Source organism: Dermacentor andersoni, chromosome 1, assembly GCF_023375885.2.
Source record: "Dermacentor andersoni chromosome 1, qqDerAnde1_hic_scaffold, whole genome shotgun sequence".
Lineage (NCBI taxonomy): Eukaryota > Metazoa > Arthropoda > Arachnida > Ixodida > Ixodidae > Dermacentor > Dermacentor andersoni.
In genome coordinates this window covers 405,970,246-406,258,603 of record NC_092814.1, presented here as the reverse complement: position 1 = coordinate 406,258,603, position 288,358 = coordinate 405,970,246, and the positions used below count along the sequence as shown (strand labels likewise).

Genomic DNA, 288,358 nt, shown 5'->3' with positions numbered 1-288,358 from the left:
GCGAATGTTTAAAGTTTATGCAGCCAATAAAAGAACTATGCTTACTTCGTATGGCTATCTACTCATTCGCTAGCGCGATCGATGCTTCGCCTTTCGTGCGAAACTGAGACTTTTATTTTGAAGTCAAATTTTCTTTGGCTCCCCCCCCCCCCCAACTTTGCTTGGTCTCTGGTCGAGTAAACTGGGCTGATGCCGGTAATGAAAGGTGGTGACTAGTTTTGCCGATGCTACCCGACGTGGTTGCGTAGTTACTTTGGCACTGCGCCGCTAATCCCGATTGTGAGCTATCAAATCCCGGCCGCGGCGGCCACATTTCGATGGGCGTCCTAGTCAATCCGCTTATCCTAAGTCAGCCACTTAGACACTCCGGACAGTCCTCTTATTTCTGCGAATACACGGGCGAATGCTTACGATGAACTAGATGAATACAAATGCCCAAAGGGTAAGGATCAGTCACGCAGTCATTTTCTACATCCACATTTCAGGAATCACCCAGAATGAGTAATCCGCCTAGTCACATCAGTAGAAGATCATACAAACACGATGAGGAGAACGGAAGGAGGGCGTAAACATTGCGAGCCTGTATTCTTCCTGAGCAGTTGTTTTCGCACTGTTAAATCTGAGACATGGCCCACAGTTATGCAGTTTTCGCTTTATACCTGCTTAGGAATATAATGCCCGACATAAACATAAGATTTCCACTTTGCGATGTGTTGCATTTCTTCTTCACTTGCACTCAAACGCTCTTTCGGTGCTTATTTCGCAAACGTATTTTGTTGTGTTGCGTTTTCTTTCTTTCGTTCACTTGCGTTAGAACCTTGTATTGTATTTTGCAATTTACTTTGTTGCGTGGTGTTCTGATGTTCACTTGCTTCATAACCGTGTTCCTTGCTAGTTTGTGCTTTCATTGCAATAACTGAACCGGCTAAAATGCCTTTTGAGCCTGTAATGGTACTTTTGAATAAATCAATAAATAAATAAACAAACAAATAAATAAATAAATAAATAAATAAATAATGTCACTACTCGAGGAAGAACGCTACATGTACTTTACGGATGCGACTGAGCGTCGGGGTTCAGGGATATGATTGTCCATACGAAAGAGTAAGTGTGACCAAACTTAGGGATATCGCGACCCGATTAGAGTATATGAAGTTTGGAGTACTTCCGTAAGTATTGAGGTGGGAAAAACTACTTTTTTTGAGACTTACGGTTAGAGCTTCTAATAATTATTGCATTCTTAGTTTCCTGTTGCTTTCTTTCTGGCTTTTCCGCCAGTGAATAGAAGAAGTACACCTCAATTATGAAAAAAAAATTGTAGCTACATCTATTAGCGCGGTACCAGCAAAAGGGCGCGACAAGTTCAAAGCTTGGGCTTGTAAAAATGTCTCCGTTTTCCGAGAGAAACACATTTTTAAAAAGACGACTTCGGACTTGCCCAGCGTTCAGTATGAATGCTGAAATACAGCTAGATGGTCTAGCAGAGCAGGTTTAAACTATGGGATATTACGTTTGCTGCAATAAATAAACGACAATAAACACGTACTGCACGAGCAACTGATGATCTTACTTAATTTAAGGCATTGTTCTACACTGTCTCTGTCGACAAGAGGAGGCATAAGGCTTCTCTAAAAAAGAAAATGACATGTCGTTGCCATAGTCCACTGCTGGCGTTCCATGTCATCCGCTTCCTCGCTCGCTGTGTTTTCATCCCGTCTCCATCCCACAGCCCCACTTCCTCTCGGCTTCGCAAGCACTGCCAGTCGCTGGGTTGAAACGAACAAAATTAGGCGCCGCTGCTGGAGCGTGGCCGCTGCCCCGCAACGTCGGGCCCGTGAGCCAAAGCCGAGAAACCGTAACCGAGGTAGAAGGAAGTAAATACCGCATGGAAGTGGGAGGAGAGAACAATGGCGTGTACAAAGCAAGCCAGCCGTTCAGAGGTGCTAGTTTCTTCCCCCCAACTCCTGATCTCTCTTTTTGTTACATTATCTTACTCTTAGGGGCAGGAGTGGGGGGGGGGGGGGGGCGAAGAATCTTGACACAACTGCTGTGAACGTCGTTGCACCATGCACTTAGCAAGGTGGAGCCGCGTGGAAACCCGGAAGAGAACTGTCAAGGGTTCCATCACTGGTACGTTTGTTTTGCAATCTCGGTATTCCCACTCTGATCAACCACCTGCCGTGGTTGCTCAGTGGCTATGGTGTTGGGCTGCTAAGCACGAGGTCGCTGAAACGAAACCTGGCCACGGCGCGCGCATTTCAATAGGGGCGAAAACACCCATGTACTTAGATTTGGCGGCACGCTAAAGTAGTTTTGGCACGTAAAACCTCATAGTGAGTGAATGAACATTATTTCGGAGACCAAGCAATCGATGCCTAAAGGTAGGCGGCCACTATTGTGAAACTCGGGGTCCGTGTGGCCACAAAGGTTCCATAGATGGTGCCGTACCAGGTGCCGGTAAAAAGAAGGGATTCGAGCGAGGTTCAAAGAATGAGTAAATTGGTTATATTCAAAAGGTACATGTTTTACACACACGGTGCCCACTATCGGAACACACTACATGCTAGAGTCATTGCATGTCCGAGCCTCCCTACCAGCCGTCCAGATCCTCTTTTTATGCCGTTTATTTCCCTCTTTCAGTCGTCAAGGGAATTCATTGGTCAATCAGAAACGCCTAACCGTTCACCACCTTCAGCCCCCAATGTCACACCTTTTTGGTGGCTCTCCTGTCTTCCACAATACGAGGCAACCACAGGCAAACCGTTAACAGGCCGTCGGTGCCTTTCTCCGGAAGTTCTGGACAATGACCCTGTCATCAATCAGTGTCCTCGTCGTGACAGTCAGGAGCGGGCGACGTCGTTGTCTTGAAGCTAGCTGTCATTTCTGGGTGCTCGAAAAGTCGAAGATCTGGAACATGACTGCCTGTCCGTAAGCCTCAGAATCAGGTGACGCTGACTGAGCTGCCTTGAGTGAACGATGAGGCGTGATCAGCAGCCATGATAGCCTCATGTCCGCTGCTGAAGCATCCTTTGTTCTGAGGAATCGTCAGGCACAACAGAAACCCCGCTGCCAGATGATTAATCGGGAGGTCGAGTTGTTCGAAGCAGGACGGCCGGCTTGATGCCTGCTTTGCTCAAAGCCATGGGGCCACAGCTTTCGATAATGAAGATCTTGTCTCCGAAGGCATCTTGACAAGTGGGCTTTGAATGCACTGCATAAATGCACGATGACAAACTCCAAGGAGTGACCCTTGTCGGCCACACACAGTGCCGCAAGCGCCATACGCGATCCACTCTCATCGCTAGACTGTACAAGTTCAAATAATCTGACAAACCCCTATCTAATGGTCAACATTGAAACACAGAGTTCACGTTGATCCACCAAGTGCCAAGAAACTTTCAATTACGTGTCCTCGCAAATAGACACTAACGGGGTTTATTTAATGAAGCTAAGTAATCATACATTACAATTTCCAGTGATTACGAAGCTGAAGGTAGAACTGACCTTGATTAATTCACATCCGTGACACTTAGCGCAAGATAGCTACGTGATCATTACATAATTCCAATATTCGAAATAAGTGAAAGGGAAAACATCTACAACCCTTATCACTTTCCTAAATTGCCTCGGAATGCCTAACCTATTCCGCCTTTCTCCTATCATACTTCGAAATTGTGCTACTCTGAAGCTACGCTCCATCTGAGCAGTTTGCCATATTTATGTGACATACCTTCACATAATACAAAGCAGCGTGGTTAGAATAAATCACAAAATGTGACCAACAATAAAAAAAAAGCTTTCAAAAATAATCGTGCGATGTATCCAAAACTAGCCACAATCAAAATTACACTGACGCTTTATCTTCAGCCTACATCTCCGTGTAACTAAAGAAAACGAAAACACTCCCGCTTTCCTATCTGCAGCATTCAGCTGTCACGTTGTCATGAGAATAAACATCAGACTAAGTAAAAAAACTTTGCCATACCACGAGCAGAAGAGACAGACGATGCCCTCTGCCTAACGATGCTCTTAAAACTTAAACATTCAAAATTTGTATATCCTCGAAGAAATGAAAGCTCATGAACTCAGTCTACAAAACGTGCCTCCGAAAAAGCACTTCTGCCAAACGAAACACGGCTCGTTATGAACTAGCGTGAAAACACAACTTCTCAACTTGCGCGTGACCTTCCAAACTGCATGCAACACTGACAATGTTTGCCTTACAATGCTATATGTGTCGCCACGTAAACTTTTCACTTCAAATTGTCGATCTAACCTGAGCCAGAAATGCTAACAACCTAAAAAAATTTTGTGGTATTCCTTACGCTTCCCAAATGTTCAGCGTGCAAGTAATCTCCTACAAAATAAGTACAAAGGAACAAAACATTTTGCAACGTGCCTTCCTGATCTCTTTATTCTCGGGCCTTAATCGTGCCCTTTCAAACGAGCTCGAGAGGGTCGCGCATTCCGGGGTTCTCTCAAGGTGCGGTCGCGAAGAAAGCAAAAGCCGCTTATCTGCCTGACGCATCTCGTAGCTGAAGCATAAGGACAGCAGCCTCCAAGTATTAGGAGTACTCCACGTACTTACAATCAGACGTCCACAATGCAGTTAGGCAACGGTTTCTACGCCCGAATCTTCGTGAAACTTTCCTCTTCTTGACGTGAGTCACGTCGACCCCGATCCCCGCAAACACCTATGCTTGGGATTTACCCTCCTTCGCTTTTTCACAGTCTCCCTCTGGATTCTGACCTTCGCGCATTTGCCTGTCCCTTTGGTGCTTCGCACGTTTAATTCCAGACGCTTCGACCGCGTCTGCTTTTCCCATCTTGGGCCTACACCTTTTATTGCCATCTGGTGTGACTTATTCTAACAGCCATAGATGACTTTTTCTGGCTGGCTGGCGAACGTCACCTCCATTGTCACTTGCCCTAACGGGTTCTTGTGCGGGAAAACCGCCACTCTCTGCCGCCTTCCCCTCGCTTACGGCTACTAACACGCTTGAGTCGCCAGTGCGCAAAGCTGCCTCGGGATTCATTCCATGGCGCTCTGACCAATGCTCAATAGGGAATCAGTCTCCCAGTCTCCTGCCGTGTCTTTCCCCTGAAAGCTCACAAATTGGAGGATTCCCCTCGTTCCGTCAGCGTTTGCTGTGACCTATTCGAAGTGCCAGCTGACTTGCTATGGCAGGCTGGCCGAAATTGCCGCCTCCGTACACCCCTGGCTGTTCACTGAAAGCTGTTACATAAACCGCTTCAACAGCTGCAGGTTCTGCAGGTTCCTGAATTATGGTAAACTCCACCCTCTTCTCGCAGCTGTTGGCCATGTGTTCTTTTCCTCTGCAGTTGTAACACACAACTCTCTGCCGCCCCTCCAACGAGCATACATCGTCAGCGGACGCCTTCGTTTGTTGCGCTACTTTAGGTGCGTCACCCTCTGTGTCCAGATGCGTGCCGGGGGACATTGAAGTCTCTGGTTTGAAATTTATACAGAAATTCTTGTTAGTCTTTCGCCTCCCGGAACCAAATTACGCTTTGTCGCTTCTCTCTTATCCTCGCGGCCTACTGCAGAAACTTCACCGCGTGCAGCAATCCTCGGCGAGTTCAGCCGCTCTCACTTTTTGGCCTTTGAAGTCGGCGTGAAATGCTGTACCGAAGTGTCTGAACAAAGCCTTCTTAGCCCTATCGTATTACCGCGCTTTCTGCTTTGACAAGTAGTTCATGAAGCACTTAGCAATAGTAAGCGGGATTACCGGTTATGATCTCTCGCTCCATAAGTACCGGCTGACACCCTCTTTCTGACGCACTCGTTCAAAACCGGCGAGTAAATTACATATATCATTGTCTGCCCTGAACGTGTGGAGCTCACGTCGCGCTATTTGCCTTCTAAGTATCTCACTTTTTCGTCAGGCTCTTCCATCCTAAGAGCGGGCCGTTGCACTTCCTCCAGCTGGCACCTCTCGTGATCCTCTGCTTCACGCTTGCGCTTTCCTGCCTCTTGAGGCTCTCGCCACTCTGCTCCTCCACGCTCGCGCCTTTCGCACTCCTCTGGCTTTTGCTTCCTTCAACAATGGTTTCCCAAGCCTCGTCAGCTTCCTCGACCGTCACTTCTGCGTTCAAGTTGTCGAGAACTGCTCCTTTTGTTTTTGCGGAGCCGGTGGAAATGCCGAACTCGTCGCAAATTAGAAGGAGGTCCTGCACTTCGAATTTTATCGCCGCAAATTTCTTTACATTCAAAATTTACCCTTCCTTAAAATTGAAAATCACTATTTGAAAAAGGTGAATTTCCACAACAGTGCCACCAGAAAACACAAACCTACTCTCCTAGGATCTGCTTACTTGTACTAGAGAGAGCTCTGCCTACATGAAGAGCAAACATCAGGTACTAGCTAGCCCTTCCTTATCGCTACCATCAGGAGGTCATAGAATTTCTCAGCACTCCTTCCTTACGCAAACATTTTTCTGGCCTCACCAGCCTCCTCCCAAATCGTCTCCTCATTCTGCGAAAGCTGTAAATGCTGCCTTTTTCCGTTTCGCAGGGCCAACCGAATTGCCAATCTGCTCACGACTTTCGAGAAGTACTTGGATTTGAAACATATCCATGATCACAGTGCACTCTTTGCTTCTTCCCCACTAGTAATTTAGCCCGAGAAACACTGAATCCTTGGTCAACGAGACAAAATCACTGACAGCTCCAAACACTATTGCCGACAGCCTCCACTATGAGTGGCGAAAAGAGAAGCAAACACGTAGCACTCACCACACCGATGTAGCCAACGCCGACCAGTCCCATAAGCTGCCAGCCACTGTTTTGAAGTTGGGGGTCCGTGCGGCCAGGAAGGCTGCATGGATGGTGTCATGCCAGGTGCCGGTAAAAAGAAGGGCTTCGAGCGACATTCAAAGGATGAGAAAAAGGCTTATATTCAAAGGTACATGGTTGAGTTTTACGCACACGGCTCCAACTATCGTAGCGCTCTACTTGCTATTGTTTCCATGTCCAAGCCACAGCGGTCCAGGTCCTCTTTTTACGCCGTTTATTTCCTTCTTTCACTCGTCGAGAGAACTCACTGGCCAATCACAAATGCCGAACCGTTCACTACCTCCCACCCCCAACGTCCCACCATTTTGGCGGCTTTCCTGTCTCCAACGTTGCACCATATGAGGCAACTACTTGGCAAACTGTGAACCGGCCGTCGACGCATTTCCACTGGAGTTCTCGAAAGTAACCTTGTCATCAATCAGTATTCCCTTCGTGATGGTCAGGAGGGGGCGACGTCGTTGTCTTGAAGCGAGCTATCATTTGTGGGCGCTCGAAAAGTCGAAGATCTGGAACATGACTGCCTGTACGTAAGACTAAGGTGACGCTGATTGAGCTGCCCTAAGTGAAGGATGAGGCGTGATCAGCACCCGTGATAGCCGCATATCTGCCGGTGAAGCATCTTTTTTTCTGAGGGATCGTCAGGCGTAACATCACCCTATTCCATGTAGCTGTGGTCCTGTACTGGTAGCCTTGACCTGTTCACCAGCCGTAGTTGGTCCTCAGGCTTTTTAATTTTTTTTAACTCTGACCAAATGCGTCACGAAACGGGTGGGCCTAACGGGAAGCGGCATATAGCGAGGGAGGAGCATATCCCCTGACTCTCTACGGCTGTCCCGTGTCAAAATCCCCGCTTCAAGCGTCGGTTGTCTTCACGTCGCTGTACATGCGGTGCGGTCAAGGTCAAGAAGTTATGCATGCTTGAAAGAGCGTAGGTTTGGGCATGTTGGTATTCCACAACTTTTAGGTTTTTAGCACACAAAGAGCGCTGTGTCCGCGTCGTACCTCTGTCTCTCGTCTTTTTTTGTACGCTAAAAACCTAAAAGGTATCCATGCACACATGCAGTTAAATTTTTTTTGCTTCTTAGAAAGAAATCAAAAGAACTAACACTGCGGAATTGAGCATCTGGTGGCCTATAGCGAAGAGGTGCACTTTAGTAAAGCGAAAATGAATAAACAGTATTGCTTTCAAGACTATTCGTCGCCGGAGCTATGTGATAAATTTGAAGGGCTTAGAACCAGAGCTACTCGGCATTTCCGCCGTAGCTACATTTGCAACGCTTGTATGAGGGCTACAGCACATAGGCAACAATCGATAGGTTGCGCACGAACAGATTTTTGTGCTCATGGCAGCAAGCACTCAGAGTTTCGTCTGCCGCGCGGCTGCTATTCCGATGAGTATTCTCCCCAAGGGATTATCACTGTTCGTTCTTGTGATCGTGTACCTGGTGTATGAAACTGGGTGCTTTCTCTATTATGTTCAATGTGGAAACAAATATAGTATAGAGGAAATGGAAGATGTGTCGTATTTACTCGTGTAAACCCCGCACTTTTTCAGATCTTTTACTTCGTGCGGGCCTTACACGAGGCAGGCTTATATCTATACTCAGACCCAGACAATGAAACGTTCCTTTCCTTCGTGCAGTTCCTAACCTTACGTGAGGCCTCCTTACAGCGAAGGACCGATGGAGGAAGAAAGCGTACTCTGAAAGCTCCCTTCACCCGTCCTCACTTAAGGAGCGGTTGCCGCATGCCTGGGTTCGAGATTATCTCTTAAACGCTTTCCGCGAACACCATTATTTTATTAAAAAATGTTGTATCATCGCACAATCTTTAAATTGAAGAGCTAATATAGAGAAGCCTGGACGCTTTCTTCTAGCTTTGTTTACTAAAGTTAAAAAAGTAGCGCATTACAGTGCAAAACTTGATGTGCTCCAGCAATGCTGGCACGCCGGCGTCGTGTAACGCCTAGCAACGCCTAGCAACGCCTAGCAACGCTTTCATGCCGCCGCGCATGACTGAAACGAACATGCCTGGCAAGACGTACCATGCTCGCGCTTCTCCGCAGGTGGGCGACAGCGCACATGCGCAAGCAAATGCCACGTGGTTAAGCAGTGAGGTGAAGCGCTCGTTCAGGGCCAGGAGCGGCGTAAGGACGCATGTAGGTAGCTTTGGAGCTACCTTATGCTGAGGAAGCACCAAGGAAGCCATCACTGAGGGCCCCTCCGTAAGGAGGAGGAGGGAAAGAGATAAGTAGAAGGCAGGGAGGTTAACCAGAATATTCCTGTGCTTGAAAAAGAGGGATGTGCTGTTATCGCCTGCCTGTGTGCGGTGTGTGAAGTCACGACAGATAGCTGGGCGACCACTGCGAGTGCCAAGCTACTTGTAACACAGGAACCAGGAATTCAACCAGAATCTCTCTCAGTAAGGAAGCTTTCAGAGTGACATAAGGTAGCCTCACCGCAATGAAGGCTTCCTTACTGAGTAAGGAAGATTTCATTGTTTGGCCCTCACTGAAGCTTCGAATTGCACTCAGACCACTCATGGTCAAGACGTTGGGCGTTTTTGGCATACACTCATCGTCGCGAAGTGCCAATATCGCAGATTACTGCACCGGCGACCTTTGACTCCACGATGCTCTTATTTTAGGCTGTGCTGCACAAAATGTCTTTCGAGATTTATTGATTTTTTTGTGCCGACACAAGAGCTTATGCCGTTCGTCCAGTAAGCGCACATACGAATTTGGTAGGCGTTGGCAGTGGTTCCTGGCTGATTACCCGTATACCCAAACTCCGCTTCCCGCACGCGGCTGTTAATCGTGCCCGTGCAGGTGATCCTTCGACCGATCGTCCATGTGGTGTACAAGTTGATGAATTTCGCGCAATGGCTTCCCTCCCACCGAGCGAACTGAATATGCCTAACCCGCGCGTGCTGGCTAGGCATTCTAATAGTACTATTCGTAAACGCGCATAATTTGCGAATATGCCTCGAATATTTCAAAATGCCAATTAAACCCAAATAAGCATAAAATTGGAGGAAAATTATAGAAAATTTTCCACCCTGAAGGCATAGCGTAGGCATAAAACATGAGAACATGCGGAGCGCAGCAAGCGACCTCACTTAGGTCGGTATCCTTTACAGGCTGTATAGCGGTCATTCGCCCTCTTTAAGAGACCTGTGCATGCGAAGAAACTACTTGTTTGCTCCGAATGCTCCATTTGCGCTTTTAATAAACAACGCTTCATAACGTGCTCTGTAATGCAAAAGGGTAGAAAGTTGGACGAGTTGGTACGGTAACATGATCTTGGATTGTAGGTTTTTGCGATCACATACACACATATATATATACATATATATATATGCATAGTCTTCTTTTTAATCAAATTTTGTTGGGAGTTGGCGCTCGTCCTGTCTGCTCCTTTCTGTGTCCGTGTTCACTTCGCGCTACAATCCAAGATCCTGAGCTCTGTAATTGCTTGGGAACTTTAAAAATGCGGGGATGTGAACTGTCATGACACGGCATACGAGCGTGACGCGTGTCGGAAGGAACAATCGACGAGCCGCGCTACAGGTGACGAAAGGAAAGCCCCGAGTCTTTATTCCGCTGGCCGATAATATACACTCCGGGGAGGTCACGTGTTACAAGTAGCTTAGCACTCGCAGTGGTTACCCAGATATCTGTCGTGACGTCACACACCGCACACAAGCAGGCGATAACAGCACATCCCTCTTTTTCAAGCACAGGAACATTCGCACATACGTGGTAGAGAATATGTTATACTAGAAAAAACAAAACAGCAAACCACTCAAAGTCCAGTCGTATGGATTTCTTCACCAACCAGGAACATTCGGAAATTCTAGGTAGAGAACGTATTTTGTACTAGAAAAAGGCTAAACAGCAAAGCACTACTCATGAATGCCCAGTCGTGTGGGTTTCTTCACCACTCTACGAAACCGCGTTACAGTGGGAGTGGGGTCACTATTGGCCACAGCGCGAGTTGGAGGCACCGCTGAATTTGTTGCAGTCGCGCCATCTGGGCTATGAGCCGATTGTGCCGCGCTCGGCTACTCTGCGTTTTCTGTAAATTCGTAAGTTTTCATGTACGCCCTTTCTTTTGGGAGGCGGTTAACCATTCTCCTGTTTCGGCAGAGGTCAACGCCGTCGTCTGTTCGCACTACATATGACCGCGGTTTCGGTGCTCGGGCGAGGACGGTGGCCTTGGATTGCATGCCTGTCACCCAGACGAGGTCACCTGCTTCTAGCTCGAGAAGCCGTCTGGCACGATGACGTCGGTTGTAGTAGCGGCATTGCCGCCGCCTCACCGTCTGGTCGGTGGCCACGACTTTCGGGCTGCTTTTTCCCGGATTTCGATGACGTGGTAGCATTGGGACGCTTGTCTTCAGTCGCCTACCCATAAGTATTTCCGCAAGACTGACTCCAAGAATGCCGGGCGTCGCCCTGTAAGCCAATAATGCCAGATAAGCGTCTTTAGACTTTAGAAGGAGGTGCTTAACCGTCTGAACCATTCGCTCTACTTCCCCGTTGCCCTGCGGGTGCCTCGGACTCACGGTGACATGGTGGTGACACGGTGATCAGTTTCAAAGGTAACGTTTAGGCCACGGATGTACTCGTCAAATCTTTCGGCTGCCCACGTCAGCGCTAGCGCTTCTTTTTCTATCTGGGAGTATCGCCGTTCTGTGTTCGTGAGAGAACGAGACGCGAAAGCTATTGGTCTACGGTGACCGTCTTTCTGCGTTTGAAAAAGGACAGCTCCCAGTCCGAAAGAGGATGCGTCCGCTGAAAGGATTGTAGGAAGCGTTGCATCGTACATGGGCATACACTGCGCCGAACAAATTAGCGCTTTCAACTCGTTCAGCGCTTTTGCTTGGTCACACCCTCAGACCCATTCGCTATCTTTGTGCAAAAGTGCACGCATCGGAGCAGTAGTTTACGCCAGGTGAGGCAAAAAGCGACCAAGGTGATTGGCCATGCCGAGCAAGCTTCTCAGTTCAGGGACATTTTCGGTGCGTTTAGATTCTTAACAGCGCTGACCTTCACTGGATCAGGCTCAATTCCATTCTCATTCAGAATATGGCCCAAAAATCTCAGTTTATTAACGCCCAACAGGCCGTTTTCTTTGTAAAGAGTCACGTTCGCGCTAGCTAGGCGTGACATAACATCAACTGAACGTTTGTCATGCTGGGCTTTCGTATTACCAAACACTAAAATCTCATCCATGACGCTGACAACACCTGGCAGGCCACATAGGTTTTCGTACATCCTTTTTTGGAAATACTCCGGAGCGGACGTAATTCCGAACGGTAGTCTGGTAAAACACTACCTCCCGAATGGAGTCAAGAACGTAGTTAATTCTTCAGAGTCCCTACTTAGTCAGACTTGATGGAACCCCAAGAAGGCGTGAAGCTTCGAAAACCATTTCGCACCCGCCAGAGAGCCTAATGCTTGATCGTACGTAGGTAGTGTGAAGCGCTCACGAAAGACGCACTTATTTAACTTTGTGAGGTCGACGCATACTCTCAGTTCCCCCGACTGTTTCGTTCCAGGACTATTCCTGCGCACCAATGCGTGGGGCCGTCTACCTTTCTAATTTTTCCCATCCGCACGAGTCTATCAATTTCGTGCTTTAGGCTTTCCATGAGCGGAATCCGCACTCGCCGCGGAACGGTTATGGCATGTGGAATTGCGCCCGGTTTTAGCCTCATCGGGTATTCTCCTGGGATAGTGCCTAGACTACGACCCATGTGCGGAAAAAGTGTATCATACCGCTGCTTGTCTGCAGTAATCGAGTCGGCAAATTTAACGATACGTAAAGCCCCTAAGGCTGGCAGCCCGAGAAGTACGTCGCGAAGATGGCTAACGACATAACACGCTTGTCGGGCAGCCCTCTGTTTCCGCGCAATCTCTGCGACAAATTTGCCTAGAACATTGACCTTGTTCTCGCCAGCACCCTGTAGTACCTCATCAGCTTTATCCAGGTGGATGGGCAATCCTGGAAATGCAGAAGGTAGAGCCGACACTTCTGCACCCGAATCAACTTTAGCAAGGATAGGCACAGAGTTTATCAGAACCTACACCTAGCGCGCTTTCCCGGTCGCGTCAATCGCGCCAATGAAAGTTTCTCCGGTACCATGTTCGACCGCCGAGACGCGTACCTTTCTTTGCGCTGACACAACTTTCTTGAGGCAGGCTTTCGCGAAATGTCCTTTGTTACGACAGTAGTGGCACTTGGACGCTTTGGCTGGACACGTCGACTTCGGGTGCGCGTCGCCGAGGCAGTAGGGCCACCGTCCCTCTTTGTGCTGTGGGCGTTTCGGGCGGCCTACGGCGTCCACGATGGCGCCTTGGTCCTGAAGTTCTGGCAGGCTCCCGATGTGGACACCCTCCGGTCGAAGGCTCTGCTGCTGCTGACACACGGTTTCCTTGAGGCGAGCCTTGGACAGCGCCGTAGCCAATGTCAGCTGCGGATCCATCTGCAATTCCTCGGATACTTGCACGTCCCGGAGCCCGACGACAAACCTGTGCCTGATGAGTGTCTTCTTCATACTCCCAAAGTCGCAGCGGTCTGCCAGCTCGTTAAGTGCGGTCGCAAACTGATCCACCGACTCTTCTGGCCGTTGCTGGCGTCTGTGAAAGCAGAGACTTCCATAAACAATGTTCCGCTCTTTGAAGAAATGACTGTCGAATTTCTGCTTGACGACATCATAACTTCTTGCTTTATCGTCGGTCAGCTCAAATGTAGCAAAGACTTCGCGGGCTTGGCGTGCCATTGTGTAAAGTAGTGTGCGTACCTGGGCCTCTCCTGAATGTTCGTTGAGAGCAGTGGCGAAGCGGTAGTCATCGAAGTGTTTGACTCTGACGTTTTGTCAAAGTCCAGCGGTGGTGGCTGCTGGAGCCCCGGAATTACCGTTGTGGTCTTGTTTGCCATTTTCTGGAAATGTTGCCGTCCACGGCCTCAGCGAGATAGTTGACTACATCCCACTTCTGACACCACGTCGTGACACGGCATACGAGCGTGACACGTGTCGAAAGGAACAATCGACGAGCCGCGCTCCAGGTGACGAAAGGAAAGCCCCCCGTCTTTACTCAGCTGGCCGATAGTATACAATCGGGGGGCGGGAAGGTCACGTGTTGCCAGTAGCTTGGCACTCGCAGTGGTCGCCCAGCTATCTGTCGTGACGTCACACACCGCACACAGGCAGGCGATAACAGCACATGAACATCGTTTCCTATTAATTGTGATAACGGCTGTTTATTATTCGAAAAGGGTTCGATATTGTATTCAATTTGTTTCTGGCACTATCCGATTCCTATTCGATTGGGTCTCAAAAAGCTGCATTCGCACATCCCTTGCGTCACTCGCATAAATCCTTCATCCCTCTCCCTGCGTGTAGGGTAGCAAACTGGACTCAGTCTGGTTAACCTCACTTCTCTCTCTCTCTCTTTGCCTGCAGGGTAATTTCCGCAAGCCGCTCCGAGATCACACTAGCCCTGCGGACGATGACATTGACACAGTTATCATCACCATATCCCGACCTTTGCGTCAAACCGCAACTTTGGTCGACAATTCCGACGAAGCAGCGAGGCAAAATGAAAGTAGATAACAAGATGAAGATCTGATCAAGAAACGCCAATGTATGAAAGCCTCTAACCCTACAGCTAGAATAGAACTGGCGAGCTTTCAAAGTTAATCAACAAGCGTAAGACAGCCGACATAAGGAAGTATAATATGCATAGAATTGAACATGCTCTCAGGAACGGAGGAAGCCTAAAAGCAGTGAAGAAGAAACTAGGAATTGGCAAGAATCAGATGTATGCGATAAGAGACAAAGCCGGCAATATCATTACTAATATGGATGAGATAGTTCAAGTGGCTGAGTAGTTCTATAGAGATTTGCACAGTCCCGGTGGCACCCACGACGATAATGTATGAGAGAATAGTCTAGAGGAGTTCGAAATCCCACAGGTAACGCCGGAAGAAGTAAAGAAAGCCTTGGGAGCTATGCGAAGGGGGAAGGCAGCTGGGGAGGATCAGGTAACAGCAGATTTGCTGAAGGATGGTGGGCAGATTGTTCTAGAGAAACTGGCCACCCTGTATGCGCAATGCCTCATGACCACGAGTGTACCGAAATCTTGGAAGAACGCTAACATAATCCTAATCCATAAGAAAGGGGACGCCAAAGACTTGGAAAAATTATAGACTGATCAGCTTACTGTCCGTTGCCTACAAAGTATTTACTAAGGTAATTGCAAATAGAATCAGGAACACCTTAGACTTCTGACAACCAAAGGACCAGGCAGGATTCCGTAAAGGCTACTCAACAATAGACCGTATTCACACTATCAATCAGGTGATAGAGAAATGTGCGGAATATAACCAACCCTTATATATAGCTTTCATTGATTACGAGAAAGCGTTTGATTCTGTCGAAACCTCCGCAGTCACGGAGGCATTACGGAATCAGGGTGTAGACGAGCCGTATGTAAAAATACTGAAAGATATCTATAGCGGCTCCACAGCCACCGTAGTCCTCCATAAAGAAAGCAACAAAATCCCAATAAAGAAAGGCATCAGGCAGGGAGATACGATCTCTCTAATGCTATTCACAGCGTGTTTGCAGGAGGTATTCAGAGACCTGGATTGGGAAGAATTGGGGATAAAAGTTAATGGAGAATACCTTAGTAACTTGCGCCGCCGATGATATTGCCTTGCTTAGTAACTCAGGGGACAAATTGCAATGCATGATCACTGATCTGGAGAGGCAAAGCAGAAGAATGGGTCTAAAAATTAATCTGCACAAAAGTAAAGTAGTGTTTAACAGTCTCGGAAGAGAACAGCAATTTGCAATAGGTAGCAAGGCACTGGAAGTGTTAAGGGAATACATTTACTTAGGGCAGGTAGTGACGGCGTATGCGGATCATGAGACGGAAATAATCAGAAGAATAAGAATGGGCTAGGGTGCATTTGGCAGGCATTCTCAGATCATGAAGAGCAGGTTACCATTATCCCTCAAGAGAAAAGTGTTTGATAGCTGTGTCTTACCACTACTCACCTACGGGGCAGAAACCTGGGGGCTTACGAAAAGGGCTCTACATAAATTGAGGACGACGCAAAGAGCTATAGCAAGAAGAATGATGGGTGTAACGTTAAGGGATAAGAAAAGAGCAGATTGGGTGAGGGAACAAACGCGAGTTAATGACATCTTAGTTGAAATCAAGAAAAAGAAATGGGCATGGGCAGGACATGTAATGAGGAGGGAAGATAACCGATGGTCAATAAGGGTTACGGACTGGATTCCAAGGGAAGGGAAGTGTAGCAGGGGGCGGCAGAAAGTTAGGTGGGCGGATGAGATTAAGAAGTTTGCAAGGACGATATGGCCACAATTAGTACATGACCGGGGTTGTTGGAGAAGTATGGGAGAGGCCTTTGCCCTGCAGTGGGCGTAACCAGGCTGCTGCTGCTGCTGCTGATGATGATGATGGTGATGAACACATGCCGACATTCTCGCCTTATTTCGAACCATCATGTTTATTTGTTATTTGTGATTTTATGATGAACCAGATGAGGAGGATGGCTCCGGCGTCTGCGCTTCGCCCTGCTTAGCTTGTGGTTGCTGGTCGAAAATCGTAACGGCGTGCAACCCGGAAGGTTAAAATGCCGCTAAAGAAGATCCCGAGCGAACAACACTTAACCAAGCGACGGTGTATGCATGGAGAAATAGATCGACAGTGTTATACAGCCGGACAAATTTTGTTAGAGCGCAGCTCTTAGGCGCTCGTTCCTGCGGCGAGCGTCGGCGTTGGTATACATAGGGCGGCGCCGGCGGCGTAACCGAACGATCGAGCAGAGAGACAGATGAAAGAGCGAACGCGAAGTGGGAGATGAAATCCTCCCGATTGCCGACTCTGGTACATGCCTCTCTCTTCAAGGCCCTTAATATATCGCGAAATAATAGTATAGAGCTGCATGCGCTCAAATTTCTCATTAGGGAGTATCGTAATCGTCGGTGAATTTGTTTATGCATAAATAAACGCCTTCTCCCCGGCAGCTCTGAGTCGCCAGTGTGAGAGCAATTGGCGGGTACCCCGCTTATATTCCTTCCGGAACGGGGTATTCTCCAGTTATTTGGCCTCCCCGCCCCCTAAAAAAAATCTGTTTTGTTCGGAATTTCAATGCATCCTTAGTCCGTGCGCCTCAATTTGACGTGGCAAGTTTTCGTAGTTTTGTGAAGTCGCATCACAGAAAGGCGAAGTGGGCGCTGCTCGATAACTTTTGACCTGTAACGGAGGGCTGAAGGCGAAAAAGGCGTAGAATCGGAAATCATTATTATTTTTTTTATTTCGTTCGGTCTATTCATACACGCGTTAACACATGCTATATCAGATGGGGCGTTTTCGCGGTTTTCGTGACGTTGCCTCAGAGACTGGCGAAGTGGGGTTGGCCCAAAATATGTTTGAGGAATCGTGCAAGGCTCATTTCATTTCATTTCATTTATTCAACCTTAAGGGCCCGAAAGCATTACATAAGGGGGGGGGGGGGGCATGCAGCAAAGTCGAACAGCTTCATAAGAAAGTTGCATAATAAAGAGCACATTGGTTGTAATAGGTACAAAAAAGAAAAGAGAGAAGAAAGAAAGAAAATTTCAAAAAAGAAAACGGAACATATACACAGTACCAACAAGGCGATAAATAAATAGATGTGATATTCATGTGGTTATGTTGGCTTTATCAAAATCGTTTAATTTTTCGCGAAATGTTTTGCGGTCGCTGCACGAAACAATATCATCCGGGAGTGCGTTCCAAAGCGTTTCGGCATGGGGGAAGAATGAGCTGCTCATCGCCGTCGTCCGGCACTTTATCGCCGCCAAGGGGCGACTATGAGATAAACGGGATGATGTTCTGAACAGGCGTTTTAAGAGGGCGTGTCCTGAATGGCTGAAGTAAAAGAAAGTGTGAAGAAGGCAAAGACGAGAAGTTACGCGCCGTGAAGCAAGCAATGGAAGAGACAAAGTTTGTTTTAAGGTGGTTACGCTGATAAGTCTTGAATATTGTGACGTAATGAAGCGAGCAGCGCAGTTTTGTATGGCTTCTAAGTCATCGGCGAGATAAGCTTGTGAGGGATGCCAGATGGATGATGCGTACTCAAGTTTGGGTCGCACATACGTTAAATTTGCTAGTTTTTCATTTCAGACGATGCGGATTTTAGGTTACGTCGTAAATACCCTAGTGTGCGTGAAGCTTCGCAGCGAATTGTTTGAATATGTTTCACCCATGAAAGTGATGGCGTCATATGAACTCCTAGATATTTGTAAGTACACGTGTGGTCAATAGGAACAGAGTTAATGCGATAAGCGTGGTGTACGGTGGTGCGTTTGCGCGTGAAAGATATTACCTTGCATTTAGTGAGGTTAAGAGGCATGTGCCATTTCTCGCACCAAGAAGCGATAGTGTCAAGGTCGTGTTGTAGGGCGATTGTATCGTTGGATGTATGAAGGGGGTTATAAAGAACGCGATCGTCTGCAAAAAGCCGCAGCTTCGTTGATATGTTAGTGGGAAGGTCATTTATGTAAATCAAGAACAATAGAGGAGATAAACCTGCGCCTTGGGGAACCCCGGAAGTTACACTGGTAAGGGTTGACTGAAAATTGTTAGCATACGTAAACTGAACGCGTCCTGTTAAAAAAATTTTCAATCCATATGATAATCTCGGGGCGGATACCGAGGGAGGATAATTTTGCAAGGAGATGGTTGTGGGACACGCTGCCAAAGGCCTTAGAAAAATCTAGAAAAATTGCATCTATTTGAAGGTGATAGTCCATGTGTAGTAGTAGGTCGTGGGTAAATTCGGCAAGTTGAGTTTTGCAAGACAAACATTTACGAAAACCGTGTTGTAAGGGGTAAAAAAAATTGATTGATTCTAGGTAATCCATTAGGTTAGATGCTATAATGTGCTCAAGGAGCTTAGATGGGACACTGGTTAGAGAGATCGGACGGTAATTAGTAGGGTTATCGCGCCTTCCTGCTTTAAAAATGGGAATTACCTTCGCTTTTTTCCAGTTGTCGGGAACGTTTCCTATGTTTAAAGATTGAATAAATATAAGGTACAAAATTTTGTAGAAAGAGTTATAGTATTCTTAAGTAATTTGGTGTTTATGTCGTCGCAGCCAGCCGAGGATGATATTTTAAGAGAGCGAATTAGATTAGATATGCCATCCGGGTTTATTTGTACTTTAGGCATTGTTTTTGCCGAGAAGCTAGGTATAGGTTCGATAGTGCAGGGATTAGGGACGTGAAATACCGACGTGAAGAATTCATTTAGGGCTGCTACGGAATTATTAGGGCTTATTAATTCATCATCCGAGTCAACGAGTTTTATTTCGTTAGTTTGTTGTTTCGTGGACATGACACGCCAGAATTTGTTTGGGTTTGAGCGAAGCATTGTAATCAGGTCAACAGAGAAGAATTTGTCCTTGGCCTCATTTATTGTTTTAATATATTCTTTCTCACAGAGGTGGTGTCGCTCGCATGCTTCTGGACTATTTTTACCTTTGGCGGTTCTGTAGAGGCGTTTTTTCCGGTTAAGTAGCGATTTTAAGTGTTTGTTAAACCTTGGGTTATTTGAATCCGACTTAATAATGATTGTAGGGATATATTTGTGTTTTAAGCTCAGCAACGTGTTTTTATAGAGTTCCCAATTAGCATTCACAGAACGGGTTGCGTAGGACTTTTGGAAGTGTTCATAAACGCGAGTGAGTTCATGATTTATTAGTTGAAAGTTTCCTCTATTATAGTCGGTGATTAATTTCTTCGTAGGTGATCTTCTTTTTAGTGGTATAGAAAGGGATACATGAAGAAGGTTGTGGTCGCTAATTCCGGGCAGTATTGTCACACTTGATTTGTCATCAGGGCAGCTGGTGAGTAAAAGATCAATTGTGTTATCGCCTCTAGTGGGGCTGGTTATTGTTTGATGGAGGTTGAAGTCTAGCGCCAAGTCTAGAAATTGTTTGGATTCACTCAATGGCGACTGATTAGTTACTGAAAGGAGGGCCCAATTGATGTGAGGGTAGTTAAAATCACCGAAAAGAAAAATAGGCGCATCGGGGAATTTATCTTTTATGTTTGTAAGGGAACTGCGAAGGTGATCACAAAAAAGCGGATGACTGTCTGGTGGTCTATAGCAAATGCCGTATACTGATTGAACCGAGGAATTATGTACACACACCCATGTTAGTTCTAAATTGGAATCATGGCAGATGAGTGAGGACGATAGGTTGTTGTTCACTTCTATAAGGACGCCGCCTCCTCTCCTTTCTTCTTTGCGGTCATGACGGTATAGCGTGAAATTCTGATTTAAGGGGAAAACTTCACAATCTTTTATGTTGTAAGTCAGCCATGTCTCGGTGAGAAGAATTAGGTCTGCGTCGATGTCTGTGATAAAACCGTGTAGCTGCTCACGTTTCGGAATTACACTTCTGATGTTCGTGAAACCAATGTTTACATTTACTGACAAAGATGAACGGTTGCTTGAACGACCTTTGTTGTTTAGTCTGTGTCATTCGGTGTACGTATCAGCCTTGTCACGCGACTGATGTGCGGAAGGTACTAATGCAGGGGGTTTTGCGCATTCTAGGACAGCATCGGTTGCAGTGTCATAAAAATATGACTTATTGCCTACGTGAAGTTTGTCAACGGAAAGTTTAAAGGCACATTTTTGAGGACGTATGAACTGGATTAAATTGGAGCACGCGTGGCGAGCAAAGGGAGCGAAATCGTCTCTGATAGCGTAGTCAGTTCCTCTCAGTTGGCGGCCGCAAGCAAGAATGTTTTCTTTAGTCTTGTAGTGATTTAGCTTCACAATAATTGGTCTCTTCTTTTCGTTACCATATTTGCCTAAGTGGTGCGCACGTTCAATGGCGTTTTCGCCCAATTGCAGTTTAAAAGTGTCAGCGCAATGTTTTAGGATCTTTTTTTCAGACTCTTGCCAAGTTTCTTTTTCTGTGTCATCGAAACCAAGAAACAGAAGATTGTTCCTGCGCATTCGATTGTTAGTGTCGTTACTAGCCGCTTTCAGAACCGCGATGTCACGCCTGATTTGAATTGCCTCGTAGCAGCTGGGTCGGGATTGGTTTTCGGGTGTGCGATTCCCAGTGCGGCTAGCCGGTTGCTAATTTCTGTGAGCATTTTGTCCTGTGCTAACTGAGCGGTTTTTAGGTCATTAAGTTCGGTCCGCATATTATCTTGGCATTCTTTGAGTTTAGTTATGACAGCCAGAATTTCTTTGGTAGGACCAGGGTTTAGCTCAACGTCACCGGAAAGAATCAATAGCAGATGGTATAAGAAATTGAAGGCAACAGCTACCGTACACATGCGAATAGCACGGCCCCAATCGGGGTCGTAGGGGCACGACACCGCAACAAGATAACGGCTGTCACTCCGGTACTCGGCTGAGTAGCTGAGGTAACTAACCTGCAGAAATAGACGTGGGGTGAGCATGGTGTTGCATGCGGTGTCGTGCCCCAAGTGGTCGATTCGTTGTTGCGCCTTAAGTAGCCTGTCTTCGGAAGCGTGATCGGTGACGTAATCGATGATACGGGTTGCTAGGCCAGGAAAAGAATCCGGGCTGGGTGTGGGATTTCCGGGGGTGTCGGCGGGTCCGTAAGCCATCCAACGATGCAGTCGCCTTCCTCGTGAAGGCACAGGGTGCTGGGCTGTGGCAGAAGCTCAAGGGAAGAGCACGAACCAGGCGATAGGCAGCACATGAGCATCTGCAGAAATAGACGTGGGGTGAGCATGGTGTTGCATGCGGTGTCCTGCCCGCATGCAACACCATGTACTGCAAAAAAACTATTATTATATATAAAAGCAATGCAAAAAAAGTAATATTAACAACATAACAGCATTAGTAAGTGCACTAACAGCTTAACAGCATTACGTTATAGCACCCCTGTTATCGCCAATCGCTAGCTATGACTTGTGTACAGAACTTGACTTGTGTATGACTTGTTACATATGTTGCCATACTGTTCGTACCATTGCGATGACAAATTATGGACGCTCTAGGCAAATTTACGCGGCTGTCGTCGGCATCGGCGGCGTTGTTGTGATGTTCCGCATAACATCCAACTGCTATAACATCGCGGCCACGCCCAGTATGCTGTGGGAGTGAGAGAACGCGTGTGAGGGTGAGTGGAGCATCTATGAGCAGTGAAATCTACTTCACTGGTTCAACAAATTGAATATAATGGCAGCCTTACTTATGGTCTGGCAATCTCTTGCACCTGCTTGGTTTTAGCAACAGCGGATGGGAACACCGTGATTTAGTGAAATTGAAAAGCAAGTGGAAAGCACGGTGGCGTGATGTCACGCGCGGAAGGGAGAAACTTGGGAAGGAAGCGCACCGTCTTAAATCGCGCGTAATAGCAGCAGGGGGCATTTTACTTCGGCGGCAGCAAGAAAGAGATTGATACCAGTGTTGCGGAGTTGCCACTCCGGAATTGGAATGACTCTGGAATCATTCCACGTTTTCGCGACCCAGGAATGGAATGAGAATGGAATGGTGGCATCGCTTGGAGGAATAGATTGTGAACGGAATTAAGCACCTTTACGTATTTTTTGCGAATATATAGCGACTTTGCGTCTACGCGCTGTTTTTTAACAAACTATACCGAAGAACCAACCAGCCCACGTTCCAACATTAGTAACGTTTAAACTGGCTTGGGTGATTACAAGCACGAAACATTTATAAGCAACGTGCCTACTACAATTCTGTCCCCATAGACTGAGTTGCTGCTAAGTTTGTCTCGATTCTTCGCGTAACCGCGACTCTATGCCGTTGGTATCCGTCGTGCGGAACTACGGCGGCGGCCAGGGTTTCCAGGTCTTTGGCAGAAAAAGTAGCCGAAAGATTACGAAAACTAGCTAAAAAAGTTGCCAACTAAGACAAACGCTTGAATTTCCAGCCAAAAAAGTAGTCATGGTGCGGCAAACCCACAATTGCCAATTTTGACGCGAGAATAATGAAGAAAAAAGCGAGAAAGAACTGTAGTTTCCCAATTCAATAATGGCAAAAAACAAAACAAAACAAATCTTATCACACATTATTTTGTCGTAATTGACCATAATGGCCTGCTGACGTTCTTTGATAATTTTCGCCACCCATTTTCGTGTTTTCTCATAGCTGAAGCAGCGCCGCCAGTTTCAGAACAATAAACTCGCTGCACGCCGTGCTTGCACCACTACACTTCACTTCAAACGTTCCCGTGAGAAGTGTATGGCGTCACAGACTTCTTCCTCCTTTGCGCACAGTCGCATAGTCACAAAGACATCGACACCTGTATTGTAAGGCCTGTCATGACGCGTTTTCGGTTGTTGCAGTCACTACTGGCACTGAGAACCATTGTCATCGAGATTCTCTATAGAGGTAACCGTCGCTGGGGGTGATATTAGGACACCACCTATTGACTACATTGTAGGAAGGACTCAAAAGCACTTCCCTTATCTATCCAGCTTTTCTGGATGGATGGATGTTATGAGCGTCCCCTTTGGAACGTTGGAACGGGGTGGTGGGTTGCGCAACCAAGCTCTTGCTTGGTTAAAAAAGACATAAAGAAGAAAACCAATATGAACTCCCACAACCAAATTTTGTGACCACCTATCGCGAACTTTTATTTTGTACATCTCCGTTTTCTGTCGTTTCCCTAATTTTCTTCCACCAATCTTCGCATCGCACCTTACCAATCTCTATTGCGGACATGTTTACTTTTCCACTGCTCTCGCTGAACCCATGGGCTTCAAGGAGGCCAATGCTGCCTAAATCGACCGCTGTGCAGATGTCTTCACATTCTAATAAAACATGTTCCATCGTTTCCCTAGCTTCACCGCAGCAATCACATGTTTCTTCTTCCTTCTTATATCTCGCTTTATAGAAGTGTGTTCTAAGGCATACCGATCTCGATCGCTTCGAAAAGTAATAAGCTTCTCTTTGAGTTATCATAAATTGTTTCTTTCCTGATTTCATTTTTTCCCTATGTAGTCACTCATGGCCGGTTTCTTTTGCATTGCCGCCACGCATCAGACTATTTCAGCATCTCTGACTTACCGTTTGACGTTCCTTGTTGCTGTATTTCCCATCCTACAAGCCGCATACTTACTGGTAAGCTTCCTCGTTCTTTTCTTCCACTGTGAATCAACGTTTTTCCGGTACAGATACCGCAACACTCTCCCAGCCGATTTACTGGACACGTACGAACTAGCTCCCCAAGCTGCCCCGGCACGAAGCTAGCGCGTTTTCAATGGAACTAGCGGGTTTTTCGAGAATAACAAAAGCTAGAGGTCGATTATTGAAAAAGGCAGGTGACAGAAATGTTCTGGAAGACAATCTACACGAGCCAAATCCAGTGATCACTCTCTGGTAAGCAAGAATTTTGTCCCAGAGTTGTTAAAGATTCAGCAATGGAAGCCTGCGGAAAAGACGAAAATTTGTACTCGATTTGCGAGACAACAACTGAAGCTGTGATAGAACTGTGGCATCTATCCTAAAAGTCGCTGCAGCGTATGTAGGTCGGAGACTCAGCTTTTGATTGATGCCTATATCGATTCTCTACTCATGGCATAACACTGTTCCCAAAAGCGATTTTCGACACACAGTCGTGCAAGATCACCTGGTATCTATAAAAACTGGAGGACGCTTAAGCTTCGCCTTCATGAGTGGAATGCGACAGCGTTCCCATCGACTCGCCTAGGGGTGTAAGACAGTGCGCTACGGTGCAGCGATCACTTACAAGGCGCCCCGCATCGGACTTTGCACCCACCAATCACGCGGTGAGCGCCGAGCAAGCAGTGTTCGGTGCGGCAACGAAACGTGCGCCTGAGGAAGCGGAACGAAGCAAAGAACTGGGTGTCTCGGAGGGGAAAATGATCTACGCGAGCCAAACGTTGTGATCGGCACGGGCGGCCGGGCGCTAATGCGCCTCGCACCGGTCCCCGCACAGCCCCAATGCGCTCAAAGGAGACGAAGGCGAGAAGCGCCACCTTTCGGCGCAGCGCCGTACATTCCGAGGAGGGGGTCTTCTGTGTTGGCCGCAAGATGGCTCTGCGTGTGCGGCAAGCGCAGAAGAAATGTAGCCGAAGCGTACTTCGCTAGGTGTTTAAATACGACTTCTGTAATTTACATGCTCACAATTACCGATATACACCGACGTATAACTTTCTACGGCAGGTTTCTAAAGCAACACCGCATTCACTATAGGCGTTTTTGTCCCGCCTCCAACCATACTACTCATGGCTGAGTGCGCGGATATCGTCCATGAACATGCCGGGCATCCTACATTCCTCACTGATCAATTTTTCTAAATTCCTGCGCATCTGTTTTTCTTCTGCTCCTTTTTCTCTGCATATAGCGCTCGCACGCTCTAAAGCCTTGATTTTAACCGCCTGCTTGATGTTCTCCCATTTTTCACCAGTTGTCGTGTTATCAACAGCATTCATTTCTTCAACTTGCTTCGTTACATCCGCTGTAAACATTTCGTCGCTTAGTAATTTCGAATTAAATTTCCATAGTTGCCACTCGAAGCCCTTTTTCTTTTCTTTCGTGCTTGCTACTAAAAAGCTGACCAAACAGTGATCACTGAATGAAAGTGCTCTCACATGGTACTCCTTACGAAGGGGTATCAAATCAAGGCTCACATCAACTCTGTCAAGACGTGAAACATAAAATAGAACAGTTCGATATCGAAAGATACCGCGGTGCTTTGGTGCGGGCAAGGGCTGAAAGGCTGATAATGGGAGAAGTACCGTCGAAAAGAGCGTTAGGCTCAGAAAAGTGGCATGCGCGCCGCAATCAGATAGCGGAAATCGAATATTGCGGAAAAGTTAGCGACGCAGCAGAAGATATCGAGCGTGTTTTTTTCGAGCACTACAGTGGTTTATTCACTTACTGCGCAGTCGACATTGATCGTTTTTAAAAGGACTTTTTGTCGCTGATGCCAAGGCTAGATGAAAGTACGAAAGAAATATTGGAGGAACCAATTTCGGAAGAGGAAGTGAAAAGTGCTATTGAAAGTATGCATCCGGGAAAGTCCCCTGGCCCTGATGGTCTAACCTCAGCCTTTTATAAATATTTCAAAGGTGCGATCTCACCAGCCTTAGCGGATGTATATAACGAAGCATTCCAGCTCAAAGTACTACCCCCATCCTTCTCATCTTCCCACACTATTCTTATACCCAAGTCAGAAGATCCCGTTGCATTGCGAAGAGTAACTTCTTACCGCCGAATTTGTCTCACTAACGGAAACTATAAGATAATGATGAAAATCTTAGCAAAGAGGTTGCAGACTGTCATTGCGAAGCTTGTGCGGCCGCATCAAACGTGTGGCATTAAAGGCCGAACTATCTTCTCAAATATACACGTAGCACGCAGTATCCTCGAATGTTGCGATGCCATGGGTGCACGAGTGGCAATGCTCCAAATTGATCTAGAGAAAGCGTTTGACCGGGTGCCTCATGACATTCTTTTGTGCATTCTAGATTATGTGAATTTGGGTAGAATAATTAGAGAGGGGGTTGCCATAGCGTACCGGGACTGCTCGACGCGGCCTATTGTCAACAAGGTGGTGGGAGCGCGAATCCAAGTTAAGCGTTCGGTGCGTCAGGGCTGCCCTCTCTCGCCGCTGCTGTTTTGCTTGTATATTGAGTCTTTTTGTTTGAGTGTCATGGAGAATGACTGTGTCCGCGGGTTTAAACTGCACGAGGTTGAAGTCCGCCTGTTCGCTTATTCAGACGATATTGCTGTGTTTTGCACTGATTCGGACAGTATAACGCAGGCTGTCAAATGCGTTAAAAGTTTTTGTGCTGTAAGCGGCAGCGCGGTAAACTGGGGTAAATGCCTGGGATTCTGGCACGGGGATTGGCGTGGGGCCCCGGACACTTTTGCCAACATGAATTTCGTTACGACTCCGGTGAAATACTTGGGTGTTCCCCTTCAGTGCTACAAAGACAGTGAGTCGTACTGGAGGAGTGAAGTGGATAACCTTCGGGACAGGGTAAACAAATGGAATGGCTGGAATTGGTCCATGTTTTCCAGAGCCACAATTTGCAACATATTTTTAGTGAGCAAACTTTGGTACATCCTCCAAGTCTTGCATTGCTCGAGGGTAAACATCCAAAAAATTCACCGGGTGTTCGCAGTGTTTGTGTGGGCATCGTCTTGGGAGAGATCAAGTCGCACCAATTTGTTTCTTCGAGTTCGAAATGGAGGACTTGGATTGTCACATTTGTTTTTAAGACAGGTAGTCAATCGCTTTTTTTTCTTCAGGGACGCAAAAGACCCGTTTTTATACACTGTCTGCCAACTTCGCCTGGGCAAACACTTGCCCCAAATGGTTGTCTCAGCGGGCAGTTTGCCAGGGGGTGTTTATGGTTTTCTACGTGAAGTTGTGGTTTCATGCAGGTTTTTGTCAGCGCGTTTTTCACTTCAATATTTGAGTGACGTCAACCGGAAAAAACTGTACAAGGACCTGTGTGATGTTGTTCTTCCCGTGCCTTTATATCGGTCTCTCTACAGAGCTAGCCATGGGCAAAATGTTCTGAAGCGCGTTAAGGCGATGCTAGTACCGTCAGGCGCTAAGACGTTCTTTCTTAAATTGCACTCCGGAACGCTGACTGTCAAACCGTGGCTGGCTGAAAGAGGTTTCTTTGTTCCTTGGGGCACTCATTGTACAATTTGCAAGCAGGAGGAGACAATTGAACATGTTTTTCTGCATTGTTGGGATGCCGTTTTCCTCTGGGATGTGCTCCAGCGCACAATCAAAAAAGATTTCCCCCTAGATGCGTATGGAATTCGCTACTTGCCAATAGAAAGTGATGATGGTACCCCATTCGATGTGATCATGGTTATTGCCCTGCATAGCATTTGGAAATGTAGAATGGCGGTAAGGCACACCGATCTCGATGCAAGAGTGGCTCGCCAGTATTTCAGAGAAAGCATACGGAACTTTGTAGAGGAATAAAAGTTGCTGGAGTGCATCCCAGAGTGGTTGCCACGTGTGCAATTATTATTGGCGATAAGGGAATTTTAGCACAAGCGCAGCCGCACAAGTTCTGCGGTCGTTTTTAACATATTGTGAGTGTGCCTTTTGATTATTTGTGAATGTGTATTTTTTATCCGGGCCAATGACCGGCAATAAAGAAAAAAAAAACTCGTGGCTGAGTGGTAGCGTCTCCGTCTCGCACTCCGGGAACCCTGGTTCGATTCCCACGCAGCCCAACTTGCAAGTTGTTTCTGTTTATGAATTGCCTACCGGGATTTTTCCCTCGCGACCAACGCACTGACGCCGACGACACCGGCGTTTCTGCGACATGGGCTCCTTAACGCTGTCCCATTAAAAATCCAAGCGTATCACCTGGGAAGTATTGGAAGCCGTCGCTTAATCGCTGGCGCCTATCGTACCGCAACATGCCGCGTGTGATGCTTCTTTTCAACGCCACGTAGGACTGAGCTCGGCGGTCTTTCATCATATCGCCAAAACACACAACTCAAGATTTGGTTTTGTTTTCCTCAGGAGGGCTTCTCAAATATTATATTTTCTGTTTTTGCTTCCTAAAACGTAGGAATTGGTTGGGTGTTGTGTCATCGTTTTTCTTATCATATTTTATTCAGAAGCAACATAGCAACAAGCATGCGCATCTGTTTGTGTTTCGTTAAAAAATTCTATCGTGCCTTGTAGCATGGACATACTCAAGAATTCTGGACATTGCACATTCCCCATCATTTCGAACTTCACGGTAATGTACATGCATAACTGAATGGGCAAAGTTTTAAAGAATATATTTCTAATAGTAGCAGCGTATCAACAAGTTTCAACTCTCTGCGCCAAGAGGGTATTCTTTCGAAACAACATGTGTATTTATGGCACTTGGTCTGAACATTGGCGTTGCCTTAAAGCAGTGTTTTGCTGGGGAAGGGGTGGTTATGTCACACGACAGGAGCAAATGGTGTTGTATCCTCTCAGAAGAGGGCACATTGACTTGAAGAATCGCGAAATTAAAGCGTAAAGCAATTTATTACAACTGGAATTTCGAACAGTAGTCGCCGAGCGAGTGTCATTCAGTCTGGTCGCACGCGCATGTCTTTGTGAGGCAACAGGGAACGAGAGGGAGTGTATATGGGTGTGCACACACTGGGCGTTCCAGTGTGCGCAGTTGTAATTGCGTGTGGGCGCGTGTTTGTGTCTCAGTACTTGAATATGTGCCCGCACAGGTGCGTGTATGCGCGTGCGAGCATACGCGTGTTTGTGTGTGTGTGTGCAGTCCTGTATGCCTGTGTGCGTACATTTTTGTGCGTGCGTGTATGCCTGTGCGCGTGTAAATGTGAATGCGGGCTAGCATGTGTCGTACCTCTTTGTGTGTGTGTGCGTTTGTGTGAGTGTGTGCGAACGTGCGTGTGTGCGTACGTGCGTACGTGTGTACACATCTGAGTGTGTGTGCATTCTTACGGCTGGCGTCTAGCACCTCGTGCAAAAAGGACTTTCACCCACCATGCCTCGTCGAAACGAAGCGTGAATTCCTAATTCGCCATGGTCGTGTCGAGTGTCTGCCGGCTTGGCGGAAGCCCCGCAGTGTTTACATCCTCGTTTGTGTGTGTGCATGCGACTTTAGAGGAACCCTTTCCTCGAACTGTCAAGCTCTACAGGGGAACTGCCGCGAACCAGCAATGCCCAAAAGAGAAGGACAAGCGTCTGCAATTCCCAGACCGGAGGCTTGGTATAACCGGAGGCGGGACGCCCCCCTCCTTGCAGCAGGCTCCGTATAACCACAGGCGGGACGCCTTTTGACAAACTAGACTGTGTCCCTGTCACGGAACGTCGACGGGAGCAATATCCCTCCCACGATTGTAGAGAGCCTATTCAAGGGACTTCGAAATGTACTTTTCATCACTTCATTCTCTTCTCTTCCTCTTTCATCAACCTTTTAATAAACCGCGCAAGTTTCGCACAAGGAATCGCCTCGTCCTTGCCCGGTCGCCATGGTCTACCGGATGCCTGCAGCCTGCCGACAACGCCACGCTACCCAATAGTAACGTCAGTCGAGCTTCGATAGGCAGGCGTCGCTACAACTCGGCAGCAGTACGATATGCTACCATGGAGTACGCAACAAACTGGCTGGCAGCGATTGGGGTACGCAACCCTGGAGACCCCAACTTGGGCTTCTTGGACAACTTCGTTATGGTGACAACGTTCGGAAGGAAGGTGTCTGGATTCATAACTGCATATGGTGAGTGCACGGCTTTTCTTCACTAAGATATCACTTGGTTTTACGTATTTTTTTGGAAAGTACAGTGCAGTGATTTTTCTTTAACCGTTGACGGAAGTTTTGAGTACGTCAAGGTTGTTATAGAGTGAAGAGTTAGCAGCGCTAAGGGCAGCCATGAACTTGAAGGCACTAAAGAAGCCGGAATTGTTGAGCTTGGCCAGAGTTGGGCCTCGAAATTGCCGAATGAAAGGGAAAGCCGGAGATCATTGAGGTGGTCGAAGTGATCGGGGCCGACGACGATGAACTGAAGGAATGCCTAGAGAGCATTGCAGAGAAAGAGGAAGAGCGTAAGCGCCTAGAGGAAAAAGCAGCGCGAGCGGACAGCACGTGAGGCCAAGAAAGAGCGGGCAGCACTTGAGGCCAAAGGAGAGCGCGACCTCGAAATGATGCGCCTAGAGATTGAGCTTCTGAAAGCTTAAAATACTGAAAGACCTAGCACAGAGGCACGTGAAATCGAGCGCAGAATTACAGACTTGATGGCACCTTACGCAGTAGTAGGGGACAGAGGTCTTTTTCTGGTACAGTTTGAGCGCACGTGTGAGAAGGGAAAATTCGCGAGAAACATGTGGCCGCAACGCTTGCTTACGTTACTGCCACGTGATGTAGCTGATATCATCGCCCGCCTGGGGAAAGAAGAAGCAGAGGACTTCGACGAAGTCAAAGCGAATCTGCTTAAAAATACAGATTATCAACAGAAGTTTTCAAGCGAAAATTCAGGGAAGTCGAGAAAACCAAAAGCGAGTCACACTCAGATTTTGCATACACCTTAGAGGTAAACCTGAAGGAATGGTTTAGAGAAGAGGGTGCACTCGCCGACGCCGAAAAGACAATGCAGCACGTTGTTTTAGAACAGTTCCCACGCCAGCTGCCAGTAAACATCAAGTATTGGGTTCAAGATATACCAGGCATAGACACTATAACGAGAGCGGCAAATCCCGGTAAGGAGTACGTAACTAGCCGGGCGTTCGAAGGCAACGAAGCTCCTAAGAAGGAGGCGAATAAATACAGACCCGACAAGCAAGAGCGATGGTCGAAATCGAATCAGTATAAATCAAAGGAAAGGCCAGATTCGGTGAAAAGTAGTGACGAGAACAGCAAGGGAAGGGGAAGTCACCCGAACAGAGGGCAGAAAGGCAAAAAAAAAAGCTTTCGAGGCCAAGAAACCAAGAGTTTGCTACAACTGCCAGCAAACAGGGCATATCTCCGTGGGATGCGAAAATCCCAAACTTGTGTTCATGTCACTAACTAGTAACGAGGAAAATCTGAAATTGCTAGAACCGTACATTCGAGGCCTCGTGGTAAACGGCAAACCATGTAGAGTGCTTCGTGACTCGCCAGCCACAATGGATGTGGTGCATCCGTCGTACGAAGAGGAAGGCCAGTTCACGGGAGAATGTGCGTGGATAAGGCAAGCCGTGGAAACCTCCAGTGTTTGTCTCCCTGTGGCGAGAATTCGTATCGAAGGCCCTATTGGAGTACTGGACACTGAAGCTGCCATCTCGGCACATCTCCTGCCTCAGCATCCGTATTTGCTTTTTAAGAAATCTGAGGATTTGCTGCGACGCAGGGAAATCGGGTTTAGTGAAGGGATAGTGCAAGCCTTAACTCGTTCCAAGGCAAGGGAGCTCGCGGCCAAGGCAGTGTACAAATGTCCAATGGTGGAGGAAACAGGTTTGACAGAGGATTCGTCTACCAGTACCGAACAGGACAGCCCTATAGGGGATAATGCGGAAAGTACACCAAGTATTGAAAAGGTCAGGAAAGCAGCGCAGCCTGAAATGTCTCGCGAGACAGAATGCAGACAAAAGGTATTGAATGTAAGCCCTGCCACATTGACTGCTGAGCAGGAACAAGATTCCACCCTGCGTAACCTAAGACCAGCCGCTAAGGAAGGTGTGGCCAAACAGAACGTAAAGTTCCTCAAGAGGGCAGGCGTCCTCTATAGGAAGCACACCAGTCGAAAAGGAGTGCGATTCGACCAACTTGTTGTGCCGCATCCCTATCGTGAGCAGCTCCTGCACGTGCTTCACGGGGGCTTTTGGACAGGGCATTTGGGCATTCGCAAAACAAAGGACCGCTTACTGCAGAAATTTTACTGGCCCGGCTGCTTTCCAGAAGTAGAAGCATTTGTAAGAAGCTGCGACACAAGTCAACGCATAGACAAGCCCGGCGATAAGGCTAAAGCGCCAATGAGACTTGTTCCTATTGTCACGGAGCCATTTCACAGGCTCATAATAGATATAGTGGGACCACTTCCTGCAAAGCAATCTGGCTATCGACATATTCTTACTGCACTATGCCCCGCAACGAAATTTCTCGAGGCAGTGCCCCTGAAAGAACTAGGCTCGGTGGAGATCGTCAACGCGCTTTTGTCTAACTTCGCACGAGTAGTGTTTCCCGCCGAAATCCAGTCAGGTCAAGGATCCATCTTTACGAGCGCACTCGTAAAGATTCGGAACGTTTCTCGACGTTTCTGGAAAGGTGCGATATTAAAATCATTCATAACTCAGTGTACTACCCGCAGTCAAACGCGGTAGAGAAAGTCCACTCAGTCATGAAACGGCTTTTGCGAGCCCTTTGTTATGAGCACAAAGCCGATTGGGAGAGTTGCTTGCCTGCAGCAATGTTCGCGCTTCGAACTGCACCGCATGAATCAACATGTTTTTCATCTTCAGAGATCGTTTACGGACGCTGCCTTCGCTCCCCTCTTAGCATTGCTCGAGAAGCCTGGGAAGGCTGGGCATACGATCCTTCGGTTGTAGCACACGTGCTAGAGCTGTTAGACCATCTGCACACTTCTCAAGAATTAGCAGAGCAGGAAATGCGTAAGGCGCAACGCCATGCTAAGCCTTACTATGACAGGACGGCTCGCACGCGACGCTTTGAAGTTGGGGAAAAGGTAATGATCCTGAAACCTTCGTTGAAAAACGAACTAGAGGTTCAATGGGAAGGACCTGTTGACATAATTCAGAAATTATCCGAAACAATCTACGTAATCACGGTGCCGGGCAAACGAAGGAAACCACAAGTGTACCACAGCAATGTACTTAAACCCTACCGGCAGAGGGAAGCCATTGTGAACATGTCCCTTAACCAACCTGAGGAGAGGCCTGTCGACTTTCCGTAGTTAACAGCAGTGACGGAGGGAAAAGACATTCACGAGACAATTGACAAGTTAGTAGAAAAGGCGGAGTTGAATCCCAATCAAAGGGCCGAACTGACGGAACTCGTGTTTCAATTTAAAGACGTATTTTCAGACACACCGGGCAGGACCACTGCGATCGTTCACGACATCGACTTAACCTCATCGGACCAAATTTGTTCGAAAGCTTATCGCGTTTCACCTCGTCAGCATGAAGTCATGGCCGCTTGAATAAACAAGATGTTAGAGCTAGGTGTAATCGAGCCAGGAGAGAGTGATTATACCTCGCCTCTTATCTTGGTTGAGGTCCCAGGAAAGGAGCCACGACCATGTATCGACTACCGCAAGCTCAATTAATCACGAAGAACCAGACTTATGCAATACCGCATGCCGAGAAAAGGCTTGAGAAACTGACGAGTGCTAATTTCATCTGTACTCTCGATTTAGTCAGAGGGTACTGGCAGGTTCCGTTGACCGAGAAGGCAAGCAGGCTTGCGGCGTTTATTTCCCCGATGGGAAACTTTCGTCCGAAAGTCCTGAGCTTTGGATTGAAGAATGCGCCATATTGCTTCTCTAGCCTTATGGACCAGGAGCTACGAGGAATGGAGGACTTTGCACTTCCGTATCTCGATGACCTAGCAATCTTCATCATGGGCGGACCACATGCAACACCTGCGAACCATGCTGTGTTGTCTACGAGAGGCCAACTTAACTGTTAAGGATCCCAAATGCCAATTAGGGCGCGCGGAGGTAGCTTATCTAGGTCATGTAATAGGGCAAGGCCATCGTCGGCCTTCCGAGGTTAAACTGACCGCAATAGACAACTTCCAGCAACCACGCACCAAGCGGGACATCAGGTCGTTCCTTGGCTTGGAGGGATATTATCAAAGATATATCTCTCGTTATTCCGAGATTGCGAGTTCTTTAACGGATGCTCTCAGAAAAAATGAACCACAAACGGCAAATGGGATGACGCCAAAGAAAAGGCTTTCAGTATGCTGAAGAAAGCACTAACGAGTCAGCCATTGTTGAACGCGCCCGACTACTCTAAGCCATTCATTCTTCAGTGTGATGCCAGCGATAGGGGTAGGGGGGTGGTGCTTTGTCAAAAGAGAAATGACGAGAACGAACACCCTGTACTCTACGCCAGTAGAAAGCTTTTAGTTCGTGAGGAAGCATACAGTGCATTAGAAAAAGAATGCGCCTGCGTAGTATGGGCGGTGCAGAAACTAGCTTGCTACATCGCTGGCTCAAGGTTCACCATAGAGACTTACCACTGTCCCCTCATCTGGCTGCGGTCCATGTCTACGAAAAACGACCGTCTTTTGCACTGGAGCTTCGCTCTTCAACAGTACACCTTCGATATTCGCTACAAGAAGGGTTAGCTTAATGGCAATGCCGACGGTTTGAGTCGTTGCCCCTAGAGTAACGAAACCTCATGCTCACCCGGGCTTCCGTGGCATTTTTACGTTCATTCGTACGTTTTTTTTCCGATGTCTACTCGATTGTTACATGATTTTAATAATCACGTTTTAACGCTTTCAAGAAATGGCTGTTTTTAAAGTTCAGGGGGGGAGGACGCGCGTAAGAAATGGGAAAGGTGTAGCGGGTTTTCTTTTTCTTTAAAAGCTTGTGTCTTGGAGGAGGGTGGCCTTGTGTTCGCTGCTTTGTGGTTGTGGGTCTGGCACTGTTCTGGGGTGATTGCTTGCCCACGCAGGAGGCGAAATGTTGCGAGACCTGCTTGCAGCACCAATTTCACCGGACCGGACGAGGCAGAAAAGTCACAAGAGCACCACGAGGAATGTTGACAACTCCCAGGAATCTACCAGCTACGAACTAAGGGTTCGTCACCTGTGAGGCGAATTCTGCTACTGAAACGCCGATCACTCGCACAGCAGCTACTGGCCCCTACGCGTCGGGATCTTCCTCCCCCGCCGGAGATGCTGTTACGGCTGGGGTCTAGCACCTCGTGCAGAAAGGACTTTCACCCACTATGCCTCGTCGAAGCGAAGCGTGACTTCTGTTACGCTTGGCGTCTACCACCTTCGCAGAAAGGACTTTCACGCACCATGCCTCGTCGAAACGGAGCCTGGCTTCTGTTACGGTTGGCGTCTAGCACCTCGTGCAGAAAGGACTTTCACCCACGATGCCTCATCGAAACGAAGCGTGACTTCCTAATTCGCCATGGTCATCTCGAGTGTCTGCCGGTCTGGCGGAAGCCCCGCAGTGTTTACAGCCTCGTTTATGTGTGTGTGCGACTTTAGAGAGACCCTTTCCTCGAACCGCCAAGCTCTACAGGGCAACTTCCGCGAACCAGCAATGCCCAAAAGAGAAGGACAAGCGTCTGCAATTCCCGGACCGGAGGGTTGGTATAACCGGAGGCGTGACGCCCTTCTCCTTGCAGCAGGTTCGGTATAACCGCAGGCGGGACGCCCTTTGACAAACCAGACTCTGTCCCTGTCATGTGACGTCGAAGGGAGCAAGATCGCTCCACGATTGTAGAGAGCCTATTTAAGGGGCTCCGATATGTACTTTTGATCACTTCATTCTCTTCTCTTCGTACTAGAAATCGTCTCGTCCTCGCCCGGTCGCCATGGTCTACTGTATGCCTGCAGCCCGCCGACAACGCCAAGCTACCCAATAGTAACGTCTGTCGAGCTTCGTTAGGCAGGCGTCGCTACAACTCTGCAACAGTACGATACGCTAGCCACCCTGGAGTACTCAACAGCCTGTTTAGGTGCGTCTAAATATGAATGCGGGCGAGCATGTGTTGCATCTCTCTGTGTGTGCGTTTGTGTGAGTGTGTGTGAACGTGCGCGCGGGCATGCGTACAATTTTGGGCGTGTGTGCATGCGTGGGCGCTTGTAAACGGGAATGCGTGCGAGCATGTATCGTATCTCTGTGTATTTGCGTTCGTGTGAGTGTGTGCGAAAGTGCGTGCGTGCATTTCTGGGCGTGTGTGCATGTGTGGGCGCGTGTACACGTGAGTGCTGGCGAACATGTTTCGTATCTCTGTGTGTGTGCGTTTGTGTGAGTGTGTGCGAATGTGCATGTGTAGGTGGGTGCGAGCGTGCGTGCATTTCTTGGCGTGCGTGCATGCGTCGGCGCGTAAATGGCAATGCGGGCGAGCATGTACCGTATTGCTGTGTGTGTGCGTTTGTGTCAGTCTGTGCGAACGTACGTGCGTGCGTGTGTGTATAGATTTTTGGGCGTGTGTGCACGCGGGGGGGCGTATAAATGTGAATGCGGGCGAGCATGTGTTGTATACCTATATCTGAGTGTGTGCGCTTGTGTGAGTGTGTGCGAATGTGCATGTGTAAGCGCGTGCGCGCGTGCGTACATTTCTGGGCGTGTGTGCATACGTGAGCCCGTGTAAATGTGAATGCGGGAGAGCATGTGTGGTATCTCTGTGTGTGTGCGTTTGTGTGAGTGTGTGCGAACGTGCATGTGTGCGTGCGTGCGTACACATTTGGGCGTGTGCATGCGTGGGCGCGTGTAAATGTGATTGCTGGCGACCTTGCGTCGTACCTTTGTGTGTGCGTTTCTGTATGTGTGAGCGTGCGTGCGTACATTTTTGGGCGTGTGTGCATGCGAGGGCGCGTGTAATTGGGAATGCTGGCGAGCATGTGTCGTACGTCCGTGTGTGTGCGTTTGTGTGAGTGTGAGCGAACGTGCGTGCTCGCGTTCATATCTGGGCGCGTGTGCATACGTGGGCGCGTGTAAATGTGAATGCGGGCGAGCATCTGTCGTATCTCTGTGGGTGTGGGTTTGTGTGTGCGTGTGCGAATGTACGTGCGTACATTTGTGGCCGTGTGTGCATGCGTCGGCGTGTGTAAATATGAATGGGGGCGAGCATGTGTTGTACCTCTCTGTGTGTGCCTTTCTCTGTGTGTGTTTGTGTCAACGTGCGTACGTGCGTCTGTGCATGCTTGGGCGCGTGTAAATGTGAATGCGGGCGAGCATCTGTCGTATCTCTGCGTGTGTGGGTTTGTGTGTGTGTGTGTGTGTGGGTGTGTGTGTGTGCGTGTGCATACTTTTGGTTGGCCGTGTGGCATGCGTGGGTGCGTGTAAATGTGAATACAGGCAAGCATGTGTCGTATCGCTGTGTGTGTGCGTTTGTGTGGGTGTGCGATCTTGCGTGTGTGCTGGCGTGCGTATATTTCTGGGCGTGTGTGCATGCGTGGGCGCATTTAAATGCGAATGCGGGCGAGCATCTGTCGTATCTCTCTGTGCGTGAGTTTGTGTGTGTGTGTGCGAACGTGCGTGCGTGCGTGTATTTGTGCGTGCGTACATTTCTCGCCGTGTGTGCATAAATGGGCGCGTGTAAATGCGAATGCGGGCGAGCATGTGTCGTATCTCTCTGTGTGTGCGTTTGTGTGTGTGTGTGTGTGTGCGAACGTGCGTGCGTGCGTACATTTCTCGCCGTGTGTGCATACATGGGCGCGTGTAAATGTGATTGTGGGCGAGCATGTGTCGTATCTCTGTGTGTGTGGGTTTGCGTGAGTGTGTGTGAACGTGCGCGCGTGTGTGCCCACATTTTGGGCGTGTGTACGTGCGTGGGCGCGTGTAAATGCGAATGCGGGCGAGCATGTGTCGTATCTCTGTGTGTGTGCGTTTGTGCGAGTGTGTGTCAACGTGCGTGCGTGCGTGTGTGCGTACATTTTTGGGCGTGTGTGCATAGCTGAGCCCCTGTAAATGCGCATGCGGACGAGCATGTGTCGTATCTCTGTGTGTGTGCTTTTGTGTGAGTGTGTACGAATGTGCTTGCGTGCGTGCACACATTTTTGGGCGTATGTGCATGCGTGGACGCGTGTAAATGTGAATACGGGGGAGCATGTGTCATATATCTGTGTGTGTGCGTTTGTGTGAGCGTGCGCGAACGTGCGTGCGTGTGTGTGTGTGTGGGTGCGTGCGTGTCTGCGTGTGTGTGAGCGAGCGAGTGAGGGAGCATGATAGCGAGAATTTCACCCCTTACGCCTACTTTTACGAATGAATGGGATATAGAGTTTATTTAAACCCATATTTAAATCTACAAGACAAGAATGAATGACATTGCATTTGTAGCGTCATCTCTTCCTAAAAGCGAAACGAATGCAAAAAAAGAAAATGTAGTTCCCTTCTACTCTGGGAAGAAGTATGACCAGCGAAGCTGTGTGTGTGGGCCCCTTAATGGTGAACTGCATCTTCGGGATGTTGTTCTACAAGCGGACAGGATATTGGGGAAAGTAGCCCTTAAGAGGAAACTTTAACTCGGGTGCTCCTATCTAAATGGTTGTAAAAGGAGTATTTGTTTTTCTCGGCAACCCCTGCACCAAATTTGACGAGATTTGCTGCACCTAAAAAAACTTAGAACCTAGTGACTATAGGGTTCGAATTTTTGAGTGAGGTCACTTGTTCATTAAAAATTGGCGAAAATCGCAGTTTCAGAAAACGAAACTATTAAGTTTGCAACTCTGTATTCCGGCAATTAAAAATTATATCACACTTCTGTGGATTGCATCTAATAGTACACTTCATGTGGACAAAATTGATATATTGCACATGAGTCAAAAGAAATTTAGCAATATGGATATACAACTTTTTCAAAACCATTGTACGCAAAGTGACGAATTTATGTAACATATATCGACACCTTGAATTTATCCGCTTTCAATGATCTAATGGATGTCGTTCACAGAAACGCGACAGCTGTTGTTGATGTGGAGTGATTAATTTGTAAACTCCGTCCTTCTAGGTTTTCGGACTTTCGAATTTTTGAATATTTTTCTAAAAAATTTCATGACCTGAATAGAAATTCCGCTTGCAACAGTAACTAAATTCAACAAACTTCATTAAACTCGGTCCAGGGGTTATCTCAGAAAAGCGTTTCTACGTTTTATATCTACTTCAACATGCCGCGTTGGAGTTGAGCACGAGCTGAAGCTTCCTCTTAACGGCTTCGCTGTAAAAAAAAAAAAAAAAAAAAAAAGACGCCTCAGCCGTCAATATCGCCGCCCCGGATTTCATCTTTATGTTACTTTAGATACTTTCTTTTTCTGTGTCAGTTACGCTTTCCAAGAGCGTTTAGTTGGAAAATTATTTATTTATTTATTCCGTACTGCCAGCCTGTTTTAGAGGCCCAAGGCAGGAGTGGGATATACATAAAGGCTTTAAGAACCTAATAACATGTGAAACACAAGAAAGAAAAAAAGAGAAAAAGAAAAGAAAAAAAGGTGGAAACAAGCAAAGCGTCATCTTGGTACAATGCAAAAGAAAGAAACAACAATAAAAAGGAAGGAAGATATCAAAGAATTCTGCAATATAGCACATCTTTACACAATGGCTTATACGCACACACACACACACACACACACACACAAAGAAATTAACGGTGCCCTTAACATGATATGATCTATATCACAGTGTATGGAATAGGATAGAAATCGTGGGAAACGTTTCGGTTCATAGATTAATCAGTGCGTGCATGAAGGACGATATGGTTGAGCTTTGAAGAACGTTTTCAGGCAGGGCGTTCCAGTCATGGATGGTTCGGGGGAAAAAAGACTGCTTAAATAATGTGGTATGGTGCGAATACTCGCCTAACCTGAATGAATGTGATGAACGGGTTGGGCGCCGGCTACAAGGGGTAATATATAATTTTTTATCTAGTTTTACATGCTCCCCATGAATTAAATATAACATTTTGAGCCTCTCTCGATACCGTCTTGCCTCTAGGGTTTCCAGGTTCGCCTGCTGTAAAAGAGCGCTAACTGATGTATGCCGGCGGTAGGAATTAAAAATAAACCTGACTGATTTCCGCTGTATCATTTCAATCATATTTATGCTTGCTTGGGTGTAAGGATCCCAGACAGGAGTAGCGTACTCTAACAATGGTCTGATGAAAGTTTTGTATGCTAATAATTTTATAATACTTGTAGATTTAGCCAAGGTCCTCAATATTTAGCCAAGCCATCAGGTATCCGAGCTTATTCATGGCTTTCTTTTTATTGTGAGCAACATGGCTATTCCACCTAAGGTCCGACGTAATTACTAAACCAAGGTATTTATATTCTGTAACAGAGGATAAGTTATGGCCATTAATGCTGTATACAAAGGGTAACGGCTTCTTTTTGCGTGTAATGATCATTGATACTGTTTTTGTTAGGGTAATGTTCATTTGCCACTCTAAGCACCAAGTCGCTATTGCTGATAAAGATGAATTTAGGATCGTCTGATCTGCCTCGCTGTGAATTTCATGATAAAGTACGCAGTCATCTGCAAACAGCCGAATTTTAAATGGTATATTATTCACTATATCATTGATAAAAACTAGAAAGAACAGCGGGCCCAAGACTGATCCCTGTGGGATTCCAGATTGCACATCGGATAAGTCTGCTTTCGCATCATCAACAACGACTGTCAGTCGCCTGCCCGTAAGATACGCCTCAATCCAATGAAGTAGTTGCTCGTTTTTGAGAATAGGTTTTAACTTTGATAACAACTTTTGCTGGGACACACGGTCGAAGGCTTTCTCAAAATCTAAGAATACCATGTCAATTTGGCCTTGGCCGTCTAGTGCTGCCGCGATTTCATGCACTGTTTCTAATAGTTGTGTTACAGTGGATTTCCCATGACAGAAGCCGTGTTGTCGCGGGTCACAGAGGCCATTACTTTCTATGAAGACTGAGATGTGCCTAAATATTATGTGTTCTATCACTTTTGATGAAGTGCAAAGTAGGGAGATAGGACGGTAAGGTTGGAGCAATGAACGGTCGCCTGATTTAGGGATGGGAATTATTTTTGCATGTTTCCAGTCACGTGGGATTTCTGCACATGAAAGTGATTTATTATAGATAACGTAAAGATATTTGGCGCACCATTCGGCGTATCTCACCAAAAAAGCATTAGGTATTTCGTCGACGCCTGGCGACTTCTTTATATCAAGATCAAGAAGCAAGGACAGTACACCTGCTTCGTTTACGTCGAGATCACCGATGGGTGGAATATCATCTGAAGCTACTTTCCAACGTCTAGGGAGCTTCCATGACCAACGCCGTCCTTATTGTCCACCGCGCGGCCGCTCTACATCGCCTCCTGTAGCATCCGAGACGGCTGAGACGTACCGTCCTGCGAGACGCCGCTCGCCGTCACCCCTTCGCCGCTCTACGTCCCCACGGAGACCTGCTTCTCAATTCGCCGAGCGGCGTCCGGAAAACTGAATTATACAGCTTTTGGAGGAAAAGCTGCATCGAACGACAGGACAGAAATTCCTCCATCGCGTCCGCGCAATATGATATTGGTTGTAGTAGAAGGTGTAGAAGTAGAAGCTTTCATAGACACTGGTGCTAGTGTTTCGGTTATTCACCGTGAATTGTGTTCGTGACTTCGGAAAGTTACGACCCCCTATGATGGACCTACGCTACTCGCTGCTTAAGGGGCCGCCATTCGACCTATCGCCATGTGCACTGCTCGTATTTCCATCGATGGACTTCTGCATTACGTACAATTTCCAGTGCTAAGTTCGTGAGCCCAGCAGCTCATATTGGGATGGGATTTCCTTTCTACGGCCTCCGCCTCCATCTGCTGCGGGCAACGCGTTCTCCACATGACCGACACGACCTATTCACTTCATGCAGATGACGCACTACTTGCTTGCTGCAGAAGATATCGCGCTACCTCCTCGCCATCAGATCATCGTTACCATCACGTCTGACGTCATCGACTGCGGCGACGTGCTCGTATTACCATCGGCACGTTGTCTCGCAAGAGGGATAGCCTTTGCGTTAGGGCTGGTTCGGTTTGATCATCGCTCTGCACTTCTCTGCGCTGCAAACCCGACATCCGAAAATATTTTCATACCTAAAGGCACTACATTGGCTTGCGCCACTGAATCGGAGTCTATCTATATTGTTTCCTTTAAAGCAGCTTTCTCTGTAGTTCCTTGTACCGGACGGGCCACATCTCCTTCAGCTCTTGCAGGTGCCATCAGTTCCGACTTGACACATTCGCAGTCACACCAGTTGCTTGCTTTGCTCCAAAAACAAGAAGCTTCCTCTGACGCGCATTCAGCTTCGTTGGGAAAGACTTCGATTACGACGCATCGGATAGAGACAGATAGTACATCCATCGTGCGCTGTAAACCGTATCGCGTATCGCTAGCCGAGAGGAAAGTCATTGACGAGAACGTCCCGGACCTGCTCCAATGGAACATAATACGCCCCTCTACTAGCTCTTGGTCTTCCCCCGTTGTTTTGGTTCACCAAAAAGACGGCTCTGTTCAATTTTGTGTGGACTACCGAGCACTTAACAAGATCACACGGAAGGATGCATACCCTATGCCACGACTAGACGATGCCTTGGATTCCCTACAGGGTGCGGAGTACTTCTCCAGCATCGATCTGCGTTCCGGCTACAGGCAGATATCTATGCATGAGGACGATAAAGAAAAAACAGCGTTTTCAACACCAGATGGGCTCTACGAGTTTAATGTCATGCCATTCGGCCTCTGCAGTGCGCCCGCAACGTTCGAGCATTATTGACACCGTTTTTCGTGGCCTTAAGGGGAAGACTTGCTTGTGCTATCTGGACGATATTGTTGTTTTCTCGTCAACCTTCTCTCAGCACCTGCAACGTCTGGATGAAGTTCTCACGTGCCATGCCAACGCTGGACTTCAGCTAAACACCAAGAAATGCCAGTTTGCGAGCAAGACGATCACGGTATTAGGTCACATTGTGAGCAAAGATGGCATTCGTCCTGATCCTGACAAGGTTTCCGCAATTCGGCACTTCCCTCGTCCCGAAAACACCAAAGATTTGCGTAGTTTCCTAGGTCTCGCTTCCTATTTTCGCCGATTTATACGAGGCTTCTCCTCAATAGCGTCACCTCTGCACAAATTACTGGGTTATAATATTCCCTTTGTTTGGTCTCCCGAATGTGAATCTGAGTTCGCCCATCTGAAGCGCTCTCTCACATCTGAACCAGTGCTACGCCATTTTGATGAAGCTGCTCCTACCCTCCTGCATACGGATTCTCGTGGTCACGGCATTGGTGACATTCTCCTCCAGCGAGACGACACTTTAGGTGAGAGGGTCGTCGCATACGGAAGTCGCGTTCTGACACTCGCCGAAAAAAATTACACCATCATGGAGCAGGAATGCCTAGCTATCATTTGGTCTGTGCAGAAGTTTCGACCTTATCTTCATGGCCGCCATATTACGATCGTTACGGACCATCATGCATTATGCTGGCTTTCAACGCTGAAGAACTTGTCTGGACGACTTGGTCGGTGGATTCTTCGTCTGCAAGAATACGACTTTACTATTACCTACAAATGAGGAAAAAAAAACACCACGAAGCAGACGCGCTTTCTCGCTGTCCGCTTCCTCCGACACCATGCAATGGGCCTCCAACTACCATCCGTGACAAGCTTTCGCACGAACCCTCCTTACATGCTTTCTTGATGGCCACTGTCGACGAGATGCCTCCACACGACAACAAATTCTTCCAATCTCATCAACTTGCCGACTCTTACTGTCGGCGTATCATACATCACCTTCAAGGAGCTTCGCGCCCGCGTAACGCCCGTCTTCGTCGACAGCTGACGCAATTTAAGACTGACAACCGCGTCCTGTACCGTCATGTCTATTACCCTGACGGTCAACACTGGGTTCCTGCCCTGCCACGCTCTCTACGGGCTCCTGTCCTGCTTCTCACGACGACATGATTGCTGGTCACCTTGGTTTCCAGAAAACCTATGACCGCATCAAGGGTCGCTTCTGCTGGCCTGGATTGTCCGCCAGTGTAGCGAGATATGTCTCTCCTGCGCCCTATGTCAGCGTCGAAAGCTCCCTACATCAGCTCCAAGCGGACAACCTCAACCGCTTCCTTGTCCGTCGCAACCGTTTGAAGTCATTGGCATTGACCTGTATGGTCCTCTTCCTGTGATTCTCACCGGTAAACTATGGATTGTGACAGCCGTTGATCACTTGACACGCTACGCTGAAACAACTTGTGTGAGTTCTGCCTCAGCATTTGAAGTTGCTGCATTCATACTTCAATCCCTAATAATGCGTCACGGTGCTCCTCGCGTCCTCCTGAGCGACCGTGGAAAAGCATTCCTCTCGCAACTACAAGACGAAGTACTCAGGGCCTCCGGAACCACCTACAAGACTACCTCCAGCTACCATCCGCAAACCAACGACCTCACAGAGCTATTTCGTCGCACGCTGGCAGACATGCTAGCCATGTACCTCGAACCGGATCACAGAAACTGGGACGCAACTTTTCCATTCGTGACTTTTGCGTATAATACTGCCTTTCAACACACGACCGGTTACTCGCCATTCTACCTTGTCTACGGTCGTTCGCCCTCTTCCTGTCTTGACATCCCTTTCTTCGCGCCAACTGTCCATCAATGTCCATCCTCTTGTGAAGAATATGTGTCCCGCATTCTGCGTTGTCGCCAGTTCGCCCGCATCAACACCGAAGCACGGCAACAGGACCGCAATCAGCATTACGATGCCTCTCATCGCGTCGTGTGCTTCCGCCTTGGCAGGAAGTGCTACTCCGGACACCAGTTCGTACTCCTGGCTTGTGTGACAAGTTTCAGCTTCGGTTCATCGGCCCCTACAAAGTCTTGGAGCAGACTTATCCGGTTAACTATCGCGTGGTACCAGTTATTGTTCCAAATGACCGCCGCCGCCGCGCCACTGAAGTCCGCGTTTCCGTATGAAGCCTCTCACGAGGCGTTCGCCTCCCCTTTGAATTGCGGCAAGGGTGGCCGCTCTCGCGTGAGGGGACATTAGTGTGGGAATTTATAGGCTATTCTTTGTCATCTGTACGTGATCATCATCATGTGGGGTTCATATGAGCTTCTTCTTCATCATCGTTTGTGGGGCTGGCTCTCGAGTGTGATGCGTGCTGTGGGTGTGGTCGGATCGCCGCATCTTTGATGGAGAATAAACGTCGTGGTAACTGCTGCTTCAATATATATATATATATATATATACATATATATATATATATATATATATATATATATATATATACACATATAATATATTCTTGATTCTTTGCTCATTAACTACCCCGAAGCGCCCACATACACTACAGCAGGGCGGTTACAACATGGAATAAAATACATCTTCATTCACACAATGCACTTGGTTTTCACTCAGCCTATTCCACTGTTTAATTGTTCGAACAAAAATGAGCTGGCATACATGTTCGTCTTGGCAGGGTACTCGAGTATTTTGCAACTATGATCAGTTCGTTTTGAAATGTGTGAAGGTTTCCGTAGGTAAATTTGCCTATTAATTGCAGTTTTATTATAGTAAATCGAATATAGAAATTTTAATCTCAGTTTATTGCGGCGGGCAGAAAGACATTCCCATCCTAGCTCAGCTTTCATTGCAGTGCAGCTCTCCCTCCTTCCGTACCGCCCCAAGACGAACCTGGCAGCACGGTTTTGTATTTTTTCTAGAGCGGGAATGAAGGTTACCTCGTGGGCGTCCCACACAGCACAGCCATATTCTAAGAGTGGTCGAACACAAGTTGTATATGCCATACATTTTAAATTCCCATGTGAACATCGCAGGCTTCTGTGAATGAAATTCAAAGGTTTACCAGCTTTGGCTATGATACTGTCTACCTGAGGTTTCCACGAACATTCAAGCGACAGTAGCACACCTAGATACTCATACGTACTGCCTTGCTTCAATAGTAGATTGTTCAGATGATACCGTGACTGAATTGGTTTCTTGTTTTTTTAGTAAATGAGAGATGTACACACTTTGTTACGTTCAAAGTCATTTACACCAATCATGAACCAGTGATAAGTCGTTCTGAAGTTCACATGTATCATTGTGATGGGCAATTTTTTTTGTACACGACACAGTCATCCGCAAACAACCGTATAGAAGATGAAATTCCGGCAGAAACATCATTAATGTAGATCTAAAATAATAGCTGACCCAGAACGGAGCCCTGTGGGACTACTGACGTAACATCTGCATATTCGGAGCATTTTCCATTCAATACTACACATTGCCTTCTTTGGGAAAGGTAACATTCAACCCATTTAGAAACAGTTGCATCAATGTTTAGGGTATTAAGCTTAAACAATAAGAGTGAATGCGATACCGTCTCGAAGGCTTTCCGAAAATCCAGGAACACACCGTCTACCTGTCCTCCTGCATCTACGCTGGATATTATCTCATGATAAAACTCAACTAGTTGTGTTGTGCAAGATAGTCCCCTACGAAATCCATGCTCCTCGTTAATTAGTACCTTGTGCTTATTTAGATGATTTATTATTTGTTTATACAAGATATGTTCAAGTATTTTACACGGAATAGACGTAGGTGATATTGACCTGTAGTTACCAACGTCTTTTTTGTACCCACCTTTATGTATCGGTACAACGTGAGCAATTTTCCAGTCATGTTGTAAAATATGTGTCGATAAAGATTTTTCAAAAATAAAATAAAGGTACATAGAAATTCGCCCCGCGCAACGTTTGAGCACACGTGGGGAAATTCCAACCGCACCACTAGATTTACTCTCATCAATACCCTTGAATAGTTTTTCAATTACAATAACCGTAAGCTCAACAGGATGCATAGGCGAAATATTCATTGTAGGTCGAGGAATATTGTCACGTGGTAGTGACGTTAAAGGACAAAGTAGCAATACTGGGAAAGACAAAACTAGCTTTGATTGGGCGAACCTGTGCCCACAAAACAGGCTACACTTAAAGCACAACAAGAGCGGCGAACACATTCGGCGATCGTCGAAAATCTGATCTGCGGGTCAAGCGCGTCGGCTTTTATAGATCAGTCGTCGAATGTTCCAGAGTAATCGCTGGGACCCGCATGCCGTCCACAAAGTTCTACGCCATTCGCGTCGCGCATACATGCAATCAGATTACACAAAGTTCGGCGACAACAGACAGCGGAATGAAGCAACGATAACATTCTAGAAACTTCCGATACATTTACCCCCGTATTCAAAAACGCACCTCGACTTCACGCTCCACTCGAAATGCTCCTTGAGGCCGGTTTTTCGTTTCACAAATCGCCCTCCACTTGAAACGCGTCTTGAGTGAAGGAAAGCTCGAGCGCTTTACTCGAGAATCTCAAGGTAGCCTCGCAGCTACCTTGAACCGCTCCTCGAGTGAAGTTAGTGCGTAAACGTGGCTGCCTTGCGATCTGTCGCTCGCCTGGTCAGCTTTTTCCGACGGACGCCAGTTGCCTCCGTAACTTTTCTTAGGTTAACCGCGCGACGCATTTTCAAAGGCATCGTTTTAGGGACCGGTGCAGTCCTCTGGAGCTCTTCGGCACCTGAATTATTCTACTGCGGCGCCGAGACAGATAGGCCGTCCTGTGAAGAAGACTGCTAGCCATTGCACTGACTGTCGTCTTACTCCGTGCATGAGCCAGTTGATGACCTGCATACGGGTATTCTTCGTACCAGTGCTCCAAAACTATTATCGGCGTCAGTGCATTCACGTGTTTCTCGCGGCTGATCGTACAAAGCCGCATCAGTTCAAGCTCCGGCGCGATACATAACTGCGGCGGACTTCGAACTTATCAAAAGAAAACAACTACGAAGATACCTGTCATTAGTGCGCGTATTGCTTGCGCGAGCGCCGGCAGTCGCCCCGTCGGCGCCGTTTGTACTCGGGTAGATCGTCACTGCGTACGCTAATCGAAGGACGACGAAGCACACCGCAGCAAAGCGAGCATCTCACTGAGGAGGAGAATCTTGACATAGCTACCTATCTCCAGCGCGCCGAAGAAGCCCGAAAGCTCGCCCGCCTACGGATCAATAACCAGCAGTGTACCGACAGTCGGCACTACAACTTCTGACGACGCTTCGTCGAAAACCAGCCCGGTGACCGTGTTTGGGTTTGGACCCCAATACGTCGGCGACGATTCAGTGAGAAACTATTGCGACGTTATTTCGGACCCTACAAGATCATCCGATGCGTTGGCGAACTGGACTATGAAGTCGTGCCCGACGGCAATTCGCAGTCACAGCGGCGCCGGCCACGACCTGAAGTGGTCCACGTAGTGCGTCTGAAACCCTTTTACGCACGCTGACGAAGCTCCTCATTTTGTTGTTTTCTTTGCTACGAGTGCTTTTCTTTATTACTTTCGTTTGTTTGCAGCATCGGGTCGATGCTTTTTAAGCGCGGTGTATTGATACACGTACTTGTCTTTATCGGGCGACACGTTTCACCGCCTAACAAATGGTATCGCACAGCGCAGGACGCGCCTGCATGTATCGGAAGATTCTGGTGGTTCTATCCGATGTCTGTCACCGAACCTTGTGTAAACTGATTGCATGTGTGCGCGACGCGAATAATGTAGAACTTTGTGAAAGACACGCGGGTCCAAGCGATTAGTCTGGAACGTTCGACGATTGATGTATAAACGCCGACGCGCTTGACCCATTGATCATGTTATCGCCGATCACTGACTCTGTTCGCCGCTATCGTTGTGCTTGAAGCGTAGCCTATCTTTGTCGGCACAGGTTCGCCCAATAAAAGCTAGTTGTCTCTTTCACAGTATTGCTACAGTGTCCTTTAACGTCACTACCATGTGACAATATCATAAAAGGAAAAAAAAATTCATCCACCCGAATGCACCAGGAAGCTACAAAGGAGACCCACACGCCTTTCTAGGACAGAAAGCTTAACCGTTTAAAAATTCGTCCTCGTCCGGGACTCTAACCCTGGACCAGCGCGTTTCCGAGGTGGTCGCTCTACCATCTGAGTTAACCAGGAGGATAGGAGATCGCAACGCGAGGGCTAACTGATCGACAACTCGTAGAACAGGGATCCAAAATATGGGAAAATAGGTTCTGTGGTGTCCCACCAGGTGGAGATGGTATTACGAAAGGGAAAAAATGTCATCCCCTGTATGTATCATGAAGCTACACAGGAAACCCACATGGGCGACTTAGAAGGCTGAACAGTTGACGAAAAATCCCTGCTTGTCGAGGCTTCTAACCCTGCGCAAGCGCGTTTCCGATTCCGTCACTCTAACATCTGAGTTAACCAGGAGGGTTGGAGATCGCAACGAGAGGGCGAATTATTCGTCATCTGGAAAAACAGGAAGCCGCAATGTAGGAAATCACTTCTGCAGGATCTCGGATGGTGGAGCCAAAGTCATAAAAGGGAAAAAATGTCATCCTCCCGAATGGATCACGAAGCTACAAAGGAAACCCACACTAATTTCTCATGCAGAAGGCTTAACAGATGACGAAAAATTTGTCCGGCACTCTAACCCTGGACCAGCGGGTTTCCGAGGTTGTCGCTCTACAATGTGAGTTAACCTGTAGGCTAGGATATCGAAACACGAGGGCTAATTGATCGACAACTCGAAGAACAGGGACACACAATACGGGAAATAGGTTCTGCAGAAACCCACAAGATGGCGATGCTATCATGAAAGGGACAGACAGAAAGACAAAGAACTTTACTAATGGTCCTGAGGAACAGCGTTAGGGTGCCTCCCTTTTCAGAGAGTCCCCGTAGCCATCGCGGGCCGCACCCACGTCCGGGTAGGAAGATCGTGGTCCTCCGCCCTGTCGCAGGCCCTCTGGACAGCTAGTAGCTGCTCTGAGAGGTCGCCGCTTTTAAGGGCTAACTCCCAGTCGGTTAGAGTGGTTAGCGATGAGCTGCGTAAAGCAGGGCATTGCCAGAGAGTATGGGATAAGGAGCAGTACGCCTCCCCACAGTCTGGACAGTGGGGTTCTACATTAGGCGGAAAGTGACTGAATCGGCCCCTGGAGCGGAACGACTCCGTTTGTAGCATGCGAAATACCGACGATTGTGGTCTATTAAGTTTAGGGTGTGGTAGCGGAAAGGCCCGTCGAGCGAGTTGATAGTGTGCCAAGATTTCATAGAAGGTGAGAAGTGAATCCCTGTACAGTCCTAAGTCGCCGCTCGTGAGTCCACCTGAACCGCCGCGGTGTGTAAGTCCTCGCGCACAGTAATGGGCCAACTCTTTGGCGTTAACAACCTCAGAGTGCACATTGATTCCCATATGGGCCGGGAACCATTTGATGCTATGAAAACCAGCAGCCCCCTCGCTGCCGAGAATGGCCGCCGCCTCCTTTGAGATCGAGCCGGAGGCGAAAGCTCGGGCTGCAGACCTGGAGTCTGTAAAGATATTGGGACGCAGAGGGTCCTTCAGTGCTATGGCTATAGCAATCCCTGCTCGCCTACTGTTGCAGAAACATTCCGCACGGATGCTGAGTTATTGAGAGTGCCATTGGAGTCAACCGAAACTACGGCATAGTGATCAGAGCGCTCGTACTGGGTGGCGTCAACAAAACATGCCAGATTCGGAGTGGCCGCTGCCGCTTTTAACAGGGAACGTGCCCTGGCTACCCGGCACCCTACATTGCACTGAGGGTGGACGTTACGTGGCATGAGATCTACCTTGAACGAATCTCGGACCACGGGTGATAGGGTCACGTTGCGCTCCGTGATTTCCTGGTGACCGCATCCAACGGATTCGAGGATGCGTCTCCCCGCTCGCGATGATGAGAGTCGTATTATTTGGGCCACTCATTGAGCCTCGATCACCTCTGATAGGGTGTTGTGCATGCCTAGTTGCATGATACGAGCGGTGCTGGTAAGAGTGGTAAACCCAGCACGCGCTTGATGCTTTTGCGCATGAGGGCGTCTATTTTGGCCTCATCCCGCTTAGACCAGCGCAACGCGGAGGCTACATAGTTAACGTGGCTCATCAGAAACGCGTGGTAGAGTCTGAGGAGATTGCTCACGCTTAAATCCCCTCTGCGGTTCGAGATCCTGAGGATAAGCCGAAGCATATTCTCCGTCTTGGAGGTAATGCGGGCTATAGTCTGTGAGTTGCCCCCACGAGATTCCAGCAAGAGTCCGGGGACCCTGATGGTATCCGCTCTGTGGATTTGTTGTCCGCCCCTCGTATAAGGGGCTATGGGAACTTGATCTAAGGCTGTGGAGCACCTAACCCCCCATCGGGTGGGCCTATACAATAGAAGTTCGGACTTGGTTGGTGACAGACTCAGGCCTGTGTCTAGTAGGAAGTGTTCTGTGATGTCGAGCGCCTGTTGGAGCGCACTCTCAACTGCAACTCCCATGCACCACACGGTAATATCATCCGCGTAGAGGGCGTGACCCGGTCCTCTTACTGTGGCCAGTCTGTCCGAGAGGCCCTTCATGGCGGTGTTAAACAATAGGGGAGAGATGACCGCCCCTTGCGGGGTGCCTCTCCCTCCCTATGTAAATTCCTTGGATTTGATTTGCGCTATTTTGACAGTGGGCTTTCGATCCCTCAGGAAGGAGCTAACGTACGCATGGAATCGTGGCCCCAGACCCAGGTCCGAGATGGCGTCTAGCACGAACGGGTGCGAGATGTTATCAGAAGCCTTGGACAAGTCTAGAGCAAGGATGCCCCGAGTGTCTCTAGTGTCGTCATCAATGATTTGCCTCTTCATAAGTAACATGACGTCCTGTGGGGAGAGTGCCGGCAGAGAGCCGACCATGTTGTGAGGGAATAACTCATTAGTTTCTATGTGCCTAGATATACGGTGGTGAATGGCATGTTCGGCCACCTTACCCACGCAGGACTTAAGCGAGATGGGTCGCATGTTCTCCGGCGCAAGAGGTTTGCCTGGTTTCGGGATGAGCACCACTGAGGCTGTCTTCTAGGAGTCAGAGACGAGGCCCGTTTCCCAAATTTTATTGACCTCCCCGGTGAGCAGCGCAACTGATTGTTCGTCCAAGTTGCGGAGGAGCTTATTGGAGATTCCATCCGGGCCCGGTGCAGAGGGACCGTTGAGCGTTTGGAGCACCTCCCAGATTTCGGATTCCGTGAAGGGGGCGTAGAGCTACCCCACCGCTCCCCCCCGGTAACGAGGATAATCCCCGTCATCGGAGGGGCCCAGCGGGAGAAAGTATTCGGCCAACCCTTCAACGAAGACGTGCTCAAATACACCCGCCGCCTTTTGATTATATATTATGCGATCGATGACCAGTCTCTGATTGTTTTGTTTGAGCAGGTTCCATTTGCCCCCCGTTCTCATCTGCCCATCAACCGTGGAGCAGACTTCATTCCATTGTTGTTTGGACAGTTCGATGGAATGAGTTTCTATCGTACGATTCAGCTCCGCAATTTTCTTGCGAAGTCGGCGGTGGAGTCTGTGCGTTCTCCAGCGTCGCAGGATGGAGTTTTTGGCTTCTAGAAGGTGTGCAAGGCACGCGTCCATCCGATCTACTTTTAGGTCGGTCTTAACCACCTTGGTCGCAGCTTGTACGTCCTTCTGTAGTCTTGTGAACAGACTATCGAGATTATCGTAGTTGGTCTGGTCCGCCTTCCGCATTTTCCGGAAGCCATCCCAGTCCGTTACTTTAAGTTCCCTGGTAGAGGCTGTGGTAATTGTTAGGGTAATCTCCACAATGAAGTTGTCGCTACCCAGGTTCTCTTGCAAATTTTGCCATCCTGCTCCGGAGGCGTTCTCGACAAACGCCAGATCCGGAGTGGTGTCTCGGACTACCGACGTGCCGGTTCGCGTCGGGTATTGAGGATCCGTAATCAATTCCAGTGAGCAGTCAGCTACTGCCTGGACAATGAGATTGCCCTTGGTGGATTGGCGGGAGCATCCCCAGGCATTGTGGGGTGCATTGAAGTCACCCGCTATCATTTTGGGGGCTCTCTTGCTTAGGGCCACCGCCTTTGTCATGATTGTGGCGAATGCCTGCGGTTGATCAGATGGCGAGCTGTATATGTTCAAACGGAAGACACTGCTCTTAAGCCAATTGTTAGGGATAATTTCGACCATAATGATTTCCGCCCTAGTTTTGCCGATTGGTAATTTGTGTACTTGAAAGGAGCACTTCCGTGCGACCAAGGTTGCCAAACCCCGCTTTCCTTCCTCCCCTATCGATACAACCCGGAATCCCGGGAAGGAGGGCGCGTCATCAAGAGTTTCTTGTAACATAATTACGTGCGGTTTCACCGCCGGTGCCGAAATGAATTGCTGAAAGGGTAGAAATGTCATACATCCGAATGTATCACGAAGCTACACAGGAAACCCACATGGCTTTCGTAGACAGAAGGCTGAACAGTTGAGGAAAAATTCCTCCTTGTGCTGGACTCTAACCCTGGACTAGCGCGTTTCCGATGCAGTCGCTCTACCATCTGAGTTAACTAGGACGTTAGGAGATCGTAACACGAGGAGTAATTAATCGACAACTGGAAGAACAGGGAGCCGCTATGTAGGAAATAACTTCTGTAGAATCTCGCAAGGTGGAGGAAATATCATAAAAGTGAAAAAATGTCATCTACCTGAATGCATCACGAAGCTACACAGGAAACCCACATGGTTTTTTTATGCAAATGGTTAACAGATGACGAAAAATTCATCCTTCTCGGGGACTCTAACTCTGGACCAGCGCGTTTCCGAGGCGGTCGCTCAACCATATGAATTAACCAGGATTTGACAACTTGAAGAAGAGGGATACATAATAAGGGAAATAGGTTCTACGGAGTTACACAAGCTGCAGATGGTATCACGAAAGGGAAAAAAAGTCATCCCCCCATATGTATCAGGAAGCTACACAGGATACCCACGCGGGTTTCTTGTACAGAAGGCTTAACCGTTGACGAAAAATTCGTCCTTGTCCGGGACTCTAACCCTGGACAAGCGCGTTTCCGGTGCGGTCGCTCTAATATCTGAGTTAACCAGGAGGCTAGGAGATCACAATGCGAGGGCTAATTACACGACAGCTGGAAGAACAGGGAGCCGCAATGTAGGAAATAACTTCTGCGGATACTCGCAAGATGGAGGAAATATCATAAAAGGGTAAAAATGTCATCCACCTGAATGTGTAACGAAGCTACACAGGAAACCCACATGGTTTTCTTAGACAGAAGGCTTAAAAGTTCACGAAAAATTCGTCCGTGTCCGCGACTCTAACCCAGGATCATCGCGTTTCCCAGGCTGTCGCTCTACCTTGACATAAATATTGTAACAGTGCAAACACATGCAACTAGATAGTACCATTGACGAGACACAAGCGCTGCATGTCAACTAAATTTTATTGACGGAACACTGTTACCTTATATAAGGGGAAAGGCAGAAGTGAAGGGGCAAGGGAGTTACACAGAGGGGGAAAGAGATTGCGCATCGATGAACGAACGTGCCAGCAGCCAACGAAATCAGGCGCAAAAAACAAGAAAACGAGAAAAACTAGAAAAAAAACTAGAAAAAGGCGAGGGATACTAATATACAATCAAATCAGCAGTCGCTTCCAAAAATTGATGCCCTGCAGCAAAAAGCGATACAGAAGGCGTGCTTACGCACTTGCTTCGATATTTCTCAATGTGGTGCGCTTCCAAACTGGTGCGCGCCGTCGCGTCGGCACTCTTGCCTAGAATCTTTCTCTCTCCCAATCGTGCCTCGCATCCTGTGCGTTCAAATACGTGCGGGACCAAATGTGCGTACTTGTCCTTTAATTTACTTAAATTTCGGGCATGTTCCCCCAATCCTGGACCAGCGCGTTTCCGAGGCGGTCGCTCTACCATTTGATTTAACCGGGAGGCTTGGAGATCGCAACGCGAGCGCTAATTAATCGACAACTGGAAGAACAGGGAACCGCAATGCAGGAAATTACTTCTGCGGAATGTCGCAAGTGGAGGAAGTATCATAAAAGGGAAAAAGTTAATCCACCCGAATGTATCCCGAACCTACACAGGAAACCCACACGGGTATCTACGACAGAAAGCTCAATCATTGACCAAAATTTCGTCCTTGACCGGGACTCTAACCCTGGACCAGCGCGTTTCCGAGGCGGTCGCTCTTCCATCTGAATTAACCAGGAAGATAGGAGATCGCAACGCGAGGGCTAATAATTCGACAACTCGAAGAACAGGGATACATAATATGGGAAATAGGTTGTGCGTAATCCCACCAGATGGTATCACGAAAGAGAAAAAAATGCCATCCACTCGAATGTACCAAGAAGCTACACAGGAAAGCCACATGTGTGACTTGGAAGGCTGAACGGTAGGACGAAAATTTCCTTTTTGTCCTGGGCTCTAACCCAGGACCAGCGCGTTTCCCAGGCGGTCGATCTACCATCTGAGTTAACCAGGAGGCTAGGAGATCACAACGCGAGGGTTAATTATACGACAACTGGAAAAACATGCAGTTGGGATGTAGGAAATCATTCTTGCGGAATCTAGAAAGGTTGAGGAAATATAAAATGGAAAAAAATGTCATCCAACAGAATGTGTCACGAAGCTAAACAGGCAACCCACATGGGTTTCTTAGACAGAAGGCCTAAAAGTTGACGAAAAATTCGTCCTTGTCCGCGACTATAACCCAAGACCATCGCGTTTCCCAGGCTGTCGCTCTACGATATGAGAAAACAAGGAGGCTAGGAGATCGCAGCGCGAGGGCGAAATAATCAAGAACTCTAAGAACATGGATACACTATAAGGGAAATGGGTTCCGGGGAATCACACAAGGTGAAGATGGTATCAGGAAAGCGAAAAAAATGTCATCCACCCGAATGTATCACGAAGCTATACAGGTAACCCGCATGGGTGACTTAGAAGGCTGAAGAGATGACGAAAAATTCCTCCTTGTCCTGGACTCTAGCCCGGCACCAGCGCGTTTCGTATGCGTTCGCTCTAACATCTGGGTTAACCAGGAGGCTAGCCGATCGCAACGAGAGGGCGAATTAATCGAGAACTGGAAAAACAGGAAGCCGCAATGCAGGACATCACTTCTGCGGAATCTCGCAAGTTGGAGGAAATATCATAAAAGGGAAAACAATATCATCCACCCGAATGTATCACGAAGCTAAAAAGGAAACCCACACGGGTTTCTCATGCAGAAGGCTTAACAGATGACGAAAAATTCGTCCTTTTCTGGTACTCTAACTCTGGACCAGCGCGTTTCCGAGGCGGTCGCTCTACCATCTGAGTTAACCAGGAGGCTAGGCGATCGCAACAAGAGGGCGAATACTTTGACAACTGGAAGAGGAAGCTGGAATATGAAAAATCACTTCTGTGGAATCCCGCAAGGTGGATGAAATCATGAGAGTGAAAAATGTCACCTCCCCGAATGTATCACGAAGCTACAATGGAGATCCACACGGGTTTCTTAGACACAAGTATTAACAGCTGACGAAAAACTCGACCTTGTCTGGGACTCTATCCCTGGACCAGCGTGTTTTCCTGGCGGTCACTAAACCATCTCAGATAACCAAGGGCTAGGCCATCGCAGCGCGGGGGCGACTTAATCGACGACTGGAAGAACAGGGAGCCGCAATTTGGGAAATACCTTCGGCGGAATCCCGCAAGGTGGACGAAGTATCATGAAAGGGAAAAATTGTCATCCACTCGAATGTATCACGAAGCTACAAAGGAAACCCACACACGTTTCTTACACAGAAGAATTAACAGTTTACGAAAAAGTCGTCCTTGTCCGGGAATCTAACGCTGGACCAGCGCGTATCTGAGGCGGTCGCTCTGCTATCTGAGTCAACCAGGGGGTAGGAGATCGCAGCGCGAGGGCGAATTCTTCAGCACATCGAAGCACAGGGAGCCAGAATTTGGAAAATCACTTGTGCGGAATCCCGCAAGGTGGAGGAAGTATCATGAAAGGGAAAAAAATGTCATCCACCCAAATGTACCACGAAGCTACAAAGGAAACCCACACGGGTTTATTATGCAGAAGGCTTAAACGTAGAAGAAAAATTCGTCCTTGTACGGGACTCCAACCCTGCACCAGCGCGTTTCTGAGGTGGTCGCTTTACCAACTGAGAAAAAGAGGAGGCTAGAAGATCGCAGCGCGAGGCCGAATTATTCGACAACTCGAAGCAGAGGGAGCCGCTATATGGGAATTCGGATCTGCGGGATCCCACAAGGCGGAGGAAGTATCATAAGAGAGAAAAATGTCATCCACCCGAATGTATCGCGAAGCTACAAACGAAACCCACAGAGAGAGAGGGAGAGAGAGGGAGAGAGAGAGCTCTTTATTAGAAAAACAGAGAATTTTGCCGGTGCGTATATAACCGCTGGCATGCTACTCTGTGTAGGGTTGGGGAATGGGATTAAAAGATTCCAGAAGAGAGTGGGAGAAAAATAGGATAAAAATAAATATGGAATGTCCGAGTGGACCTGATACTAATATTTACAGGTGACATTGCGGGTAAACTTAGGCTTTTGTATGTAAGGTGTGCAATTTTTAAAGCTTTCATATTAGACCAATTTCTGACAGGTATTTGAACAATAAATACATACCCGTCGCTGTTTTGAAGGGCCAGGCATTGCACCTAAGATGTTCAGTAACGTTAACGGTTCGTGGCAAATCATATCCATTTGTTGCTCAAAAAATTGTCTCTCGTCGCGGTACGCGGGGCATTCTAAAAATATGTGCTCAATCGTCTGTACGTTGCGACAGTTATCACAGTATGGGTTAGTAGTAAGCCCTATGCGGTACAGATAATTATTCGTGTATGCCACGTTCAGTCCAAGACGATGCTACAATGTCTCCAAGTGTCGAGGAAGTGGTCGTGGAATTTTTGGGCTCATTTCTGGGTCAATGTAACGCAGAACGTTATCTTGGAGAAGCGGCAGGTTCCAGATGCGGTCTTTTTCTTGACGCATATTTTTTTGCCATGTTTGAAGCGTCGGCTTTTGTGAAAAATGTTCTTTTGAACTTGCGGTATTGGAGTCCATTTCTGGCAGCTTCATCCGCTCTTTTGTTTCCCGAGAAGCCGGCATGGCCAGGTATCCACTGGAACTTTATGCAATGCCCAGCAATCTTAGCCCTGTGGTGAAGATAAGCAATGTCAAATGCTGCAGGTTGATTATTGCAACACTTGTGACTGTTCCACATACTTTGTAGGCCTGCTTTTGACTCTGTGAAAATCACCCATGTCTTTGGCGGCTGCTGTCGAAGTACATACAGAAGGGCCTCCTTAATGCCATATAGCTCCGCTGAAGTAGATGATGTCGCTCGCTCAAGACGAAACGAGAATCGTTGCCGTGTAGAGGGAACAAAAAGTCCGCATGATGAACGATGTGGAGTTTTAGAGCCATCTGTGAAAATGTGCGTTGCGGCTGCGTATTCTTTGGGCATATACTCCAAATCTATCTGATAAGTCGCTGCTTGAGGCATTTTCTTTTTCGGACTGATTCCAGGTATATATGGCACGATTTACAGTGGGGAAAGGGTCCATGGTGAAATGTTTCGTGGGCATAATTTGTGGCGCATGAGCAGGAATCGAAATAGATATGCTTCCGACAGCCTGCCCAAAGCTAGATGTAGCACGGTTTCTAGAAATATCCTTTAAAAAGTGAGTCTTAGTATGAATGACGTGACGGAGGTGAATCCGTAGTGTCTCCTGCGAAGATAGCACTTCGAGAGGCAGGCATTCAGCTTCTGCTACAGTTCCTGAGTGGGACGACCCCTTCGGAAGGCCAAGACATACGCGAAGGCAGTTGCTTCGTGCTGCCTCAAGTTTTCTCTTGCTTGCGGGAGACAGTTTGTGCAGGATCGGGAGGTAATATCGTAGTGTTCTGTTGACGTAGGCCTTATGGAGGAGCACCATTGATCGACAGTTACTGCCCCACTTTGACCCGACAAAAAATCGGAATACGTGCGACGACAAGGAAATCTTCTCATTCAGTTTTTTCACTTGGGGTGATCATGTGAGGTTCCTATCGATCATAACTCCAAGAAACTTGGAAATTTCCTCCGGGTAAACTTTTCTAGTTTCCAGGAACCAATTTAGTCGTTTGTAGATCATTTTTTCAAATAGCTTCCCTACGCAGCTAAGCAGAGATATGGGTCTGAAGGAGGCGTACTTTGTTGCCTGCTTCCCTGGCTTCAATATAAGAATAACTTTCGCAAGCTTCCATTGCGTAGAAACCTCCCCAGTTACCCATGAGGCGTTATAGTACTCCAAAAGGCGTAGGCGAGATGTGTGGCACAGATTTGCGAGCGCTTCGTAACTCACACCGTCATGGCCAGGTGATGATCGCTTGTTTACGTCACCGATTGCTGCCGTAAGCTCTTCGATGGTGAATGGTAATTCTAAGTCAGGAAGGGTAGCTCGAGGTGGACTAGGCTGATGACTTGCAATTTGCCGAAAAGGTTGTGCCCCGTTGGAAAGGAGCATGCAGCACTGTTCTGCGACCTCTTTCAGGGATGCGCGCTCATGTAATGAGAGGGCGATAAAATGATAAAGGTGTTGCGGCTCTTTGCGAATGCCTCTGACGACTCGCCAAATTTTGCTCAGCGGTTGTCGTATGTCAAGTGTCCCACAAAAGTCCCTCCTCCTTTTTTTGGTCCAGTTTGGTGAGGTAACGTCGTATATGTCTTTGTGCCCCTCCACAAGTTCTGAGGTCTTCGATATTCTTAGTACGTAGAGCCTTCCTTTCGGCACGCCTTCGAATGGCACATAACCTTTCAATTCCTCGTGGTTAGTTGGTACATTACAATGCTTAGTGGCAGAGCGGGTACTTTGTTTGAGGCAATAAGCTATTGTCCGTATTAATTCTGCATTCGTATTCGAGGCTGTGATCCCTTTGTTTACGGCTGCTGTGTAAGCTTCCCAGTCTACCGATTTCAGTTTCATTATCTGGGCGACGTCCGAAAATGAAGGGCAGAGATTAGGATCGGGTAGTGATCACTACCTCGAGTCTCGAAATCTGTACACCATCCGAACATAGGGGTGACTTGACTTGATACGAATGTGACGCCAATGCAGCTAACTGTCTTCGGCTTTCTCAGGTACGTTATGCTGCCATCGTTCAAGGGCTCTATATTGTATTTTGCAAGAAGCTTCGCAAGCTTAGCACCCCGATCGCATGCATGTGAACTGCCCCAGATCTCGTTATGTGCGTTGAAATCGCCACAAATAGTATGTGGAGACTGAGTGTTTGTCAATAGGTTTTCCAATCTTGTTACGTCGAAAGGTGATCCTAGTAGACGCCGATCGGGGTAACCACTTTGGATGCAATGACAGTGCTTGCGAAAATATATTCGTTCTTGTCATGTGGTGCTACGTCAAACGCAGAGGCACGTAGGTCGTTGCGAAATCCAACGAGCAGTCGGCTAATTCCATTTTGACGCCTTGACTGATGAAAATAATAACCATTCATCCTTAACTGCTCGTCGACGCGAGACTCGGAAATGAGCATAAAAGGGAATCGGTACACTCGCACAAGATGCTTAAAATCTGCTAACTTCGACCGCAAACCGCGAGCGTTCCACTGGAATACAGTACATGTGCGGAAGTGTTTGTTGGTGGACAGCGCTTGTGAGACGATTATTGGCGAAGCCATCGTTGCTACTGCGAAGAATCACGGCTTTGCGTTGTGAATGAAGACGAAACCAGTGGTTCCAAAGCAAGGGCGGCCTCTACCTCAGGAATGCTCTTAAACGATGGGCTGGCACGGCGAATAGCCCTGATTGCGGCGAAAATCATGGGAATCAGCATACTTGATATCCCATTTGCAGTGCTACCATCTAACAGCTTTTGTTGGTTCATCCTGTTCTTCTGCAGCGACCTTAAGGACACTCGTTGCTGTCGTGGGCGTGAGGTTATATCACTTGAGGGGTTTGATGGACACTTTGCAGTTGAAGGCCTTTGCTGGTTTTCATTCACGACTGAGGCGAAGGACTTTTTCAAAGCCGTGTCGCATTTGGTTTGTAGATGTATATATCACATCCGGATTCGGTGGTGGTTGTCGTCGTTTCCGCACTTTTCCTTGGATTTGCTCCATCGTCCGTGCAAGAGTGGCTGATTTCTTGTTAGGACACCCTCCGTATGACGCAGCATGCTCAGCTCCACAGTTTGCACACCCAGGCTGGGAATGTGACGTACACTCCTTATGCGTATGTGGACCTGCGTATATCTTGCAGCGGATGGGGCCTTTACATATTTCGCTATATGCCCATGTCTTTGACATCTGAAACATTGAGTAGCAAACCCCATGTATTCCGTCACGGGATAACTGCAGAATCCAAGCCACACTCGGTTTGGTAAAGGGGCCTCCTTAGAGAAGTCCAGGATGACCGAGCGTCTTCGGGTTTCCGTTACTATGCCATCTTCGTCAGGGACGTACAAAACTTGCTTTTTAGCAGATATGACTCCCTCTTCGCTCAAATACTCCTTGAGGTCGTCATCCGAGTACTCAACAGGACCATCCTGTATCCTCCCGTACGTGGCAGAGTAGGAGTATGGAACTCGAGCTTCTACAGGAATACGCGATGGATCTGTCACTGTGAGGAGACGATTCGCTGCAGGAAGTGTAGACACTGTCGCCATGAGGCTGCCATCCTTGTTGAGAGGGTGGCTGAGTACCTTTTCTTGGGCTGTTGTCACGACCGCAGAAGCCAGAAGATCTTGGTTTACTTTCCATAAGCTGCTGTCACGCTGAGTTGGCTTGAATATAACAGGAACACCTGCGGCTCTTTTCTTTTTGTAAGAGACAACAGTGAAGGCTGTCTGGTCCATCTCTTCGTTTTCTCCTGTAGATTCCCTTGTGTCGATCTCTTCTTCACGTAGCCTTTTCCTTGCTTGCTCATCTTCTCTGTGGTCTACAGAAGCAAGATGCTGACCTGATTGCTGATTGCTTGCGACGGATTCCATCAGTGCATCATGAAGGACGGCCGAAGGCGGAGGCTCGCCGCACTGCTTCAGTCCGGTGCGCTTAGGGAGCCGCTTGCTGTGCTTCCCTCGCAGGACGGTGACCCCCAGACCGGCGTTCGGTGAGAGAGAGGCACAAAGGGTAAAAATGTGCTCTACACTTCCTAAAAAAGACTTAAAATTACAGACGGGCGTTCGGAAGCGAGCCACCGCGGGTTTATTATGCAGAAGGCTTAAAGAGGAAGAAAAATTGGTCCTTGTCCGGGACTCCAATCCTGCACCAGCGCGTTTCCGAGGTGGTCGCTCTACCATCTGGTTTAAAAAGGAGGCTAGGTGATTGCAGCACGAGGGCGACTTAGTCGACAACTGGAAGAACAGGAAGCTGGAATGTAGAAAATCACTTCTGCGGAATCCTGCAAGGTGAAGGAAGTACCATGAAAGGGAAAAAATGTGATCCACCTGAATTTATCACAAATCTACAAAGGAAACCCACACGGGTTTCTTAGAAGTATTATCATTTCACACCCGCCGTGGTTGCTCAGTCGCTATGGTGTTAGGCTGCTGACCACGAGGTCGCGGGATTGAATCCCGGCCACGGCGGCCACATTTGGATGGGGGCGAAATGCGAAAACACCCGCCTACATAGATTTAGGTGCACGTTAAAGAACCCCAAGTGGTCGAAATTTACGGAGTCCTCCACTATGGCGTGCCTCATAATAAGAAAGTGGTTTTGGGACGTAAAACCCCATAATTTTATGAACAGTTGACGAAAAAGTCGTCCTTGTCCCGGACTCTAACCCTGGACCAGCGGGTTTCGGTGGCGATCGCTCTACCATCTGGTTTAACCAGGAGGCTAGGAGATCTCAGCGCGAGGGCTAGTTAATCGACAACTGGAGGAGCAGGAAGCTGGAATATAGAAAATCACTTCTGCGGAATCCTGCATGGTGGAGGAAGTATTATGAAAGGGAAAAAAATGTCATCCGCCCGAATTTATCACAAAGCTACAACGGAAACCCAGACGGGTTTCTTAGAATTATTAACAGTTGACGGAAAACTTGTCCTTGTCCGGGACTCTAACCCTAGACCTGCGCGTGTCCAAGGCGGTCGCTCTGCCATCTGGGTTAACCAGGAGGCTAGGAGATCGCAGTGCGAGGGCGACTTAATAGACAACTGGAAGAACGGGAAGCAGGAATGGGTAAAATAACTTCTGCGGAATCCTGCAAGGTGGAGGAAGTATCATAAAACGGAAAAATGTCATCCACCCGAATCACGAAGCTACAGATGAAACGCACACGGGTTTATTAGACAGAAGAACCAACAGTTGATGAAAAATTTGTCCTGATCCGGAACTCTAACCCTGGACCAGCACGTTTTCGTGGCGTTCACTAAACCATCTCAGAGAACGAAGAGGCTACGCGATCGCACCGCGAGGGCGACCTAATCGACAATTGGAATAACAAGAACCTGGAATACGAACAATCACTTCTGCGGAATCCCTTAAGGTGGATGAAATCATGAGAGTGAAAAATGTGACCCTGCCGAATGTATCACAAAGCTACAATTATTTATTTATTTCAGAATACTGCAGGCCATTGGTTGGCCTAAGCAGGAATGAATTTACATTGTTACATAACCAAGAGAATAAAATTTATACAATATTAGGAGCACACGTATATCCAAAGAATAAACCAAATCAATAAAATTGTAAAATATTAGCAGCACACGGATACCAAAATAAGAAACCAAAAGAATAAAATTATACAATATTAGCAGCTCACGGATATAAAACATACATATTATCAGGTATATTATAAGAAGCCAACAAACATTGACACCAAGGACAACATAGGGCAAATTACTTGTGCTTAATAAATGAAATAAGGAAACGAAGAATTAATGGAAATTAAAGTGGATGAAAAAACAAAAACAAAAAACAAAACAAAACAAAAAACAGCGCCGCGGTAGCTCAATTGGTAGAGCATTGCACGCGAAATGCGAAGGTTGTGGGTTCGGTTCCCATCTGCGGCAAGTTGTTTTTTCATCCACTTTAATTTCCATTAATTCTTCGTTTCCTTATTTCATTTATTAAGCACAAGTAATTTCCCCTATGTTGTCCTTGGTGTCAATGTTTGTTGGCTTCTTATAATATGACTAATAAAATCGGGACCCTCGGTTAACCCCCTTTCTTCTCGTTTATTACTTAACGAGGGTCTCGAATCCGGCTACATTGATGCCTTCAGGTAGCATATGTGGGTTTATTGACCAGTTGCCTTCACCCAAAAAGATCACGTTCTCGTGACGCCTGCGGCAAAAAGGACGTCCCACGTCCGCCGCCAAGGTCTGTGTGTGGTGGCGCTGGCTAACACTCCCAGGGTTCTACTAGGACACATAAATACCCAAGAAAGTGGATGGGGAAACAGCGCCGCGGTAGCTCAATTGGTAGAGCATCGCACGCGAAATGGGAAGGTTGTGGGTTCGGTTCCCATCTGCGGCAAGTTGTTTTTTCATCCACTTTAATTTCCATTAATTCTTCGTTTCCTTATTTCATTTATTAAGCACAAGTAATTTCCCCTATGTTGCCCTTGGTGTCAATGTTTGTTGGCTTCTTATAATATGACTAATAAAATCGGGACCCTCGGTTAACCCCCTTTCTTCTCGTATATTATCAGGTAAGCAGACGATGTAACGCATCAGAAAATTTTGTGAAGAAAAAACAGATGCCGGTAACGAATTCCAATCTTGCACTGTTCTAGGGAAAAAAACTGTATTTAAAACAGTTAGTTTTGGCGTAGAGGGGAGCAAGTGAATGCTCATGAACGCTCCGAGTCCTTCTCACTAGAGGACGCTTAATGCAGTCTGGAAGCTGGAGCTTATTTTTTTCTGTTAAACTATTGCACAAGAATATCAATCTATTAATCTTTCTTCGGGTTTCTAGTGTATGAATGTTATTTGAGATCATTAACTGCGAGGGAGAGTCTTCCCTTTAGTATTTTCCGTATATAAACCTAACCGCTTTCCTATTGACTTTTTTAAGGATCATTATATCTTATTTCGTGTATGGGTCCCATACTACTGAAGCCTATTCAAGTAAAGACCGCAAACAAGTTTCGTAAGCCAACTTTTTTATGTGTGTAGGGGCAGTTTTTAGCTTTCTTCGTAAAACCCATAACTTTCGAAATGCAGCTGTAGAAATATTAGTTATGTGAGCCGACCATTTTAACTCATTGTCAAGTGTTATACATAAATATTTATATTTCTCAACTTCCAAAATCATGTTGCCGCGAAGAAAGTAAGGAAGCAAACTGGGAGAATTTTTTCTAGTTATACGTAAGAGAATAGTTTTTTCACTATTACGTTCCACAGCCCATTTCAGACACCATTCCTCAATGGCGAAAACTGCTTTTGTACAGAGCGTGGTCAGGTTCTGATGAAATTTGTTTAAACACAATACAATCGTCTGCGAATAACTTAACAAAGACATCTTCAGGAACAACCGTAACTAAATCATTTACATATTGTTACGAAGAATTGTGAGGGAATGGTTTTATTTACAGGCGATGGACGATGATTGTAGCGTGATCGCAGCGCAGCTCGGCCTCCCAAACTCCTTGTCCTCTTCGTCTTCTCATCTCTCTTCTTGTCCGCGCCTTTCGTATCCGTTACATTTCCCCACAATCAGACGAAGCCCGCGGAGCGAGTCAGGATGGACAAGCAGGGTAGAAAGGCTTCAGGCGTGCAATATGAGTCGGCTGAGTTCTGCTTGATCGCCGACCATTGCACAGGAGGCGAGCTATGACGTAAGTGAGTTTGCTCAGGCGGTCCACGACTACAAATGGGCCTGAATATTGTGACAAGAACTTTTGGCACAATCCGCGCTTTCGTTGCGGTGTCCACAGAAGGACGAAGTCACCTTTCTCCAACGATACTTGTACGTGACGGTCGTCGTATCGCTCTTTCGAACGACTTTGCGAGGCCAGAGTACGAAGACGTGCTATTCGACGGGCTTCTTCGGCGAGACACAAAGTCTTCGATACAGATTCGTCACTGTGCAGTACGAAGGGTAAGAAAGTGTCGAGAGGGTTTCGCGGTAACCTTGCATACAAAAGGTAAAATGGGTAATAGTTCGTGGTTTCGTGTTCCGCCGTGTTGTATGCGTAAGTGATGAAGGGCAGCACGTCGTCCCAGTTCTCATGATTGGAGGAGACGTACATGGCAAGCATGTTGGTCAGCGTTCTGTTCGTCCTTTCAACGAGGTCATTGGTCTGTGGATGATACGGCGTGGAATGACGGAACTGTGAAGTCCAAAAACGAAGTAACTCTTCAATGGCATCAGCAGTGAACTGGTGATCACGGTCTCTGATGATGATACGTGGTGGGTCATGACGAAGGACCACGGAACGCAGCAGGAAGACCGCCACGCAAGCAGCGGTAAAAGACGGTATGGCTGCAGTTTCTGCATACCGTGTAAGATGGTCTACGCAGACAATTATCCAACGGTTCTTGTTGTTAGATAACGGGAATGGACCCAAAAGGTCAATGCCTACTTGCTCGAACGGCGTACTGGGCGGTTTCAATGGCCGAAGGGGACCCGGGGCTGCGGTGGTTGGTCGCTTGTGACGTTGGCACGTTTCACAACTAGCGACATAGCACTTGGTTGTTTCGTACAGCTCGGGCCAGTAAAAGCGCTCCTGCGTGCGATGCAGCGTTCGTACGAAGCCGAAATGGCCGGATGTCACATAGTCATGCATGGCGCGTAGAACGTCGGAGCGGAGACTCCCGGGGACAACAAGCAGAAAACGCGCTCCATGCCCGGAGTAATTAGTTTTGTAGCGCAATTTATCACGGACAGTAAAGCGACCGCTGCCTTTAGATGTACGGGCGGCGACAAAAAGAGGATCGAGGGTAACATCATTCCGTTGTTCTCGCTGAAAGTCTGCCGCGTCAGGGAACGTAGAAGTAACAGCAGCGAGACAGTCGTCAAAGTTCTCTGTATCGCAGTCGGTAGTCGCAAGAGGAATCCGATAGAGGCAGTCTGCGTCAGCGTGACGATGGCCACTCTTGTACGATACCACAAAGTCGTATTCCTGGAGGCGCAGCGCCCAACATGCGAGACGACCAGAGGGATCACGCAAACTAACCAGCCAACATAAAGAATGGTGGTCGGTGATAATCTTGAATGGTCTACCCTAAAGATAACACCGAAACTTTTGTATGGCGAAAACGGCTGCCAGACATTCCTGTTCCGTAACCGTATAATTGCATTCAAATGTGCTCAGGCAACGGCTGGCATATGCGACAACATGTTCTGCGCCACTATGACGTTGTGCAAGCACCGCTCCTATCCCGATTCCACTAGCATCAGTGTGAACTTCTGTCGGGCAAGATGGATCGAAGTGACGCAAGAGGGGTGCTGACGTTAGTATAAACTTCAGTTGAGAGAATGATGCGTCACCCTCTGGTGTCCAATTCAAGGATGCATTTTGTCGCAAAATACTTGTCAACGGGTGAACGATGTCGGCAAACCGGGGAACAAAGCGACAAAAATACGAACATAGGCCAATTAATGAGCGGAGTTCTCGTGCTGACTGCGGTGGCTTGAAGGAGCTCACCGCTTCAATGTTATGAGGATCGGGTCTGACGCCATCCTTGTCGACTAAGTGTACCAGGACCAGTGTTTCACGTTCGCCAAACCGACACTTTTTTGAGTTCAGAACCAGTCCAGCTTTCTCAATGCAGTCGAGAACGAGGCTGAGGCGTTCGTTATGTTCTTCAAACGTGCGGCCAAAGATTACAACATTATCGAGGTAACACATGCATATCTCCCACTTTAGACCACGTAGTACTGTGTCCATGAATCTTTCAAAGGTGGCAGGAGCATTGCAAAGGCCAAAAGGCATAACATTAAATTCGAATAGGCCATCCGGAGTCACGAAAGTGGTCTTTTCCTTGTCGGCAGGGTCCATAGGTATTTTCCAATACCCCGATCGCAAATCAAGTGTTGAGAACTAAGAAGCAGCGTGTAAGCAATCAATGACGTCATCGATTCGGGGTAGTGGATATACATCCTTCTTCGTCACTGCGTTTAGATGTCTGTAGTCCACGCAGAATCTCCAGGAGCCATCTTTTTTTCGGACCAGGATTACTGGGGCTGCCCATGGACTAGACGACTCTTGAACGACACCTTTGTTCGGCATCTCCTTGACTAGTTCTGCAATAACTTTGCGTTCGGATGATGACACTCGGTACGGCTTCCGGCGGATTGGGTGTGCTGAGCCGGTATCTATTTTGTGACGATCGCGGGACGACGGTAAATGAAGGGGTGCATCTACATGCGTGAAGTCGAATGCTGCCTCATGCCTGGCAAGGACCTCTACCAGTGCTTGCCGTTCCGATGTATCGTGAGCCTTGCTGATCATGCCGAGCATTAGCTCTTCAGAATGGCGATTATCGCAAGGAGAGCAAGCTGTAGAGAAGTCCGTAGTTAGTGCCGCTATTGAGCTACACGCGGCTTTATCGAAGAGAGTGATTTTCATACCGCGAGGAAGGACAACCGGCGTGGCGGAACAGTTCAGCGCCCACAATGTGGCGACTCCTTTCGTCATGCACACGACAGAGCAGGGCACAAGTATATCTTTTTTAGCACAGTTTATGCGGAGAGGCCTAACTACAAGGTCAACACAATCAGCATCAACAGTAGTTGCAGAAACACGAACGGGCGTCAGGCACCACGATGGTGCAATCACTTCATCAAGAACACTGAGTGTGTCAGGTGTCCTGGTCTTCACCACCCGACCTTTGTTCGGAATGTGCTGATATAAATAACTTGTTCAAGGATATTTCGCCACAACCACAGGCCACGGAAGCGCCGCACTGTTCAAGAAAATCTATCCGAAGGATAACATCGTGCGAACAACGAGAAAGAACAAGGAATTCCGACACAAACACTTTCCCAGCCAACAAAACACTCGCAGCACAAACACCAAGGGGATGAAGCCACTCGCCGCCTACTCCACGAAAGGTAATACCGTCGCTCCGAAAAAACATAACTTTGTGGCCTAGACGGTTTTTGAAAGCGAGGCTCATCACAGACACAGTCGCCCCAGTATCAACTAACGCCATGGTCGGTATTCCGTCAATCGAGACATTCACTTTGTTTTTGAGCATCACAACAGGCAGAGGCATTTCTGGCAAAGACCATCCGGCGACCACACCTCCATTGGCCGCGGAGGCTAGTTTCCCGGCGGCGGTGAGGAAGAACGGCGCCGAGGAGACGGAGAGCGGCGGGGACGGTTATTTGGTGGTGTCAAACTGCGCTCAGATGCTGGCGAATCGCTGCGTCTGGGCTCGTGTGAGAAGTGGTCCATTGTAAGGAAATCGGTCGTCCGCAATCATATGAAGTACGGGTTCTGGGTGACGAGAACATCGGTGGTGTCTTACGTGATTGATGGCCTTGGGGACAATACCGAGCTATATGGCCTGTGGAACCGCAGTTGTAGCACACGGGAGGGCCGCGGTTCACAACGTCTTCCTCGAAACGAATGGTAGGCGGCTGCGGTCGGCGAGAAAGTTCGTTGTCATGTGGATAATGTGTCTCTGCTGCTTGCTGAAATCCGTTATATCGTGCAAAAGTCGCGTCGTGGTAGTAGGGTCGGTGCTGTTCTTGTCGCGGCCTGACAGAAGTCACAGGGCCTCGGGGTGAAAACGCGGCTGCTCTCGTTGTGGCCGAGCGTCATAGGTAGGGCCTCTGTCGTAGAGACGTGACTGCTGTCGAGGCGCGAGTTGATAATCCTCAGGGCCCCTTGAAGCAGGATACGGAGAGAAGGATGCCACGTTTGGCTCAACATCTGGTGGTAGGCGGAAGCTATGAGTGCCTGGATGTGTGACTTGCGCATGCAGGCTGAGCTCTTCCCTAACTATTTGCCGGATCGTTGATGCAAGATCGAGAGGCTGGTTGCTGTCCACGCTTGCAACTGTTGTGACATTGGCTAGCCTGCCAAACTTCGGCGTGATGCGCCTCGTCTTTAGTTGCTCGAAAGTGCGACAGTGCCGAATGACGTCAGCGACGGAAGCCAGGTTGTCTTTTGCAATGAGGAAATTGTATACATCCTCGGCAATTCCTTTTAGGATGTGCCCGACTTCGTCTTTCTCGGACATTCCACAGTCCACCGTCCTACACAGTTTTATTACTGCCTCGATGTACGTCGTGCAGGTTTCCCCTGGCACTTGCGCACGTTGCAGTAGCGTCTGTTCTGCCCTTTTCTTTTCGTCGAGGAGTCGCCGAATCGCTCTTTGATTTCCGAAACAAATCTTCCGCATGTTGTGAACGTCTCCTCGTGATTGTCGAACCACAGCAACGCCGTATCCGTTAGAAAGAACACGACGTTCGAAAGCTGAGAAGCGCTGTTCCACGTGTTGGCGGCACTCACCCGGTGATAATGGATGAGCCATTCCTCGATGTCTTCGTCCGATCTTCTGGCGAAGGGACGCGCATCTGTCAGCTGCAGAACAGAACTTGTCGGCGCAGCAGTTGGAATGGGCCGTTGTTCGTTTGCTTCGTGGGACATATTCAACTCTGGTGGATTCGGTGGGAGTCCAGCAAGGCGACGGCTCCGTGGAAGAACTTGTGGTTCAGCCTCCCTCTTCGGGTGTCGTTTACCCAGCACCTTCCACCACAACTGTTACGAAGAGTTGTGAGGAAATGGTTTTATTTACAGGCGATGGACGATGATCGTAGCGTGATTACAGCGCAGCTCGGCCTCCCAATCTCCTCGTCCTCTTCGTCTTCTCTTCTCTCTTCTTGTCCGCGCCTTTCGTATCCGTTAAAATATATTAAAAACAACAATGGTCCCAGCACACTTCCCTCAGGAACTCCTGAATGAACATTAACAACACTAGAAGCGGTCTTATTAATTTGCACATATTGCCGTCTGTCTGTAAGGTAGGCTTGAATCCATCGAATGATAAAAAATGGTATACCCATCCATTCCATCTTGTAGAGAAGTTTGCCATGTGACACCTTATCAAAGGCCTTGCTAAAATCAAAGAAAACCACGTCCGTTTGCCCGGACGTATCAAGCACCCGCGCAAATTCATGTACAGACAAAATAGTCTGAGTAACTGTGGATAACTCCTGCCTAAACCCGTGCTGATTATCAGACAAAGCATAATGATCGCTCAGGAACTTTCGCAGGTAGCCGGCTACGATATGCTCCAACATCTTACAGCAACTGCATGTTATGGAAACAGGCCGATAATTTGAAGCTGACAATCGATCACCTTTTTTATATACGGGAACCACACGTGCTAGTTTCCAATCTGAAGGAATTTTTCCATTTGCTAATGAGAGCTTAAAGCTGTCTGTGAGGCAACCTGATATTCGTTCTGCGTAACGCCTCAAACATACATTCAGAAGACCATCGGGTCTAGCGGATTTTTTAGTGTCCAGTTTCAAGAGCATTGCCAGGACACCCTCAATAGTTACTTCAATGCCATGCTCTGGTGCAGCCACTGCTTTTATTTCATATTCATCTAATTTAAAACACCTTGTAGAAATACTCATTAAAATTCTCAGCTATTTCGGCAGCATCAGTGATAATCGTGTCCCTAACTTTTATTTTAGAAAGTGCATCTTTGGGTTTCCTCAAGTGCTGCCAAAATTTCTGCGGAGGAGTCTTTAGAAACTCTGCTATTGTGTTCGAAATATATTTAGTGCTGGCGCAGCTCACTTTTGAGAATAGGTCACATTTGATTTCTATAAACAATGGCGTTGACGTCCCCTGCTACTTACGATATCTCTTATGTCTACGCCTAATGTGTATAATTTAAAGAGTAATCGATGAATGTTTCCGCTTTTTAAGTATTTTTCTGTTTAGAACGCATTTTTTTAATGCAATGCCTAAGCACATTAGCAAACCATTGCCAAGAGTTTTCCACATCATCACATGTAATCCCGACATTTTCTTCAATATAGTCAATAACCGCCACATCGTCAGCTCTACTAAATTTCTTAACTGTAGCGACATCAAGCGCATGTGTTTTTGATTTTTCAGCCTTCCAGGAAAAAAATATTAACTTATGGTCATATATGCCGGGTTAAATTGTAACAGTTCCTTCTCTAAATCCTTCACTAATGAACAGCAGGTTAAGAATTGATGTTCCGCGAGTACATTCAGTAACTATTTGGTCAAGACCAAGAGCAAGCATAACATCAAGGATTCTATCGCTCGTATGCGAGAATCCAAAAGACAGATTGTTCTAATTTAATAAAGACAAATTAAAGTCACCCGTTACAATCGCATTCTTATTTCATAACAACAACAAGCGATCATACAATTTACTCAAAAAGCTTTCATCAGCGTTTGGCACACGATAAACTGCACACAAATGAAACGCCGTTTCCTTCACTTTGATTTTCAAAAAAAGGATTTCATGCTCAGCAATCTGGCTTTCTACGTCAACATCGACAAAGGATTTAACAACCACAGCAACACCACCCCCTCTAGATCCTCGGTCCCGCCGATATACCTGATAACCTGGTGGGACTATGTCATCGGCACTGATTTGGTCGTGTAGCGAGGTTTCAGTTATGACACACACGTGCAGATCCAAAGAGAGCAAACAATCTTCCAATTTCTCTTTTTTGTTCACAATGCTTCTTGCATTGAAAGAAACTAACCGCACATCGGACGTATCTGGCCATTAACTTTCAGATAAGGATGTCATGTTGCGCTCTATCAATGTTCTAGAGTTTAGAGCAGCATACCATTTATTGTACAGCCCATCGATCTTCAATTTGTCATAAACCAAGAAAACCTTACTTCCAGCCTTCTTTTCAAGTTTCGCACTTTGCCAAAGATGCTTTCGTTTGCACAGTGTTTCCGCGCAGTAGTCATTATCGATTCTAATATTTTCCCTCTAGTTTAGATACATTGCTCGAGACTGCTTGCTTTTCCCTATAGTCCTGAAAGCGCATTATGACAGGGCGATTAGAAGAACTTTTCCCCAGTCGATGGATTCGAGCCACAGATGATCGCTGCACTCCCAATTTAGCAGAAAAGAAATCATCGATAACTTTTCTGCGCAAGTCGGACTCTGATTCAATAGGATCTTCCTTTACGCCAAAAACAATTAAATTTGACCTCCAACTTTTATCTTCTAAATCTTCGAGTCTGGCCTGATGCCGTTTAAGTGCATCCTGCACTCCATTCAAAGCTTTGCTTATGTTGTCACTGCCATCTGTTTTCATCTGCAGTTCTTTTATGTTTGCCTCTATGTTATTCAAGCGAGCACCAAAGTTCCCCAGTGCCCTTTCTGTTGCCTCTAAACGAGACCTAATGTCTTTCTGCCCCTCAATGAGTGTCTGAAAAATTTCATCAACTGTTGGGCCTGGATTCATTTCTATATCTCCACAAACAAACAGCATACATGAGCAATAGCAGCTATAGGCACAGCCTAGACATGTGCGTGGGCATGGCAGGAGAACCAAAAACCTATCGTCAGGTCGTATGGTACACACATAACTAACCTGTACCAAGAAAAGACGTAGGATTTTGAGCACCTTGCCCGCAGCGCTTTCGCCGTGCCCACTGAAGACGGACGGGTGTGGTGCCGAATTTATAGGGTCAAGGGCTGATGACGTCATGGTCGATGACATCCGATATCCATGTACCTGTGGCGTCCCCACGGTGACTGCGCTGCCAGATGTGCTTGTGCTATCTTTAGTGACCTCTTGATGAAGCTCGGCGATAGTCTGCGAAGGTGCATGCGTACTTGACAGCAGCAGGACCTGTACCAGGAAAGACGTGAATTGAAACCCACACGGGTTTCTTAGACAGAAGGATTAACAGCTGACGAACAACTCGACCATGTCCGCGACTCTATCCATGGGCCAGATTGTTTTCGTGGCGGTCACTCAAAAATCACAGATAGCCAGGAGGATAGGCGATCGCAGTGCGGGGGCGACTTAATCGACAACTGGAAGAACAGAGAGCCGCAATATGGGAAATCCGTTCTGCGGAATCCCGCAAGGTGGAGCAAGTATCATGAAAGGGAAAAAATATCATCCACCTGAATTAATCACAAAGCTGCAAAGGAAACTCATGAGGGTTTATTCGACAGAAGGATTAACAGTTCTCGAAAAACTCGTCCTTGTCCGGGTCTCTAACCCTGGACCAGCGCGTATCTGAGGCGGTCGCTCTACCATCTGAGTCAACCAGAGGGGTAGAAGATCGCAGCGCGGTTGTGAATTCTTCAACAACTCGAAGCACAGGGAGCCAGAATTTGGAAAATCACTTCTGCGGAATCCCGCAAGGTGGAGGAAGTATCATGAAAGAGAAAAAATATCATCCACCCGAATGTATCACGGAGCTAGAAAGGAAACCCACGCGGGTTTATTAGGCAGAAGGCTTGAAAGAGGACGAAAAATGTGTCCTAATCCGGGACAATAACCCTGCACCAGAGCGTTTCCGAGGCGGTCGCTCTACTACCTGAGTAAACAAAGAGGTTAGAAGATCGCAGCGGAAGGGCGAATTAATTGACAACTCGAAGCAGAGGGAGCCGCAATATGGGAATTCGGATCTTTGGAATCCCACAGGGTGGAGGAAGTATCACAAAAGGGGAAAATGTCATCCTCCCGAATGTATCTCTAAGCTACAAACGAAACCCACATGGGTTTATTATGCAGAAGGCTTAAGATTGAAAAAGAAAAATTCGTTCTTGTTCGGCCATCTAACCCTGGACCATCGCACTTCCGAGGCAGTCGCTCTACCATCTGAGTCCACCAGGGCGGTAGGAGATCGCAGCGAGAGGGCGATATAATGGACAACTGGAAGCACAGGGAACCAGAATTTGGAAAATACTGAAAGTTGCTGATCGTTGGGTAGTTTCCTGGCAAGAAGTTATTCGTTACATACCCGTTCCCGCAAGCACATTACTTGTGTAATGTATACATCGATGTATCATGGGCTTCCGCATTGGCACACGATTGCTATGTTGACGCTTAAGCAGATAGAACCTTGTATTAAGATTTTTTCGTGTATGCAGTTCGGTGTGGAGGTCCGCGTCGCGAGAACCTGTGTGTATTGGTTATGTTCTTGTGTGTCATCGCGTATTGGTCTTCTATGTTGCAGAGCTGATATAGGCCGATTTTACAATAACGAGGTTTATTTCTATTCGAGACATTTCAATCAGACCCCTGCCTTTAAGAAATACATAGACAAACCAAATCTTAAGGACGGCATGTCAGCTCTTGCAATCGTAGGTTAGGGCAGTGCGTAATAAAGTAAGGACTGCGATTCTGTAGCGTTACTTACCCCTCGATTTCATATCGCTAACTGTCGACCACCGCTAACGGCCGGCTGCTCCAGTAGGTAGTATGGGCCGGGGCGTCGGTCAGACTACTAACGAACAGCGAAAAGGAATAGCATCTCTAGAGAATCGAGGTCTACCTTTCAGAATAAATTTTATGCGCTCAATATTTTTTCTAATGATCTATGTTTTACTATATAATTGAGTTTTGTTGTTGATTGTCATGGTTGTCTATTGTTGCTGCTGATTTCGTTCCTTCCTGAAAATTCACTTGTTACAACATAGCAGTGCAACCTCATGAGATATAACAAATAGACATTTGTACACCCAGACGCAGACTCATGCAGCTGTCTGTGTGAGGCTCTGTTTGCAATTCCACATGACACTGGCAAATCACACATTTTCAGATTTACAACGCAATAAACTAAATGTTTCTTACTTTTGAAGGCTATGCTGATTCTGCAGGCATCCCTACATCCCGCAGGAACCTGCTGCACTGCTGGAAGCTGAGCAGCACGAGGATCAATCACCTGATCGGCGTGCTTTCACAAAGATTTGTACAAAACTGGCGCTACCTTTCGAGTTGCCGGATACATTTGTGTAATATGCAATCATTTTACTGCATTGCCATTTTCAGAATTTCTAGTGGCTGATCGCGAATTCTTTGTTTTGGTATAGTGCCCTCAGTTTAATGAACTTACCTAAAGTAGCCTTCTCTGAGTTAAATACAATTGGTGGTTTGAGTAATTATGCTTGATAAACTTCATAAAGAGCCTATATTAATCTAGCCAAATTGTCTTCTTAAAAACCACGAATTGATGTTTCGTGCTGTGAATAATGTGCTCTAGAGCGTTTAGAAAACTCTAGGGAATCCGGGTACAGGCATGTCTTCCAGTTTCCTTGCTGGCCAATTGTGCTAGAGTTCACCCAGTCATATTGTGTTTAGTCGTTGCTGCATGCTCTATCAAAGCATTTGATGCCACTTTTTACTTATCCACATTGTTCTGATGTCAGCATCATCATCATCATCATGATCATCCACAGCCTGGTTACGCCCGCTGCAGGGCAAAGGCCTCTCCCATACTTCTCCAACTACCCCGGTCATGTAGTAATTGTGGCCATGTTGTCCCTGCAAACTTCTTAATGTCATCCGCCCACCTAACTTTCAGCCGCACCCTGCTAAGCTTCCCTTCCCTTGGAATCCAGTCCGTAACCCTTAATGACGATCGGTTATCTTCCCTCCTCATTAGATGTCCTGCCCATGCCCATTTCTTTTTCTTGATTTCAACTAAGATGTCAATAACTCGCGTTTGTTCCCTCACCCAATCTGCTCTTTTCTTATCTTTTAACGTTGCACCCATCATTCTTCTTTCCATAGCTTGTTGCGCCGTACTCAATTTAAGCGTAACCCTTTTCATTAGCCTCCAGGTTTCTGCCCCATACATGAGTACTGGTAGGACGCTGCTGTTATACACTTTTCTCTTGAGGAATAGTCGCAACCTGCCGTTCATGATTTGAGAATGCCTGCCAAACGCACCCTAGCCAATTCTTATTCTTCTGATTATTTCTGTCTCATGATCAGGACCCGTGGTCACTACTTGCCCTAAGTGGATGTATTCCTTTACCACTTCCTGTGCTTTGCTCCCTATCGTAAACTACTGTTCTCTTCGCCGAGACTGTTAAACATTACTTTACTTTTCTGCAGATTAATTTTTAGACCCACCCTTCTGCTTGGCCTCTCCAGATCAGTGAGCGTGCATTGCAATTGGTCCCCTGAGTTACTACGCTAGGCAATATCATCAGGGAATCGCAAGTTACTAAGGTAATCTCCATTAACTCTTATCCCCAATTCTTCCCACTCCAGGTCTCTGAATACCTCCTGTAAACACGCTGTGAATAGCATTGGAGAGATCGTATCTCCCTGTCTTACGTCTCTCTTTACTGGGCTTTTGTTGCTGTCTTTATGGAGGACAACGGTGACTGTGGAGCCGATATAGATATCGTTAAATATTTTTACATATGGCTCGTCTATACCCCGCTTCCGTAATGCCTCCATGACTGCTGATGTTTCGACTCAATCAAATGCTTTTTTGTAATCACTGAAAGCTATATATAAGGGTTGGTTACATTCCGCACATTTCTCTATCACCTCATTGATAGATATCACCTGATGTCAGTATAGCCATTGTTTAATGTTGCCCATCACCCTAATGTAGATAGCATTCATATACACATGTTACGTCTCAAAAGTCAGAATTTATGTCAGTAAAACTTTTGATACGGTTTGTTACTGGGATGGCTGTCTTGATGGATTAGCATGGTTTGTCACCGGGATTGTTCTCTTGTTTGCTTCGCTTCTTGTCGCGTTCCTATGGAATTGAATTTGTGCAGAATTAGATGTTACAAACACACCTTGCATATACACGAAGAAAAGGTTTACAACAGAGATAGCATATATGCGTGGGCACATATATGTCGGTAAAATACTGGAGCCTCATTTTTGCCTACAGAGAATGAAGTTATGTCTCCTCGAGGGCATGGCTGCTTGTACTAATGAACCTCTAAGCGAAGGTTTTCTCTAGTCCCAATTTTTGATATCTGAATGCTTATGCGGCTTGTACAAACTGCTTGCATCAATTTACCATTGGGATGAGCTGTGTAAAATTTAATTTTGAGTAATAATTGCAATATTTAACTGATTTCTACTGTCTTCTAATGACTCTAAAATTTTATGCTTCTACCTTGACAAACCTGTTATGAAATTAGTTTGTTGAGGCCCAAAATACAGCGCTTTCTAAATTTAAGGGATGAGCAACTACTAAAGACTATGCTAACTATGAAAATGCTGCTTGTGTATGTGGTGTATTCACTTTGTCAGACAAAATCTTTACACCCCAGTGCATTCAGGAAGTTGAAGACTGCATGTCTGCAAGAGGAAGTAAGACAGGTGTATTCGAAGACAATTTCATCTTGTTTGATAGTTGTCGAGCACTTGTGCGTCACTAATCGAGCACAGCTTGACCCTTCGCCCAATACTAAATTAGGCTTGAAGCTTTCAATGTCTGCTATTCGCTAGAACAGCACCAGATCTCACTATCTGTCAAGGAGTGGTACGCATTTGCTTAGATCTAGGCAGATGCATGTCTTTCTTTTGCATTGAAATTCGCAATACCTTCTAGTCTTAGGTGAAAGTACACAGCTCAGCACAATGCATGCCTGGTATACGTATGGTTGCTTTGTTCTTTAAACCGAGCCAGCAAGAAGCAGCTACTGCCGATTTTGCAAACGTTACCCTATTTTCTAACCATTCCTTGATCAAAAGTGTATAAAATAAATCTGTGCTTGTTCTATTGTTTCACAGGTAGACATCGGTGAGGGTGTTTATGTTGAAAAGGGCCCGCTGAAGAGGCTGCACCTGGATGCTAACAACTCAGGCTTTCAGTTCGCGAGGGGCCTCCTTAAAGCTCTTATTACATAAGAAGAGGATCAAGGGAGGTGCCTCTTTGTGCGGCCGTCAAATGCCTTCCACAGAAGAATCCGCTGAATTCCAAGAAGATCAATGCCATGCTCGGTACGTGTGTGACAAAGAAGCATCTTAATTTTCTTTTTGCAGTTTTCAACAAAACTCCTTTTATGGCAATTTCAGCACTATCTAGAGTAGCGCTTTTTTACCTGATAAAACAGCTATTAACCTGATTGTAATGGCATATTATAATGCAAGCCTTGCCAACATAACTAGAAAAGTGTCATTACTGTTGGCATATGTATTTTTTCGATAGAAGCCCTGGTCATGTGAATGCACTCATAATAGAATATCCTGTCTTGTGGAAAGCTAACATGTTTATTAACAAGCTCACTTTGAAAATGTCAGGCGGCACAGCAAAGGCATTTTATAATCTTGCTCTAGAATATCCATAATGCTTGTTTAACTGGTTTCATGGTGATTGTATCATTTGGTGGTTCTTAAGTGCCACGCGTGTCCATCGTCTATGTACCTGCGCCCAAGCAAAGCTGCAACACAATTGCGACTGGCACCTTGCTTTATGTAAGATAATTCGCACATGAAACTTCCATGTACTGGTCACGATACGATATGGTGTTAAGCACATCCATCACGCTCCCAGCTATAATGGACTAATTCAGGCATTTCATGCATTTTAGGGCTTTGCACAAAACAGGAGGAGGAATAAACTTTTATTTTGGAAACAGTATTCCGGGGTAAGCCCCGGTTCTACTCTCGGTGGGAGGTCTCCTCATTCCAGGAACCCTCTGGCCTTCGCTGCTTCCTTGGCCCTGGCGACGAGACGTCGTTGTTCCAGGTCCTCGGAGACGAGCTTGGCCTCCCACGTTTCTACGAGGTATTCGCTTTGTCTGGAGTTGCAACAGTCTCTCGGTGAAGGCAATGCGTCTTTGTCTATATGCCATGAACATTCGAGGATCAGATGCGCTAAGGTGTCCAGTACGCCGCACATTGGGCAGTGGTATCCTTGTAGCGTTGGGTACAGTCTATGCATGACGATTCCGTAGATATAAGTATTGCTTTGCAGTCGTCTGAATGTAGTGCTTTCTTCTTTGTTGAGCTTTGGGTGAGGTGGTGGGTACACCCTGCGTTCCAGCCTGTAATGTTGAAGGATCCTTGAGTACGGTATGGGTACGGTCTCTGCCTCCACTAGCGCAGAACGGGCGTCTCGAGAGTAGGAAGGGTTGGGCCGGCAGGTGGGGCCTCAGGCCGCGGCGTGTGCCGCTTCGTTCCCCTGCAGCCCCTCGTGCCCAGGAACCCATGCCACGCAGGTGTGGGGGATCGGAGTAGTGCGGTGCTTCAATAGCTTCAGTGCTTCTGTCGACACGCGACCCTTAGCGTAGTTCCTGACGGCTGCTTGAGAGTCGGAGAAGATGACAGCTGCGTCCATGCACGTGGCAGTTGCTAGGGCGATCGCCGTCTTTTCTGCAGTCTCGGGGTTTTGTGCACGGAGTGTGGCGGACGCTACCTCTCTGCCCGGAGAATCTATGACGCTCAACGCGTATTTGGCTGCGTCGGTGTATCTGGCGTCCGGATCTTGCCTGTGTCTTCACCGTAGAACATCCACTCGCGCTTGTCTTCTTTCCTTGTGGAACGTGGGGTGCATGTTGCGTGGAATCGGGGCTATGCACTGGGATTAGAGGAGGTTTGAAGGAATTCTTTCTTTTCGGTCCGTGGTCCGCTTCTATGGCTTGCAACTCTCCTGACGAGATGCGTGAGCTGTGATAGCGTTCGCTGTAGTAGCGGGAAGGTGGCCGCCCCGGACCCGTCTTTGCGTATGTGTAGCCCTAGGACTCGTAGGGTTTCCACTTTTGGAATGGGCGTTCCATGAGGGTGATGTTGGGATCGGGTTCATCGTAGCCGGGTGGTCTGCCCCTGGTTCTTGACTTGAGGACGAGGTGTTCGGACTTCTCGAGAGCACAGTGGAGGCCGCATTTGTGCAAAAAGCTCTCGATGGTATCTACTGCTTCCTGTAGGCGTGTTTCTTGTGTTCCAGTGTTTGAGGCCCTTGGCCATAACGTGATGTCATCTGCATAGAAAGCGTGTCGTACGTCTGGTATCGCGTCAAGGAGGCTGCGCAGTTTGATCATTGCGACGTTGAAGAGCAACGGCGATATCACCGAACCCTGCGGGGTGCCTTTGCTCAGTAGTCGGAAGCTGTCGCTGTGCAGGTTGTATATTCCAACTGTGGCCGTGCGTCCCGTGACGAAATTCCTGACATAGTCGTATGTCCGAGAACCGCAGCTCAGGTCTTCGAGGTTGCAGAGGATAGCTTCGTGACTGACGTTGTCAAAAGCTCCCTTTACGTCGATGGCTAAAATCCATGATTTGCTTCTGGTACTCAGGTGGTCGATGAGGTCTTCCTTGAGTGGAAGGAAGACACCTTGCGTTGACAGGTTCTGCCTGAAACCGAACATAGTGTGTCGAAAATATCCGTTGTCTTCGAGGTACGAGGTTAGCCGGTTGTGAATCATATGCTCGAAAGGTTTCCCTACGCACGAGGTAAGGGAAATTGGGCGCAAGTTCTCGATGCTGAGCTGCTTATTTGGTTTGGGGATCATGGTAATCTCCAAGTGCTTCCATGCAGCCGGTAGCTTTGCTCTCTCCCAGCATGCATTGAAGTACTGGAGCAGGGCTGCGGTAGCCTGCTGCGGAGGTTCCTAAGATGCTTGTTCATGATCCGATCTTTGCTCGGGCTGGTGTTTCTGGTGAGCGTCGATAGTGCTGCAGAGAGTTCAGCATGCGTGAAGGGTTGGTCACGTTCGGGGTTTGGTTTCTCACCGTAAACTTTGTCATGTGCCGTCGTATTAACGGGTGGGTCCCCACACAGCTTCTTCTGAATTTCTCTGAGGAGGGTCTCTTCCGTTCCAGCGTGGTTGTGCACGAGCCTAGAGAGGTTCTGTCGCTGCTGCGTCTTCGTAGGGCCGTTGTCGACAAGGGCGCGCTGGAGATGCCGCGTCGTCTTTGTGCTCAGGGTTCCCTGGAGTTTGTCGCGAAATGCGTACCAGTTCTGTCTTCCTAATTTCTCCGCGTATGCCTGTGCTTGCTCGGAGAGGAGGGCAATTCGCTTCTTTAATTTCTTGTTTAGCTTCTGTCTCTTCCACCTCTTGAGGAGAGCTCTCCTGGCTTCCCAGAGGTGGAGGAGGTGCGTGTCGACGGCTGGCACTACTTCATTCAGCTGTATTCTTTTCGTGTGGCGTTCTGCCGTGTAGAGGACTTTCTCCAGCCAGTCATCTATGTTCTCGATGGTGGTCTCGACATTTAGCACGTCTCTGAATGACTTCCACTCCGTTACCCGGGCCGTTCCAAGCCTAGCGGGCTTGCGAGTTTGAGTCACGGTTAGTTGGAGGATGTGTTGATCGCTGCCCAGCGTTTCTGGGACTCGGCTACATTCTGCCGAGGGCATGTTTAGCGTGAAGGTGAGATCCAGGTTTGTGTCTCTGGAGACACTATTACCTATCCTCGTTGTTTGGTGTGGGTGATTCCACATGGTGAGTCTTTGCTGTTGTGCAGTGTCGTGCACTCGGGCTCCTTTCTTCGTGGTGGTCTGGTATCCCCAGGCCGTGTGTGGGGCGTTGAAGTCCCCTACTATAACGACTTCATGACCATCCGTGCGCTTCTTAATTTCTGGGACAAGGTGGTCGAAGTCTGAAAGCGCGTCTCTGGGAGGGCTGTACACACTGACTACGAATACGCTCTTGAGCGATTTCCTCTCTGGTATGATTTCGATTAAGGTGTGTTCGATCGGTGTATTGACGGGTTCCAATTCCTGTACAGTGAGATTCTTGGTGAGAATTGCCGTGCGTTTTGTTTGTACTTGGGCGTTGTACCCTTGTAGCCGGACGTTTTGTGTATTTGTTTCTTGCAGTGCTATGAGGCCGGGTGGGTCTTGTTTGACAAATCCTTGTAAGGTAGCATGCCGTGGTCGATAGGAACGACAGTTCCACTGCCATATACGGATAGTTGACACGCATTCACCGCAAGAAACAACCACCATCTTCGGTTGTTTCTGTTCCTTGCCGGCGCTCGCGGGTAGGTGCAACTGAACGAGAGGCACTCCGGCCGTTTGCTCGCGGCCGCTTTCTGTTGAATGTCATTTAGTGTCGTGTTGAGGTGCTGTTTTGTTACGTACGTCTTCTTGATGTGGGCTATGAAGTTGTTTTGTTGCGCTGCGAGTCCATCCACCTTGGCGTCTAGCGTGGTTACCTTATTGGCTATACTTGCGATGAAATTCGCTATTGCTGCCTGGACGATTTTCTCAATTGTGTCGTGGGTACTTTTCATGAGAGTTTCTTGAAGGATGTGTAATCTTGCGTCAACTACGCACTGAACATCTGCGTCGGGATGTGAGGGTCGCGGCTGTGCAATGTTCTCTTGCACTTTTTTACATCTCTGTTGCAGTTTATCAATGATATCTTTTTGCTCCTTGCCCTTCTGTAGAAGCCTGTTTATGTTGTCTTGCTGTATCTGTTGACATTGGATCAGCTTGTCGATGAGGGCCTGTTGGCGTTGTAGTTGACTGTTTAGATTGTGAAACGTGTTGTGTTGAATTTGCACCTTATTTTCGAGAGCCTGAAGGGCCGCAGTTTCGGCCGACAAGAATTTAGAGCTGCTCGTGGTTCTCGATCCACTCGATCCGCTTACCACATCCGCGTAGCTCACGCGTTTGGCCGAGTGCGAGTGAGCGTGATCGGGAAGGCCATCGGAGTATAGATCTAGATCTACTTCGTTTGGGGATGCTGCCATCATTGCCCCTCAAGCTGGTGGTTGAGCTTCCTAATTGTGGGAATTGTTCGCCGCCTGAGCTCCAGCGACTGTCTCTCACTTTCAGCCTGTCGATGCGTTGCTGTCGTATGTTGAATGGTGGTGGGTTGGGTTTCAGCTTTTTCTTGCAATCTTTGCCTGCGGTTTCGTGCCCTTCTTCACATAACTTGCTTGCGAGTTTGCAAGCAAGTTATGCTACTCTTCGTCGGGTAGTTGATCGGTTTTGTCACATTTAGAGCAGAAGGCTGGCGGTCTCGGGCAGACATCCTGGCGGTGTCCCGTGTTGCCACAAGTTCTGCCGTTCTGCACTGACTTGCGATAGGGTCGGCATCGAAAATGGAGACTCTGGAAGCAGACGTAATAAGGAACGTGCTGTCCTTGGAAAAAGATCACGGCCGCGGTTGATTGCCCGGGCATACGAGCGTGGAGGATGGTGTACCTCGCTGGTGCGCGAAGACTTGTCTTGAGTTCTTCTTCACTCGTGCCGGGCAAGAGCCCGCTTGTTACGGCTCTGGATACTGCGTCCGGGGTTCTCGTGTTGCTTTTTACAGTGAAGAAAGTGCCGCCAAGTTGTATTGTGCTGATATTTTTTAGTTTCTTCGCGTCTTCCCAGCCGGCCGTGCTTGCAATAACCAGGTCCTCAATTCTTTGCACTTGAACACACACTTTTTCACCGAAGTCTTGCTGCGAGAAACCGCTGGCTCTTCCGATGGCGTGCGTAATGGCGACATTGTTCCACTTTGCAAGCTCGAGGCCTGGTTGTGGGCGGAATACGACCTTGAAGTCATCGACTGGTAGAGGCGCCATTCGGGGCTTTCGCTGTTGCGGTGGTGGTGGCTTTCCATTCGTTTGTTGCTTGGCTGGGTTGCTTTCTTGTGTCGTTTGATGCTCTGCGTCCTTCGAGCCTTTCCTGCCCCTCGTAATCCAGATGCTCTCGCGTTCAATAGTTCTTCCGCTGCTTGCATCATAATTCCAGGCAGATCTGTGTTGTTTACTTCAGTCGGTTCCATCTGCATTGTGTTTGTACCTTCCAGCTGTTCTCTTGGTGCGTTGGTTGCTTCTACTGCTGCTTCGCTCATCTCGAGAGCTCGTCGCTGCGTGGGCAGACGCCTGTGCTATGCTCGCAGATACACTCAAGCGGCGTGAGCACGCGCCACGGGGTTGCAGCCACTCGTTCGGCGTTGGGCTTAGCTAGGCGGCTGTGAGGCCGTTGCAGAAATCAGTAAATATGACACTCACTTGATGGTGGCTAGTGCCCGCCGATTTCTCTCGTCTTGCCGGTTATGCAGTTGGCAAAATTAAGTTGATCGCTGGCCGTGATCCTGGTTGACAGGCACGAGAAGCGGGAGCCCATGTGAAGAGCGTCTGTTTTCCACAGCCTCCTAGCGGCTTTTTGCACAAAACAGGTGTAGAATATTTAGAGCGCACAGGGTTGAAAACTTGTGTCTTGTGCACTTCCTCTTTCCGAAACAGATGCATGGTGTGTTGCAATGTCACACTAGAAACAACAATACATTGCCTCTTTTTCTTATATTTTCTAAACTACACCATGCAAAATTTCAGCGTACTTCCAGGGCAGCTGAAGAACTTGTTGTCCTCATTAGTAGCTCGGAGATATTAAATGGATGTGTTCAAGCACACATGTAAACCTATCTTCTTCTGTTGCATGCCACACCTAACCACTTGGCAACGTGTGACACATGCCTTTGTTTAGCGCCTGCTTCTATGACGGGAACAGATCCTGTACATAGTCCTTACAATGGCCAGCATTCTAAAGTTTCTTGACAAACGTCCAGCTAACTTATGCTGCATCATCATGGACATTAGGTAGCTTTTATTAAAGTGCGCATGCTATTCACTGAACAATTACTGCAATCAGTTCAATAGTACATATTTTCTAAAAAGGCAACAAATGTGTGTTGCTCAGAACATCATTTAGTGCTTAGTGAAGTCCGACAAGTACTTGGACACTTGCAAACAGGTTTTTAGGAAGTACATAAAAATTTTATTCAGGGGACAATAAAACGTTTGTAAATGCTTGCAAGATATCCGCGGCCAATAGTTGACAGGATATTACTAGCAAGTTGTAAGGATATATAAAGTTAGTTATTAAATAGTCGTTTTACAGTTTTAGGGATTAGATAAAACATTTATTCAGAGATATTTTTCCAATATCTATTTGCAAAAGTTATTATATCTGAACAATATTTTTAGAGTGTGTGAAATAGACTTCATACTCTGCGCAAACCCTGGCATCATACAAGATATGCACGTGCTCGGCAAGGTGTGCTGCAGTGACCATATGATGGTAAGAACTCGAATTAGCCTATACTTGAGGGGGGAACGGAAGAAACTTGTACATAAGAAGGCGATCAATGAGTTAGCGGTAAGAGGCAAACTAGAGTAATTCCGGATCAAGATACAGAACAGATATTCGGCTTTAACTCAGTATGACGACCTTAGTGTTGAAGCATTGGACGACAATCTTATGGTTATCATTAAAGAGTGTGCAGTAGAAGTAGGTGGTAACTTCGTTAAGCAGGATGCTATTAAGCTACCGCATTAGACGAAAGATCTTATTAAGAAACACCAATGCATGAAAGCCTCTAACCCTAAAGCTAGAATAGAACTGGCAGAAGTTTCCAGGTTAATCAACAATCCTAAGACAGCTGACATATGGAAGAACAAAATGGAGAGATTTGAGCATGCTCTCAGGAAAGGAGGAAGACTAAAAGTAGTGAAGAAAAAACTAGGAATAGGCAAGAATCAGATGTATGCGTTACTATACAAAGCCGGCAATATCAATACTAGTGGCTGACGAGTTCAAGTGGCTGACGAGTTCTATGTATATTTATACAATACCAGTGACACCCACGACGATAATGGAAGAGACAATAGTCAAGAGCAATTTGACATCCCCCAAGCAACGCCGGAAGAAGTAAATAAAGCCTTGGTAGCTATGCAAAGGGGGAACGCAGCTGGGGAGGATCAGGTCCCAGAATATATGTTGAAGGATGGTGAGCAGATTGTTCTAGAAAAACTGGCTAGCCTGTATACGCAATGCCTCATGACCTCGAGCGTACCGGAATCCTAGAAGAACGCCAACATTATCCTAATTTGTAAGAAAGGGAGCGCCAAAGACTTGAAAAATTTTAAACCGATCAGCTTACTGTCCGTTTCCTACAAAGTATTTACTAAGGTAATCGCAAATAGAATCAGGAACACCTTAAACTTCTGTCAACCAAAGGACCAGGCAGGATTTCGTAAAGGCTACTCAACAATTGACCATATTCACACTATCAATCAGGTGACAGAGGAATGTGAGGAATATAACCGACCCATATATAGCTTTTACTGATTACGAGAAAGCGTTTGATTTAGTCGAAACCTCAGCTATCGTGGAGGCTTAACAGAATCATGGTGTAGACGAGCCGTATGTAAAAATACTGAAAGATATCTATAGCGGCTTCCCAGCCACCGTAGTCCTCCTTAAAGAAAGAAACAAAATCCCAATAAAGGAAGGCGTCAGGCATGCAGATACGATCTCTCCAATGCTATTCACAGCGTGCTTAGTAGGTATTCAGAAACCTGGATTGGGAAGAATTGGGGATAAGAGGTAATGGAGAATACCTTAGTAATTTGCGATTCGCTGACGATATTGCCTTGATTAGTAACTCAGGGGACCAATTGCAATGCATTCTCACTGACCTGGAGAGGCAAAGCAGAAGAGTGGGTCTAAAAATGAACCTGCAGAAAACTAAAGTAATGTTTAGCACTCTCGGAAGAGAACAGCAATTTACAATAGGCAGCGAGGCACTGGAAGTCGTAAGGGAATACATCTACTTAGGGCAGGTAGTGAGGGCGGATCCGGATCATGAGGCGGAAATAATCAGAAGAATAAGAATGGGCTAGGGGGTGCGTTTGGCAGGCATTCTCAGATCATGAGCAGTCGGTTGCCCTTATCCCTCAAGACAAAAGTGTTTAACAGCTGCGTCTTCCTAGTACTCCCGTACAGGCAGAAACTCCGAGGCTGACGAAAAGGGCTCTACTTAAATTGAGGACGACGCAACGAGCTATAGAAAGAAGCATGATGGGTGTAACAATAAGAGATAAGAAAAGAGCAGATTGGGTGAGGGGACAAACATGAGTTAATGGCAGCTTAGTTGAAATTAATTTAAAAAATGGGCATGGGAGGACATGTAATGAGCAGGGAAGATAACCAATCGTCTTTAAGGGTTACAGACTGGATTCCAAGGGAAGTGAAGCGTAGCAGGTGACGGTAGAAAGTCTGGTGGTCAGATGAGATTACGAAATTTGCAGGGACAACATGGCCACAATTATCACATGACCGGGGTAGTTAGAGAACTTTGGGAGTGGCCTTTGCGCTGCAGTGGACGCAGCCAGGATGATGATGATGATGTGCTCGAACTGATGGCGCGCAACTTCCAACTTTCTTCCAGCGAGCCACCGCGACCGCGTGGCGAGAGGTGGGCCGGTCATGGTGATATGATGCGTCACGTTGTGTTTGACGGCCAGCGCATCGTTTCTGGGCTTCGTGAGTTGCGGATGCTCAGGAAGTACCTTGTGGCATGAGGAGAGTGGCCGAAACATGCGGATGCCAGATGAGGTGAGGTTGGACTGCAGGCTAATCGTCAGCCTTGCCAGACGTCTTCAGCTTCTCCAGTGCACTGGCAAGGCGGTCGACTCTTTTCTCCAGGCGCGAGAGTCGGTCTCATGGCTTTGAGACTCTCGCAGCGGTGATAGGTAGCTGTGACGCAAACGGAGCTGTCGCATATGCGGTCCGCTAGTGCACGTAGCCGATGGAGACTCGTCTTGACGGAACCCGTGAGCACCATGGATACGGACTGCGTGAGGCGTTGCAAGAGCAGCTCGCGCAAAATTGGAAGTTGACTCTCGTTTTTGGGGTGGCCACCCAGCAGCTGACGCAACCAGTGCAGGAGTTGTGACTGTCGTTGGTCGCCCAGGTCCTCGGAGAGGAGCTTTTGAATCCTACGCTGTTGCGATGGCTCGAGGCGTTGCAGGACCGCGCCTTTTAGATCGTCGTATGCTGTGGCGGAAGGCGTACGCGCTAGCAAGTCGTCTATGGCATCGGCGATGACGGAGGGTAGCGGGGCGACGAAGTGCAGGTACCTTGCTGTCGGATAGGTGATGCACCGGAGTTGAAAAAGGGCCTCTACTTTCATAAACCAAACTCAGGGATTCTTGCGCCAAAAGCTGGCAATCTGAAGTTCTGCGGCGATGAGACGAGACGTAATTGTGGCTCTGTGAGGTCTGTGAGCTGGGGTAGGAGCAGCGCCGTCCATGCCTAGTGTTCGAAAACAAAACGTAAATGTCCTGGGTCACCACTTTTTGGGAGCTTGGTTTATCGGAAGCAAGTAATACACGTTTTGACAGGTAGAGAACGAAGAGTAGACTGGCTTTATTCCAAAGTAAAACAGGTTTGCCGGGTGGCAGTGGTGGGACAGGATATCAGCTAACTATCGCAGGAGACAAAAGATCTGATCAAGAAACGCCAATGTATGAAAGCCTCTAACCCTACAGCTAGAATAGAACTGACAGAACTTTCGAAGTTAATAAACAAGCGTAAGACCGCTGACATAAGGAAGTATAATATGGATAGAATCGAACATGCTCTCAGGAAGGGAGGAAGCCTAAAAGATGTGAAGAAGAAACTAGGAATTAGCAAGAATCAGATGTATGCGTTAAGAGATAAAGCCCGCAATATCATTACTAAAATGGATGAGATAGTTAAAGTGGCTGAGGAGTTCTATAGAGATTTGTACAGTAGCAGTGGCACCCACGGCAATAATGGAACAAAAAACAGTCTACAGGAATTAGAAATCCCACAGGTTACGCCGGAAGAAGTAAAGAAAGCCTTGGGAGATATGCAAAGGGGGAAGGCAGCTGGGGAGGATCAGGTAACAGCAGATTTGTTGAAGGATGGTGGGCAGATTTTCTAGAGAAACTGGCCACCCTGTATACGCAATGCCTCATGACTTCGAGCGTACTCGGAATCTTGGAAGAACCCTAACATAATCCTAATCCATAAGAAAGAGGACGCCAAAGACTTGAAAAGTTATTGACCGATCAGCTTACTGTCAGTTTCCCACAAACTATTTACTAAGGTAATCGTAAATAGAATCAGGAACACCTTAGTCTTCTGTCAAGCAGAGAACCAGGCAGGATTCCGTAAAGGCTACTCAACAATAGACCATATTCACACTATCAATCAGGTGATAGAGAAATGTGCGGAATATAACCAACCCTTATATATAGCTTTCATTGATTACTAGAGAGTGTTTGATTCTGTCGAAACCTCAGCAGTCATGGAGGCATTACGGAATGAGGGTGTAGACGAGCTTATGTAAAACTAGTGAAAGATATCTATAGCGGCTCCACAGCCACCATAGTCCTCCATAAAGGAATCAACGAAATCCCAATAAAGAAAGGCGTCAGGCAGGGAGATACGATCTCTCCAATGCTATTCACAGCGTGTTTACAGGAGGTATTCAGAGGCCTGCATTGGGAAGAATTTGGGATAAAAGTTAATGGAGAATACCTTAGTAACTTACGATTCGCTGATGATATTGCCTTGCTTAGTAACTCAGGGGACCAATTGCAATGCATGCTCACTGACCTGGACAGGCAAAGCAGAAGAGCGGGTCTAAAAATTAATCTGCAGAAATCCAAAGTAATGTTTAACAGTCTCGGAAGAGAACAGCAATTTACAATAGGTAGCGAGACACTGGGAGTTGTAAGGGAATACATCTACTTAGGGCAGGTAGTGACCGCGGATCGGGATCATGAGACGGAAATAATCAGAAGAATAAGAATGGGCTGGGGTGCGTTTGGCAGGCATTCTCAGATCATGAGCAGCAGGTTGCCATTATCCCTCAATAGAAAAGTGTACAATGGCTTTGTCTTACCAGTACTCACCTGCGGGGCAGAAACCTGGAGACTTACGAAAAGGGTTCTACTCAAATTGACGACGACGCAACAAGCTATGGACAGAAGAATGATGGGTGTAACGTTGAGGGATAAGAAGAGAGCAGATTGGGTGAGGGAACAAACGCGAGTTAATGGCATCTTAGTTGAAATCAAGAAAAAGAAATGGGCATGGGCAGGACATGTAATGAGGAGGGAAGATAACCGATGGTCATTAAGGGTTACGGACTGGATTCCAAGGGAACGGAAGCGTAGCAGGGGGCGACAGAAAGTTATGTGGGCGGATGAAATTAGGAAGTTTGCAGGGACGACATGGCCACAATTAGTACATGACCGGGGTTGTTGGAGAAGTATGGGAGAGGCCTTTGCCCTGCAGTGGGCGTACCCAGGCTGATGATGATGATGATGAGTGGTTTGGCCCCTGCCGGGCAGCCACCTCAAGGGCCCAAGAAAAAGCAGAGGCTATGACCTCCACGTGGAGGCCAGGCGAGGTAACTGAATTTCACAGAAGCGGGGGCAAATCACAGTGGCCGATGGTCGCAAGCTTTCATATTTCGCTGTTCTCGTTCGCTCGTTTACGCCGCCGAAACTCGCCGCAGGAATGGGCGCCTAAGAAGTGCGCTCTAATAAAGCGCACGAAGGCCAACTGGCTACAATAAGAGTACCTTCTAATAAATAGTGGGTATTTCCGTGAACATTTTCAAACATCATAAGAAATTGCCCGTGGCAGATAGCGCAATCCTAATCCATAAGCTGGTCTACTCGAAGAGCCAGACATTACATGGAGAAAAAAGTTTGGGGTTGTGGGATCGTGCCCAACCTTCAGCAAGTTGTTTTTTCATCCACTTCCATTTTCATTAATTTATCGTTTCTTTATTTCATTTATTAGGCACAAGCAATTTCCCCTTTGTTGTCCTTAGTGTCAGTGTTTGTTGGCTTCTTATGATATGACTAATGATAATCGGGCACCTCGATTAACCCCCGCTTTTCTCGTTTATCACATAACGAGGGTCTCGAATCCGGCAAAATTGACGCCTTCAGGTAGCATGTGTGGGTTCATTGCCGGAGGCCTTCACGAAAAAATAACACGTTCTCGTGACGCCTGCGGCAGAAAGAATGTTCCACATCCGCCACCAAGGTCTGTGAACTCTGGCTAACACTCCCAGAGTTCTACTAGGAAACATAAATACCCAAGACTGTGGATGGGGAAATGAGGCCGCGGTAGCTCAATTGGTAGAGCATCGCACGTGTAATGCGAAGGTTGTGGGATTGTTCCCACCTGCGGCAAGTAGTTTTTTCATCCACTTTCATTTTCATTAATTTACGCGTTCTTTATTTCATTTATTAGCCACAAGTACTTTCACCTATGTTGTCCTTGGTGCCAGTGTTTGTTGGCCTCTTATGACTAATAAATGTCGGACCCCTCGGTAAATCCCCTTTCTTAACGTCGAATTTATGTGGTTCTATATGGACTCAAGATATGGAAGATATATTTGAAAGTTGGCGGAGTGCGGAGTGCAGGTCAGCCCGGTATTACACTATCCCCGGGATGCATCTTTACAATTGGTAGCAAGTTATGCGAGCGTGGGATTTTCCGAGGCTCCCGACGTTTGTGTGCCGCCGCGAGTAAGACCGGCTGCGATAGGGAAGATCTCGTGGCTTTGCTCCTTGAATATCTGACTTTGCTAGGTAGCACGGAGGAAAAGTTTCGTTGCTCGTGTTGTATGCGTTTTCCCTAGGCCCGCTAGCGTTGCCTAGTGGGATCGAGTTTGTTTACGCTCCGTCGGAGGCTGCCAGCGCGGTGAAGCAGTGTGCACGGATGCCACCCCATTTGGTGATGGCTGCGGCTAACTGTGCGTCGGACGTACGACACTCCCAGAAGCTAAAGGTATGTCGGACAGACCTACTCGCACCTGCTCAGTATGTTATGACTCGTGCTGAGCCAGACTCGGGCTGAGTCAGTTATGCCGGTATATATCTTTCTCGCGCCTCACGGCACTCTACCTTCAGAAAAAAAAAGGAAACACTGATTTCCCCTAAAGGAGCCCTAGGCGCCGTAGTAGAGGCCGGGCCTGCTCTCCTGAAGCAGCATCTTCGCTCTTGGCAAGCTTTTCGTATGCTGCTTCCCGCGACTTTTCGGGAGCACTGAGCGGTTCCCTTTCAGTGAGCGATTAGCTGAAATGCCGCAGGCGATGCCTTGATGTCACGCCAACAGGATTATTTGTGTTGCGTCTCGTCCACACTAGGTTAGGTTTAAGTGAAGTTTGGTTAGACTAGGTTAGCGCAAAAGGCGATGAGGGTGCCACGGCGTGCTCTCACAGCGGTTACGCAGTGAGGATTATTGCCTTTGCGCCTCGCCCACTTTAGGTTAGGTTATGGTTAAGTTAGGTTAGGTTAGCGCAAAAGCCGTTAGGTTGGCGCGGCGTAGTCTCACAGCGGTTGCACGGGCGCGGAGCGATACCGGCGGCCTTTCTGACAGTCGGGATCAGCCGCGGTCGATAAGGTGCTGTACTTTCTAGATTTTCAACATATGCGGCCCGACCTCTACTACGGTCCATGCTGCGGTCCTCTACTACGGTCCTTTCGGAAATTCAGTGATGCTATTTTGAAGGTAGCGCGCCGTAACGCGCGGGAAAGGAATAATGCGGCACGATTGACTCTCTACGGGCGCCGCAGGCGCGAGAGAGTCTGTCCGACACAGCGATTACCAAGTGAGGCGTCAGCGCCCATGGCTTCATCTGTTTCTCCGCGCCAGCAGCCAGCGTGCGAGCGTAAACTCGACCCCACACCGTGATCCCGGCAGGCTTAGGGACAAACGCCTAGCAAATCCGATATTCAAGGAGGTAAAGCCCCTAGCATTTTTCTCTCAGACCCGTTCTTACTCGCGCATGCGCACAAATGTCCGTCGCCTCCGGAAATGCACGCCCCGCCGTACTTACTAGCAATTGTAAAGTTGCCTCCAGGATCGGCGAATTCCTTTCCGTTCACGCGCCGTGATAAGTACGTAAGCCAGCCAGGGAACCCCCCAGGGAATGCATGCCCTTTATTGCAATATCTCAGGGATTGGTGTACAAATTCATGTCGCTCATACAGACCTAAGCTGGCCAAGATATCCCCTACACTCCCCCCCCCCCTGCCCCACAGGGAACCTATGCTAAGGATGCATACAGGGGCTAGCGGAAACTTCTGCGCAGTAAAGTGAGAGCCACGTGGGGTTAACCAGAAGTACATCCAACTTTCCACCATGAACTGGGGCAAGGGGACATAAAGAAGGAACGAGAGAAAGAATGGAAGAGAGGGAGTACTAGTTGTGTGAACACGTAAAAGTGCGCAGACTCTTCTGAACTGCCGCCGAGAGCGCAATGTTGGAGGCTGACATGTCAGCAAATACAGCGATTCTCGGCAGTTGTCACGTAGCACGATTTCTTAATTTCACACTGAGTACCACATTCTTAACAGGACATATTGTTATGAGAGGAACTCTAAGCTTTATGCTCTCTTCGTTGCCCGGGAACAACGCAAACTCATACTTGAGAATCAACTTGCACAGTGCAGTCTTGAGTTCGAGCAGGGCGAACTTCCTGCCCATACATTGACGGGGGCCAATGCCGAAGGGAATATACGACGCCGGGTGCCGGTTGCTTTCGTTGTCGGGATTAAACCTCTCTGGGTCGAACTTTTCCGGTTCAGGCCAAAGTTCGGGATCGCGGTGGATGCTCCACTTGGGGACTACGAGGCGCGATCCGGCGGGTATTGTGCGACCCATGACAGTTATGTCTTCATTGCACATTCTGGTCGTGAACAGCACAAGCGGGGGGTTCTTGCGCAAAGCTTCGCTCACCACCATGTCGAGCCTCTTCAGGCTCTGCAGCTCATCGTACTCGACATCCCGCTGGAGGCCTCCAGGAAAGGCGGAGACCAGCTCCACGTATAGCTTTTCCTGCTCCTCGAGGCTGCGCGCAAGTTCGTCCAAGATGAGCGCCAGCGTGACCGCCGTCGTCTCGAAGCCCGCGGCGAGCGAGATGAAGCAGTTGGACACGATGTGTTCGTCCGTTATCACGAAGGCACTGGCCGCATTGGCTTCCTGACCCGCGCACTTGACGTTGTCGTTATCACTGATGCTCCCGGAGGGATTGCTTTTTGCTTGTTCATCCAGCATGAGCTGCAGCATGTCCAAGTGCCGCACGTGAGGCTCCGCTCTCCGAACGAGTATCACGTCGTGTATTCGTCTGCAAATGAGTGCGAAAAGCTTCCCGTAGGGAACGTAAGGAAAGACCCAAGTGACCAGATCTCGGAAGGGAGGAAATGCGATGGCGATGTTGAGAATTAGCGTGTCGGCTTCGGTCAGCGTTTTCCTTAAGCTGCTTACGAATGGGTCATCGGGGTTCCGCTGGGAGTCAGGCTATCGCGATGAGAGAAAAAAAAACGACACAAGAATGAGTGCAAAAGTGTCATCCATAATCGCATGCTTTAACATGTCAGCGTTGATCAATATCATCATTAGCTACAATGTATAAAGTGTTTTATTCATACCGAACATAAATATTATATATATATATATATTTATATTCAATCGCATGTCTCAGCTCTATATAGCCTATTCAGGTGGATTTCTTTAAGCGGAAGTTAAGTGTACAGTAAATATATAGGTATGGAAACAAAAAGAACGCATAATTCACTTCATTTTCGTGTTATTCACTTTAGGGTATAACTTGCAACTGCGAAATTGAAGCCAAGCAATAGTGAAGCCCTGTCTTCTTAGTAGCCCCACTTTCAAAAAGTCAACCCATAAATTGTGTTGTGAAAGTCACTCGTGTTTCCCTTCTAAATGTCGCTGTGTGCTAGAGGGGCGCTTTTATAAAGCCAAACTGGAACGCTAATGCACTTTGTAGCGCCGTTTAGGCATGAATATTTATAGAAAGTTCTGCTAGTCTATAGGATCTCCACTAAGTATTGATAACTTCACTACTGCTTCGCTTGAATTTCGCAGATGCAAGATGTTTGCGAACGTGAATAATTAAAAACGCTAAGTAGTCAATCTTAATTTTCAGTGAATTCGCCTGATGTACTAAAAATTCTCAGTCATTCGTTCGCTCGTTTAATGCGCACAAGGCTCCCGACAAAAAATTATTTGAATTTAATTCTCATGTTTCACTTGTGCAAACCACAATTTAATTATAAGGCACGCCGTAGTGGCGAACTCCGGGTTAATCTTGACCGCCTGGAGCTGTGTAACGTGCACCCAATGCACGATACGCGGGCGTCCTTGCATTGCGCCCTCATCAAATGGCAGCAGGCATTTCATCCAGCGCCGTCGGGCTCAGCAGCGCATCGCGAAAGTCACTGCAGCGCCCCTTTAGGTTGAAGCTTTCATTATTCGAACCAGAAGGAATGCACTTATCATCTGGCATCCCCAACCACGTGTACTCCTAAACTCTACGCCAAGTGCTCAAGTGTGCTTAAGAACCTTCTGCCTTGCCCGCATTTTCATTGTAAACAATGGGTCCCGAAACGTCACCTTATTTCGACAGTGGTGAGTGACCTGCTTGTTTTTCATCGAAAGACGTTAGGACACGCTGCCCTGGGTGTTTCGATTATCGTCGTTTGTGGTTGTACGGTAACTTCTGGCTCAGCATTCCTCGCATATTCATTATCGTCCTCTAGAGGGTGATCAGCCTATCCCGGACTAAGGGACTGGGAGGAGCGAGACAAAGAAAAAAGAATGTACAGTTGCAAGACAATTCAACCTCCAGTTGATGAACGATAAGATCTTCCTGAGCGGTCTTGGGGGTTAAATAGGCGGGGGCTCACTGCGCACCGCACTTTATCGCGTCACTCATCGCGCGAGGAGAGCAGGAGGAGCGTGATGTGGCACTACGGCAACGCCGCTCAACAACACATGCCGCTGTTACGTTTCGCCTACGACGCGCGGTACAGCCGGCGCGGATGCAACGGACGCCGGGGCTTCATTCAAAGCGGCGGACATTTTGGCCCGTTCAGCGCTGCCGCAACGCCTCCCCGCCAAGCGCGTCCAGGCATTTTTCAATGCCACGTGTCTTCGTGTGCGCGTGTGTGTGTGTGTGCATGTTGGTGCCCACGCTTGTCAAAGCGCGGCAGCCGGGGAGAGGAGCTCCCCCAACTGTGAAGCGAGGAGGTCTGACCGGCGCCGGCCCGGCGGATGCGTCACCTTCTAGTCTCAACGTGCCCGAGCACCGCCGTCACGTGGCCTCATCCCGAGACGTTCCTGCTTGCCCTCAACTCTGAGAGTATAAAAGCAGCTGCCCCCGGACGCCAAGAGAGAGGCTCCGATTTCTTCCGTCGAGTAACGTGCTCTCCCGTCTCTCCACTTCGGTCGACATGACCGGCCGCTCTTTTGCGATGCTAGAATAAACAAGTTGTTCGGTTAGCAGTCGACTCATGCTTTGCCAGGACCTTCGGATGCTTCCAGTTGTGCCCCAGGCCGCCAGGCCAACGCTACCCTTGGGGCTTGTGACCTATATGCAACAACTGGTGCCAGCGGTGAGATTGCAACAACTGTCTGTCAGCGGTGAGATCACGACAACGGAGGCCAGCAGCGAAGATATGCGGTTGACTGTATGCTGAGCAGCACAACGACCATCCGGGAGCAGTGCAACGAGCCCTGTGTGATGACTGGTTGCCTGCAGCGCAACGACTGCGCTGAATTCTTGGCTGCGAGGTTTGGTGAGTGCGGGACTTTCTTCATCTGAGTTTTGCCAGGCTTTTGTTAGTGTCAGAAACAGAGCTGGTAATTGTGGTTGTCGTTGCTGCCGGGTTAGTTTGCGGCAAGACAATAGTAGGCAGTAGAGAAAGCAGCATTTAGAGCAGCCATGGATTTGAAGTCGTTGGGCAAAACGAAATTGCTGGAGCTTGCAAGAGAGTTGGGTCTGGATGTCTCAGACAAACTCAGAAAACCAGAACTGCTAAGGGCTATTCTTGAGTTAGAAGCTGAGGATGACGAGCTGTCGGAATGGCTTGAGACCATTGAGGAGAGGGCAAAAAGACAGGAGCGCGAACTTAAAGAGCAAAAAGAGAAACAGGAGCGCGAACTTAAAGAACAGAAAGAGAAAGATGAGCGCGAACGAAAAGAACAAAAACAGAAAGAAAAAGAAGAGCGCGACCGTCAACACGCTTTGGAAATGAAGCGTCTCGAGGTAGAGATGGAACGCGCTCGTAATGGAAGTGAGGCACACGGTGCAGGAGAACGAGTATCGTTCAAAATGACTGACCTGATGCGGCCGTTTAAGCTTGGAGAGGACATTGGTTTGTTCCTGGTTAAATTTGAGCGAACGTGCGAGAAGCAGGGGTTCTCTCGGGAAACGTGGCCACAGCGCTTGCTCACTTTGTTACCCGGCGAGGCGGCCGACGTAGTCGCTCGCTTGAAGAGAGAGGAGGCAGAGGATTTCGACAAAGTGAAATCCAGTCTGCTAAAAAAGTGCAGGCTGTCAGCGGAGGCGTTCCGTAGGAAGTTTCAGGAAAATGAGAAAGGCAGAAGTGAGTCATATACAGAGTTTGCCTACAGGCTAATGTCACACATGCAGGAGTGGCTCAAAGAAGAGAAAGCGTTTGGTGACCACGAGAAAGTTCTGCAGTGTTTCGGGCTGGAACAGTTTTATAGTCGGTTACCTGAGAACGTGCGGTACTGGGTCTTGGATAGGCCAGACGTTAGTACGGTGGCTAAAGCCGCTGAGCTAGCCGAGGAGTTTGTGATGCGTCGGGCTCGCGGAGCTAAGGACGGTCAAAAGGGTGAATATGGCTCCAAGTTTGAGAGGCCGAAGTTCACAACCATGAGAGCAAAGGGGAACACACGTAGTGCGGATGCGAGTGAAAGCAGTCCGACCGAACCTAAGGAGACGGCGGCAGCCGAAGCCGAACGCAGAAAGCGGTTCGAGACGAGGCAAGCGCGCGTGTGTTATACGTGGCAGAAGCCGGGTCACTTTTCGGCGCAGTGTCCGGAAACAAAAACAAAAGTCGTGTTTTTGTCATTATGCAGCACTGACGAGAACATGAAGCTTCTCGAGCCTTACATGCGAGACCTCCTCGTGAACGGGAAAGAGTGCCGAGTGCTTCGCGATTCCGCAGCTACAATGGATGTAGTTCACCCCTCTTACGTAAAACCCGATATGTTCACGGGCGAGTGCGCATGGATCAAGCAAGCCGTGGAAGCTCATAGCGTGTGTCTGCCCGTAGCAAAAGTGCTTATTGAAGGACCTTTCGGACCGCTTGAGACGGAGGCCGCAGTGTCATCTATGCTGCCCCCCCCCCCCCCCCAGTACCCGTACCTATTTTCGAATAGGTCCTATCATCTCCTGCGCGAGAAGGGGCTTTTGTTTGGTGAGGCTAGCGTTCAGGCCTTAACCCGATCGAGAGTTCGGGAGCTCGCTGCAAAGGCGGTAGTTGCGGGGCCGACGTTGTCGAACAATGAGAAAGGGTCGGAGGCGCAGCAAGCTGATATTCAGAGCACGTCCGAACTGAACAAAATTAAGCCTGTAGCGTTGAAGGCACCAGATACTGGAGAGGAAATGCCCGACACGGGAAAGTTAGAAGAGCTATCTGCAGATTTGCTCATCGCGCCTACGTCAGACGGACTTAATAGGCTGCTAAAAGTCAGCCGGTCGGCTTTGATAGCCGAGCAACAAAAGGATGGCAGCCTAGAAAACGTGCGCTACAATGTCAAGGAAGGTATCGCCAGGAAAAATGCTCGTTTTGAGGAAAGAGGTGGGGTCCAGTACCGGAAGTATCTAGACCGCAGGGGAGTGGAGTTCGTGATCGTGATTCAGTGCTACCGTCAGGATCTGTTGCGCTTGTCGCATGGAGGTTCGTGGTCCGGACACCTAGGAGTTAAGAAAACTAAGGACCGTCTCTTGCAAGAGTACTTTTGGCCAGGGTGTTTTCGTGACGCAGAACACTTTGTGAGGACAGGTGACACCTGTCAGCGGGTGGGCAAACCAGGGGACAGATTGAGGGCGCCGTTGAAGTTGGTACCTATCATTACGGAGCCTTTTAGACGGCTCGTTATTGATACAGTGGGACCTCTGCCGGTAACAACCACAGGGTACAGACACATTTTGACTGCGATCTGCCCAGCGACAAAGTTCCCTGAAGCAGTGCCGCTTAAAGAACTCAGCTCAGTTGAGATAGTCAATGCACTACTGTCCATATTTGCGCGAGTTGGTTTTCCTGCGGAAATCCAGTCAGATCAGGGCACAGTGTTTACTAGCGCTTTGACGACAGCCTTTCTCGAAAGGTGCGGGGTAAAGCTGTTACACAGCTCAGTGTACCACCCACAGTCGAATTCCGTTGAGAAGCTCCACTTCGTCATGAAGCGCGTGTTGAGAGCATTGTGTTGAGAGTCAGTTTGCACAACAAACTGACTGGGAGCTGTGTCTGCCTGGGGTGATGTTTGCATTGAGGACCGCGCCGTATGCGGCTACGGGGTTTTCGCCAGCTGAGCTAGTGTACGGTCGCTCGCTGCGGTCTCCGCTTCGCATGCTTCGAGACGGATCACTGCCCACTCCAATGGCTGCAGACCTTCTCTTCCACAAATGGCCGCCTCCTGCGCTGGAGCCTCGCTTTGCAACAGTATTCCTTTGAGGTGCGTTACAAAAAGGGGAGTCTCAACGGTAACGTCGATGGCTTAAGTCGAGTCCCCTAACGTAGGAATCAGCCTCAAAGTTATTTGTTACTGATGTTTTTCTTCCTGAGGCAGGATTTTTAACATATTGCTTTTGTTTAGTGTTTCAAAGTGATGACGTGCTTTCTAGTGCAATTTTCCAATTCGTGGACGCGTTCTGAGTGCTGCTAGACTACTGTAAGGAACTAGGCAGTAGTATAAAAGGGGAAAGAGCCTGGCAGGGCTTAGTGAGGGTTGTGCCGTGCTTGCTGACTGAGCGGTTGAGTTTCGGCGTAGTTCTAACGCTTGCTGGGAACGAGAAAGAAAAATGGCAACTCTCCCGAAGTCACTTTCCAGTGTCCTGTGTGAACCTGAACGTGAGAACGAGGCCTTCTCTGTGCGCTGCGCTCAAGAAACGCCGAGGGACGACCGACTTCGGTTACGAGCATCATCGAGCGACATCCCTCCGGACAGCGGATGCAGTCCCCTGTCCATCGGGATCTCCTTCTCCCGGCGGGGCGGTCTGTTACGTTTCGCCTACGACGCGCGGTATAGCCGGCGCGGATGCAACGGACGCCGGGGCTTCATTCAAAGCGGCGGACATTTTGGCCCGTTCAGCGCTGCCGCAACGCCTCCCCGCCAAGCGCGTCCAGGCATGTTTCAATGCCACGTGTCTTCGTGTGCGCGTGTGTGTGTGTGTGCATGTTAGTGCCCACGCTTGTCAAAGCGCGGCAGCCTGGGAGAGGAGCTCCCCCAACTGTCAAGCGAGGAGGTCTGACCGGCGCCGGCCCGGCAGATGCGTCACCTTCTAGTCTCAACGTGCCCGAGCACCGCCGTCACGTGGCCTCATCCCGAGACGTTCCTGCTTGCCCTCAACTCCGAGAGTATAAAAGCAGCTGCCCCCGGACGCCAAGAGAGAGGCTCCGATTTCTTCCGTCGAGTAACGTGCTCTCCCGTCTTTCCACTTCGGTCGACATGACCGGCCGCTCTTTTGCGATGCTAGAATAAACAAGTTGTTCTGTTAGCAGTCGACTCATGCTTTGCCAGGACCTTCGGATGCTTCCAGTTGTGCCCCAGGCCACCAGGCCAACGCTACCCTTGGGGCTTGCGACCCATTTGCAACACCGCGCATACGAGCTTCGAGAAGTACAAATCGCCAAGTCCTGGTGGCGAGTGCAAGGCGCCGCCCTATATCTGCTGGTCTGAGCAGCGCTGCGCTGCGGTGGAAATATTGGAAAATTTCATGCATGGGACGCTGTAGCGTGTATTCTGTCGAGAAAGAAGCAAAGTACTGCTCCGAATGCGTACTCTGGCGCGCGAAAAGTAGTGGATGTAGTTTCAAAGTGCTGCCGCTTTCGATTATGTACCGCTCAAGTAACACGATGTCAAGTTGCAACGACAGACGGTCGCATTGTTTGTCTACTTGCTTAACGCGCATGAAGTCAGAACCGGGGTCTGTGAACAATGATTTAATTATCTAATCAAAGCAATAAAAGAATGAATAAGCTACTATTAGTCTTACCACTGTGACTTAGTCTGCCTGGCTCCTGTGCGAGTTGCCGTTGGCTGCCGTTGTTCGGCCGGACGCAAACATGCTTATGTGGCAAATGCGAATTTGTTGGCAGTGGCCAATGGTAAGTTGGTGTCTCCCGAGCATTTGCTATTACACGCAGAGGTCTTATTGAGAGAGAAAATTAGGGCCGCAGTTTTTTCGTTTGTGTTTATCAGCAACGTATTATGTGGGAAAAGCGCCATTTGCAAAGGCAGTCCCTTCTAGCGAGTCACCACCACATATCCCTATTGGGATATAGCCTCTTATCATGGAGCTATCCCGGCGATCGTGGCACCTAAATTTGCGGGCCGATGTGTGTTACTGGGACTACTGGTCGCCATGATGTTCCGAATTTACACTGTGTGCCACGTGAGTGCAACCAATGTTTTAACAACGACGCAGTGTGCGCCATCGTTTTTACCACAGACTAGGCACGGCCTACTCTGCGGTATTTGTTTTTTCCTTTTGCAAAGTCAATTATTCAGTATACACTAATGGCCTAACTTTTTAAATAATTGCTTCAGCACGAAGGTGCCAACGTGCGAGTTGTAGATAACGTTTAAAAATAGCCGGCAGAAGTGTTTTCAGCTAAGTACCACTGATGTACCTTCTAGTACATGCCCGCGAAATATAAGATCAACCGCGTGATAGCGCCACTATTTAGCGGGTAGCTTTTATAGGTAAGCATAGTAGTTTTATCGGTCGTATGAACTTGTAAACAAATTTCCGCCGATGGTGACGGCGGCAATGCGCCTGGAGTGCTCATATAGTTTTTATCCCAATAGAAAAAAATTGAGGAGATGCCCAACCCACTCGGCGTGCTACGAGCAAAGTGTGGAGGAAATCGCCTGCATTTTTCGCTGTAGCGGCCATGTTGTCGGGGCAGAATGGCGGGTTTGTTATTGTGGCAGCAGACAGCCCAGTAGGGCTGTGTGCTGCCCAGTAGGTTTAGTTCTGTTGCAGAGGCGTTGTGCGTGCAGGATAGGGTTGTTTTGATGGTGGTATTGGAAGAAGTAAAGCAGTGTGAAACGAGCGCGCATGCAATGCCGCATAGCACGTACCACGCCACGGACGAATGACATATGGGAATATATTTGCCGGCTTCGGTGAATGCATGCTAACGTGTCAGCACAAATTGAAACCTCTGTCCTGCGGAACATGTACGATAAACGCCTTGCAGGTCAGTGAGAGCTGTGCAGTGTTCCTGCTTTTGTAAGTGGACAATGCATTTGTGTCACGTAGCACGGTCATGTGGCAGGATGGGAAAGAAGCGGCGGCTTTGAGAAACTAAGGGATGAACCCTCCTTACCACAGATATATCTGTGCTCGAAGGGCGCAGGTAAGTGATGGTTGGTGGATGCGTGGAAGCTTGAGCAAGGCTCGACAGAAAGACGTACACATGCCTACGCGCATGTCAAACGGCCAATGGCCACTCAACGCGCTAGCCGTACGCATACGCGCTTATTTATCGACAGCGCGTGGTAGACATAACTTTGAAGCTTGCCGTGAGGACAATACAGTCCAGCCCACTTATAACAGCCGCAGATATAACGAACGCTCGCTTAGTACGAACGAGGGTGGTGCTACCGTCAAACTATATATTGGGGCAATGGCACAGTGTCTCACATAGAACGAACTGTTGTGGCCTCAACACTCGGTTAGAGCGAACGCGAAGCTGTCGGGCCCCTGTAGTCGGGCCCCTGTGTCGGGCCCCTGTGTCGGGCCCCTGTAGATCACCCACCGGGAGGCCGGTCGCACGAGGACTTGTGGCAACGCGTCGTTGACACGCAGCTGGCCGGACCTGATGTTGCCTGGGACGATTTCGTTTCTGCTGATGACGACGCCGACATTGCGGAGCGATGCACTGACGAAGCTATTGTGCGTGAAGTGCGAGCCCTTCCTGACTGCCCAGAGACCGACGAGGACGATGACGAGGATGCTGCTCTACCGCCGGTTGCTGTGAACGCTTCAACCGCGATCGGTTACATCACGTCACTTAAGGAACTCGTGTGCAGCAGAGGCCTTGGCGATGAACATATTACCGCGCTGGAAAAATTAGAAACGGCAGTGATGCGATCAGCTTTCAAGAAACAGACATGCATCACGGACTTTTTTCAAAAATAAAGTGAACTTTCGTCTCGCTTGCTCTTTTTTCCCGTATTATAGGTGGTCCACTTAGTACGAACTTGGAACTCGGCGACTGCGCATCTGCACAGCTCGCTAAACCATTTGCTCTTGCAATGCAGATCATCACCTTCGCTACTGTGCATTTCCTGCTGCCTACGATAACCGCTGCTGCTACGTCAGCTTCGTCGAGGTGCGTGGTCGACTGCCAAGGAAACGAGCCAGCCAACATCCAGGTTTTCCGTACCAGCGATGCGACATACCCGGACATCCAACAGAAGAAGTGGCGGCCGGTGGTCCTCAGTCGGGGGTGGCAATCCCCATCGTCAGCAACAGCAACGCATTCACCAGATATAAACTGGGGGCGGCCGTCGACACAGCTTTGTGGGCTCGGCGACTGCGCATCTGCACAGCTCGCTAAACCATTTGCTCTTGCAATGCAGATCATCACCTTCGCTACTGTGCATTTCCTGCTGCCTACGATAACCGCTGCTGCTACGTCAGCTTCGTCGAGGTGCGTGGTCGACTGCCAAGGAAACGAGCCAGCCAACATCCAGGTTTTCCGTACCAGCGATGCGACATACCCGGACATCCAACAGAAGAAGTGGCGGCCGGTGGTCCTCAGTCGGGGGTGGCAATCCCCATCGTCAGCAACAGCAACGCATTCACCAGATATAAACTGGGGGCGGCCGTCGACACAGCTTTGTGGGCTCGGCGACTGCGCATCTGCACAGCTCGCTAAACCATTTGCTCTTGCAATGCAGGTTAGTCAACCATACGCTCTCTTTGCTAAAAAATCTAGCAATTATTTCCTGATGCAGTTGCCGAGCCCGCACTGCTGTGCCGCCATTGCTGTCGAATGTGCTCATGTTATTCATGCCTTGCTGATTTTGGCCGGGGATGTGGAAATAAACCCGGGTCCTAACATTCCTGAAAACCTACTAACCGAATTGCGAAAACTAACCGCCGGTCAGAACCAGCTGATCACTGAAATTCATGGTCTTAAGTCGCAACTTACTTCTACCGATAAAGCAATTACTGATCTAAGCAAACGAATGAATGATCTTGAGAGTCACTACCAGACACTTTTGCCCATTCGAAGCGAAGTGGATGCAATGCGCACCACGACTGAACAGGCTATTTTTCGCATTTCCGAGCTCGAAGCACGTATCGACGATGCCGAAAATCGCTCACGGCGGGACAACCTAATTTTTTACGGCATTCCTGACCCTTCCAGCTCGGAAACCACTGCCGACTCCGAAAGATTGATTGTGGAACTTTGCCGCGATAGGTTGCAACTAACCATCGACCCTAAAGAAATAGAACGTGCACATCGCATCGGTCGTCACTCCCCCAATCACTCTCGCCCCCTCATAGCAAAATTTACTTTCCATAAAACCAAAGTTAACATCCTTTCGAGTGGCCGAAAGCTTAAGGGCACTGACTACAGTATTAGCGAGGACTTTTCGCGATCAGTACGAAATTCCCGAAAACATCTCGTTGCTTTCGCAAAAGGTAAAGGCGTTCCGTTTTCACTCCGCTTTAAGACCTTGTTCATTGGTTCCAGAAGATACACCTTTGATGCCGCCTCGAGTAGTGTCAAAGAGTTGTCATAGCAGCTACATCACCCCAAACAGAAAAATAACATAACACCAACTTGCTCCAGAGATAGCGCTTCGCTTTCTGTAATATACACGAACGTGCGCAGTTTCCTGCCAAAGCGTGAATTGGTGTCGAACATAGTTTCATCTACCGGTAGCAACGTACTATTACTAACTGAGACATGGCTGAGCAGCGCCGTTACTGATAGCGAAGTTCTAGCCGACCTGCCCGGTTTCTGCCTCTATCGGAACGACCGCGCAGGAACCCGTGGTGGTGGTGTGCTAGTCGCTGTTCGTGAGCAGTTGCCATGCTCGCTAATTAACGTCACATCAGATCTTGAGATGTTATGGGTCATAATGCATACTTATCCAAAAAAAGTGCTACTTGGTATCTGTTACAGACCGCCCAGTGCTACTCCTGATTTCTGCCATCAACTTAACAACGTCATAAGCGAACTGGTAACCACCCACCGAAACGCGCAAATCCTGCTCTTCGGTGACTTTAACTTCCCACAAATAGACTGGCGTACCATACAATCATTCTCGGTATCCGGACACACAGAGGCCAAAAATTTTGTTGATTTCTGCCTTAACTTTAACCTTTCCCAGCTAGTAACTGAACCAACCCGGATTTCGCAGCAAACTGCTAACGTCCTCGATCTCGTACTAACCGACCACCCTGACAGCCTTTCATCCATTTCTTACTTACCTGAGATCAGTGATCACAAAGTCATCCATGCCACTTTTTCGTTCAATTTGTTGGCACGGGATACCTTTAGGAAAACAATATGTCTATACGACAAAGGAAATTACGGAGCTATAACTGAAGCTATGAATACATTCTTTCCTATATTCGAATCCACTTTTCAAAACCATTCCGTTAACAGCAATTGGACACGCTTCAAAAACAAACTAAGTGATCTTGCACATAAATTCATTCCTAAAGTTACCTTTCGTTCTTATCAGCAAAAACCATGGTTCACAAAGGCCTTAAAACGCCTAGAAAACAAAAAAAAGCGTCTGTATCGCGCCGCCAAACAGAGAGGACGCCCATGCGCATGGGATAAATATTATGAAGCCGAACAGAGCTACGTCGACGCACTGCGTCACGCTAAACACTCCTTTTATCACAATAATCTACCAAACCTATTAATCAATAACCCGAGGCAATTTTGGAGAGTTATAAACGATAGCGAAACGCGCACTATTAAGATAACTAACGAATCGAACGAAATTATGAATGATTCCGATTGCGCCGACGTGTTCAATTCGGCCTTTGCTTCTGTGTTCACTAACGAATCTAATGAACCTCCCATTTCGTCATCGCTTAGTATAAACTCGTCAATGCCAGCCATTGCTTTCAATGCAGACGGTATTTGTGCGATCATTGACAAAATCAAGTGTTCATCATCTTCCGGCATAGACGAGATTAACCCAAAAATTTTAAAAAACACTAAGCTTATTTCTGCAGCCTATTTGTCCTTGATATTTGCCCAGTCCCTTTCTTCAGGTTCCATTCCAGATGACTGGAAAATTGGGAAGGTCGTTCCAGTTCACAAATCAGGTAACAGAAACTCGCCTCTTAACTACCGCCCCATCTCCCTAACAAGTGTCCCCTGCAAAATCATGGAACATGTCATCTACTCTCTTATCATGAATTTTCTTGACTTGAATCACTTTTTCCATCCCGCCCAGCACGGATTCCGCAAAGGTTTCTCCTGTGAAACACAGCTGGCCATTTTCCTGCACGATGTTCACACTAACCTTGACAGTAACATACAGACTGACGCAATTTTCCTGGATTTCTCTAAGGCCTTCGATAAAGTACCTCATCAACGTCTAATATTGAAACTTACAAGACTTAATTTGCATCCTGATGTTTTGAATTGGATCATTGAATTTCTTAGCAACCGCTCCCAATCTGTCATTATAAATAATCACCTATCTAACCCTGTGCCAGTAACATCAGGCGTCCCTCAAGGATCGGTTCTTGGCCCTCTATTATTTTTAATATATATTAATGACTTACCTTCACATGTGTCCTGTAATATCCGAATGTTCGCCGATGACTGTGTCATTTATCGAACTGTACGTAACACCAGCAATCAAACAGCCCTGCAGAAAGACCTCACCAACATACTAACATGGTGTGACGATTGGTTAATGAAACTTAATGTACAAAAATGTAAAGTTATGTCTTTCACTCGTAGCAGTAATCCCCTGGTATTTCCCTACCAAATTAGAAGCATGCCTCTCGAACTAGCAGAGTCCTATAAATACCTAGGTGTCACTGTATGCAATGATCTGTCCTGGCATAAACATATTTCTAACATCATATCGTCTGCTAATAAAACACTAGGTTTTTTAAAACGTAATCTCCGCCAGGCACCTCAAAACGTAAAACTGCTTGCCTACAAGTCCCTTGTTCGGGCAAAACTTGAATATGCATCTGCCATCTGGAGCCCGCACCAAACATATCTTATCACCTCACTTGAATCTGTTCAGAACCGCGCTACTAGGTTCATTCACTCACAATATTCATATGATGTCAGTATTTCCGCACTTAAAAAACAATCCGGACTAACATTACTATCTAATCGCCGACGCATTGCTAGTCTTGAGCTCTATCACAAGTTCTTTTTCAGTACCCTTCATCATGCGCCATACATCGTTCCTGCAGCACGCATCTCTCACCGCACCAGTCATCCACAGCAAGTCGCACGGCCGCGTGCCCGAACCACTCATTTTTCCGCCTCATTCATTCCTCGAGCAGCTAAAGACTGGAACGGCCTTCCTGCTGACATTGTTAGCATCACTTGCCTGTCTTCATTCCTACAGCGTGTGATTGATCACTTTGAATATAACGTATGAAGTGTACCAAATGTGGAACTCATGTTAAACCCACCCCTTATGTAATACCCCCTCCGGGGGTCTTTAAGGACAATAAACTGAACTGAACTGAAATGCCACGTGACGATCAAGTTCGTTATATGGGGGCTGGACTGTATACCTCAGGCCGCAGTCAGTGTATTTAAACACGCAACGAGGTTCTCCTCAGCTGGCCTCTTAGTCGGCGCGCTGTCACACCTGCTCGGTGCTCTATCGCCCGAAACTTGTTGAAAAATGCAATACGATACCTATACAGCCACGACCAGCATACGTGTTTGTTCTCACAATCTGCAGACGGGCTAGCCATATATGTCGTGGTGTTCGTAAACTGTGCTGTCGGTCATGGCCTGTGCATGCAGTGAGAATGTACAGATTTCTTTTCAGAAAGGCTCGGAAACGTAGCGGGGGACCGGCCTCACTCTTTAATTTGTGTAGTTCATCATGAACTCCATTCAACGTTAGGACACAGTGCTCGCAGTAACTGACTTAGCGGCATCACTATCGTATACGGCGCGATGGGATCCGTTGGTCGAATCACCACGGCGCGCGCACGTCCGCGCAATCCGGCGTGCATGGTTGCGCGCCGAAGGCGATAAATTTAAACAAGAGAGTAGAATATGTACCGGCAAGATGGCGGAGAAACACCAACTTCAGGCATCACTCAGCTACACAAACAGTGACGTCAGGGCCTCTCCTTAGTTTTTCCTTCCTCAATAGACAGGAGCGAGGGAAAGAGATATGAATATAGCCTGTGTGGAACCTTACGCAGATGAAGCACCAAGGAACGCTTCCCTGATGGCGCCTAAATTAGGAAACTTTCAGAATTTACGCAGGGCATCCTAGCATAAACGAGGGTTTCTTTGTTAAGGTGAGCAACGTTTCAGAATTTGGGCCTTCAAATTAAGGCATAAGTCATCTCTCGCTCACCATCGGTGGTAATGCGATTAGCATTCCAGCAATGTAGCGACACACTGTATTTTTGAACTCACGTTTCTGTAACCTCTGTAGTGGTTATTCTGAGACTGCTGTTGCTTTGTCTATGTGAGACATACTGCGGCATCGTAGAACGTTGCTACGAAACTCGCTTGACAAGGTTTTTATGTCAGTCGTCGGGACGACTGTATGAAGCCGACGCAATGATGGCGGCGGAATGACGTCGATGGAACTGATATAAGGAGGTATGATGACGATTAGACGGTGATTCTTGAAGGATGACGATGCTCTAACGATGACAGTGTGCCGACTACAATATGACGATAACCGGATCACGAAGCTGGAATGACGACGATGGCACGACCATGTCGGTATAATGACGATGCCATGACAACGTATGAATAGTAGCGATTGTGACAACAACGCAATGACCACGATGCCATAGCATCGAGATTGTAGGACGACACTATAATTGAAACAGAATGACGAAGAACGAATGACATCCGTCGGCGAAGGCGGTACGACTACGACGGCACGATGACAATGGGATGACGTTACTAAAGCGATGACGATAGTAAAACAATAGCGTGACGGCAACAAAATGACGACGACTCTGTGATCATCGTCGCGTGACGACGACAGAATGACGAGAGTCGGATGACGAAGCTGGTGTGACGACGGTGGAACGACGAGGACGGCATCACAACGGCGGTGTGACAACGAAGGTAGGACCACCGTATGACGCCGATGGCTGACGACGACAACAGGACGGGAGTCGGGGGACAAAGCTAGAGAGATGTCGATGCAACAACCACGACGTCTTCACGAAGAACAGCACACACCTAGTGACCGAAGCTATTAGACAACTAGGGCCAATGGGGCAGCGTATAAGGCGTCAGGACATCGACATGACGAGACTTAGCTTACGAAGATGGAATTACGACGATAGAAACGACCACGATGGCGTCACGGCCACGAGCACATATCTTCTGGCCCAAAGTGCTAGATAATTTAGGGAAGTGGATCGGCGTAATAGGATAGATAGATAGATAGATAGATAGATAGATAGATAGATAGATAGATAGATAGATAGATAGATAGATAGATAGATAGATAGATAGATAGATAGATAGATAGATAGATAGATAGATAGATAGATAGATAGATAGATAGATAGATAGATAGATAGATCAGCTTAAGGCGTATGCAGTAGGGAAAGAATGCTAACCGTTTAAAAAAACTAAACACGGTGGCTCTGCTATCCAACGAGAATGGCTACCACACCGACTCAATGAATGCTTACGCAAACCCTCGCCTTTATTATCACACTGAAGGCCGTGACAATCAGAAGGCCACGCATGATGCACTTCTGCGTGCCTACATGGTTACTTTTGCGTAACGGACCGCACGTTTGATTTTTATCGTTCTTTATATTACAATCTTGCTACCTGTGACACCTGTCTTACGTACATGATTGTTAGAAAACGCAATTGTTTGCTCAATTATTGTTAACATTCACAGATTCGCCGCTTACTGGCAAATTATCGCTTGACATTTAAAATCGTCTTACGATGGTTTCTGTTCAAATGTTGTTTCATTATATTTATCTTTCCTACAATCTTATTGCTCCACCTGCAAGTGGACGATCGCCGACCGGGCTCCTCCTTGACTAAACTTCCGGTCCACCTCTTAACTTCAACCTCTGCTCCAGATGGTCGTCATTTCAAGCAGTGATGCGTCACAACGTTACGTGAACGCCCTTTTCCTAAGGAACACAGAAACAGACGGGCAATGACATAGATTAGCGCATATCATACCTCCCAGGCCAGAATGGATTTTGCAATGGCGTCCATGGTTAGTCCCTGCGTCATCTTCGACACGTTAACCGCAGTCTTGTTGTTCGTGACTTGCTCGTCCAATTTCGCCAACATGATGTCCACACATTCGTTCATGACCCGTGATATCATCTTCATCTTGGCCCCCGAAAAACTTGGGTTCATCACGCTACGCACTTTTTTCCAATCATTTCCTGCACGAGAAAAGAGAGAAAATGCTTTTAAAGAATTTAGAGCAATGATATAGAGACCGGCGCTCAATTTGATAGCTTGTGGCACTAAGTTTTTGTCAAATGATTGATTTATAACTCCATAAACTAGAGCGGGTCAGTGAAGAACGCAGTAGTGGACGATTCTGCTTTAGTTTTGACGAACTTGCACTCTCTAACGGGCACGAAACTCTCGGTCCATGGCTTTTGGCACAACTACTTTATTGGAAGGATGGCGCTGGGAGAGAGAACCGAAGAGGGAAAGGGAGGCAGGTTAACCAAGGAGGAGCCAGGTTGGCCACCCTACACTGGCGGAGGGTGAAATGAGAAGAATAGATAAGGAGAGAAAAGAAACGTAATAAAGTCAGTAATTCACAGACAGTGCATTAGTCCTACGACCTTATATTAAGCAGCAGAAAGCTTGAGTGACTCAGCCACTACTGCGAATAAAAAAAGGATTTAAACGTTGGTGCAGAGGAGCGTCCGGGAATGCGTGACTTCAAAATATAGCCACCATGCATCGAAAAGAGTGCTATTCATGTGTGGTTGTAGATATTTCTTAACATGAAGAGGCATTAGTCGAAGTTTCATTCCTCCTGCTCACGGGAAGCCAAAGTTTACCAATCACGCTGCCTTGCGCAGTGGCCTTCTTGTGAGCAGGGCCGGAAATTGTACCTTTTTGAGCCTGCTTCAACGTACCGAAACTTAGGCTGTGGCTAAATGTACGTCCGTCGTCTCCCTTCCACGTTCTCTATAGGTACGTTAGACGGATGCAGCAGTGTATTGATAGAAGGACGTGCAACATATCCAGTTGGTATTGCCATGTATTGCCAGTTGAGCACGCTGAACAGCTAAATACGTTTCCCTCGCGTCAGCGCTTATTATGTTTGTGTGTTGTGATGCAGCGTGCCTATTTTGACGCTGCCTACGAAGATCGGCATGCTCACCATTGCTGTAATAACTCCCGCTTCTACTCCCCTATCGCTTGTGTGCGCTTTCACAGCAAGGAAAACGCATTCTATTTTGTGCCCTTCCAGTGGACACTATAACAACACGAGTTTATTACAAATTCAGTGGAGCTGCGCTTACACTTTGCTATCGACCCACTAGGTCATTGTACGAAATACGTTCACATTGCAGCATTTCACAATTACAAAGACGTCACAAACGAAACAGCAATCCAGAAATTAACAGAATCGTTAACTAATGATAGAAGAGAATAAGTATACGGTTAGCTCCGCTGACCGCACTTCAAGTCGCCCTCAGTTTTCGTTCGCAAGGAGACGCGAGTGATCCCTGTAATGTTAACATTTTCGCTCAAAGCATTTGTTTCTTGACACTTCTTCGCAGACTGCTTTAATGATACCCATTGGCAAAGCACTAATAATTGTTTTTAAATTAGTAGGGCACATTACGGTGTCCTATAAGATGTCGTAGTTCTCCGTACGTTTAAAAGCATCTTCGGCCGTGTGAGCCTAGTATGCACACATTGACTTTCAAGCTGCTTCGTCTACTTAAAGTTGTTAAGGCTGTATATGTCGGAACCTCTGCGAACGTGACCGAGATTACATGTACGATTACTGTTGTAGCTCACATCGATGACAATAAGTGTGAATGCGGCTAAGGGCTCACTTTTCTAGCGAAAAACGCAGTGGCGGTTAATGTTCAAGACGATAAATACAAAATATTAGAGTATAGCACACGTAAAGCGCGCAAGAACTGGTTTATTACAATGTCGAAGTCAAAAAAAAAACTCATGCGGCAGAAAGCTGTACTCTTTGTAGTAATTGGCCAATATTAGAAATACAGAAACTGTTGGAAGTCGGCTGTTTCATTCGTGTTGCGGAAAAAGCTCCTTTTTGCCACAGTGGGTGGATTGGTGAACAATTCATTAAATTGTTTCCTTTGTTTATATATCATCATCATCATCATCATCAGCCTGGTTACGCCCACTGCAGGGCAAAGGCCTCTCCCATACTTCTCCAACTGCCCCGGTCATGTGCTAATTGTGGCCATGTTGACCCTCCAAACTTCCTAATCTCATCTGCCCACCTAACTTTCTGTCGCCCCCTGCTACGCTTCCCTTCCCTCGGAATCCAGTCCGTAACCCTTAGTGACCATCGGTTATCTTCCCTCCTCATTACATGTCCTGCCCATGCCCATTTCTTTTTCTTGATTTCAACTAAGATGTCATTAATGCGCGTTTGTTCCCTCACCCAATCTGCTCTTTTCTTATCCCTTAATGTTACACCTATCATTCTTCTTTCCATAGCCCGTTGCGTCGTCCTCAATTTAAGTAGAACCCTTTTCGTAAGCCTCCAGGTTTCTGCCCCGTACGTGAGTACTGGTAAGACACAGCTGTTATAAACTTTTCTCTTGAGGGATAATGGCAACCTGCTGTTCATGATCTCAGAATGCCTGCCAAACGCACCCCAGCCCATTCTTATTCTTCTGATTATTTCACTCTCATGATCCGGATCAGCAGTCACTACCTGTCCTAAGTAGATGTATTCCCTTACCACTTCCAGTGCCTCGCTACCTATCGTAAACTGCTGTTCCCTTCCGAGACTGTTAAACATTACTTTAGTTTTCTGCAGATTAATTTTTAGTCCCACCCTTCTGCTCTGCCTCTCCAGGTCAGTGAGCATGTATTGCAGTTGGTCCCCTGAGTTACTAAGCAAGACAATATCATCAGCGAAGCGCAAGTTACTAAGGTATTCTCCATTTACTCTTATCCCCAATTCTTCCCAATCCAGGTCTCTGAATACCTCCTGTAAACATGCTGTGAATAGCATTGGAGAGATCGTATCTCCCTGCCTGACGCCTTTCTTTATAGGGATTTTGTTGCTTTCTTTATGGAGGACTACAGTGGCTGTGGAGCCGCTATAGATATCTTTCAGTATTTTTACGTACGGCTCGTCTACACCCTGATTCCGCAATGCCTCCATGACTGCTGAGGTTTCGACTGAATCAAACGCTTTCTCATAATCAATGAAAGCTACATATAAAGGTAGGTTATATTCCGCACATTTTTCTATCACCTGATTGATAGTGTGAATATGGTCTATTGTTGAGTAGCCTTTACGGAATCCTGCCTGGTCCTTTGGTTGAAGGAAGTCTAAGGTGTTCCTGATTCTATTTGCAATTACCTTAGTAAATACTTTGTAGGCAACGGACAGTAAACTGATCGGTCTATAATTTTTCAAGTCCTTGGCGTCCCCTTTCTTATGGATTAGGATTATGTTAGCGTTTTTCCAAGATTCCGGTACGCTCGAAGTCATGAGGCATTGCGTATACAGGTTGGCCAGTTTCTCTAGAACAATCTGCCCACCGTCCTTCAACAAATCTGCTGTTACCTGATCCTCCCCAGCTGCCTTCCCCCTTTGCATAGCTCCCAAGGCTTTCCTTACTTCTTCCGGCGTTACTTGTGGGATTTCGAATTCCTCTAGACTATTCTCTCTTCCATTATCATCGTGGGTGCCACTCGTACTGTATAAATCTCTATAGAACTCCTCAGCCACCTGAGCTATCTCATCAATATTAGTAATGACATTGCCGGCTTTGTCTCTTAACGCATACATCTGATTCTTGCCAATTCCTAGTTTCTTCTTCTCTGCTTTTAGGCTTCCTCCGTTCCTGAGAGCTTGTTCAATTCTATCCATATTATACTTCCTTATGTCAGCTGTCTTACGCTTGTTGATTAACTTCGAAAGTTCTGCCAGTTCTATTCTGGCTGTAGGGTTAGAGGCTTTCATACATTGGCGTTTCTTGATCAGATCTTTCGTCTCCTGCGACAGCTTACTGGTATCCTGTCTAATAGAGTTACCGCCGACTTCTATTGCACACTCCTTAATGATGCCCACAAGATTGTCGTTCATTGCTTCAACACTAAGGTCCTCTTCCTGAGTTAAAGCCGAATACCTGTTCTGTAGCTTGATCTGGAATTCCTCTATTCTCCCTCTTACCGCTAACTCATTGATCGGCTTCTTATGTACCAGTTTCTTCCGTTCCCTCCTCAAGTCTAGGCTAATTCGAGTTCTTACCATCCTGTGGTCACTGCAGCGCACTTTACCGAGCACGTCCACATCTTGTATGATGCCAGGGTTAGCGCAGAGTATGAGGTCTATTTCATTTCTAGTCTCGCCGTACGGGCTCCTCCACGTCCACTTTCGGCTATCCCGCTTGCGGAAGAAGGTATTCATTATCCGCATATTATTCTGTTCCGCAAACTCTACTAATAACTCTCCCCTGCTATTCCTAGTGCCTATACCGTATTCCCCCACTGCCTTGTCTCCAGCCTGCTTCTTGCCTACTTTGGCATTGAACTCGCCCATCAGTATAGTGTATTTTGTTTTCACTCTACCCATCGCCGATTCCACGTCTTCATAGAAGCTTTCGACTTTCTGGTCATCATGACTGGATGTAGGAGCGTAGACCTGTACAACCTTCATTTTGTACCTCTTATTAAGTTTCAGAACAAGACATGCCACCCTCTCGTTAATGCTATAGAATTCCTGTATGTTACCAGCTATATTCTTATTAATCAGGAATCCGACTCCTAGTTCTCGTCTCTCCGCTAAGCCCCGGTAGCACAGGACGTGCCCGCTTCTGAGCACTGTATATGCTTCTTTTGGCCTCCTAACTTCACTGAGCCCTATTATATCCCATTTACTGCCCTCTAATTCTTCCAATAGCACTGCTAGACTCGCCTCACTAGATAATGTTCTGGCGTTAAACGTTGCCAGGTTCATATTCCAATGGCGGCCTGTCCGGAGCCAGGGATTCTTAGCACCCTCTGCAGCGTCGCAGGTCTGACCGCCGCCGTGGTCAGTTGCTTCGCAGCTGCTGGGGACTGAGGGCCGGGGTTTGGTTGTTGTGTTCATATAGGAGGTTGTGGCCAAGTACTGCACCAGGGTGGCCAATCCTGCTCTGGTGAGGGAGTGCGTTACCGGTTCTGGTCACCGGGATCAGGCCACACTCCAGGCCTGTATATGCAATTTTATCAACACGCGGATGTTTTTTTTTTTTTTTTCAATCCGGTGGAAAATTGCGCGGCACCGGGATTCGAACCACGGACCTCTTGCACGCGAGGCGGGTGTTCTACCTCTACGCCACCGCTACTGGGATTGTTTATATATATATAGTTTCAGTTGGGTAGTTTGTGTGACGTGGTGAAAGCCTTTTCGCCACTTACACCCCACAAGGCAAGACCAGAGGACGTCAAAGCTGCTGCCGGACTGCCACACGCATTGGACCATTGTCTCACGCGTTCAAGCAAATTCCTTGTGAAATTGCTTCAATCGGAGAGAGGGCCGTGTTCTGGTTCACGCTTCTAGTACAATTGTGGTGCAAGCGCCCAGTACAAGCACACTACAGCGTTCCTGTTGAGGTGCTGTATGTAAGCTCTTGTCTTCGCAGTAAACGTGAAGCTAAAGTTATATAATATTTTTCTGGTCGCTGAGTAAAGACGATAGCTAACAGACATCGCACATAACAGACATTACGTAAAACTAGCTGTGCGTATTGTGTAGCCTGCAATATTGATGTATTTACCCATCTTAAATGTATACTTTTCAAGAGGGATATATGAAAAAGGTGATGTGCCTTTTCACTTTCATACGACGGTGCTGTCTTTTTTGCTCACTTTCATTTAAAGGCAAGTTCTTACTATTATTCCTTAGCTAGATATGATGTAGGGGAATCTTTTTCTTCGTATGCTATTTGCTTACCCACGTGATAGATTAGTTGTATTTTGTGAGAATACTGCAGACGCTTCGCGCAATGGCATCCCGTAGCTTCCTAACCACGCGCACAATCACGAATTGCTTAAAGGGGCAGAACGTTGATGCAATTGGAAATCAAGTACCGCCGCCAATATCATAGCAATTTGAATAGGTGTTCTCATTTGAATTGGAGATGACAAGTTCAGACGCCGAACGATCACGAGCACACCAGCGTGATGTATACAGCTGCGTATTCTGGCGGCTGGTGCAAACAGGCCACACAATTGGCACAGCAAAGAAACGCTTGTCGTATATGCCTTTATACCCATGATGGTACTCCAAAAGCCAAAATTCATATTCTCAAATGAAGCTTTCACAATACTTTATCTTCCATAGCATCTATCCATCAATTGTAATGTCCACGTCTGTTAAACGTCGCATTTACATGTTCATAACGCAACCTTTATAGCGACGTATGTTACGCTTCTACAAGAATTGTAAGGTGCCGTGGTTACATTTTTTTCTTATCCAGGTGGGCTGAATGTGACAGCAACATCAGAAGACGGACAAATAAAAACAATGGTGCGTTTACGAAATATTCACTGCGATAACTATATGATAGACCGCAATTGGGCAATTAATCATTGGGCATTTCAATCAACGACACATATATCCCCATTTATGAGGTCGTTCGCCAGTATGTGCTGCAACAGCTACTGATTTCACCTGTGCTTGCAAATATCGTATTTGCATGTCTGTGTTAAAAACGTAACACATATCTTTCATCGAGAGTGGTAGAACAGAGTGCTAAAATAAAGGCAAAAATAGTTGAAGATATTTTATTTAGTGACAGCTTTGCTATACCATAACAAAAATACCAATTAACATTATTTATATCTCCTACGAACTTTCGATTTACCTTACTGACAGTCTATTCACATTTACGTTCTAGTAACATTTGTTCATACACTGTCAAAATACTGCTTTTTTACTTTTGCATAAATAATATTTTAGATACACCGTTAAGAGACTTTCTTGTTACTTTTGTATAAAGAATGTTTTAAATACACCGTTAAAAGACTCTCTCCTTTCTTTTGTATAAAGATTATTTTAAATACACCAGTAAGAAACTTCCTTCTTAGATTTATATAAAGTATACTTTAATACATCATTAAAAGACTTCCGTCTTAATATTGTATTACGACCATTTGTTCATACACCGTTAAAAGGCAACCTACTTACTTTTGTAGAAACAATATTTTAAATACAGCCTTAGCATACCTTCTTCTAACTTTTGTCTAAATAACAACTTTAATACTCCGTCAAATGGCTTTTTTACTTTTGTGTAAAGAACCTTTTACCAAGCATCATGAAAATATTTGTGTTTCTGAAGGATATGTATTCTCGGTACGTCAATAGCTCCTGGTATTTGCCGAAAGATATCTAGAATGGGAAATAACTTGAAAGTTTTTTTATAAATCTTTTTAACACACATTAATGTCGATATATGACATACTCAGGAAGCAAGCTCTTTGGGTTAACTCACAGTTTAAATAAATCCGAGTCGGTGGCACATTGTTCACGAAGTCCTACTAAAATGTGTAATAAAATGTGTTCGTAGACTGTTAGAACTAAGTTTTTAAAGGTTTTACTCAACGAAGTAAGCCTGCGGTGACGTCAGCACATTTAGAAAAAAATTGCTTGCGTTACACCAATTGACTGGTGTGATGATAGCGGAGTACTGCGCAGGCCGCGCACCAGTTACACAGCTTTATGCTGGCCTTAGTACTGGTTAAGTGAAGGTCGATCTACGCTCGAGCCACACCGCCCGCTTGCTGCAGGCGTGCGGTCGTGCGGAAAACTGCAAAGTTCACACACTGGTGCACAAATTACGGTACACACTGGGCTCGAACCTGCAGTGTAAACCAATGTATGTGTACCAATCTGCAAAACGTGCAATTTTTTCGCATGACCATACGCGTGCAGCAAGTGGGTGGTGTGGCATGCGGCTCGAGCGTAAATCGGCCCTTACCACGCTCTCATATTGCCAGACCACCAATTAGATATGTAACGAGATAATCAGGTCAGCGCGCTCCGCCATATAGATAGTACACCCTAAGCTGGAACATGTCAGCACAGTAGCGTCACGATATTTATTAAAAAGAAGAAAAAGAGCCGAAACTCAGGGTAACACCGCGCTGGAACGTTGCCACTCAAACATCCAAAAGGCTGCAAAATAGAGCTGCTATTGTGTGAGCGCGCGTGTTCACCTCAGAAAGCGCGCCGGCCGAAGACAAAGAAAAGCTAAACTGTTTGCAAGTGTCACGTTTCTGTGAAAAAATAATGAGATTATCCTTACTGTATGAAAAAATGTGACTTTGTACGCGTCCCTATTCGCACGCTTTCGTCCCTACCTTCTACAGACGGCTTTTCCACATTAAATGAAACTAATAGGAGGTTGCATCAAAGCGAAGGCAAAGTAACTATGTCAACTGATCTGCTCTAGGGCGATGGTTGCTTGCAGTGAGAAAAAGGATCGAAAAGGGAAAAAATATTCACTCTTAATATTCAGTGCTTTCGTTTCATAACACGGCGAGAAAGTTCTAATCTGCGATAAGGTTTTGCGGTGGCCTTACGGCGTTTGAAATTATGGCATTCCGCGGTACCAAGAGCCAGGACATCGAAGGCCATGCTTTTGCCGTGTTTCGGGCGCCTGAAAACCGGTAGCGTCAGAGCCGCCACGCTTTGGAGATCGAGTTAGCTATTGAAGTAGTACTACAATAGCTTTCAGCATGATTTTGCGCTGAGCGCCACGACAGAAATTTTCGGCTTTGAAAGCCACAAGTGCTAAATGTTGTTTTCGTGCAAAATAGAATAACGACACTGTTTACCAATACGATCTTGTTCTTGAATATTTATTACATCTGCGGAAAAAGTCGGCTTTCACACCAATAATTGTCTCGAAAGATAAAATTATACAGCGCCTAACTGCACAACAAAATTAAGCCGGCTGTCTTGTCAGGCTGTCTTGTTAAGTGCACTCCTACAGAAAGGCCCGCCACACCTGTCACCGAGAGCTGATGAATGCCTTTGTGTCATTCAACCCTCGCAAGGTAGGGGGGTGTGCATGGTTCAGCGTAAAGAGGGGCTTTAGTTCATCAGTGGTCAAGGCGAAGCGGGTGGATGGAAAGAATGCCGCATGCCTCTCTGGCGCATGCACACAAATTTAACAGTGGTCCGAGTCGAGGCAAAGAAGAAGACCAACGACATCGATATCGGTTCATTTGCGACGCCAGCGTGCTACTGTCATGTGGATGTTTGGTCATGTATTGTAGCAGCAATCTAGCTATTTTTACTGCTGTTTAGGCTTATGCTGTGTTGGGGCTGATTCATCCATACAAGCCAAGAAGAACCGTCCTTGCGAAGCCCACGGTGTTTTCTTCGTTCCGTGATGTGAACGATTCTGCAACTTGTCTGCCAGCTCTAATTCAGTGTCGTGTGGGAAGTGTGATTCAATATTGGCACTGTCCTTGTTTTAAACTGCACACTGCACAAGTAGCGAACAGCTATTCCTCAAGACTGCACTGCGACGAAGTTTTGTCTGTCTCCAAATTAATAATAAAAGATATTTTATTTTCCATCATTTTCATCAACATATTCTTTATTATTACATTTATTTCAGTTTCCTATGCCCCATTTTGGCAGGTAATTACAAGCGCGAAGTATAATCGCGCGAAATGTTTTAACAACGACTTTCTTACTTGAACTGCGCCGCCTCATGCGAAGCCTGTTTGACATGATGCGACTTTCGTCGCACTGGAAGTGTGACTTCCGTCGTTTGCGACGAAAATTTCAGTCGCATTGCCGACCCCCCGATTTTCGGCTGCGACAAACCAGATGGTCGCATCACAGCCGCAGTGATCGCTGTGATTTTCTATCCAAATTGCGCGGAAAGCTATTTCGCCTGTTTGTATTGGAAAATGGCGTCTCGCTCAACAAGTGCAACGACACGTGGCTTACCGAATTCGATAGGTACGCAAAGGGACAATAAAAAACTTGTGCCGCAGATTCTCCCATTTCTATGCGTTCGTTCACACGCTACGCAGCAAATGAAGTGCATTTTCACGTTTACTTGGTGCGCCTTTGCGAGTTGGGTGTTCGATTCTCACGAGACGCATTGCGTCTGGGGGTGTCACAATTTTCTTTTCTTGAGTAGCACACAAAAATCGCGTGTACGGAGCACGTTAAATAATTTCAACCTCGGCAAGGGCAAATGAGAAAAAGCAGAGTGCCCGAAGTTTCAACGTTGTGCTGAACTGTTTTCGAAGCGTCACTTCGAAAACAGTTTTTTTTTTTTTTTGCAATGACGCACTCATTGCAAGTTTTGCCTACCTACAGGTAAACGTGCAGGCTTTTGCAATGAATTTTCTGCGATAGCATTAACACTATGACTTGAATAAACCACGTCGTCAATTTGTCCTCAAAAATTACATGCACGTTAAATTGCATCTCTTTGGATATTTTTTTTTCCTGCACAGAAACCAATAAACCTTGAATATGTTGTGGGCTTTGTACCCTTACTGCACCTGTATTAACGTTTGATATGAACGGTAACTACCTTTACAGTTAGTAAATTATTGACTTGCTATAGTGCCACAGTGGCAACGCAGCCTCCTGCACCGTAATGCAAAACTCGTGCAGTAATGCGAACAGCAGACAAACAGCCTGTTCTTGTGTAGACAAAGCGGTAGCGGACGACAAGTTAAAGAAAAGCAAATCAAAACTGTGCAATGAAGTGAGCAAGTTGCATTCCTTTTTTTGATTCTGCATATTTTAAGTACAAACGCTTCTTGCCCGTCCACAGCTAATGAAATGTGCAGAAACACACATGCTTTACATGTGTCCCATAACAGTTTCTAATAAGTTTGGGATCACATTTTTTTGTGTACACCCATACAACGATATCCTTTGTGATTACTACCTTTATAAGTAAGGAAGTACCATGCTATTTGCAATTTGTTCGCCTGCCACTGTGGCTACAGCATTATGCTGCTAACACAAGGTAAGAGGTTGAAATGCCAGCCGTGGCAGTCGCATTTCGACGGGAGTCGTAGGTAAAATAAAGTCCTTGCGCTTTGATTTAGTTCATGGTCATTTATTGAACCCTTAAACTTTGCAAGACTATTGCATTAGGGGGCAAGCATATTCAAAATCTAACATGCAAGACTGACACCAATCAAAAGCAAAGGGCACATGTATAACAAGCATCTTTCCTGATGTTTCGAATGTGTAAACATTCATTGCATCAATATTCATTGTTCAACAGCACTGCACAAATAAGTATGGCCAGGCATAGTAAACAATCTATCAGGTTCTACAGTTATATAAATGTCGAAAGACATGAATGCTCATATGACGTCATGCACAAAGCACAAAAAAAATGTTTTTCAAGAGCTGTCTCTTCTGGAAGATATGACTGGACCACAGGCAGCAGCACCTTTATTAAAGGGCATTGTGTAATATCACTTATGAAAGATTAAACAGAGTGAAGAGGCGTTTAGTACTGTACTTCATACTACTATAATAGGAGGAACGATGAGCAAAAGAATTGGGGGTAGAGCACGTAAGTTAAACCGTGACTTTTTGTAAGACAGAAAATTGCAGGTGAGAGTAGGAAGTAAAGTAGTTTGCTGGGCCAGTTGGTGCATGGCGAACGTATAATGGTTTCCAGCAAGTACGGACACGAGCACAAAAAGTGGAAACAGACAGGACAACGCTGGTTGTCCTGTCTGTTTCTACTTCTTGTGCTCGCGTTCGTACTTGCTGGAAACCATTATAAGTAGGAGGTAAATTTCGCCCACCCACACCAACAGAGGCATACTAAAAGAAGTATTACAATCTATCGAGTAATATAGTCTATGGGAAAGCTATCTTATACATAAATCGAGAATGATGCAACAAGCTCTCGACAAGATGACACACTTTCTTAGCCAGTCTGGTCTCTCGTTTTCTGATAAGCCAGCTTACATCGACATCGGAAATAAGACCACAATCAAGAACTACCCCAGATTGCACATTGTGTTTCACAAAGATGGACAAATATATCTGAAAGTTAGCAGCCCCAAATCTCCGGCTAGTGGGAGACAAAGATGGCAGAGCCAGCACGTGGGCGAAACAATTATGCAATGCCTGGACACCAATTCTACACCCAGTGAAAACAATAATCTCAAAATCATGGGGGGTGGACGAGTGGATACTATGGGAAATCGCAGATGCAGTACTTGAGTCCAAGGTATTGTACGGTATGAATTACCAGCAACGCACAAAAAATACAACTCGTCAAATAGAGGCATCGGGTACTGACAGGTCTTTCCAACTTTACCATGCTTAAAGACCTCTACGAGAAGGAGCAAACGAACAAGCACCTAGACAGAGTAGAGTGCCAGTCTGCGGCCCAAATTCTTTGCCTCAGAAGCTTGTAACCTGGTTGCGAGCTAGCATGTGAGATGCAAGGACGACTACCACTCCCTTCAAAAATACAACCTCAGGAACACCTGAACTTGAAAAACAACAGGCCCATACGGTGCAATATGGGCGCAAGCAATTAGTCCAGGAGACCATATGCAATTGACAAACACACAGAAGAGGTTGCTAATCATAAAGACACAAACAAACATCAGGCACATATAGTAGACTCATGTGGCAATAACAGTGTAACAGTAGTAGGACACTACATAAAATTAAATACCACGCAACCAGAAAAGCTGTACTGAGAGCAATTAAAGCAGCACTTGCAGTGCAAATTTGTCAGCTACAACATGCTGCATGTCTGCATGGATTCACCAAAAACTGTCAGGGCCAACACAACACACAAGATTGTCAAGAAAATTGGGAGGTTGACACGCGAGTTGCAAGCACATGGCCAAGAAATTAATTTGCACGATACATTGTCATGCAGATATTCCAGGACATAAGTGGACTCATGAGCCCTGCTTAAGAAACGAAAACTGGGCAAGTTGGCATGTATTCATTATTACCTACCGCAAAAAAGATAGATAACGGACAAGATCAAACCACAATTTGGGTTCACATCGTTTTTGTCTATTGGCTTTCTGTTGCGCTGTAATTAATTGAACTCATGAGGCTGCCGGGAGAACAACAATGCCCCCGCCCAAGGCCCTGATTTCGCTTCGAACCCCCCCCCCCACACACGCACACACACGCAGGCACACACACACGCACGCACATGCACGCACGCGCGCGCACACACACACACACGCACACACACACACAAAATGAAAATGAAGAAGGCCAGGTAAATAATGGTACTTGATGCAACCAAACAAATAAAAATGTTACAGAAACAAAACAGAGATAAAAGTTCCAAGTGCAGGAAAAAACAAATCACTACAATCGCCAATCATGCATGCCAGCCCCTTTCAAGGAACACTTTTCTTTTTCCAATAGAAAGACTGACAGCTCTGCGAAACAAACTGCTTCTCGGCATTGACATGGCAAATTATCCGCCCATTTCCGTCTGATGGCGTGGCGTAGTGGTAACAAGTTGGTACGGCTGACCCTTTTCCAAGTGGAACCCCAGATAAAAACAGCAAATACTCTGTGTATTTTCTGTACATTCACACGATCTTGGATTGTCGCATTTGTTCTTACGACAGATTGTTTCTCGTTTTGTCTTCTTGCGAGATCAAAGTGATTCCTTCTTGCGTACGATGATCCAGATCCGTTTGAAAAGCGTTTTGCCTGAATTTATTGTGTCTAGTGCACAGCCTGTACACTATCGGCTTAAAGGCTACTTGCGAGAGGTAGTCGACTCCCTTCGAATATTAAAAGCTCGGTTTTCCCTTCAGTACCTGAGCACAGTAACAAGAAAGAAACTTTACAAGGATTTAGTTGAAGTTATGATGCCAGTGCCATTGTACCGAATGAAATACTATGGAGGCCCAGGACAAGATGTTTTAAAAAGAGTTAAAAGGATGCCAGTGAGAGCAAGCGTAAAGTCGTTCTTCTTTAAATTGCATACATCTACCCTTCCGGTCAAAACATGGATAGCCGACAAAGGAATATTTGTACCATGGACGACAAACTGTGCGCTATGTAACAAGCCGGAGACCATTGAGCACGCTTTCATTGAGTGCTGGGATGCAATTTTCTATTGGGACGTCTTGCAAAGAACTCTTAAAAAGGAACTGCCGATAACAGCACAGGGTATACGTTTCCTGCCGGTAGGCAGCCATCAGGGCTTTCCGTACGACATGATAATGCTCCTGGGCCTCCATAGTCTTTGGAAGACACGGATGGCGGTAACGCACGCCGATGTGAATGCGCGCTCAGCACGAGAAAATTTTGTTGAAAGCATTATTTTCCTACGTGAGATATATCGTGTACAGGCAGATCCGCCTGACTGGTTGGGTATTCTTGATGAATTAGTGAATTTCAAGAAATTTTAGCTTGTCACGTTGGTCCAAGTAGGCCAACGTGTTTTTATGTATGTATGTCATTTTGTGAATAAAGAAAAAGAAAAGCGTGGCGTAGTGGTGAAGTGACGGGCTGGGGATCTGTAGGTCGGACGTTCGATTCCTTGTTAGAGTAGTCTTTTTTCTTTTTTTTATTGCTCTAACGCGCTCTTTCTTGCTTTCTGTATTCAAAAAAATATATACGGTGTCCAGGCACCGCATATTTAACGCGCTAGAGCTGTTTTTCGCACGAGTGGCCAGTGCCTCCCAATACGCCGCGCGTTCCCTGCGCGTTCCCAGCGCGCCAGCGTCCAGCGCGCTGCACTGGGCCCATAATCCGGCGCACTGGGTCCCAGTGGCACTGGGTTTTGCAATAGGGTGGTTTCTTTGTTACAGGTGTTTTTCTTTATTGCTTTCGTTTGCCGCATCTAGTCGATGCTTTTTAAGAGGGGGCTATTGACACGTGTACTTGTTTGTCTTTATCGGGCGACACGTTTCACCGCCTAATAAATGTTATCGCACAGCGCCGGACGCGCTTGCATGCATCGAAAGTTTCTGGAATGTTATCGATGCTTCCATCCGCTATCTGTGACCGAACCTTGTGTAATCTGATTGGATGTGTGCGCGACGCGAATAAGGTAGAACTTTGTGGAAGGCACGCGGGACCCAGCAATTACTCTGGAACATTCGACGACTCATGCATAAAAGCCGACGCGCTTGACCCGCTGATCAGATTTTCGACAATCGCCCACTGTGTTCGCCGCTCTCGCTGTTCTTTGAGTGTAGCCTGTTTTTGAGGGCGCAAGTTCGCCCAATAAAACGCTATATTTGCCTTTCCCAGTTTGGCTGCTTTCTTTACCGTCACTACTACGTGGCAATATTTTTCTGTTGTGCAAACTCTACTAATAACTCGCCCCTGCTATTCCTACTGTCTATGCCATATTCCCCCACTGACTATTCCCCCTCATAATTATTTTGCAGCAAAGGTCCGCTGGCCATTCGATATACCGATAGTGACGTCGTTTCTTTCTCGAAGCAGAGCTCGTGCAGCAGTCTGTCTCCGACTGCGCAATAGGTTCAAAAATGTGTCCCTGTTTTTAATTAAATTACCTGTGCGGCCCCGGTGTGTCAGCTGGTAGCTACAGTGCATTATCGAGTCATAAATACTATGATTAGTGCATTACGAAACGCGAATGCGCAACATATTTCAGAAAGACTTTGATGTACGCACTGGATTAACACACTGAACCACTAATTGCACCTTCTGTGATGGTGACTATGCGAAGCGCGATGTGTGGCATTTCAAACAAACAATGTGATTAATCCAAGCCAAATGGGTGCGTTACCTCATTAAGAAACACAGACGTAATCAATAGATGAGAAAGACTTTAATAAACCATCGGAATTGACTCAGTGATAAACAGTGGCGCCGCACATTTCAGCGTCGCCGGTTTGCCATCTGTACGGGGTGCATGGGTGGTAGTTTTTTCTGGTATTGCTTGTTCAGTATTGTATAATGTTGTGACCTTTTTCCTTTGTAACTACTTTTCCATTCCCGCTTGCCTAATATCAAACCTTGCAGCCTGCGAGGTATATAAATAAATAAATAAATAAATATATAAGCACATGTCATTCATTGATCCGCATGCACCTCGCACCATCCCTCCTTCAACAAAGGCCACTGTGTTCATGTCTCGCAGTGTGCATCTAGATTAACTGCTGTTTGCATTTTGGTATACTTTGTGAACAGAGTAGCGCATAAACATTAGATGATGTTAAGGTTGGGACCAATGCGGTGCCAACCTTAAACAAACATGCCTAAACAAACCTTGCAAAAGATGGCATGTTGGATTGTTAGAGCAACTGTATAATATCGCAGTTACTTTAACACCATTTAGTTGAGCGCTTGACAAAAACATCACTTCACATAAATTCCAACACGTGCCCTGAATCTGCAGTTTCCTTGCTGATAATGTGGTCGTTACTGCGTGGCAAGATCTTGTAGATTTGAAAACAAAGTTTAATAAATTATTGTGTTGCAACATACTTAAAAAATGTGTACATCACTGTACTTGCACCACGAGAATTTGATACAATTTGAATTTTATAGAGTGCGCATGCTCACGCAAACGATCATTGACACAACGTCCTGGTTGCCCTATGTAAGTGCAGCCGCAAGAGATGGGAATGGAATACACTACATTACCGGAGAACACCTCGACTGTGCGATAAGCAACATGTCGCCAAGCCTGTAGATTGCAGTACCCATGTGGTGTATTCTATTCCCACCTCTTGTGGCTGCACTTACATAGGGCAAACAGGAGCGCGATCGGAGATATTTTGTTCGATAGGCGTTCTGTTCGGTTTCTGCAACGTCACTAAGTGGCAGTATGCAAAATATGTGATAACGGGGCGGAGAGAGCAGCCAATCAGGAAGCGGTGACCTCCCCGGAAGTTTACTTCCGTCGTTTGTCGTCGGCTTGCAGACAGTATACTACAAAACGAAATGTTTCTCGTCCTCTAAATCAATGAAATCTTTATCTAAAAGAAATTATTTTTTCTTCTCAAGCCCAAACAAGTTTTCAATAAGTAGTATGTGTGACTACTGCAATTTTTAACTATTCGTTTCTTTGGGTCGTCCCTTGGTGGTGTCGCGCACAGCGAGAAGAAAAAAAGGAAAAAGAAACGACGGGAAGAGTGGCGCACTTTTCAAAAGGCAGCGATAACATTCCAGTGGTTCGCTGGCATCGATGATGTGGTCGATTTCGCTGTACCACCAACGAATTATTGATTTCGAGAAACAAAAACGACGCCGGAATTCACTTTCTGCCATTTCTTCAAACGCGTTTCGCACCGCCACCCGTGCTCCTCCTTCCTCTAGAAACGCCAGCGCAACAACCAAAGTTCCCAATGGAAGCGCCATTTTCTCAAATGAAACCATGGATTGGATCTAAATGTGCCATGCCGCAGCTGCCGGTTGAATCCAATCCAATCCACCAGACGCGCCATGCGAAGCCGTATGATCGCTCCAAACTTCCCAGCTCCCGTCGGGTTCGGCGCCTAGCAGACGAAATGCTCGGTGGGAAGATGATTGACAGGAGCGTGTCGCCATTTTGACGTCACCAAAAACGTGGCTGCGCCCTGCGGCTGGCGACATCGACGCGCAGTAGGCCAATCGCGCGCGCCGGTAACCGAACGAACGCGTCGAACAACCATTTCCCATCGCACCCCTGGACATTGTATCAATGATTGTTTGCGTGAGCATGCGCACTGTGTCAAGATCAAGACTGGCAGTAACCTGGTTGTTCATTGTGCAAAGTGTGGCTGTTAACCACTCCTGGACGACACAGGTGTGTTGTCACTCCTTTATGCCCGTTGCGAATTGTACATATTTGCGCAGGCTTCAATGAAAAATGTTGGCAGTGAGCGCTAGTCCTGTGTTCGCCCTTGCCCGTGTTTTTTGGCGCTCTTTTAAATCAGAATGATCCGCGCCAACTAGCTCGCACACAAACCCTTCTGAGGCAGCAGCAAGATTGGGGCATACCCGATTATCTGGAGGCCAAGACAGCGCGCCGTGAGAGGCCTCTGCGCCTCTTAGACGACAGCCGCGTGAACGTGCATCCCAGCGTGAGTCTCCAGGTTGCGACCACCGCCTTACTCCTCCTCCGACCAGCTATCATTGCTCGCCATCACCTCGCCGTCGCTCACTTTCACCACCAGCTGGAAAACTAGCTGGCGTGACCGGTGGAGGTGAAGTGGCGGGACGGTCAGGAAGTCCACCGCCCGTCGCCATGCGCAAAAAGAAATTGTACGTCTGTGTTGGTAGTTTAAATACTGATGCCTTAGTCGATATAGGTGTTATACTTGCTGTAATGACTGTTGTGTTTAAGAATCGTCTTGGACTCAAAGGACTCAATGAGTGTCGGTGGACAATATTTTCCAACTGAATTTGTTGTTTTGAGATACACCACTCACAACATCATCCTTTGGATTTAATTTCTTGGGGAATGTGATGTAATGTTAGATTGTAGGGCTGGTAAAATTTCGCATCCAAGTCACGGGATAACATCCACACCAGCAGTATCTGGCGTGGACAAGCAGAGGGCATTTTCTGTGCCTCGCAATGCCCTTTTAGTGGCTCAGACTGCGACACTTGTTCCTGTGACTTCCACGCATTGCCCTCCGCATCGCTGTCATGGTTTAATTGAGCCGTACTCCCATACTATATTGAAAAAAAAGTTACTGGTTCCTCGATCCGTTGTAGAATGTGTAGATGGTCATGCTCACGTGTGGATGCTGAACACGTATTTAGAGCAAGTTTTACTCCGGACAAGACTCAAGCTGGCCACCTTTGACTCAGAATCGACCGTCAGTATTGACGCCGTTGACGCTTCTACCGACGCGAGGGGCGCAAATCGCGACTACTCTATGTAATTCCACCGCATGACGAACAAGTGGCTACCCTCTTCAAAGCGTAAATAATTGCAAAAGGTGCTCCTTCGCCATGCACCAGTATTTTATTTCGCGCAAGATGAGCGTCCAATGTCGCTTCCTGGCGCGCGAACGCAACACCGCATAAACACGGGCCAAGCGACGCCTTTTCGCCAAAAGCCGCACTGCGTCTCTCCGCAGAAGAAAAAGTAATCACTGAGCAAGTTCAAGATATGCTGTGGAAAGGTGTTGTCCAGGAGTCTTGGAGTCTCTCGGAAGCTCCAGTGAAATTAGTTAAGAAAAGCGACTATTCTTGGAGATTCTGTGTTGATTATTGAAGACCTAACGCAGCGACAAAGAAGGACGTATATCCTCAGCCACGAATCGACGATGCTATCGATTGCCTTCATGCAGCGTCATACTTCTCCTCCGTTGACTTACGATCGGTATACTGACAAATATACCAATGCACAAGACAGACAAAGAGAAAATGTCCTTTGTGACGCCAGACGGTCTCTTCGAGTTTAATGTCATGCATTTCGGCTTATACAATGCGGTAGCAACTTTAACGGTTCATGGGCACAGTGCCACGCGGATTGACATAGGAGATCTGCATCTGCTACCTCGACGAAGGAATCATTTTTGGCAAAACAATTGAGGAGCACGATCCATGCCTTGGCGTCGTACTGGACCGTATACAAAACGCTCGACTGGTTTTACACTCACAGAAGTGTAACTTCGGTGAGCGCCAGACTCTCGAGCTCGGTTTCCTCATCGACAAAAATGGTATTCCACCTGACCCTGAAAAGATTGCTGCCATGCGGGATTTTAGCTAACCGAAGACAGCGAAGGACCTCCTTAGTTTCCTTGGCCTGTGTTAGTACTTCCACCGGTTTATTAAGTACCTCGCCGAACTTGCTCACCCCCTCAGGTGCCTCCTTCACTAAGACAACCCCTACTTATGTACTACAGGGTGCGAGGACGTGTTCCGTCAGCTTAAGTATCTACTAACTTCAGGGCCTGTCTTGCGCCACTTCGATCCCGAGGCCATGACTGAGCTACACATTGACGCTAGTGGTGTAGGCGTTGGCGCCGTCCTTGTTCGACTTCATCATGGGCGCCAGCACGTCGTTGCGTACGCAAGTCGGACACTGACGAGAGCGGAGCGAAATTACGCTGTCACCGAATTGGAATTCGGTGACAGCGTCGCCATTCAGTAGTTTCGGTCATATTTGTACGGTTGCCATTTCAAGATAGCGACGGAACATCATTCCCTTTACTGGCTTGTTGGACCTTGAGATCCTTCTGGACGGCTGGAACGTCGGGCGTTACGCCTTCAAGAACATACCTTTTCTGTCGGCTACAAGAGCGGTCGGAGTCATACCGATGCCGATTGCTTGTCTCGTCTCCTATCGCCACAATCCACCGCTAACGATGACGACTTCGACGACTATCTTGCCAGTATTACCGAGTTTCCTCACCTCAGCACCTTTAAACGTGAAAAAGGGCGTGATCCTTCACTCATACACCTATTGGAGGCTGCCCGCACGTCAGGTCCGACAATGCCCTTCATGCTGTGTAACGGCCTGCTTTACAAAAACAATTACTCTGCGGAATGCGCTTCCTTGCTCCTAGTCGTTCTCAAGCGCCCGCGTCCTGTTATTCTTCGCGCCACGCATGAATGACATCGCATCGGGTCACCTTGTGCATCGTTCACACGCTTCACCGATTACACCAGCGTTTTTATTGGCCGATGCTATGGAAGAGCACAATACAGTACATTAGAAGCTGCCCAGGTTGTCAATGTCACAAGAAGCCAGCGACGCCTCCTCAAGGCTTTTTGCAAAAAGTAAAACCACCTACCTTACCATTTGAAAAAGTTGGTATCAATTTTCTTGGCCCCCTTCCCAAGAGCTGTACCGACCGTCGCTGGATTATTGCGAGTGTCGACTACTTGACGCGTTATACTGAGATTGCGGCGCTTACATCTGCTACCGCCGCCGATGTGTTGTGCTTTCTTCTTCATTCTGTCATCCTGCGTCACGGCGCTCCACGTGTTGTTATAAGTGACCCTGGACGGCAATTCACCGCTGACGCTGTTAAAGAACTGCTGCGCCTTTGCGGTTGTACTCACCGCCATTAAACGCCATACCACCAACAAACAAATGGCCTCACCGAATGCACGACTCGTACGCTTACTAACATGTTGTTACTGTCCGTCTCAGCTGATCACAGGAATTGGGATGCCATGCTGCCCTTCGTCACGTACGCGTACGATACAGCCAAGCACGAAGTAACCACCTATGTGCCTTTCTATCTGTTGCATGCTCGCAGTCCCCAAACGTTCTTGAACACAATTTTGTCATTGAAACTGAACGAAGACACATCCATTCCTGCAGACATTGTGTCGTGCCGAAGAAGCGCGTCGGCTCGCTCGCTTAAGAACACAGTCTTCGCAAGTTTCATCGAACGCACGCTATGACGCCCGGTATATACATATCACTTTCACTCCTGGCGATCATGTGTTACTTTGGACACCTCTACCGAAGAAAGGCTTGTACCGCAAGTTCATCTGAGCGTGCAGTGGGGCATTCGCGATACTCAGCCGATTAAGGGACATCAACTACGTAATCGCAAAACTGACCGCCAATAATCGCCGGTCGCGGATGACTCAAATGGTTCGTGTGGCACGTCTGAAACACTGTCATCACAGGGTTCCCGAATCAACAACTATCAATTAGGCAGATCCCTAGCTTGCTCGACAAGCTTCGTCTGCGCCGGAGGAAGTTGTTAGGTTGCGCGGCGGAGCCGAAGAAGAGGAGATAGTAGAACTGCGCGCGGTATAGAAAAGGCCCGACTGGCAGCGATCTCCTCTGTATGCGCCCTCGATCTTTTGGTAAATAAATCCATCTCATCTGTAACAATGTATGTGTATATATATATATATATATATATATATATACATATATATATATATATATATATATATATATATATATATATATATATATATATATATATATATAGCACACGTACCGCTATGGACGAACCAGACTAGCGCTACGGTTGCAGTTCACAACACAATTTCCATTCCATGTGCAGTAATCACACAGATCATTTGCGGCTTCGTTCAGAGGCAGACGTGGGCTTTCAGGTCGGTGCTTGTTGTTGCATTTAGTGCAAGACAATGGCTAAGAGCAGGCACCGCATATGCGCAATCACGAGCAATATACACACATCATTTCTCCAGAAGCTGGCGCTGAGCACGGGTAGCGCAAGGATCTCGTTGGGCTGAAACGACGACTTCGTTGCAGCCGAATTCTGAATACTACATGTGTGGTGAGGGTAGCTATATTAACGTGTTGATAGGTCATCTTGTAGATTGTTGTAGCGCAGGCTGAACGAAACGGTCACAGAAGGCGGATGAGACAACACACAGCGCTGAACCAGCAGCGAACAGCTGTTTACGTGCGCCGTGTCTCATCGCGCTGAACTTCAGTAACCACCGTGGCGCACTCCAAAGCGAATCTTTACTTCAACACGTTCTTAAATTACAAACCACGCATAAAATTTGCTCCTAATAAAGAAAAGTAGAAACATCATAATGTAAAATTTTATGCATACCATGAAAACAATGATGCAGGGTGTGCCACGAAACCTGATAGATGGTTGTAGTGCAGGCTGAACGAAACGGTCATAGAAGGCGGATGAGACAACACATAGCGCTGAACCAGCAGCGAACAGCTGTTTACGTGCGCCGTGTCTCATCGCGCTGAATATCAGTAACCGCCGTGGCACACTTCAAAACGAATCATTACTTCAACACGTTTTTCAATTACAAAACACTCATAATCTTTGCTCCTAATAAAGAAAAGTAGCAATATTATAAAGTAAAACTTTTATTCATACTATGAAAAGAATGATGCAGGGTGTGCCGCAAAACCTGGCAGCAAGCAACCCTGGGCGTCGCACAAGTCACATTGTTGAAATCGCAATCATGTGAAATGGGCCCTCTAAGAATCGCATTGCGACACGTGCGACTGCACCGATTTTCCTCATTCCAGTCGCAGCATGTGAAACATCCTTCATGAGATTCGCTTGAAGTTGCCATAAACGCGAAGCAGACAAAAACTACGTTTTCACAGTGGTAGCGATGACTTAATGCGTGATAAACAGTGTTGGATCATGAACACATTCTTGGCTCTTTCCTACTCAGGCTGTACCGGATGAGACGTAGCGAAATATTTAGCTTATAGTTTCACGCTTGTGAACTTAAATTATTCGGTGTATTTTTGTTTGACTCGTTTAAAGCACACATCTCGTTATGGGACAGCAATACACATCTAACTGCTACTCACTGCCTTTTTCTTTCAGGATACAACGGCCAGAGTCGCGCAGCAACAAGCTCAGAAAAAGAAACGTATTCATTATAGCTAAGGTGCAACGGCAACTGACGCCCAGAATGCTGAAGCAGCTTCACATAACTGCAGTACCATTTCTTCTATTCCAAAATTTGACGGATTGAATGTAATAAATGATGCGAACTTCGCAACGTTTCCAATTTGTCACACCTTTATTTACAGTAGCTCCTTTCGCATCTGTGGCTCCAGGTGCACAGCTCGTCAAGAGCTTATAATTTGTCAACGCTCCAGTAAGATCGCGTAAACATTCCTAAGGCGGCAGAAGTTAATGGGGCCCAAAAATGAAATGAATAGTTGAGGCATTGAGCATTATAGGGAGGCATACTGGGTGATTTCAAGCTATGAATTCGCACGTTAGTATATAATTATAAGCAGCGTTGAACATGTTTTATTCAAACACTGACCGATTCTGGTCAATGTTTTTAGAATGTCTAAACGAACAATGCTGGTAGAAGATTTTAAATAAATGGCGAAGTCATGATGAGGCCTAAGAAACCTTTTAGAGTGCTGGTAGGATGTTGACAAAGTCTTTAAACATGCTTCTATTCAATGTAGGTGGCGAATTGTTGCCACAATCTTACTAGGGTGTTTTTGAAAAAAGCGCTAGTAAATTGTTAGTGGGATGTACACAGATAATCTGCGAACATGCTTCAATTTAAAGAATGTTAATAAGAGGTCTAAAGAAAAGTGTTTCTATACGTCGTTTCAAACATCAGGTGCAACGCCGTGGAGGCTACAGATACATTGTTCAGGGACTGTGTTCGCGCTTAGAAATAGGTCGGTGTTTCTTGACACGATATTTGTGAAAATATACTTTATAGAAGCTCACTTCTGAATGAAACAAGGTTTACCCTTAGAAACAATCCACGTACTTATACAGCTGCTAATACGTTGTATAGATCAATTGGCTTTTCGTGATTCTTCAATTGCAGCCCTTCGCGCCAGCCTCACGTGCATGCTCGCGCGAGCAAATGCCGCTGGCGCGCCGCGAATCATAGACGGAAACACGCACAGTGATACATTTTGGTGACCGGACTTCTTGCGTAGCTTCCACAGCATAACACCTGATGCATAAAAAGGGGTATAAGCCGTTAGCAGGAAGTTGACAGACAGCCTATGACCCTGATTCAAAATAATGTTGGAGGGCAGTTGTTTCTAGAGTGTTACTAGGGTGTTGGTAGGAAGCCTAAAGACCGTTGAAACGATTTCTTTCAGAAAAAAGCTGCCAAAAAAAGACGCACACAGGAAACACACAAGGAAACTGGAAAAATACTGGACTACCAAGTCTTTATTCGAGAGAACGGCTCTAAATTATGAAGGGTACTGCGGGTAAAGCGGGCACGTCCTGTGCTACCGGTGCTTAGCGGAGAGACGAGAACTAGGAGTCGGATTCCTGATTAATAAGAATATAGCTCGTAACATACAGGAATTCTATAGCATTAACGAGAGGGTGTCAGGTTTTGTTGTGAAACTTAATAAGAGGTACAAAATGAAGGTTGTACAGGTCTACGCCCCTACATCCAGTCTTGATGACCAGGAAGTCGAAAGCTTTTATGAAGACGTGAAATCGGCGATGGGTGAAGTCAAAACAAAATACGCAATACTGATGGACGACATCAATGCCAAGGTAGGCAAGAAGCAAGCTGGAGACAAGGCAGTGGGGGAATATGGCATGGGCACTAGGAATAGCAGGGGAGAGTTATTAGCAGACTTTAGGGAACAGAATAATATGCGGATAATGAATATCTTCTTCCGCAAGCGGGATAACCGAAAGTGGACGTGGAGGAGCCCGAATGGCGAGACAAGAAATGAAATAGACTTCATACTCTGCGCTAACCCTGGCATCATACAAGATGTGGACGTGCTCAGCAAGTTGCGCTGCAGTGACCATAGGATGCTAAGAACTCGAATTAGCTTAGACCTGAGGAGGGAACGGAAGAATCTGGTACATAAGAAGCCGATCAATGAGTTAGCTGTAAGAGGGAATATAGAGGAATTCCAGATCAAGCTACAGAACAGGTATTCTGCTTCAACTCAGGAAGAGGACCTTAGTGTTGAAGCAATGAACGACGATCTTCTGGGCATCATTAAGGAGTGCGCAATAGAAGTCGGTGGTAACTCCGTTAGACAGGATACCAGTAAGCTATCGCAGGAGACCAAAGATCTGATCAAGAAACGACAATGTATGAAAGCCTCTAACCCTACAGCTAGAGTAGAACTGACAGAACTTTCGAAGTTAATCAAGAAGCGTAAGACAGCTGCTGACATAAGGAAGTATAATATGGATAGAATTGAACATGCTCTCACGAACGGAGGAAGCCTAAAAGAAGTGAAGAGGAAACTAGGAATCGGCAAGAATCAGATGTATGCGTTAAGAGACAAAGCCGGCAATATCATTACTAATATAGATGAGATAGTTCAAGTGGCTGAGAAGTTCAATAGAGATTTATACAGTACCAGTGGCACCCACGACGATAATGGAAGAGAGAATAGTCTAGAGAAATTTGAAATCCCACAGGTAACGCCGGAAGAACTAAAGAAAGCCTTGGGAGCAATGCAAAGGGGGAAGGCAGCTGGGGAGGATCAGGTAACAGCAGATTTGTTGAAGGATGGTGGGCAGATTGTTCTATAGAAACTGGCCACCCTGTATACGCAATGCCTCATGACTTCGAGCGTACCGGAATCTTGGAAAAACGCTAACATAATCCTAATCCATAAGAAAGGGGACACCGAAGACTTGAAAAATTATAGACCGATCAAGTAACTGTCCGTTGCCTACAAAGGATTTAATAAGGTAATTGCAAATAGAATCAGGAACACCTTAAACTTCCGTCAACCAAAGGACCAGGCAGGATTCCGTAAAGGCTACTCAACAATAGACCATATTCATACTATCAATCAGGTGATAGAAAAATTGTGCGGAATATAACCAACCTTTATATATAGCTTTCATTGATTACGAGAAAGCGTTTGATTCAGTCGAAACCTCCGCGGTCATGGAGGAATTGCGGAATCAGTGTGTAGACGAGCCTTATGTAAAAATACTGAAAGATATCTATAGCGGCTCCACAGCCACCGTAGTCCTCCATAAAGAAAGCAACAAAACCTCAATAAAGAAAGGCGTCAGGCAGGGAGATACGATCTCTCCAATGCTATTCACAGCGTGTTTACAGGAGGTATTCAGAGACCTGGATTGGGAAGAATTGGGGATAAGAGTTAATGGAGAATACCTTAGTAACTTGCGATTCGCTGACGATATTGCCTTGCTTAGTAACTCAGGGGACCAACTGCAATGCATGCTCACTGACCTGGAGAGGCAAAGCCGGAGGGTGGGTCTAAAAATTAATCTGCAGAAAACCAAAGTAATGTTTAACAGTCTCGGAAGCGAACAGCAGTTTACGATAGGTAGTTAGGCACTGGAAGTGGTAAGGGAATACATCTACTTCGGACAGGTAGTGACTGTGAATCCGGATCATGAGACTGAAATAATCAGAAGAATAAGAATGAGCAGGGGTGCGTTTGGCAGGCATTCTCCGATCATGAAGAGCAGGTTACGATTATCCCTCAAGAGAAAAGTTTATAACAGCTGTGTCTCACCAGTACTCACGTACGGGGCATAAACCTGGAAGCTTACGAAAAGGGTTCTACTTAAATTGAGGACGACGCAACGAGCTATGGAAGGAAGAATGATGGGTGTAAGGTTAAGGGATAAGAGCAGATTGGGTGCGGGAACAAACGCGAGTTATTGACATCTTAGTTGAACACAACAAAAAGAAATGGGCAGGGGCAGGGCACGTAATGAGGAGGGAAGATAACCGATGGTCATTAGGAGTTACGGAATGGATTCCAAGGGAAGGGAAGCGTAGCAGAGGGCGGCATAAAGCTGGGTGGGCGGATGAGATTAAGAAGTTTGCAGGGACAACATGGCCACCATTAGTGCATGACCGGGGTAGTTGGAGAAGTATGGGAGAGGCCTTTGCCCTGCAGTGGGCGTAACCAGGCTGATCATGATGATGATGACTCTGTCACATGACCATCGCACAATGTTCTTATCCTAACCAAGCGTCCAAGAATAACCAATAAATTCCAAAGGCCGCATGCAGCTTCTACCATCCAAGGAATTTCACATCGCTATGCCTAACACCAGTGATGAATATGTTGGCAATACCGATGTTAGATAACCATAGCAAAGCAAAGTCACACGTTCATAGCAAAAGGAGAGTCAAAACCAATAAAACCAACTAAAGGAGATCATCAGTACAACAAAGCAGTAAAACAACACCCATGAACACTTATAGTGCCTAAGAAAACCAACTGACCAAATACACCAAGCAGAACTGAACATCATGTTACACTTAGCGGTTTCCTATCCTATCCTTTGCAGTTACTCGTCGGTTAACCTACGAAGAAATGAAATTGACTTCAGGGTGTCTTTTTCATAATCATAAGGACTGAATAATAAACCGCTAGGTGTGACGAGATGTTCAGTTCTGTTTGGCGTATTTGGTCAGTTTTTCCTTAAGCACTATAAGGGTCCTGGGTATTGTTTTACTGCTTTCTTGTATTGATAATCTTGTATAGCTTTATTTGTTTTTACTCTGCTTTTGCTATGAACGTGTGAGTCTGCTTTGCTACGATTACCAAACATCGGTATTGCTAACGTATTCATCCCTGAGCTAAGGCAAAGATAGATGTGAGATCCCTTGGAAAATAGAAGGTGCATGCGGCTTTACGAATTTATTGGTTCTTTCATGACGGTTGGTTGTGACAAGCCAATTGCGCGATGGTCATGTGACAGAGTGTCCTTTATAAATTAGAGCCCCATTCTTTTGAATAAACAGTTGGTAGCCCAGCCCCGTTCCTGCCTTGTGGTATGTTTCCTGTGTGCGTCTTTATTGTTTTTTTTTTATTAATGCAATGCACCAACTGGCCCCGCAAAGGGTTTTACTTGACTGATTTCTATTAACTGTTATTAGGTTCTAATAACAATTGTCTAAAGACGGTATAAAAAGATGTTGGCAGAAATTTTTATAAGGGTAACGGCCTGTTTGTTTTAATGCATAGCTGCTTGACTGCCTCGCTGATACTTCCATTCTGAAATACACTATCTTGCATGTACGTTGATTCCCATTTCACCAGTACAAAAGTTTGTTGTAGTTGTTGTGTATATTGCAGATGTACTACCTCAGACTCAAATTTCCATGCAAATCACAATCGGCCAGTGCGAACACATAACGTCCTATGGCGACGCTTGGTTTGCCAGCAACGGGCTGTATAACAGGGCAGGCGTGTCGAAGCTTCTATAGGAATCTTAACATTAAAGGGGTGAATGCGAACATGTGCAGCAACCGCTACACAAATTTCAAATTTCTCACTTCGCGAACACTGTGGCTACGGACATGTTCCGATAGGAATACATCATGTAGGTCAAATGACTTCTGTGCATTGCACCGCAGAATGATCCGATGCTAACGGGGAAATAAATTTTGATGTGGCTCAATGGATATGTATCTAGGAATGTTTCAAAGCCACAAAAAAGCATCAAGATTTTAGTTTAATGTTGAATGTACCTTTCAGTCCCACCAAACTAGTCTTGAACGTTTCTAATTCCAGTATCATCGGCATCCTGTCCCGGAAAATGTGGGCCTGCCGAACAAGACAGTGCTTGATCATGTCGAGGTCAGCCACCACAATATACGGCATTTCACCGACGTAGAAGCCGAAGAACTTCCCATACTTTTGAATCCATTTTGTTGTCACCTGCAGCAGAAAGCAGCAAGACATCCAACAATTGCTTTATTGATTTCATTGATTTATTTAAGACAATGAACAGACAATGAACAAGTAGAGCTGTGATAAGTCACAGTTCTACTTGAACGTCTATCAGAAAGAATGCCATTGTATCATGTTACATTCGTAGTGAATTCCCGGAAATGAGCAATCATTCACTCATCTGCATCTGCCTAATGACGGAGAATCTCGTATATCAAGTAACTTGCAGACACTTTCTACTTAACTGACACCCGTTTTTTGTGCGCGCAAGAAAGAAAACACAATTCTTGAAAAAAAATACGTTGCCTTCTTATGACGCTTTGATGCTTCGAGATAACACTTTTGTGCGCGTTTTCTTCCAATTAAAAAATTATTGAAGCGTGAGTAAACAATGCTGCAGTTGGAAGCAAGCAGTTTTGAAGACCAAACCGTATGCACAGAAAAAGCAGGCGACATCAACATTCGACGTGATGGGCCGTCGCTGACGCAATCAATGTTAAGTTGCAACATGCAGGCGACTTCGTAAAATGAAGCAGTGTCAGACTTCCACTGTTGGCCGACGGAACACAATCATGTACCAATGAAAAATGAAACATGAATAATATTGCACGCACTGCCATCTCGTCGTTTTCTTATTGTGCAAGATAGTATTATCTATCCTGTAAATATTTCAGGTCTTATTTTTCATAGTCTCATGTATAGCCGTGACAGCAGCTTTTATTGAGACCACAACGGGGCGGTTGAAAGGGCACTGACTTCAAGGCGACAAGACAAGGCAACTTTTCTGGGCTCCCAGAAACCAGTGACATGAGAAGTGCCGCTGACACACCGGCATCCACAGTGGCCAATATTGCCACTTGTCAACATCGCCTGAATATTATGTGCATGCGCTTGATGTTTGATGGCAATTTGGTACAGAGATTTAAATCAACTGAAACTTTATTTTTCCATTTTACACAAATAAATAAAGGGCATTGAGAAAAAAAAGGATTTATTGAAGGTCTTGAGTTTTGGACCTCCTTACAATAGCTTTAGCAAGTTAAATTACATGAAATTCGAATAGTTTTTCATACATATTTATTTTTTATTTTGTTTATGTATCACATACTGCGGTCGAAGGACCAAGCAGGGGGCGTTAAAAAAATAGTTGACAAATAAAATTCAAAATAACACAAAAAACGTAGTGAAACGGTAGAAGAAAATATCACACATAATTATAGTCAAAAGTCAGCTTTACAAAGCAACCGTGCAAAGCACAACCAGACAGATACACAAAATGAAAAAAAAAAAAACATAGTTCGTACTGTGTGGCCACAAAGAGAAAGGTACACAGCTCTCAAAGTCAGGATTATGCCAATCACAACATGCTTCCAACGGTAACGCATTCCATTCTTGAATGGTCCGAGGAAAAAACGAATATATGAAAAAATTTGTGCGCACAAAGTAAGGTTCAAGAGTATGAGCATTTGTGTGTCTAGCTTGCCTAGGAATATGGTGTGTTAAGTAAGTTTCAGGTTTAATGTTAAAGTTACCAAAATATAGTGAGTGGGGAAATTTCAGCCTAGCAATTGCTCTTCTGTGTTGTAAAACAGGGATGTTATTAATAGGCATAAGCGTTGAGGGAGAGTCATTTCTCTTTTAAGCAATAAATATAAACGGCCGCTGACGAACGCTCGCAATGCAATCATTGCGTCAACGCAAGGGTGTTCGCACAACATAAACGATTCGTCAAACAGTTATTTCGATTTGTTTGTCAAATGTATTTATTTGTCCTTTCTTTGCGTTACCCGCCGCGGTGGCTTAGCAGTGGCTTAGCATGAGGCCGTTGATCCGATTCCCGGCCGAGGTGGCGGCCTTTCCAAGATGATAATTATTTTCTTTATTTGCGTTTCTTGCGATAAGAAAAAAGAACCGAAGACAGCCAAAGTAACGAGTAGTGCTTAAGATATATTGGCGGCCTAAAGAAACAGGAAGATTTCTAAAGTAGTTCCTCTCTATGCAATGTCGCATGCCTTCCTTCAGATTAAAGCAAACACAACGCATGGTGTAGGCTGTGGCGCTTACCACCCGGCCGCTGGCACTAAGGTGGGGCACAGTCGTTTACCGGGCGAGCCATGTGACGCAGCGAGAGAACAACTGAATTCAACTGCGTCACTCCAAACAGTGTTTCCTAAAATACTAGTTTAAAAGGTTACAGCATATGTTAAGCTTTCAGCCTATATAACCTAGTTAGACCAAAGCACGTGTGTGCATGTATCGCCTGAGACCCCTGCACTAAGTGTAACGCTCTTGAACGAATCCAAAGTCAGGATGTTCGGTCTGTGTAAAACAAATTTTCGACCTTTCCACTTTGCTACTGAACTAATGGGATCTAATGACGTTCCGTTACTTGCAACGCGCAGAACAAAAAACTACAGTGGGAATTTCTTTCCCAACCGTCCAGCAATAAAATAGCGCTCCATCACTCAATGTATATAAATCCACTATAATGATGAGACCACTTCGCCACTATCATATTGAACCTTCAACCTCATATTGTGGCCCAAACTAACATATTTAAACTCTTCTCTGCGCGCAACATTGCTGACTTGAATTGCTTATGTGAATCGCTTCAACAGATATTTCGATCGGGACAATGAATTCCGACTTTTGTAATTTTCTGCGTTCGCATGCTTCCTGTATTGTCCTTTTTCATTTATTTTGGCCTCGCTTAATGGACCTCAAGTTCTCAGTGCGTATTAAATAAACAGTACTAAAACATTTACTCAGAAGCTCCTGTGGGAGTTGTCTAAGTATGCCTAAACATTGTACCAATTGCTCGCCACCACACAGCCCGGTGTAATCCATGTTGTGAAACTTGATACGACCACTATAAACGACAGCGCTGCGACGACACGAACTGATGCGGGCGGTGGCGCACGGTGAATTCATGATGCGATAAAACATATCCAGCTGGCGGAGCCAGACGTACAGATGATAATCACACCATTAGGAGAAGGTATCGCTCTTTAGCGTCTTACCCATCCGCGACAAACCGTTACGAACCATAATGAACCGTAGTCCGGTGCGGCTGTTTATGGCACAGCCATGCGGATCATATCTGGAAACCGATCTGCGATGCAGACAGAGAGTGATTACTGCTGATAGCTTCGCGCGCTCTATTCCTGCTGTTTCGCGTTGGAGACGCGCGGGCCCGTATCTTCAGAGCGATCTGCCAAAGTGGCAGGCTGCGGCGTGTGCGCAGAGCTTCGTGAGTACTGTGCACTCGCCGCTTCGCGATGGAGACGCGCGGGCCCATATCCTGATAGCGATCTGCGAAAGCGGCAGGATGCTGCGTGTACTGGGAGCTTCGTAAGCGCCGTGTCCTCGCAGCTTCGCGTTGCAGACGCGCGGGCGCATATTTTGACAGCAGTCTGTAGAAGCGGCAGGCTGCGGCGAGCGCTGAGAGCGCTGTGTTCTTGTCACTTCGCTTTGGATACGCGCGGGCCCGTATCTTGACAGCTAACTGCGAAAGCGGCAGGCTGTGGCGTGTGCTGAGAGCTTCGTCAGCGCCATGTGCTTGCCGCTTCGCGTTGGAGACGCGCGGGCCCATATCTCGATAGTGAACTGCGAAAGCGACGGGCTGCGGCGTGTGCCTAGAGCTTCGTGAAATCTGTGGTCTCACCGCTCCGCGTTTCAGACGTGCGCAACCATGCCTTGACAGCGATCTGCGAAAGCGGCAGGCTGTGGCGTGTGCTGACAGCTTCGTGAGCGCCGTGTTCTCGCCACGTCGCGTTGAAGATGCACGGGCCACATCTTGATAGCGATCAGCGAAAGCGGCTGGCTGCGGCGTGTGCTGAGAGCTTCGTGAGCGCTGTGTTCTCTCCGCTTCGCGTTGGAGTCGTGCGGGCCCATATTTTTACAGCGATCTGCCAAAGTGGCAAGCTGCGGCATTTGCTGAGAGCTTCGTGAGTACTGTGTTCTCGCCGCTTCGTGTTAGAGACGCGCGGACCCATATCCTAATAGTGATCTGCCAAAGCGGCAGGCTGCTGCGTGTACTGAGAGCTTCGTAAGCACCGTGTCCCCGCAGCTTCGCGTTGAAGACGCGCGTGCCCATATCAAGACAGTGAACTGTGAAAGCGCAGGCTGCGGCGTGTGCTGAAAGCTTCATAAGCGCCGTATTCTTGCCGCTTCGTGTTGGAATCAAGCAGGCCTACATCTTCACAACGAACTGCGAATGCGGCAGGCTGCGGCGTGTGCTCAGAGCTTCGTGAGTGCTGTGTCCTCTCCGCTACGCGTTGCAGACGCGCGATGGCCTACATCTTCACAACGAACTGCGAAAGTGGTTGGCTGCGGCGTGTGCTGAGAGCTTGGTGAACGCTGTGCTCTCGCCGCTCCGCGTTGCAGACGCGCGATGGCCTACATCTTCACAACGAACTGCGAATGCGGCAGGCTGCGGCGTGTGCTGAGAACTTCGTGAGTGCTGTGTCCTTTCCGCTTCGCGTTGGAGTCGCGCGGGCCCATATCTTGACAGCGAACTGCGAAAGTGGTTGGCTGCGGCGTGTGCTTAGAGTTTCGTGAACGCTGTGCTCTCGCCGCTCCGCGTTGGAGACACGCGGGCCCATATCTTGACAGCGATCTGGGAAAGCGGCAGAGTGCGGCGTGCGCTAAGAGCTTCGTGAACGCCGCATTTTCGCCACTTCGCGTTGGATACGCGGGGGCCCACACCTTGACGGAAAACTGCGAATGCGGGAGGCTGTGGGGTGTGCTGAGAGCTTCGTGGGCGCTGTGTTATCTCTACTTCGATTTGGATACGCGCGAGTCCGTATCTTGACAGCAAACTGCGAAAGTGGCAGGCTGCGGCGTTTGCTGAGAGCTTCGTGAGTGCTGTGGTCTCGCCACTTCGCGTTGGAGAAGCGCGGGCCCATATCTTGAGAGCGATCAGCGAAAGCGGCAGGCTGCGGCATGTGCTGAGAGCTTCGTGTGCGCCGTGTTCTTGCCGCTTCACGTTGGAGATGCGCGAGCCCATATCTTCACAGCGATTTGCCAAAGTGGCAAGCTGCGGCTTTTGCTTAGATCTTCGTGAGTACTGTGTTCTCACCGCTTCGCGTTGGAGAAGCGCGGGCCCATATCTTGATAGCGATTTGCCAAAGCGGCAGGCTTCTGCGTGTACTGAGAGCTTCGTAAGCGCCGTGTCCTCGCCGCTTCACGTTGGAGACGCGCGTGCCCATATCTTGACAACGAACTGCGAATGCGGCAGGCTGCGGCGTGTGCGGAGAGCTTCGTGAACGCTGTGGTCTAGCCGCACCACCTTGGAGACGCGCGATGGGCTACATCTTGACAGTGAACTGCGAAAGTAGTAGACCGTGGCGTGTGTTTAGAGTGTCGTGAACGCTGTACTCTCGCTGCTCCGCGTCGGAGACTCGCGGGCCCATATCTTGACAGCAATCTGGGAAAGCAGCAGACCGCGGCGTGCGCGTAGGGCCGATTTACGCTCAAACCGCCCATAGCCGCACGCCGCACCGCAAGCGAGCGGTCCACCAGTAATGGCCGATGCTACGTCACGAGAGGCAGTAGAGAACTTTCGCCTCCGTGCGGCGACCGCATAAACAAGGCGCTGGTTCGAAGCGAAGGGCGAGGCCTAGACCGCTAGGCTCGAGCGGCAGTTTGTGTATTGTGTGTTATATTGTGATCATTGCAAGAGCTATTCAGAACCTGCAAAGCTATTTGTTTAACGCAACAAGCAGCTGTACTCTTCCTGACAGTCCTCAGTACGTGCGGTCGCCAAAGTAAACAGACGGATATGTGTTGTGTTTACGCGAGGGTCGGAAGGAATGAAGCCCCGATGTCGTGTGTTTTAGGCGTGTGGACGCTTCATCGATACGAAGATTGTAAGTTTGTGCAGTGTTCAAAAGTGATGACACGACCTGTAGCGATGAGCTTTATTGTTGTGCTATCGCAGTCATTCGTAATGCGTTGTTTGTGTCTTGCTTCGTGTGAGCTATTTTGCGGACTGCGATGCGCATTGGTGACCGCGAACACGTACAGGACGTTGGAGTGCTAGGGTTCTTACTTTTACGAAGCGTCAGTGTACTGTGATGTGTACGTGCAATGTGTCGAAGTGGTGCTAGGCGTATAAGTGCTCGTTTCATGAAATATGCACATGTTCTGAAGTGAACCGTACATAAGCTTTGCGGGCGAGTTTTGGTTCCGGCCCTTTCTGCCTCGTTCACGTATCTCGTGTGTTTTTCATAAGTTATTTCTGTGCTATGAAGGTGTTTGTAATCAGTGAGGGCAATATAAGGAACAGCTTGAGAGAGACATGAGTACATGCGCGCTGTCGTGAAATGTGGGCGCGCTTATATGCACTGTTCTCAGGAACGCAAATTTCGGGCACTCTTCATTTTTGTCATGTGGACAATGGTGTGAACAGCAGAAATCCTGAGGCATATTTCTAAATTAAGCAAAGTATGCAGTCTTATACTGAGGGATGTGAGCGCCTTGCATGTGCAAGAAATGCAGTTGGCTTGTTTCTTGTTAGTATATGAGTACACACTGTTAGTTCCAACGCCAGTGGCACGGCATCATAAGCATATAATGTGTGAAAATTAGATACTTCCTTTTGATTCTTGACAATTTGCATTTTTTGATAAAAAAGCCATATGCATGTAACAAAGCATGAAGATGACAACACAACTGGTATGGTCAATATATGATTCGACGATTGTAGCAGCAGAACTTAAGGACCACGGACACAGAATCGACCACTAGACGAGGATGCAGCTGCACTGTCAACTGATCTCTGAATTGAAATTACCACTCTTATTTATTTCGTCGCCATATCTCTTATATGTCTGAGGCTGTCTTAAAACGGTGACTTCCTTTCTTGTCAAGGCGACTGACGGTGTGCTTACACATTGCGATCCTGTTTTACTTATCTCAAATGCCTGAAGAATTTCCGAGTTAGCCTATTGTTGTTCTTTTTCAGGACTTGAACTTCATGAAATTTGGGGGTGCACGTGCTTACTTAGCTACCTTGTCCCTTCTTGTTCATTTCGCAACGTTTGCCGTGCAAGGCCAGATTGCTGCCAAGCGTCCCTGAAAGTGATGATGCGTGCGCTTTTGTTCGATCATTAAGGCATCTTCCTGTTTTCTCTTTGTATTGTTTTCCACAGGACAGCGGGATGGCGTACACTACTCCTTTGACGCAATCGCAATACCTGCTTTGGTGCGTGATCTGGCATTGTGGTTCCTTTTTTTCCTGGTTTACTCGTGCGCACATACTTTTTCGCTTGTTTGGTGCTGAGCACACTGCTCGGATACCGTGCCTTTTACCAATCTTGATGAGATTGTGGGTCAGTCCATGCACATATGTAATTTTCGCAGAATTGTTTTTGGCATCCACAACTTCAGGTCCGCTTTTGCTTTCTTGTTTTCTTTCAATCTTCTCTACGAGGCCTTCAGCTATGCTGCATAGCATTGACACGGCATGTTTTTCCCTGCATTTTTCAGCCTACTTAACTGACGCTGAAAACTTTGTTCATTTTGATGCCGGCATGATTTCTTTATTGCTGAACTAAACGCTGCACTCACTATTGCCCTTTTTAAAGTCTTGATATGGCTTGACGTGAAGGGAAGAAATTGTTTCTGCGCTCTGGGCTCGTACTCCCAGTGTAGATATCCTGGTTGGAATTCTAGTAAAATGTCGACGATCTGCAAAGGACTTTGGTTCGGACGCTCATAAGGGAAGTTCAGCTCTGGGACGTTGATCGAAAGGACTCTAGTACGGTGTCCTGAAGTTGTTGGTAATCGGTTGCATTCTCTTTCAATAGATGAAGCGCCAATAGTGACGGCACACTAGGAAGGAACAAAGACAGGACAAGGCACAACTTGCAACTGTTTATTGAAGTCAGAGGTGGCTGATTATATAGCCATGGGGAGACGGGTTGAAAAAAGAGGAACACTGATTATGTGAATGCACACGTGGGAGAACCCTGAAGATATATATGAAGGGAATCACCTTTAATCTAAATCTAAAACTTATCTATGAACATGCTTTCATTTGTGTAATTATTCAGAGACGGGGTGCTGACACAGGCGTCCCCTCTTTTCTTAATCTGGTTGGCCTCCAGCAATTCATGTGCCACAGAATCTTTACTTTTAAACATGATTGTTGTATCATGAAGCCTTGCTTCACATACTCGTTTTTTCTCATTCCCGCAGGCCTTTCAATAAAGCGGCAAGTTTGAACCTTATCCATTTTCAATTAAAGCTTATGTTCCCGCAGGCATTCATTAATACATCGGCCAATTTGGCCGATATACTCTTTCCCCACACTTCAGTGGTATACGACCCCTACTTCACACTTCAAGGTGAGTAGGCGAATCTGTTTTCGTATTTCAGCCTGCAGTATCTTCATAATTCTTCTTGCTTGTCCTTGGGAAGGCGACAACATCCCGAGTAGATGCCAAACGTCTTCCACCGAAACATTCTTCTTGATGCAACATTAGGATAATAAGGCCCAGCAAGTGAAGAAGGCAATGTGAAGACATATTTTTCGTGAGTCAAGCAGATGCAGGAAACAAGTAGGAGCACTCAGAATGCTGAAAATGAATGTCAAAAAGGTGTTTAACGGGGCCAGTCGTTTCATTCTTCGAGGATAGTAGCAGCAGAACTTGAACACGGACACAGAAAGAACGACTAGATAAGGACGCAGCTGCACTGTGAACTGATTTCTTTTTGAAATTCCTTCTCATTTTTTTCATCGCCATATCTCTCATATATCTGAGGCTGTCTCAAAAAGGTGACTTCCTTCCTTGTCAAGGTCACTGACGGTGTGCTTACACATTACGCTTATGTTTTACTTATCTCAAATGCCTTAAGAATCTCCCTCGACTACATCGTTCCTTTTGAGGACTTGCATTTCATGAATTTAGGGGGTGCACATGCTTACTTGGCTACCTTGTCCCTTCTTGTTCATTTCGATTCGACTGCGATTGCGTGAAAGCAGTAGTGTACGCCATCCCGCTGTCCTGTGGAAAACAATACATAGGGCAAACAAGAAGATGCCCTAATGATCGAACAAGGGAGCACGCATAATCACTTTCAGGGACCCTTTGCAGCAATCTGGCCTTGCATAGCAGACGTTGCGAAATGAACAAGGGACAAGATAGCTAAGTAAGCACGTGCACGCCCAAATTTCATGAAGTGCAAGTCCTGAAACAGAGCAACAATAGGCTAACTCGGGAGATTCTTGAGGCATTTGAGATAAGCAAAACAGGAGCACAATGTGTAAGCACACCGTCTGTCGCCTTGACAAGAAAGGAAGTCACCGTTTTGAGACAGCCTCAGATAGATACGACAAGAGTTATGGTGACGAAATAAATAATAGTGGAAAACTCAATAAAGGAATCAGTTGACAGTGCAGCTGCGTACTCGTCTAGTCGTTCCTTCTGTGTTCATGTTCCTTAAGGTCTGCTGCTACCATCCTCGAAGAATGAACCTACTAGCCCAGTTAAACACCCTTTTTTCCATATATTATGTTCTGTTGGCTGGTGGAGCATGTAGTGTTTATGTAATTGTCGATACCATTATTTGAAGCTGTTAATATTGCATAGGGATGTGCGAATATTTGCAACTTTGCAGTTATGCACCGAATAGTGCCCTATTCGATTTGGTGGTCACTTTTTGTAATTGTGAATATTTTTTTCCTACCTTTCGGGCATTTCATGATGCCAACCGCACCCACATAAACATTAAATTGGAGAAAAACTATGGTGAATTTTCACCACGACAGGCATACTATAGCTATAAAACATGAGAACTTGCGTAGTAGAGCAGGGCAGGTCACTCAAGTAGCCACAATTTACAGGCTCTACAGTGGTCATTTGCATCCTCTGAAGAACCCTGTGCATGCGAATAAAGTACTTGTTTGCTCGTAATGCTCAATTTGTGTTTGTCAAATACAATACTTAATAAGGTACTATATGTTAGAAACTTTCTAACTTCAAAAATACTGGGATGTAAACATCAGTGTGTATTAAGTATGGTAATGGCTATTCGCTTGTAGAAAAGTATTCGATTCAATTCGCTTTTGGTACTATTCTATCCTGTCCCAAAAATCTCTGTTTGCTCACCTCTAATATTGCATGTTTTTTGTGCTTTCACATGTGCATGGCAAACAAGACACATAAATATGCACTCCGAGCATATTACATATAATTAAAGAAAATTTCCCAGTGGGCTTGTTGGTTCGTCATAACACTGTTGCGCAAAGTTACGAAGGGACAGGACTTAAGAAAAACAATGCAGTGCACCCGAGTGCAACTTAACAACTGTTTCCATTTTTAGGAAAATTAGACCTTCATATAACCTACTTGCATGTGCAGGGATGCTCTTCCCAGTCGACCCATGCCATCTATTGTCAGTCATTAAGCACTCTCTTTGCTGAGTGATATAGATGGCACATGAGGTCATCTTGATTTGTACGCTTCCATGACTTCTTTTTCTTTAGTTTCTACATTTTAGCAAGATCAGATCCCCATCCTATGAAAGATATGGCATGAAGCGCAATATATGGCAAGGTCTCTGGGTGGTTGTATCAGAATACAGTTGTGTCGATGTTCGCACAGTCAATCATTTACGCACCTGTCTGTTTGACCCACACAATCAGCCCCGTGTGTCAAAGGTGTATTGTAGACCACGTCTATTGTGCATTCAATCAATCCTTTAACGTGGTTTATAGAGCATGCATTCACGGTATTCCTATCGCTGGTTTCCCTTTAGCTTTTGTCGTGCTGTGAGGACCACTCTTTCGCTCATTTAACCAAGCGAACGAGTTCAGCAAATGATGAGAGCGAACGCAGCATGCAGTGAGAGATAAAAAAAAAAGTGCCAAGTGAGAAGAGGCACGAGGAGGAAAGCGGAGAGGAAGGTGCAGCAGAACCATGAGGCAGTAAGCAGAGGAGTGTATGTCGAAAGCGTGCGAATAAAAGCGAAGTGCAGTGAAGGTAGCTAGGAGATGGTGCCAGAGTAGCACGCAATGTCTGGGAGGTTTGTTGGCGGTGGCTTTTGTGAATCACGTCCACACGTCACCCATGCGCTGGCTCACGTGATCTCCAGATTAGCAAGGCTGTGGCGCCACACTTCGCTCTGTTTGCAACATGCCACACGAGACTGATTGTCCACATCAGTGAAATGACAGCACGTATAGAGCTGCACTGAAATTTCGTATTAGGGAGTATCGTAATCGTCTGTGAATTTTTTCGGTCAGTTGCATGTGCTCTGAAGTAATAAACATTGCAGAAGCATCGCTGGTCGCTTATCCTCTTATGCATCTCAGTATAGGTATTGTATCAAAGCAGATTTCCTGCTTTGTACACGTTTGTTTCCAGAGCTGTCTCTGCACATTTTACGCTTCATGAAGAGGGGAGGCTAGAGAACAGCTTAGAACTTGTATCACTGCAGACACCGAGCAGACGGCACAGCACGATGATCACATCTTGAGGGGCATTCAGCCTTCCCATTAACTAAGGAGCCCAGCAGCTTCTCCGGTGCTGCAAGGAACTACTGAGATGGAGTAGCGCTCACAGAACACATTGTATTGCAATTATTTATTTTGTGCTAGGTGTCATCTGCTGCAATGTAAGCTATGCAAATGCTCCTTATGCAATTTTTTGCACGTGTGACGACACAGCAAAGCACCTTCTCTGCCACTGCCAAACTGTCGCATATCTGTACACGTGCACATGTGTGATAGCGTTTCCCTTTCTGCCACGCGGGCCATGTTGCAATCGCATCACCCTCGCCCACTATATGTGTATAATCGCTGGCCGCCAAGCTGTGGTGTGCTTTTTGTCCTTATATTTCTTGGCTGTCATTCTGTCACATTAGGTTGCTGCCATGCAATAAAACATGTTTCAAGTTCAGTCTGCCTCTTCGTTCACGGAAGCCCTGGAACACGACACCAACCTTTCACGCTAACAATGTGTTCTGTGAGCTTTACTCCATCTCACTAGTTCCTTGCAGCACTGGAGAAGCTGCTGGGCTCCTCAGCGAATAGGAAGGCTGAATGCCCCTCAAGATGTGTTCATCGCGCTGCACCGTCTGCTCGGTGTCTGCTTTCCATCCTGTCAGTACATGCTCCATGGTTGGAAGATTGACGCAAAAAATGTTTCGATGCCATAACATTGTTTACGTGCATATTGTAACGATGTTAGTAAAACAAGGATATTTATTAAAGGCGAACTTGTGCCCACAAGTAAAGGTAACTGCGGTCGTGAAGAAATCCGCGGCAGTCGCGTTCCCAGACTGGGCTCGAACCGTCTTCCTCTTCTCCTCGCGTGACACCTCGTGCGCGTGGCGCATGCGAGCCGGGTCCAACTGGCTGCCCGTGCCGCGAAGATCGCTGCCTGTTGTAACTGAACAACACCACTGTACGGCGTGCACAGTGCCCAATGCAAAGGGCGCGCAACTTGAATGTCACCAAGTTTGTCGTGGCATTATCCCCCTCCTTACCGCATCGGCCCGATGCGTGAGAGGAAGTAGGGGTTCCTGTGGGATCTCACTTTTTTTTTTTTGTTCATGACCTCTCCTGGTAGGGTTTCATGCGGACAACATGGACAACTTCCGTGGAGTTGCGCCGTCTTGGGCTCTCGTGTCCAGCGGATTTCACTTCGTAAGTGACGTCACTTATGCGACGAAGTATTTCGTAAGGGCCGAAGTATCGGCACAGAAGCTTTTCAGACAGTCCACGGCGTCGCACTGGGGTCCATATCCACACCTTGTCACCGGGCTGGTAATGAGCTTCACTACGGCGCTGGTTGTACCGGCTGGAGTCGATGCGTTGTTGGCGGCGTATTCGGTACCTTGCCATCTGTCATGCCTCCTCGGCTCGTTGCAAGAAATCATCTAGGTCAGATGAGTTATGGTTTTCGTCATCTAACGGCAACATAGCATCCAAAGTTGTGGTCACTGCTCGGCCGAATACAAGCTCAAACGGGGTGACTCGTGTTGTTTCCTGAACGGCCGTATTATATGCGAAGGTGATGTATGGCAAAATTTCGTCCCACAGCCTATGTTCAACGTCGACATACATGGAAAGCATGTCGGTCAGTGTTCTGTTGAGGCGTTCAGTTAAACCGTTTGTCTGAGGGTGGTACGCTGTAGTTTTCCGATGATCAGTATGTGTCATTTGCAACAAGCATTTCATTAAGTCCGCAGTAAAGGCCGTTCCACGATCGGTAATAACAACTGTGGGAGCGCCATGCCTGAGCACGATATTATGGACAAAGAATTTTGCAACTTCGACAGCCGTTGCATTGTACAGGGAATCAGTTTCTGCGTAACGGGTCAGATAGTCCGTGGCCACAACTATCCACTTTTTGCCTAAAGATGACGTTGGGAAGGGTCCAAGGAGGTCCATACCGACTTGTTGGAATGGGGCTTTTGGTGGCTCTATTGGCTGGAGGAGGCCGGCCGGTTTTACGGATGGAGTCTTGCGCCTTTGACACTCGCGACAAGTCTTGACGTAGTGCTGCACTGATGCTAATAACTTGGGCCAGTAGTATTTCAGACGAATCCTGGCGACTGTACGGCTCACGCCCATGTGTCCAGACGTCGGCTCATCGTGACATGCATGCAAAATTTCTTCTCGCATAGATGTGGGTACGACAAGTAAAAACTTTGTCTCGCTGTTCTCGAAGTTTCTCTTGTAGAGGACACTTCCTCGCAGACAGAACGAGGATAGCCCCCTAGAGAAAATACGCGGGAGTTGAACGTCGAGTCCCTCCAGGCGCTGTATAAGTGGAAGCAATTCCGGGTCATCTCGTTGTTGTTGAGCAATTTGTGACGCGTCAACAATACCAAGGAACGGGAAATCCTCTTCTTCTGACACAGTTGTCTCGACGGGTGCGCGGGACAAGCAGTCGGCATCGCTGTGTTTCCTCCCGGATCGGTATACGACAGTAATGTCATACTCTTGAAGCCTAAGGCTCCATCTTGCTAGTCGTCCGGATGGATCCTTGAGATTTGCCAGCCAGCAAAGCGAATGGTGATCGCTGACTGCTCTGAATGGTCTACCATAGAGGTACGGCCGAAATTTACATATTGCCCAAATGACTGCAAGGCACTCTTTCTCGGTTGCGGAGTAGTTTGCCTCTGCTTTTGAGAGCTTGCGGCTGGCATAAGCAATTACTTTCTCCTGGCCGTTATTCCACTGCACCAGTATGGCACCGAGGCCGACGTTACTCGCATCGGTATGAACTTCAGTGTCGGCTGTCTCATCAAAATGGGCAAGGATTGGAGAAGCTTGCAGGCGTTTCCTTAACTCGTCAAAGGCGTCTTGTTGTTCGCTTTTCCACATGAAAGGTTGATCTTCTTTTGTCAGTATTGTAAGGGGCTCAGCAATGTTTGAAAAGTTTTCCACAAATCTTCTGTAGTATGCGCATAAACCCAAGAAACGTCGCACTGACTTTTTGTCTGTGGGTGTCGGGAACCTCGCAACAGCTGCTGTCTTTTCGGGATCCGGCCGAACGCCTTCAGCACTGATGACGTGTCCGAGAAACCGAAGTTCATCGAAGCCGAATTGACATTTCTCCGGCTTAATTGTCAAGTCTGCTGCGCGAATAGCTTCTAATACTAGTCGCAGGCGCTCTAGATGTTGGTCAAATGTGGTGGAAAATACGACCACATCATCCAAATACACTAAGCATGACTGCCACTTCAATCCTGCAAGCACAGAGTCCATCATTCGCTGGAACGTTGCGGGCGCGGAACAGAGGCCGAATGGAAGTGCTTTAAATTCGTAGAGGCCATCAGGGGTTACGAATGCTGTCTTTTCACGGTCCCGTTCATCCACCTCTATTTGCCAATATCCACTCTTGAGATCCAGGGAGGAGAAAAACTTTGCACATCGGAGCCGATCTAACGTATCGTCGATACGCGGAAGGGGGTACACATCCCGCTTGGTTACGCTGTTCAGTTTACGGTAGTCGACGCAGAATCGAAGTGTGTTATCTTTTTTCTTAACGAGCACTACCGGAGACGCCCATGGACTGCTGGAAGGCTGAATAACGTCATCTGAAAGCATCTCCTCTACTTGCTTCTTGATGATCTCCCTTTCTTTTGGTGAAACTCGATACGGGTGTTGGCATACCGGTCTTGCGGCGTCCTCTGTTATGATTCTGTGCTTCGCAACAGACGTGCGCCGTACCTTCGAGGACGTAGAGAAGCAGTCAGAAAAATCCTTTATCAGGGCATATATTTGTTTCTTTTGGGCTTCCGGGAGTCTCGGGTTGACGGTAATTGATCTGTCGACACTGCGGGTTCCTGGCAGGGCAGTTGACGTAGTTAGGCTGCATAATTCGGTCGCTTCACAGAACTCGTGGAAATAGGCAATAGCTGTTCCTTGTGCGATGTGTTGGAATTCATTACCGAAATTTGTAAGTGCGACATTTGCACGGCCATCGCTTAACTGAACAAGGCCCCGAGCCACGCAAATACCTTTGTTGAAAAGGAGCTCTATGTTTCCATCCGCTATGCCTTCGCGGTCGGAAAATCTTTCGTTCTCCACAAGAACCATTATACTGCAGCGTGGCGGCACAGTTACGTCATCGTCAACGACGCGCAGTGCAGCGAGACGTCGCTCCTCCGATTCTTCCACAGGTATAGCTTGTTTTGTCGAGAAAGATACACTGGACCTACGTAGGTTAATTATGGCGCCGTTAGCTTGTAGAAAATCCATTCCCAATATAAGTTCCCGTGAACATTCTGGCAGTACAATAAAGTCAGAAACGTAAGTGAAGCCTTTTATCGTAAGTCTTGCGGTGCATCGGCCAAGGGGCGTAATAAGATGACCACCTGCCGTGCGTATCTGCGGACCAGTCCACTTCGTCACAACTTTTTTAAGGTGCTTCGCCATCTTGAAGCTGACTACCGAATAATCAGCGCCGGTGTCGACTAAGGCTTTCAGCTCGCATCCGTCTATTATCAACCGCAATTCTGACGTAATCGTTTCGTTCCTGCACCTGTAGACTGGAATTGTCTCGTCACCGCACTGGAATCGCGTTGGAGGATCTTCGTAACTCTGGTTATCAGCGGCCTCACCTCCACAGGTCGCTTGCTTCAGTTTTCCTGGTGTGGGCTTGGTGAACGACGCCTAGGCAATCTTGGAGACGCGCGTGGGCTAGGCGATCGGTAGCGCATGGGCGACGGTGATCGTGGTTGACGTTGGCGAGGAGTAACGGGGCTTTGGCGCGTCGACAAGTATTCTTCGATCTCCGCTGGCCGTTCACCGTTTCGGGGGCATGGTGCGCTTAAGGGAAAACCCCTTAACCCAACTTGACGGTACGGGCAGAACCTATACAGGTGACCCGCTTCTCCGCTGTGGAAACACAGAGGCCTGCGCTCGTGGTCACGCCAGACGTCACTTTTCCGGGGCCTTTGTTCCACAAAACGAGGTGCACTGCGTGCCAAAGGCTGATAGGCAGCCGGTGGTTCAAGTAGACGAGGTTCACTGCGTACTGTAGGCGGGTAGGGAACGGTCGTCGCAAATGCTCCACTACTGTGTACCGCGGGTTGCCTGAGTACGTCGGCGTACGTTGGGATGCGCCGCGTCGGCTGTGGCTCACGCTCTGGATCCCGTATGACGTTCCTGAGTTCGTCCCGGACAACATCGATGATAGATAGTGCAGCTGGAGCCTGAGGTATCTGCAACTTGTTGAGCTCTTCCCTGATCACTGACCGGACAAGCTCCCGCAGGGCTCCCAGGTCGTTTGGCAGGCCTCCAGGGAGGACATGGACAGGTGCGCAGCTTGCCTCACGGTTGTATTGCCGAGCCCGCTGTTCCAGCGTCTTTTCGATGGTCGTTGCTTCACATCTGAACTCGGCGACCGTGCGCGGTGGGTTGCGGACGAGGACTGCGAAGAGTTCCTGCTTTACTCCACGCATGAGATGGCGCAGCTTCTTATCTTCACTCATGGTGGGATCAGCACGCTTGAACAGGCGGGACATGTCCTCGATGTACATCGCCACGTTCTCGTTTGTGAGCTGGTTCCTGGTTTGAAGTGCGATTTCAGCCTTTTCTTTACGATCCGTGCTGGCGTACGTCGCTAGCAGTTGTCGTCGAAATTCCTCCCAAGAGGTCAAGGAGGGTTCGTGGTTTTCATACCACGTTTTTGCGAAGTCTTCCAAAGCGAAATATACGTTACGGAGCTTCTGTCTCTCACTCCATTCATTAAAGCTCGCCACTCTCTCGAACAGTTCCAACCAATCTTCCACGTCTTCGAACGAGTCACCATGGAATGTTGGCGGCTTGCGAGGTTGGCTTACGACTAGCTGTGCCGGTGTTACCTGGGTAGTCATTGTGGCGTGGTCCGTTGTGGGAGTTTCTCTTGGCAAGAAGAGAAGAGGGCCGAATTCGGGAGAGTCACCTCGAAGACGGCGGCTGGTCCGCTGGTGTACAGGTGTCAGTTCCACGGGGTGGACTCGCGGGTTGTCGGGGCTACGCTGACTTTCGTTCGTGGGGCTTCGACTCATACCCCGCACCTCCACCAGAAATGTAACGATGTTAGTAAAACAAGGATATTTATTAAAGGCGAACTTGTGCCCACAAGTAAAGGTAACTGCGGTCGTGAAGAAATCCGCGGCAGTCGCGTTCCCAGACTGGGCTCGAACCGTCTTCCTCTTCTCGTCGCGTGACACCTCGTGCGCGTGGCGCATGCGAGCCGGGTCCAACTGGCTGCCCGTGCCGCGAAGATCGCTGCCTGTTGTAACTGAACAACACCACTGTACGGCGTGCACAGTGCCCAATGCAAAGGGCGCGCAACTTGAATGTCACCAAGTTTGTCGTGGCAATATGACAGCGGAGCTTTGCTTCACCTGTACACTTTCCTTCCATTTACCTTGCAGCCACCTTAATAAAAAGCAAGGATGAATTCCCTCATCAATGTTCACTTGTGGCGCAGCGTCTACTCGGCGTCTACTTGCTGGAATGAAAGCAGTTTAGGAAATAATCTAAAGCTCCATTTTACTGACTGCAGTATTTATCGTGGGTGCGAAGAGGGTGTTGCCACAGAAAGCCTGTGTACAAATACAAGAAAATGTACTAGGATGCTGATCAAAAGTTTTATAGGTGTATAGTGTAAAACCACAATTACATACATGAATGACATGACACTGGTCAACTTAAGTCAACGGTTCATGGGATACACATATACGGGCACATAAACATGATGCTCAATGCAACATTGACTTGAAATGATAGTCACTTTTCAGAAAGAAGTGACATGATCACATAGGGGCAATCAATGCCGGTTATTTCTTTATTCCCAGAATGATCAATTGTATAATACTTGTACCCAGATACAATACCGCATCTCTGATTCACAGATGACACATCCCATCTGCACTGTGCAACTTTGCCACAAGAAATGGGAAACTCATTGACATAATCAGTTACGAATCATGCCAGTGTTATGCTGTTTCTTGCCGTTTTGTCTTTCGCGAGTATTTGTGTAATGTGAAAAATAGTACCCTGAAGTTCTAAATGTTATGTATACTATATGACAATTCTATTCTTTTTCCGTGATCACAGGAGGCTTTTGTGTCAATATATAAATTGGAAGTTTTTTATATTGACACAAAACTTTCCCATGGGCTTTTTTTTTTCATAAAAGCCAACCAACCACACATCTCTTGATCTAGCAGATTTATCTTTTATGCGACCAGTCTGTGTTGTTTTCCTTGCAACAAGTCCTTTTACATGTGTCCGCAAAAGATTGGTCCTTCATTAAGTTTATTTTTTCTACAACTTTCATGTTTGTTGGTAACAATTTATTGTGTATTTTAGGAAGCTGTTCATACAGCAGCCATTATTTCTTGGAAAGATTCTTTGCAGCGAGGCTCTAAAGTTGCTGATAGACTATTCAAGTAGTTTTTTTTAATATAACAATTAGTAGCCTTGCATTTAAAACTTGTCCTTTGTCCCCAATAGTTAGATATCGTTCGCATTAGTTGGTTAAGAGGTAGTACCTAAATCTATGGAAATAAGTATTGCTACTACACGTACTAACGTCGTTGTGTTGCTATTCAATATTTGATGCTTACTATTTTGGTTCAATTTGTGTTTTGAAAAAAATTAACATTCGCCCACCTCTACTTCTTATACAATGCACAAATATGCGCCAAAACCATATTTGTGCTTTCTGAAGTCTTACTTTGCTGCATATATTAGTGGCAAAATGCAGCTTTTCAGAGAGAACTTGATTTTGTTGTTTTGTGTATTCTGTTCTTCTGCCATAAGTGTAGTGAATCAATGACTTATTGCACACAAGTACACAGCATCTCAATGGAACAGACATTTATTTGATACACATGAATTCGCACCCTGTTCATCTAGATTTCCAAATTGTGCTGATTGTGGCCAGCCTCTAGTACATATATAAGCATGTCTACGATGTGGTCTGGGGGTACATGTGCAGTGCTACTGTGAAGCTAGTTATAGTTCTCACAGCAATGCACCAAATAAGGTTGCTGTTTCATTGTTATAAAGAAAGACAGCATCAGCTGGGCTGTAAGGGCGACCAAAAGTGTTTGTGCAATTCTCCAAACATACAAACAGAATATAATATGACTACATGCCATGTGCTAGTTAGTATTTCAAGTGATTAAGAGAACGATATAAGGGCTGTTGGGTTAATCAGGCTCATTTGTCGTGTTAAAACATAGGCTGTGAAGTTAACTTCAACATGTCTAAGTTGTCAACATGTCTAAGTATTTACGAAATTGGGGAGGTGGCAGTGAGACTCCCTGGGGAAGCAATACGTCAGTTGTCCTAATGGTATGGTTTGACTATATAATTTCGTAATTGCTTGTTTAGAAATATGACGGTGGGTTAGAACCTATGAAACGCCACAACCGCAAGGCTGAACATCTATCCTTACTTCTCTGAGGCTTAAAGAATGATAACCAGTCATGCTTCAGAGAATATTTTGGTAACAAATATATGCCATGTTCATTTCTGTGGATTGGAACGATGTGACTGAGCACAACCATGCTATGGTAGCATGCGTGAAGGAATACATGAGAGCCTGGGGGCTAATATATATTATTAGAGTGAACAAGTAGCTGTGGCTTGCAAGATTATTTACTCCACAGTGGATGCTGCAGTAAGGTTTGTAGAACGTTAAGCAATACGAGAATGAGGTAAAGATTACTTGTAATCTATGGATTTGTATGAAAGATGAGAATGTGCACCCAATTTGCCACTAAGCATTTTTTCTATTTTATGTTCAGTACAGAGTGCGAGTCGCTATGGCTTCTTAACGACAAATTTATGCATGCCGTTTCAGAGTGCTTATTAGGCTATGTGCATTCATTTGACTACTTAAGTGATCGGATAATAGAACATGTCCACATTGCAGATTTACACACAACATATTATGTATTTGTCACAAAGCTCCACCCAAGAAACTGTCTGTTGGCTATGAAAATAAAAAATGGCAATAAACATTCCCTTATTTCTTGTGCTGCCATGCACACGGTACTAATGAACTAATGTGTACAATGGAGACATTCTGTGCTTTCATTAGAGGTAGGTGCAAGTTGCACTGACACAATGAACATGCATTCATTGCCTACAAGCTACTGCATGTTGGAATTGGTGTTACAGCAGGCATGGCAAATGTTCTCCCCTACTTCTGCCTTGTGCACCATATGAGCCAGCATTTCATTTCATTGTCGTGTACCTGTTTAAGCTGTTACTGAATAAGAAAGGGAAATATAAAACGACTTACTACGTCAACCATTTCACATGCAAGATAACTGCACTCATTGCAAAGCTTATCAGAGAATTTTAGATAAGGGGAATGCAATCATTGAGGCCCCAAGTACTACGGGGCCTCAAAGCTTGCGCCCCCTTAATCTAGATCTCTAAGTTGCTTGATAATCTTGGTTTCCTTTGAGGTGAAGTACAGTTACTGCGCAACTGTTTCTTAGCCTATGCACTTCTCTTTTTAATGTGGCTGTGCATTAGCTAGCTAGGTTGTCACTACATGAACGGGACATTCGGGACATGCCCAACGCAATCAAATAACATTACTTTGCTATAGCTTACTGACTGTGCAAGCTTCTTTGTTATCTAGGGAAAACAATAAAAAGAGAATGCATGCATAAATGATGTTGACCGCAGCAAACGGTCTCAAGGCAATCATCCTTGATTGTCACCATTGCTGAGAGATCAAGCATGCCTGCATTCACTTTGACCACAGGTTTTAGATTGTTTAAATGCTTTTAGAGCTATGGATAAATAGTGAAGGGGCAATAGATTGGCCAACCAGGCTTTTATGCATGGGCATTGCTGCCTTGTGTGCCCCCGTAGACCTCTGTCATCTCTCAAGGCATGAATGACAAAACACTAGTATTTGCAGGGACATTTTTAGCAGTAACAAGAAATGGAAACATTACGTGAATCCATGCCTATATGGGGTGTATTTTCATCAACATGAATTAATATTTCTTTTCATGCAAACATTCTTCTCTTGAAAACATATCTGACAAGCATCTCTGCCTGAAGAAATAACTACGATATGTACATATCACTTCTATGTCTGTCGTAATTGTAATCAATTCCTTAAGACTTAGTGGTGGGTTCTTTGGTTAGTCATGACTTAATATGGCAGTGCACTTTGAAACAATGACGTCACATAGAATGAACAAATACTAGCTCTGTGTGTGTCGCACAGCGCTCCTGTACGTTCATTCCGTGTTGCATCATTGTTCCGAAGTACGATGCCATATTATACCATGTAATCAATTGTAGGCTCACTATTGACAGCTACTACAAATACCTCAGCAGCAAAGTGCACCTGAATAAACACGCCATTGTTGATGATTCACATGCGTGCTCGATGATGAAGTGACTTGTCAATCAACACAGCTGTATTCCATAATAATATAACCATCTGTATAGGAGTATGTTAATAGATAACGCTGCGGCGTTTCAGCGTGCTACGCTGCTGTTGCGACAGATATCCCTTGCTCACTGGCGCACATACACCTGTGTGTTCGTGTATACGCGTTCTTGCAAGCTGTTACGTACAGGGTCTGGCCTCATTCGTGAAAGGAATGCGCGTTGGTTTGTAGGCAGAAAACAGACGGAGTTTATTTTCTACAAGAGACGCAGACGAGAGCCCACTGTGTTCGAGGGGGCAAACTCTCGGTCCCTGTCCAGTGGCCGACACGCTGGCGGTGATGGAGAATTCTGGGAACTCGACTCAGGGTGGGGTCGCTCCCAGTTTCGTCTGCACTGGTGCTTTGTCCGGTCAAAGAGCTGTGGTGCGTCGCTTGTACACAACACTTTCCTCCCTTAAGTGGAGTGATCCGGAGGGCGTCGTTCCCGCTGCGGGCATGACTCTGCAGTCGTGTTTGGCATGGTCTCAGGGGCAGTGCCAATCTCTGGTTTGGTCACCGATGATTACGAAGGCTCCAGTGTTCCTGAGAGAGTGGCGTCTGACGACGTGGAGTTATCTGCTTTTATCCCAAACATAAATGGGAGCGGGAAACTGCTCGCGGTTACTTTAGAGCCCTAACCCGGGGTCGCCGAATCTTCTGTTGGGTGCCTCAAAGCACCGGGCTTCATGTGGTCACGTTGTCATCGCACTAACCTGTTAGGGCTTTTAATGAGCCACGATCTGTGGCCTAGCTTTTGCAAAACCATGCCCTCCGTCCAGATCAGATTGCCTCCGAAGTTACGAAAGAAAGCTGCTTGTCCGACAGCGAGTACTCTCGACTTTGTGTTTCTGTTGCAGTTGGTATGAATTTTGTTCGCTTTTGCTTGGGGCTCAATGCGCGTGAGAGCAGTATCCAGCTCACGACCGAGCGTGAGTGCAGCTGGCATTTTGCTCATTGATGTACAGATGGTGGTGCGTTGCTTTAGCAAAAACTGGGCGAGCCTACACGCGAATGTTCCGTCCTTGTTTTCGGCTAATGCTCGTTTTGTTTCAAAAACCATCCTTTCTCCTTGGCCATTCGTTGTAGAATGATATGGTGCACTTGTTACGTGGGTCACCCCATTCTTCTTTAGGAAGCTCTCAACTTCTACTGAAACGAAGGATGGTCCGTTATCAGTCACAAGCTTTATGAGAAGCCCAAAAGCTGCGAAAAGGTTCCAGAGTTCCTCAATTAATGTGGCAGACTGTGTATTGCGCATGGAGCACACTTCCAACCATTTGCTGTATGCGTCCACAACAATTAGCCAGCATTCTGCCTTCTACGGGACCAACGAAGTCTGTGTGAACTGTGTTCCAAGGCGTTCTTGTGCGTTCCCATTTGGGCACTGGTGCCCTTTGGTGTTGACAACAAGTTGCACAGTTTCTAGCGAGCCGTTCGAAATCTGCGTCAATGCCTGGCCAGCAAAAGTACCTTCGTGCGCATGCCTTCATGGCCGCAATTATGTGGTGGTTTGCAGGTGCGAGTTTAAGAAGGTAATAATCGCCTTTGTTGGAGTTACCATCCGGGAGCCTCTAACAAGGCACCCTTCCTGCACTGAAAGCTCAGCCTCCAGTTTCCTGCACGATGAAAACTGTTCTTTCGGCAGTTTATGAACTTCACCGTTTTGAGACAGCCTCCAGCACTTGCGACAAAACTGACTCCTCTCGAGTCATTCGTGCTAGTTGACGCGGTGAAAGCTCGATGCTTGGTATGGTAGCCAATATGAGCACGTCTCCTTGGGGATAAGGCTCATCAACTTGTGCCGGTAGTGGAAGTCAGCTTAGAGTGTCCACATTTTGGTGCAGTAGGCCAGGCCAGTACAGTAACTTGTAATCATACGTTGCTAGTTTAAGGCACCACCGCGTCATCCTTGATGAAAAGACCCGGGGTACTTGCTTTTTTTCCCTCACGATTCCAAGCAATGCCTGGCGATCTGTTATTATGGTCACGTGCCGGCCAGCTATGTACTTATGAAAATGACTGATGCCGTAGATTACTGCTACACTTTCTTTGTAGAGCTAGAAGTAGCTCTTTTCGGCACTTCCCAGTGTTCATGAACCGAATGCAATGGACGCCTTTCGGCAAATAGTATCTTCCCGAGCGAGGACGGCGTCAACGCCGTACGGCGATGCGTCCACGGACAAAAGAAGGGGCTTCGCCTCATCGCAGTGAGCGAGTACTGTAGATGCACGGATCGTCTCCTTAAGAGCCTCGAAATTGGCTTGATGCTTCTCTTCCACTTCCAGGGCGTGTTTTTCTCTAGGAGCCTATACAATTCCACCACAACCATCGCTCCGTTCTTCAAAAAGCAGTCGTCAAATGAAATAAAGCCCAGAAAAGCCCTTAGGGATGTCTTGTCAGATGGTTTGGGTGCTTGAAGTATAGCCTCAACCTCTTTCTCGGTGTTGCGAACACTATTTCTGTCAATTCGATGTCCCAGAAACTCAACTCACATAATTCCTAACCTGTATTTTTCTTTCTTGAGGCGTAAGTCTTTCTCAGTTAGCCTCGAATAGAAGCTGATTGAGACACTGTGCGTGCTTATTTGCACTATTCCCGTTGACAATGATGTCGTTAAGGTGCACACTCACCCCTGCAATTCCAGGTATCTTTGTCTCCCTCACGCACTGGAAGATAGCTGGTGCAGCCGAAATTGAGAACGGGAGGCATTCCAACCTGAAAAGTCGTTTTGTGGTGTTCACTGTGAGCAGTGCTGCAGTGACTTGTATACAGGTATACCTGTATAACATCCATTGTCTTTCTTGAAGACATCTAGGTGTCATCCCAGAACCTCTGTAATTTCTAGTGCTGGCTCTCCAACGTGGTTGATCCCCTTCACCTGAATGTGAAGTGCCAAAAACCAATCTCTTCCTAGGAGGTTGCACCTGGTGCCCTTCATAACCAACAATGGCAGCAGATAGTGCTTTGAATTCAACCTCACACGAACTTGTGCGGATCCCAGGACGTGTAATTCTTTACCTGACCATGTGCGCAAATCGAGCGGCTCGCATAAGAGTCACGCAGTGTTTTTCTTCCACATTCTGTAGTCCGTGTCCTCGCTTATCAGGGAGCATGCCGTACGTGTGTCCACCTCAAACTGGACTGGCTTTCCCTCCACTCTCAAGTCCACGAGGAACTTGGGGCAGTGTGTACGTACACTCACTGTGTGCAGCTTGCAGCAGGATTTGCTGACAGGTGGTGGGCTGGCACTGTGTGCCCGAAGCTGCTAGTTGTCGGAGCGTGGTTCCGTGTTTTTCTTTTTCATTTGAGATGCAGGCACGCTCGATGTGACCTTCCTTGGCGCAGAAACGGCCCTCGGCTGTCTTGAATTGGCACGTTTCAGGGTCATGCAAGCCGTCGCATCGATAGCAATGTCGTGCTGACATACGCTTGCCCTGTGGCTTGATTTGCGACGTCCTCTTAATTTCCCCCGAGTTTGCCACTCCCTTGATATCTCCCTCATGCCTTGACGCAGTTTCCGCTGGAAGGGCTAAGTCCACAGCGCTTTCAAATATAAGGCTTTTTCTGCGAACAGTCTCTGTGGAAGATGTTCGTCCCAGGCACCGCCGACGAACCTCTCCTGGAGCATCACGGAATAGTTGGGTTTGCCGCCGAAGGGGTCGTTTGGGTGTCAGGCGACGTCGCCGATATTGTAGCCGAAGGCAGCGCTCCGAAGTTGCAATCAGCTGTCAAGGTTCTGAGGGTCGCAGCGTAGCTGCTGATTGGCTCGTCTTGCCGTTGGTCGGGTCTTTGAAACATGTGCGGGCTGTAAAGCTCAGATGTCCTGGTGTCGAAGTGCTGCCCGAGAAGTGTCACTAAATCATTGAAGTTGACTTCTCTCGGGATCTTCGGCGCTATCAGCGCACACACACAGTGTTCGAAAGTGTCGGCTCCACAAAGCGCGGGGAGAAGTGCCGACTTCTTCGTTTCGTCGCTGACGTCACTCGCCACGAAGTAAAATCGAGGCGCTGGATCTACTTTTCACATCATTTGCCCGAGAAAGGCTCGGCAGTGCCGTGCATTCGTCCTGTAGCCACGGCATTAACTTCGAAAATTTATCCGCTTCGCAACTCCTGCCTCATCGCCAGTGCTACGTACGGCGTCTGGCCCCATCCGTGAAAGGAATGCGCAGCGGTTGGTGGCAGAAAACAGGCTACGTTTATTTTCTACAAAAGACACAGGTGAGAGCTGGATGTGTTCGAGGGGGCAATCTTTCGGTCCCTGTCCCTTAGCCCAGACTCTGAGAGCGACGACGAAGGATTCTCAGAACTCGACTCGGGATGGGGTCGCTTCCCGTTTTTTCCACGCTGGTGCTTTGTCCAGTCGTGGAGCGGTGGTGCGTCGCTTGTCCACAACACAAGCTTTTGCTAGCACAGCTACAAAAAGTGCGCCATCGCGCCATACACAACCGAGCACATAGTAACTGATGTTTCGCAACATTATGCGGCAGCAATAAACAAATAAAAAAAAGCGGCACAGGTAAGACGACTGCACAGTGTTCCAAAGGTTGGTCACCACGTCAACGCCACACATGCAGCACAGGATGTGACAGTGCAAGAGTCGCCTTTTTACCATGACGCCGAAGCTTCAACCTACATCGACCAAAATATGCCAGTGTCGTCTTCTGTTGGCGATAGTTGTCGACTTCGAGCAGTGTTGCTCTGCGCACTGCCGAATGTTTGCTGGCTTTCAACAGACGTCGCATCCCCAAACCCAAGTGCGGATGCCCGCGCATGCGAACCGCTCGAGCTAACTAATAAAAAAACAACTATTAAGAGAGCAAACGTAATAACCAAATCCTGGCACGGCGCGAAATTTTGCTGGTCGCCACCACACGAGACTTGTCAACTGGCTGATGCATGTTTCCAGTTGCTGGTTACCCATTTGGACAACCAGAGGGAGCATGCGGACCACACTGCATCGTGCGGTTTCAGCGTAAATGCAATTTAGTGACCGTTTGCGACGACCACCCGTTTTTCGCGAACCGCCTGCGTGTGGTGCGGCGTGCGGCGATGAGCGGTTTGAGCGTAAATCGGCCCTAAGAGCTTCGTGAGCGCCGCATTCTCGCCGATTCGCGTTGGAGATGCGGGGGCGCACATCTGGACAGAAAACTGCCGAAGCGGCAGGCTGCGGGGTGTGCTAAGAGCTTTGTGAGCGCTGTGTTCTCGCCGCTTCGAGTCGGAGATGCGCGGGCCCATATCTTGACAGCCGACTGCGAATGTGGCAGGCTGCAGCGTCTGCAAGGAGCTTCGAGAGCTCCGTGTTCCTGTCGCTTCGCGTTGGAGACGCGTAGGCCCACCTCTTTACAGCGATCTGCAAAATCGAACGGCTTCGGCATGTGCTGAGAGCTTCATGAGCGCTGTGGTCCCGCCGCTTCGTGTTGTAGACGCGCTTGCCCATATTTTCACGGCGATCTGCCAAATTGGTGGCTGTAGCGTGCGCTTAGACCTTGGTGAATGCTGTGCTCTAGCGGCATTTGCGTTGGACACGCGCGTGCCGACATCTTGACAGCAAACTGCGAAAGCAGCCGGCTGGGGAGTATTTAGAGCTTTTTGAGCTCTAAATGTGTTTTCGTCACTTCGTTTTGGAAGTGACGAGTAGCTTGGCGCAGACGGGCGGGCCCATATATTGACAGCGATCTGTGAAAGCGGCAGGCTGCGGCGTGTCCTGAGAGCTTCATCAAACCATGTTCTCGCCGCTTCGCGTTGGAGACGTGCGGGTCCATATAATGGCAGCGATCAGCGAACGCAGCATGCTGCAACGTGTGCTGAGACCTTCGTGAGCACTGTGTTCTCGTCGCTTTGCGTTGCAGACGTGCCGGCCTATATCTTGACAGCCAACTGCATAAGCGGCATGTTGCGGCGTGTGCTGAGAGCCTCATGAGCGCTGTGTTCTCGACGCTTCGCGTTGGACCCGCGCGGACCCATATCTTGACTGCGAATTTCGAAAGCGGCAGGCTGCGGACTTTACTGAGAGCTTCGTGAGCGCCGCGTTCTAGATGTTTGGCGTTGGAGACACGTGGGCCTATATTTTGACAGCGATCTGCGAAAGCTGCAGGCTTCGGCGTGTGCTAAGAACTTCGTGAGCGCCGTGTTCTCCCCTCATCGTGTTGTAGACGCTCTTGCACATATCTTGACGGCGATCTGCCAAAGTCGCAGGCTGTGGCGTGTGCTTAGAGATTCGTGAACGCTGTGCTCTGGCCGCTTCGCGTTGGAGACGCGTGGGCCCATATTTTGGCTGCGATCTGCGAAAGCGAAAGGCTTCAGCATGCGCGTAGAGCTTCATGAGCGCTGTGTTCTCGTCACTTCGATTTGCATACGCGCAGGCCTACAGCTTGAGAGCGAACAGCGAATGCTGAAGGTTGCGGCGTGTGCTGAGAGCTTCGTGAGTGCTGTGTTCTCGTCGTTTCGCATTGAAGACACGCGGGGCCATATCTTGACAGCGATCGGCTAAAGCAAAGGGTTTGGCGTATGCTGCGAGCTTCGTGCGTGCTGTGTTCCCAACGCTGCTTGTTGGAGACGCGCGAGCCCTAATCTTGACAGTGATTTGCGAAAGCGGCAGGCTTCGGCGTGTGCTGAGAGCTTCATGAGCGCTGTGTTCTTGCCGATTCGCATTGGAGACGCGCGGGCCCATATGTGAAAGCTATTGGCGAAAACGGCAGGCTGCGGCGTGTGCTGAGAGCTTCGTGAGTACTGTGGTCTCGCCGCTTCGCGTTGGATACGGGTGGGCACATTCTTGACCTCGATCTGCGTAAGCGGCAGGCTGCAGCGTGTGCTTAGGGCTTCGTGAGCGGTGTGTTCTCACCGATTTTCATTGGAGACGCTCGGGCCCATATCTTGACAGGGATCTGCGAACGTGGCAGGCTGCGGCGTGTTCTGAGAGATTTGTGAGCGCTGTGTTCTCGTCACTTTGCGTTTGAAACGCGCGGGCCCATATCTTGGCAGCGAACTGCGAAACGTGCAGGCTGCGGCGTGTGCTGAGAGCTTCATGAGCGCCATGTTCTCGCCTCTTCGAGTTGGAGACACGCGGGCCCATATCTTGACAGCGATCTGCGAAAGCGACAGGCTGCGGTGTTTCCTGTGAGCTTCGTGAGCACTGTGTTCTCGCCGCTTCGCGTTGTAGACGTGCGGACCTATATCTTGACTGCGATCAGTGAAAGCGGCTGACCTCGGCGTGCGCTGAGAGTTTCCTGAGCGCTGAGTTCTGGACGCTTCGCGTAGGAGACGCGTGGGACCATATCATGACAGCGATCTGCGAAAGCGGTGGGCTTCGGCCGGGGCTCATAACTTGGTGAGGGCTGTGTTCTCGCCGTTGCGCGTTGGAGAGGCGCGAGCCCATATCTTGACAGCGAACGGCGAAAGGGGCAGGCTGCGGCATCTGCTGAGAGCCTCGTGAGCGCTGTGATCTCGTCGCTAGGCGTTGGAGACGCGCGGGCCCATATCTTGACAGCGATCTGCGAAAGCAGCAGGCTGCTGCTTGTGTATTGAGAGATTCGTGAGCGCTGTGTTCTCGCCGCTTCGCTTTGGAGATGCGCGCGCCTTTATTTTGACAGCCATCTGCGAAAGCTGCAGGCTTCGGCATGTGCAGATAGCTTCGTGAGCGCTGCGTTCTCGCCGCAGCGCGTTGGAGATGTGCGAGCCCATATCTTGACAGCGATCTGCGAAAGCGGCAGGCTACGGCGTGTCCTTAGAGTTTAGATGAGCGCTGGGTTCTCGCCGCTTGCGTTGGAAGCGCGCGGGCCCACATCTTGACAGCTTTCCGAGAAAGCAGCATGGTGCGCCGTGTGCTGAGTGCTTCGTGAGCGCCGTGTTCTCGCCGCTTCGCGTTGTGGACGCGCGGGCCCATATCTTGACAGCCATCTGCGAAAGCGGCAGGCTGCCGCGTCGGCTGAAAGCTTCGTGAGCGCTGTGTTCTCGCCGCTTCGCGTTGGAGACGCACCGGCCAATATCTCACAGCGATCTGCGAAAGCGACAGGCTGCAGCTTGTGTTTGAGAGCTTCGTCAGCGCTGTGTTCTCGGCACTTGGCGTTGGATACGTGCGAGCTCATATCTTGACAGCGATCTGCGAAAGCGGTAGACTGCGGCCTTTACTGAGAGCTTTGTGAGCACTGTGTTCTCGCCGCTTCGCGTTGGAGACGTGCGGGCCCATATTATGATAGCGATCAACAAACGCTGTGGGCTGCGACGTGTGCTGAGAGTTTCGTGAGCGCTGTGCTCTCGCCGCTTCTCGTTGCACACGCGCAGGGCAAGTCTTGACAGGGATCTACGAAAACGACAGGCTGCGCCGTTTCCTGAGAGGTTCGTGAGCACTGTGTTCTCTCCGCTTGGCGTTGGATACGTGTGGGCCCATATCTTGAGAGCGATCTATGAAAGCGGCAGGCTGCAGCCTGTGCGGAGAGCTTCGTTAGCACTGTGTTTTCCTCGTTTCGCGTTGGAGACGCGCGGGCCCTTATCTTGACGGCCATCTCTCAAAACGGTAGGCTTCGGCCTGTGCTTATACCTTGGTGAGCGCTGTGTTCTCGTCGCTTCGCGTTGGAGACGCGCGGGCCTATATCTTGACAGCGAACGGTGAAAGCGGCAGGCTGCGGCGTCTGCTGAGAGCTTCGTGAGCACTGTGTTCTCGCCGCTTCGCATTGGAGATGTGCGAGCCCATATCTTGACAACGATCAGCGAAACCGGCAGGATCCGGCGTGTCGTTAGAGCTTCGATGAGTGCTGTGTTCTCGCCGCTTTGCGTTGGAGTCGCGCGGGCCCACCTCTTGCCAGCGTTGTTCGAAATCAGCAGGGTGCGGCGTTTGCTGAGAGCTTCGTGAGCACCGTATTCTCGCCGCTTCGCGTTGTGGACGCGCCGGCGCATATCTTGACCGCGATCTGCGAAAGCGGCAGGCTGCGGCGTGTGCTGAGACCTTCGTTAGCCCTGTGTTCTCACCGCTTCGTTCGCGTGGAAGTGACAAGTAGCTGGAAGGCGAAGACGCTCGCTGTGTCGGGCTCTATCTTGAAAGTGATCGCCTTACGGGAGAGACGGACGGACGGACGGACTAATGGTTTTTCTCCTTGGATAAGCATAGAAATGCTTGCACTTTTAAAATATTATCATAGTGACTCCGTGCCGTGTTTCCTCTGCCTCGTGTTCATGTCCTACATTTTGCGCTTTCTCCGTGGAGGCCCAGCCTGTCGATTTACGGGGCGCCGCACTTTCTCTCAACGCTCGTACATTCACGTGTCGCCGTAACATGCGGCCTGCTATAATTATCCCTGAAGCACCCGTAATCCAACTTTCCGCATGCCCATAACTTCATAGAATTGAAAATAATAAGAAACATGCATCAATACATTAACGAATACACCATAACGTTAAAACTGCAGGCGAAATCAGATTTAATTGCTCCCTGTCGGATTAGTATATATGTTCGATGTGAAAGCTTTGGCAAGAAACAGGCGCTATTTCTTTTTCTTTTGTCTTCTTACGACACTACCTTTTCTTCAATTTTTGTAAGACAAGGCAGCAACTTGGCCATTCCCTGACTTTCCTATGTTCGAGTAAAGAAGACAACTCCACCTGACTATGCACGCTTGATTGAAACTCACGTGAATAAGCAGTTACTCTTGAGTAATCGCTCAACGTTTAACATACTTTTAGCGGAATTTGATGGCGCATCGTAAAATATTCGCGCAAGTGGCTGCGTGTCGTTGTTCTTTTTATTTTGGTAACCAACATTCTTAGTTCCCATACATCGTTTTCTGCTGTGCTTATGTTTCACGTGTAGGCTATTAAATCTATTAATGCTCCAAAATCACAATAAAGCTATTCAACGGTTAGTCACCGAATCATAAGCTGTTTTCCTTTGTTTCTTTTTTTTTATGCGTTGTTTACTGACAGAAGCCATGTTGAACCAACTAGACCAGGGATCCACACGTCTGCGGACAAGATTTTGAAAGTAACGGCAAGAATAATTGAACACCTTTCCAAAATTGTTTATTTTCTATGGCATTTTTAAAATTTAAGCCTGAATATTCAGCAATTTCAATAAGATTACTTTCTTCTGACTGCTTACCTACATTTGTGCTAGAATCAGCCGATCTTCGCAGTACATCTTGAGAATGTAACAAAATCGGGGGTAAGGAATTGTTACATAATAGTTATCCAGATGTGAGCCAATATTTAAAATGAGGTTACTCTACTACAAATGAACAAATCAGCTTCTTTTTATTTTGCCTTGTGTAAAAGACCATGCTTTCTAGCTTCATGTACTGACCTGTGGAGAGGGAGGCCATTTGGTTAAGCTTTGTCCAAGATAAACTAACGGTATGCAGAGGATAGCGGTTGTGTTGTTTAATCTTGCTTCATATCCTGTGTATTGTGACATGCGTCACGGCCGTGTTGACCGCGACGCATGTCATTGATTCAGCCACAAATGTACACTCAAGGGACAAAAGAAGTTGGGATATCAGTGAGGGCGAGCACTCAGGGAATAACACCTGTTTCACTACACACGCAGCATTTCGACTCCTTGAAATGCACAAACTCCCCCTTTACTGCAATCGAGGAAAAATTGCTGCACAAGTGCGTTTCCCTACAACTCCCCAAGAGGTCTAGATTAATGATATTTTTCGACAGAGTAGCGCTCAGGAGGAATTTATTGAACGTGCGAATTCAAACATTCAGAACTACGGTGCCTCCAAATGCACTTACGGAAAGGTAGGATTATTCAGAATTATTTCAGATGCTTGGTTTGTCTGTAACGTGCCGAGTTTATCTGCAACGTAAGAAACGTTAGGTAATGACTTTTGAGTTGTAGTGGATGAATGGGAAAATATACTGATTCAATTACGTTTTGAATAAACAGAGACGTGAATCTCAAGATATGAACGACAACTTTTTAAAGACGTGGGACAATTTTAAATGCATGAGAATGTACGAAGTATGAAAATAAGTTGAAGCTCATTTCGACAACTGACACGTGTACTTGTTTATCGTTATGGGATGACCATGTTTCACCACCTAACCCATGTTATCGCACAGCGCGGGACACGCCTGCATGCATCGGAACTTTCTCAAAACTTATCGTTCGTTCTATCCAATGTCTGTTGTCACCAAACCTTGTGTAATCTGATTTCATGTATAGAAGACACCCGGGCACCAGCGATTACTCTGGAATCTTCGATGGCTGATGTGTAAAAGCCGACGCGCTGGACCCGCTGATCAGATTTTTGGCGCTTGCCGACCGTGCTCGACGTTAACGCTGTATTTTGAGTGTAGCCTGTTTTTGAGGGCCCCACACTGACCCAATAAAACACTAGTTTCGTCATTCCCAGTTTAGCTGCTTTCTCCACTGTCACTAGGACGTGACAAAACTATGGGCGGTCATCATTCAGAAGAGGAGCATATACGCAGTTATATAGGATGGAGTGCGTATAACATGTGAAGACATGGGCTGCAGATTCTTTGATGTAGATAATAGAACAATAGTTAGCGTCAGCAGGCACCAAAGATGAAGTAATTGATGGCCAGGTGACGACAATCAAGAGAACGGAAATGTTAGCGAGTGTCAACGTCTACTGTCTGTCTACCTACATGTGCTGGGGAAATGGCTAAGGAAGAAAGGGAATGAAAAGTGACAGGCCAGGAGAGATAAAAAAAGAGGAGAATGAAGGGGAAAATCGTGTGGCCGTATTTTATAAACATCGTCCACTCGAAGTTCGTCGTTCCTTCCATGGATGGATTGATGGATGTTTTGAGCGTCCCTTTTGAAACGGAGTGGTCAGTTGCGCCACCAAGCGGTTGTTCGTATTTAACGTAATGGCCTACTTCTTTTTTTCACAAAACACACACACGCAAAGAATTCGCAGCATCAAACTTTCTGAACCACTACGGGAAACCTAGTTTTTTTACGCCTCTTTTCCTTGTGCTAGTCCTACTTTACTGCTACCAAACTTTCAACCGCCTCCTACTAATCTCCATTTCGGACATGTCTACTTTTCCTCTGCTATGCCTGACCGCTGGGGCTGCAAGGAGGCCAGAAGAGCCTAAATCAAAAGCTCGGTAGATATCTTCACATTGTAATAAAAGATGTTCCATCGATTGCATAGCTTTACCGCAGCAAGCACATGCTTCTTCCTTGGCGTACCTCACCTTTAACTACGCCTTCGAGGCAGCCTCATTGCGCTTCGAAAATAAGGAGCTGCCCCTTGAGTTACCAAAAGTTGTTCGTTTCTTGATTTTTCTTTCACCTTTTAGGTAAATACTCATGGCAGGTTTGTTTTTCACTGCCGCCATTCATGAGATTATCTCAGCCTCTCTGGCTTTGCGTTTGACATTCTTCGTTATCATGTTGTTTACTATATCAGTCGCATACTAGCTGGTAAGCTCCTTAGTTCTCTTCCTCCACTTCGAGCCAATGTGTTTCCGGTTTTTCCACTGAATAGAGCACAGTGCCTCCTTCAACAAAAGATGGGACGGTTCTGAAGAATTATCGTAGAGTGTTAGTGAGGCGCAGCCACCAACTCTGTCGAGGAGCACCGTCCCCATCCCTACTTTTAGTCGAAACAGAGTGCTGAGAAGAGGAACTTTCTAAAACATGTGGGTTAGATTCTGTCACACCGTCAAGTTCGCCCAGAAGCACTGAGACAATTGACGCTGGACAGAGTTAAGGGCTATGCAAGCACCAGAGCAAAAAAAGCGCGTGAAGAAGCAGTGAATGAGGCTAAACAAGCGAGAAGGAACTTTTCAGATTAATTGTTTCCCGCGGTACATGCCGTGATCAAAGCAGCAAAAAGCAGTAGTGTTGAGCAGGGGTTCGTACCTCAAGAGGGTCCCTCCGGAACTCTTTCCAGTTTCCGAAGATGACGCTACTCGGTTCAGGCCCAGGTATCTCGTACCGTTTCAACAGGGACATCTGTTGGCGTCTTCGCTGGAGCCAAGCGCCGGCGACTAGGACCACGACGGCCACCAGGAGCCCAACCATGCTCCACGCAAAATCCATCCAAGATGGGGGTTTATGAATAAACTGCATGACGATTGTGCAGCAATATTCAATGAACCGAACCTCCCACAGCCATTATAGAAGGCCGCCAATACAAACTACATGAAAATATGGAAGAAGTTGTACTTCAATTCACAGCTTTATTTGCATTCACCACAACCTTTTTCCTGCTTCTGTTACATGAACACCACGGCGCTATTGCCAAGCAAGTACCGATGTTTCGCCGTAGAGTTGTATACAGTGCAGCTGAAAATCACTGAAGTGAATCACAGCCGAAAGTAGACAACGCAGGTACAATAATGTAACTGAAATTAAAAATTGCGCATACGATTGCGTATGAGACCACGTATAACCTCGCGTATATCCTACTGAACACACATTTGTCGTATAGCCATCTACAAGACGTATTGACAAGATCAGGATGACGTCGTGGAAACTGTATTCAACGTCTACAAGACCTATTAAAGATGTTGGGACAAAAAAAATGGGGCTTCTTAAAGACATCTTGTAAAAACTTTCTCAAATGTTTAAGACGTCCCGTAGTCGTGCTGAAGACCCGTCTAATGCACCGCCAAATTTGGGATATCAGACGTTCTGTAAGATGTGCGCAGAGGATTAAACACGGCTACAAGACGTTTTTGAGAAAGTCTTGTAAATATATTAAAATCTACAAAACATTCCGCAGAACCTTCTGTAATTGTCTTAAGCACGTTTTTTTACAGATTAGACAGATTTTCGAAGAGTAAGATGCGACACCTTCTAATCTGTATTTACATAACGTAGCCCTTTAATATGTTGAGAGACAGGTCCATTTCATTATCTAAAACCTCTTTCTGAGCGAGTTGGCGCATACATAACATAAAAATTGTAACAGAGCAAAGACATGCAACCACAAAGTAACAAGGACGAGACACAAGCGCTGTGTCCATTACAACCCCAAGTGACATATGTACAAACAATTTCACAGCTCTTTAAAGATTAGCGGCAGAATGTGTAGTCGGCACTGAAACATTCATTGCAACGGTCAGCACCTTAAGCTGAATCGAAAAGCACCACTTGTTCATAGGGCGAGGAATTACCACAAATGAGAGCAAGATGTACCAAACATGTCAACTTACAGAAGGAACACTTTTGCCGCAGGAAGCATTAACACGAAGGTCGCATTTTAAATAGTCTCTAGACGCTAAAATTCGGTCATATTGCAATCCAGATGATCTGTCTCCTTCCGATATGAACTGTCCATCAAATTGTTGCGTAGCATTAGTGATCTGGCTAGAAATGGCATGCACTGCACATATGCGATGGCCTGGCAAGACCTAATATCGTTTTACTTACCTTGTCAACACTGATCGAGATTTGCAGATGGAATAATATCAGACTCCAGCAACACTATGACATAAGTTTTTCTTACATGGATGTTTGGCACACACACAAATTTAGAATCACAGCATGCCCTCCCATTAGACATCAACTATAATTTAGCGTCTGGTTACCTGCTAAATGAACAAATCAATGGGAACGTTCCTAATGCTCGCAATATTGAGAAAATCTTGGCTGTACGGACAGCACTAATGCCTATGGCCCATTTCTTACAACGCACCATAGCACTACTCAAATATTAACAAGGCTACAGAAGCCGTAACGCGTGTCAAAGCCACGTCTAACATAAAGCATGATTAATCAGACAAATGAAGCGCCAACGTGGTCAAAGGTATGAAACCATTTTTAATAAATCAAATAAATATCACGCCACTGCATAAGCGAATTGTTTCTAATGCACCTTCTAGAGATTTGCTTTCTGGCGGTCTGTTATGACACATCGGTCACTACACGATTCAGGGCGCTGGCATGGACAGTTTAACAGGCTGATGCGCCTACAGAAAATTCAGCCTGTTCCTGATGATCCTTGACATTACATTTGGCACCTGTAATTAGAATGTACGACTAAAGATATTAGCAAATATATTGTTGGAGGAAGAAAGCAGGCCCACGAGTGTAAAATATAGTATTTTTACAACTGGTGTGTATGACGTTCAGGCAACTGCCAGACTTCGTCTTCCTCTAGTCTAAATCAACTGCTTCCTTCCCTCCTCCGTAACATCACCCTCCCGGCGGGGTAGCTCCGTCCCGGTGCAAGCTATAGAGCCTCACTTAATGCGGGGACATAGGGCTTGAGCCTGGCGACGTGAACAACATCGCTGGTGACGTTGTGAGGCACTGAAGGCTGACCGACTGGGACGATCTCATATGTTACGTCGGACAGTTGGCGTAAGATCTGGTACGGACCAGAATAACGGGAAAGTAGTTTTTCCGCCAAGCCGATGCGACGTGAAGGCGTCCAGAAAAGGACAAGGGAACCAGGTGAAAATTGGTGGTCTCGGTGCCGAAGGTCGCAGCGTCGCTTTTGAGAAGCTTGCGAGGCTGTGAGGCGATGACGGGTGACATCGCGGGCCAGGACGGCTAAGTCAATAGCATCGCGAGCGTAACCAGTGCTGGATGATTGTACTGCGGAAGGCAGCAACGTGTCAATGGGCGAGGTGGGGTCGCGGCCATACAAAAGGTAATATGGTGAAAATCCGGCAGTGTCGTGACGGGACGAGTTGTACGCGAAAGTGATGTATGGTAAAGCGACGTCCCAGTCGCGGTGATCGTCGGAAACGTACATGGCCAGCATTTCAGTTAGTGTGCGGTTGAGTCGCTCGGTGAGGCCGTTCGTGTGAGGGTGGTACACGGTAGCAACCTGGTGTTCTGTAGAACAGGAGCGGAGCAGATCATCGACGACCTTCGATAGAAAGTTGCGGCCGCGATCGCTCAGCAACTGGCGAGGGGCGGCGTGGTGCAGGATGACGTCGTATAGTAAGAAGTCGCGATTTCTCTAGCGCAGGTGGTTGGCAGCGATCGTGCGATGGCATATCTCGTGGCATAATCGGTCGCTACAGCAATCCATTTGGTGCCTTTGATGGAAATTGGAAAGGGGCCAAGGAGGTCGAGGCCCACAGGAAAGAAGGGCTCTGTAGGGATATCAATTGGTTGAAGCAAACCAGCGTGAGGCATCGCAGGCGTCTTCCGGAGCTGACACAGGTCGCAACGAGCGACATAACGGCGCACAGAGCGATAAATGCCGGGCCAGAAGAAGCGGCGCTGCAGGCGGTCGTAAGTACGGGTGATGCCCAGATGTCCAGCAGTAGGAGCGTCGTGAAGTTGCTGGAGCACGGCAAGTCGAAGGTGCTTGGGAACAACTAGGAGGAGCTCCGGGCCATCAGGATGAACGCTACAATGGTATAAAGTTCCATCGCGCAAGGTGAACATCCGGAGCGACGGGTCATTGGGCAAGGTGCTTAGGCGTTCCATAAGTGTTCGAAGAACAAGATCTTTGCACTGGTCGTCGCCAATATAGAGGAAGCCCGAGAGGGATAGAACACTGATGACCGAGTCTGCACAGGTATCGTCCGGTTGATCCACGGGATTGCGGGACAGGCAGTCAGCGTCTTTATGCAGGCGCCATGACTTATACATAATAGAAAATGTATATTCTTGTAGACGCAATGCCCAACGTGCAAGTTGTCCAGTCGGGCCCTTCAAAGAGGAAAGCCAACAGAGGGCGTGATGATCGGTTACGACGCGGAAGCTCCAACCGAAAAGGTACGGTCGAAATTTCGCGACCGCCCATACGAGCGCGAGACATTCTCTCTCAATAATGGAGTAATTTCGCTCGGACATGGAAAGAAGGCGGTTAGCGTAAGCGATGAGGCGGCCTTGGCCCTGTTGACGCTGAGCGAGGACAGCGCCGGTGCCATGACCACATGCGTCAGTTCGTACTTCAGTGGGCGCAGAAGGATCAAAGTGTGACAGAATCGGGGAAGTTGTAAGCCTCTCAATCAAGGTAGAGAAGGCTTTCTTCTGTAGTGGTCCCCAAGAGAAAAATACGTCTTTCTTAAGAAGGTCAGTGAGAGGCTGAGCGATGTCGGCAAAATTTTTAACAAATCGCCGGAAATAAGAGCATAAGCCCAGAATACTACGCACGTCGTTTGTGGAACAAGGTACAGAAAAATTTCGCACAGCGTGAACTTTCTGTGGATCAGGTTGGATTCCGGTGGCGTTTACGAGATGGCCGACCATGTTCATTTCACGGCGACTGAAATTACACTTGGCGGAGTTTAGCTGAAGGCCAGCTCTGCGAAACACGGAGAGTATGGTTGTGAGGCGCTGCAGGTGGCTGTCAAAGTTCGGCGAAAACACAATCACATCGTCGAGGTAACAGAGGCATGTATACCACTTCAAGCCACGCAAGAGAGAGTCCATCATGCGCTCGAATGTAGCTGGCGCATTGCACAATCCAAAGGGCATGGCTTTAAATTGGTACAGACCGTCCGGTGTGACGAAGGCGGTTTTCTCGCGGTCCATCTCATCGACGCTAATCAGCCAATAGCCGGAGCGGAGGTCTATTGAAGAAAAGTATTGGGATCTGTGAAGGCAGTCAAGAGCGTCATCAATACGAGGCAGGGGATAAACACCCTTCTTTGTTATCCTGTTGAGGTGAGGGTAGTCAACGCCGAAGCGCCACGAGTTGTCTTTTTTCTTTACTAAGACAACTGGTGATGCCCACGGGCTACTGGAAGGTTCAATGATGTCCTTGTCCATCATCCTGTCTACCTCTTTCTATATGATGGCCTTTTCAGTTGCGGAGACACAATATGGGAGCCTATAAATGGGGCTGGCGTCACCGGTATTGATGCGATGCGTGACAACAGATGTCTGGCCAAGTGGACGTTCGTTCAAATCACAGATGTCCCGATAAGATGACAGGAGGTGACGGAGAGCTGTTGTTTGCTCGGAAGGAAGGTCAGGGGCGATCATCTTAGAAACATCGTCCGCAGGCGTCGAGTACCAAGGAGTGGGTGACAAAGGTCCGTTGAAACTGAGGAATGATTCAGAGGTCAAAGAAGAAATCTAAAATTCTTCCAAAGGAGTGATATGCGCTATGGCGATACCGTGTGGCAGCACATGCGGCGAAAATGCAAAATTGAGGATGGGCACGCGAGCGCAGTTTTCGTGTATCTGGATTAGGGTGCTCGGTAGGGCAATATTGAGTGACAAAACCACGTCAGTAAGGGGCGACACGACGTACTCGCCACCAGGTACGGGAGGACAGGGCATCAGGAGGACATTTGTAGTCGCCTGTGGAGACAGCCTTGCAAACTCAGCAGAGCATAAGTGGTGTGAAGCGCAAGTAGTTGCGTCGGCAGGAAGGGGTAGATCTAACTGGACAACACCTGCGGAGCAGTCAATTTGGGCAGAGTGTTTCTAAAGGAAGTCGAGGCCGAGAATTAGGTCGTGCGGACAGTGTTAAAGGACGATAAATAGAACAACGGTATAATGGCCCTGAACGGTCATACGTGCTGTGCACATTCCAAGGACAGGTGAAGTACTCCCGTCGGCGACTTGCACAGTGACGGTACGGCGGGTGTCAGAACCTTTTTGAGCCTTCGGCGGAGAGCAGCGCTCATAACTGAAAGCTGCGCTCCTGTATCAACGAGAGATCTAACAGGAACGCCATCCACTTCAATGTCCAGTAGGTTTCCACAGGTAGGCAGGATGAACAGAGGATTTGTGGGCCGGGTCGGAGTTGCAGCTTCACCTCCGGGAGCTGCACCACCTAGTTTTCCGAAGCGAAGCGACCGGTTGCGGAAGGGGATGAAGAGGGGTGAATGAGAGGCGAACGGGACCTACGGCCTTGCGGAGACGGGGAGTGGCTGGATCTTGATGGAGCACTGTCGGCGTTGGTGTTCCTCGTCGGCGTATAGGGCGAGAAAGTACGATTGTCTGGCACTTGGCGGTAGTTACTCGGAGACGACCACCGAGGAGGCGACGACCAGTGGTTACGGCAATGACGGGCGATGTGGCCAATACCGGAACAATTAAAACAGATGGGTTTATCATCCGCTGTGCGCCAGTCAGCTGGGTTGTGCGGAGTGGCTGAAAGCTTTGCGCCTGGGAGCGAGCGGTCGGAGAAATCTGGTAGGTGTTCGTTTGGCGGACCGAGCAGAGAGATGGAGTGTCCAAACTTGCTATTTCCTCCCGAGCGACCGCTTGTATAAAGGACTTGCGGGCACGCTTTCCCGACAGTCGGAACGAACTGGAGCCGGAGCCATGGCCTCAAGCTCACGGCGAACGATGCGCGTTATATCTTCCGGTCCTGTCGGCTGAACGAACCCCGGCGGGTCTTCGCAAGAAGATGTCGCGGCGGTACTGGGCAATCGGTCGAAAGTTTGAGCGACGCGGTGGCCCTTCGCTTGTTCGAAGCGCCGGCACTCCTTTATAATTACATCCACAGTGGCACAATTCTTACACATAAGGAGATTGAAGGCATCGTCTGCGATACCTTTTAGTACGTGACCAATCTTGCCTGCCTCGGTCATGCTGTTGTCAGCCTTGCGACAGAGGGCCAGCACATCCTGTAAGTACACGACATAGGATTCTGTGGACGTCTGAGCGCGGCACGCAAGTTCTTTCTTTGCTGCCAGCTGACGACCGACAGGTCTCCTAAACAGGTCTCGCATTTTTTTTCTTTGCAGACATCCCAGCTTCGTTATGTCTGCTTCATGTGTGTCGTACCATTGCTTCGCAGTTCCTCTCAGATAAAATATCACGTTTGCTAGCATCATTGTTGGATCCCACCTGTTGTTTTCGCACACTCGCTTGTACATCGTAAGCCAGTCCTCGACGTCGGCGTTGTCCGTGCCAAAGATGCCCCCGGGTCCCGCGGATGAGTGAGGAGTCGCTTGTGTCGGTTGATTTGCCATTGTGGCGGCAGGTAGATGACGTCCGCTGCGAAGTTCCGTGATTGTACCCCACACCTCCACCAAAATGTTGCAGGAAGAAAGCAGTCCCACGAGTGTAAAATATAGTATACTTACGACTGGTGTATATGGCGTTCAGGCAACTGCCAGACTTCGTCTTATTCTAGTCTAAATAAACTTTTTCCTTCCCTTCACCGTAGCAATATGTTCTAGTGAAGCTATGTTATAACGAAGCGAGATACAACGAATTATTGAATATAACAAAGTGAAATTTTCCTGGAAATTTCGGTAACCAAGCTATAACCAAGCTTTTAAAACGTTGTTTGAACGATGTAAAATTGTCCTGCCATTAGATGTAATAAATTTGATTTGTCTCCTATACAAGAAATGCACGACCCGTGCGGGCTCAATACATCGCTTCCCGCCGGGTTGAGTCCACGTTCGGTGCTGATATTCAAAACTTTTCGGTATTTGCGTTAAATACGCCGACGAAGACTGGTCCTTCTCACCACTGCGCCTAGCTGCGCATAAGCAGAGGCTCATTGGCGCCAGACAAAGATGTTCTTGACACTTTGAATTTATTCTTTCCTATTTGGCTCCCTTATGTATGAGCATTCCACCTACCTCTCTCTTTTTTCAATCTAGTTCTGTTACACCCTTCCCAAACATAATTCTCAATCATTGGTGGCTCTTCTAAGTCTGAAAGCTGCGTTTATGTAACCGGATACACACCTACTTGTTCTCTATTTGACTGCTCCTCAGTCTCTGAACTCTATTCCCTTCTTCAGCCTCCCTGCATGTTTATGCAGCCGATTGCACGGTGAGCTCTCTTCTTTCTCCATTTCTGCCTTTTTCTGTTATTGAGGGGGATGCTAGTCTGAGGTTTCCCTTGGGAACTTTCTTCTTCATCACTTCTGCCCGGGACTCCTGAGCTTCCGTGCCGCTCCCTCCTTCCACCGAAAGGCAACTGCGCGACCAGCAAGTCACCAGCCCACTTCTCGCTCAAGCCTGTGATTTAAGGGGATGAAGTAGATCCTGCCTCCTTGAAAACCACCATACCTTCACACTTCCAGGGATGAAAGGCGTCAAGGCAGTTTTGGAACAGCTCTGAGAGCAGCAAATTTGGCGCTTTGGAACAGGTTTGAAGCATGAATTGTCCGTTTTGGAGCAGTAAATACGCATTGTTACGATTGACGGGAAGCACCCCGTGCAAGCAGGATTGTCAAGGACCATGTTTAATCGGAAAGTGCAAAGTAGATCCAAAATTCTTATGGTGTCTCATACGGTTTGCGGTCTGAGTGGTGGCCCGCTGTGATTATGGGCCCCTCTGTGTATGTTGGGGGCGGGGGACACCTTCCGCTGACAACGCGAGTCAAGGGGAGGCCCTCATACCTCGAATCAAACGGCACCAACGGGTTACCGCCGGTAGAGGCAAGCACGTGTAATGTCGCCTAGGAGAGAGGGAGCAGCCGCCAATCACCGACCGGGCTCAGTACATAATATGCCAACGTTGGCGGGAACAAAATTGCGCCTACAATCATAGCGGGCCTATTTAAGAGGAAGCTCCAGCTCGGGTGCTCCTATCCAAATAGATGTAAAAGGACAATCCGTTTTTTCTCTGCAGCGACTGCACTAAATTTGACAAGGTTTGTTGCATTTATTAGAAAACTAAAAGTCTAGTGACTGGTGATTTCAAATTTTCCATATACGTCAACTTTTTTATTAAACATTGACAAAAATCGCGAATTTTCAGCAAACGCAACTATCAAATTTACAACTCTGTAGCTCAGTAATGAAACTGGTAGCCCAATAATGCGAATTGCATCTAAAGTGGACAAAATTGATACGCGACACATGCATCTCACAAAAATTAGTAATATAGAAATAGAGTTTTTGCTGAACCTTTGTACATAACGCAATGTATTCAGGTATACATAAATTGACATACTGCGTTTGGCCGCTTTGAATGATCAATGAATGCAGCTTACGGAACAGAGATATATCATCTAGATGCAGAGCTATTAATGTCTAAACTTCATGCTTCTATAGTTTTCGAGCCGTCTAAATTTTGAAATTCTTTTAACAAAAGTCAGGCCCTAAATAAAAATTCCGCTTTTAACATTTACTAGAATTTACCTTTCTCTCTGAAATGCAGCAAATTTCATTGCAATTGGTACAGGGGTTATCTCAGAAACACGTTTCTGTGTTTTACATAAATTTGAATTGGCCACGTCGGAGTTGGGGCCGAGCTAAAGCTTCCTCTGAAGTGCCCCCCCAATGTATACTTGTGTATTCTCTTCTTTCTTTGCTACTTCCTTACCATGGGATAAACAGCGCAAGTTTCGCGCTAGAAATCGTCCCGCCTCTGCTTGGTCGCTATGGTCTCTCGGACGCCTGCGGCCTGCCGACAACGCCACGCTGCCCAGTGGTAACACCGGTCAGTGGTTCAAGTTAACGGCGCCGCAACAGCGTTTTGGAGCAGCTTGGTATATGTCAATATGAGTGAAATACAGACATATGAAAAAAATGTGTTCTTTACTTCACTTTGTAAAACACTATTGGGTTACGGCAGATCAGTTCTGCGGAAGACGGCCATGTGAGCAAAATCATGACAGAGAAAAATTTTCCTCCACCTGAATGTAGCATGAACTTTCAATGGAAACTCATACATGATTCTCAGAAACTACCATTAAATTGCATACTGTATGTGCCCACTAAATGTGGCCAAGAAAGAAATGAGCGAGGGCCTTCCGTGAACAGCACTCACTCTATGCTGATAGGCTGGTGTTAATGCTAGTCGAGTTTTTTTTTCATTGTGAACAAGCACCTAATTGTTAATTTTAATGAACTAACATTTATTATCTTATTTATTCAATAAACTTCCAATGCAAAGGTTGTGGCATACGTCGAGAAATTATCGATCACATCGTATGTAGTGGCCTAGGCTTTGTTTGATCCTTTCTTCCGACAAAAAATAAAGAGAGAAGGAAAAGCTTGCGAATTAGAAAAACAATACACGGGACAACACGTCCCCGCAACACTAATGTAAATGGTCAAAGACAGAAACATCGTCTTCAATGCATTTTGTATTTTAAGAACGCGCAATCTTCGGCCGCGGTCTTCTAACGGCTCTGAAAGCAAAGCGCACAAGATCGTGCTACTTCACTTTTGTTACGGACCGAAGATGCGTGCCAAAAACTGCTAACGCGGCTCTAACGAGGCGAGAAAAAAGCGTGGCCGCTCGCTCCAAGTGCCCCGATTTGACGAGGTTTGCGGAAACATTGATGTAATCATTGGTGCGCAGCGGTTCTTTTACTTCTTTTTATTTATTTCACGCGCTTTCTTACTCGTTAAAAGATTCCTAAAGAACTAAATTAAAATTAAATTCTGGGGTTTTACGTGCCGAAACCACGACATGATTACGAGGCACGCCGTAGTGGGAGACGCCGGGTTAATTTTGACGACCTGGTGTTCTTTAACGTGCAACCAATGCAGAGAACACGGGTGTTCTTGCATTTCGCCCCCATCAAAATGTGGCCGCCGCGGCTAGGATTTCATCCCGCATCCTTGGGCTTAGCAACGGAGCACCAAAACCACTACGCCTGCATGGCGGGTGCTTCACGAATCCTAGGTTGCTTTAAATGCTGTTATCAGTCATTTGTAAACGTCATCCACAACACTTTCACTGACATCTTGTCGATTGGTTAAATTTATAAATTTAGTCAATAACGTATTCGTGCACAACAAGCGAGCAATATTCACAGTGACCCCCATGAACAACATCCATCAAGGTACAGTGAACGTGGTTCGCGTAGTGTGCACTGGTAATTTGGAATTCTTGGCGACCTTGAGTTAAGATAGCAGAATACCGCAGCTGTGAAGTGAGGTATTGGTCATTGTACGCTTGCCAGTTTTCACATCGCTTGCCGAGAAAAAGCTCCCAGATATTTTTTGAAACTATTAAAGGGGTAAAAGTGTTCACTGGCTTTACCGTCTGCGTCGTCATTCAATATTTTGAACAAGCCTGATTATTCGGCCTTATTTGCGGTTCCGCCAAAGGCTCCATGAAGCCAGTGTAAAACAGCAACCGTTATTTTGTTCGTCGAACAATGGTTTATGTCACAAAATGCGTGCCCGCGCCTATCTCATGATGACCGTCATTGCCGCCGCAGCCGCCGCACCACTCGTACGGCGATCGGTAGAACTCCCCATTGTTCTCGAGTTCGCAGGACCGGTTGACCACGTGGGACTCTAGAGCGTGACGAGGGACGAGTTGCCTCGGCGAGCCCAGAGTAGTTTGGAAGGTGGAGCAGGCTGGTCGTGCACCGAGAGACAGCTGAAGATGGCAGGCTGAAACCTCCAGGCCGAAGTCTTCGCCGGTAGATCGAGAGACGGTGCCAGTCCGTCAAGATCTTCAGCAGCGAGGTACCAGCAGCTCGACGCTCTTCAGGTCGGGATCTCCGTGAGCCCGCCGCAGGTAAGGCTCGTGTTCCAACCTGCTCTCGAAACTTTCCGCCGGACTCTTTTTTTAAATCGCGTTCCATCTTTAATTATTCATGGTGTGTTCAGTTTTGTGTGCTCTGTTAGTGTAGTGTTTGCCGCGTTCATTGACGAGTGTATCTGTCATTGGCACCACGTATTTTTTTAATATATTGTCACGTGGTGGTAACGTTGAATGACACAGTAGCAATACTGTGAATGACAAAACAAACTTTTATTGGGCGAACCTGTGCCCACAAAACAGGCTACACTTATAGCACAACGAGAGCGGCGAACACAGTCGGCGATCGTCGTAAATCTGATCAGCGGGTCAAGTGCGTCGGCTTTTATACAGCAGTCATCGAATGTTCCAGACTAATCGTTGGGACCCGCATGCCTTCCACAAAGTTCTACAACATTCGAGTCACGCGATGAAATCAGATAACACAAGGTTTGGCGACAACAGACAGCGGATAGAAGAATCGATAACTATCCAGAAACTTCGGATACATGCAGACGCGTCCCGCGCTGTGTGATAACATTTGTTAGGCGGCGAAGCGTGGTCGCCCGTTAAATATAACTACACGTGTCAATACCCCCCTCTTAAAAAGCATCGACCCGATGCTGCAAACAAACAAAAGTAATAAAAGAAAAGCACTCCTATATCAAAGAAAACAACAACATAAGGAAGTTCGTCAGCGTCCGTAAAAGGGTTTAAGACGCACCACGTGGACTACTTCAGATCGTGCGCGGCGTCGCTGTGAATGCGAAATGCCGTCTGGCACGACCTCATAGTCCAGTGCGCCAATACGTCGGATGACCTTGTAGGGACCGAAATATCGTCGCAGTAGTTTTTCACTGAGTCCTCGTCGGCGTATCGGGGTCCACACCCAAACACGGTCGGCGGGCTGGTACTCGACGAAGCGTCGTCGGAGGTTGTAGTGTCGGCTGTCGGTCCTCTGCTGGCTCTTGATTCGCAGGCGGGCGAGCTGTCGGGCTTCTTCGGCGCGCTGGAGATAGCTAGCGACGTCAACGTTCTCTTCGTCAGTTACGTGCGGCAGCATGGCGTCAAGCGTCGTCGTCGGGTTCCTGCCGTAAACCAGCTTAAACGGCGTGATCTGTGTTGTTTCTTGCACCGCCGTGTTGTACGCAAAGGTTACGTACGGCAGGATCGCGTCCCACGTCTTGTGTTCGACGTCGACGTACATTGCTAGCATGTCGGCCAGGTTCTTGTTCAGGCGCTCCGTGAGACCATTCGTCTGCGGATGGTAGGCAGTTGTCCTCCTGTGGCTTGTCTGGCTGTACTGCAGAATGGCTTGGGTGAGCTCTGCTGTAAAAGCCGTTCCTCTGTCGGTGATGAGGATTTCTGGGGCACCATGTCGCAGCAGGAAAAATTTCGCCACTTCGGCTGCGCTGCCTTTCGGTAGAGCTTTAGTTTCAGCAAAACGGGTGAGATAGTCCGTCGACACGACGATCCACTTATTCCCGGATGTTGATATCGGAAACGGCCCCAACAAATCCATCCCAATCTGCTGGAATGGTCGGCGAGGAGGTTCGATCGGCTGTAATAATCCTGCTGGCCTTGTCGGTGGTGTCTTGCGTCGTTGACAGTCTCGGCATGTCTTGACGTAACGGGCGACGTCGGCGGTTAGACGCGGCCAGTAATACCTTTCCTGTATTCTCGACAGCGTCCGGGAGAATCCGAGGTGCCCAGCGGTTGGATCGTCGTGTAGGGCGTGCAGCATTTCTGGACGCAGCGCTGACGGTACAACAAGAAGGTAGCTGGCGCGGACTGGTGAGAAGTTCTTCTTCACGAGCAGGTTGTTTTGTAGCGTGAACGACGACAACCCGCGCTTAAATGCCCTAGGGACAACGTCGGTGTTTCCTTCCAAATACTCGACGAGGCCTTTTAGCTCCGGGTCTGCTCGTTGCTGTTTAGTGAAGTCTTCCGCGCTTATTATCCCAAGGAAGGCGTCGTCGTCGTCCTCGTCGTCTTGCGGCGGGGGATCGATGTGGGCGCGCGATAAGCAGTCGGCGTCGGAGTGTTTTCTTCCGGCCTTGTATATTACCGTGACGTCATATTCTTGTAGTCTGAGGCTCCACCGCGCCAGCCGTCCCAAAGGGTCCTTTAAGTTAGCTAGCCAACACAATGCATGATGGTCACTGACGACTTTGAATGGCCTGCCATAGAGGTAAGGGCGGAATTTAGCTATAGCCCAAATGATGGCGAGGCATTCCTTTTCAGTCGTAGAATAGTTGCTTTCCGCTTTTGACAGCGACCGGCGAGCATACGATATCACCCTTTCCAGTCCTTCTTTCCTCTGGACTAGGACGGCACCGAGGCCTAGGCTACTGGCGTCAGTGTGGATTTCGGTATCGGCGTCCTCGTCGAAGTGTGCAAGTACCGGCGGCGACTGCATGCGTCGTTTGAGTTCTTGAAATGCCTTGGCCTGCGGCGTTTCCCACTTGAACGCGACATCACATTTGGTTAGATGTGTTAGCGGCTCCGCGATGCGTGAGAAGTCCTTGACAAAGCGCCCATAGTAGGCACACATGCCAGGGAATCTGCGCACTGCCTTCTTGTCGGTTGGCTGCGGGAACTTTGCGATGGCAGCTGTCTTCTGTGGGTCGGGGCGTACTCCTGATTTGCTGATCACGTGGCCTAGGAACAAAAGCTCATCGTAAGCGAAGCGGCACTTTTCCGGCTTCAGAGTGAGCCCTGATGACTTGATGGCTTCTAACACTGTCGCAAGCCGCCTAAGGTGATCGTCCAAATTTCCGGCGAAGACAACGACGTCATCCAGGTAAACAAGGCACGTCTGCCACTTCAGTCCGGGTAACACCGTGTCCATGACGCGCTGAAACGTTGCAGGCGCCGAGCACAGTCCGAATGGCATGACCTTGAACTCGTAGAGGCCGTCTGGCGTGTTGAAGGCAGTCTTTTCGCGATCTCTCTCGTTGACTTCTATTTGCCAGTAGCCAGACTTGAGGTCCATCGACGAGAAGTATTTAGCGTTGCAGAGCCGATCCAATGCGTCGTCTATCCGTGGAAGGGGGTACACATCCTTCTTCGTGATCTTGTTCAGTCGACGATAATCGACGCAGAAGCGTAGGGTTCCGTCCTTTTTCTTTACCACGACTACAGGAGAGGCCCACGGGCTTTTCGACGGCTGGATGATGTCGTCGCGCAGCATTTCGTCGACTTGTTGCCTAATAGCTTCACGTTCTCGCGTCGGAACTCGGTAAGGGCTCTGGCGGAGTGGTCGAGCGCTCTCTTCGGTTATTATTCGATGCTTTGCAACTGGTGTTTGTCGAATCCTCGATGACGTCGAAAAGCAGTCTTTGTATCGTCGGAGAAGACTTCTGATCTGTTGCTGCTTACTCATAGGAAGACTTGGATTCGCGTCGAAGTCTGGTTCGGGGACAATGCTCATCGGGGTAGATGCGGCTGAATCCGAGAGGACAAAGGCATTGCTGGTTTCCACAATTTCCTCGATGTATGCGATTGTCGTGCCCTTGTTGATGTGCTTGAACTCTTGGCTGAAGTTGGTTAGCATAACTTCCATTTGCCCTCCGTGGAGTCGAGCAATCCCTCTTGCGACGCAAATTTCACGGTCGAGCAGTAGATGTTGGTCGCCCTCGATGACGCCTTCTACGTCAGCGGGTGTTTCAGTGCCGACGGAAATAATAATGCTGGCGCGCGGCGGGATGCTCACTTGATCTTCGAGCCCACTCAAGGCGTGGTGACTACGACAGCTCTCCGGCGGTATCGCTTGATCTTGCGACAGCGTTATCGATTTCGACTTCAGGTCGATGACTGCGCCATGTTGATTCAGGAAGTCCATGCTGAGAATGACGTCTCGTGAACACTGTTGGAAGACAACGAATGTGGCAGGGTAAGTCCGGTCATGAACGGTAATTCTTGCCGCGCAGATCCCAGTCGGCGTAATCAGGTGTCCTCCAGCGGTGCGTATTTGAGGGCCTTCCCATGCAGTCTTAACTTTCCTCAACTGGGCGGCGATGGGTCCACTCATGACGGAGTAATCGGCTCCTGTGTCTACTAAGGCGGTGACTGCGTGGCCGTCGAGAAGCACGTCGAGGTCGGTGGTTCTTTGTCTTGCGTTACAGTTAGGTCTCGGCGTCGGATCACGGCTGCGTCCTGTTGAACTGAAGCTGGAACGTCGCGTCGTCAAGTCGTCTTTCGTCGGTGTAGTCTTGGCTTCCTGACTTCGTCGGGACGGCGGCGTGTCGTCATTAGGTCGTCGAGATGGTTTCTTCGTCGTCTTCGTCGGCGGCGGAGGATCTTCGTCAGTTCGACGAAAGGCAACCGCACCTCCATCGGTTGCTGCTTTTAGTTTTCCGGATACGGGCTCGCTGACCGGCCCCGGGCTGGGCCAGTTTATGGTCGGCGCTGCGGCGACAGGTAGCGGCCTGGTGATGGCGAACGCGACGGTCGTCGAGAGCTCCACTGAGTAGCGGCGAGGAAGTCGGCGATATCGCGAGGGCGTTCACCTCGCTGCGGGCGCGGAGCATTGACGGCGAATCCTCGAAGTCCCATCTCCCGGTATGGGCATCGGCGATACACATGGCCGGCTTCTCCGCAGTGTTAGCAGAGCGGACGGTGGTCGGGGGCTCGCCAAATGTCCGTCTTCCTCGCGTAGGTGCGCTGGGCGACGGGTGGGCGTGCTGGCGGCGGCGGCGGCGGACGACGGAATTGCGTCGTTGCAGGGCCCTGGCGTGGTCGCGGAGGGGGACCTTGACGGCGTGCGACGGCAGCGTAGGTCATCGGTTCTGGCTGGGGCTGCGGTAATTGAGGTTGCACCTCAGGAACCCCAAGCGATCGCTGAACCTCATCTTTCACGATGTCAGCGATCGAAGCTACTTGAGGCTGCGACGAAGGCAGGACCTTGCGCAGTTCTTCGCGCACAATGGCCCTGATGGTCTCTTGAAGGTCGTCCGAACCCAGTCCTTGGATGGCATACTGCGGCATGTGCCCCTGGCGGTTATATTGCCGGGTGCGCATCTCCAGAGTTTTCTCGATCGTCGATGCCTCTGCAGAAAACTCAGCCACAGTCTTCGGTGGGTTACGAATAAGTCCGGCGAAAAGGTCTTGCTTGACGCCGCGCATCAGGAAGCGAACTTTTTTCTCCTCCGACATTTCCGGGTCGGCGTGCCGGAAAAGACGGGCCATCTCCTCCGTGAAGATCGCGATCGTCTCGTTTGGCAGCTGCACTCTGGTTTCTAGTAGAGCTTGGGCTCGCTCTTTTCGCACGACGCTTGTAAACGTGTGCAAGAAGCCGCTTCGGAAAAGATCCCACGTCGTTAAGGTGGCTTCCCGATTCTCGAACCACGTCCTGGCGGCATCTTCCAATGCGAAATAGACATGCCGCAGCTTGTCGTCGCTGTCCCAACTGTTAAACTTAGCGACCCTCTCATACGTTTCGAGCCAGGTTTCCGGGTCCTCGAATGTTGATCCGCGGAACGTCGGAGGTTCCCTGGGCTGCTGCAGCACGATGGGGGACGCTGGGGCTGCCATTGGGGTTGCCTTGTCCACAATCTTCTTGGTCTTCTCAGGTAGAAGTCCGTGCTCCGGGGGAAGCTGTTGAAGACGGCGGCTTGCTCGATGCTCCGGGACTACGTTGGTGTTCTCTTTGCGGTCGGGGCTTGGATCACGGCTTGTCGGGGGCGTCCGGTACATGAACGAAAAGCACCTCCACCAGATGTCACGTGGTGGTGACGTTGAATGACACAGTAGCAATACTGTGAACGACAAAACAAACTTTTATTGGGCGAACCTGTGCCCACAAAACAGGCTACACTTATAGCACAACGAGAGCGGCGAACACAGTCGGCGATCGTCGTAAATCTGATCAGCGGGTCAAGTGCGTCGGCTTTTATACAGCAGTCATCGAATGTTCCAGACTAATCGTTGGGACCCGCATGCCTTCCACAAAGTTCTACAACATTCGAGTCACGCGATGAAATCAGATAACACAAGGTTTGGCGACAACAGACAGCGGACAGAAGCATCGATAACTATCCAGAAACTTCGGATACATGCAGACGCGTCCCGCGCTGTGTGATAACATTCGTTAGGCGGCGAAGCGTGGTCGCCCGTTAAATATAAGTACACGTGTCAATATTGCGAGAGTTGTAAATTCCCACGTCGTGGGTTTTGTGACACGCATCGCGTCAGAGTTGGTCTTGTGTGGGACCCGCACTCTTTCCGCGAAGCTTGGCCCCATCCGCTTAGAGTTTGCTTATTCTTGTTTAATATTTTATTAAATTGAGCGTGCGTATTTACGTCGCCTCCCGTTTCATGCCTCTGGTCGACGGTCGATCAGGCGTGGACTTTATCGCCGGTCAGCAGTCGAACCATCCGTAAATGCACGCGGGGTGGGTTTGTTGTCGCCCCATCCCCTCCGGTTCGGACACTGCGAATACATTACCACCAATTTGTTGACAGTTTACTAAAATTTGTGGACTTGATCTGCACAATTTGCGTCACGAACATCGTTGCGGCGAACGCAATTTCGGAGTTTTGCGGTTTCGCCGAACGCGTAATTATGACCACAATTTGGCCGAAAAGGTTGACTAAATATGAAATGTTACGTCTTTGACTTGCTTTCTGCTGCGGCAAGAACCTGATTTTGTGTGGTGTGGCCCGGCTGAAAATAGTGCTGCCTGAGTGCAAATTTGAGTGACGATTGTGTTCGCCATTGGATATTTGTGACCAAGTTTCGTGGCAGAAAGCAGGCCGTCTGTCGGCATACCGTACTATCAACCCGATAACCGGACACTTGGTGCACTTGGGAAATAGATTTAGAACGTCACACGCATCATGTTCCCCATGAAATACAACCCTTATGCAAGCGATCTTGCGCGCGATGGCAACAAGCGACGCGATGTAGATTACTGTCGCGTTCGTTCGTCGCCTACATGTCGTACCCCATGTGAGCGACGACTTTGAAAACATCTTCCTGGTGTAGCCGGTATGAGGGATGCAAATACGTGCCGAAACTGGCCTGATGCGTGATTTATTAATTTAGGTTGACGTAAGGGGCAGCTAGAGTATTTCTCAGGGTCTTGCAGTAGGTTCTTATCCTTGCACGTATCAAAATTTAGTCGTTTGCTCTTTCCGTGCAACAATCATTAGTACTTGACTGACGTACATCGGTTTCCGGCTTCGCTCTATTGGCTAGTCGCTCAATAGCGCTTCCGGGCGACAAGCGACGAATTCTTGCTTTTCAGAACCGAGCGATCGATCGACAAAAACGAGCGATCTGTTGGCGCGACGGCCCGTTTCATCGCACAACACCACCGCTCTTCGCCGTCGAGCACAAAATGGCTCTCATGGCGTTTGAGCTAAAATCGACGCAGATGTACCAATGTGGCGCTAAATGGAGTGCTAAAATTTATCACAAAACTGATGAGCTACGCGCTCAGCAGACTGCAGGAGTTTTTTCATTCAGTGTGGCGTTCCTTCCCGACTGCTGCAAAAAATGAGCGCCATTTCAACTCATCTTTAGCTGGTCCGCATATGCGCAAACGCGCAACACTTTTATAAAACATTCGTAATGCATTGTATGCTATAAACGGTTTCCATTTTGCAATGGCTCAGTTACAATTACGCCACCACACCCACCCACACTCCAAAGACACCAACGCTGAAACCGATTGCTTAGGTTTAGACTTGGACATGAACATCCTGCTAAATTTGGCTACTTCATACAAAATTAGTGTTTTGGCGCAGGTTGGTGCAGCTCAATGGTTTGGCGCAAGCTCGCGCAATGGGCGCAGAACTTCCATCTCTGCACAACCACAATCCTTTCTCTCGGCTCATTCTCCATATGACCTCATTTGCAGCCACCACAGGTCTTTGTAGGTTGCTGTCACGTATGGGCACCTTCAGCACCGTGCACATCCCGATCTGCACATGAGAGGACATCTCGCGCAAATCGTCTACCCCCTTCGCCAAGCGCTGGACTAGCCTTGCCCCTTTTCGTTTTAGCACGTCATTTAGACAACTTGCTACTACAAGGTTGCATCCGTGAGAATTTTCCGCACGGCTTTCTTCGTCTTACTCCATGGCAAAACCCAATTTCCGCCCTGTATATTTCCCTACCGTCACTCTTGTGTCGCCTTTCACCCTCTCCACAATTGCATCTGAGTACTTAGCCAGGCTCAGTTGCCGGCGATAATCACATTTTCACTCTCTCCTACTGGCGAGGCATCTTCTTGCATCCTTTGCCACCCTCTTCTGTATCTGGTTTGACACGGGGCGGTGACCCCTTGGTTCCTGCTTTTTCTTTGTGAATTCTTCAAGGCAGGTGAGGCTCTTTTCAGCTGCACCCAGCCCACTTTCCGTGTGCCTCGTTCACAATTTCTTCAGTGGTTATCGGCTTCACGTCGTTCTGCAGCGAGAATGTTGGGGGATTTTTAGTGTCTTGCGGCGGGCCTGCAACCTTGCCCCCAGAGGTCGCCGCCTTCAGTTTCCCCGACAGGGGCTGGGCGACCTTCGTCCTCGGAGCTCCGCAAAAGTACGTCCAGTAGATGAAGCCATCTGACGTGGAGGGGTTGGAGAGCGCGACCGACGGCTGAAATCGGACCGATTATTGGGCACGGATTCGTCATTCGGGTGTGCTATTGGGGGTCCCTGAAAAGCAGCGTCGTCGTGGCGTAGCATGGCGTCGTCATTTGCACGTCGACCATAGTACCACGGACGAAGAGGTCGAAATGATGTATCACGATGCCAGCAATGACGCGAAATATGGCCGGCGCCTCCGCAGTGGAAACAGAGTGGGCGCCTATCGACAGTGCGCCACACGTCGGTTCTGCGAAGTTGCGGCCGTCCCGTAGCGTCGTTTAGCGGCGGTGACCAAGACGCGGCGAACGACCGCTGGTGGTATAACTGAAGCGGCGTAACGGCTGCGCGCTTCGAAGCCTCCTCTTGTGGCGGCGACCAAGGAGCGGCTGTTGGAGGTTGGTGGTGATGTGGTTGCAACCGGTGGTGGACATCGGACAGCGGCGGCGTAACTCAGGGGTCGCTGGTGCTCTTGAAGATCGGTTACCGGGAACGCCTGCCGCATTTCGTCACGCACCACTTCGGCGATTGACGCGACGGGTCTATCAAGTGTCGGTGCCATGATCCTTTGAATTTCCTCTCTGATGAGCTCCCTGACCAACTCACGCAAGGAGTTCTGATACTCGGCAGTCACTGCGGCGGCATCGATTGTAGTGCTGGCGGACAGTCGATTGTATTGCCTGCATCTCTGATGAAGGGCCCGCTCAATAGCCGTAGCCTATCTGATAAACTCAGCGAGAGTGACTGGTGGATTGCGCACAATCCCCGCGAACAACTGCTCTTTTACGCCTCCCGTGAGGTAGCGCAACTTCCTATCTTCGGTCATGTTCGGGTCGGCTCTACGAAGGAGGCGGGCCATGTCCTGGGCGAACATTACGACCGACTCATTGGGTTGTTGCACGCGAAGCTCCATCATTTGCTGGGCGCGGTTGCGTCGGTCGGCACTCGCAAAAGTTTCCGTGATCCTCTGCCGAAAGCCATGCCAGCTCGTGAGGCTACCCTCGCGGTTCTCGAACCAAGTATGGCCACTGCCGTCAAGGGCGAAATAGACGTGGGAGAGCTTTTGCTGCTCAGTCTACTGATTAATCTGAGCGACGCATTCATACTTGTCCAGCCAGTCTTCAATGTCTTCGAAGACTGCACCGCGATAGCGATCGGGAACCAGCGGATGCAGAACGGTTACCTGTTGTGGAGTGGGAAAGTGACTGGTTTGGGGTGCGTGTGGTGGACTGGTTTCGGCCATTGCGAGGTGTGTGCAGTTCCTGGAGAGAGGTGGTTGAAGAGCGGAGAACTCCGGGGCAAGGCCTAGCAGTCGACGGCTAAAGCGATGCACGGGTGTCGTAACTGGTGACAGTGCGTCCGGGCTAGATGAGCGACTCCCAGAAGGACTCCGACGCATCAGACGCGGTCAATACCCCGCACCTCCACCAGTGTCGCGGTACAACGCGGACAGAACACAGGAAGGCGTTCTTCACGAACAACCGGACAATCTGTTCAAAAACAAACAGAGCAGAGACACGTCTTCTTCGTCATCATCCAATCTTGCTCTGACCCACTAGACAGAGTCCGTTAGTGCTCCCATCGTCGTCGTCGTCGTCTGCGTAAAATACACTCGTCAATATATATATATATATATATATATATATATATATATATATAGTCAGCCTATTTTCTGCCCACTGCACGACGACCGCCTCTGCCTGCGATCTCCAATTGCCCCTCGCCTGCGCGAACGCATCCCAACTAGCACCCGCGAATTTCCTAATTTCATCGCACTACCCAGTCTTCTGCCTTCCTTTACTGCGCTTCCCTTCTCTTCGCACTCATTCTGTAGCCCGAATGATTCAACGGTTATCTAACCTTTGTAATACATGACCTTTTTATCTTAATGTTAATTATACCATCGGCTGTACCCGTTTGCTCTCGGATCCAAACCGCTCTCTTTCTGTCTCTCAAGGTTATGCCTAGCATTTGAGTGGTCCTTAACTTGTTCTCAAGCTTCTTTGTCAGTCTCCAAATCTTTGCCCAATATGTCAGCACCGTTAAAATGCACTGATTATGCAGCTTCCTTTTCAATGATAATGGTAAGGTTTCAGTAAGCAGCTGACAATGTCTGCCGTTTGCCCATTTTCATTACCCCCCTTGTTAGTACCTATTGATTTTCATGCCATATATATATGCTGAAGTGACAGCGTCACATGAACATATACGAGACCTCATAATAGGAGACAGTTCAATTTCACAGCCTGACTCCTCTCTTTGGTATAATATTCCTTCGTGTAATTGTTGCACACTTGGCTATCCCCAATACTGCTTCGCTTTCCGGCGAAACTACAGCCTCTCTCTCTTGTGAGTTTGACCATAAGCGCTGCTGCGGATGACTGCTGTTGATTCTGATTTCGAGTGAATCCGGCTTGGCCTCATTTCGGCTACTGAGTGAGTTATACAGTGTTCCCTAATTATCATGCACCAAGACTTAAAAAATAGCAGTTGCTTTATTCCAACAAAGCTTAGCGCTTATTGCTTCCGGTACAGTGGAGTAGCCGTCAGTAATCCTTCCGTTACTGACATTTAATTTAGCAATTTGCAATTAGTTCTCTAACTCGAGTAGTACTTAATTTTCAAGATTGTAATGTGGCATTTGTAGGCACCCCAAACTGACGTCTCAATGCGATGTTTTCAGCGACGCACTAATTGCTTACAATTTTTTCCGAGTGACAGAGAAACTTCACGAAGTATGAAAAATACCAGGTGATTGCGCTCCCACCTGTATCATAAAGCAGCGTTCTCAAGTAACTTGACTGAAAACAACTGCATTGCCTGTCGCAAACAGGTACAGACAGCACATCACTTTGATAATGATACAGAAGGAGTACCAACAGCAGGTTGCGCGACTTTGCTGCTATTCTTTCCTCTTTGCGACACTTATTATTCGTATCTCAAGGCCGACTGATCCCACTGATATCAAGAACCCCTTGGTAACGCGGTCGAAGCGCCACTCTGACCACGCACGAAACGCCGAAAAACAATGTAACATGCATAGCATGTTTCAAAATCGCGGCTTTGTTATCGCCGAATCGGGGGTGGGGCACAGAATGCGCGCGCAGCTGTATTTCGCACCAAAAATTCGCTTCGGACCAATGCCAAATTAAAGTGACGGTTTTATTTTTCATGACAGTGTATACGTGCTGCAAAAACAGGGTCGTGGACGAAAAACGAAATGAACAGACTGGCAAGCGACCCGCACGTAGAGAAAAGGCAGAACCGATGCATTCAAGAAAGCAAATATAGCACTTCTAAATGAGCCGAATGGGCATTCGGGACGCCTGCACAAAAAAACAAACTAATAAATAGATCAGATTTCAGTGTGCCCTTATTATCTATGAATTCGTAAGCACCGCTGAAGAACAGCGGCAGCCTAGAGGACATGTTAGAATAGGTGTCTCCTTCTGCATCTACGCAGTACTGAGTTCGCTTTATCACATCTTCAGTGGCTTTATATATGACCGACGCTGGAATTCGATGGCATACATCCGTTATCCTTGCCTTAACCTAATCCGACGTCCGTCTCGATCATGTAAGCACGATCTTTCACATAACCTCAAAGAAAGAAATCGAGTGGAGAGAAGTCAGGTGGCCTGTCCAGCAAAATTCGCATGAAAAGTTGCATCCAGCCAGTTTCGCGCTTGGCGGCTTCTGTGTGCTGGTGCCCCATTTCGCTTTCGCTTATACCACGGAAGTGGAAGACGTGATAGCGGGACTTCCCTGAGAAACTCATCCACCACTGCTTCCATTATTTCCTACATCCAATGCTGTCCGGTTTCAGTGTGTGATCGAAAAAGATGGGACCGATGGCACGGGTGTAAATTTAGAGAAACATATAGCGACTGGGACGAAACAAAACGCAATTTCAAACATTTCCACTGACGTCGTCAATTCGTTTTGTGGTAATAGGCTTTGTGAAAAAAGAAAAAAAGAACCATCCGTGCATTTTATCTACGCTAAGACTACAGCTATCACAGCTTGGTTCCAACACCAAACGCGACGTGTTAGTTCGGCCGAGACGCGGCAGATAAGGCACTAGCTCGATCCTGATGTTTTACAGCCAAGCTGTATATGGCCAGTCAATTGGAGAGAGAAGCGACATTGAGGCACATATCATTCACTTGCACTTCACACGCCGTTGATAAAAGACTATGCCGAAGGGGTCACAAAAACCTACAGGTATTTTGCAGGGTCAAAAAAGCAGGCAAAGCATTTTGATATGAGCTGAACATACAGCAACATATTCATTGACTAGGCACAAGCTATCCATACCTTTAGAAATTTTTTTTAACCCGCTACCTCCTTCTCTTTAAAAACGAAATAAAATCTTTTCTGTGCATATATTTAAACATATTGTGTATGTTCATAGTGTTTAGAGTGGAAGCCTAAAACAATGTTGAAGTGAGAAATACGGACTTTAGCTCGGGCCCAACTCCGACGCGGCCTATTCAAATACATGTAAAACAGAAAATAATTTTTCTGAGGTAACCCCTGCACTGATTTTGATGACATTCATTGCATTTGAAAGAGAAAGTTACATTATAGTGACTGTTATACCGGAATTGCAATTTAGGTCCTAAAATTTGAAAGTTTGAAAAATATAGAAGCACGAATTGTACAGATTCATAGCTCTGCATAAAAAACAGATATCGCGGTTCTGTCAACGGAATCAATTACATCATTGAAAGCGGAGAAATTCGGTACGTCATTTTATATCTCACATGAATTTGTTACGTTGTTTACAAGGGTTCTGTAAAAGTTGTATTTCCGCATTATTGATTTTTTTAGATTCATGCATAACATATCAATCTTGTCCGCTTTAGATGTACTATTAGATGCAATTCACGGGATTGTATTATCAATTTTCGTTCCTGAGTTACAAGAGTTCTAATCGTGATAGTTTCGTTTTTCTTTAGTTTTCGATTTTTCCCAATTTTTATTAAACATTTGCTACCTGAATCAAAAATCCAAAACCAGCAGTCATTAGAGTTCAAGTTTTTATTTTAAATGCAACAAACCGTGTCAAATTTGGTGCAGTGGTTGCCGAGAAAAACGAATTCTCCTATAGATGTATTTAGACAGGAGCACTCGAGCTAAAGCTTCCTCTTAAAATCCGTGCACGTCTGCGCCAACAATGATGCAGTAAGCCGTTAGCCACAATAAAATTTTAAGTAAAAAGGTCGAGGCATGTCAAAAGAAACCTCAAATGATGTGGTTGACAAAACTCTCGCAATGACACGTTAGGTGGAGGGGAGGGGGGTAGGCTTCGGCATTGCCGGGGGGGGGGGGCTCACTGCCCCCCCAACCCGGGAATGTCTGGAGGGGGCGCGAGCCCTGGAGCTCCCCCCCCCCCCCCTCGTAGCCGGCGCCTACGATTTCAGCTACTACTGTACCGTTTCAAATAATTCTTGTGGTATAACATTCCCACGAATACACTTTACAAGTTTATAGTGTAACTAACAAATTCCACAGTGCCCTACCAAAGGGTCCTTTTTGAATTGGTGAGGGGCCCGTTAAGTTCAGTCGCTTCACTGTAAACCTCACATTGACAAGCTTTCCAAAATTCTCAGCAATGGCTGTTGTATTCTGCTGAAGTGTCGAAATCATTCTGATACAGACAGCCCTAAAGAAGTTTATTTCAGCTTCTTCCAGAGACATCTGTCGTACTTTGAGTCCGTTATAGAGCCCATTGAGCCCGTTATAGAACTTTAAAAGACGGCTGTCTGCTTGTCGACTTCCTCGCCTTAAAATGATAACACAACACCGCTCGGTCGAGCAAACGTTTTACCGTTTTCATCACTACTAAATTTTAAAACTTTTGTAATGGTTAATAATAGCATCGTTACCAACTACCCACTCTCTGTAACCAACTTTACCAACTTACCGATTTGGGACACTGTACATGCAGTGTACTGAAAAGCAAAGCCAGTTGCACGCAGTGAAATCTGTCGAAACATCGAAGCTAGTCATCGTTTTCTCCAGTTCGAACCCATGTTTAGCGCGATTTTCATGAAAGTTGTTTTGTCTGGTTGTCGTCGTTTTGTTAGATTCCAGCTTCGGTTCCGGATTGCGCACACTCTTTAGTTGCAATAGCTTGTGATCAAACCACAGTGTATCACACAACTAGCAGCTGTGGCCGCATTCAGGGTAGAGGGATTCTCTGTTGAACCGTCCATCGGCACCCTCCGTGGGAGGAATCTCTCTGCGCCGACGCCTGTGCTTGTCCTCCTACTGTCGAAGTCGGGGGTTAGCTTGCCTTTGCTGGCGCTTGGCTTGGGTTGCCTTCTCTTGAAAGGGGGTTTGGTTTGCCTCCCCCGGCACTTGGCAGCGGCTTCGCTCAACTGGCGCTTTGCTTGCGCTTCTCGCCTCGCAGCTTGGGATTTGCGCGACGTCTGCGCTGCCGCTAACATGCGAGCTGCCACGGTCGCTCGCGCCGAACGGCATCCATGATCCGAAAGGGGCGCATCAGTGAAACACCAGCTCCTATGCCCATCTCCTCCTCCCTCCTATGGCCTATCACCCATAGTGGGTTTGTGCCATTAACTTGCCCCCATGCGTGACACCTGACGCCGGACGTCGAAGGCTTCACTTAGAACAGCTCCATTGTACAAAGGGATTTACTGGTTTCAAAGGCCCGTGATGTGTATGGTAAATAGAGAACTTCAAGTGTTGGGAGTAATCAAGCAGAACGGTCTTCCCACAGAAGTTAAAGATGTAGATAGTTTGCAGAGATAATTAAAACTCTTTTCGGGATCTTGACAACGTTTACTATTACGTTAACCATTTCGTTTTTCGTGTTTGTGGTTCATTTTCCTTTACTTCAGTGATTCCTTTGGCATGTTTAAGGTACTTTGTATTGTATGCTCTACTTTGTGCAATGCAAAGTGCTTATTGTTGCTTAGTTTGAGTAGATGTGTCAATCCTATCATATTTGCTTTGTTTTCTCTACAAATTTCTTATGAATCCCAGCTAGTCTCGGACTAAGGATCCAAAATCATTAGTTCACATATTTCACGCTGTGCTGTACGCTAAAAACAAACTTCAATTCAAGGAAACATCTTTCTCATAGGGCCCCCGGGCAGCTGGGGGCCTGGGGCTGCTGCCCGCTGAGCCCATGGGTTAATGTGGTGCCAGTAGTAACTAGTATCAAAAATGCAAGTTTTGGCGCGCCATGCAACAGAAATAGTAAAATTCGTTGCATGCAGAAAACAGCCTTATATCATAGGATGCAGGTGAAGCGTTTTCATGAGCGTAAACTACGTCTGGTGTTTGCTGTAATCAGAGCAGTTTAGGTACCTTGGTCTAAAACTTGATTTGGTTCCTGCAATTGCATGGTATATGTGTTTATCGTGGATGCGTAGTGGGTGTGGTGACAGAAAGCCATTGCGCAAGTGCAAGGAAAAGTAGTATGACGCCGAGAAAAAGCACTATAGGTGTATAGAATAAACAGCAGATATGTACTGGAATGACATGACGCTGGCCGTAACTTCATGCAACGGTTCATTAAAAAATTATTGGGTTTTACGTGCCAAAACCACTTTCTGATTATGAGGCACGCCGTAGTGGAGGACTCCGGAAATTTCGACCACCTGGGGTTCTTTAACGTGCACCTAAATCTAAGTACACGGGTGTTTTCGCATTTCGCCCCCATCGAAATGCGGCCGCCGTGGCCGGGATTCGATCCCGCGACCTCGTGCTCAGCAGCCTAACACCATAGCCACTGAGCAACCACGGCGGGTAACGGTTCATTACAAATGAGGTACACATATTGGGCACATAAATATGATACAGAAAGCAAGTATGCCAAGTGCAAGCTCGAATACAAAAGTGATAGTTACTTTTCAGATAAAAGTGGTATGGTGACATACTTGAAATCAATGCTTGTTATTTCTTCACTCCCACAATAATCAGTTGTATAATACTTTTGCGCAGACACAATGACGCACTTCGAATCTCAGATGTCACATCCCATCTGCCCTATGCAATACTTTGCCATATGAAATAGGAATCTCACTGACATATTCTGTTATGGATTGTGGAAAAGTGTTATGCTGTTTCTTGCAGTCTTGCCTTTCATGAGTACTTGCATAATGTGTAAAAGAGCACCTTGATGTTCTAAATATTCTGCATGTATGCCAAGAAAACCATTCTTTTTTTCCTGATCAACTTCTTCAACGATGAATACGCGACCGGCACTTGCATGTGAATACGTGTGTGCAGCCTCCCTAAGGCAAGCACCTAGAGGTGCTCTTTTTTTATTTCAATCATATTTCAGTCATATTACCAGCCATAATTTCCAATAGGGTTTTTTGCGTGAAAGCTGACCACACATATCTTGATCAGCTTAGGTCGTGCCAACTTTAAAACGCATATGCTATTTATTATCTAATAGCTGTAACACCAACACAAGTAGTCGGTATGAGAAGCAAATGTAATGTCTAAAACTTAGGTGGTGTTATCAAATTTGGCCATTTCATCACTCATGACGAGGCTCCGCAGAGGGTCCTAACACTTAGCCTAGCATAGATGTTTTGTGCCCTTTGTGGGTTTCATTTTGCTGAAAGCTGCCACATAAATGTAAGGCTAGTCATGAAAAGCTTTAGTGCTACACTGTGAGTGCTGTTCTTGCAAAGCTCATGCCTACAGTGTGGACATGTTTTGGTCCTTCCTCAAGAATAAAGACTTATTGTGTGATAGAACATTGTTGGCGAAATAGATATGTAAGAGAGGCACATTCCACAGATGACTTCATTACGACGTGTATAATGTGTCAATGAAGACTACTTCGTAAAATACGGTCCTCCTGTTTTTATGTGGCAACAGCAGCTTTTTTCTTCCCTTTTGAGGCATGCTGTCAGAATAAGCATTTTAATATTGGGCACGAAATGCGTGCACCTGCAAATTTTGTGTTTCATAGCTTGTCCTGCAGTATAAACTGGGTGTTGCGCCTTGTACAATCGGCAACAAAAGTTTCAATTCATGAAATATGCTGTAAGAGATACGCCAATCAGATGGATGCACAATGTGAAATGTTCACACATCACTATCGCACGGACATATACTTCGTTTGATACCTGCTCTTGAAAGAATCTTAAGAGTTGTATTCACTTAGAAGTACAATACACATCTAAATTCACTTCAATATTTCGTGCTACTTGTGCTGCAGGGGCAAAAAACTATTTAGGAGGGTTGGCCAAGAATGGGGCAGCCAGAACATAAGAAATTTGAACTCAAAGAAGCCATTGAATATCATGTCCTATTCCCTTAAGAGGTATGTGGGCTTCTGAAGTACGTATGACCCCGACCTCGTTCTGCTTTTATGCTAAGATTGGTCGTACTACAATGCAGGACAGAGGGGTGCTGACTGCCATTACTTTGCCGGTTAGCATTTATTCATGCATAAACTGTGTGCAAACAGACGCTACACAAATATCTCAGACGAAACAGACATAATCATTGAGTATTGGTAATACTGACTATTAGTAATATGCTCAACTCGAAAATAGCTACTCTAATATGTAACCAAAGAGTGTCTGATTCATCTGGTTTCGTAAATAAATACCTTCGGAGAGAACACCACCACGGCTTGCGACATAGGTTTTATAAAAAGGAAAAGCTGCGCACAAACTACGACACCCAGAAGCTTGATTACTTAATACCAGATTTCTTGCACAAAGACCTTAATTGATGGTCGATTATCGAAAGAATCACTTCTGTCCACGCCCTGAATAAAATGCATACCAACCTATTATCAATTCAGTAGGGATGGACTGGGTATACAAATAATCATCTTTGTTGTGCGGAACTGTTGTTGTGATGTTTGCAGTATTGTTTATTGCATCATCACTTTCGGAGAAATTTATTAAAACTTTCACGGTATCCCTTTTGCGATAAACTTGATATTATAAGTCCCTCCCAATACGGTTTTAGACATAGGTTAAGTACAGTTGATCTCCTTGAAGAATATAGCGATTATGTATGTAAAATATTCATCGAAATACTATTGTGCTCGGCCTTTTCTTAGATCTGAGAAGAGCATTTGAAATCATAGAACACAACATCATGATATACAAACTAGAATGAAGTGGTTTCCGAGGTCCTTATTCCAAATTCTTTTGCAATTATTTTTCAAACCTTTTGCATGTAGCGCTTATTAAAAAATACATATAGTGATTTCACATCCGTTAGGAATGCTGTACCTCAAGGATCGGTTGTGGGACCTCTTTTATTTAACATTTACGTCAATGATATTGCCAACATCCAACTGAATGCTGCAATATTTCCATACGTTGATGACAATGCACTACTTATATCACACGGATCATATTCTGAAGCCGTAAAACTACTTCAAGAGGACGCAATAGGTGTGATTGATTGGTTAAACCAATCAGCTTACTGTCCGTTGCCTACAAAGTATTTACTAAAGTAACAGCAAATAGAATCAGGAACACCTTAGATTTCTGTAACCCAAAGTACCAGGCAAGATTCCGTAAAGGCTACTGAACAACAGACCACAATCACACTATCAATCATGGGATAGAGAAATGTGCAGAATATAACGAACCCTTATATATAGCTTTCATTTATTACGAGAAAGCGTATCATTCAGTCGAAACGTCAGCAATCATGGACGAATTACGGAATCAGGGAGTATACGAGCCCTATGTAAATATACTGAAACATATCTATACTATACTATCTATCTATCTATACTGAAAGATGCCCCGTTCTGGCACCACAACTTTTTCTGCATCATTTTTTTTTTTTGCCGCGCAACTTCAGAATGGAGTGGCATTCCCCACGACAAAATTTCAACCACTTGGCCATCACGTTTTATTCAAAGTGTATCCATACACCTGTCTTGTTAAAAAGCTGTGGCATTAGTAACATCTCTAGTAACAACCCACCCCTTATGTAACACCCCCTTGTGGGGTTTTTAAGGAAATAAAGTGAAGTGAAGTGAAGCGGCTCCACAGCCACCGTAGTCCTCCATAAAGACAGCAACAAAATCCCAATAAAGAAAGGCGTCAGGCAGGAAGATACAATCTCTTTAATGCCATTCACAGCATGTTTACAGGATGTATTCAGAGACCTGGATTGGGAAGAATTGTGGGTAAGAGTTAATGGAAAAGGCCTTAGTAACTTGCGATTCACTGTTGATATTGCCTTGCTTAGTAACTCAGGAGACCAATTGCAATGCATGCTCACTGACCTGGAGAGGCAAAGCAGAAGGGTGGGCCTAAAAATTAATCTGCAGAAATCTAAAGTAATGTTTAACAGTCTCGGAAGAGAACAGCGATTTACAATAGGTAGCGAGGCACTGGGAGTGGTAAGGGAATACATCTTCTAGATCTTCTACATCATCTACATATCTCCTTATCTTCTACATACATCTTCTACATCTTAAGAAAAGAGCAGATTGGGTGAGGGAAGATACACGAGTTAATGACATCTTAGTTTAAATCAAGAAAAAGCAACGGGCATGGGCCGGACATGTTATGAGGAGGGAAGATAACCGATGGTCATTAAGCGTTACGGACTGGATTCCAAGGGAAGGGAAGCGTAGCAGGGGGCGGCAGAAAGTTAGGTGGGTGGATGAGAAAAGGAAGTTTGCAGGGACAACATGGCCACAATTAGTACATGACGAGGGCAGTTGAAGAAGTATCGGAGAGGCCTTTGCCCTGCAGTGGGTGTAACAAGGCTGAGGATGATGGTGATGTTGATTGGTTAAATGCTAATTAAATATATTTAAATAAAGAAAGAACTGCCATGATATGTTTTAGAAATCCTCATAAGACTGTTAGCCTAGACCTGTGCATTTAATTACATGGTTCTCAATGTTTAAAATGCTTTTGCATGCCTCTACCGCTATCCCCTTCTGTTCAGTACCTCGGTCTTCATTTTGACGACCGTATGTTGTGGGATGTTCACATTGACTACAGAATGTAGCGTTTACGAACGGTAGCAGCTCAATTATACACGTTTAAACGTAACACAGCTGTCAAGTTGCGAAAGTTAGTTTTTAAGGCTATAGGCGAGTCTGTGCTCCGATATGGTATTTCAGTTTTTGGTTAATGCTCACCAACGAAAGTAGATTGAGTGGATAAGCTATTGCATAGAATAGCTGCGAGAATACTGTATGGTACGGCCTATGGTTTTTCAGACAATGACGTAAGAAGTAATATTGCAGGTGTTGAGTCCTTTTTGGATCTGTGTGTACAAGTGATACTTGTTCGTAACATTTTCTCGAATCGTCACAAAATAATACAGTGTAAGTCCCAAACGTTCAAAAAAACATACCTATATCGGTTACCGCGTGTATATACGAGCTATGGTAAACAGTGTCGAGAATTTTATGTTCTTTTTTATTTTGACCAGTTGCCGAAAGAAATAATTCAACAGCATTCCCCAAAAGAAGGCATACAACAAATAAAAGCATGGTTTCTTCATCCGCAAAATACTTGACAGTTATTGTGTGCATATGTCTTTTTTTAACAGTTCCCTATAATTATTTTCGCTATTGTCTTGTAAGCAAAAAGATTGTGTGTTTGTATATATGTATTTCTTTAACATTTTCTCGAAGAAATACCGGTAAAAGTTTATTTTTCAAATTAGTTTTTTTCTCACGCTACTAACAAAGTAAAATATTCATGTCTAGTGTTGTTTTCAAGGTGTTAGGATATGTATAATATACGTTGTACTTCTTTTGCTAGCAGTGAGCTAGCAGCACCTCATGTCGGCCGTGACCCGCCCACAAGCGACTTGCGCTGATGCAGGCACGATAAGTGTAATAAGTTGTGAGCTGCTGGAACAAAGATGTATGTATGTATATATGTATGTATCTAACGTTTGTATAGTCACTCTTGAAGTCATCATATTTTACATACACTGTGCATCGTTGCAGTTATATGTGGTTTCCACTACTTTCGAACTTTTAACTATGAATTGCTGTTTTTTTTTACTGTTCTCTTTCTGTTATTCTTACAGATTGTTTGTGCTTATGGGTAGCTGGCGCTTTGTCAGGCATTTATTTGCCTTTTCGCCAGCGCTCGCGGAAAATCTGTACATGATTGTCCGAAAATAAACAAACTTCAAACTTCATAAAAAGCTCTGGTATATAAGCCACCACAAGAGCCCGACGAGGCCCACAGATCGGTTTTCTGTGTAGGGTGCAAGTGCATGTGATTAAACAAGTGCAGTCGGCGTCACCCTAAGGTGGAGCGCGGGAACGGCCAGCTACGTCTAACGGTAGCTGCTGTGCTCGAGAGAAGTAGTGTCTGGGCACGCACGGCCGTCGCATGTAATGTGGGGCCGGTAGACGGCTGCCTGCGGAGCGCCCCGGCGGCCACGCTTCCCGCGCTCTACACGAGGGTGACGCCAACTGTACATATCGAAACAGATCAGGAGCACATGCACACATGAATGAATCAATCATTTTTTTTATTCCACAAAATACTTTACTGGTAAAGATATACAGAATGAAATCCCATAGTCAAATACTGGATTGACCTTCCGTACCTAGTAAACATACAAATTTGCATAAACAGCAACAGTGATACGCAAAAAACACAATTACAAAGTATATGGTTCTCACATGAAAATACGAAGAAACGAGTAGATACACATCAATATATAGGCGATAAACTGTGTTATAATGCTCAACCTTGTATACAAATGGGGTAAAGAAAAAAGAATTTACGCAAACATATGTAGGCTGAAACTAGAATGCACTAGAAAAGGCTGAGTGGGACGAGCGCGTGCATTCAAGTGAGGCGCCCGACGACAAAAAAAAAAAAGGAAACTCTGGCGGCGCTGCACTCGAAGTGGATTGGGCCAGAGGGTGGACAGTGGAGCAAGTGGCGATATTGGCAAGAAAACACCGCCATGACGCTGGTAGCCAAAGAAAATTTCATTAACATTTGCATATGTGGCTCTATCTACTCAACCTACATAGCAATAAAGTGAAGTGATGACATTGTGCGTAGAAATAAAATGTGCTTTTGGCTATTTTCTTTTTCGGCGTCTTATTCCTTTACTTGGCCTCTTTATTTGTTGCGCCAACGGGCAGCGCTTTCGCTCTGATTGCTTCGGCTGCCATTCTGCTCTTGCCGCCTTCTATGCACGTGCACGTTTTTCAGTATGCTCTGCAGTCAAAAACTTTTGCTGGGCGGCTGTTAGTGTAGCGACTCGGGGAAGTGCAGCAGGGCGAATTTTTCTGTTTCCCAGTGGACGAGAGCTGCGCGCACTTTTTCAGCAGTTTTTCTGAAGAAACAACTGCTTTTCTCATCAAAAGAGATACAGGACGAAACGGAGGATCTTTCGCGCTTGCTTTCAAGTGAATATATTTTTTGTTTTGGTGCGGCGCATTTTTCTTCGGTGTTGCAAGAAACTGAAGCTACTTGGCCGATTGATGCTAGCTCACCCGCAGAGGGACATTTCGCTTCGGTATATGTTAAAGGTTTCTCTTCATTCGTTCCACGAGTATAAAACTTGCACTGTATATCTGCCGAAATTATGTGAATGCAAGCTGCAGAAACTGGTTACGCTGGAGAGCATTCCGGTGACTAGTTTTTTGTTGTGGCATTATTTCCTTTGAATCTTCATGAATACAGAAGAAGTCACGAAAAAATTAAGCTACGTAGCAGTCACCGCTTGCGTTTCGAATTACAAGAAGTTCGAGTTACCTATGTGACAACATAGGTTCACTCCACTTTTGGAAAAACCTGTGCCTACAAAGACAGAAAGTTTCCGTCGCTTCCTCGTAATCTCAACATTGGTTTAACTTTTAGGTGTATTTTAATCATAACTGCGTGGCACACTGCCCATTTTTTGGATGTGGCATACAACGAAATTACACTAAATGGGAAGTACTGGCGGGGCTCGCATGGGCATGAATGTACCACGGACAACTTCACAGACCAGCCGGCCAAAAGAAGACTGTTGCCGTCAGCTGGGCCTACTGTTGGAGTGGAAGAGCGCTCCCTGATCGATGAAGGTAAGGAAAACAAGTTATTAGTGGTTGCGAATCTGTCCTTCTGTAGTTCACCATTTTTACGCAGAAACTACTTGACAGGGCACGGCGCAAGTGCCACGAGCAGGTGAGCGCTCTCCTTTGCAGGCCATTCCAGCTGACGTTACGCAGCAAAATTTGCTCCGCGTGCTTCCCAATTTCTCTTTATCGCTCGCTCTTCTGAGGTACGTGATATTCCCAACTATAGGCTAAACTAAAAATCTCAACAGTTTTCGCTGACAATGAGAGAATTGAACGTTCGTAGAAAGTCGCGGCACGCTTGGTGCTACCGATGCGTTACCATATTCTCCCTAAGCTTGGTTTGCCGCTTTATAGCAGAAATTTTTCCGGAGCGAAAATTTCAACGCTCAGTTGGCCAGCAGCTTTAAATTACTGGAAGTTAGTTTTCCTCTCATGAGTATTTTGCCGAAAAATGATGCCAAATTAAATACATCGCTCTATTATGTAATCCCAACAAAATGAATAAAAAACTTTCATCGATCAAGAAAACAAGCTGTAGAAAAGTGATGCCCTGTATTCTCAGCCAGCTGCGGAGAAACCATCAATGCTTAACATGGTTCATCAGCGTATAGCATCACTAAACCTTGCGAAATTGCTTATTAAATTTTCAAGGCATATTTCTACTTGAAATCGTGCAGCCAGATATATTCAGAACGGACCTGCATGTATTAAAAGTACCATGTTACGAGAAAAGTTTTGTTTTTTGTCACATGCACTTGAAATTGAGTACCAACCACGCTTTTCGGATCGTGTTTCCACAAATGTGCAGCAGTGTCATAGGGCCCGCATTTGTCCGTAATGGAATTCGCTTCACAGTGGAACATGACACTCAAGCACAGACAGGACGCTGCGCTTGTCCTGTGTGCCTGTGTGTAGTGTTCCTTCAGACAGCGTGCAAATTAGCAAAAATTTGCCAACTAGCCTAACAAGATGTCCTGAGGATGTATCTGTCTTTACAGGTTCTACGCCGCGGCAGCGAGGTAAAAAGCGGAAAATATACTCACCAGAGACCGCAGGCGTCATCACCCGACTGACGAATGATGTAGAAAGGTATCGCAAGTCAGCGAAGTTAGAGAGCGGCCTATAGTTTCCCGGGAGGGAAGCACTTGAGAAGCGGATGTATTATGTGAGGCCAGAACTCTACGAACTCTTGCAGTGCCAGGTGACAATACATTATTGCAAGAGTAGGGGAAGGACATGGAGAAATGTTTGCTGGAGCACGCTGGTGTGGTCATGCACTTGTCCAGTGTGTCCACCCTACTGAAGGATAAGCCGGACAGCAGTATACTACAAGAAATCTTTTGCTATAATAAGTGTCACGTAGTGCTGCAGTAGTTCTGCTATTCGTGGTATATGCTGCACATAACTGACATCAATCTGGATCTCAAAAAACTGCATGACAGAAAACCCGCTGCAAAAACACTTTCAAAAGCTTGAAAATTAAGAAAATTTTCTTACTGATATTATTCTTTTTGCAATTCCGACAGCTCTAGGGCGGTTCCCCGATTAGCAAATGTTTACAAAATATTTTGGCATGTTTGAATATTTGCATAAACATCGTGTTAGTTATGCTCTGTGCAGGCAATCATTGCTCTCCCACTTGCACCCGCCTCTCCAAAGATTATTACATAGTTGCCCTACATGGATTTTCGAATACTAGAATCTTCTTAACTTTAATTCAATAATGTTGTGCAAGTACAACTCAGCACTCTTGAGTGGTTTCATTATTATTGCCGAAGGCGGGAAGGGAGTAGTCCTTCCGGCAAAGCCACGAGTAAACTAATAAGCAGAGAAAGCATGCTGTGCTAGAAACGAGTGTTCTAGAAAAGTTCAAATGCTTTCAGCTTCTTTCTGTGTCGACACCGAAATTCGGAAGTTAAATGAACTCCAGCCAATGATGAAACTCGTAACATAGCTATAGCACCTTTCCTAGGCTTCAAACAAGTCGCACGAAACTGAGCCTATATGCTCTGTTCAAAAAAGTGCATAGTGTGCATTCCGCATATTAGAGAAAGGTCTTGCAAACAATTCAAAAGAGAATTGTTCCGAGCAGGTTGCCCTGATGCGTTGAATGCAGCCAACTAGCGTTGCGCTTAAAAAATGTTTCTCCATGGGCTGAAGCTAAGCGTTCAATATTACCTTTCTCCATCACTCTGGTTTTAACCAGCCTCTACTTACGATCAACCGTCAATTGGCACATGCTTCTTCTGCATTCACTCTTTCTCAACAAAAAAAAAGCTTGTTCCGATTTCCTGTTACTGTTTTGGAACTGGGCCATTAATGCGTAGATGACGATAGAACAAGCGAAGTGCTTTACAAATATTAAGAAACATCTGCAATATGCTCGCGAGGAATTTTATATTGATACTTTTGTAGAGAAGGATTGGAACGATATAGTGGGTCGTCCTCTTCAGCGCATTTACTCGTGAATGCCACTCGTGCTGAGAGCCCGTGCCCTGCGCTAATGTTCGTTCCTAAACGCCGGTGACTAATGAACACGTTTCAAGGGGTGGAGGTGAGGGCTTCTTTCACGCTTGGAAAAACACTTTTTTGTAGCACGTATTGAGAAACAGAAAGCTGCATAGGGAGAATTTCATGTCGCTCTGCAATTTTCTCATTGACACTTTTCACCGAATTATATTGTTTCAAAAACTGATTTATTAATAAAGACTAATTATCTGACTAGGCGGAATGAAAAAATATAACATGGGTATCTCCAAGCGACGGCAAACAGCATTACCTTTGTTCGGTTCAGTTACGTGTATACTTGCATATATTTAAACTCTGGCTAAAGTTAGCTGGGACACCCTGTATAAGCGGCTGCTTTCACGTATCCTGCGCACTATATTATAACGATAATATTGAAGCAGTTAAAGGAACGGCATACCTGACATACACGTAGATATATATGCCGATTTGCTTTGTTCGTTGAAGGAGATTGTTGTGCTACAATATGCAATACTCAATTTTGAGTGGGCGAAAACATGGTGGGTGTACCAAAAAACGTTCTTGCCTGAATCTTAACACATTTACAGGCTGCCCAGAAACGAGAGGTTTATATGCTGAGGACGTGTTAAGCAGAAGTTATCAACCGTCGTGCGTTAATTCGCCAAGGAAGTGGTGCGCCTCTGCGCAACAACCACGACTCGCCAGCAGAAGAATCATTCGCAACAGTCCTCATTTGCCCTCTAGAGTTCAGTCAATCGCCCTCCAGAATTCAAAGTGCTGTTATGGGTTGCATTAGAGAAGAAGCGAATATTCGGTCATATTTAATAGTGAATTCTGGAATCGAATACGATCCTAATAGCAAATAGCATTCAATGGGACTTCTATGTTTCTGTTTCATTTGACCTGTTGGTACAATGAAGGAGATTACCAGACCAGCCAGGGTGATGACATCGGTATTTGCTTCCCTGACTTGCGAATTCAGTCTTAGTATACATAGGGAAGACCGTTCCTCTAGTAGTGTTGTCCGTATTAGCTTCCAATTGCACTGTCGTGATTCATTCTCTCGAAAAACCTATTGGTACAAATGGGGTTGTTTATATCTAGAGTGTACTAGTATTGTAGTACGCTGGAGTTTCATCCTTGAAAAAGGTGCCGCCTCCAGCCGCAGGCCGTCGGCTTAAGCTCTCGTAAGCGCTCCCTCGAAGATGGCACCACCATGAAGAAAGGTATGGTGGTGCCGTGTTTGCTACTGAAAACACCCTTGTTTTGATGGAGAGATTTCACTTTATCAATAAGTGCATATAAAGAATTCGATCGTATTTATATCGTATCCGATTGTATACATATATATCGTGAGCGCAACCCATGATTGACCATTCTCCCTCTCTACACGTTATCATCACTTGTACGAATTTCTCATCTGTAATTATCGTCACCAGACACAAAGCTTGTTTTTTTTCGTCGTTGCTCGAGCTCAGCTGGATTTAACGGTTCCTTACAAGTGGTGGACGGTGCTTTTCGTTCTCCGTGACCTCTCGCCCTTCTCACTTGAGCTCCGCTAGGGTCGTCACTTCCCCCCTCTTACCATGCTTGCTCAAGACAATCCGAGCCCATCCGATATTGCCACCCCAGCACAGCCTTTGCCATCCGTCGTGGCTATCCACAACCACCACTGTGACCCGCCAGTCTTCACTGGTGTGCGGGGAGATGACGTGGAGGAATGGCTCAAAACTACAACCTGGCAAGCGACTTCAATAAGTCGGATAACTCACAGAAGTTGCACAATGTCCCCTTCTACCTCACCATTGTCGCGAAAGCCTGGTTTTTGAACCATCGGCCTGATCTTCCGGACTGGGACACGTTCACGCGGCAACTTCGTCGGATCTTCGGCGCTTCCGTTGTCCACACTGAGTTCGCGAACAAGCTCGGTGAGCTCGGGGTCCAGTTCCCCGAAGGAAAACTGGACGCGCTAACTGAGCTTCTTCCTACGTTGAGGACGTGCTAGCTATGTGCAAACGTGTCACCGCCACCATGTCCCAGACCGAACGCATACGGCATATTTTATTAAAGGCATAAACACCGTCGCCTTTAGCGCACTAACAACACATCCTGCCACCATCCAAGATGTAATAGCCACTTGCCAGCGCCACGAGGAACTTCAATCTCTACGGTTATGCACGGATAACATAGACCTACGTTGCAACAGAACTGCTTGTTGGCCTAGCTGGTGCCGCAATTGACCACACACAAGTGTCTGTTCAATTACGGCAAAAAACATGTCTTTTACATTGACCTACGGTTGCCTTCAGCAGTAGAATTGAGCACGAACATACGTGATACCGTTCGGAAGGAACTTCACGGGCGGTGCTCTTTCTGTGCGTCAGAACCCAGCGTCACCCGTTTTCTGACTAGCTTACACGAGACAATCAAGAGATCACCTCTGCGTCGCGTTTAACGTGCTCAGACGGCCCCTGCGCTACAGGTGCCTACATATGCTGACGTCGCGGCGCTCCCTCCGGTAGCCGCGGCCCCTCTACAAACGGACCACTATGTCTCTGGGGCTTCATTGTTGCCCCCTGTTCGTGTACAGCCTTACAGCTACGTTGCGCGTCCTGCTCGACTTGCTACAACTGTGGCTACCGCGGGCATATCTCCCGGTTCTATCGATGGCGTCAACAGGCTGAGCAACGTCGTTATACATCCGAAGAGCGAACAGGCATCCATCCTGCAAGCGGCTATCAGAGAACCTCCTACCGCTCTTGATTTCACCTATCACCCTGTCCTCCGTACCCTACCAACATGCTTCTGAATTTTCGAGAATCTCTCCGCAGGTCGCCTTCTCCACGTCGTCGTTCCGTATCACCTCTCCGACCTGCATCTCATGTCTCCAACGCTCACTCGGAAAACTCTCCGATGCATTTTTATGAGGGGAAACTGCGTCCACCGGACCGCCTACAATTCCTCCAGAGCGACCGTCGAACTTATTAGTCGTTGCCGACGGTGTGCCCGTCGCAGGTCTCATTGAAACAGGAGCCGTCATTTTGATTATTCGGGCAGACTTTCGTCCCCGCCTCCGGAAAGTGATGACGCCTTATTGCGGCCCGTCGCTGCGTGCAGCGACCAACGCCATTGTTCATCCCATGTCGCAATGTACAGTTCGTGTATTAGTTGACGGAATACATTATCACATTGTTTTCGCTGTGTTTCCCGGGTGTTTCCAGAAAGTTATTTTAAGATGGGCATTTCTTGTCTTTGGCGTCCGCTGCTATCTCTTGTCGTGAGCAACCCGTACACCTGAACGCCACCGGTTACTCTCTTCCTGATTATGAAGAACGCCTGCGCCTCATCACCTCCTCCGATTATGTTCTTTGCGCATCAAGAGAAGAAATTATGCCAATTACAGTGACATTTGGGATGGCGACGTTCTCATTCTTCTCTACGGTCATACGCTATCTAGAGGAATTCTTATTACACCTGGCCATGTCCGCTTCTCTCAGGGCTCTGCATTCCTCACCGCATTAAACCAAACTACCGAGCCTCCACTGCTACCCCATCCATCAAGTGTCACTTGTGCTGCTGATACACAGCATACTAATGCAGTTGTTCCCCTTTCGACTGTGCTATCCGAGTCAACGTCGTCGCCACTCACTGCCTTTTCCAGACCGCTGTCGGCAACCATAATCCCTGACCTGACCCCTGCCCAGAGTTGCGATCAGCTCGCACTATTAGAAAAACACCGTTCCTTGTTCGACATCAATTCGCCAGCCCTCGGTATGACGGCTGCTGCGACTCATCGCATACACACTGGCTTCCGCATTGTTCACCGGCGGCCATATCTCGTGTCTGATAAGGAGCGCAAAATCGTCGAGGAAAATGTGTCGGACATGCTTCGACGAAGGTCGTACTATAATACGACCTTCTCCGAGGCCCTGGTCCTCTCCAGTTGTTCTACTGCCGAAGAAATAAGGTTCAGCGCGCTTTTGTGTCGATCACCGTGACCTGAAAAAAATCACGGGCAAGGATGTTTACCCTTTGCCACGGATCGACGATGCGCTAGATTCTTTACAGGGTGCCGATTATTTTTCTAGTCTTGATGTAGTCGTGATCCGGCTACTAGCAAATACTGGTGTCAGAGTCCGGCAAGGAGAAAACCGCTTTTGCCACCCCAGATGAGCTATAGGAGTTTAATGTGATGCCCTTTGGGATCTGCAATGCGCGTGCCACCTTCGAACGCCTGATAGATAATGTCCTGCACGGTTTAAACGGAAGACCTGTCTTTGATATCTCGAGGACATCGTAGTGTTTTAAACCACGTTCCCAGAAAATCTGCAGCGTCTTCAACAAGTCCTAACATGCCTCGTAAACGCTGGCCTACAGCTCAACAGCTACAGCTCAAAAATATACTTTCGCACAAAAGACTATAAATGTTCTGGGGCACTTAGTTATCAAAGATGGGATTCGACCAGACCCTGAGAAACTTTCCGCCGTCCTTGAATTTCCTCGTCCTCGGCGCCCAAAACACCCGCGCAGTTTTCTCGTATTGGCTTCGTATTTCCGGAGCTTCACACGCAACTTCGCTAGGCTTGCGCCTCCGCTCCATAAACTCCTCTGAAATAACGCGCCCTTCGTTTGGTCCGCCGATTGTGAAAGCGCCTTTTTGACGCTTCAGCAGGCCCTGACGTCCAACCCGGTACTGTGCCGCTTTGACCAATGTACATCTACTATCATTCACACTTGCGCCAGTAGTCATGATCGCCAGCAGTCATGTTCTCCTGCAACGTGACATCACCGTAAGTGAACGAGTCGTTGCTTACGCCAGTCGGACGCTGACTGCTGCTGAGAAAAATTACACACTCACCGAACAAGAGTGCCTTGATGTTGTTTGGGCAGCGCAAAAGTTTCGGCCATACCTCCACGGCTGTCACTTTTCAGTTGCCACCGACCGTAAGGCACTGTGCTAGGTATGATCGCTCATACATTGGTTCGCCTTGGTTGCACGGTGATCCGTTTAGAGGAGTATGATTTCGATGTTACCTACAGGTCTGGTAAAAGTCACCAAGGCGCAGATACTCTATCTCGTTGCCCTTTGCGGAGCCGTAATGACTCAGCATCGCCTAATCGTACTGATGTACAGCCCGAGCCCACTTCATCACCCTTGTCCGTCTCAACGCTCGACTGGCTGAAACCTAATCACCAATCTGTCCTTGTTTCCTCCCAGCGTGCCGACCCATACTGCCGAACTATTCTCGACCGCATGCAAGGCTCTGCTTCACCTCCTAACGCCTGACTCCGTCGACAACTTCAACAATTCGCAGTGTTCACAATTCACAACTTAAACAATTCCTTGTGTCGTTCTTGCGCTATGTATCCCAGTTTACGATTAATGAGAAGAAAGGGGGTTAACCGAGGGGTCCAATTTTTATTAGTCATATCATAAAAAGCCAACAAACACTGACACCAAGGACAACATAGGGGAAATTGCTTTTGCATAATAAATGAAATAAAGAAACTATAGATTAATGGAACTTAAAGTGGATGCAAAAACAACTTGCCGCAGGTGGGAACCGAACCCACAACCTTCGCATTTCGCGTGCAATGCTCTACCAATTGAGCTACCGCGGCGCTCTGTCCCCATCCACTTTATTGGGTATCTATGCGCCCTAATAGCCGGATTCACATCCGGCTACATTGATGTTTTCAGGTAGCGTATGTGGGTTTGTTGACCAGTTGCCTTCACCCAAAAAGATCACGTTCTCGTGACGCCTGCGGCAAAAAAGACGTTCCACGTCCACCGCCAAGGTCTGTGAGTGGTGGCGCTGGCTAACACGCCCAGGGTTCTACTAGGACACGTAAATACCCAATAAGGTGGATGGGCAAACAGCGCCGCGGTAGCTCAAATGGTAGAGCATCGCACGCGAAATGCGAAGGTTGTGGGTTCGGTTCCCACCTGCTGCAAGTTGTGTTTTCATCCACTTTAATTTCCATTAATTTATGGTTTGTTTATTTCATTTATTAAGCAAAAGTGATTTCCCCTGTGTTGTCCTTGGTGTCAGTGTTGGTTGGCTTCTTATGATATAGTTTAAGATTAAACAATTCAAGCTTCACCATGGCGCGTTGAATTGCTGTATTTATCACGTCTATGGCAATAAATTGGTACCCATCATACCACGTTTTCTGCAGCGTGAGGTGCTTGAAGCATTTCATGAAGATCCGATGGCAGGTCACCTCGGATACCACAAGACATACGGCAGAATACGAAGCTGGTGCTCTTGGCCTGGCCTCTCTCCTGCCCCAGCCAGGTACGTCGCATCATGCGCTCTTTGTGAACGCCGCAAATGGTCAACGACTCCTCCTTCTCATATTTTGCAACCTCTTCCTTCTCCCGCTTCACCTTTCGAGGTCGTCGGAATAGACTTGTACGGTCCTCTTCGCAAGACCTCCAATGGCAATCGCTGGATTGTTACGGACGTTGGCCATCTGATACGCTACGCCGAGACAGTCTGATTACAGTCGGGGCGTGCCACTAAAGTCACCGATTTCTTTCTACGCAACGTTCTCTTACGTCACAAAGCTCCCCGCGTTTTTATCAGTTACCACGGCAAAGCTTTCCTCTCGTCTCTTCTTACCGAAGTTCCCCGCGCCTCCAACGCCATTGACAAGACCACGTCAGGTTGCCACTCTCAGGCCAACGGCTTGACAGAGCGTTTCCATTGTATTTTATTGGATATGATTGCTATGTTCATCAGCCTAGACCACACCAACTGGGGTACAATCGTGCCGTTTACAATACATACAGCCGCACACAATACGGCTGTACAGCACACCACCAGCTTTTGTCCATTTTTACTCGTCGGTGGCCCCTCGCCTACTCTCGTCCTGGACGTCTTGTTCCTTACGGGTCCCGTGTCCTCAGCAATGCCCTTGTCAGAACAATTTTTGTCTCGCCTCGGAGACTGCCGTCATTGTGCCCGCATTAAGACTGACATCGCTCAGGCTGTGTAGAAGCATCGCTACGACTCGACTCACCATGTTGTCATTTTTTCCCTTGGTGACGAAGTTCTATGGACACCTTTGCGCGGTCCCGGTTTACGCGAAAAATTCGCCAATAGCTTTATTAGACCCTATACTGTCATTATCATCAGCCGCACAGCTAATTCTTCGTCGAAGCTCGAGCTCATCTGGTTGGATTAATTATTTCCTTATCATATATATATATATATATATATATATATATATATATATATCGCCATCCGCAAACGACGCGTGCCGACGCTGGGGTGAGGAGCTTTTTGAGTCGTCGTCGGAAGGCAGCACTCGTAATAGAAAGATGGGCGCCTGTATCGATGAGAGCAGTGATAGGATAGCCGTCAACGTCAAGTAGGTTTTGGTTCGTAGGTAACGTGAGCAGAGGATTTCATGGCAGGGTCGACAACGCAGCTTCACTTCCAGAAGCTGCAGTGCCTAGTTTTCCGGCTGGGTGCGGGAGGCGATAGAGATTCGGCGTGGTTGGGGCGAACGAGACTGATGGCGTCGAGGTGAAGGCGAGCGGCTGTAGCGAAGGTTCGGAGCAGGGGCATCAGCGGCAGTGGGCTCATGGCGGGTGGCACAGGGAAGAGAAAGTCCAAAGGTGCGGGAATAAGTGGCGGCGTATGTCCGAGGAGGTGGTGCCCATCGCTTGCGGCAGTGACGAGCGACGTGGCCGATGCGACAGCAGTGGAAGCAGATCGCCATTCGGACGGGTTGCGGCAAGATATGGCAGAAAATGACTGCCGGGGACGAGGAGGGCCGGTAGAAAACTGGGGAACGCTAGGTTGAGACGTTGAACACACGGAATTCAGACCCATGTTCTCAAATTCCTGTCTGACTACGGCCTCAATCATTGCAATCGTGGTTGCTGGCGGATCGGGAGGCGTCGCGGAGAAAGCTGGCGAGCAGGCGCCCTCGCGCTTGCTGCAAACAATACGGGTGACGTCGTCATAGGTTCGAAAGGACGTCTTGTTGGGCGAGTTGGTCACAATTCATCTTGGGTACTAGGCGCGAAAACACACACGACACAAGGAAGGAGACGGGACAGAGCGTCACTTGCAACTGCTTGATTAGGAGGCACATCACACACTTATATACTCGTCTTAGACGCAAGGAACACAATCACATCAAGATTGATATGGAAGAGAACTGGTTAAATATTTCTTTTCAGCCATATATAAAGATATTGACGGGTCGCTGACGCACATGCTTCCTTTCTTTCAGATAAAGAAAGCTTCAGTTCCTTCCCGAGCATTGTGATCGTTACTCTTTGCTAGAATCCGCGCCCCTGCAAAACATCGCTCACAAGAGCGTGACGGGCAGGACTTGATGTCCTTGGGAATGTTTGGGCCTTCTTTATATTGCTCTACATTTCTTTCATGTTCCCTGATTCCGTCGTTAACGCAGCGCCCAGATTGCCCTATGTAGGAGCGGCCGCATGAAACGGAGATTTCGTACATGACACCTTCGGCGCACTTCATAAACGGTCGCGCATGCTTGGTGCCGCATCCATTTTTATCGTCTCGTATTCTTTCGATACGAGAACAAAGGCTTCCTAGCTTTTTGGGGGCTGAAAACACAAGCGGCACCCCATGCGTGCTAGCCACCTTCTTTAAATGTGGGCCATCTTGTGTACATAGGGCACCACCACAGGCTTCACCACCTACCTCATCTCGACGGGGATCTTCCCCAGCTCTCACAGGCGCACTCTTCATTTTTTGTAGCAGGCGTTCACCGACTGCCATCACAATCGAGTCAGGGAATCCAGCTGAAGACAACGTGGTCAATTGGTTCCAGAAGCTAAACTGCATCTTGTGAGGGCACGATATTCCGAGGGCGGATTTCAGGCAAAGTGAAGCAATCCCCCATTTAATAATTTTGAATGGGTGGAGTCGTACGGCAGAAGCCCTTTCTTTGCACGAGGTGCATATGCCCAACAAATCTGATCCGCAAAAAACTCAATATTTATATCTAGAAACTGTAGGCGGTTCCCCTCAGGTGGTGGTCTGACACGGTCGACCCTCACATGTCAACTTAGCAGCAGTGTTGGGTAGCCGCGTGATATACTGCGTGATACGGCGGCTCTTAGCTTGTTCAAGGCGACGGCATTCTTTAATGATGGCGTCGATTGTCCAGACGTTGCCGAAAACAAGCAAATTAAAAGCGTCGCCGGCGATGCCTTTTAGAACATGTGACACTTTATCTGCTTCAGACATAGCATCGTCAGCTTTGCGTCCCAGAGCCAAGACGTCGAGGATGTATTCTTTTCTTTGAAACTGTCCCAACGGGTTATCTCGTCGTCATGCGTCTGGTGCGACACGCGTGGGGTGCTGCCGAGATAAAAAATAACATTGGCGAGCAGAATCGTTGGATCCCACCTGTTATTAGGCACTGGCGTGTTCATAGAGCTTGATCCAGTGGTCAACGTCCTGTCCCTCCAGGCCAGAGAACACAACAGGGTCGCGATGTTGGGCAACAATGACGATTGGAGCAGTTCGACAAGCCGAAGGCGTTGCAGAGGCGGTCTCGTCCGCGGGAGGCATGGTGACAAGCTCGATGTGCCGACCACTTCGGAGTTCCGTCGTGAGGACACGAACCCCACACCTCCACCAGATTGTTACGTGTAGAAAGATACAGTCGCAAAAGGCTATTTACAGGCTATTTACACTGGAACCAGACAGCCAGGCCACCACTCGCCCTCGCCAAGGCACAGACGAACTGCGTCGTTGTTCTCGCGGCGTATCTCCCGATAATATCGTAATATCATCATCAGCCTGGTTACGCCCACTGCAGGGCAAAGGCCTCTCCCATACTTCTCCAACTACCCCGGTCATCTACTAATTGTGGCCATGTTGTCCCTGCAAACTTCTTAATCTCATCCGCCCACCTAACTTTCTGCCGCCCTCTGCTACGCTTTCCTTCCCTTGGAATCAATTCCGTAACTCTTAATGACCATCGGTTATCTTCCCTCCTCATTACGTGTCCTGCCCATGCCCATTTCTTTTTCTTGATTTCAACTAAGATATCATTAAGTCGCGTTTGTTCCCTCACCCAATCTGCTCTTTTCTTATCCCTTGGCGTTATACCTATCATTCTTCTTTCCATAGCTCGCTGCGTCGTCCTCAATTTAAGTACAACCCTTTTCGTAAGCCTCCAGGTTTCTGCCCCGTACGTGAGTGCTGGTAAGACACAGCTGTTATAAACTATTCTCTTAAGGGATAATGGCAACCTGCTGTTCATGATCTGAGAATGCCTGCCAAACGCACCCCAGCCCATTATTATTCTGATTTTTCAGTCTCATGATCCGGATCCGCAGTCACTACCTGTCCTAACTAGATGTACTCCTTTACCACTTCCAGTGCCTCACTACCTATTGTAAACTGCTGTTCCCTTCCGAGGCTGTTAAACATTACTTTAGTTTTCTGCAGATTAATTTTTAGACCCACCCTTCAGCTTTGCCGCTCCAGGTCAGTAAGCATGCATTGCAGTTGGTCCCCTGAGTTACTGAGCAAGGCAATATCATCAGCGAATCGCAAGTTACTAAGGTATTCTCCATTAACTCTTATTCCCAATTCTTCCCAATCCAGGTCTCTGAATACCTCCTGTACACAAGTTGTGAATAGCATTGGAGAGATCGTATCTCCCTGCCTGACGCCTTTCTTTATTGGGATTTTGTTGCTTTCTTTATGGAGGACTACGGTGGCTGTGGAGCTGCTATAGATATCTTTCAGCATTTTTACATACGGCTCATCTACTCCCTGATTCCGCAATGCCTCCATGACTGCTGAGGTTTCGACTGAATCAAACGCTTTCTCGTAATCAATGAAAGCTATATATAAAGTTGGTTATATTCCGCACATTTTTCTATCACCTGATTGATAGTGTGAATATGGTCTATGGTTGAGTAGCCTTTACGGATCTTGCCTGGTCCTTTGGTTGACGGAAGTCTAAGGTGTTCCTGATTCTATTTGCAATTACCTTAGTAAATACTTTGTAGGCAAAGGACAGTAACGGATCGGTCTAAAATTTTTCAAGTCTTTGGCGTCCCCTTTCTTATGGATTAGGATTATGTTAGCGTGTTTCCAAGATTCCGGTGCGCTCGAAGTCCTGAGGCATTGCGTATACAGGGGTGGCCAGTTTCTCTCGAACAATCTGCCCACCACCCTTCAACAAATCTGCTGTTACCTCATCCACCCCAGGTGCCTTCCCCCTTTGCATAGCTCCCAAGGCTTTCTTTACTTCTTCCGGTGTTACCTGTGGGATTTGGAATTCCTCTAGACTATTCCATCTTCCATTATCTTCGTGGGTGCCACTGGTACTGTAAAAAATCTCTATAGAACTCCTCAGCCGCTTGAACTATATCATCCATATTAGTAATAATATTGCAGGCTTTGTCTCTTAACGCATACATCTGATTTTCGCCAATTCCTAGTTTCATCTTCACTGCTTTTAGGCTTCCTCTGTTCCTGAGAGCATGTTCAATTCTATCCATATTATACTTCCTTATGTCAGCTGTCTTACGCTTGTTGATTAACTTCGAAAGTTCTGCCAGTTCTATTCTAGCTGTAGGTCATTAAAACTTCTTTCTGGGCGAGTTGGTGCATACTTGACATAAAATTGTAACAGCGCAAACACATGCAACATCAAAGTACCAAGGACGAGACACAAGCGCTTGTGTCTCGTCCTTGGTACTTTGTTGTTGCATGTGTTTGTGCTCTTACAATTTTTATGTCTAGCTGTAGGGTTAGAGGCTTTCATACATTGGCGTTTCTTGATCAGATCTTCCGTCTCCTGCCATAGCTTACTGGTCTCCTATCTAACGGAGTTACCAGCGACTTCTATTACACACTCCTTAATGATGCCCACAAGATTGTCGTTCATTGCTTCAACACTAAGGTCCTCTTCCTGAGTCAAAGCCGAATACCTGTTCTGTAGCTTGATCTGGAATTCCTCTATTTTCGCTCTTACCGCTAACTCATTGATCGACTTCTTATGTACCAGTTGCTTCCGTTCCCTCCTCTGGACTAAGCTAATTCGAGTTCTTTCCATCCTATTGTCACTGCAGCGCACCTTGCTGAGCACGTCCACATCTTGTATGATGCCAGGGTTAGCGCAGAGTATGAAGTCTATTTCATTTCTAGTCTCGCCGTTCGGGCTCCTCCACGTCCACTTTCGGCTATCTCGCTTGAGGAAGAAGGTATTCATTATCCGCATATTATTCTGTTTCGCAAGCTCTACTAATAACTCTCCCCTGCTGTTCCTAGTGCCTATGCCATATTCCCCCACTGCCTTGGCTCCAGCCTGCTTCTTGCCTACCTTGGCATTGAAGTCGCCCATCAGTATACTGTATTTTGTTTTGACTTTACCCATCGCCGATTCCACCTCTTCATAGAAGCTTTCGACATCCCGGTCATCATGACTGGATATAGGGGGCGTAGACCTGTATAACCTTCATTTTGTACAGCTTATTAAGTTTCACAACAAGACCTGCCACCCTCTCGTTAATGCTGTAGAGTTCCTGTATGTTACCAGCTATGTTCTTATTATTCAGGTATCCGACTCATCGTTCTCGTATCTCCGCTAAGCCCCGGTAGCACAGGACGTGCCCGCTTTTTAGCATTGTATATGCTTCTTTTGGCCTCCTAACTTCACTGAGCCCAATCATATCCCATTTACTGCCCTTTAATTCCTCCAATAGCACTGCTAGACTCGCCTCACGAGATAACGTTCTAGCGTTAAAGGTTGCCAGGTTCATATTCCAATGGCGGCCTGTCCGGAGCCATGGATTCTTAGCACCCTCTGCAGCGTCGCAGGTCTGACCGCCGCCGTGGTCAGTTGCTTAGCAGCTGCTGGGGACTGAGGGCCGGGGTTTGATTGTTGTGTTCATATAGGAGGTTGTGGCCAAGTACTGCACCAGGGTGGCCAATCCTGCTCTGGTGAGGGAGTGCGTTACCGGTTCTTGTCACCGGGATCAGGCCACACTCTAGGCCTGTTTATGCAATTTTATCAACACGAGATTCTTTTGTTAATCCGGTGGAAAATTGCGCGGCACCGGGATTCGAACCGCGGACCTCTTGCACCCGAGGCGGGTGTTCTACCTCTACGCCACCGCTGCACCCCGTAATATCGTTATATATATATATATATATATATTGTGACGAAGAAGATCGGCAGGCTGAAAAGCCCCATTGCCATCGTGTGGCACGTACCCAGTTCGTTCGCTGGCTGCGCCCTACCTGCTGCTGCTGAGTTTGTCGCTGCTGCTCTACGAGCCGAATAAACCCCCCTTTACAATTGGTGGAGGTGCGGGGTACAGCCAGAATTCTGGAACTTCGTAATTGGAGACTGCAGCCCGTCTTCATAATGCCGGAAGAAGGACCACCACAACCACAACCCGCTGCCCCGGTGACTACCGTGGTCTGCCCCGGCTCTTTGCGGCAACGGGACCCACCCATCTTCAGTGGTACCGAAGACCATGACGTAGAAGACTGGCTCGCTGACTACAACCGGGTGAGCATCCACAACCACTGGGACGACACCAAAAAACTTAATTACGTGTCGTTTTATTTGAGCGGTGTCGCCAGCGTGTGGCACCGCAAACACGAACGTGATCTGACGATGTGGACGGCCTTCAAGACTAACGTGACAGAGGTATTTGGACGCCCCGCAGTTCGCAAGCTACGCGCCGAGCAAAGTTTACGTGGCCGTGCGCAACATTGCGGGGAGACATTTACCAGCTATATAGAAGATGTTGTCGACCTCTGCAACCGCGTTGACGTCGCAATGGCTGATGCCGAGAAGATCCGCCATATCTTGAAAGGCGTTGAAGACGACGCCTTCCAGATGCTGTTGGCGAAAAATCCCTCGACAGTCTCTGAACTCGTCAATCTGTGTCAAAGCTTCGACGAACTGAGCAAACAACGCGTAGCCACCCGCCAATCTACACCTCAGGCCACTGCAATGTCGAGCTTGGCTGCTGCCCCGGGTAACCCTTCGCTGCTGCTACAGATCAAGGAGTTCGTCCGTGAAGAGGTGGCTCGTCAGCTTTGCTTGATTCCACTTGTACACGGCCAGCCGAGTACTCCGTTGGCGCCCGCTCTCCAATCTATCAACAAGGAGCAGGTAGCCGGCCACATTTCGCCTTGTCTTCAGCAGGTTCCGACGGCCGCTACCCTGACGTACGCCGAAGTCGCGATGAGGCCTGCGCCGCAGACCTACGGGCCCCTTCGCCCACCTTTGCGCCCACTCGTATCGCCTTCAGTCCGTCCACTGGTGCACTATGCACGACCTTAAACCATTGGCGCACGGAAGACAACCGTCCGATTTGTTTTTATTGTGGCCATGCTGGACACGTGGCACGTCACTGTCGCCTGCTTACACCGAACGTCCCCAGCAATGTGCGTCCATATGCGCCACGTTTCCAACAACGCCGCAACTATTCGGACACCTTTGAATCTCCTCCTGCCGTCGACACTGCATTCTCAGCCGCTCGCTTTCCCCCATGCACCAGCGGCGGAGCCCTTTGCGCCAGGAAAACTAAGTATCGCAGTTCAGGAGGCGAGACCTGCGGTGCCAGCGAAATGTATAAGGCCTCACACTTCCCTAAAGAACGTTATTGAAGTCGCAATAGAAGGAACATTGACGCTTGTCGACACCGGCGCTGCACTTTCAGCGATAGATGCCCGTATTTGCCGCAAGATAGGAAAAGTGAGGACGCCGCTTTCTGGACTGTCTCTGCGAACTGCCAACGCGCCGCACGTCGAGCCATCCGGCGCCTGCACTGCTCGTGTCGTAATTCAGGACGTCCTCTATATCATAGAATTCATCGTATTGCCATCATGTTCACACGACGTCATATTAGGTTGGGACTTTCTCTCCACACATCATCCGATCATTGACTGCGCCCGCGGTGAAATCGAGCTGTTTCAGTTTTCGACCGATATTATCACTCACCATAAGGACCATTGTCCCAAAATAGCTGTTTCAGAAGACACCGTTATACTTGCCTGGTCTTCCACTCTTGTCAGTATCTCTTGCGAATCTGTAGATGACGGCACAGTACTCTTCGCTCCGTCCGAACTCTTAGTTCGCCGCCGTTCACTACCACTGCCGTTCGCTGTCCTCGAGTTCAAAGCTGGCGCCTCTCTCATGTGCGTCTCAAACCCATCGGCTGAACCAATTACTTTACGCCGCCGTGAAAGCCTTGGTAGAGCAGAGCCACTGACCTCATCTTCAATATTTGACACGATGAACGACTCCAGTTATCTTGCTGCTCTCGAGGCATCGCCTCCTCAGTCACTGCCGCGTTCTTTTACGCCAGCTATTGCCAGTGACCTTACGACGACGCAGCGCGACGAACTTCTTCGCTTTCTCCAAGGCTTCTCTTCGTCTTTTGACTGCCAAGCAACATCACTCGGCCGCACAACGACTGTTTCGCACACTATCGACACTGGGAGCCATGCACCAATTCGATAGCGTCCCTACCGAGTATCGGCGACTGAAAGACGCGTTATCAATGACCAGGTGAACGATATGCTCAATCGCGGCTTCATCCAGCTTTCTAGTAGTCCTTGGGCATCACCAGTCGTCCTAGTTAAAAAGAAAGACGGCACCATACGATTTTGCGTCGATTATCGAAGGCTTAACAAGATTGCCCGAAAGGATGTATACCCGTCGCCACGTATTGACGACGCACTTGACTGTTTGCAAGGAGCGGAGTTTTTTTCCTCCTTAGATCTCCGCTCTGGCTACTAGCAGGTGCCCATGGATGATGCTGACTGTTCGAAAACCGCGTTTGTAACACCAGACGGCTTGTATGAATTCACTGTAATGCCGTTCGGTCTGTGCAACGCGCCCGCCACCTTCGCACGAATGATGGACGGCATCCTACGCGGCCTGAAGGGGCATACTTGCCTCTGCTACCTCGATGACTTTGTCGTCTTTTCTCCTGATTTTCCGACCCATCTTCGGCGTTTACATAAAGTTTTGACCTGTCTCCGGAATGCTGGTCTTCAGCTTAACTTAAAGAAGTGCCGATTTGCAGCTTGAAAACTGACTATATTAGGCCACATTGTCTCCAAAGCAGGCATTCTTCCTGATCCTGCTAAACTTCGCGCCGTATCCGAATTTTCGAAGCCTACTAACTTGAAAGCACTACGCAGCTTCATTGGCCTATGCTCTTATTTTCGATGTTTCGTTCGCGATTTCGCTACTGTGATCGCGCCACTAAACCAACTTCACCAAGGCGACAATGAACTTTCTGCTTGGTCGGAAGCCTCTGATGATGCCTTTATGACTTTTCGTCACCTACTCACGTCTCCGGCAATCTTGCGCCATTTTGATCCAAGTGCACCTACAGAACTTCACACTGACGCCAGTGGTGTCGGCCTTGGTGCCGTGCTCGCACAACGCAAGAACACTAATGCCGAATACGTAGTCGCCTATGCCAGTCGTGCCCTCACTAAACCTGAGGCCAATTACTCAGTAACAGAAAAAGAGTACATGGCTATCGTATTGGCTCTTCAAAAATTTCGTCCGTATCTCTACGGTCGACGCTTTGACGTGGTGACGGATCATCACGATCTTTGCTGGTCGTCCAACCTAAAAGACCCGTCGGGCCGTCTCGCTCGGTGGGCCCTCCGAATCCAGGAATCTGATATCCGTGTCGTCTATCGCTCTGGACGGAAACACGCTGACGCCGATGCCCTCACGTGCTCCCCTGTCACTTCAGACAGCAGCACTTCTACCGACAGACATGACGTCTCACCACTTGACATCCTGGACATGGCATCGGAGCAACGAAAATACCCATGGATCGTCATGATATTCGACTTTTTGTCAAATCCTCCGGCAACTTCGGCACCTCGAGCGTTACGCCGACAGGCGCAGCATTTCACAATCCGGGACGGACTTTTATACCGCCGCAACTACCACAATGACGGCCGCAAATGGCTCTTAGTAGTGCCTCGCCACCTACGACAAGAGTTCTGCTCCGCTTTTGATTCTGACCCGCAGTGTGGTCACGGCGGAGTGTCAAAAACTTACACACGGCTTCGCCTGCAATATTATTGGCGAGAGATGTACACCGTCCACAAACACGTACGCTCCTGCATTGCCTGCCAGCGACGCAATGGTGTCCCGTATCTCTCCACCGCACCTCTCCAACCACTTCCCTGCCCAGCCCAGCCATTTGACCGTGTCGGCATTGATATATACGGGCCTCTTCCATCTACTGCCGCTAGCAACCGATGGATTGTTGTCGCCGTAGATCATTTGACACGGTATGCTGAAACCGCCCCCTTGCCTACCGCATCAGCAAAAGACATCGCCTCGTTCATCCTAAACAACTTCGTTATCTGCCATGGCGCACCTTGTGAACTGTTGAGCGATCGGGGCCGCGTATTCCTCTCGGATGTTCTGCAGTCACTTCTATCTGAATGCCAAATTATTCACCGCACTACTACTGCTTATCATCCACAGACCAATGGCTTAACAGAACGATTCAACAGAACTCTTGGTGACATGCTATCAATGTATGTTGCACCTGACGACTCCAACTGGGACCTTGTACTTCCGTTCGTCACTTACGCATATAACACTGCCTCTCAAGCCACAAACGGATTCTCACCATTCTTTCTGCTTTACGGCCGCCATCCATCCAGCACCATTGATACGGTTCTCCAGCACCAGCCGGACCCTGCTGAATGCTCACCTGTTTCTCAGGTTGCTCAGCAAGCCGAGAAATGCCAACAACTAGCCCGTTCTTTGACGTCTGCTCTACAGTGCCGCCAAAAAGAACGCCATGACCTCAATCCTGCCCCTCACCCCTTCCCCGTCGACTCACTCGTGTGGGTTTGGATCCCGCCTGTTGCTGCTCCTGGCCTTTCGTCCAAGCTCCTCCCGAAGTACCACGGGCCCTACAGCGTGGTTGCGAACATCACCAGTGAACTACGTGGTCGAACCTGTATCGCCATCTTCCGATCTGCGTCATCGGAGGCGAGAGACTCTGCACATTGACCGGCTGAAGCAGCATTACGATCCGCCCACCTCTTCCTAGGTCGCCAGGATGGCTACTTTTCAATTTCGGGGGTGATTGTGACGAAGAAGATCGGCAGGCTGAAAAGCCCCGTTGCCATCGCGTGGCACGTACCCAGTTCGTTCGCTTTTGTCGCTGCTGCTTTACGAGCCGAATAAACCCCCTTTAGAATATATACATATATATATATATATATATATATATATATATATATATATATATATATATATATATATATATATATATATCATCAGCCTATTCATGTCCACTGCAGGACGAAGGCCTCTCCCTGCGATCTCCAATTACCCCTGTCCTGCGCCAACCGATTCCAACCAGCACCCGCAAATTTCCTAATTTCGTCGCACCACCTATTCTTAAATTATGGGGTTTTACGTGCCAAAACCACTTTCTGATCATGAGGCACGCCGTAGTGGGGGACTCCGGAAATTTCGACCACCTGGGGTTCTTTAACGTGCACCTAAATCTAAGCACACGGGTGTTTTCGCATTTCGCCCCCATCGAAATGCGGCCGCCGTGGCCGGGATTGCACCACCTATTCTTCTGCCGTCCTCTACTGCGCTTCCCTTCTCTTGGTACCCATTCTGTTACCCCAATGGTCGTCCAACGGTTGTCTAGTCTGCGCATTACATGACCTGCCCAGTGCCAATTCTTTTTCTTAATGTCTATTAGAATATAGTCTATACCCGTTTGCTCTCTGATCCATACTGCTCTCTTTCTGTCTCTTAAGGTTATGCCTAGCATTCTTCGTTCTATCGCTTTGTGTGCGGTCCTTAACTTGTTCTCAAACTTCTTTGTCAGCGTCCAAGTCTCTGCGCCGTATGTCAGCACCGGTAAAATGCACTGATTATATAATTTCCTTTTCAATGCTAACGGTAAGCTACCATTCAGGAGCTCACGATGTCGGCCGTATGCGATCTAACCCATTTTTATTCTCGTGTGAATTTTCTTCTCATGGTCCGGGTTACCTGAGATTACTTGACCTAGGCAAACGTTCTCCTCTACAGACTCTAGAGGCTGACTCGTGATCTTGAACTCTTGTTCCCCCTCCAGGTTATTTATCATTATCTTTGTCTTCTCCATAATAATCTTCAGCCCCAATCTTACACTCTCCATGTTAAGGTCCTCAATCATTTGTTGTAACTCGTATGCATTGTTACTGAATGGAACAATGTCATCGGGAATCCTAAGATTGTTCAGGTATTCGCCGTCAATATTTACTCCTAAGCCTTCCCAGTTTAATAGCTTGAATACTTCTTCTAAGCACGCAGTGAATAGCATTGGAGAGATTAAAACTCCTTGTCTGACCTCTTTCTTTAGAGGTATCTTCGTACTTGTGTAGAATTGAGGTGACTGTGGAATCTTTGTAGATATTTAGCAGGGTATTTACGTAAGCGGTCTGTACTCCCTGATTACGCAATGCCTCTATGACTCCTGGTATCCCCACTGAATCAAATGCTTTTTCGTAATTTATGAAAGCCATATAGAGAGGTGTATTGTACTGTGCGAATTTCTCGATAACCTGGTTTATGACATAGATGTGATCCATTGTATAGTAACCTTTCCTGAAGCCAGGCTGCTCCCTTGGTTGACTAAAGTCCAGTGTTGTCGTTATTCTATTGGAGGTTATTTTGGTAAATATTTTATATAATACAGGGAGTAAGCTAATGGGCCTATAATTTGTTAGATCTTTAACGTCGCCCTTTTTGTGGATTAGTATAATGTTTGCATTCTTTCAGTTTTCTGGAACCCTTGCAGTCGATAGACACTTCGTATAGAGAGCTGGCAGTTTTCCTAGCATTATGTCTCCTCCATCTTTCATTAAATCGACTGTTATTCCATCCTCTCCTGCCGCTTTTCCCCGTTTCATGCCTTGCAAGGCATTTCTGACCTCATCTCTAGGTATAGGAGTTCCTGTATACTTTTCATTGTTTAGAACGACAGAAAGCTGAGCTAGTTGGTAAGGATTCATTATGCAAAAAAGAAGTGAGGCGTTCAGACAAGACACAAGAGAAGAGAAATGGACAACACGAACGCCTACTATCACCTGAAGAGAGCACTGAGGAGAAAAAAAAAAGACACAAAACTCATCTGCGCATGCTCAGGAATGGTAACACCACGTGTCAGTCGGGTACAAGGAAGAGATTAAGTGCCTTAACAGTTATGATAAGGAAGAGATTAACATCGTAAGGAAGAGATTAACATAATTACCACATCAGGTTAACATCATTATCATAAGGAAGAGATTAAGAGGAAGAGATTATTATCTTCCTTAACATAAGGAAGACATTAAGTGCCTTAACAGTTAGCTCTCACGTAGACCAGCATGTGAACCCGACTGACACGTGGTGTTACCATTCCTGAGCATGCGCAGATGAGTTTTGCGTCTTTCTTTTTTCGCCTCAGTGCTCTCTTCAGTTCATAGTCGGCGTTCGTGTTGTCCACTTTTCTGCTGTTGTCTCCTGTCTGCACGCCTCACTTCTTTTTTGCATAATGTTCATTGTTGTTTGGAATAGAGTGCTCCTGTGTCGTCTGGGTTTTGTAAAGGTCAATATAGAATTCTTCCGCTGCTTTTACTATATCTTCCATGTTGCTGATGATATTACCCTGCTTATCTTTTAGTGCATACATCTTCTTTTGTCCTATGTCAAGTTTCTTTCTCACTGATTTCAGCCTGCATGCATTTTTTACAGCTTCAATCTTTCTCACGTTACAGTTTTGAATATCACTTATTTTCGCCTTGTTGATCAATTTTGACAGTGCCGGGTATTCTATCTTATCCCTTGAGTTGGACACTTTCATTCTTTGTCGTTTCTTTATTACGTCCTTTGTTACTTAGGAGAGCTTGCCTGCTGTTGCCTTGGTGCCGTGCCTCCCACTTCAATCGCTGCCCCTGAAGCCAGCCTCGTTACGGTTTCATTCATTACCTCTGTCATCATCATCATCTATCTGTTCTAAGGCTGCATATTTGTTTACAAGTACCAGCCCAAATTTGTCTGCTTTTACCCTTACTGCCTCTAAGTTGACCTGTCTTTTCTTGACCAATTTTACTCTTTCTCTGTTTAAATGGAGGTGGATCCTGGGCCTCACTAACCTATGACCACTACATTTTAACCTACCTATTACTTCCACATCCGGCACTATGCTGGGATCGGCAGAAAGTATGAGATCAATTTCATTTCTTGTTTCACCACTAGGGCTTTTTCAGGTCCATTTTCTGTTGCTACGTTTCCTGAAAAACGTGTTCACTATTCTCTGCTTATTCCTTTCTGCGAATTCCACCAGCATCTCACCTCTAGCATTTCCAGAATGGATACCATAGTTGGCAATTAGCCTTAGCCTGCGTTTTTCCCACTTTTGCATTGTAGTCCCCCATTACTATTGCATACCGCGTTTGCACTTTCTCATCGCTAATTCAACATCGTCATAAAACTGATCTACTTCTTCATCGTCGTGACTGGACGTTGGAGCGAATGTTTGTACTACCTTTAATATATGCCTTTTATTCAGTTTGATTACGACTACTGCTACCGTCTCGTTCATGCTGTACAATTCGTCAATGTCGCCCGCCATGTCCTTATGGATTAGGAATCCTACCCCGTATTGCTTCTTATCCGGGAGACCTCTATAGCAGAGGACATGGCCGTTATTCAGCAATGTGTAAGTCTCACCCGTTCTTCAAGTTTGACTAAGGCCGATAATGTCCCAAACAATGTCTGATAGTTCTTCGAAGAGTTCGATGATGAGTTCGAAGAGTTCGAAGATGGTTCGGGTGTTAAACGTTGCAAGGGTCAGTTTCCATTGGCGGCCTGTCGGGATCCAGGTAATCTTAGCATCCTCTGCTGCATTGCAAGTCTGACCGCCGCCTTGATCAGTTGCTCCGCAGCCACTGGTGACTCAGGGCCATTTCATTGAGGAGATCATTTCATTAGGGAGGTTCTGGCCGAATACTGCACCAGGGAGGCCAATTCCTGTTCTGGTGAGGGAGTGTCCTTGTTCAAGCTTAGTGGGCCTTCCTAATCTGGTTGTACCTGGATTAATATAGTCCTACTCGCTCTCGGCATCTTCCGCCGGTGTCCGGCGCCACTCCAAGCCTGCAGATGTTCTGCACTGGAGGATGTCATAGGCAGTTACACAATCGTTACAAAAAAAAAAGGGGGGGGGCGGATTCGAACTTCTGATTACCGCAACCGAGCATAAGACATAGCTGAGTAAGATAATCCCGCAGGCGGCTAGGCTACGTTTTCGCCGATAAGTATGTCCCAGAGGGCCCTACAAGCGTAAGAGGTCGGCTAATTTGTTCGCCTTTGCGGGTTTTTGGTGATCAGCATAGGTTGCACGACATAGTGTCTTTATTTGATAAATAAGTATATATATATTCCCTTTCGTTTACCTAGAAGATTCGTCATCCGCTTTTCTTGTTCGTGCCACGCAGTTAATAAATCTGGCTTACCCGTGCTCTTCACTATTCCACAAATAAGAAGCTGGTGTGAAACAACCCGACAAATTTTTTTGATGCTGTTGAACCTTGGTGCTGCTGTGAAAAAATTGCGTGTTACATAGAGAGAACTGCGGTGAAGACAGAAGTTCACCGGGCTAAAATTACAATTGGTAACGGCCGAAAAGAGTCATGGGCGCAATAAAGCAAATAAAGACATCTTAAGAAAATGTACCGCACCAGCTTTCGACAAAAAAATGACAGCCATTCTACTCTGTAAGATGGAATGGCAGCGACCGCTGACGACAGTCAAAGTTCTCAAGCGAAAAGCAGTGCTGTCGCTGCCATTCAATCTTCTATGACCAGAATGGTAGTGATTTTATTGTGTGGCGAATCTGGTGTCGTTGCTCGTTCGGAGGTGCCCGGGATCGCGATCGTCGTTTTCGTTCAGAATCACGGGAACGTTCTTCGTCGGTGGTCGTTTCGCGCCGGCGCCGTTTACATTGTCGTTGCTGTTCCCTCTGGTGCTCCTCGTCCGCATGCTGTTTTTCCGGTGAACAAGCTATACGTGTCCACCCCATCGATAACGCAGCTGCCTTTAGCACCAATATCTCACCTGCTTATATAGTGCGGTAACCTGGACGTCCCGCTATTGTTTATAGCGAGCGTTCTGTTCTGCATTTTGACATTTGCGCCGCCGCACTGCACCCGTACATGATAGATCGCGCACACAAATAAACAATGAAAGCCATTGTATATGGGTTTGTTAATAATCGCTCAGTCCGTTTCTGTTGCCTGATGCCGACCGAACTACGGAAGGTTAGTTATATACAGCTTTCGCTGTAAAACGCCTCCACGCAACGAACGCGCGCTCGCTAGCAGGTGACGCCTTTCACAATGACAGCAAAATTGAAAACGATGTGTTGCATAATTCATGCCTCAAATATATATGTGTGGCAAGGTGATGCAAACATAAATTTGCGATTGAAATAAATGACTATTTCAAGAGAGTACACTGCGAAATGGGCCTCGGCGCCCGCAGCGAAAGCACGTTTAATATGTAGCGGAGCGCGTCTCCGCCCCAATCCAGCTCGCTTGCAGCGACCTCGCACAATTTTCCAACACGCGGTGCCTCAACAAGAGAGCGCCGTCCGGCCCACTCGGCCTCATTCCAGTACACTCGGATCAATGCGCATATGCGCAGCTGATGCCACATGCGCTACCGGGGCAAAGCTGCCGCCTGATTGTGGTGGTCGTCGTGCCGTTTCTATAGGGTTGCCGTAGTCTGTCCATGTGTACAAACCAAAGTCAACCCAAACAGTAGCCAACTAATAAAGAATATTATGAAAACAAACGTAATAACATAATTCGGACACGGTGTAAGATTTTGCTGGTCGCTAGCACACGAGGCTGCCAACGAGCTGTTGCATGTTGCCAGTCGCGGGTTACTTCTTTCAACAACCAGAGTGCGCATGCGAACGGCACAGTGCGGTGGCAGCATAAGTGCAATTTTGTGACCGGTTGCGATCTTCCATGAACCGCACGTGAGCAGTGAGGCTTACAGCAATAAGCGGCTCGAGCGAAACCAGTCCTCAACCTGCAGATCGCGAGAGCCTGGGTGACGCGTGGGCACGATTCACAGCAGCCGCTGCCGATAGACCTCCGAGACGACGCGCGCTATTCTGGCGTCATCTCGTTGCCACCGTCGCCGCACGTTTTTCATCTCACGCTTTCGCCATACCCTCCCCCGCTTTCGGCTTCATGGTTCTGCTGCACCCTCCTCTCAGCTTTCCTCCTCGTGTATTTCATCCCCCAATGCGCTCCGCGTTCACTTTAATTTTTCACTGTGCTCGTTCGCTCGGTTAAGCCGCCGCCGACGACGCTGGCGCTCGCCGCAGGAAAGGGCACCGAAATGCGGCGCTCTAGAAGCACGCCGTATAAAAGGTATGAGAACTCCCATGCCAGGATGGCACTATTAACACGCATTTTTGTCGCAGCTTGCAGGCTTGGCCCTAGCAGAGTTCAAGGCGCCGAAATAAGTCACTGTACAGACCAGCGGTGCTGCAACTGACCTTTCTGCGAGGTCACTCGCAGGATCCAATCCTGGCCGTGCGCCGACCGTATTTCAGTGCAGAAACGTCCGTCTGCTCTGCATTGGGCGCACGGTAAAAACCTCAGTTGGTCAAAATTAATCACAAGTCCCCCAATAAGGCCGACCTCATAGTCATATCGAGGTTCTGGCACGTAAAACCAGAGTTTCGTTAACTTTAATTACGAGATCGCCTAAAGTTGCGTTAAATTGAGACCGCGAGGTTTAGCAAATTTAGATGTATGACTTGCTGCACGAACGTTGACGCGAATGAACGTAGGCCAACCACAATTATTGGGTGTAATGAGTGGCTCCAAAGAAAATAATACGCGATGCGGCCTGCTCCTGACAGCAACCATGAGCATGTCTCCCACGAAGATCGCAATATGTTAGTGGTTCCATCAATAAATCAGTCGATTCGGAGCGTGAGTGAGTGTAGCTCCTGACCGAGTGCGCAGTACGCAGTCATCTCACCTTTACCAAACGCAACTGAAAAGAATAGAACAGGTGTGTTACATGCAACCAGTACAATCTGAGTTGAAACGACGCACGTTGCCGTAACAGCAAGCATGCGAATTAGCGCGATAACAAAAGGGAATCAGATTCGAAGCGATGATATTTTTAAAGGTGCTAACGTCCGACCCAGGCAGTGAAGAATAATAAAAATGTAAAGCAAATTATTTCAGCTACACGAAGTTGCATTATCGCGTTCGTGATCGCAAACAATGTGCGAATGGCGGGCCAGTGAAAGAGCAAGCAACGCAGTTCGCCAAACGAGCGACGCCAGTTGAAGCCTCAAAGTTCTGGCAAGCGTACAGCAGCCGCTGTGAACTGTCCCTATTCATCTATTCTCACAGACATCTACTTTCACAGATAAATGAATGCTTTTTCCACATTGTGAGTGATTATTTCTCGAGTTTTCATATTTTTCGCCGTGATGTTGACACACGTGCAAGATATATAGCGGCACAGACAAATTTTAATTCAAAATTATATTGCAGCCATCTTCGGCATGTGCCGTGCAATGCATTCGGTTAGTGTCCCTGTATGTGTACCATCACAGTCCACTGAAACGAACAGTGGAGCAGGTGGCCCAAGCATAAGTAAAGGCATAGTATGCGCCCTCCAGTGATCACCATTGACAAGAAGGCATTTGCCGATTTGGCCGCAACGCGTGATCCCTCTATAGTGAAATATTTTCGCCTATGATGTGTTTCTTACACTTGAAAGGGGCAAAATAAGAATAAAAGACAACAGACGCTAAAGTTTGCAGTTTATGGCGAGTATTGTCGCACAGATCGGCGGCGCGAACAGCGGTGCGCGTGGAGCAATCTGCAAGCGCATCATTATCGATTCGCTCATGTGGTTTGCCGCTTGAGCGCTACATCACTCTTTCAATCGGCGAACTTGCGCAGCATGGTATCGCTAGCAGACGCGACGGTGGCCGCCATTGGTGTGCCGAGTGCGTGCGGTCATTTCTTTGACCCCCAAACGAGCGCACTGCGGCCAAATCGGATGTGCGTGCCTGTCAATGGTGATGACTGGATGGCGCGCACCTTCACATCCCTGTTGTCCACTTCTCTACTCTTGAGTCCTGTCTGCACGCCTCAACTCTTTTTTGCATATTGATACTTTCGCATATGCTTGGGCCACGCGCTCCGGTGTTGACGTTTCATTTGACGCTGATAGTACACCATATAGGGACACTAATTCTACTGGATGCATTCCACGGCACGGGCCACGAATGGCTGCATTATAATTTGGAATTAAAATTTGTCTGTGCCGCTATATATCTTGCACGCGTGTCAAAATCACGGAGAAAAACATGAAAACGCAAGAAATAATCACTCACAATGTGGAAAAAGCATTCGTTTGTCTGTGAAAATCTGAACGTTTGGCACGAATGAAAGCGTCGCGCAAACGTGACCCTGCAAAGGGCATTTCGGGCAACAATCGTCAGAAATGATGCGCTTTCAGGCGATACTCACTTTTTCGTCTGCAAAATGCTGGCATCGACGAGGCACGATCCGCTTTCCGAGTGAAAGAACCGATGCCGCGTACTCCAAGGGTGGTTGGTTAACGCATTCAAACCACCAAACGGAGAGCAGGTTCTGCGAGTGTTATAAGTTAAATAAAAGCAAAGGCGTCGACCGACTTGACCGAGCAACCGACGCCACTACCTGCCGTAAACGATGCGAAAGCGGGAAAGATTGCAAGGGCGCGTTGGAAAACGAAAGGCATCGCGAGGGTGAGCTCACGCAATGCTCTCTCTCAAGGCATTCGGTCACGTGATAGCTCGAGGCGTCGAGGTGAAGCCAGGGCCGTCGGACAAGGGGGAAGGTAGAAAACTCGGATGCCATCCTCCTTCCATGTTTACACAAAGAAGCTCCAGAAACGTGCTTGGAGTACCGCGCACACTATAAAATGCAGAGCGCTTGCGGCGTTAGCTAGGGAGCTCCCTTATAGATACATGGGAATGAAAGAAATAGAAAAAGCGGAATAGTACACCGATTAAGAAAGTTCACCGGTGAGCGCAATATCTCCCGCTAGAGGCGCCGTAGTAAGCGCAGTTTTAACCTACAAGCTTTCTTGCACGCTGATCGAAGCGATATTCTTACATGACAAAGAGTACAAAATTAATATTCCTAATGATCCATTGTACCTTTGTGTACTTACTATAGTGTATTGGAATGGCACAGCCTGTCGTCCGTACAGCAAAACAATGGCAGAACCGGGGATGCTTCTGCGATGACGCCACGAGTAGGGCGCTGCGATCGACTAGCGTGCCTAGCGCACAAAATTTAAACATGTTGTGCACAACTTTCTGCAATTATGGACTAAAACGCTCTCAAAATATTGAAATTAAGATAATTCACGAAAAAGTACACAAACTGTTAGGATATATGAAAACGGCACCTAAGCTTGCAACTTTCCAACCACAGATCATGCAGTGTTCCTGATCGCCTGCTCAGCGTTTCGGTTGGAGGAGACAAACAAACACTCGTCTACTCATTCCAATCTGTACGCACGCGTATGATTTTAGTATTTCGAATCACACGACGATAGGGAACTCGGAAGGATCACCTGCAGTGTGCCTGGTGGATTGCATGGGATTCCTTTCATGTTGCATCGGCCAGAAAGGTGGTTGCCAGATTTCACTGAAGAAAACAAACAAACAAAGAAGTGCGCACGCACATACACACATACAGATATTTAGAAATGCAGCGCTTCCCGTGCACAAAAAGAATGTGCAAACGCGGAAGGAAAAACAACAACAAGCTATCAGCGACCTCCGTACGCACATGACCTCCGGGGCCACCATGACTGCCAATCCCGGAGGCCCTGCATTGCATCATTATTTTAACTCATGCCAGCAATGACTCCAAGCTGCAGCGACATGTGGTGCTGCAGTAGACCGGCGTGAAACGACTCGCATTGGGCGCTCAGAGGAAGATTACAAATCAAGCTGTGCAGGGTAATATGGGCTGGACTAGTTTTGTAGTGAGGGAAGGTCGCAGTAAAGTTGAGCATGAAGAACGACGGAGGAATATGGAAGAAAGTGAATAGGCTGGGAGAGTGTTGAAGTATCTGTACAGGAAAATCATTGATTCACATTGGGGGAAACGAACTAGGAAGCCGACCAGCAAGTATGCCGCCTGTAGGGTCGGCAACACAGAAACAAATAACGTCAAGCGGAAAGTCAGAGAGGCTGAAATAATCTCATGGGTGGCGGAAATGGAAAAGAAACCTGCCATGAATAACTACTTAAGAGGAAAAAACGAAATCAGGACAGAAACAGCCTATGATAACTCAAAGGGAAGCTCATTACTTTTCTAAGTGAGATCGGGACGCCTTAGAACACGCACCTATAAAGCGGAATATAAATAGGAAGACGAAGCAGGTGTTTGCTGCGGCAAAGCTAGGGAATCCATGGAGCACGTTTTATTAGAATGTTAAGACGTCTGCCCAGCGGTCGATTTAGGTACCACTGGCCTCCTTGAAGCCCTTGGGTTCAGCGAGAGCAGCAGAAAAGTAAACATGTCCGCAGTAGATATTAGTAACAGACGATTGGAGGATTGGTGGAAGAAAAGTAGGGAAACGACACAAAACGGAGTCGTACAAAAGCACAGTTCGCAATAGGGGATCAGAAAATTTGGTTGTGGGAGTTCATAGTTTTTTTTTCTTGTTTACCCTAGGTAGGACATTAGGCAGTTTAATGACAAGAGCGTCGTGGCGCAGCCGATCGCCCCGTTACAAATGGGCAGCTCATAACATCCATCCATTCATCCAACGTGCCCCAGCACCCCCGGCCGTCATCGCAAAAAGAGGCACGTTTTCACAGCCGGACGGCACACTGCACTATTCCAGTACACCACATACTTACTCTGCTTCTTTTCAGGAATTGTAAACGAAAAATAATTTTCAGCATCATCGACCACCCACGTGACCTCTGACCTGGCAGGAACGGATTCGTTGGTTCGTACACTCTTATTTTGTGCTAAAACCAGTTTATTGCGCTTTGATAACATGCGCTGCTTAACTTGTGATGCAGTGATGGGTTTGCGAGGGAAGATGTAACCCTCAAAGCTAGGTTTCGGTCGTGAGTCATGCGCAACACGTCTGCATCGAAACGGGAGCCGGATTCTGCTGCGACTGATGGCAGCAATAACGCTGAGTCGGTTAACATCGCTGCTTGAATCGTTATTTAATATTGTCTCGTTAACTTAAAGGAGAGAGAAGTTAACGAACTAGATCCTGCATTCCAAATGGACAGTCAGGAGCCTCCGCTGTTGTTTCCTAAATAAACGTGGAACCGGCACTGCGGAAGCGATGCCCTTCACGTGGTTATTACTGCTTTTTCTGGTCAGTAGAATACTGTCTACACAAAGTTCTGGAGGCAACTGGAAATCTGCGGCCCTTTTTCGCAAGGACGAACCGGATAACTTCACCGCAACAATCTTCGACGCTGATCAATCGACGTGCACTGCCGCTGGTTGCGGCGAATGTGCAACGCCAGCTTGCGAACACTGGTTGGACTGCGACCTTATCGTCTGGCTGCAAAAGTCGGGGACATTCACTGGCACAGTGGGCCGTGGAACCGGCACTGCGGAAGCGATGCCCTTCACGTGGTTATTACTGCTTTTCCTGGTCAGTGGAATACTAGACAGTTTTAGTATAGCGTAAAGCAGCAAACGCAAAGAGTTAGCGTTAGCGTTAGCGTTGCGTGCACCACACTGCGCATGCGCTATACGTTAACGCTGCTGGAGCTCTTACGTACGAACGCTATTAGACAGTTTTAGTATAGCGTAAAGCAGCAAACGCAAAGAGTTAGCGTTAGCGTTAGCGTTGCGTGCACCACACTGCGCATGCGCTATACGTAAACGCTGCTGGAGCTCTTACGTACGTACGCTATTTTCAGGATTTAGCGTTGAACGCTAACGCACGCAAGGGGAGCCTTACGTACGGCAAGATGGCGGCGCCAGTCGAAGTGAGAGCAGCCCGCTTCGGATCTATCGAGTCGTCTGCCTGCACTGCTAGGCTCTATCCTTCCCCACTAATGCTCGTGTTCGCCTTAGATTTGTGTGATGATGCTTCGGCAGCGGCGCACAGGTGACAAATGGGCGTTGTTTGCGATATACGTCCTCGATTAGCCGGGCAGTAGGCTTAACTAGAGGGTTTGCTAATGTTTGCTCATATTTGCTGTATCCGCCTCGAGATGGCGCCCAAGTGTATTTCGCTCGTTCGCTTGGTGTAAAGCCGCATGTGAAGCCGATGCATGTCATGTTTTCCGCGGCAAAACACAGTAGTGTGGTCGGTGCTGTGGTCACAATGCGTGTGCGTTTTACCAACGACGACGATATGAACCTCGTGAAGAAGGTTTTCGCCTTGAACCCATTCGGATGGACGTCAAGGTGGGCGTCCGTTGCAAAAAATTGGAAAGAAGTGGGAAATCCGCTTTCTGGAAGCGAAATTGCCGGCGAAACGTCCCCTCCGGTATAGCTTCGACGTTGAGTGGACCTTGAAGACACGTATAACCTGCGCGGTCGCTCTCATTCCCGAAGCATGAGGGCGTCTAAGTCATCCCAACTTAAAAAGGACACGTAATATGGGTCCCACAGAACGCTCGATCGCGGCATGCCAAGATTAATCGGTGTGTTTCGCGACTCTCGACAAAAGAACGCTCAAACCAAACACCTACATGCGTAATTAACGCAGCGACTGTGGCATACTGTGGCTTTCGATAAGCTTGACTTAGGGACACACTTGCGGATTCGGCATTGGATAAGCTCGACATTTCGTGTGGATTTGGCTTTCCAGTACTTTGTGTTTTTACATCTAGATGGCGCTGTATTTGTTTGCGTTAACGTTAACGCTTTTCTCCGTTCCGCTATTCTAAAACACTACCTTGTGCCGCGCAGTGCACTCTTTCTTTGCGTTAGCGTTGCGTCGCACGCTAACGCTAACGCAAGGATTTTACGCTATACTAAAACTCTCTATTTTCAGGATTTAGCGTTGAACGCTAACGCACGCAAGGGGAGCCTTACGTACGGCAAGATGGCGGCGCCAGTCGAAGTGAGAGCAGCCCGCTTCGGATCTATCGAGTCGTCTGCCTGCACTGCTAGGCTCTATCCTTCCCCACTAATGCTCGTGTTCGCCTTAGATTTGTGTGATGATGCTTCGGCAGCGGCGCGCAGGTGACAAATGAGCGTTGTTTGCGATATACGTCCTCGATTAGCCGGGCAGTAGGCTTAACTAGAGGGTTTGCTAATGTTTGCTCATGTTTGCTGTATCCGCCTCGAGATGGCACCCAAGTGTATTTCGCTCGTTCGCTTGGTGTAAAGCCGCATGTGAAGCCGATGCATGTCATGTTTTCTGCGGCAAAACACAGTAGTGTGGTCGGTGCTGTGGTCACAATGCGTGTGCGTTTTACCAACGACGACGATATAAACCTCGTGAAGGAGGTTTTCGCCTTGAACCCATTCGGATGGACGTCAAGGTGGGCGTCCGTTGCAAAAAATTGGAAAGAAGTGGGAAATCCGCTTTCTGGAAGCGAAATTGCCGGCGAAACGTCCCCTCCGGTATAGCTTCGACGTTGAGTGGATCTTGAGGACACGTATAACCTGCACGGTCGCTCTCATTCCCGAAGCTTGAGGGCGTCTATGTCATCCCAACTTAAGAAGGACACGTAATATGGGTCCCACAGAACACTCGATCGCGGCGTGCCAAGATTAATCGGTGTGTTTCGCGACTCTCGACAAAACAACGCTCAAACCAAACACCTACATGCGTAATTAACGCAGCGACTGTGGCTTTCGATAAGCTTGACTTAGGGACACACTTGCGGATTCGGCATTGGATAAGCTCGACATTTCGTGTGGATTTGGCTTTCCAGTACTTTGTGTTTTTACATCTAGATGGCGCTGTATTTGTTTGCGTTAACGTTAACGCTTTTCTCCGTTCCGTTATTCTAAAACACTACCTTGTGCCGCGCAGTGCAGTCTTTCTTTGCGTTAGCGTTGCGTCGCACGCTAACGCTAACGCAAGGATTTTACGCTATACTAAAACTCTCTACTGTCTACACAAAGTTCTGGAGGCAACTGGAAATCTGCGGCCCTTTTTCGCAAGGACGAACCGGATAACTTCACCGCAACAATCTTCGACGCTGATCAATCGACGTGCACTGCCGCTGGTTGCGGCGAATGTGCAACGCCAGCTTGCGAACACTGGTTGGACTGCGACCTTATCGTCTGGCTGCAAAAGTCGGGGACAGTCACTGGCACAGTGGGCCGTGGAACCGGCACTGCGGAAGCGATGCCCTTCACGTGGTTATTACTGCTTTTGCAAGCTGGTAATTACAACTTTTCATCTCGCTCTTTCCTTTTTGTCTTGCCGGTTCCACGCCCAATACTGTTTGAATGTGTGCTGTCGAATTCTAGACCTGAAAGAATGTCGCGTCATCCCTCAAGTTTTCGCTTGCTTCGACGTTTCTCATTTTATATTTTGTTACTTTTCGTGAGTGGTGACGTCAAAATAAATCCGGGACCGTTGTTTGAGGCGTCACTTACTCAGCTTCTGGAGGGACAAAAAGCAATTACGGAGAAGCTTACAGCTATCGAGGAAGCACAGACACAACAGACGCTTACCATAAGTGACCTCGGCTCCCGAATCCAGTCTCTAGAATCAAAGTTTCAATGCCTTGATGAATTAACGGCCTCAGTCCGAGAATGGAAAAATGAAAATGAAAGACAACAACAGGTACTGCAGTCACTTCTGTCCAAAATTGACGACCTCGAGAACTGCAGCCGACGCTGCAATCGACTTTTTTACGGAATGGACGATAGGAAGGCTCACGAGTCGAGCGACGAATCCGAAGGTCATGTCCGCAATGTTTGTCAGAGTAAACTGGGAATACAGTCTGTTTCTATCGAACGCGCTCATAGACTTGGAAAGTTTCAGCCAGGAAATTGCCGTCCTTTGATTGCTAATTTAACCATGTTTAAAGAAAAGCAACAGATTCTGAGCAACGCTAAAAAGCTTAAAGGAAGTAACGTCAGCGTTTTGGAGGACTTTTCCAAAACGGTAAAGATGAAACGAAAAATTTTATTGGAGTACGCCAAGTGCCGAAAGGAAGAAGGCGACAAAGTGAGCCTTCGATATGATACTCTGTTCATGAATGGGCAGAATATATGTATGACGATGGCGTGATGCAAGTAGTACCGGTGACTTGACCATCCCAAGAAAACGACGCAGGGCTTTGCTTTCTTCTGGTCAACTGCAGAAGTATTAAAAATAAGGTAGATGGCTTCAATTCTTTTATTGAAACAGTCAAGCCAACTGTTATCTTGGGGAGTGAGTCGGGGTTAGATGACGACATTACTGACAATGGAGTATTTCCTGACGGTTTCATCGCCTATAGAAAGGACAGAAATTATCACGGTGGAGGAGTTTTCATTTTAGTAGATAGCTGTCTTTCGTCAAGCACGGTCAACGTTGACGTAGGCGCTTGTGAGGCGGTGTTCTGCAGGCTGATACTACCTAATAACAAACTGTTGCTTGTGAGCAGTTTTTACCGGCCACCGGGCTCCCCCGTGAGCGCACTGTTACCGCTTGCGAAAGTACTTGAAACACTGCAGACAGACACGTTACTAATCGGTGGTGATGTTAACTTGCCTTCCCTCGATTGGCACCAACAGCCTAATATTGTCCCCGCAGCAGAGAGCTGTAGTCAAGAAATGAAAAACTTAATCGACCCTTTTGCGCTTCACCAAATGGTGTTGGAACATAATTAGAGCAGTATTCCGGGCAAGTTGGTAATCCATTACTTAAATGATATTGTCGATTACTTAAATGATAATGTCCGTGTCGTTTTTTGTCGCGCAATGCCATTTAAGTAACGAAGTGTTGAAACCAACAAGTGGAGAAAATATTTTGGATTTAATTCTGACAAATCAACCTGAACTAGTTCTCTCCTGTGTTGTCGTACCTGGTATAAGCGATCACAGCGCTGTGGTGTGCGAGATGCATATTAGCTATGTAAAAATAGCAACTGGTCCTAATCGGCGGGTCTTCAACTTTGAGAAGGCTAATGTGGCTGAGATTAACGGGGCCTTAGATTCCTATCTAACCGTTTTTGAAACGCAAGCTGAAACTAAAAGTGTAGCTCATCTGTGGAAATTATTTAAACAAAAAAATGCTAGAACTAAAGCATCAGTTTGTTCCTTCCTGGGTGTTAAGCCCAGGCGCGCTAAAAGTAAACCCTAGTTTACAAAACTGTTGTAAAGACTAACAAAGAAAAGGCAGAGATGCTATCGCAATCTTCGAGATGTACCTACAGAAGAGAATAAAAGAAAATTGCAAGATATAACTTGTGCAGTGAAAGTTGCTACTCGTAATGCAAAGGATTGTTATTTCGGCTTTAGGCACTTTAGAATAAAACAAAATCCCAAAGAATTTTGGAAGCATGTTAAAAGGAATGGTAAGGACAAGGTAGCTGTTCCGTCGTTGGTCGTTAGCGGTAACACGGTACATGACATTATTGCCAAGGCCGAAAATTTTAACCAATACTCCAGCTCTGTCTTCACCCCAGTGGTCAGAACTGATGGGAAGAAACAGGACGCTCGAAGCCAAATAGGCGAGATGGATACCATTAACTTTTCCGCACGTCACATTGAGGTGTTGTTGCTAGGATTAAATGCGTCCAAGTCCTGTGGCCCTGACGGCCTGCCAAACAGACTTCTCCAACTCTGTGCAACATCAGCCGCGCCATATTTAAAGATAATTTATGACAAATCTCTAGAACAGTCCTGTGTTCCGGACGAGTGGAAAGTTGCAAGTGTCGTGCCGATCTATAAGTCGGGCACACGCAGTGAAGTAGCGAATTACCGGCCAGGTTCCTTGACATGTGTTTCTTGCAAGCTTTTAGAGCATATTTTGTATACTACAATTGTAGCGCATAATAATGAACATTGTCTATATAATCCAACTCAACACGGGTTTCGAAAAGGCCTTTCCTGCGTTACGCAATTACCAGAATTTTGCACACGATATAGCAGAATCCCTCGATCATCGACTCTTAGTAGACCGCGCTTTCTTGGACTTCCAGAAGGCATTTGACACTGTACCCCATGCTTCCTTAATTGAAAAACTTGGAGCTTATAATATACAACCGCAGCTTATTTCTTGGATAAGATCATATCTCGCATCACAAAAGCAGTTTGTCGTTGTTAACGGGGCTCAATCTCAGATTGCGAGTGTCACGTCCGGTGTACCTCAAGGATCTTTCTTGGGTCCACTGTTATTTTTATTATACTTAAATGATATAACCGATGGTATCCAGTCTCAGATGCGTTTATTCGCCGATGATTGTGTGCTATACAGGGAAGTAAAATGCATTGATGATGTGGCTGTTTTCCAAAAAGGTCTAGACAAAATCAACGAGCGGTGTGTAAAGTGGCATATGAAGTTAAATGGAAAAAAAACTGTGGACATGACATTTACCAGAAAAAAAGTATCCACACATGAGCAGTTATAATCTGAACAGCACACCTTTAAAACAAGTATCAGATTACAAATACCTAGGTGTTTATTTTACATCTTCGCTAAAGTGGCAGAGACACGCTGATTACGTTGCAGCCAAAGCTGGGAAAGTGTTGGGCTCTTTGCGTCGGAATGCCAGAACATTTCCTGTACCTACTAAAGAATTATTGTCCAAAACCAATGTTAGACCCCTTCTTGAATATGCCTGCACAGTCTGGGACCCTCCGGCGAAGCGAGACAATGGTAAATTGGAAAGGATTCAAATTGTGGCTGCCAGGTTTTTGTCAGGCAATTACCGCAGGACTATTGGGGCGGAAAGTACAAAAAAAAAACCACTGAATTGGGAGCATTTAGATAATCGTCGACGTAAGTTGCAATTGAAATTCTTTCATGCTGTTTACCATGGTCGTGTTGGGACGGAAAATACAAAATATTTGCTTGTACTTCACTGTGTCTCAGACAGAGTTTATCACATGTTGAAGGTACGGGAAATCGCATGCAAGACTGATTTACGTCGATTGTCTTTCTTTCCTAGAACAATACGCGAATGGAACCAATTGCCGTCAAACATTGCCTCTTTTATGTATAATGATGTTTTCTTTGCTATGTTAGCATAACCGCGTTTAAGTTTGTGCCAATGACATCTGTATTTTGTGACTGATTGTGATAAGTGGTTATTTTTATTAGTTGTGTGACTGACACTGTATGTATTTCTTTATCTGTTTTGTGTATATCCTCCCCCACTATAATGCCTGTTAAGGCACTGTGGGTAAAAAGTAAATAAATAAGTAAATATTTAATCTTTAGTTCTGAGGCCGTCATTGTACACACACAATCACGAAAGAGCAATATCGGAACGCGCGTCACATTTTTCATCTAGTTGTAGCCGTAGCCATTGGTAAATTAGTAGCGTTATCAATATATATTTTTCGAATGCGCCGACACATTCTTTCCTGCACAGAACCAAGTACCCCTTTGATAAACAGAAGCTAAAGTACTGAATTTATTGTATTAAATAGTTGCACACATGATAATTCACCAATTTATCGTACCTGGTGGTTCCACATGTTTGAACATTTGAACACATTTGAACAAATGAACAAATTTAAGTGTGTCTTGCTGTTCAGTTTGGTTTAACTGAGGGCAATTATTTTTGCAGTAGTCAAGCGGTGCATCCTGTCTTTGCAGAAAATAATGCATTGTTTCTAATGGCTTTGTGTCTTTAATGCATTTGCTTGTGAAACCAGCAGTGTGATCTAGCACATAAATGAGCGCAAAAATGTTCTCTTTTGTGATCCTTATAATACTCAACCTATTGACACGCATTGCAGTCAGACAGGCATCACTTTTGCGGACAGTAGCAATGGTTATTTAACATGCTGCTTAGGCACCCTAGAACAAAGAGTGTACATTGACATGTGTTCTGCAGTCACAAACCATTAGAGTATATATTTTGTAGCATTCCAACTAGAACGGCTGTAGAAATGACAATCTCAGTGATACGGGTGTCGTCCGCCATTTTATTCCAACTTCTTCATCCTCACTTCTCCCCTAGCCCACTTGCTTGTCATCTTTCATGCATCCAGCGCAGACCGCCTCACTCTTCCGGACTTCTTTTGATTACACCTCCTGGGGTAGTCCTTGAATATGCTTCTAATAGAGGCGCACTCCGTTTGACCCGAGGCTTCGGTGTACGAGACGTTCTTCAATTTTCCATGATGGGATGCAGTCTTAATCACTTGAAATGGTCCGCAAAATTTAAAATTTGAAGGTACAGCTCCTTTCCTTACAAGCACATGGTCTCCAGGTTGTATGTTCGGTATCTCGCTACTGTGCATTTTATCAAAGTTTCTCTTCATGCGGTGCTTGTAGACCTCCTGTTCTCTGACAGTTTTCCTTACTTGAGCGAGTTCGAGGTTCTCTAGGAGGCCTAGCTCACGAGCTGCAGGAAGTATGGGCGCTGTACCCGAAATTACAAAATAAGGGCGGCAGCCTAAACCAGTGGTGTACGATCTGTTGTGATGTTTCACTGCGGCCTCGAGACAGGACTTCCAGCCACTGGCAAAGTCTGGATGCATCTTCAGATACTGTTTGACATCTCGTATGGCACGTTCCGCTAGGGCGTTTGCTGCCGGGATGTATGGAGAAGAATACTTGATCATTATGCCGTGTTCCTGAGCCCACTTTGATAATTTCGCACTCCAGGAAACCAGCCCGTTGTCGCAGACGAGAGTATTTGTGTGTTTAAAACATTCAGCCTTGATGAGATCTAATAAGCTGTTTGCGTCTTCTTTGCCAGCTTTAGCGGCAATCGTCCTTCTGCACTCATCTATGGAGAGCAAGAAAGCTTGCGTTCGCTGGAATCCTTCCCCGTTCTTTCTGAGCTCCGCGAAGACGAAATGAATTACTTCGAACAGGGCGCTTGAATATTCAGAGTTTGTCATAACGTCTGTCGATTACTTGAATTTACCTTTGTTCACCTGGCAGAGGTGGCATGCGCGGATGTAATGGCGGATGTCGTTTTTCATGCCCGGCCATGTGAATCTCATGAGTAGTTTTTTTATAAGTGCGCCAGAAGCCATCATGTCCACCCGATCCAGAAGTGTTGTGGTACAAATGAAGAATCTTTAGAACCATAGTTGGTGGTACGTGATACTTTCCGTTGGTAAACTGGAACTCTTCTTTACCTTCCCACAGCTTAATATGATTGATTGCCTCTGGATTCTTGCTTGATTCGTGTACAAGTAACCTTGATAGTGCGTCAGCGTCAGTGAGGAGTGGGCGAGGACGGTGCGAAATTACAGAATCAAATTGTTCCAGATAGTTCACCCATCTAGCAATGCGGCCTCTTGGCTGGGCCATGCTCAGAAGTTGAGTCAGTGATTGATGGTCAGTGAAAATTATGAATTTTGCACCTTTTCAGGTAAATAAAATGTACTGCACATCTTTTAAAACGGCCAGAGCTTCCTGTCCTGTGGTAGAGTAATTGATTTCAAGGGGCTTCAGGGTATAGCTGTAATACCCCACAACGTAGTGTTTGGTTTGATCAGCTTGTTTGGAGGTTTTCTGGTATAGAACTGCACCGGTAGCATAATGTGATGCGTCAGTGCTCAGCACGAATAGCAAAGAAAAATCAGGTATTCGCAAGATGAGGTCCGACGATATTCGTTTTATAACCTCACAAGAGACAGCTTCGCACTTCTCATCCCATTGAAAAGGCACGTCTTTCTAAGTTAAACGTGTGAGGCACCTTGTTCTCAGTGCATAGTCTTTGATAAACGCCCGGAAGTGTCCTGCTCGGCCAAGAAAAACGTGCAGGACGTGCAAATCATAAGGCTTTACCAGCTTGGAGATTCTCTCTACCGATTCTAGCTTAGTGCTTTTGGTGTGTCCATCAAACACCCTGCCAAGAAATACTTCGGTATCTTAAAAGAATGCACTTTTCTTGAAGTTGACTTTGAGTTGAGCTAGACTGAGAGCGTGAAGAACTTTCGAAAGATGACTATAGTGTTCTTCCTTGGTCTTTGAGTAGATGTCGTCGATGTACACATTGCAAAATGTGCCCAGGTAAGGTTTTAGAATGTCGGTCATAATCTTCTGAAACCACGCAGGGGAGTTCTTCCAACCAAATGGTAGGCGGTTTCACTCAAACAAGAGAAATGGGGTTATGAACGTGGTGTACTTTTTCGTTTCTTCCTTTAGTCGAATTTGCCAAAACTCCTTGCAGCGATCTATTCGTGAAAAACAATGGCAACCACCAGTTTCGTCAATGCTGTCGTCGACTCTGGCATTGGATAAGGTATCAATGCAGTTTGACGATTGAAAGCCCGGTAATCAGTGCAGAGGCGGAATGTTTCGTTTTCTTTTGGTGCAACAGTTATAGGAGTAGCAGTTATAGAAGGCCGGACGACATCTGCGTCCCATATTTCTTGCAACTCCCTTTTCAGCCACACCTTTTTATCTCTGGACATATTATAGGGGGTTCTATGAACCACTGTTTTATCTGCGAGCTCGAAAGGAATGACATGTGATTTCATTGCTGGAGGGTAGCTCCCCATGCATGTCAGCTCTGGGTACTTTATATTGATGTCTTCCTATTGAAAACTTAGCCGTTATACCCTAGTTTCTTCACCAGGATCTTCTGTTCTTATCGTGTCATCAGCCTTACTTTGTCGTCCCAATAGAGGTTTATCTTCAGTTTTTTTCATGTCTGGGCGGGACAAATGCAAATCATAGGTGACACTGGGAATTGCCAATGTGTCACTGCTAATAGCATGTCCTTGGAATTCAATAGCCAGGGTTACCCATTTGCTATGCATGGTCACTGACCCATCGTAGGCTTGGGCACGTAATATTCTACCAGCCTGCAGACGACCGGCATCCACTCGAGTCTTGTTGATAATTGATACTGAAGCTCCACTGTCAACGAGAGCCTTCACTTCAATGCAGTCTACCTTAATGGGGGCATACAATAAGCTTGACGACACCAAAAACACTGTCTCACTGAAGCTGTTTTTCTGAGGCTTGCGACCCACGGTAATGATTATGTGGAAGTATGTTGCCGTAAACTGAGGTAATTGGTTCTTCAGCATCCTCACAGTCATGACTGACGCTTCCCAGGGGTTTGTTTATGAAGCTATCTTCACATTCAGGCGACGGCAACGGCTCTAAATGCTCACTCAGCTTACGAGAATCAAGTTGCTCTTGTCTGCCACCTGGCTGTCTTCTGAATGTAATTTTTGGCACTGACATCTGTAGAAAGTTCAGAAGCTGATCAAATGTTCTTGGACCTTTGAGCTGGACATGACAACGAATCTTGCGCTATCAAAGCAACAACAGGAGGAGACGACAGCTTCGGTTCTGCAGAATACAATAGGTGACGCTTCTCAAGACCGTACTCAAGCAGAGAGCCACCTGTATACCTGAACCGTAGTGGAGCATCCCACCTTTCTACTGCATTGTCTTCGAAAGCCGCGAAAGAGTTGCTTTTCCACAGTTCTCAACATGTTCTTTCATGATCCATGAGTTGAACTTCATGCCATTTTCTGGCTATACCGGCCAAATAGCGGGGCATATTCAATATCTTGGTGTCGTCGGAGTGCCACATATTCTTGTCACAGGCATACTCGAAAAACCACAGCCAGTAGTGCGCACTTTGCGAGTTTCCTTCAAAAACATCCGGTTCAAAAATACCTCGTGCTGATTTCTCTGGATTAAGCGCCTGCACAAAAGTTCTCATTGTTTCACTCTGTTGCATAATGTGTATTTGCAGTTCTATACAAGTCAAGTCTATGCTCACCTTCCCGGCAGGCGTTTCCTCTTTGAGGGTGCCACGTCGTATTGGTTCCAGAACGAGTTCGCTCAGTGTCTGCAGCTGTATATTCACTGTAACCGATCCTGTTTGCACGAGGGCTTGGTGCCTGATTGCAGCTTGTTGCAGCACCACGTTGATCAACGTGGTAGAGCTAACTTCGAGAGGAAGGTCCACCGCTGGCTCACCGTGCACTTGTTATCGGGTGAACACAACAGGCTTCGATGACGCCTGGTCGACGAAAAACGTCACCCGCATGTCAGGTATTCAAAAACTGTCGGCTGTGCCAAAATGTAGTGTTAGTAACTAGAGCGGCAGTAGAAACGACATAATATCAGTGAGACAGACGCCGTCCGCATTTTATTACAACTTCTTCGTCCTCACTTCTCCCCTAGCCCACTTCTTCGTCTTCTTTCATGCATCCAGCGCATACCGCTTCATATGTCACACTTTTTTGCATTTCATATCACAAAAGTATGTTTTTTCAATTTCTGATGCAGTGAAAATTTCATACCTGATATGCAGTAAAAAGGAAGGCAACAGTATAAAGCAAGACATTCCACGCACTAAAGAGAAGCTACTGCCTCCTACACCAAGGCCATTGTGCGGACTTGTGCTGCTCCTGCAAGGTAAACAGCACCGCGTTAAGAAATAAATATGCTTGATATATGCTGTATTGGCTTGCTTGTCTGGAGATACATGTCGTTTGTTCGTAGCAGATTATATGAAGGTTTGTTCATATTTACGGTTAAGTATAATTGGTTTAAACATAAAGGAAAACACTACGCGAGTTTGGCTAACCTGTGCTGTATCTCATGTGCTACTGTTCTGCCCCAACACAGTGTGTCGATCATATCTTGGTCCTGTTCACAGAAGTACACCAGCAGGAAGGAGCTGGAGCCGAATTCGGAAGGTGTTTACACAACGAACAACGAAAATCCAGACGTTTTGGGAGTAGATATCAAGTCTACGGTGGACTGTGCCAACAGTTAAAGGAGCCTCGGCCATCATCGGGCCACCACGGAAATTGGCCTAGTCATCTGGGTCTCTCAACAAAAAAAAATTTCGTGTTCAGACGCACCTGTAGCCTCCAAACAAGACGGACGATGCTGACCGATAAAGTTTCGTCAGCTTGCCCTTTCTTAATCAGCTTCCTGCCCTTGTCAAATACCATTTGTGCCAAGTATAATTTTTTTTCCAATAAATGCAAGCTTTTTTTCATTCTACATTCTTGTTAAGTCTCATTTCTCTTCCTCATCACAACATGAAGGTCAATCGATTCTTTGCTCATGCCCAATACCAGTCAGGGTCTAGTAGGATGAAATATCCGTAGCAGTATTTTCTAGTGTGCGTTGCCATGTGCGATTCCTCTGCTGAAATAGCTGATGCATCATCGGCGTGGGTCTTGCATTAACCTTTGCGTGGTGTGCTATTTAGCATTTGACTTTCCTTAAAGCGACCCTGAAATGATTTGACTATTTTCTGCAAACCTACTATTTTGTTAGAGTAGGTCCTTCTGATCATTGATTGACGTATCTATGTGTTCCGCGTAAAGCGTGTAATTTGTTATAAGTTTTTAAAAATGTACATCACTGTCAATCGCAGCACACTGCTCGGCGGCATTTTCAGCCTCTCCTACCCATATGACGTTAATAATCCAATCGACGTCAGTAGGGCGAGCTATCTGGTTGGCTGGCCAGGGCGCGTCATCGATAATTTTTCCACCTTTATGGTCAACAAATGATGTTCGTAATAGTTGGAATGTTAGTTAATTAGTTTCTATAGTAAGAAAGTAACAGAAAGACAATGCAGAACAACAACTTCTCACTACACTTAAGCACTTTCGGCACACACCAAGCGGCGTCTCCTTGTTTTACAACGTGCTCCATTTTGGCGAGAGCGCAGCAGTCATAGTCGGTCTCAGTCTTTTCGCGAGCACTATGATTCGACTTTGTTGCGTTGTGGACTGCAAACGTAGTGACTGGCAGTATGGGAAGCTGCGACAGTGTGTCCCTTTCCAAGGCAGCAGACGAGCAGACTAGCTGCGGCGTATCGGACTGGCGCTATCCGACCGGCGCAAGGATTTGCGCGTTTGCAGCCGTCACTTTACACCGGAGGATTACGAACGCAATAGCGTTTCGCGAGTCCGGTATTAGGGTAAACGTAAGCGCAAGGAGACAGGGCGGGGCCGTTTTTCCGTGCGGTTTTACGGGATGAGCAGAAGCGCAAATGTGAATGGTCTGCACGTTGCAGCCACCTGGTGGCACAGAGCTCAAGCACACAGAGTAGCAGTAACAAAATGTATTTTTCGCTGCTGGTGTAAATTTTTCGCACGAGTGTAATCGCTAACACGCTATTTTTGTATATGTTTAAAATGTTTTACACTTGGTTAGAGTAATGCTAGCTCTTTGTTTAGCTGGTTAAGCTCTGCGCCGACGGATGGCTGGACCGTGGATACCGATCCGGCAGCTCACATACATCTACGCTAAAGTTTCCTCATCAGGTTATGTTCATGCCTCCACCGTTCCATAGAAACGCCCAGCTCGCCTGTGGTTACCGGAATACCAGACACGTTCGGCGCTATTACAGAATGCTCACAACGCATGCTGTTTCGATAGCTCTCGCTTGGGGTCGACTGCCAAGCAGCTGGCAGAGAGTTTAGAGAAGCTTCGCGCGCTCGCTCCTAGAGGACCGGAAGTCGACGACACGACGTGTCATCATGACGCAGAGCCAGTGGAGGCGGAGCTTAGCCCCGATCCCTCGGCGTACGAGTTCAGGAGAAATTGCATGACTATGGAGGAGGGTAACTTGTAATCGTCCGTAGCTCTCTTAATATGACACGTTTCACACCAATTGTGGTGCGAATGATTAACTTTAGCTGTACCCTACGCCTCTACAAAATTTGTCCAAACCGTTTCAGGGGGCCCTTTTAACTTTTTGGCGTTCAGTGCTTGCGGGGTAGAATGGCCTCTTCCTTGAATGGAAGCTTTCTCATTCCAATATTTAATTCCTAGTCTCGTTGAGGATTCCTCTTCTGGCTCGATAAACTGGGTTTTTGTGCAAGCTAACCTGAAGTGCAGAATTGCATTTCAATTGCAGTTCGCAGAATCCGGTTTCGTTGCTGTCCCACTTGGTCCTGGTCGCCGCGTTACGTTTCTCGTGTGTGGGAGCCTGGTCAGTTCCACTGGGAAACAGTCTCTCTAGGTAAGCACCAGCTCCTGTAGTGTGCGAAGCTACGGAGACTCTCAATTTACGCGCACCATGATCGGTACTCCCTGTTCAGTCCTTTGCTGCTGCAGCCGTGTGTAAATTTTGCTTGCGGCCTTCCTCGGCCGTGATTTGGTGTGAACGGAGACTAGCATACATGATTACATGGTTATCCGCAGTGTATGAAGCTGATAGTCACATGGGTGGAAATGTCCTCAAAATTGACTGCAAGATGGTGGTGCCCACAGACCGACCATGCCCGTATTGAGGGAATGTGGGGCGCCAAGTGTTAGTTGCACATTACGGCCCGCGAAATAAGAAAAAGAAACGTGCAGTTTTAAAAGGAGGTAAAGCTAAAATGCCGGGTAGTCCATGTCGCTGTGTTCGCTGAGCGAGCAGATGCTTGTGTCACATGATTGCTTCGCACTGCAAGTTGCTCATCTTCAACGGTGACTGTCGGTGCAAAGAGATGGGACACTCCGTCCAATCTACTTGCGTTGCTGGTTGTCTCTTGTTACTGGACCACCACATGCGATGAAGCCAAGCACTATGCATGTAGTCAGACGGCTGAATGTGCCGTTAGCGACCCGTGTGCCTGTATGCTCACTGTTGTCATGTGGATCTCAGCCAATGCATAGTGTAAATTGTCAATGCGTTATGTTAGAGGTATGCTGAAGTGATTTGACTGCAGAGACTCGTTTCAATGCTGTCGCACTTGATCATGGTTGCCGCGTTACATTTCTCGGATGTGGCGGCTTGGTAAGTTGCATTGGGAAACTGTCTATCAAGGTAAGCACCTACTCCTGTAGTCCGCAGAGTGGGCTGCACAGTCCTGCAGTCCCCACAGGTGGGCTCGGTCGCTGTACCACAATGCAGACAACTTACTCGTTGCTCTTCGCCACGCAGGTGTTCGTAGCTATCATCACCCACGAGCAGCTGTCATCACGGATAATTGCGCATATCAACACGTCGATGAAATGTGCGCTGCTGCTCCTGATCAATAAAGCCGGCACGTGGTCACCTTGTACACAATCTGGCGCTTGCGCCATGGGAATCGACAGCGCTACTTCACCCGTGTCAGCGCCACCATGCGACATCTGGATGCTGGATTCCATGTGGAAAGTCCCATCGGCACTGACACTCGTGCTCTCGCCAAGTATAAAGCAGCCGTGCTTGTCAACACCGCTCTGTAGGCTCGGTTTCTGTACCACAATGAAAACAACTAACCCGTTGGTCTTGGCCACGCAGATTGCTAACAAGTATTCTCTATTTGCAAAGAAATCTAGCAATTATGTTCTGGTGCAGCTGCCGAGCCCCCGGTGATGTGCCGCTATTGCTGTTGAGTGTGTTTGTGTTATTCGGTCTTTGCTTCTCTTGTCAGGAGACGTCTGATCTAACCCGGGTCACAATAGTGCTGACCTTGCACTAAAGAGCTGCAAAAACTATCAACCGCCCATAAAGAAATAAACACAGAAATGAAAGACACTAAGAAACAACTACTGGCGGCGAATAAGATGGAGTCCGATTTGAATTCCCGAGTGACAGTAGTCAAAACTTTGCCAAAGCATCATCCCGTTACGAAATGAAATCGTGACCGTAAAAGCAGAAACTACTAAAATTACTGACCTACCATTTGCTTGCAATGGCGCATGGATGACGCTGAAAACAGATCACGTAGAAATAACCTAATCTTTCATGGTGTTCCTGATACTAATCCCTCGGAAACATTCGCCCAGTCTGAAGAATCCGAAACCCAGCTGTGCTCTCAGCACCTTAACATTAACATATATACGAATTAAATTGAACGAGCACATCGTCTCGGGAGGCGCACCGCTAGGCGCCCTTGCGCTATAATGGTAAAATTTACATACTTCAAGACAAAAGAGGCTGTCCTGTCAAATGGCCGTTTCTTCAAAGGCATTGAACAGTGCCGGCGAAGATTTTTCTACGGCTTTGCAGAACGCCCGCTGGCAACTTGCTGGTTTGGCGAAAGCAAAATCTGCTCGCTTTTAATTGCGTTACAACACATTGCACATATGAACTAAAGGCTACATATGTGACGAGACATCACAGACAGTCGAAGAAACGCATAGTAATCGCATTATCCTAGGAATCTAAGAAGTCGCCCTGCCATCCCGCCTAACACTCTGTCTTTTTCAGTAATTTTGACGAACATACACGTCAACATACATGTCATCATCCGCCAGTAACTTACCGATACTAACATAAACGTAGCTTACAAAATAAATCAGTCCTGGCCAATCTTCCCAAGTTCGACGGTTATTGATGCGATCGGAGAGACGCACGTGGTGGAGGTGTTCTGATTTCCGTGAACCAACAGTTGCCGTGCACACGAGTTAACATTGACAGCCACATGGAAACACTGTGCTTAAAATGTCAATGTTCCCCACAAACAGTAATTGTGGGTGTTTGTTACAGACCCCTTCACGATGGATGGATGGATGGATGGATACAACTTTCTTGTATGTCCGGCAAGGCTTAACGCGACCCGCGCTCAGGTCTCCCACGGAGGAACGTCAAGGCCCTGCCTCAACGCCGCTTCACGGGCTTGCTGGACTGCCCACATCAGAATTCCGAGGTCTGAGCTGCGCAGAGCGGCGGCCCACCTCGACGACAGGGTCTCCGGAGTAACTGCCATCCCTTCTATAACTACATTGCACTCCCACAGCATGTGTTTGAGTGTTGCTGGTCCTTCCTGGCACAATTTGCACGTGTCGTCCTGATGCTTATCTGGGAAGATACGTTTGAGACGGAATAGATTAGGGAACGTGTTTGTCTGTAGTTGTCGCCAGGCTACGGCCTGCCTCCTGTTCAATTTGGGACTCGGCGGTGGGTATATCCTTCTGGCGTTCAAATATGCACTGGTGATGTCGTTGTATCTGGTGAGCCTGTCCCGTTCGGCTCGAGAAGCGTTCGCTATCGTGCGAGAGGCGTTGCCCTGTTCGGCGCGGCGGGTCATGTCTCGCGCCGTCCGGTGCGCCGTCTCGTTTAGGTTCGGGAGCGCGTCGCCTTCCGTGGTGACGTGCGCGGGGAACCATATGATCCTCGAGCTCGCGGTTTTGGATCTGCCCGCTTTGGCCAGAATGGACAGGGCTTCCTTGGAAATTCGACCTTTGGCATAATTCTTTATTGCCGTTTGCGAGTCACTGAGTACAACTTCGCATTCCTGTTCTGTGAGGGCCAGCGCAATCGCTACTTCCTCCGCTATTTCCGAGTGTTTGGTGTATACACTGCATGCGGTTCTTATTTTTGACTCTGCGTCTATGACTACGGCGGCGTATGTTTGGCCGTTCGCATATTCGGCTGCGTCGACAAAGCGCGCGTTTCTCTCCCTGCCGAATGAACGGAGCAGAGCCTCGGCTCTTGCCTTCCTTCTACCTCGGTTGTAATCGGGGTGCACGTTTCTTGGGATGGTTGCCACCGTAATGGTCTCTCTGATTTTGTTGGGGATTTGCATTTTCTGGCCGTGCTGGTTGTGGTACGTTATGCCGAGCGTGTTCATAATGTGTCTTCCCGTCGTGGTGGTCGACAGGCGTTCGAGCTGCGAGATGCGTTGTGCTTCGGCTATTTCTTCTATGGTGTTGTATATGCCCAGCTGAGTCAGGAGCTCGGTACTTGTCGATTCCGGTAGGCCCAGGGCTATCTTGTACGTTTTCCTTATGAGCGTGTTAATCTTGTTCTTTTCCGCGACGTACCAGTTGTGGTAGGCGGCTACATAGGCGATGTGGCTGATAACGAATGAGTGGATCAGTCGAATGACGTTGTCTTCCTTCATGCCCGCGTGTCTATTGGTTATTCTCTTTATGAGTCTCGTGGCGCTGATGACTTTGCCGTTGATCTTCCTCACGGTATCACCGTTAGCTCCGTTGGCCTCAATGACCATTCCGAGGATTTTAATCTTGTTTACTTTGGGGATTGCGTTTCCGTCTTGGGTGTACAGGCCGATTTCCTCGTACTCCCGGGGTCCTGTGTAGCTCTTTGGTGGCATGCCTCTGCGCGTGGGCCGGTAAAGGAGTAGTTCGGACTTGCTCGGGGAGCATTTGAGGCCCGTTCCTTCGAGGTACTCTTCCACTTTGTGAATGGCCGTTTGTAGTGCGTGTTCAATTTGCCCATCACTGCCGCGGTCTGCCCATATCGTTATATCATCTGCGTATATAGCGTGGTGGATTCCTTCGATTTCACGTAGTTTGCTGGGGAGACCCAGCATGACTAAGTTGAAAAGGAGCGGAGATATAACTGAGCCCTGGGGGGTACCTGCACTTCCCTGGGTTCGTTCTTCGGACTCGAGGTCGCCACCCATGAGGGTGGCTTTGCGATTGTTCAGAAAGTCCCTCACGTAGTTGTAGGACCTTTCCCCCAGGTTCAGATTAGACACTTGTTTAAGGATCGACTCGTGAGCGACGTTGTCGAATGCTTTCTCCAGGTCTAGTCCTAGGATGGCTCTGGTGTTTGTTGTCTTGTCGTCAAGGATCTGGTTCTTTAGTTGTAACATGATGTCCTGCGTGGACAGGCGGGATCGGAAGCCTATCATGGTGTGGGGGTAGGCTTCCGTCTCTTCTAGATGGCTGTTGATACGGTTCAGGAAGGCGTGTTCCAAGACCTTACCCACGCACGACGTGAGAGATATTGGGCGTAGGTTCTCCAAACTCAACGGCTTTCCGTGCTTGGGTATGAGGATAGCCTTGGACCTCTTCCACTGCTCCGGGATGCGGCCTTCTTTCCAGCACTTGTTCATATAGCCCGTGAGCTTGGTAACAGATTTGTCGTCCAGGTTTTTGAGCGTTTTGTTGTTAACCCTATCCGGTCCCGGGGCTGACTTACTGTTGAGTCCTTGGAGTGCCGTTCTGATTTCCGCCTCACTGAAGTCTTCATCTAACTTGGGACTAGGACTTTCTAATCTCTTAAACAACATATTAAATGAAATTACTGCCAAGCAACCAATGATGTAATTCTCCTTTTTGGGGGCTTTAATTTTCCCGGCATTAACTGGTACAATGGCCCTGCTTTACTAACAAATCAAACTGAGGCGAGAGACTTTATAGAAGTGCGTTTAAAAAACAATTCAACACAGCTAGTACTGGAGCCAACCAGTTTGTCGGGGACCGCTGCCAATAGTTTAGATCTTATACTAACCAGTCATCCTGAAAGCATAACATCCCTTACATATCTCTGTGAGATTAGCGATCACAAAGTTATTCATGATGCTTTCACTTTCTCTCCCCCACCAGGCGACATGCACTAGAATACAATTTCTTTATATGACAAGGTAACTATGAGGCTATAAACACTGAAGTAAACACATTCTTTTCTGCCTTTGCAGATGAATTTTACAACCATTCGATTTATAACTGGCTGTTGTTTAAAAACAAACTATGTGAACTAAAGAACCAACTTACTCGCAGGATAACCATTCGATCCAATCGACAAAAACAATGGTTTACGAGATACATTAAGCGACTAGAAAATAAAAGCGTCTCTATCGCCAAGCTATAGTTAAGGCAAGCTAAGTAGCGTGGGAGAAATATTATGCTGGCGAAACTGCGTACTTAATTGGAATTTGCGATGCCAAGCGAACCTTTCTTCACTATGACCTGCCAAACATCATACTTACTAATCCAAGAGAATTGTAGCACGTGATATGTCAAAACTGCACAAATCAAACATTGGCTACCCGAAATCACATTCTTTGGGGGTGCGAGGGCTTACCCCCTCCCAGGTCGTTCCGGCCAGCTCCCTCGCAACAGACGTGGGCGGAGCTGCTCAGAACGCCGGCTGAAAAACTACAAAAAGCCCGTCTTGCCTGGGCTGATAGGGTCGCTCCTGGTGAGGGGCCATCCTAGGAATCGGGCCTGGCAGATTATAACTGAGCAGAATCTCAATAAATTTGTTACCACCACCTTATGACACATGATAAACCCCAAAAGAAGCGCTTATCAACACTCTTACTAACGAGGTGAGTGAATCAGTGACAGATTTAACCTGCGCTAATATGGTCAACAACGCGCTTTCTTCAGTCTTCACTAGTGAAATAGAGGCACTTGCTCCTGTGCCAAACACAAATATAAAACACATGTCAGCCATGCAATTCACAGCACGCAGGCTTTTATATGTGATAGAAAATATTAAGTTGTCTTCATCATCTGGCGACCCGCCGTGGTTGCTCAGTGGCTATGGTGTTAGGCTGCTGAGCACGAGGTCGCGGGATCGAATCCCGGCCACGGCGGCCGCATTTCGATGGGGGCGAAATGCGAAAACACCCGTGTACTTAGATTTAGGTGCACGTTAAAGAACCCCAGGTGGTCGAAATTTCCGGAGTCCCCCACTACGGCGTGCCTCATAATCAGAAAGTGGTTTTGGCACGTAAAACCCCATAATTTAATTTTTTTTTTCATCATCTGGCATCGATGACATTAACTCTAAACTACTAAACAACACGAAGCACATTTCTACAGAGCTTCTCTATTGATTATTTTCACACTCAATTCCACAGGCACTAAGCCAAACGAGTGGAAGATGCAACAACGTGATTGGTGCTCCCTGCTAGCCCTCTGCTGCAGCAGCCGTGGGCAAAGTGTGCTTGTGGGCCTTCATCGGCCGTTATGCGGCGTGAACGGAGACGTCGATATGTATGAAGTGTATGAAGTCGATAGCCACGTGGGTGGAAAAGGGCCCGCAAAAGTGGCTGACGAAAGTGATGCCCAGGAATTAAAACTGAGCACGTCCATATTGAGTGAAAGTGGGGCACCAAGTGTTAGCGACTCATCCACGGCCCGCGAAAGAACAAAAAGGAACGTGCAGCTTGGAAAGGAGGTAACGTTAAAATGCAGGGTAGTCCATGTCGCTGTGTTGGCCTGCGGCAGGAGATGCGCGAGTCACTCGATTGCTTCGCAGTGCAAGTTGCTAATCTTCAACGGCGACTGTCGGTGTCAACAGGTGGAACACTGTCCAATATCATTGCGCTGCTAGTTGTCGCTCGTTACCAGGCCGTCATGTGCAACACCGCAAAGGAGCAGTTTACGAACTCGCGTTAATGGTTTCAGCGTATCTCGATATGGAAATTTTATTTCTGCTCTTGTACGAGAAGGTGCACAGCTTGTCTTCTGTCAATAGAGTCGCAAGTCCTGTTCACTTACTTGTGGCTTGTATGGATGGGCGTCAGTAAAGGCTCTTCGGTCTCCTGGCAATTAGAAAGCATCAGCTGCGCGGCAGCCAAGGAAATGAAGCAAGCCGCAAAGCAAGGAAGACGAGCACGGCGCGTACCGGCGTATGCTACCGCTATAGAGCGGCCATATTGAATGTCGCACTAAAAAACGCGTTTCCACTTCCTGTATGAGCAGCGCTATCTGTTGGACCCCCGATAAGTTCCATGCGCTGCCGCTTCTTATTTTCTTACCACTGTGGAAGGTACAGTATCCCTTCTCTAAAGTTGGTTCTTTATTCTATGGTCTCGCCATGGATGGCACGCCAGCTGGGGCGCCTGTTTGTACGCTTCAGCGCTAGCGACAGGCTGAATCCAATGATCCAGTAGATATAGCTACATGGCGGTCTGCGAAATCTCAAGCAAAAGCAAAGTTGCCTGCTGAAGCACCGGGAGGCCACCGGGAGGCCAAAGGGAGGCCAGATTAGCAAGTTATAGAGAAACTTACCAAGCGTGGAAGCTTGGCAAGATCGGAGCTTCTGCAGCCGCAGCCGTTATTCAGCAACACGAACTACAACAAGGAGAAGGAGACGAAGTACTGGAAACAAGCAATGTCACCCACAGCGAACATTTGACTAACCACACCCTTCGGCTGGCGACAAGCTCGACTGCGAGGGCCAGGTCTCCCCGCGATTTCACGGACAACCCGTTCGGCAGCGTGTGTAGGTTGTGTGAAATATTGTGGCCTCACTTTAATTAAACACTGTGTGCATAGTACAGGGTAGTGAGTTGGTCTGAGAACTGGCCAAAATTCCTGTCTTTCTGTATATTCCTGCTTCCTGTGTACACAGCATAGCATTTGCAAAACCAAGCCAAACAGACCTTTCGCTGGTGATAACTAGGTTTACGAGAGTTAAGCCTTAGCTAATTTTTCTATCATAAATTGAAAGTGTCAGTAGTCCCGGTTCCTTTCTGCAGTTCTTTCTTAGGACTGCTTTCATAGCTCTTCGTGCCATCGACAGGGATCCCACGCGAAGGGAGCGCACTTTTCTTCGTTGGTTGGCGGTCAATGATATCGTCGACCAGCACCGGCTGCTGGGGGAGCTGATATTGCGCATAAGCGCGGCGTTAGAACGGCACCTGCAACCACGTGCAGCGCGATCACAGCTGGACGTGCGGGTGCTGCACGCCTTGCCTTGAGGCCATGTGAGCTATAGATTATGGTTATATAAATTCTTTCTCATTTCTGTAATACTATCGAAAAAGAGGCATTTAAACATGTTTAGTATTGCGGTGGTGTTGGTGCTGCTGGTAGTGGTTACGATGACCTTGCTGCAGGAAGTGCTAGCATGGTAGACCTGCATGAAAAACGCAAGCTAAAACAAAATAAAACAAATAAAATATCAGCTGAGAGTCAGCGCCGTGTCGTCGTTTTCACCTTCTTTTTGCCCATGTCTAGTGTTGCGCTGTTACGAACCTTACAATGGCAGACCTGGCCGGCAACTGCTCCGCCTAAGCTTCTGTTCATGCGCCAAATATGTCACCTGGTGTCCATTGGTCCTGTGCACCGCAGAAATGTGAAAAGAATCCGTGACACTTCCACTGCCATTCTTTTGACAGCGGTGCGGTGAATTCTCTAGCGTGGTTGCGCTTGCGGGCGCTGTAGGAGACGCAGAGATGAGGAAGCTTTTGAATTGGGGTGTGTACTGATTTGGCCTTAATAATGATGCATGATGCATGATGTGCGCACATGCTATCAGTTGTGCACGCTTCTTTCATTTCCTATCCTTTAATCCCAGCTTTGCTTCCTCCTTGCTGTCATACGAGGCTGTAAGTTAAATGTTCTGCCACTACGGTTGCACCCTTACCTTAACGTAATAACGTTTTGGCTAAGAAATTGCGTACTAACAGCGCAGCTTAGTGAATTCCGCCTCAGGGTGCCAAAATTATTCTGGAGTCCGCCACTACGGCGCGCCTCAACATCCGATTGTGGTTTTGGCACGTCGTCGTCATCATCATCATCATCAGCAGCAGCATCATCATCATCATCATCATCATCATCATCATCAGCCTGGTTAAGCCCACTGCAGGGCAAATGGCTCTCCCATACTTCTCCAACTACCCCGGTCATGTACTAATTGTGGCCATGTCGCCCCTGCGAATTACTTCATCTCATCCGGCCACCTAACCTCCTGCTGCCCCCTGCTACGCTTCCCGTCCACTGGAATTCAGTCCGTAAGCCGTAATGACCATCGGTTATCTTCCCTCCTTATTACATGTCCTGCCCATGCCCATTTATTTTTTTTTATTTTAACTAGGATGTCATTACCTCGCGTTTGTTCCCTCACCCAATCTGCTCTTTTCTTATCCCTTAACGTTACACCCATCATTCTTCTTTCCATAGCTCGTTGCGTCGTCCTCAATTTGAGTAGAACCCTTTTTGTAAGCCTCCAGGTTTCTACCCCGTACGTGAGCACTGGTAAGACACAGCTGTTATACTCTTTTCTCTTGAGGGATAATGGCAACCTGCTGTTCCTGATCTGAGAATACCTGCCAAACGCACCCCAGCCCATTCTTATTCTTCTCATTATTTCAATCTCATGATCCGGATCCGCGATCACTACCTGCCCACAGTAGATGTATTTCCTTACCACTTCCAGGGCCTCGCTACCTATCGTAAACTGATGTTCTCTTCCGAGGCTGTTAAACATTACTTGAGTTTTCTGCAGATTAATTTTTAGACCCACTCTTCTGCTTTGCCTCTCCAGGTCAGTGAGCATGCATTACAATTGATCCCCTGAGGTACTAAGCAAGGCAATATCATCAGCGAATCGCAAGTTACTAAGCTTTTGTCCATTAACTCTTATCCCCAATTCTTCCAAACCCAGGTCTCTGAATACCTCCTGTAAACACGCTGTGAATAGCATTGGAGAGATCGTATCTCCCTACCTGATGCCTTTCTTTATTGGGATTTTGTTGCTTTCTTTATGGAGGACTACGGTGGCTGTGGCTGTGGCTGGGACGTACAGCCCTATAATTAAATTGACGTTTAGCACTCCTGCCTCTGTGCCATGTGCTATGTGAGGTAATGAATAAGCTCCGCCCTCTCAGATAAATAGAACTGTGGCGCAGAACAACATTTCTTCCTGTTTGTTCTGTGTACTACGCAGACAAACAGCAGTTGTGGACGCAAGGTAACGGTTAATATCACCTCACCACTCCCGTGCTGGACTAAACGCTGAAGAAATTAAACGTTCACCGTCAATGTTACCGCTAATTCTCGTGAATGAACGCAAACAACACAGACAGCCACATTGCGTAGAATCCACATAACTTTTGTTCTGTTTAATTTATTTGCAATACTGTTATTCTCCTTCAAGAGCGTGGCAGTTTGTCTATACAACATATGTCCAGATACGGCAGTCCACAAGATTTACGTTTAAAACATGGTGAAAGAACATGTAGACTGAACAGTTTGCAAAAAAGAAGGTATAGGAAACAGAAAGAAAAATCATCGATGAATGGTATTTCTAATAATAAAAAGTTTGGCAGCATGTTACACTCCTGTAACGCGTGAAGGCAAAAGCCTCCTGCAGACGTAGTATTGCGTTAAGACATACAACCGTAGCGGTCACACTTCTTGCAAGACATAACGAACCACAGTGTGAAGTAAACGTGTGGCTGTGTAGGTCCAACTCCTCAACGACACATGCACGCACCTAATAATAATAATAGAATATCCTTTATTTCATGAAAATAAAACAAATTCAAAAACCAGTCAGCCCAAGCCATCAAGGCTTGTCGGGCTGTACCCAGCAGTCAGCGAGAAGTACTAAATAAAGCAAGGTTTGTGATAAACTGAAGCAAGTTACAAAACAAAAGCAAACTACAACACAAGAGGAGGCTACAATACCAAAGCAAAGTACCAAAAAGAAACGCGAGCTACGAGCAAAAGCAACCTACAAAAGATATGACGTGAAACAAACAAGGACACACATCGATCTAGACCAAATGAAACTAATCAAAACTATCGCACTGGTTCTAATGACTACAAAAGAGAAGAATAATTAGTTTTGAAGTACAGTTTGAATGCCCGGTGTAATGAGATCGAGTACATTTCAGTGGGTAAAGAATTAAAAGCGTTAGGAACTTAATATTTTCTTTTATAACGACCAAAACGGGTATAACACCACGAGGTAGTGAACGTATAATGGTGTCTGAGTGGTCTGGCAGGAAACAACGGGAAATGAAAAAGACTGTTCCAAAAATGTTTTATCACCACAGTTTGAAAAGATATCGTGCCAAATGAGGGCGACGGCAAGAAAGAAAATAGATAATTATTAGGGGGAATGGTCTCATTGTATACAACATTTCGAAGAACAGATCTCAGGATAGAATTCAATTTTGCGTGCCATGTACATGAACAGTGATAAAATATGAAAATTCCGTGCCTCAGATAGCTCTACACAACTGCGTGAACAATGACTTTCCGGACGGAAAACGGGAACAGGTGTCTAGAGTTATACAGAAAACAATATATTGTACGAAGCTTCTTGCTAATACCTGTAAAATGAGTGCTCCATGTCATATCAGAATCAAACCTGATGCCTATGTATTTTACAATAGTTGAGAACTCTAATGGTATGCATTTGCAGTTTATGCACTTAGAGTAGTGAACAAAAAATGGCGCAAGGCGATCAATTTTTTTATGGGGATTATGAAAGCAAACTAGTTTAGTCTATTGTATATTAGTTCCAATTCCGTTACTTGAACACCCGTTTATTACAGACGTGGTATCTGGTTGAAGGTTATAAACGCATGTATTAAATGATGCTTGAGTTCACAGGACCGTGTCGTCGGTGTACTAGAATATGTGGCATTTTGGTACATATTGAGGGAAATCATTGACGTACAGGTTATATAAAAGTGAAGAGAAAACACACCCCTGGGGAACGCCCGATTTTAACATTTTTGTACTGGAATAGTCACCTATGCGCACCACCTGAGAGCGATTACTAAAGTAACTAGACAATAACTTTGTAAATGGGCCCCTGAAACCAATTCTTTCTAGTTTATCAAGAAATAATGTATGAATAACCGAGTCAAAAGCCTTACTTGGGTCTAAAAAAGGAGTAAATGTGAATTCGTTATTATACAAGGCTGAATAGATTGTGTTCGTAAATTCTAGTAGCGAAATAGTGCTTCTTCACTGAATGAAAGCAAACTGTGCTTGTGACAGAACATTATTTTTATTTAGGAAATTGGTCATCGTTCTTAGCAGGTGTTTTTCAATTATTTGACTGATTGCAGGCAAAATGGAAATCGGTCTGTAGTTCTCTACTTTGCTAGGAGAACCACTCTTATAGAGCTGCTTAACCACAGCCACTTTTGAATCATCGGCAAAACCGCAATGATCCACATACCCATTAATAATGAAGAGAACGACGGATTCAAGTGTAGAAAAATTACGTTGAATGTCATGTATGGAGATACCATCTATACTAGGTGGTTTCTCAGGTCGAAAGCTAAAGAAGATGCTGTGCAAGTCACCTGCAGTAACCGGTGGCAAGAATGCCGATCGTACAGTATTGGGAACAGCGCTAGAGCTATCCGGAGCAAAAGGCCGAAGATGTGAAGACGCTTTACAAAAAAAGTAATTAAGTTATTGAACGGCTGACGTGAGGTTGCCGAAATGTTTTCCGAATAAAGCTTATTAAGGCTGATTGGTGTTTCGGCCAAATACTGCATTAATAGCATACCATATCTTTCTGGGAGAGTGTTTGCTTTCATGAAAGGTCATGGGATAACATGATCTTAGATTGCAGCGCGAAGGGACACGGACACAGTCTAGAAGCACACAGGACGAGCGCAAACTCTCAACTAAATTTTTATTGAAACGAAGAACACACGCACACACACACACACACACTCATATATATATATATATATATATATGCCTTATATTGGATATATATATATATATATATATATACATTGTCACGTGGTGCTGACGTTGAATAACGCAGTAGGAATACTGTGAACGACAAAAATAACCTTTATTGGGCGAACCTGTGCCTACAAAACAGGCTACACTTCAATTATGGGGTTTTACGTGCCAAAACCACTTTCTGAATATGAGGCGCGCCGTAGTGGAGGACTCGGGAATCTTGGGCCACCTGGGGTTATTTAACGTGCACTTAAATCTAAGTACACGGGTGTTTTCGCCCCCATCCAAATGCAGCCGCCGTGGCCGGGATTCGATCCCGCGACCTCATGCTCAGCAGCCTAACACCATAGCCCTGAGCTACCATGGCGGGTCAGGCTACATTTATAGCACAACGATAACGGCGAACACGATCGGCGATCGCCGAAAATCTGATCAGCGGGTTGAGCGCGTCAGCTTTGATACAGCAGTCGTCGAATGTTCCACACTAATCGCTTGGACCCGCGTGTCTTCCATAAAGTTCTACACCAATCGCGTCACGCGATGAAATCAGATAACATAAGGTTCGGCGACAACAGACAGCGGAGAGAAGTGTCGATAACTTTCCAGAAACTTCGGATACATGCAGGCGCGTTGCGCGTTGTGCGTTAACATTTGTTAGGCGGCGAAACGTGTCCCCCGATAAAGACAAGTACACGTGTCAATACTCCCCTATTAAAAAGCATTGACCCGATGCTGCAAACAAACGAAGGTAATAAAGAAGCACTCCTAGCGAAGAAAATAACTCGACGAAGCGTCGTCGGAGGTTGTAGTGTCGGCTGTCGGCACGCTGCTGGTTCTTGATCCGTACGCGGGCGAGCTGTCGGGCTTCTTCGGCTCGCTGGAGATAGCTGGCGACGTCAACATTCTTTTTGTCAGTGACGCGCGGCAGCATGGTGTCGAGCGTCGTCGTCGGGTTCCTGCCGTAAACCAGCTTAAACGGCGTGATCTGTGTTGTTTCTTGCACCGCCATGTTGTCAGCAAAGGTTACGTACGGCAGGACCGCGTCCCACGTCTTGTACTCGACGTCTACGTACATTTCTAGCATGTCGGCGAGGGTCTCGTTCAGGCGTTCCGTGAGACCATTCGTCTGCGGGTGGTAGGCAGTTGTCCTCTTGTGGCTTGTCTGGCTGTATTGCAGAATGGCTTCGGTGAACTCTGCTGTAAAAGCCGTTCCTCTGTCTGTGATGAGGACTTCTGGAGCACCATGTCGCAGCAGGATGTTCTCGACGAAAAATTTCGCCACTTCGGCTGCGCTGCCTTTCGGTAGAGTTTTAGTTTCAGCGAAACGGCTGAGATAGTCCGTCGCCACGACGATCCACTTATTTCCGGAAGCTGATGTCGGAAATGGTCCCACCAAGTCCATCCCGATCTGCTGAAAAGGTCGGTAAGGAGGCTTGATCGGCTGTAGTAATCCCGCTGGCCTTGTCGGTAGTGTCTTGCGTCGCTGAAAGTCGCCGCATGTCTTGACGTAACGGGCGACATCGGCGGTTAGGTGCGGCCAGTAATACCTTTCTTGTATCCTGGATAGCGTCCGGGAGAAACCGAGGTGCCCAGCGGTCGGATCGTCATGTAGGGCGTGCATTACTTCTTGACGCAGCGCCGACGGAACAACAAGAAGGTAGTGGGCGCGGACTGGTGAGAAGTTCTTCTTTACAAGTAGGTTCTTCTGAAGCGAGAACAAGGCAATCCTCGCTTAAATGCCCTAGGGGCAACGTCGGTGTGGCCGTCCAAATACTCGACGAGGTTTTTCAGCTCCGGGTAAGCTCGTTGCTGCTCAGCGAAGTCTACCGCGCCTAATATACAAGGAAGGAGTCGTCATCCTCGTCATCTTGCGTCGGCGAGTCAATGTGGGCGCGTGATAGGCAATCGGCATCAGAGTGTTTTCGTCCGGACTTGTAGGTTACAGTGATATCATATTCTTGCAGTCTCTGGCTCCACCGCGCCAGCCGTCTTGAAGGGTCCTTTAAATACGCTAGCCAACACAAGGCGTGATGGTCGCTGACAACTTTGAATGGCCTGCCATAAAGGTAAGGGCAAAATTTCCTTGTAGCCAAAATGATGGCGAGGCATTCCTTTTCGTTTGTAGAATAATTGTCTTCCGCTTTTGACAACGAACGGCTAGCGTAAGCTATCACGCGTTCAAGTCCGTCTTTTCTCTGGACTAGGACGGCACTGATGCCTAGGCTACTGGCGTCAGTGTGAATTTCGGTATCGGCGTTTTCGTCGAAGTGCTTAAGCACTGGCGGCGACTGCATGCGTCGTTTGTGTTCTTCAAATGTCTCGGCCTGCGGCGACCCCACTTCAACTCGACATCACATTTAGTTAGATGTGTCAGCGGCTCAGCAATGCGCGAAAAGTACTCGAGATAGCGCCTGTAGTAGGCACACATGCCAAGGAATCGACGCAATGCCTTGTCGATGGGCGGTGGGAACTTTGCGATGGCAGCCGTCTTCTGCGGGTCGGGCCGGACTCCAGACTTGCTGATGACGTGGCCTAAGAAGAGAAGCTTATCGTAAGACAAGCGGCACTTTTCTGGCTTCAGAGTGAGCCCTGATGACTTGATGGCCTCTGGTATTGTCACCAGCCGGCTAAGGTGATCGTCGAAATTTCCGGCGAAGACGATGACGTCAATCAAGTAAACAAGACAGGTCTGCCACTTCAATCCTGCTAACACCGTGTCCATAACGCGCATGAACGTTGCAGGCGCCTAGAACAGTCCGAATGGCTTGACCTTGAACTCGTATGGAAGCTTCTTCAATGCCGATTATTTTAACTTCTTGCTTGAATAAATCCCACTGTGCAAGGAGAGATAAACAACTGTGACTTGACATTTTAATAATAATTTTGGGGACATGCTTTAGAGAAGGATCTGGGAGAGTAACATATTATTCATTTTCCATACATTCCAGCTCATCCGCGAACTTTGAAGTTGCGGGTTGCCAAAACAACAGACACCAAACAATGATCACTGAAGAACGCAGAGGGCACATTGTGGTCGTGTAGTATAGGGAGAATCCAGTCCGCAGTCTATCTAGTGCGCACTCCATCCAGACCGCAGCCCGCTCATGGTCAACCCGTCAAAATGCGGATGCGAATTCTAGGTTTCAGTTCCGGTCCAGACGCTTTCTCTCCTGATAACTCGCAGCAGGCTAAGGGAGAGCATAAAACCAGAATTCAGAAATTTAGCGTGTCGTTGGGTCCATTGACAGCTCTAGCGACAATTCTTCAGTCACTTGTGTTTTCCTGTCAGGCGCCGTAGTTGCTCTGTGGCTCTGGTGTTGGGCTGCTGAACACGAGGTCGCGGGATCGAATCCTGGCCACGGTGGCCGCATTTCGATGGGGGCGCAATGCGAAAGCACCCGTGTACTTAGGTTTCGGTGCACGTTAAAGAACCCCAGGTGGTCGAAATTTACGAAGTCTTCCACTACGGCGTGCCTCATAATCAGAAAGTGGTTTTGGCACGTAAAACCCCATAATTTAATTTATTTTTCTTTCACACATATGTAGCATGTGTGTCTCCTGTTCGTACCCAAACCATGCTTGTCTTGGAGAGGGTTCCCTCGTTTTTTTTTCGCAAAAGGACAGCTTAAGTCTCTGATAAATAAAGGAGGACTCGGAATTCCCTACCGGGGCATCGTGGCTGCTGCACTACAAGACAGGTGGAACCAGGTCGCCCTTAAATCGGATATAGACCTAATTCGAAGCCTTACTTCCTATTTTCTTAGCACTCGACTCCGTTTGTCTTCCCAAAGCACATTTCTTTACAGTGTGCCTCACTCAAGTTCCCCGTCCACCATTTATGTGGCGGCTGCCAGTTCTCTAGTACGCCTCTGCAATGTTCACCCTGGCATAAATGTAGTTTTGACTCTAATTCAGGAAATAGTCTATATCCTCACCCTTGGTCTCACCCCGATTGCCATATTTACAATCTCTCTTTCCACAAGCCAAGCTGGAAGGTCATTAGGGCAAGCTTCCTTGACGCCAGGCGAGCTACGTTCATATACAACCTGGCGCGGGGCTGTCTGACGGTGAGCCACAAACGTTTCGCAGCCATCCCGAAACGTGGCTCTGCCCTTTTTGTGGTAGTCGTGAGGATACGGTTCATATATTGTCACAATGTTTGCTGTCCGTATATCTCCTTCATCAAATAGCTAGTCTTTTTTTAGCCTGCCAGCTGTTCGATTTCAGACTGTTCGTTTCTTGCACCCTTTGTCTAAGCAGCCGATCAACCAGTTCGTACTTCATTTTGTCGAGTGATTGTACCAAGTTTGGGTAGCACGCTGTGAGGCAGTTTTCGGGGGGCGGGGGCCGGGCCTTCACGAAGTGCTTGCGAAAGCACGGGAAGAGGTCTGATTCCATGTCGCCCTGGAGTGGCACCAATTAGGCGAGAACTTTCTCGAACTATGGGCTCGCTCTGCCGTGATTTTTGGTGACTCATGTCGAAAGCTTCTATTAATTTACGATACATGCATTTAAGCCTCCCGACACGGCCGTGTGCGCCAGTCCATTCACGTGTTTTTGTTCGATTTAATGGGACCCAAAACCAGAACCGGGCATGGCGTACCTTCATTCGGTCGCGCTGCATCATGCACTGCTTTGATAATCACCACGGTTGTTTGCCTTGACCTCTTCTGTGTTAGGCAATCAGAGGGTCTGTCGGGCTCATGTCCCTTAAGGCCAACAGGGTTGTTTGTGTGGTGAGCGCAGCAGCTCAATTCGTGCTGCTCCACAGCAACCCCCTTGTCCGGGAAGGACCGTTGGTCCGAACCAAAGCCCCCCCCCCCCAGTCAAACCTATTAGTGGGGCAGCGCCGGAGTAAATGTACCGAATGATGCTGGGTTGTTGAGCACCTAAAAGCCCTGGGACGCGGTATCTACGACTATCAAGTCCTCTTGACGTCTGAAAATAGCACGGGATATACTGACCCTTTCAACTGAATTCATTAATGCAGAGGCTTACCTAACCTTAAAAAAAGCAACTGTTTCAGTGCAAAAGAAGAACTAAAAAAAATACGCTTCCCCAAGCGCACTTCAGCACACAAAAGCTCTACAAAGGTAACTGAGATACAGGTACCCTATTCTGTAAGCACTCAATTACCCTACAATGGCTTGCCTCTCCAAGCCTCCAAAGTAAATCCTTCTCTACAAAAATTGACGTGACCACGAGTCCCCAGTGTCGAAAAACTCGTCTTCGCACTTTCATTCGAGTAACTGGCTTTTACACAATGCAACAAAACTCTGTGACTAACTAACATATGCAATAAAATGTACTCTGTTCGTAAAACTAGCAAAATCAAGAATAGGTCGCGCATTATGCACATACAAAAACTCACCGGCGCGCCCAATTTCTTACCGCTTACTCATTTACTTGACACGCACTCTATGCGCTGGCAGGCCGAAAGCGTTTGGCGCTCGCCGAGGGCAACAAAGGCCGCAATACTAACACTGCCCTCTGCCTGCCATTGCAAGCAGACGGAGCTGCACGGGCGTTGATTGGCTCGTATTCGCAAACTAAAGTTAGCTCGGGGTTCGGCTTAAAGCTCTGGTTTTATAAATGAGGAAGCCGACCCAGGGACTTTAAGCCCAACAAATGGGGCCTAAATAGTGACACTCCTCCCAGCTACGACTTCATTTTAGTAACAAAATCAAATCTCGAAGGCCGTGCTTTTGCCAACTGCATGCGCCTCAAGCGGATGCGAATCCTGGAGGCGAGATCCGCTTGGTTAACCGCAGTGTGGCGATGCTGCAGTGTTTGTTTCAATGTTGCCAGGTTTGGTTATTATAGCCAAATTTGGCTACAGAAAAAAATTTGGCGTCGACTTGGGCAAGTTTGGTATATGGCTATGTTAGGGCTACTGAAAATCTGCGACTTGGCTTTGTTTGAGCTATAAGGAGCGCTCAAATCCACATTCCACAGGTGGCTCTCATCGAGTAGAAACAAATTTCGAATGCTACGTTTTAGCTGGCTGAATCGGCTGCGCGGCTGTGCATTTGTGCGTGCGCGAAATGCTATCTCCTCCCCTCCATCCCTCAGGGCGCCGTTCTCTGAGCCAATGGCTTTGGTCTTTGATGCACCTAATTTTACATCGTGCTTCACAATGCTAACATTTGCGCCAGCAATATCGCCTCACCTTCGTCTTATCCTGACACCCAATCACCAGAAATCGGGATGAGCCTGGGAGTAGAGAGTGTTACACAGTACACTGTGTTAACATGGCTATGCTCAGAAACGGAGAGCAAAAAAAAAAAATAGGGTCGGGCGATGGTGGCGCCGGCATGACAGAAGCACGGGTAGACGACAGGCTCCAGTGTGTTCATGGCCAAGGCTTCTGGTTGAAGTATCGCGCCGTGCACAGCTTTCGACGAAGTCCACACTTCTCACGGTAAGCTTTCCTACCATTTTCCTTTGCATGCGCCAATAATTTTAACATGAGAGCGTTAAGGGCCCCACGTGGCAGAAAATCTGGTGCCGGCGCCGCTGTCCGTATGACCAAAATGATCCCAAACCACGCAGTCCCTTCGGTTGGCGCATAGGCATCGCTGAACTAATTGAATTTCTCAAATAAAATGCTTCAGACAATTCTTAAAGTGCGACTTACACACAACCGAAATAAATAATAGCGTCGGATTGTAATTCGAATATACGAGGAAACATAATTCCGATGCGTGGAACCTCAAACACAAACCCCTTTTCCAGCTGCCGTTTGAGGTCTGTTCGGTTGCTTGCAACATCATCCAGATGGCACTTACAGCAGCGGCGGCGCCCGCCGTGCGAGGGGAATGAAAAAAAAGAACTTGAAAGCTCGCCTTCATGCATAGTGTTCGCTGCCAGCTATTGTAGGTAGACATTAGGGTTACATGAGCTGCAGTCACTGTGAAGCGCGAGAAGCAGTCAGGGATCTTTCAATGCTATCGCGTTCCACTGTTAAAGGTGAAGAAGCTTAAAGGGACTGAAAACCAATCTTCATGGTACCTATTTTTTAGTGCTATGGAACGCTTAACGGTCAGAGCTGCATTATGAACTGGTAACGCGGCAACCGCCGTGGAACATATTTTATCAGAATTTTTCCATCTGCAGTGAGGATGTAGTCATATAAAGGAAGCATGCTGAAAGCGGTGAAAGGTGTGCGCGATAGCGATTATACACCGGCATTAGTGGCAGGCAGACGGCAAGTGCAGCTGTAACTGTGAGAAAGTATTATTTTGTCTATCAAGTCGACGTTTTTGCCATTCATGATCTCCGAAGTGTTAAAGTATTTCTACGATAATAGCTGCATGTTTTCGTTGTTTCCTGTCCAACTGCTTTGACATTTAACCAGTCAAAACGAAACCAATTGAATCGAAAACGAAACGCCACCTTTACAGGTAGCGTTTACTCAGTTTAGCGTGTTGCCGAAGCTATGCATGTGCTTTTCATTTCTGCAGCATAGAATAAAATGCAATTGTCTATTAGTATAGCAACTGGAATTCTAAGGAATATTTATGTTCGTACTTAACAACAATCGACTTTCGTACACTAATCTGATAGACCACATAAAAAGTACAACGATTTCACTGCTAGGCCTCACCATTTACTGACTTTCGAGACTTTTTTTGGCAATTTATAATTATAATCTCTACTTCAACTGCGACCAGCGTACGGTATACTCTCACTATATATCATGGTCATTTCATTTTCAACAACGTCTCACAACATTCTGGAGAGTTGTCAGTACCTTTAAGCGTCCTCCAAAGTTTTTGTTCGTGCTTAGATTCGAGATAGGTTCGCACTCCGCAGCGATTCACTGGAACTTCAGAGCTTCCGGGGCCAACCAGGGAAGTGTTCTGTGTACAAGCATCATGTAGCTGTTGTTAAGCATCGACCATCACAGCGTCACGGACTGACTTTTTGTTACGACGGATTGGGCAAAAAGGGATTGCCATAGTCGAATGTGTAAATGTATATATAAATAATAATGGCTATATTGGCTACAAATTTGTTTTCCTCTATTTTGTGTTTGGGTACATTTGGGCTACCGTTTGCCTAGCTTTCGGCTTCACCGCCTCGTCCAATCTGCCAACACTGGTTTGTATGGACCACCGACGACATTGGCTGGGCCTGAGAGCTCGTTGCAGTAACGCGATAGATGAATTATATTTTAGAAGTGCCTAGACGAAATGCGCTCTTTATCCTGTGCATTAACCATCGCAGAACGTGCGGACTCGTGCAACACTAATAGTTCGCCGTGTGTTTCGTGCGATGCACCATTGTCAAAAGTGTCCTACTACAGCTCCCGCCCGAGCTGTTTTCTTCTGCCGAGCTGCCTGCCCTCACTCGTTTGGGAAAAGCCTGGAATCGTAGTCTACGGAAGAACTTGTTGAAGGTTGTGCTGTCGTGGAGCTGGAGTTCATCGGAAGTTCGACGGTGTTTGCGCCGCAAAAACGTCGGTGCCATGGTACCTGTGAAACGAAAGAGCGTTTGCCGACTGCCTCTTGAAAGGTACGCATGTTTGGCATTTGTGCGCATTCTTGTAGTTCATGGTTCACGTGACGAGCTTTGTGTAACTAGAGAAGAGTGCTTTCTGAGCGTAGGTTGTCCATGTTGCTGTGCCCATTTAGTAAGCAATCTTTTTTAGCAAGCGAGTTTTTACGCATTTGCCCGAACGCGTCGCAGCACGTCATTGCATGTCATCTGAAACACGCACTTCTACGCACTCAAGGAAATGATTTCACATGCAAAAAGAAATTGAGCTTTTGCATATGTTGATCTTTGTTGTTGAACGTTGTTGAAAGTCAGCGATCGTGGTGTGTTCTCGTTTCCCTTCTACGTTTTCTGCTGTTAATACTAGGGCATCACATGTGTAAAGTATACGTCTATGTCTCATATGCTTCGCGCGTTGGCACACGATTGCTATGTTTGATGCTTAAGCAGATATCAGCTTGTATGAAGATCTTTTGATGCATACAACTCGGTGTAAAGGCGCGCGTCACGAGAACATGTCTGTATTTATGTTCTTGGGTGCGTCCTTGTATTGGTCTTCTATGTTGCAGCGCAGATATAGGTCGATATTAGGATAACGAAGTTTCTTCTTAATCGTCAAGCGATTTCAGTCAGATGCTGACCTCTACTTTATATATATATATATATATATATATATATATATATATATATATATATATATATATATATATATATATGTATATACATACATATATCACTTCTGTCATGGGCAAATGAAAGCAGTTTTTATGCATGTAGGGCCCTCGGGGCTGTCGTTGTTGCCGATGAGGTAGCCTCCCCACCAGCGGGATTATCTGACTGAGCTATGGCGAACGCTCGGTTGGCATAGCCGGAAGTTCTAATCCCCCTATGAGGTGTTTTTTTTATGATGGTGAGCTTAATATTCACTTCGTCCTGTGCAAACTTCTGCAGGCTTCGAGTGACGAGTGACGGCAAAAACATACCGAGAGAGAGTGGTGCTATACTTATCCAGGAACAGCCAAATTAGGAAGGCCCACAAAGCTTCAACAAGAGACTCCCTCACCAGATCAGGAATTGGACTCCCTGGTGCAGTATATATACACACACACACACATATATATATATATATATATATATATATATATATATATATATATATATATATATATATATATATATATGTATGTATGTATGTGTGTGTGTGTGTGTGTGTGTGATACTAAGAACAGGGTGCCAGCTCTTGCAATCATAGGTTCGGGCACTGCGTGATACAGTCAGGGCTGATATTTTCTAGCGAGACTTCCCGCTCAATTCTATGCCTCTCATCGCCCCCCGTTAACAGCCGGCTATTCCAGTACGTAAAACACGGGCCGCGGCGTCGGTCAGACCACTAACGAAGAGCGAAGAACATTGCTACGAAATAGCGGTCAAGGTTTCAAATTGTTTTTTATGTGCTCGGTATTCATTTCATGATCCAATGCTTCATGTTTTACTTCATATATGAGTTTTGGTGAAGATTGTCCTGGTAGTGTGATGTTTGCTGCTGATTTCATTCCTTCCTGAAATGTTACTTTTTACAAAATAGCAGGGCAACCTGAGACATAATGAAGAACCGTTTGCAGAAACAGACGCAGAATAATGTCGCTGCCTGTGTGATATTCCTTTTGCAATTCCGTATGACACTGCTAAATAACAAATTTCCAACTTCGAAGTACAATAAACGAAAATTTTTTTACTGTTGGAGGCTATCCGGATTCTGGAGGAATCCCTACACTCCGCAGAAACGTGTTCCACTGCTGCAATATGGACAGCACAACAATAAAGCACCTGATCTGCGTGCTTTGACAAAGGTTCGAACAAAACTGTCGCTACCCTGTGAGTTGCAGGATACGTCTGTGTAATATGTAATCATGTTACTGTATGTACCATTTTCAGAATTTCTAGTCCCAGATCATTTGAATTTGATCTTTTGGGTCATCTGGAGTGCCCTCAGTTTAATCATCTTACAAAGTAGGCTCCTCTGAGTTAAATATGGGGGGGCTTCAGCAATTTTGCATGATATAGTCCACACGGGCTCTATGTTAATCAAGCCAAAATGCCTTTCTAATTACCTCGTTGAGGTGCATGAGCTGTCCAGACGTGCACTGTTTTTGTGTTTTCATTAAAACGTTTGTGTAAAACAATATATTTTGTTGCTTTATTAAGTAGCTGTTGCATTCCTAGTCAGAGTATGAGACTTCAAGTCCTCAAACTTATAACAAATCATTAACATTTTACTCTTAGAAGCTCAATATGAGTCCCAAGTGCAAGTTCGCTTCATGCTGGAAGCTGGTCCCCTTTTTACATTCCAGCAATTTCAGATAGTAACGTGGTGTAGGAAGCTCCTGTATCATATTACAATCAGCCCAGTGCAGTAGTAGCAAGCCACACCATGACAGCACTGCTGAACGAATGTACGGAATAGCCACTACTCCGTACATTCATTCAGTGTCGCACAGGCTTAAAAAAGTTGCAAGTAGATATGATGTTAATGTTGCTTTCACTGCTCCAAATAAGCTAAGTAAGATATGCGCTGCTGTAAAGTGGAAAAAGGAGCAGGTAAAAGGCAAAAAAGAACACATATTTGTCCAGTGAATCACAATAAGAACAACAGTTTTACTGGCTGTCGTATATGTGTGGTTTATAAAATTCCCCTTAGGTGTGGCCAGTTCTACGTAGGGCAAACGGGATGGTATATCAATCAGAGGCTAATGGAACATAAACGGTCGTTAACCGGTGGATCGCCTTCTAATCTTTCCCTATATTGCCAAGATTGTAACTGCGCACCAGAGTTAGAGGAATGCGCAATATTGTACAGGCATAAGAATGAATATACGCGTCTTATGGTAGGGGCATGGCGTATATATAAAGGTGAAAGTGCGTGCGTGCATCATCCTTCGATTACTTTACATAAGGAAGACATTAAGTGCCTTAACAGTTATCTCTCACGTATACCGGCACATGTACCCGACTGACGTGTGGTGATACCATTCCTTAGCTTGAGCAGATGAGTTTTGTGACTTCTTCCTTTTTTGTTCGCCTCAGTGCTCCCTTCAGTTGATAGTCGGCGTTCGTGTTGTCCACTTCTGTACTCTTGTGTCCCGTCTGCACAATTCAACTTTTTTTTTGCATAATGGCAATTACTGTTCTTGTTTTTTGTTCACAATTCTATTCAGAATAGAGCATTCCTTCCAAATACTTGTTCAGAGTAATCTGTCAAATACAATGTAGAGTACTTTTTGTAAGACACTATACCTATGGATATACTATAGCTGAGCAGTCCAGGCAGCGGCGTTTATTACTGCTGAGTTTGCTGTTACTAAATAAAAGAAAATTGTAGTAACAAGGACGGTTTGTAGGACCTTTCAAGTTTATTTGTAAGATTGTATACTGCATAAGTGATGTCATTGCATTTACTGACACTTAGGCATGTCTGGTTTAAACCACTCTAAATACTTTCAATATCGTTGCGGCGACTGATTTATGGCTACTCTACACAATTGTATGAATCCTACATGTATCAGGTGCATATTCTGAGCAGCTGCACCGCTTCTCTGTTTTTGGTTGATGTTCCATTGCCCACAAAAACGTCGCCGGAAAGGAGACCTGGGGCCCCAAGTGTGTGAATGTCATTCTAAGCATGTGTGCCAAGGGAGTCAGTTAAAATCTTCACTTTCATTGTAGGCCATTTAAAGTTCTTGTGCATGACAGCTACATGCTGTCCCGTTCACATACACTGACACAATGAATCAGGCTATTCTAGCTATTTTTGCATTTTTCCTGCCTTAGGCTCCCAGCAAGGCATCTTGATTTCACCACGGAGATATGAAGAATGCATTATCGTCGCTGCTTGCTTGTGGCTTCGAAGGACATGTATAAAAGGGTTACGAAATAAATATCAGCGTTTGAAAAGATTGTTGTGTTTTGCTAGCAAATGCATTTGTTTCCCACTCATTCGCAAGTTACATTAGAACAGTACCAGAATTCTTCAAGAAACACGGGCAAAGCGCGGAATATCACCAGGTTGTTCTGAAACGTACAAGAAAGTTGCAAGGATGTTTGTAAGGCGAGCAACAGGAAGTTGGAAAAATGTTACTAGGACGCTTCATGGTGGAGAAATAAAAATTTGGTAGAGTGTTAATATAAAGTTTCGAAAAAGTATGAAGGTGGTTAGTAAATCCTGTATTTAGTCTTTGAAGCATATTCATTCATCGTTCAAAGAAAGATTGTAAATGCATTTTTTATTCAATATCGGTGGACGATAGTCGACGGGATGTTGGTATGAAGTTTGTAGGAAGTTTCAAAACAGTTTGAAAACATTCAATAAACCTTTGGTACGTTCTAGTAACATTTGTCTAAAAAGTTTATTTAAAGTTACTAGAAATGTTTGTAACAATCTCTATTGACTAAAGCTCAAAGTGTTCTCTCTCTTTTCCAAGCGCGTTGTGCTTTCCCAACGGAGGAGGATCATAGATGGTGTGCGGTATTACTCCCTTTCCGAAAGAAGTATCGTCTCCATGCAAAGAATTAAAGAATAACAATGAACCAAGAGAAGAAAACAGCAGTTTAACATTCTACGAAGAGCCTGGAATAGCTAAACATGAAAGTGATTGGTGCCCTGTTCAGTTTGACAACACGTCCTTGGTAATAGGTGCTATTTATAGACACCCTGGAGCACCTTTGGAATACCTTTTGAAAGTGCAGGATTACCTACACAGCAAAATCAATAGGCGTCCAAAGCTGCTATTGAGTGGTGATTTTATTCTTGGGATAGAGGGGACAAATCAACTACCGGCAAACGAGATGCAGAAAAAACTGTGAGCAACTCTTTGATAAAATGTTCACTTTTACTTTATCACAGATTGTTAAAGACCCTACGCGTCTCCAAGACATTGCCTGCTCTACACTTGATATTGCTTTAGTATCACAGTCGATAACTCCACATGTGGTATTGAAGGAGGGATTTCGCATCATAATACGCTAGTTCTAGCATTTTTCACTTTGAGTATGTGCGCCCACATCAAAGCCGAACAATCTCGAATAGCTTTTAAACAATATAGCCGAGCTAATGATGGCAGCATTATTGACTAAATAAAGAAACCTTGCATATTCGGGTAAAACTAAAAGCTGTGTTTGGGTAAAACTAAAAGATGCTATATTGCATGCCGAAAAGTTTCAAACATGCCAAATGCAAAAGAATAGAACTTAAAGCGCCGTGGACCACGTGGAACATAGATCACCTGAAACATAGATCAAAAACACGATGAAGGAGAAAGACAAATTCTTCAGTCTTAAGAGAGCTAACTTGCAGATTGAAGTTAGAAATAAAAGCTGCAAAAGATAATTGCTTTGTAAATACGTTTAATAAGGAATCAACCGTAAAATTTTGGTGCCACTTATCAAAGCCAAAAGGCGCGGCAGATTTGACAATAGATAACATGCGCATTGTAGCAAATGCAGTTCACACATATTTCCAATCTGGTTTCACGTGCTCGCCGAACTCGAGTGCGCCATCGGCAGTCGCTGACACCCGGATGGGCGAAGTTGTAATAACAGAGTCAGGCATTTTCAATTTGCTTTTTCAAATAGACGCCAACAAGTGATCGGGGCACGATAATTTATTAAGTGCCATTTTTGAAACGATACGCGCATCAACTGTCCCCCGTTGTCCAGAATATGCTTTCCGAAACGCTATATACAGCTTATCTTCCCAAGAATTGACTTCGCGCCGAAGTAATCCCTATTCATAAAGAAGGCAATGAATTGCACGTGGAAACAATTAGACAAATATGAGTAAGAGGTTGATTCTGTAAAATAATGGAACACATAGTAAGCAGAGCCATGATGGTGTACTTTGAAGAAAATAAAGTACTATATCCTATGAAACACGGCTTTAGAAAAAAAAAATACATTATGGGGTTTCACTTGCGAAAATCACGATCTGATATTGAGGCACGCCGTAGTGGGAGACTCCGTATTAATTTTGACCACCTGGAGTTCTTTGACGTGTATTTCAATCCAAGGATACGGGTGTTCTTGCATTCGCGCCTGGCGAAATGCGGCCGCTGTGGCCTGTATTTGATCCCGCGACCTTGTGCTTCGCAGTGTGACGCCAACGCCACTAAGCAACCACAGCGGGTGGTTTTAGAGAAGGCTTGTGAAATATTACACAATTATTACAGATAAGACATGACGTTGTATCAATCATTACCGCCAAATTGCAAGGAGGCGCCATTTTTATTGGTTTTTCAAAAGCTTGTGATCGTTTCGTGTACTGTAAGCTAATCAAGAATGCAAGGTCTATCGAAATTAACTACAGTATAGTAGAATGGATAGGAGCCTTTCTGTCACGCTTAAATCAGTATGTTGCCAAACATAATTTTGACTCTGACCAAGTCCATGTTTATTCTTGGGTACCAAAGTGGTCCGTATTGAGACCATTATTATTTCGTATACATGTTAATGACATCGCTGGTTCCGCAGAAAATGTAGTAAAATTGCGGCTTTTCGCCGATGACCTGGTAATATACAATTGCGTGCAAGGAATCGACAAGCAGCTAAGAATAAATACTACACTAAACAATATGCCCATTGGTGTGACATGGGGGGAATGGAAATTATCCTTAAGAAGATAAAAGATGTAACCATAACTCAAGAATAGACAATATTGAAGTGTCTATTTTACTTTTAATAACGGTATTTTACGTGCCAAAACCACGACCTGATTATGAGGCACGTCCTAGTGAAAGACTCCTAAATAATTTGTACAACCTGGAGTTCTTTAACGTGGACCTAAATTTAAATAGATGGTCCTTTTATGATTTCACCCCTATCGAAATGCGACCGCCGTGGCCGCGATTCGCTCCCATGACCTCGTGTTTCGCAGCCCAACACCATAGCCAAAAAGCAACCACGGTGGGTTGATAATTAAGTTGCATTATAGATTAATGAGCGTGCAGCGGTGGCGTAGAGGTAGAGCATCCGCCTCATGTTCAAGAGGACCGTGGTCCGAATCCCGGTGCCGCGTAATTTTTCACCGGAATAAAAAAATACGTGTGTGAATAAAATTGCATAAACAGGCCTCGAGTGCGGCCTGATCACGGTGACCAGAAACGTTAACGCACTCCCTCACCAGAGCAGGATTGGCCACCCTGGCGCAGTACTTGGCCATAACCTCCTACATGAATAAAACGATCAAACCGCGGCCCTCAGTCACAAGCAGCTGCGAAGCAAGTGAGCACGGCGGCGGTCAGACCTGCGACGCAGCAGATGATGCTAAGAATCCCTGGTTCTGGACAGGCCGCCATTGGAATCTGAACCTGGCAACGTTTAACGCTAGAACGTTATCTAGTGAGGGAAATCTAGCAGTGCTATTGCAGGAATTAGCGGGCCTTAAATGGGATATAATGGGGCTCAGTGAAGTGAGGAGTACAAAATAAGCACATACTGTGCTAAAAAGCGGGCACGCCCTGCGCTACCGGGGCTTAGCGGGGAGACGAGAATAAGGAGTCGGATTCCTGATTATTAAGGATATAGCTGGTAACATACAGGAATTCTATAGCATTAACGAGAGGGTGGCAGGACTTGTTGTGAAACTTAATAGGAGGCACAAATTGAAAGTCGTACAGGTCTACACCCCCAGATCCAGTCATGATGACCAGGAAGTCCAAAGCTTCTATGAAGACGTGGAATCGGTAATGGGCAAAGTGAAAACAAAATACACTATACTGAAGGGTGACTTCGATGTCAGGGTAGGCAAGAAACAGACTGGAGACAAGTCAGTGGGGGAATATGGCATATGCTCTTAGGAATAGCAGGGGAGAGTTATTAGTAGAGTGCAGAACAGAACAATATGTGGATAAGGAATACCTTCCTCCGGAAGCGGGATAGCCGAAAGTGGACGTGGAAGAGCCCGAATTGCGAGACTAGAAATGAATTAGACTTTATACTCTGCGCTAACCTTGGCATCATACAAAATGTGGACGTGCTCGGCAAGCTGCGCTGGAGTGACCATAGGATGGTAAGAGCTCGAATTAGCCTGTACAAGAGGAGGGAGCGGAAGAAACTGGTACATTAGAAGCCGATCAATGAGTTAGTGGTAAGAGGGAAATAGAGGAATTCCGGATCAAGCTACGAACAGGTATTCAGCATAAACTCAGGAAGAGGATCTTAGTGTTGATGCAATTAACGATAATTTTATGGGCATCATTAAGGATTGTGCAATAGAAGTCGGTACTAACTCCGTTACAAAGAATACCAGTAAGCAATCGCAGGAGGTGAAAGATCTCATCAAGAAGTGTAAGTGCATGAAAGCCTCTAACCCTACAGCTAGAACAGAACTGGCAAAGCTTTCCAAGGTAATCAACAAGCGTAAGACAGCTGACATAAGGAAGTATAATACGGATAGAATTGAACATGCTCTCAGGGAATGGAGGAGGCCTAAAAACAGTGAAGAAGAAACAAGGAATAGGGAAGAATAGCATGTATATCGTAAGAGAAAAAGCCGGCAATATCATTACTAATATGGATGCGACAGTTCGAGCGCCGGAGGAGTTCTATAGAGATTTATACAGTACCAATGGCACGCATGATGATAATGGAAAAGAGAATAGCCTAGAGGAATTTGAAATCCCACAAGTAACACCGGAAGAAGTAAAGAAAGCCTTGGGAGCTATGCGAAGGGGAAGGGCAGCTGGGGAGAATCAGGTAACAGCAGATTTGTTGAAGGATGGTGGGAAGATTGTTCTAGAAAAGCTCGCCACCCTGTATACGCAATGCCTCATGACCCCGAGCGTACCGGAATCTTGGAAGAACGCTAACATAATCTTAATCCATAAGAAAAGGGACGCCAAAGACTTGAAAAATTATATACTGATCAGCTTGCTCTGCTTGACTACAAAGTACTTACTAAGGCAATCGCAAATAGAATCAGGAACACCTTAGACTTCTGTCAACGAAAGGACGAGGCAGGATTCCGTAAAGGCTACTCAACAATATACCGTATCCAAACTATCAATCAGGTGATAGAGAAATGTGCGGAATATAGCCAACCCTTATATATAGCTTTCATTGATTACGAGAAAGCGTTTGATTCAGTCAAAAGCTCAGCAGTCATGCAGGCATTACGGAGTCAGGGTGTAGACGAGCCGTATGTAAAAATACTGAAAAATATCTATAGGGGCTCCACAGCCACCGTAGTCCTCCATAAAAGAAGCAACAAAATCCCAATAAAGAAAGGCGTCAGGTAGGGAGATACGATCTCTCCAATGCTATTCACCGCGTAATTCCAGGAGGTATTAAGAGACCTGGAGTGGGAAGAATTGGGGATAACAGGTAATGGAGAATGCTTTAGTAACTGGCTATTCCCTGATGATATGGCAACGCTTAGTAACCAGGGAACAATTTGCAATGCATGCTGACTGTCCTGGAGAGACAAAGCAGAAGGGTGAGTCTAAAACTTATTCTGCCGAAAACTAAAGTGATGTTAAACAGTCTCGGAAGAGAACAGCAGTTTACGATAGGTAGTGAGGCACTGGAAGTGGTAAGAAGATACATCTACTTAGGGCAGGTAGTGACCGCGGACCCAGATCATGAGACTGAAAGAATCAGAAGAATAAAAATGGGCTGGGGCTGGGCGTTTGGCAGGCATTCTCAGATCATGAACAATAGGTTGCCATTATCCCTCAAGAGAAAAGTGTATGATAGCTGTGTCTTACCAGTGCTCACCTACGGGGCAGAAACCTGGAGACTTAGGAAAAGGGTTCTACTCAAATTGAGGACGACGCAACGAGCTATGGAAAGAAGAATGATAGGTGTAACGTTAAGGGATAAGAAAAGAGCAGATTGGGTGAGGGAGCAAACGCGAGTTAATGACATCTTAGTTGAAATAAGGAAGAAGAAATGGGCATGGGCAGGACACGTAATGAGGAGGGAAGATAACCGATGGTCATTAAGGGTTACGGACTGGATTCCAAGGGAAGGGAAGCGTAGCAGAGGGCGGCAGAAAGTTAGGTGGGCGGATGAGATTAAGAAGTTTGCAGGGACGACATGGCCACAATTAGTACATGACCGGGGTTGTTGGAGAAGTATGGGAGAGGCCTTTGCCCTGCAGTGGGCGTAACCAGGCTGATGATGATGATGA

At 47.1% G+C, this 288,358-nt stretch overlaps 3 protein-coding genes across 3 annotated transcripts; 1 reads left to right on the top strand and 2 right to left on the bottom strand.

Moving 5' to 3' along the window:
* Positions 1–88,169: 88,169 nt before the first annotated feature.
* On the bottom strand, positions 88,170–88,721 carry LOC140213089 (uncharacterized). The gene has a single exon (XM_072284203.1). The coding sequence runs from the start codon at positions 88,719–88,721 to the stop codon at positions 88,170–88,172; it is 552 nt and encodes a 183-aa protein (XP_072140304.1).
* A 4,910-nt stretch (positions 88,722–93,631) lies between these two features.
* On the bottom strand, positions 93,632–239,203 carry LOC126518692 (cytochrome P450 3A24-like). The gene is made up of 5 exons (XM_050168458.2): positions 239,007–239,203; positions 174,846–175,049; positions 139,877–140,066; positions 111,031–111,242; positions 93,632–94,885 (listed from the first exon to the last, which is right to left on the bottom strand). The coding sequence occupies exons 2-5, from the start codon at positions 175,023–175,025 to the stop codon at positions 93,893–93,895; spliced, it is 1,575 nt and encodes a 524-aa protein (XP_050024415.1). The 5' UTR covers positions 175,026–175,049; positions 239,007–239,203; the 3' UTR covers positions 93,632–93,892.
* Positions 103,867–108,270, top strand: LOC126518693 (uncharacterized). Its single transcript, XM_050168459.3, has one exon. The coding sequence runs from the start codon at positions 103,907–103,909 to the stop codon at positions 105,404–105,406; it is 1,500 nt and encodes a 499-aa protein (XP_050024416.2). The 5' UTR covers positions 103,867–103,906; the 3' UTR covers positions 105,407–108,270.
* Positions 239,204–288,358: the final 49,155 nt, after the last annotated feature.

Bases quoted from the DNA above. Each gene is read 5' to 3' on its own strand.
- LOC126518693 (XM_050168459.3), top strand. From the start codon at position 103,907: ATGCAGATCATCACCTTCGCTACTGTGCATTTCCTGCTGCCTACGATA.
- LOC126518692 (XM_050168458.2), bottom strand. From the start codon at position 175,025: ATGGATTTTGCGTGGAGCATGGTTGGGCTCCTGGTGGCCGTCGTGGTC. The intron at 111,243-139,876 runs GTACATTCAACA...TTTCTCGTGCAG, and splicing joins TAGTTTGGTGGGACTGAAAG to GAAATGATTGGAAAAAAGTG. The intron at 94,886-111,030 runs GTATGATATGCG...TCATCGCGATAG, and splicing joins AATCCATTCTGGCCTGGGAG to CCTGACTCCCAGCGGAACCC.
- LOC140213089 (XM_072284203.1), bottom strand. From the start codon at position 88,721: ATGAAAGTAGAGGCCCTTTTTCAACTCCGGTGCATCACCTATCCGACA.